General features: G+C 32.2%; 7 protein-coding genes and 1 long non-coding RNA gene across 8 annotated transcripts; 3 read left to right on the top strand and 5 right to left on the bottom strand.

Annotated features, from left to right (window-relative positions):
* Positions 1-6,946: 6,946 nt before the first annotated feature.
* On the top strand, positions 6,947-12,735 carry LOC134693118 (uncharacterized). The gene is made up of 3 exons (XR_010102338.1): positions 6,947-7,294; positions 11,867-11,955; positions 12,512-12,735. It is a non-coding gene; the product is annotated as an uncharacterized LOC134693118 (long non-coding RNA).
* Positions 12,736-25,122: 12,387 nt separating this feature from the next.
* On the bottom strand, positions 25,123-25,944 carry LOC134693526 (uncharacterized). The gene has a single exon (XM_063554364.1). It carries the CDS (start codon positions 25,942-25,944, stop codon positions 25,123-25,125), a length of 822 nt encoding a protein of 273 aa, XP_063410434.1.
* Positions 25,945-41,354: 15,410 nt separating this feature from the next.
* On the bottom strand, positions 41,355-44,132 carry LOC134693045 (uncharacterized). Its single transcript, XM_063553747.1, has 3 exons — positions 44,111-44,132; positions 41,909-42,775; positions 41,355-41,519 (listed from the first exon to the last, which is right to left on the bottom strand). Exon 2 carries the CDS (start codon positions 42,758-42,760, stop codon positions 41,909-41,911), a length of 852 nt encoding a protein of 283 aa, XP_063409817.1. The 5' UTR covers positions 42,761-42,775; positions 44,111-44,132; the 3' UTR covers positions 41,355-41,519.
* Positions 44,133-100,060: 55,928 nt separating this feature from the next.
* Positions 100,061-103,329, top strand: LOC134693525 (putative nuclease HARBI1). The gene is made up of 2 exons (XM_063554363.1): positions 100,061-100,416; positions 102,842-103,329. Exons 1-2 carry the CDS (start codon positions 100,125-100,127, stop codon positions 103,327-103,329), a joined length of 780 nt encoding a protein of 259 aa, XP_063410433.1. The 5' UTR covers positions 100,061-100,124.
* Positions 103,330-104,539: 1,210 nt separating this feature from the next.
* LOC134693522 (uncharacterized) lies at positions 104,540-108,697 on the bottom strand. The gene is made up of 2 exons (XM_063554360.1): positions 108,205-108,697; positions 104,540-104,625 (listed from the first exon to the last, which is right to left on the bottom strand). The coding sequence occupies exons 1-2, from the start codon at positions 108,686-108,688 to the stop codon at positions 104,540-104,542; spliced, it is 570 nt and encodes a 189-aa protein (XP_063410430.1). The 5' UTR covers positions 108,689-108,697.
* Positions 108,698-122,669: 13,972 nt separating this feature from the next.
* Positions 122,670-128,492, bottom strand: LOC134693518 (uncharacterized). The gene is made up of 5 exons (XM_063554354.1): positions 128,266-128,492; positions 126,589-126,811; positions 123,850-123,959; positions 122,712-123,575; positions 122,670-122,676 (listed from the first exon to the last, which is right to left on the bottom strand). The coding sequence occupies exons 1-5, from the start codon at positions 128,490-128,492 to the stop codon at positions 122,670-122,672; spliced, it is 1,431 nt and encodes a 476-aa protein (XP_063410424.1).
* A 7,626-nt stretch (positions 128,493-136,118) lies between these two features.
* LOC134693517 (uncharacterized) lies at positions 136,119-259,305 on the top strand. The gene is made up of 14 exons (XM_063554353.1): positions 136,119-136,230; positions 168,190-168,357; positions 173,631-173,850; positions 175,492-175,742; positions 176,643-176,759; positions 193,795-194,278; positions 198,599-198,859; positions 205,078-205,617; positions 208,351-208,517; positions 212,542-213,777; positions 217,345-217,419; positions 221,058-221,108; positions 243,586-243,922; positions 256,396-259,305. Exons 1-14 carry the CDS (start codon positions 136,129-136,131, stop codon positions 256,467-256,469), a joined length of 4,083 nt encoding a protein of 1,360 aa, XP_063410423.1. The 5' UTR covers positions 136,119-136,128; the 3' UTR covers positions 256,470-259,305.
* LOC134693650 (piggyBac transposable element-derived protein 4-like) lies at positions 245,062-245,785 on the bottom strand. The gene is made up of 2 exons (XM_063554533.1): positions 245,617-245,785; positions 245,062-245,491 (listed from the first exon to the last, which is right to left on the bottom strand). Exons 1-2 carry the CDS (start codon positions 245,723-245,725, stop codon positions 245,154-245,156), a joined length of 447 nt encoding a protein of 148 aa, XP_063410603.1. The 5' UTR covers positions 245,726-245,785; the 3' UTR covers positions 245,062-245,153.
* Positions 259,306-259,688: the final 383 nt, after the last annotated feature.

The raw sequence follows: 259,688 nt of genomic DNA, 5'->3' as shown, positions 1-259,688 counted from the left end.
TTTCATTTTCAATTTCTGAAATCTGTAATGAGTGAAAATTACCCCCCCCCCCCCTCAAAAATAATCTGTTCACCTACCCCCTCTTTTTAAAAAAAATCCTTTAAGATATCATAATGGTCATAATCTCAATTTAAATGACCTTTTGAATTTGCAACCATCACTACCCATTTAAAAACAATATAAAAGTCTTAAAATAGAAAATGACATACATAATCACGGCTAACATCAATATTCCTTAATCATAGTAACTTCAAAAAATAAATTGACAGCCAATCACCACAGCATTTCTTTATACATACTGTAAAAACAGTGTACGATGGAAATCCAAACTTAACCTTGTAATTGTCCATTAACCAGGAAACCTTCTTTTGTTATCATGTGATGGCATACAAACAGTTCAAAAATACATCTAAGTCGTTTCTGTTTGCTTATAATATAATCCTGAACATTTTTGTTCAACGTTTTGTCACTGGTCATCTGTTAGAATAATTTAGAATAATTTGGGGTTGTTTTCTTTTCACACGAGAGACAACTTGAAGCTTCGTTATAATTCAGCTGGTACTAATCGTTAAGTAATCTGATCTTTTAGTGACATACAGATCTGTAGTTGGAATTATTCATCTTCAAACTCTTCTGAACTTTTCGAACAATCATCTTTGTAAATGTTAAATTCCCAAATACATGTTTCCATTATTCCGTTCAACCAAAGCTATCTGAAAGATCAAATAAAAAAATGCTGTTCATACAAAACAAAATGGAAAATGTGTCTATGGGCTACAAATGATCCTGCTCGTAAATATGCACGTGTCAACTTCCACATTGAGATACATGTACAGGATTCAAGTTATTAAGACTGTTTTGAGATTTTAACATTCGGTTGAGGCAAACTAATTAAAATTTAATGGACGGAAACGAAAAATTCAGCATTTTGTATGTTTATAAATGGCCTTAACTCAAGAACGGTAGAAGTTATGCCACTCAATTTAAATCTTTATCTGTGTTTTATGGTAATATGCATTGTATATACGATTTTTTACATTTGCTTGAGGCATACTTAAGTTACAGAACAGAAGCGAAACATCCAGCTATTTTTATGTTTATAAATGGGCATAACTCAGGATGGTTAAAGTCTTGCAACATCTTACACTAACCTTATCAAAAACGAACTGTAACTTGTAAAGTAAGCAAATGTTCCAGAGAGATGTACAAGGACTGAAGGAGCAGCCAGATCTCATCGCCGTATAAATAAGATGTGCAAATGATTGTACAACTGCACATCACATATCAGGCCCTCGCTCTAAAATTCATAATATATTCCTTTTCATAGAGTAACCGATTCTTTGCACGCATTCTTAAAATAATGACTTTTAATTCACTAATAACTATTCCGACCGAACTTCAATTGTCATAATAAGAATTATATTTAAAACAGCACTTTCAAAACCTTTTGCAATGAGATAAGAAAGAACACTTTTCAAAAACAATTATGATTCTTAATTTCAGCATTCTGAGATACTTCTTTCTAGCCAGTTAAAAGTTTAATCTTTTAAATTACCTCTAAGATTTTCCTCAAAATATATCCGTCCCTAATGTTCTCTGTGGTTGTAGTAACTTCTGCCATTTTGTCTGCCTTTTAAACTTTTGTGTTTCTTTAAACAAATTCCTTTTGATAGAAGTGTCTGGTGACTTATGAAGAACAGCGTATTATATTTTGATTGAAATGGTCATGTTATCCATGAAGATGCAGACTTTTTGTCAATTATTCTGTGTGCCAAACAGATTCCATAAGAGTGTGAGTACAGTTCTTTAGGTACTTATGAAAATGTTCAATTTTTTTTTTACATAAAATAATATCTTGCTCGTTTATTCGTTTTTCGCAATGGTGTGTTATTTTTTCATAGACGTATGAGTATAAATATCCTTTGGATTCAGTGGCGGATCCAGTTAGGGTTCTGTGCTTTGAACACCTTTTTTTTACGATCATTGGTTTTAAATTAAAACAAATGTTTAGAACCCTCTTTTAAAAATGATTGGTCCCGCCCCTGGGTATCTTTCACTTTTTGCTAAAATAATAGGTACATTTTCCATCTTTCTATGCAACAATTTCATAGCTAGTGTGTCCAAACAGCTGTTCTAAGACTAAGCGTAAAGAAAGTTAACTTTTTAATTTTTTAAATGTTTAAAGATTACTTCAACTTTCACCAGTAGGAAATAATAATGAGATTACCAATTAGAAACATTATTAATATCATAATAATTAAACTTAAGATAATAAATAATATTTATCTAATAATTTTACGTTCAAACTTATGTTCGCATGTTTTCAGATACCATCTCCAATATAAAAAAAAACACATCATGAAAAAAATAACTTGTTATGTGTTCCTCTTCTACTAGCTTCAAAATGTATCCAAAATCAAGAATGTGGAATATACTCTATCTGACATAATCATTTGGTAACTGATGCAATTAGTGTCTCGAGCTCTTTTATGCCCGTCTTGAAAATTAAAAAAAACTAAATATAAAATAAACAACTCTGCTAATGCTCAGGTTAGTTGTCATATTATGCAACATACTTAATAATATATAACCAATGGAGATAACAAAGAATTTCTTTTGTCATACAAAACACTGTCAAAAATCCAAACATACTATCCACACTGATCTGTGTCCACAGTTGTAGTATATAAATTTATCTTTGTGATAAAACAAATTGTCAGAGTAATATAGTCAAATTTAGTTATAGCATTAAGCTTTGCTTCATGATACACCTCTTTCTTTAATGATATGATTATCGTTATCATAATCAGTTTTGGAGTTCCATAAAAGAGGGACGAAAGACACCAAAGGGACAGTCAAACTCGTAAATCTAAAACAAACTGACAACGCCATGGCTAAAAATGAAAAAGACAAACAGAAAAACAATAGTACACATGACACAACATAGAAAACTAAAGAATAAACAACACGAACCCCACCAAAAACTAGGGGTGATCTCAGGTGCTCCGGAAGGGTAAGCAGATCCTGCTCCACATGCGGCACCCGTCGTGTTGCTTATGTGATTACAAATCCGGTAAATAGTCTAATTCGGTAGGTCAAATTCATGAAAGGGAAGTGGATTGTAGTTACGACGTAAGGAACATATCCGATATCATTTGTGAAACGGTTATTCCATAACGGTCAACCAACTCGTGATGGCGTCCGTAAAATTTACGAAGGGATGATTTCAACTTCACCATTTGGAACTCTTGGTTTAATAGCTTCCTTGGGAGCAGTAACCCTCTATCAAGAAAATCATGATAGGAAATGCAAGCACGGGAATATCGTATCAATTGGGAGATATATACCCCGTATGCAGGTGCTGCTGGAATGTTGCTACTTAGAAATGGAAAGTTCACAATTGGAAATAAATGTTTTATTCCAAATTGTACTTGTTTATTATGGAGTGATCGATATTATTCTTATGCAGTGCTATCGTAAAAAAATATGCAAATTGATTCGCAGATGCGGATCGGTCGAGGATTTGAAAAGGGGCATAAGCAGAGACTTTCCAAACGTCTAGTATGCATTGAGCATATATGTCGGGTATCCATGACGGGACCCTAGTATCCTTGACCCCCACCCCTCATCCCACCTCTAGTAAACTGACTGCGGCAAAACTAACCTCCAATTTCTTGAACTGTGATGAATGTTTCATAAACGAAACTGGAAAACTATCCCGTCTATGTTTAACTTGTCTTTCCTCCTTTTGATGTCCACTGTCTGTCATCTTCGTTGCACATACATAGAGAGAAATACCAAGTGATCATATTATACAAAATTACAGATCAGTGTCATATAAACTGGTCCGCCGTTCCATCTATAGCTTCGCACCGTCAGTGTAGCGATAAGTGAACACAACAGGGGTCCAGTTTAAGTGTCATACGTCTTGTCATTAATTATCTTGTGTTTCCATTTGAAGACTTCTCGGCATGTGGTAACACTAGGGTGCCTACAGTCAACGTACGCGTGCATTACATAAAATTGATAAGGCTTTTAAGCCGCGTTTGTTGTAATTAGTAATAATTATTTTACAACTTCTGATACGGATATGCGGCACTTGTTTGCTAAACATAAATTAAACAAATCGAAGGTTGCAAATTATTTGAATCTGTGTCATTTCATAGAGGTTATTAATGTATGGTCATTTTATATCTTTCAAATAAAATAATATGTTAAAAATGGACAACTACAAAATTATAATGGTCTGGATGGATGGTCCATCGATTTTGTATTCTTTTAATTTTTAAAACATTTTTTCTATTCTAATATTATAATTTTGCTCATTATTCTCTATTTGATCATCCTTTTATTTTCTATTCTTTATATTTTTTTTGTATATGCTATATTTTTTGTCCTTTATTCTGCGTTTCCCAATCGCGTTATTTGATATTCTGTCAACTCCAACAAGACCCTCAAGTATTATTACCGATTAAATAGTCATTTGAGAATGTGTATCATTTTGTCTTATCCTTTCTTTTGTTTGTTTTAAAAGATTGGAAAGAAGGTATATATGTATGGGTGCTGCTGATTTTATGGACACTTAAGGGTGACTTGGGAATAGAATTGTCTTCATCCGCCAAAATAGAAAAAAATGTAAAACCCGTATAAAAAGTTTACCGAACTTCATCCTGGTCTCGAGATCCTGGTCTACCCTTTATTACAGGTATTCCCCATGGTATGTATTGTTTTAAAATAGCTTTTCGTTCCGTGCATGTATGCATGAACTATTTGACACTGCACGTTCTGCAACCACCAATCTGTCAATCAATCGATTTTATAGAAAAGATGTATCATATCTTACATCAAAACAATGTATAACGCCACCCGTTCATCTTTTTCTACAAAATGATATATGTGCAGATCACACTGCTGACATTACTAGACCAGGCCACATGTATATGACACTTCATCTATACCTGAGGCTGTGGATGGGGGTTTACAGAATAGAGAATAATGAACAAAAAATAGAAAGAATAGTATCGGAAGTATTGGAACAGAATATAAACAAACAGGAACATAAATTGTACGGCTCTAATTAGAAATGATTACAGTTCAAACACAGCTGCATCATACATTAAAGTTAACAGTCAATCAGACAGTCTGCTAAAGTTTACGAAAACAATAAATCTACAAATACTTAACACGCTAGGCCAAAGCAAATCAATCTAGGCAATTAAATACCGATCTTAGATAAGAACTAAATGTGCAAGTTTCACCCTATGACAGTTTTTAGATAAAAAAAAAAGACGATTTTTAAGTTTGCTGAACATGTTGTGGCTAAAATTATGTGCATATTCAGGACTTGAACAAAATAACAATAAATACAGTAGATACAGGTTCGTAATGGAATGTCTTTATTGACTTTGTCTTGTGTAAAAAGCTCTCTTGAAATCCCAGCGGGTTTAAACAACTTTAAAGTAAGTGCTTTGGTACTTTTGTAGTTTATATATTTTTTTTTACTTAATTCGCCATTTATTATTTTATAATTTTATATGAAACAATAACCCGGATAAATCATTCCAGAAACATGATAGTGCTTACATTTTATAAGAGGATAACAAAATTAGAGAATTATATTTATTTAGATAGATATCCATGATGGAGCAAAGTTTCAACCACTTTTTTATGTCCCTTTTTATCATAAGATATTCGCGTCATTATTTATATAAAGAATGATGAGGATGACGATAAAAACGATTTCTGATGTCCAGTGGTAACTATTACAACATACATACACCCAGAATAACAACATGATTTATGTTATTAACACGTTTTGTACTAGACAAACTGAGTCAGATGTTTTGACGCATTTTTCAGCAGATACAAATAACTTTGTAAGAAGCTTAAGACGTACGTGCCAAGACGCATTATTCTAACTTCAATCGTACCAGTATTCAAATGCTTTCATAACTTATAAACGAATGTTTTCTTAACCTTCATTATTTGTTTGATAAGAGCAATGTTACATGTAATATCATGGAAAAAAACATTGTTTTTTACGGAAAGCTGGAACAAGAAGCTAAGTCAACAGTGTTATATTCCGGACGTCAACACAAAAAAAACAGCATGCACATATATATATGGGGGATAAGTATACCATTTTTTACACATCAGACTGTACTAGTTATATCATAACTTTGAATACACCAAACAAGGTACTTTATATATGAGTAACAGGCAATGTACGCCCTCTATTTTATAGAACTAATTCATAAATATTTGTTTCATTTGTATTCATCTGTCAAATGTGTGTGTTCTGCAAGGTTCAGCAGTTCTTACCCTTTCATTTGATACATGTATTTATATAACTTACCAAAAATTATTCTGCATATAATACAGTTTGATTTAAATACGTAAGAACTACTAAATTTTTTAAATACGTACGTCTTTCCTTTTTGAACGCGCCCAAAATGGTTGGTGTAACATCTTACGAAGTCTATTCAATTTTTTGGGCAAACTATTTCGCTCTGGCTGTTGCTAGTGGTCGTCTTACACGTGCAGTGTTGTGAGATACTTTTCGTTCCACGTTGAAGGTTAATGTGACTTACAGCAATTACAGCGCTGTTCCTTTGCTTAATTTTTTAATGTCTTTTTTTTAATGTGGTTATATATTCCTTTTCTGTCACGGATTGATACCCAATATTCTTTTGTTTTTCTATGGAAAAAATGTTCCTTTACAAAAAAAAAAAATATTGGTAAATTCCAAACTTCGATTTTTTTTAATAATGTAAATGATTTTTAATTTTAACAAGGAGGTTATTATGAGATATTCTAACTTAACTTAACGAAAAAGAGAATTGTAATATAAAATCTTACGATTCTAAAGTTTCTTCGAACAAGATCTGTTATCATATTCTAATTACCCATATCATATTTTAATGACCACATACTGTGGCCATCGTGATCATATAAACCCTAATAAATTATAAACATTCGAATGTAAAATTTCGCACGATAGATAATGACAAACAAACGACGGAAATTACATAATAAATCCACAGCGTGTATCTTAATATATTTGTCAGTACATGGATAACCAGAATAATCCAGTCGTTATATTACGATTACTTCGATCACTCCATTAACCATTTCATCGAGAAAAGTAGTGGATAGGGGCTCTGAATTATTCGAGTTAGTACATGGAGGAAAGATATTCAAAGATTAGGAGCGACGATTCAATTTCCATTTGTGTATTGTATTTGTCGTGGTTGAAACGGCACCAGGAACATATCAGGATAGACAACAAAAGTCTGTAAGTATCTAGTTTATGTCTTTATAAATATTAACATAGATATTATAATAGATATAGGAAGATGTGGTGTGAGTGCCAATGAGACAACTCTCCATCCAAATAACAATTTAAAAAGTAAACCATTATAGGTTAAAGTACGGCCTTCAACACGGAGTCTTGGCTCACACCGAACAACAAGCTATAAAGGGCCCCAAAATTACTAGTGTAAAACCATTCAGACGGGAAAACCAACGGTCTAATCTATATAAACAAAATGAGAAACACGTATATATTACATAAACAAACGACAACTACTGTACATATTCAGATTCCTGACTTAGGACAGGTGCAAACATTTGCAGCGGGATTAAACGTTTTAATGGATCCAAACCTTATAAGCCTTTCATGCCTTCTGTTGACAAATTTTCTTAACTATGCACTATTTTAGTAGACCACCGATGTCCTTTTTGATCTAAAAGAACCTCTTTGAAAAGACACACCTCAGTCGAATCTTTCTTCTCAAATGAATGCCTGAATGGTCATCAAATTTATACTTGTTATAGGCAGGCATTTTCGAATAATTTTAAAAAAAATGTATTAATTCTGACTGCAAAATTAAGGAATTTTAAATGGTAAATAATATACATTGTATCTCGAGGGAAATGTACACACTTAGACAACAGTGAATTTTTCATAAATATTATATAATGGTAAAAGTGTAGCATACACATGATATATATCATGTGTACTAACGATTAAACTCTGGAAGAAATATAGTCCAGCAAGAATACAAATTAATGGGTCCTATTTGGAAAAAAATAAATTTTCTCAGAAAGGTATCTCTTTCTTCAGAGGTTTATATGAAACGTTCATGTCTGTTGTGCAGTGATGTTTTTTTCTTTCTCCGACGCCTGTATGCGAGACATAGTAGGTATTGCAACCCAGCGGCACCGGCGACGATGGTGTACACTCTTTCAGGGCCGTAACTAGCCTGTTTTAATTGTGAGGCAAAATATATTTGCCGAGCGTAGCGAGGCGAAAAAATTTTGGAGATGGGTCTGCGAAGCTCTGAGAAAAATAAAGCAAAATCGTGCATTCTGAGCGTTTCCCGGACTCTTTCTTATATTGAAACGCAATTAATTTTTAGATTTTGTTTTCGACAATTTTCTTGTCTCAAAGCAAAAACATCGATTGGAGCATGCATTGTAATTTAAGACTTTTAGGTTTTACGGGGACAACATTAAAAGTAGACCGATGTGTAGGACAAAGGAAAAAATAGTAATTCTCATAATCAATAAAACGGCCAGATCTGTATGTCTGTTCTTGTCTTGTAATGTGCCACAGGCACTTGTTTCTATCCATTGGAAGAACCACTATCAACGTAGTGGTTCTTCCAATGGATAGAAACAAGTGCTTGTGTATTGTGCTTAGACTTTGGTGATTTTTTATGACTAGATTTTAAAAATATAGTGACAGTGCAGTATTATTCTTTAAGTACTAGTACTACTTAAGTCGACATTAAGGATCATCTTGATCTTGTTATACGGTATTAATAATTTCTGTATTGTTGACCCTCCAGCAGCTATCAAGACGAAGAACAGGAATAAAAACTTTAACCATGCATTGGTCATTTATATTTTTTCTATATGCATTGACTTTGTGTGAAATTAGGTACCGTGCACGTTTATTCCATATTCCTTTATTGTCTGTTGAGGGTCTCAACACGACTTGATGCAAATGTAATGCTTCAATGCAAAAGGTCATATGGCAAACCATTGATGTTTTAATAGATGATTTGATACTGGAAAATTTGTGGTCTAACTTTTAAATTTAAACCATGTCGGATATCTAGTTTTATCTACAATAAAAAGAACCAGTTTTGCATTCTTTGATATCGTGTTCAATTCTCCATGCAGAAACGACCATTTTTTTTTCTATGTCCAGTAGCATCGTATATTTTTTTTATATTTTCTCGCACAATGTCTGGACATAGGTGGACATGCAACATTGCAAAATCACATGTTTACAAATGAAAATCAACACTCAGACTAGAGTAATAAAGTATGACAATAAATGAATAAAAGACAAACCCAGGGACACAGAAGTGCAAACAATAGACCATCAACTCTGAAAACTAAAAGTAAAATGAACATGGATCACTAAAAACATGCAGGGGCGACATCAGAGAGTGAAGAGAACTTGCGTCTTGCAAGACACTTTCCGTGAAAACAATTTGATATGGAGACACTCTTTTGTTTCATTTTTTTTTTTTTGAAATTTCAAACATGAGGCATTTGCCTCATTTGCCTCAATGTAGTTACGGCCTTGTCTTTGTTTGAAGCATTATATTTCATAGGTTAGACAATCTAAATGTTTCATACGATATGTTACGAAATTTCCGTCTGTCATATATCAATGTCCCGGCAACCTCATTTTCATGGTTCAGTAACTGCTTGATACATTTTGTTTTGTTAAATAAAAAACTCACTTATTATGAGTAATATGATAACTATGTTTGGTATATGGGTTCCTAGCAACATTTACATGTTCGTCAGCTAGGTACATGTAGGGTTAACCTGACCTGGACCTTATTCCATGGATCATTTATCAAAGATAAAGTAACTTAAGCAAGACTGTATCTAGATACTATAACTAGTCAGTCATCTATTTTTGCTGTATTGATTATTGAAATGATTGTAAGCTGTACATATCCACCCGATAGGTTCCGTCTGACCTTGGCCTCAATTTCATAGTTCATTGGCCGATGTATGGTGTTGTGGTTTGGTCTATTTCTCAGATGCCTTAAGCAGTAGGGTACCAATATAATATGTATCATGTATGGAATCATTGTCAGCTGGAAATGTCCGTCTGACAGGTCTCAATTGACTTCGACCTCATTTTTATGGTTCATTGGACAATTTTTAGTTGTGTGGTTGGGTCAATTTTTCTGGCATTATAAGCAATAGGTCAATAATATGTAGTGTATGAAACAACCATGACAACTGTGGTGTCATGTCTATCTGTCGGGGTTAACATGACCTTAACCTAATTGTTTAATGATAAGATGTTGTATTAAGATCTGATTCTCAGGTACTATTAGCAACACCAGAACACACCCACAAAATCGCGGTCATATACAGCTTGTGAACTGGGATGATTTTTTGTATTAAAAAGATATTATGTATGGAGAATTTCATAAAAGTATCAAAAGCCCTCTTCCTTTTTTCAAAGTCTGATATTTGTTTCCTTTCTGTTAAATTCAATATTTTTTGTGTCTCTGGTCTCAGACCACAATTACTCTTCTCCTTTGCTACAATGCATCTTTTGGTAAAACTTGCACCGCTCCAAACATGAAATAATTGTAACTGCTTATATATAGACCATATTAGTCTAATAAAATATGCTTCTAGAACAATCCATCAGTGCTTTTTCTTATGAGGGCATTATTAACATGCCAATGGTAGGATATGAATCTTGTATATATGATTGACCGACTAAGGCTAATTTTAGGGGTGGTCGGAGGGTCCTGATCCCGAAATCCCCGGCTTAAAAACACGAAATCCCGAGATGCAGAATTTAAAGAAATTCATATCCCGAAATCGAAAAATATATTCCCGGATCCCGTAAGGGTCAATCCCAAAATCCCGAGGTTCCGAAAAAGTCCTGATTCCCTCTTATCCCTACCCTACTTTCTTTTTTGCCAACTCACTACTTTTAATTTCAACAATAAGTTTTATGCCCCATCTTTTGGCATTGTGTTTTCTAGTCTGCGAATCTGTGCGTGCGTTCGTTTGTTCGTCCTTCCGTCTGTCCCGCTGCAGGTTAAGGTTTTTGGTCGAGGCATGATGAATAATTTATCGTGGTGGAAGGAAGAGAAGCGACACACAAAATGAGGTCTTCTCGTTTAATAGTATACATGACAGCAATCATACATTGTAGTTGTGCATTGCTAATGTTAAGTATACGTGATATTTGTAGTAAAACCTCCATACTAAAGACTTTCAACATGATTTGAATGATAAGTAAGAAAAAGGCGAGACATTTGCACTCATATTTGGGTAATAAAATGTGTAAAATGTTGACAAAAGTACATGTACCTAAATTTCAATATATTTTTGTATCAGAGTGCCGAAGGAGCATCTTTAACATTTTGAGAGGAAAATGGATATTTTGTTGAATGGGGGAATGTGTTGGGTACATTACTCATACTTTTACTTTTGCCTGAGGAAGCTGCTGTTCTTTTTGAAACATGTCTTACTTGTTTTCTGGTATGTTGAATGGGGTAGGTAAAAGTATTGTCAACACCAGTCCTGTGTGTTGTTTAAAACTTAATGAATCCTGTTTTTTAATTGTAATGTGTGTCTTCAGTTCGCTGTCTCCTAGGCATGAACCATTCATCTGTTTTAAGACTATGATTGATTGATTGATTGATTGATCATGAATGGCTGAATGTCCAATGGCAAATATTACATGCATATTCAGGAAGTTGGGAACGATTCATGCCAATCCTGATAAAAAATAAAGAAATATGCCTGAAGAAAATTAATAACAGAATAAGTGTTCCTGTATTTTAACTTCAAATATTTCTTGTAGAGTGAGAAAAATGTTAAGAAACACCAGCAAAAAAGATTAGATTGTTATTCAGTCCTGACTTATACAGTGTTTCTGAAGATGGAGATTAGGTATGTAATAATGAGTTTTTAATTTGATAGAGTGTTGACTTTTAAATTGTAAAAGTTTAATGAGTTACTGTACGTTAATCCCTTTATTGTATAAAAATTCAACAACTGCTGTTCAAGTGTAGCTCGAATAATTCAAGCCCTTTCTGTGTCCGATTTTCTCCAACACGAGGTTAATGTAGCCTTCGTAGATCAGCGGAATATAACTGAATTATTCGGGTTAGTTCAAGTGCATAGCATAGCCATCTTTATCTTGCTGTATCCAGAGGCAATATATATATATATATATATATAAGAAGATGTGGTATGGGTGCCAATGAGACAACTCTCCATCCAAGTCACAATTTATAAAAGTAAATCATCAAAGGTCAAAGTACGGACTTCAACACTGAGCAAGACTGTTATTAATGACAATTAAAAGAGTGAATAATATTATATAAACAAAATAGACATCATAAATAAAAGAAAGACAGACAGTTTCTTCATCAAATATAATAAATTTTGGTATGATAACTAAAAATGTTTTAAATTGTTCTGACTTTGTCGTTACTTCTTTCAGATCAGGCCTATCCAGAAGCAAGAAAAAAGAACAATTCATAGCACGTACATCTACAGAGAAAGACATGTTTAAAAAAACAGATTTATTTTCAATTTTAGAAAAACCTGTTGAACTTTTACTATTTCTTATCTGTTTATTTTACATTTATATGTTGATATTTTTTTTTTTATTGCTGCACAGTTTTTCTATTCAGTCCCATATAACAAAAATAGTCAGATCGCAACTTCAAATAAAATACATTTTTATAGATATAGGAAGATGTGGTGTGAGTGCCAATGAGACAACTCTCCATCCAAATAACAATTTAAAAATTAAACCATTATAGGTTAAAGTACGGCCTTCAACATTGAATGTTATATGTCATTAAATAGACATGAAAGATGGAAAATTATATAGGAACACATTTTTTATGAGCTAAATGTATTGTCAAGGTAAATTTATTATGTGAACATATCAAATATTATAAAAAAAACTGCTGGTTTAAAATAAAATTATTCTATGTAGCCTAATGTAATCATACAGATCAGTGTATTTTTTCCTAAACAAATTTTACATATTTTTATAACCAGAATAAATTTATTCTGTGTCTCAACCTTTTAAGTTAACACAACTACTGTACTATCAAAATAAATTTATTTTATATATCATAATACTTTTAATCCACATTGAATGAAGAATAAATTTATTCTGTGTCGCCTCCTTAATATGATAACTGTATTTTCAGAATAAATTTATTTTATATATTATTATACAAGACAAAAATCACATTGAACATAGAATAAATTTATTCTGTGTCTCAACCTCACCATACAGATTACTTTACTTTCAAAATAAATTTATTTTATATATTATTATAATCATAAATGACATTATATGTAGAATACATTTATTCTGTATCACAGCCTCAGCATACAGATTACTGGACTTTCAAAATAAATTTATTTTAAATATTGTTATAATCATTAATTACATTAAATGTAGAAAAAATTTATTCTATGATTTTCTCGAACTGATAATAGATATCAAGGCTCTTTATAATAAATTTATTTTATAAATGATTATATACAGAAAGCACCATGCATGTAGAATAAATTTATTCTAAGTTGCATCATTTACGGAGAGTTGAATGAAAATGGACAGTTAAGTATAGAATTCAGTATAAATTTATTTTGAAATGTATCAAATAAATACTAATAAAACATAATTGTCTTTGTTTTTCATGATTTTTTCTCAAATACATGGGTTATAGAATTAATTTATTACGTTCTGGTCTTATTTTGGCCTCTAATTGCACTTGTCAGAAATTAGAGTGAAAAAAAAAGGAAAATTGGTTTTTTCCTTTTTTATTCTGCTCTCTGTTAATGATAAAAAATGTAGGACTTGACTGTTTGTTTGGTTTTATTTTGTTTGTTAGATCTCTTTTTTAAAAAAAAAAATATTTTCATTATTACTATTATTATTACTATCATTATTTTTATCATTATTATTATTATTATTATTATTATTATTATTATTATTATTATTATTATTATTATTATTATTATTATTATTATTTTTATTATTATTATTATTATTATTATTATAATTATTATTATTATTATTATTATTATTATTATTTTATCATTATTATTATTTTTATTTGGGTCGTGGTTTCTGTGTTTAGAGTGAAGTCTCTTCGATAAATTTCATTCATATGTTTTCTTATTGATTTGTTTTTAGATTATAATTATGATTATCATGATTAGTGTTATTATTATTATTAATATGAGGAAGCCGCTACCTTAAATGCCAGCTCGGTTATACTAAGACAATGTCCTAAATATTGATTGGTTGTTGGTTGTTTAACGTCCAGTGGCAAATATTTCATGCATGTTGAGAACGAACGAAAGGCTATATTAATATATTGTTTATGTCTAAAATAAAATTATAAGTTCAGATGGAAAATGTGTAGGGAATGAACATTAAACTTGAAAAGGCATGAGTGGTAATGGTATTTTATCCTGAAAAAAATATTCTGATTCCCAAATTGATGAATAAAAAATCTATTCAAGCATACGACAACAAAAATATTTTGAATCAAGATCTTCACCAAAAATGATTTTATCTTTCAGAAATGCAAAATAAATTGAACTTTTATATATCTAAAAACATAAAACCTTCCTAAACCGTACATGTAACTCTGTACACAGTAGTTTTTAAGGTTATAATAAGGCTGTATTTACCAATTTGTTATGATATACCTTTATACTAGTGTTAAATTTTGACTAAATAAGTTTAATTGATAGCGCTGAAGGGCTTTCGTAAAAAAAATCTGACTCTTAAAAACAAACATTTGTATTTCTGATCATCTTCAGTGTTTGAGTTCTACATAAATTTCTTGTACAGAGTCGGTTTAATTATTATTTTTGTTTTATGTTATTTCTTGCATATATATTTTTTTTGTTACATGTACATGATGTAGCTTTCTTTTCAAGTTTTTATATGGCAGAAAAATAAAATTGAAAATTGAAATGGGAAATACAATTATTTTTGTATGTGCCTGTCCCAAGTCAGGAGCCTGTTGTTCAGTGGTTGTCGTTTGTTTATGTGTTACATATTTGTTTTTCTTTCATTTTTTTACATAAATAAGGCCGTTAGTTTTCTTGTTTGAATTGTTTTACATTGTCTTATCGGGACCTTTAATAGCTGACAATGCGGTATGGGCTTTGCTCATTGTTGAAAGCCGTACGGTTACCTTTAGTTTTTAATGTTTGTGTCATTTTTGTCTTTTGTGGATAGTTGTCTCATTGGCAATCATACCACATCTCCTTTTTTATAATACAAGCATACAAAAGTAATTATGTCATATTTTTGTGTCATAGTTGTTTTCCAGAAGACACATTTGGTTACTAGACAATAACTTGAGTATAAGTGAATGGATCTCTATGAAATTTTACTAGAAGGTTCAATACACAAAAGGAAGATTAAAATTGATTTTGGGGTTATGGTACAACATTATTGGGGGTGGGTTCTTTTCAAAATTTTGGGGTTTTCTTCCAAAAATTACCTTATTTACATTGATTATACTCGTCTAGCATTTTATATAGATGCAACAAATACTGATTTGACAGGAGATGCAATCAACAAAGGTTTTTTTTAATATTTTGTCTCTAATTTGTGCACTTTTCCTATGATATGTACTTCTTGATAATGTCGATGTGAGTATCATGATAAAGAAAATATGTTTGGTAAGTATATATTCACAATTGACAATGCTCCGGTGCACTGCAAAAGGATCTTCTTTCCCTTCAATTCCAAAAATTGCACATGACTTTTTTTTCTCTCACAGAAACACATGAGTTATTTGGTAAATAAAACACTTGTCATCGTTTGAAACTTTCAGTAATACAAATTTAGTTTAGCCTGTTTGAAAGTTTCACTGATTGTGTGAAAATTTTCAACAGAAATTGTACAAAACACTTGATAAAACTGCATTATCTGCAGAATTATTGATATCTTTCCTCACAATATATTCACAAGTACATAGAACGAACATATTGTCCATGCTATTCTGATCTGAGTTCTTATTCATATACTGGCATGGCTGGTGCTGCTTTAAGTTCTCTTCTTTTTCGATTTCTTGAGAAGTACTTTTTTAACCTGTTCAGTCACTATAAAGTATTACAATTCTTATTTAGACGCAACACATAAATAGTGACCAAAAAGGTACTGCTTTCACATGAGAGAAGCTAGAAAAAAAATTAAATGTACACATTTTCAATATTTTTATAGAACTTATTATCATATGAAATTAAGGAGATATGTAGTTAGAGACTGCTGCTGAATAGAAATATGTGGGTTCACCTGATACCTGTTTTTAAATTAGTCCATATTGAAGTTAAAAGGATCAAAAATTAAAACATGTTTGATTTCAACTGACATAAATATATTTTATATGCTAAACATACATCTGAGGTATCAGGCTGTGCATGGCGAAGCATTTTATTGCCTTTAGGTTTGTACTTTTTTTTTTTTTTGGTCATGAAAATAAATTTGTAGTTCTGTTGTGAAGTTGCTTACATGAGAATACCCAAATTGCACCTAAATTGTCAGTTTTTTTTACCAACTTTTTTATGTACCAGACAAAAGTTTATTCTATGCTAATTTTGTAGACTATCCTTGTTTACAATATAGATACACCAATTTAATTTTGAGTCCATGTAGAGTTATTGATAAATGGGTTTGAAATTACATCCAAACAATCCATGATACTTTAATGAGGTGAGTTCCCAAATTCCATACATCATTACATGTATGGTTACTTTCAAATCCTTCAAACTGGGATATAAACATTAATTTTGTTTTATTTCTTCAAATATTTCAAACCATTTGACATTATTTAATACTTTAAACTATTATTTTTTATAAGAAAAGGATGCTGGTAACAAATTTAATTTGCTCATTTTAAAAAGATGATAATAAGATAACTTCACATGAAAGAAAACTTGTAAGATTTTTGCAGGTTGTTTTTGCTGAATAGGTGCAATTTGGTTACTGAGTACAATTTTGGTACTCTGAGGTTATATAACCATAAGTGTGTATTGCTAAATAGGTGGAAAAGTGAACCTGATAGTGATATAGCAATAAAGTACTTGGTAGAGTGAAAATGTTTTGATCGGGTTTAAACTGATGCATAAAATATGCAGGCCACTGCTGCAGCTTGAATTTTAAAGGATGTAGCCCACATACTTCCAAGTAACATGCCCTGTATATACCTATCAAAGTTATCATCCTCATGGGTTAAAATAATCCATCTTCCAATAAATTCCAATTTTGGACTATATGGGAGCAAACAATATATACAGTAGTCAGTTCTAAATGTACTTCTCAGACTCAAGTCTCCTTTTATGAATAAACTTAGAGGGAGAAAACAAAACAGTTTTCATCTCCTGGGACTGTACATGCTGTATAAGGTGTGACATAATCATAGAAAAGATTTGTTGAGATTTTGCCAAAGATGTACAGAATCAGAAGATTTTGAATTATTTGAATATTTGTTTGTGTTCTAAACTTTTGTTAAGTTTTGAATTAGTCTGTGGGCTTCCATAGGATTCAGAGGGGGCGGTCCCTGGGGAAAAATTGTTGATTATATAGGGAATCACTCAAGCCTGAAGCATGACTGGATCACCCCGTCAGCGCCCCCCCCCCCCCCCCTTTATGAAAAATGGTGGATTCGCCATGGACTCCATGAATAACCGTGACCACCAGTCAACAGTATAATTATCACTGTTCCTTGATGTGGGAAATAATGTGGCAGATGAACATAAGTAGTCGTAGTCAACCAGTGCACCGTAGTTTACCCCGCTTGCCGCATGGCCATTATAAAAAAAAATCCGAAATGTATTGCTTGCAGAGTTCTTTTCTGTTCCTATACCTGGACGGAACTTTTACACTAAATATGCTATCGTTAACTAGGATTGTGTGACTTTTAAATGAAGTACCTGTGTTTTTTAGGTAATTTGTTTTGGAACCACTGATAATGGAATGTTGAAGCAGACGAAACATGGCGTCGGATGTTGTTGTCCTAACTTCAGTAATTTCCGTGGTACAATTAAATTTAAATAAGCTTCACAAGTTACAAAAAATTCTGAATTCTTGTTTTTGCAAACAAATAGAAATTCATGTCGTATTTAACATTGATTTTTTTCCGATCTGCCCCGTTTTTACAAGATCGCGTTGAAACGTTAAATTTAGCCGCCATTAAAAAAAATAATCGTACTAGATTTAATGAGAGTGACGAAACTTTTCAGATGGGTCGTCTAGAAAGAGCTATCGTTCTTTGTCCCAAAACGATGCTTCTACCATAAGTGCCAGCATAGCTGGCATATAATTATTGCATAGCAATATGATATTTCCCACAGAAAGTAACCAAAAGTTGGCGTGCAATAAACTCCGACACTGCACTAGTGCAATAAATCTTCAAAAATTCCTGACGTCATCAACAACAAAATCTTACTTTATAGAATTTTTTTTCTTCAATAAAATATGCAATCGGTTTTTACAAGAGAAAAGGGACAAGAAAACTTTTTTTTTACGGACTTTTACATTTTAAGATCACTGTGGCGTGGTTTTTCTGCTTAAAGCGACGTCCCATTAATAAATCCAATCTATTTGTTTTCGTTATTTTTTGAAATTTAAGAAAACATTATTTTGAATCAATATACTGAAAGAAATGCGCGAAGAGAAGTGACTTATATATAGTTATCACTCAGACTGGTCTCTACTATGCCCTATAGAAATTGTACAGTAACTCGATTTTGATAAGAACAACTTTTATTTATGAGAATTTTTTATAACATGGTTGCCTCAATAATATGAATATAACAGTTTTTAAGAACTTTATTTTATCCCAGGCATATATTACCATAGACTTATTTGGCACTATTTTTTTGGGGAATTTTGGGTCTTTAATGCTATAAACTTTGTTATTGTTTGGCTGAATAACTATTTTCATCTGAGCGTCACTGATGAGTCGTATGTATACGAAATACGCGTCTGCCGTATTAAACTATAATCATGATAACTGTTATAATTACTAAGATACTTGCTTTTCTTTAGCTTCCACTTACAATAAGGGCTATTTTTAGCTCTCACTTAATTGATACATTGATTATAGTGTATTCTATAAAAAGAAATAAAGATAGAGATATATCATGCATGTTGGTCATAATTTGTAAAACTCGAAATTCTCAAGATAAAATGCAGAATGTTCAGATATGTCAAGCCATACTGAAACTTTAATATACACACAAAAATATGATTTGAGTGACGTGCTAATGAGACACCTCTCCATCGGAGTCACAAAAAACATTTGAATAATGTGTAAGTTGGAATCTACAAAACAAAGTTTTCCCCAATTAGTCTTTGTTAAATTTTCACTTTCCAAAAAAAGGTAAGAATTTATCTTTGTTTCAAAGTAAGAAATACTTGGCATTTGTAAAGTTTTATCCTGTCCAGTACAATAGAAAAAAATCACACATAACATTTCATTGATACAATAATAGTGTTTTAAAATACCCAAGACATATTTTTATGACACAGAAATAATGTTACTGCAATAAAATGTAGGATTAATAACCTACAACTGTCAAATTCAAGGAAATATGTTTTGCCGACCTACTTTCGCATACAACCTGATGTGACGTACTATGATTTGGTGGTATTACACCTATATCGAAGACTAACGGTCAATCAGCACCGGTATTATTTACCAAGTGTTATCTTTTTATTGAAAAATATCATATCCAAAATCTTAAAAACCATAAACGATTAACAGAACCAAAATAATATAAATACACACATTACAGTACAAACCTTATAAATGAAAAGGGTAAAATGCCAATTGGCGAAATACTGTTCCAAGTGTTCAACCTGGTGTTAAATAATACATAACTATATTATATTGGGAAAAAACGGGTTCGGGTTAGGGTTAGAACACATTAATGATATACATATAAATAGCTACCAACATCAGCTGCCTCCTTTGGATAAAAAAAACACACACCAGACAAACAACATCAAACAAAACAAAATGTGTTAACCAATTAATATGTGTGATCAAACCTCAAGTCGTGTGCATATTTACAAGTAAAATATGAAGACTAAATAGGACTATTATAAACATATGCATTTCCTTGAATCTACAATCTGTCAATTCCTGCATCTTGCATTGCACTGTTGATGACGTATTTAAACTAAATCCATTTTATGTTGGATGTGTACTGATTGATAATATAGTCATTGATGCATAATTTTGAATTTAGTTGTTTTTGGCTTTAAACTTGTTTTTAGAAGCTGCGAGTACTTTCAGATATGTACTGATTTGTCAGGTAATTAATTATTGCATATTTTGGCTTTACTATTGATTTACTTATGGGGTCTTTACATCTGAATTAAACACATTTATTTGAAATAAAGGCAACAGTAGTATACCGCTTTTCGAAACTCATTATTTGATAGAAAAAATTCCGGGTTATAGCTAAAACTGAGGGAAACGCATTAAATATAAGATGAGAACAACGACACATTGTTAAATGGAACACACACAGAATCTAAGTATTAAACAAACCGATGAATAAAAACCGGTGGTAGGCATGACACTGGTTATGCTCTTTCTTATATATTTTATGATGGTATAATACTAAACCCCTTACAAGGTGGATTGTGCCTAATATTCATATGATGAAGACATAATCTTTCAATCAGTTTAATTAAGGTCTGCTGTTATTTATGTATTATTGTTATTTTGTTTATTTTCTTTTATCTCATATTCTGACATCGGACTCGGACTACTCTTAAACTGAATTTTACTGTGCGTATTGTTGTGCGTTTTATTTTTATACATTGGTATAGGTGGAAGGTTGAGATCTCAAAAAACATGTTTTACTACGCCGCAATTTTGAGCCTGTTCTAAGTCTGGAGCGTCTGGCCTTTGTTAGTCTGATTTAATTTTTATTTTAGTAACTAGTGTATAATTCGGAGTTTAGCATGACGTTCATTACCACTAAACTTATACGCATACTGGTTTTTGGACAAGCTGAAGACGCCTCCGTGTGCAGGAGTTTCTCGCTACATTGATAAACCCATTTGTGGCCTTCTGCTGTTGTCTACTCTATTGTCGTTTTGTTGTCGCATTGACATATTCACCATCTCCATTTTCAACTTCATGATTGTGTTTATTGGGATGTACCTGTAATCGGCCATATATGCATGTTTTTGTTATGAATGTTTCTATTTTTATCCATCTCATAATTCAAGCCTTTCTTTAAATTTTATTGTTCGTTCTCATGTTGTATTATAAAATCATTCACACCAAGCTTAAGGTTAGAGGAAGGGATTTCGCTAACATGTTTTACCTTTACCACATTATATATAGATGTGTATGTGCCTATCCAAAGTTTGGACCATGTGATTCAGTGGTGGTAGTTTGTCGGTGTGTTACATAAAAAGTTAAATCAGACAAATGCTGAATTTCGAAGAAAATAACTGTCATTTTCCTGACATGGTACAGGGATTTTCTTATGTAGAAAATAGTGGATTGAACCTAGATTTATAGCTAGTAGCTAAACCTCTCACTCACATCAAACGTTTTGTTAACAAAACAAACAGAACGTATAGGTATAGGTAAAAATGTCAAATATACAGCGGTCAACATTGTGTTATAATCTTAAACACTACAAAAAAAAAAAAAAAATATGTAAAAAAGAAGCACAAAATGGCATAAAGACCAAGCTGATAAGCATATATTAAAGACAATAATGCACAAATTTACCCTTGTACAATAACACAATGCCGGGATGAGTAAGTACAGAGCCACGTCATATATGTAGCGAGTAAACATAAAAAGGCGTATAGACAAAGCACATAGCAAACATTAAACAAGCAACAAACATTTTTTCGAAGTATAACCAAAAAAGCATATAGACGCTATAAAAGTAAATGCACACACTACAATGACCGAATGCATAAAAACAGAGCCACGTCAAATGTCACAGTTTGTTCCCATAGGAATGCCTACAATTTGTTGAAAAAAATCATTCCAATTTAAACAGATATGTTGTCGATTAAAAACCCGAGCATACTAATCACTTGTAGCCTGTTTTACTCTTTTGTTCACATTAACAAAATATTCCTTATGGTATCACAAAGTAACACATTTATAGCGTATGGTACCATTTATATGATGAAATGAATTGTGGTTTATTTCTTGTTGTCGATTTTTCGGTTTAACATGGGTAATTGTTGTATACAGGCTTGAAACTTCAAAAGTTATGATAGTAGTTATTTCAGAAAAAGACTTAAAAGATAAAAGATTTAAAATTATTCAGAAGTTCTTAAGAATTTTCAAGAATCCACATATGGTAAATACAACTACGCGAGTAAACTGTTTCACAGTGTTTCTGGGGACGCTCTCTCACTGCAGAAAGAATTTTAGTCAGTCTTATGGACAATGTTTAGTGGAACATGCAGATAAGACGGCAATGTACCGTTTTTGAGAAGCTTAGGTATCCAATACAAACAAGGTAAACTCCATATTTGTTTTACGTTCATTTCTTTGTATATAAATTATAGTATTATAAATTAAATAGTGGTTTCGTTTTGATTGTTTTACATTTGTGATTTCGGGGACTGTTATTGCTGACTTTGCGACCAAGTCATTGTTGGAGGCCGAATAACATTTCGTTGCATATAAAGGTTATACATCACTAGATGTTAACCAATCATAATTCGACCCTTTTTTTACATGTTTAAAGCTTTAGTTACCAAAATTTATCTGGAAACACAAAATAAAAAATATTGGTGCTTTGAAACACCAAACACATATGTTTATGACTCCAGGGATTTAAACTTGTTTTTTAAATGTAACGTACAATGATTTGTTGGTTTTACACCTTGTTATAAGAAGAAGCTGTAAACATAACTCAATAAACCATAGCTTTTTGTAGCATATTTCCTCGCATTGAAGGTATATTGTATATCTGCAGTAATTAGGATCGAAAATATCAACATTTTGTTTTTCATTAAGTGTAGTGAAGAATATTTTGTTAAAAATTAATCGTACATTTCATTGTAGTAAAAATAATATGAGACAGATACTTTGTAAAATTTGTCATTTTTTTTTTTTTTTTTTTTTTTTCGCAGATGATGAAATTTCACTTTTGGTGGAAATTATAACATTATATATCATTACCGTTGGAAATCCCTATACAAAACTTCATCTCTGTCAATCAACGTTTGTGATGAAAATAAGATATAGATTATAATAAAAGAGGGACGAACGATACAAGAGGGACGAAAGACACCAGAGGGCAGTCAAACTCATTTAATGATATCAAGTACGAGAGAGTATCATTATGGTTGGGGGACATACCCGTCGTCATCTGTAACGCATTCTTTTTTTTATAACAAACCTCGAGGAGGCAACCGTCATACTGTTAAAACATGACTTCAACTATTGTGACGTTGAACCTTTAATGAAAATGAAAAAGTTTTCAAACTATGAATGTTTCGGAAGCAAATCTTTATTTCATTAACTGCATTTATATAATTATGTACATGTGGTACAGTCCTCGTCCGGTGTAAGGTATGAGTTCACATGATCAACGGACTGTTTTCTGACATTGAAAGGACTATCGAATCTTCATCTTCGGGGGTCTGCAAATAATCTATTTGTCTGTAAATATAAAGCAATACATTTTTAAATTGTTTGTATGAACATTGGACGACAAATATATGTGACGTATAAAACACTTCTAACTTCAGACACACAAATCAATGAATGTGTTTGTAGATAGATGTTTTTTGTGTTCTGTTTAATTGTTCCGTTTGAAACAGGATGATGACTGCTGTATCCATATTTTGACTATTTTATTTATGTGTCTGTTAAGTTAACGCATCATTAAAAATATAACGGAATTTGATGAGACTGTCATCAATGTCAGAGTGTTAGCGCTATAAAACCAGGTTGAATCCACCATTTTATACATCTGAAAATGCCTGTACCAAGTCAGGGAAATGACAGTTCTTGTCCTTTTGTTTTTGATGTGTTTTGTTATTTGATTTTGCCATGTGATTATGGACTTTCCAAATTGATATTCCTCTAAGTTTTTGGGATTTTACTTTTTCATAATGAATATGAATATCACTTGACTTTGGTTCTCTGCAATTAGAATAGTTCTATTTCAATTCTTATGCAATTCTCCTATTTTTTTTTTTAGAATTATAAAGTTTGAAACCTCAACTTACAGTAATTGTGCAAAGTCATTTTATATGATGAACGTTAGCCATGGAATTAATTGACGATTTTTCTCATCCAATCAAAACTTGCGTTACAGTACATATTTTAAAATATTTTATTCATTAATTTCCCCCTGTTAACAATGTACAGCTTCAAATCGTCACAAGTAATGGGTTTAAAATAATTTATAATACTGAATATTCACAAAGGAATACCCTACCATTATTTATAAACTTTTTTTTTGGACATTGTAACTTTAACATTTATGGAGAATGGTAAGTGTGGCTTGATTTGATACTTTTTGACGACTTCTTGCATAAGAAGAAACGTCCTTTCGCAGCGTTAAAAATAACTTTACAGTTCTAGCTTATGTAGAAGAAGGAGGAAAGATACCAAAGGGACAGTCAAACTCATAAATCTAAAATAAACTGACAATGCCATGGCTAAAAATGAAAATAGACAAACAGACAAACAATAATACACATGACACAACATAAAAAACTGACGAATAAACAACACGAACCCCACCAAAAGCTAGGAGTGATCACATGTGCTCCGGAAGGGAAAGCATATCCTGTCCTGTTACTTATTTTTGAACAAATCCGATGGTCTAATTCGGTAGGTCACAATCATGAAAGGGATGGGGATTGTAGTTACAACATAAAGAACATATCCGATGTCATTTGTGGAACGGTTATTCCATAACAGTCAACCAACTCGTGATGCCGTCCGTGAAATTTACGAAGGGATGATTTTAAATTCATCATTTGGAACTCTAAGTGTAATACCATGTCGAAACCGATTTTGTATTGTTTTGATTCATACGGAAACATACCTAGTATTTTGATCCTTTTCCGTAACCATAACCACCTCCGACACCAACAGCTCCAACTGAAACTGGTCCGTATCCTGCTCCACCTCCTAGAAGGACTGCAGATGCAACTCCGGAACCATATCCAGAGCCATATCCAGACCCGTATCCACCACTGACAACAACTGGTGCTGGTCCGTATCCGCCTTTTCCTACTGGTCCATATCCAGCACCGGAAACACCTCCTAGAACAGCTACAGATCCGATACCGGATCCGAGTCCGTAACCACCAAATCCACTACCGCCACCCCCTAAAAGTACTGCGGATCCAATTCCGGATCCATACCCAGAGCCATATCCTGAACCGTATCCACCACTGACAACAACTGGTGCTGGTCCGTATCCGCCTTTGCCTACTGGTCCATATCCAGCACCGGAAACACCTCCTAGAACAGCTACAGATCCGATACCGGATCCGAGTCCGTAACCACCATATCCACTACCGCCACCTCCTAAAAGTACTGTGGATCCAATTCCGGATCCATACCCAGAGCCATATCCTGAACCGTATCCACCACTGACAACAACTGGTGCTGGTCCATATCCGCCTTTACCTACTGGTCCATATCCGGCACCGGATACACCTCCTAGAACAGCCAATGATCCAACACCGGATCCGAGCCCATATCCACCATATCCGCCTCCAACAGATCCGAGGAGTAATCCAGATCCAACTCCGGATCCATATCCAGAGCCATACCCGCTACCATATCCATATGAGTCTTTGCCAGAGCAGTAGGCAGAACTGAACACAGTCAGCAAAACGAGGGCTAAAGTGAAATACATTTTGGTTGATCGTCTGAAATGCATAGAAAACGAAATGATTCACTGATTAGTATTGCAAAAAATTAAACAACAGATAATATGATTTTTATTAGGATAAACAATAAAAGTACAAAAAAAAAAGAACTTCGAGAAAAATTCAATTGGAAAATCCTAAATCAAATGACAAAATTAAAAGCATGAAGCACAGCAAACGAATGGATAACAACTGTCATATTCCTGTTTAGATCAGGCCTTTTATTATGTAGAAAACGGTGTTTGAAACCTGGTTATATCCCTAGCTAAACATATCACTTGAATGACAGTCGCATTCAATTCTATTATATCGACAACGATTTGTGAACAAAACTAACAGGCATGAGAGGTAAAAATGTAAAAAACTTAAATAAAGCATTAATTTTGTGATATATTCTGTCTACACGAATTGCAGAATACGTTTACAGGTATATCTAGTATCTTGAAAGTAAAAAGCTAGATCGAAAACAAACCAACAATTTATATATGTGTTACACAGAATAGTCTCACATAATTATCTCCTTGAAAAATATAAACTTTCTTTACCTAATGAGTGTGCCAGTTGTCAGAAATAGAAACTATAGAGCATAAATTTTTTGAATGTATAGAAATAAAAGGATTTTGGAGAGAATTTTCTAATTCGTGGCATTTAGTTTTTGGAGTCAAAATATTTTTAAATAAAGACAGTGTCATTTTTGGTATATTGAATTCTGATAACTTAGTGTTAAACTATTGTATTTTACAGGCAAAATATTACATTCATTATGTAAAGTACACAAAATTATACAGATTATATCTGTGCAAGCTTTTCTCAAAGTTTTGAAAAGACGTCTGGAGATATTAGAATATTTATATCTTTCTAAAGACAAGCACGAGTCATTTGTCGACAGATGGGGGGAATGTATGGAAGTTATTAATTAAATTTTATTCTCGATATGATCATGTATATTTAATGTATTCCAAAGTATCTTTGACTTGTATCATATACCGATTATTCACATCATTTACTTGTATTTGTTTTTACTATGTCTTATTCGTAAAATATCAATAGTATGACTATGCCATATGTCAATCACTTATATATTGTAAAAATGTATGTATGTGTGTATGTATGCACTGTAGCTTGAGCACCAAAAAGATCAATAAAAAATATTTTTTTTTTTTTTTTTATATATGAGTTAAAAAAAGGGTTAAAAATCATTTATATATGATACATGTTTGAAATCTATCGGTTTATTAAATAGACATTTCCCTTTTCGTTCATTCTTCTCCAGGTTTTTATCAGTATTGAATCTCTATTCTCTTTCAAGATGAGAGAAATGCTTCTATAGAGATGCTTTATGTTAGGTATCAAAACAAGATTAAATAAACTTCTTCTTTGTATATCTACCAGTTTATACGGGGACCATGAAATTGATATATAATGTAAAAATAGACATCTGACTAGCATAGGAAGTCTGAATTATTATTTTTTTATGAAAACAAAACTTTGTTTCTTTAATAAAAGTGTTGGATAGATTTTTTATTTACCGTAGATTAAACACCCCTTTTAAAGAAAAGACAAGCAGATGTATTAAAATATTTCAAATTAACAGCAGATTGTATTGTTAGACATCAGGAAACTTACCTTAAGATAGGAGCTAGATATAACCTATGCCGACTCTGTGAAATGTTCCTACTTTTATACGTAAAAAAGACTAATTACATATCACATAGTCAAGCCATTTATAATCATGCATCATAATAGCATCACCTTTGTCATGCATATGATCAATTATCGAAATTTTAATTTATTCATAAAAACAATGAATGAAACCATAGAATGAAAATAAGGAAAAAAAATTTAACAAGTGTATATCTGTATTCATGTTTAGATTCAAGGATGGACAGTTGTCTCATTGCCACTCGCACCAAACCTTCCTATATCTATTCGATTCGAGATCTCATTTCACTAACAAAAGTATCAGGCTATTATCTGTCTCTCTAAGCAGTTCATGTTTTGTCATTTTCGGTTCATTTAGATATTTTGTAGTATTCACAATTATCGGTAATTCGTATATTTTTTCATTTGATCTTACTGCCTAATATTTTCGAGTATCAACGTACTGGCTGTATCACTGAAAATATAAGACAATACATTGTGTGACGTCATAGTTACCGATAACCAGAATAATAAATAGTTTCGTTTTTGATACTGACTATATCATGTGAAATATCTTAACGGGATCGTCTAGATATTCCACATGATATAGTCAGTATAAAAACCGAAACTACCTATTATTCTATATTTATTAGGAAATTGTGTATTCTACAAGAATAGCCTGTTCTACAGGTTTTATTTGATACCTACATGACTCAAATATCTGCTACAAAATTTAACATTTACCCTTAAGTACAGTCACTATTTTGCTTTATACATGTACTACTGTCCAGTATGAACATCGTTTAACGAGTCCGAATAAGTGGTGTTACAACTTTTCAAGTTTATTCAAATTTATTTTGCGAATAATTTCGCATAAACCAGTACAAGAGATCGTTCTTTATGTTGCCTTTTTAACATTATTTTATTCGAGCGTGACTGATGAGACATTTGTAGATGAAACGACCGTCTGGTGTAAATACAAAATTTCAATCTATGATCAGTTCATTCTAATTGTGTGCCTCAATTTTTTTTTGTCAATATTTAAACCATTCAGAAAAAAGTAAAATCACAAAAATGCTGAACTCAGAGGAAAATCAATACGGAAACTCCATAATCACATGGCAAAATCAAATAACAAAACGCATCAAAAACGAATAGACAAGAACTGTCATATTCCTGACTTGGTACAGGCATTTTCAAATGTAGAAAATGGTGGATTAAACCTGGTTCTATAGCGCTAACCCTCTCTCTTTAAAAACAGTCTCATCAAATTCCGTTATATTTAAATGATGCGTTAAATAAACAGTCACAATTAATAAAATAGTCAAAATATGGGTACATCAGTCACCATCGCATAACAATTTTAAAAGGGACAATTTAACAGAACACAAAAGCATCTATCTACGAATACATTGAGTGTCTGACGTCATACAATTTTTATACGTCACATAAATTTGTCGTTCAATGTGCATACAAACAGTTTTACAATTTACATGGGCAATGTAAGCATACAGAGTTAAAAAATCAAAAGTATTTAAAAACAAATTACAGAAATAGACCGCGATTTAAACTAGTCCAAAAGTTATAGGTAGAATTTTGAAGAGTACGAATAGTATAAATACGTCTAATGTTTGTGTTTATGTTTAGGAGTAAATATATACTGTGTGATACCAAAAATCTAAAAGAACCGTTTTTATTTATCTTTATTATCTTTGATCAAGCTTTCTTTAACGGAAAGTTCTCCTAGATTAACTATTTGTATCATTTTATTAGTACTAAATTGAATCTAAAAACCATTATTTTGACATTTAAACAATCTGTAAAATTTGAACAACCCGTTTTTCAGTCGGGTGCAGTCAATGAGTACATTTTTCAAACTGATTCACTGTGTTTTATTCTGTTCTGATCATAGTATTTTTTGATGATTATAAAGGATTTGCAAGGCATTTATTCAACCTGTTATATTGAGGTTCTAAAAATCAACAGAACCTTAAATATTTTCTATTGACCTCAATATTTCCTAAAATATATTTTCCTTATATAATGTTTTACACTTTGAATAATAACATTTATCATGATTAACTATTTATAGTCATGATTAAGTTTCGCGGGACAGGGAAAAAAAAATGTTTTCTTTTAAATTTTTTTTTTTTAGAAAACAATATATTTCTTAATCCATTTATATCTATGAAACGAGTAATTAAACCGGAAAAATATATGCTTACGATTTGGTCGAAGTAATGAATTCAAACAATGCATCAAAACTGTCCAAATGTGTTAAGAACATAGAAATATGTCAATCTGGGTTATAAATGTGTCATCATAAATCAATAAATACATTATAAACCCTCGTTATATGTTATGATATGATGAAAGTATATGACAGTAAACTAGCGACAATAGAGATATCTTTTCTACAATTAACAAAGTCACGTGCCGTCCATGCGCATTATATGTCAGTATGGTAAGTATTATTGAAGGTCATTGCGCAAGGTAAATAAGTACATATAGTACTTAGAAATGCATCAAAAACCTTTGTAGTCATTAAACGGTTATTTGACTAATCTATTTTTTTTCTTGAATTTTTGTGAAAGCTTTTATGTGAAGGGACATCTAATTTCATCACAAATAAAAAAATAAAATATAATTTGGATAGTAACCGTCTGTTTGTATTCCTTACTTTTGCTTCCTTGTTAATGTCTTCTTTCGATGAAAGTTGTGTTCCGGGTTATTATTATTATTTTTATTATTAGGTATTTCCAGTATTCTGTGAAAAGATTATTTGTATTTATTTGGATAATTATTATTTTTCCGCCAAATTTTTTTTTTGGTGTCGCAACAGGTCGCTTACTTATTTTGTATATATCATAGTACAGGGATTATACGCTTTAAATTTTTTTACCCTGCTAAACCAAACTAATTACTTTGTATGAGAAATCACCACAAACACTGTTTTTTTCTTGTGTATGCATCTGCGACAATAAAAAAATTGACAAATTTGTTTCAAAATGACTCGTTACATCCTTAGAATGCGTCTGTTATTTTTAACCGAAGGGATGTAGAGTCTCCCAGTGAGAGTTATTCTCCATTTTGTATTTGAAATAAGTGGAACTCATAAATCATAAGTGATAGAGACCTAGGGTATCTTGATGTGAGGTCCTTGGTCCAAAAATAAAATAAAATGAAATAAAATCAGGGTCAAAGGTCAAGGTCATATTCAAAATATCAATTTTGACTCATTCTCAAGTCCTTTTATCAAATAAAGGCAACAGTAGTATTCATATATAGTGGTAACAAATCCGGATTACAAACTAAAACTGACGGAAATGCATCAAATATGAGAGGAGAACTACGATACTACAGAAACACAACATTAAAATGTAACACACAGAGAAACGAATATAGCACTTGCATATTTCCTGACTTGGTACAGGATATTTTAAGCACAAAATGGTGGGATGGACCTAGTCTTGTGGCATGCCAAACCTCCGTCTTTAATGGCAATGTAAAATATAACATTTAAATTATAATACTGCATGACAGGACTACAATACAAATAAATGGGAGAACATATAGGACAGAGAAACATACGAATGATAGCTAACAATTGATACCACGTTTAAAATTTAATTCGCCAAACACGCGTTCCGTCCACACAAGACTAACGAGCGACGTGTACTGAATGCTTCATAAACCATAAAAGATTCCAACAACATGTTATTATAAAATTGTAAATTTTGTTTGCAAAGGTGCGATTTTACTCCTCTTCCATTAAGAATTATGCTTTAGGTGAAATAAATCATTAACCATGCATACATCAAGGTTTTCAATATCACAAAGAAGTCAAAACATTTACTACATTTTATCATCGGTATAAGGAAATCATACGTAAATATAGCTCAACATTCAGACTTCTTATACGTTCAGGTATTTCACATCCAATTTGTTATTGAAATATTCTCTATTAAGCACAAAAATGTCAGTTTTCACCTCAGAAACTAACAAAATAGATTTATTAAGAAGGGATACAGTTACGATATTGATGTCAGGTCATTGAAGATTGCATAGGTTGGCGTTAATATTGATTCATTTACAGGGTCTTACAAGTTGTCAAATATTCGTCTTGTTCGTCTTTCGTGAAGACAAATCCAGAAAAAAATATTTATAACGTGATGTTGTTTAATTTTTTATGCTTGACATTCAGTCCTCAAGAATATAATCAGCTCAGTAGGCACTACTTTGGTATCGATATGATTTATAACAAACTATCAAATAATGCCAGTTAATAAAGTTTGAAATAAAACAGAAACTAAGGTAACATTTCCCTCATGCAAAGTTGGCCTTAGATGGCTTTTGTTATTTTTGTAGGGTCCTATTTGGTTTTAGCTCTTTAAGGGTTTTTGTTCCTTGTAAACCCTAATGTGTCTTATATTCAGCGTTTAGAATTCCTTGTGAAAAAATCAAGAAAAACGCTTCAGACGTATGAATGTGTTTTTTTTAAATATTTTTTACAGCACCGAGCTATTGGTTTTATCGGCTCAGTAGACTGAAAATCGATACTGACAAGAATTATAAACAACTGTTGGAATCTGCCAGTTTATACAAAAACTATAGTTTCAACTCCTTCACGCAAAGTTGGCCTTGCATTTAGCTATTTTCGTTACTTTTTTTTATTTTTATCAAAGCTCTTCAACGTTAATATATAGGAATATATGCTGTATACCACAATGTGATACCTCTATCAGGGGTCTTTCTCCCTCCCTTAGATATGTATACGATTATCTAAAGAAAGCTTTATAACATTTCATCAGGCGTTGTGACGTGGCTTATAATTTATGTATTGAAGCTGTGCTACCAGAGTTAAATGACTATTGAGAAGGATGCATTTATATTGCAAAATTATACTGTAGATTCATGATTATCCTTTGCATACCAATGTTTCGTGTTTTTCTTGGGAACAGATCAAACACGATTATTATTAAATGATCAACGAATGACGGATGTTCTGTAGGCTTATATGCAGACCTCGACAAACAACGAAATTAAATACAAAGTATCATTGAACATAAAGTTTTCATTTATCCTCGAAATTGATACCCACGACAATAATTGAATCCAAAGTATATATATACTAAACGATCCACAATACGATCCCAATATATTCATAAACAGATAAAGAATATTCCACATTCCTTGTAAAAATAGGGCGTGTATTTCGGCCATTTATAATTTCAACTTAAAGTTCGTCTTTGAGTTGACATTTAAACTGTGTCGATTCGTGCGCAACTGAAGAGTCTTGACGTACCAAATCATTAACAATGTTTATTTGTTAGGTTTTTTGCCTAACGATTTGTAAGCAAAAATGGGATGAACAATTCTGTTTTTGACAAATATTTGAGACACACAGGCGTCTGAGCATTCTTGTGTCATAGAATGGTTACAATATATACTTACTTGTTTCTATCGGTACGCTCATTAATAACACTGAGTATTCAAACGGGGTGTATAGTACAGCCGTACTTATATTAGTCAATGAATAGCTTATCGAAAAATTCAAATATATTATGACATAAGAAGAGAACTGTAAAGTCGTTTTTAAATGTTTTATCGTACCAGCTCTTCACTGCAGCTATACTAGTTGTACAATCATCCTGTGTTTAGGCTTATCGGTGAAAAAAGATACAAATATATATATCTCATATCTTAAATCAGCTACAGACTGTAGAGGAAATAATGGTTAAAATGGTGGCTTGGCGGATGTTTCAGCAGAAGGTGTCAAATAAATCATATTTTTATAACATTTTAAAGGATAAAAGACCATACCAATTATATATATGAAGGAATCTGAACCGCGATGGTATTCCTAGCCGCGATGTTTACGCTGAGATGCGATGGTAGCATGTGACGCTATCGTGTTGAAAGCTACACCGAAGTGTTATGGTGACAACGCTAAAGTGCGATGGTCTACATAAACTACATTTTCAAATATTTTCATGTCGATGTATATGTCAATTTGTATGTTCAAGTCAGAAGCAGTTTTACGTTTTTTATATAGTTTATTAAGGCCTTGAAAATTTTAAAGGCTATATACGAGAAACTGCGGAGATTGAAAAATAGGGGAAAATTAACCTTCTCTAGCGAAATTCTTTCAAAATCTACAAACGGTAACTTTAAGTACGATGGGGCGTGATATTCTCCATAAACTACATACGGGTTCGTCAACAGAGACTCTTTCTGATAATATCACGGTGATCCAGGAGTTAACTCATTAGAGGAACCAAGTAAAGATCAAATGTAAATGCAGAATTATTTTGACATGCAGAACATCGAAGAGAACGATCTCTTTTTTAATAGTATATGCAACGGTTATTTAAGACAGTCATAAATAATTGTAAATGCATATACATGTGCTAGCTATTAATACATATACATGCACTTATCATAACAATTGCACATCTTTAGATTTTAAACTAAACATCTTGCATCAAAAAGACCATCGCACTTCAGCGAACGGACCATCGCACTTCGGCGTAGACCATCGCACTTCAACGAGACCATCACATTTCAGCGTCCCCATCTCTAATCCGAGGCCTACATACAGTTGGGTGCAGACCAAGCATTACATAAAGTAAACGCAAGTTAACGCCGCGTGCACATATTTCGTTAGTTAACTTCAAATTTCCCGTTTACAAGTAAACGCCTGTTTACTATAATTACGTTAACGCGGTCGAAATGGAAATTTCTAATGTCTACCCGAGTAAACGGGCGTTTACTTTGTTTCCGTTTAGTCAGTAGTAAACGGGCGTTTACTTCAGAATTCGTTAACTTTATTTTTACGTGCACTTAAAAGTAAACGGGCGTTTACTACAGATTTTAAAAGTGTATTTTTACGTGCACTTGAAAGTAAACGCGCGTTTACTTTTCGCGTTAACTGATTGGAATAATTGATAAATAAACTTCATGTTCATTTGTAAATTTATTTATAAAAACGACCTTTAGTCTTTGTATTTTACGTATATGTGTTTTAGACCAGAACAATTCATAAACTCTTTTAATTCGAATATTAATTTTATTCAATTACACACAATTAGTTCCATTAAGTCCATTATTTTACTGATTAGCAGATTTTCTATATTTTCTTTTCAAAAAGTACATGTACAAATATCTATACGGAAAGAAAGGTTATCCGAGACATCGGAAAAATATTTTTATATGATGGGATATAAACAAGGTTTACGTTGTTTCTTTCCCCATTTTTAATTGTCTCTTTGAATTCTATAACTCGGTGCATTTAATATATAATTTTTAACCGAAATTCCCCTCGTTTGTCTTGGACATGATTTCAGCTCCTGTTTATCAAACGTAAATTGTACGGGGATATTTATAAAGTGTAACATAAGTATGTACGTCATTTGTACCATTCCGTCAATTGAAATGTTCAAATATTGCTATCCTTTACATGGATATATAACTCATTTACTATTCAGCTATAAAGAGTGCCAATATGGTGTGTATTGGTTGTTGGACAAATATTTTTATAATACGAGTCAGTCGTATGAAAACTCCTGAAATTTGTTTCAATTCAATATTTTGAATTAAGGTTCATCATAACAAACGGACAAATATGGCTGTATTTACATGCCAAAAATTACTCTGAGTGCAGACTTACCTGTAAAGTTGGAAAAGTTTTAATGCCTAGCATCCACTAGATATAAAAAAGTTAAATCCATTTTGTGTTTCAGAAAGATAAAATCTCTTTTGCATTTTGATGGGCATTTTTTTTCCTTCATGCAAAAGGTGTGAAAATTGACTAAGTTGTGGAACAACTATGAGATGCTCCCTCAGGTAAAAAACCGGTTTGTATTGTTTTCATTGTCCTTAATTGACATAGACACCAGGTATCTTCAGAACTATAGGTGAGTTAAAGAGTTTATCTGAGTCAGTGAGTGGACAGTATCAAAGTAATGCAGGTGTTTGTTTATTTTTGCACCTTCTGAAGAAAGGAAAAAAAATGCCCAGCAAAAACCATGAAAGATTTTATCTTTCTTAAACACAAAATGCATTTAACTTTTATATATCTAGTGGATGCTAGGTATTAAAACTTTTCAAACCGCACAGGTAAGTCTGTACACAGAGTAGTTTTTGAGGTAAAAATACGGCCATATTTGTCCATTTGTTATGATGAACCTTAAAAAAAAACATGGTGGAACTCTAAATTGACATGATTGATGCGAACATTTTTTTTTAGTCATAATATTCAAATATTGCTACCTTCCAGTTTTATATAATACAATCAATCCTTAAATGAAAATATAACTCATTTACTATGCAGCTATATAGATTTACATAAAAAAAAGTGCTAATATGGTCAGTTTAATATGGTTGTTGCGGACAAATAATTTTATCTCAGTCTGAGATATGAAAACTTTGAAATTTGTTTACGATTCAATATATTGAATAAAAAAAAAGACATGCTAACACTCTAAATGAATGCGTGTAAATTTTTTTAATCATAATATTCAAATACTGCTATCTTTTTCATTATACAATCAATTCTTACATGAAATTATATAACTCATTTACTATGTGACTATATAGATTTACATAATAAAATGCTAATATGGTCAGTTTTGGTTGTTGCGGACAAATAATTTTATTATATGAGTCAGTCTGAGATATGAAAACTATTATATTTTGTTTACGATTCAATATTTTGAATAAAAAAAAAGACATGCTAACACTCTAAATGGATGCATACAACATTTTTTAGTCATACTATTCAAATATTAGTACCTTTATTATTATACAATCAATCCTTACAAGAAAATATAACTCATTTACTATGCAGCTATATAAATTTACATAATAAAATGCTTATATGGTCAGTTTTGAGTGTTGCGGACAAACAATTTTATAATACGAGTCAGCCTGAGGTATGAAAAGTACTGACATTTGTTTACGATTCAATATATTGAATAAAAAAAAGAAATGCTAACATTCTAAATGGATGCGAGTAAAAATTTTTAGTCATAATATTCAAATACTGCTATTTTTTTCATTATACAATCAATTCTCACATGAAAATATACTCATTTACTATGTGGCTATATAGATTTACATAATGAAATGCTTATATGGTCAGTTTTGAGTGTTGCAGACAAATAAATTTATTAAATGAGTCAGTCTAAGGTAAAAAAAAGCTATTGAATTTTGTTTACGAATCAATATTTTGAATACAAAAAGGACATGCTGGCACTCTAAATTGATGCAAACAAATTTTTTTAGTCATAATATTACAATATTGCTACCTATTTTATTATACAATCAATCATCACATGAAAATATAACTCATTTACTATGCAGCTATATAGATTAACATAATAAAATGCTTATATGGTCAGTTTTGAATGTTGCGGACAAATAATTTTATAATACAAGTCAGTCTGAGGTATGAAAACTACTGAAATTTGTTTACGATTCAATATACTGAATAAAAAAAAGACAGGCTAACACTCTAAATGAATGCTAGTAAATTTTTCTAATCATTATATTCAAATACTGCTATCTTTTTCATTATACAATCAATTCTTACATGAAAATATAACTCATTTACTTTGCGGCTATATAGATTTCCATAATGAAATGCTTATATGGTCAGTTTTGAGTTGCGGACAAATAATTTTATTGTATGAGTCAGTCTAAGGTAAAAAACTATTGGATTTTGTTTGCAATTCAATATTTTGAATAAAAAAGGACATGCTGTCACTCTAAATTGATGCAAACAAAATTTTTATGTCATAATATTCAAATATTGCTTCTTTTTTATTATACAATCAATCTTTATATCAAAATATAACTCAATAACTATGCGGGCTATATAGATTTACTTAATAAATTGCTTATATGGTCAGTTTTGGTTGTTGCGAACAAATAATTATATATTACGAGTTAATCGGATGTATGAAAACTACTGAATTTTGTTTACTGTTCAATATTTTAAACAAAAAGAGTTCATTGCCGTCAGGCTGGTACAACAATTGCTTTCAATTGTATTATATGGTCAATTATGGCATAAAAATATAACTGAATTACTTCTATATAGAATAAGATAAACTTGTTAAGAGGTAAATATTGTCAGTTTTGGTTAATGATATCAAATAATTTTGTTTTACGAGTCAGTCTGTCTAAGATGAGAAAACTGTTTATTCTTGGTGAGGATTAAATTACATGTATTTGAATAAACATACTTAAACTATTATTTGCGAAGAACAAGAAATTTACTATAATTATTGTTCAATTGAATACAAATGTTTGACATTTTTAAATAACTTTAATCGTCAATATGTCAAGCAGAAATGACCAGTTGGTCAATTAATTTTGATGTTCCTTATCATTTCATATTTTAGGTCAGTGTATCCAGGTTACGATGACAAACTGCGTTAACCATTTAACGGGCGTTTACTACAAACAGTAAACGCGCGTTTACTTATTACGAAAATAGAAGACGCGCATTTTTCCTCGTTAACGCGTAGGTAAACGGGAAGGTAAACGCCCGTTTACTCTTTACAAAATTAGAAGACGCGCCGTTTTTGCGTTAACGCGGAGGTAAACGCGAAAGTAAACGCCCGTTTACTTTTCATGTCTACTGCAATTTCGGAGTTAACGCACAGTTAACGCGGCGTTTACATGAAGTGCACGCGATTAAACGGCGCGTTAACTTTTGGACCCGTCTACATGTAATGCTTGGTCTGCACCCAACTGTACATATATAAACACAAACGCAAACACAAACACAAACACAAGCATACTTTCGAAAAATCACTGACAAACAACATCGAACAAAACAAAATGTGCTGGAGTAAGCGAAGTAAGATTTGTGATAAACAATCACGCATTGCCAATTCCAGAATTGGCTGATAATAACCTACAGACATAGACCAGTAACAGTCTAAATGACCATGAAAATGAGCTTGAAAATAGAAAACTTGTGAAATCACGATCTTAATGTGCTCGCTTTATAAAAAAAAGCTACAAATGAACACCGATTAGTCATAATTGTTTACAATATTTGCAATCAAGAAATGTATGCTGTATATCTGTTCCGGACCATACGAGTATTTGGACCATGCGCGTATGGTCATGACCATATGCGTATACTCATATGGCCCTACCATACGCGTATGGTCCGACCGTACGTATGTGGTCTGACCATATGAGTATAATACTCGCTTGGTTTTTAACGGGCCGGACCATATGAGTGTAAAGACCATTTAGGTATTTTTTTTCAAATAACATTATAGTCGTTTCAACAAAACAAAAACTTTATCTAAAAAAGCAATGATGGTTACATGACAGTTTGTAAATTTTTTAATTGAAAAATTACGTAAAAATAAATTATTGATGTCATAATTAGTTTTCATCGCTAGTTACATTCTTGCATGTAGGCTTGAGTTGACATTTACTACCACCTGGTATCATGATTTTTATTTGCATTTGCGAGTCTTGAAAATGCATGGTTCTTTTCAGTTACACCTTTTGTTTGCAAGTTTTCGAGTGAATAGCTTGCCTTTTTGCAGCTGCGTACAGTGATACCGAGATCTTTGGTCATTCTGATCTCTACAGAGTTTTTAAGAAGCTCTAAAGTCTTACTAGATCTCAAATCTTGCAAAATGACTGCAATAGACCATTGTAATAAGACATTTAAAATAGAGTCTAAACTCTTCATATGGTATGACCGTTAATTAGAAAGACGCTATCATACAGGTAATTTCATTATTATATTATGATAATCTGATTTGCTCAATAAAAATCTAAAGTTTCACAAAGTGAAAAGTAAAGAGAGAGGATAAGCGCTATAGAACCAGGTTTAATCCACCGTTTTCTACATTTGAAAATGCATGTACCAAGTCAGGAATATGACAGTTCTTGTCTATTCGTTTTTGATGCGTTTTAATTTGTTATTTGATTTTGCCATGTGATTATGGACTTTCCGTATTGATTTTCCTCTGAGTTCAGTATTTTTGTGATTTTACTTTATACTATCATGGTACTTTCCAGTAACTTCGTTTTGGAATTTAATTATTTAAGTCAAGATATTGCCATTCACCCGTTATAACAAATCGGCAATGGACATCGGTAATGACCATCGTTATAAAATGGTTTTTTAATTGTTTTGACAAGTACTGAAGGTAAAATAAACTTTGTGAAACTTTAGATTTTTATTTAGCAAATCAGATTATCATAATATAATAATGAAATTACCTGTATGATAGCGTCTTTTTAATTAACGGTCATACCATATGAAGAGTTTAGAGTATTAAAAGAAAGCTGTAACAGAATGTTAATTACCCCGACCATACGCGTACGGTCGGACCATACGCGTTTGGTCCAAATACTCATATGGTCTGGAACATATCCATTATAGAAACGATTACAGTATATGTCGACAACAGTTTATCAACAATTCAATTAGTGAAATGTATTTGATTTGAGTTGCTTGGTTTTCTTTCTATAATGATACTTTTCGACCGACGGTAAATGAAGACAATGGAAAGTGACTTGCACAAGCACAATTATTAATTACACTTAAGAAAGAAATGTGTATTGATGAATATCACAGACTACTAGTATTTCGATTTCACAGTTAATGACAAAACTTTACAACCAAAGAGATGAGTTCAGCTTCCTTATTGTAAACTTTGAATTTCTATGTAGCGCCTGCATACGGAGTAAATATTTCCTAATTGATACGATATTCCCGGGCTTTTGTTTCCTATTATGAGTTCCTTGATAGAGGGTTGCTGCTCACAAGGTAGCTATTAAACCAAGAGTTCCAAATGGCGAAGTTGAAATGATCCTTTCGTAAATTTTATCATTTCGAAGTCTGTTGAATCAAACACAATCTCAGTTAGAGAACATTTTGAAAATTTTCAAAGAGCACAATGTATTGCAACTCTGTCAGGAAAAATGACCTGTTTGACAAAACTTCATTCATCCACTGACTATTTGTAGATCTGAAGTATCTTACTTTTTATTACATCTAGATAGTATATAGGGTTAGATACTACCTATTTATATATACCAAAATATTTTATTATATGTTTATGTCTAGATACGGTGTATTCGTGAAAATTATATTATAATTTATATTATACAGTTCAACACTGACTACGTGTATTATCTTACTATCTTTTTTATATTTCAATTTGGTAGATAAATGAGCCACAAAGGGTTAAAATTGATTTGTTGATATGTATCAGTATGCTTCATATACATAGTTTCGTTCTGCTGCAATGGCACGTTTACCTCTCATTTACATTTTTATCATATAAACGATAATGTGATTAAAAAAGAGATGGAAAGATGGGAAAACGATAATTCATATACTGATTATAAACTTACAATGCTTCTGCCAAATATAGGAGACAGATAACTACCAACACAAGGTGAAAGATAACCAATTATTCGAACCCCACATAACCAGCAGGGACTGAGAGAGACCACATGTGCTTCCAAATGATAAGCAGATTCTGCTGCAAATATTAAAGCCATCGTTTTCCCACATTTTGTAATGTCATATTCAAGGACAAGAGAATAGGAATGCGGTTCCTATAATTAGAAAAAAATCCATCATTATCTGTGAAACGCATTTCAAATAACAGTAAACCAACTCGAGATGTCGTCCGTAAAAATTTCCAATGCATGACTTCAATTTTACCTCTTTGAACCCTTTTTGGAAATAAATAAGTCCCAAATATATAATTGTTTCGGGGCAAATCTTTATTAATGATCGTCATCTTTATAGTTCTGTATATGTGGTACAGTCCTCGACAGATGTTTCTTACATCAAGGAGGACTGTTGTATGAAATTTAAATTGCTATGAATTCATCATCTTCGGGTATCTATATATTATCACTTCACCTGCAAATACAAAACATAAAGTAAATAAATATTACATGTCTTTCAATTACCAAATTACACTTTCTCACAGTAAAATCCTACCATAATTCACAACTTTTTCCTTGATATTGTTTTGCAAAGTTTCATTGATAACAAGTTTTTTTCACATTCAAATAGACCGGTCATTTCAAACGATTGGTTTGATTTACTAATTCTGCAGCGACCTCTTAGTCTTAAATGGACGACTTTCACATTTTAAAAATACCTTAATAGTAATAGCTAGGGTTAAACCTTACATATTTTCTATCATGGAGACTAGGACGGATGTATCTCACACCATATTATTCATCAGTGTTACAATATGCATTACGGAACAGATGTTATTTTTTTTTCTTCAAACGGATACATACCTAGTATTTTGATCCTTTTCCGTAACCATAACCGCCTCCAATACCGGCAACTCCAACTGATACTGGTCCGTATCCGGCTCCGACTGAAACTGGTCCATATCCACTTCCGCCACCTCCTAGAAGGACTGCAGAACCAAGTCCGGATCCGTACCCAGAGCCATATCCAGAACCGTATCCACCACTGACAAGAACTGGTGCTGGGCCGTATCCGCCTTTACCGACTGGTCCATATCCAGCGCCGGATACACCTCCTAGAACAGCTACAGATCCAACACCGGATCCGAGCCCATAACCACCATATCCACTACCGCCACCTCCTAGAAGGACTGCAGATCCAAGTCCGGATCCATATCCAGAGCCATATCCTGAACCGTATCCACCACTGACAACAACTGGTGCTGGTCCATATCCGCCTTTGCCGACTGGTCCATATCCGGCACCGGATACACCTCCGAGAACAGCTACAGATCCGACACCGGATCCGAGTCCGTAACCACCATATCCACTACCGCCACCTCCTAGAAGGACTGCAGATCCAAGTCCGGATCCGTACCCAGAGCCATACCCAGATCCGTATCCACCACTGACAACAACTGGTGCTGGTCCGTATCCGCCTTTTCCTACTGGTCCATATCCAGCGCCAGATACACCTCCTAGAACAGCCAAAGATCCAACACCGGATCCTAGTCCAGATCCACCATATCCACCTCCAACAGCTCCTAGAAGTAATCCAGATCCAACTACTGATCCATACCCAGAGCCGTATCCACTTCCATATCCATATGAGTCTTTACCAGAGCAGTAGGCAGAACTGAAGACAGTCAACAAAACGATGGCGAAAGTGAAATACATTTTGGTTGATTTGTTCTGTAAAGAAAGCAGAGGAAGACATCATTTATAAATGTTGCAATAAAATTTCACAACACATTATTGGCTGACAATTAAGTGTACACATACTTCAGCATAGGAATGCATGTATACTCAGTTACTCAAAAGTCAATAACTTGGCTTAGAATTAGCTTTCAAGAACTGTAAATACCCTTTTATTGGTGATATGAATCAATTGTGTTTATATATTAATGTTTTTTTTTTATGTTTCATGTTAATCTGATGTTCAGCAGCTGTCGTTTGTTGATGTGGTTGATGTGGTTCATAAGTGTTTCTCGTTTTTTCATATAAAATAGCCAGTTGGATTTTTAGTTTGAATGATTTTACACAAGTCGTTTCAGGGCCCTTTATAGCTTGCTGTCCTGTGTTAGCCAATACTCCAACTGAATGTAACTGTTTGCTTTTACTATGTACACTATCACCACTGTTCCAACATAAGAGCTGGGAATGGTGTTTGAGGACCCAGCACCTGTTTAACAAGCCAAATTCTATATAAGCTCGAATAAAGTCAGTCGCCTGATTTTTAAGTGGTTGTTGTTGTCCATGTCTATCATATTTGCGTTTTTGTAAATTCGTTTGTTATAAATGTGGCCTTTTTTTCTTCTTTGGATTGTTAACATTTCTCAAGGGGAGTCTGTTTACAGCTGATTTACGTTTATTGTTTTTGTTCTCGCTAAAGGTCGAACAATAAATTACTATTGATGATATCTTATTGGAAATCTCATTAACAGTTATACATGTACCATACTTTTTATATTATTTATAACGGTAAAGAAATATTAAATGCAATAGTTATGCTCAAATCGACACGGCTCCGTTTTTGAATGAATTTTTAATAAGATAAAATATTCTTTGAAACCTTACGATCTATAACATGTGAAGTTGAATAAAATAGAAAATGCCTTATTCGCCCATTCTTCCCCGGCCCTTTTTAAAAATGAATCTCTGTACTGTTTTTAAAGGTCCGGGTAATCATACTGTTTAAGTAAAACAAAGCACCCAAATTCATGTGAAAGATGTGCACAAAATATTTTTTTTTTTTATAAAAAAGTATTATTTTTTTTATATATATGCACCAACTAATAATGGCATGGCACACGAGCTATTATGGAAAATATAGACGACTGACTAGAATACCAATTTTGAAGTAATTTAAAAAAGAAATTGTTTCTCTAATAAAAATGTTTGATAGATTATCGATTAACCGTAGATTGAAATGATACGTATAAACACAAAAGATACAAAGTCAAGCAGATTTTACATAATATTTCAAATAAACAGCAGATTTTTTTGGTTAGACATCAGAAATCTTACCTTAAGATAGGAGCTGGATATAACCTATGCTGACTCTGTAAACTGTTCCAGCTTTTATACTAAAAGAAGACCGATTACATAACACATAGGTCGATCCATTTATAATCATGCATCATAATTGCATCACCTTTGACTATTGTTGTCATTCAGATGATCAATTATCTACATTTAATAATTTCATAAAATAATTCGAAAGAAACCATAATGTAACAATAAATTTGTCTGTTGCATCATTCATATTTGTATGAACTTCTAATTTGCATGAATTTTTGAAAAAATAAAAATACTTTAGGCAAATGATTAAGAAACATTACAGTTAAGTTTAGTTTAGCTTATATGACATTGTGATAAAAATCAGGAAATGGACATTGTAACATTAAATTTTTTTTCTGTGTGTGTTACATTTCGGTGTTGTGTCTTTGTTGTGTCGTAGTTCTCTTATACCTGATACGTTTCCCCCAGTTTAAGTTTGTAACCCTGATTTATTTTTTTCTCTATCAATTTATGAATTTTGTACAGCGGTATACTACTGTTGCCTTTATTAAAAAGATAATGCATGGATCACAGGAGACGAATAATAACGATCAAAATAAGTGTAGTGGGTGGTCGGTCCAGCAAAATATATACAGAGAGCTATCATGAGACGAATAATAACAATAAGGGTAGCGGGTGGTCGGTCCAGCGAAATAGATACAGAGAGCTATCAGGAGACGAATAATAACAATAAGGGTAGCGGGTGGTCGGTCCAGCAAAATATATACAGAGAGCTATCAGGAGACGAATAATAACAATAAAGGAAGCGGGTGGTCGGTCCAGCGAAATATATACAGAGAGCTAACAGGAGACGAATAATAACGATAAGGGTAGCGGGTGGTCGGTCCAGCGATATACAGAGAGCTATGAGGAGACGAATAATAACGATAAGGGTAGCGGGTGGTTGGTCCTGCAATATAGATACAGAAAGCTATCAGGAGACGAACAATAACAATAAGGGTAGCGGGTGGTCGGTCTAGCAATATAGATACAGAAAGCTATCAGGAGACGAATAATTACAATAAGGGTAGCGGGTTGTCGGTCCAGCGAAATAGATACAGAAAGCTATCATGAGACGAATAATAACAATAAGGGTAGCGGGTTGTCGGTCCAGCGAAAAAAATACAGAGAGCTAACAGGAGACGAATAGTATCAATAAGTGTAGCGGGTGGTCGTTCCAGCGAAATAGATACAGAAAGTATCAGTAGACGAATATTAACAATAAGGGTAGCTGGTGGTCGGTCCAGCCATATAGATACAGAAAGCTATCAGGAGACAAAGAATAACGATTAGGGTAGCTGGTGGTCGGTCCAGCGAAATAGATACAGAGAGCTATCTGGAGACGAAACATTACGATTAGGGTAGCGGGTGGTTTGTCCAGCAATATAAATACAGAAAGCAATCAGGAGACGAAGAATTACGATTGGGGTAGCGGGTGGTCTGTCCAGCAATATAGATACAGAAAGCTATCAGGAGACGAAGAATAACGATTAGGGTAGCGGGTGGTCTGTCCAGCAAAATAGATACAGAAAGCTAGCAGGACACGAAGGATAACGATTAGGGTAGCGGGTGGTCGGTCCAGCGACATAAATGAAGAGAGCAGTAAAGTTTTACATGCGTTTTAAGAAATATAAATTTAAAGGGTAAGCAGATCCTGCACCACATGCGGCACCCGTCGTGTTGCTTATGTGAATACAAATCCGGTAAATAGTCTAATTCGGTAGGTCAAATTCATGAAAGGGAAGGGTATTGTAGTTGTGACGTATGGAACATATCCGATATCATTTGTGAAACGGTTATTCCATAACGGTTAACCAATTCGTGATGGCGTCCGTAAAATTTTCGAAGGGATGATTTCAACTTCACCATTTGGAACTCTTGGTTTAATAGCTTCTTTGTGAGCAGTGACCCTCTATCAAGACAATCATGATAGGAAATGCAAGCACGGGAATATCGTATCAATTGGGAGATATATACCCCGTATGCAGTAGCTGCTGGAATGTTGGTACTTAGAAATGGAAAGTTCACAATTGGAAAGCTGAACTCATCTCTTTTGTCGTAAAGTGTTGTCTTCAACCGACCCTCATTGTTAATTTCTAGATGTAAGTCAAGATATGAAGCCGACGTAACTGTATCTGTAGTATCATTTATCTCCAATTCGTTGGGATAGATGCGATCCACATAGTCACCAAATTTTGATTTGTTTAGTGAAAGAACGTCATCTTTATAGCGGAAAGTAGAGTTAAAGGATATTGCTAACTTCTTATCTTTCTTCCTAAGAAGTTCCTGCATGAAGTCAGCCTCATAATAATAAAGAAACAAGTCAGCAAGTAGAGGGGCACAGTTTGTTCCCATTGGGATGTCGACAGTCTGTTGAAAAACACGTCCTCCGAACATAACAAATATGTTGTCAATCAAGAAATCAAGCATCTTGAAAAGATCGGTTTCAGAGAATTTTTTGAAATAACATGTCATAGATTTTTTTATGCACTAATGTGTTTTTTCATGAACAATCTAACCAAATTAAGTCAATTTCCAACGCCTCACAGCTTGAAAAATAGCACGGTCACCCATACTTTTCTTTATATTTTTGAAATAAAGCATAGTAAAATCTTCATTTTTGCAAATTATAAGGAAATTCTGTCTCAAAAAATATATACTTATGATCTACCTTAAACCTGTTTTTTAAGCTAGTGAAACAAATTTGAGTGACAGTCGCATAAAACACCATTATATTTACAACGATGAAGAAATAATACAAACAAAAATAATAGGTAACAGCTTCAAGAATAGGGGTACAACAATCTACATTGTTTTATAATCTTAATCACTATACAAAAGATCAAAGATTACAACAAAGATCAACAAAGGGCATATAGACAAAGCGGAATAGTAAAAAAAAAGATAGAAATACAAAAAGTACAATGAAACAATGACGGAATGTATAAGTATCAAACTACGTCAATTGCATATTGCCAAAAAAAAACTTAATAGTAAAAGTAATATTTTTCAAAGATAAATATAAGAATACAATAACACGTTATTAGGATGACAAACAACGTCAATACTCAGAGTCTTTACTTCAAGACCATCGTGTATTATTTGTGAAGTTGATACAAAATGTTTATTAGCAAGATAAGCTGTTGGTTTGCCATAGAAACCTATTTAGAATGGAATAAGCGCATTTGATAGATCTGAATGATTGTTGAAATAATGAAAATGACTACAAAATGTATTTCAAAATCTCGTACAGATAAAACTGACAGATGAAAATGACTTTTTTAAACGAAAAAATCGTTTACTAGTGACTAAGGTGAAGATAACATTGACCATCAACAAAACACGTTGTTTCTGTTTTGTTTGATTGTTGACCTTTAATTTGATTAGAATGAATAAAAAAAATACTATTTAAAAATCGAAAAGGCCTTTCATCTGCAAATCATTAGCTCACATAATACGGAAATCACACGATTGAGAAAGACATATCATTTATATCTCATTTGTGTATTCGCAATCTCCCTACCGAATTAGACTATTTACCGGATTTGTTATCTCATAAGCAACACGACGGGTGCCACATGTGGAGCTGAATATGCTTATCCTTCCGAGCACCTGAGATCACCCCTAGTTTTTGGTGGGGTTCATGTTGTTTATTCTTTAGTTTTCTATTTTGTGTCACGTGTACTATTTTTTTTCTGCTTTTCATTTTCATTTTTTAGCCATGACGTTGTCAGTTTATTTTCGATTTATGAGTTTGACTGTCCCTCTAGTATCTTTCGTTCCTCTTTCAAGGCGTTTTTTTTTTACATTACATAGATTATATGGTTCCCAGAAAAATTCAAAGAGCTAAGTAAGTTCTAATCATCTAACTCCTTTATTGATCAACATTTTTTTTACAATTTTCCCAAATACTGTTTGAGTAATAATTTTTATATATATATTAATTAAAAAAAAAATACTTGATTAGATTATTGCCAGCTTACATAATAATAAGAACATGTAGGAAATGAGCTGTTTTACACTTTAATAAAATATATATATATATATATATCAATTGTGGTAACAAAAATATTCTTATATCCACGATATCCAACGAGTACTCGATAAGTAAATGTTCGCCGAGTGGACATCACTAGTACAAATACATCAGTACATTTTTGTGATTATGAAGGATTTGCATCGTATTTATTCGGCCTGTAATATTGAGGTATACCAGTTTAAATAATCTCTAATATTTTTCATTTGTTTTACCATGTTAACCATGTTAACCGTAATCGTTACATTTTAACAGGTCGTTATTTCTAGTTTGAAAAATAACCCTTATCATGTAAAATTACAATTTATATACATGATTGATTTTTACGATACAGGAAAACAATGAATGTACTTTTTTTTAGAAACCGTATATTTCATAATCTTTTTACATCTATGAAACGATTGATTAAACTTCTATAATATTTGTATGTGCATTTTACGATTTTGAACAAAGTAATGAATTATAACAATACATCAAAAGTTTTGAAATGTGTTTGGAACACAGAAATGTGTCAAACTGGTAATAAATCTGTCGTCGTTAATCAAAAATATATACCATATTAACACTCGTTATATATGATGATGTACTGAAGATATATTGTAGTCAGTAGGTAAGGGATGATAAAAAAACATCTTCTACAATTTACTAATATCACGTTCGGTTCATGCACATTGTATAGTGAAAGTGTTAAAGAAGGTCATTAAACTTAGTGATTTTAAGTACATAAAGTACATATAAATGCATCACTTTATTCATTCAACAATTTTTTGACAAAGCTTTCATGTGACGGGACATCTTGTTGGTTTTCCATAGATAAAAATATTAATATATGAAATTTAAACCATTTGATCATTTTCATTTCTTTGGTTCATTGTAAATAAAATTTTTAGGAGAGTGGTAATGGTAAAAAATACTGATGTTTGTAAAACATAAATGAATTAAAATAAAATCAAGAAATATTATAATAATTATTATTATTGTATAGCGATATAATATTTCCCACAGAAAGTAACCAAAAGATCGCGTGCAATAAATATTAATATTGCACTGTCTAGTGAAATAAATCTTCAAATTTCATGACGTCATCAACGACAAAATCTTAGTTTAAACCAATTTTTACTTAAAATATTATATTGCTATACGATAAGGGTTATTGCATGAAAATTAGCTCGTGCAATATAAAATTCTACTCGGGACAATATTCCCTAATAGCGATATAATAGTAACCTTAGCCGTATTTGGCACAACCTTTTTGGAATTTTGGGTCCTCAATGCTCTTCAGCTTTGTATTTGTTTGGCTTTACAACTATTTTGATCTGAGCGTCACTGATAAGTCTTATGTAGACGAAACGCGCGTCTGGCGTATTAAATTATAATCCTGGTAACTTTGATACTTATTTACACCACTGAGTCGATGCCAATGCTGGTGGACGTTTCGTCCCCGAGGGTATCACCGGCCCAGTAGTCACCACTTCGTTGTTGACATGAATATCAATTATGTGGTCATTTTTTATAAATTTCCTGTTACAAAACTTTAAATTTTTCGAAAAACTAAGGATTTTCTTATCCCAGGAATAGATTACCTCAGCCGTATTTGGCACAACCTTTTTGGAATTTTGGGTCCTCAATGCTCTTCAACTTTATATTTGTTTGGCTTTACAACTATTTTGATCTGAGCGTCACTGATGAGTCTTATGTAGACGAAACGCGCGTCTGGCGTATTAAATTATATATTATATTCATTAGACATGTATACAGTTAACTAAACTATGCTTGATTTCTTCCCCTGAAGCGTTGTGACGTCATTTATAATGTAAGCGGTAGTGGCGCAAAGCTTAAATTCAACCGGATTTTTTGGTTTTAATTTTCCTCGGAGTTCAGTAGTTTTGTAATTTTAATTTTGACTTAAATTGAAAAGCAAAGATATTTATTGTTTTATAAAACAAAGATAGAAAAAAAAAGTTTTTTAACAAATATTGTTTTTCTGGAGCCGCCGGTTGATTTACATGATATGGCTACTGGAATGAACGACGGGGAACTCGACTGGTACTGGAAAACGTTGGTATTTTGATTTTTGTCGGTGTTGAAGTATTGCCTTGCATCATACAAACGGTGGTCCCCATATGTAGACGACTTCTATTTCCTGTCAGTTCATGACTATGAGTGACCATAATTTATTTTTACACCAGTCAACATTTAAAATAATTGAACGTAAAAGTAAAATCAGAACTCCAAGGAAATTTCTAATCGATAAGTCCCAATTCAAATTGCAAATCAAAAGCTCAAACACATTTAACGAATGAATAACAACTGACATTTTCCTGACTCTGACTTAGTACAGGCATTTCTTTATGAAGAAAATGGTAGATTGGACCTGTTTCTATAGCTAGCGATACCTCTAACTTGTATGACAGTCGCACAAATTATATTATATTGGCAACGATGTGAACAAAAAAGCCATGCAGTATAGGTAAAAAATGTAAAAAAAAAAAATAGAGGTACAGACGTTAAATTTTGTTTTAATATTATTAAGAATAAAAATAAGCAAATGTATAACAAAGAAGTGCAAAAAGGCAAATAATATATAGTCCTTAAATACATGATATAATTCGGATTAAAAATATAAAAACATTATATTAGAAAACAAATAGATAAATAAAATGTTTGATCATCCGGAGCAAATTAATATTATAACGAACGATTTAGTGTGTGCTAATCTGGTAGGATCATTAGATAAAACTAGTTGTTGGCATGATCCGGGCTATGATATTCTCTTATATTTATTGATGGTATGATACCTAACCCCTAACGGGCGGGATTATCCTTGATTTTCATATGATGAAGACAAAACCTTTTAACAGTTTAATTAAGGTCTGGAGCTAACATGGCATTAACTGCTGGATGTAAGATGTAAATGTACGTATCACTGTTTTTTTGCTTAGTTTCTTTTGTTACCAATACTGCACCACCTCGGACTTCTTTCAAACTAAGTTTTACTGTGCGTATTGGTGTGTGTTTCTTTATTTTACATTGGTCAGAAGTATAGGGTAGGGTTGAAATCTCATTAAACATGTTTATAACTGCAGCATTTTTGCACCTGTCCCAAGTCAGAAGCATCTGGCCTTTGTTAGTGTTAGTTTACTACATTTTAAAAGTTTAGTTATTTTTTTATGTTTTGGAGTTTAGTATGACGTTCATTTTCACTAGTATCTTTTTTTCTATTTTTTTTAGGTGCCAGCTGAAGCCCGTCTCCGGATAAAGGATTTTCTGGCTGTTGTAAGACCAATTAGTGACCTTAAGCTGTTTGGGTTGAAGTCTCTATTTACTCAATTGTTTGTTATATGATAATCTGCTCAATCATTGTTTGTGTCTTCGTTTTAGACCACGATTGCTTGATTGGCTTTCCTGGTGGTTTGTAAGCCTTTTACTTTTGTCCAGAGATGTGAATATCGTTTTTCAAAAGATGATTATTTGTTGAAGATCTGTTAGACATGCCAAGGTCTATGGACGAGACTTGTTGAAGATCTGTAAGAAAATTGTCAATGAAATTGGACGAGATTGGTTACCAAAACAGAAACAATTGTAACAAAATTACCCTCTGTCACAACAATGGTGAAGCATGAGGTTTATATATAAAAATTTAAATAGCACCGGATTGCCTTTAACATTAAAATTTTGATAGCAAAGTTGAAAATCAGTAAGTCAACTGTCAGAGTATTTGGACGGGATGCCAAGGTTTTTGGACGAGATGCACTACTTACAAAGCACTTAGGTGATCCATTTAAAAAAAAGAATAAAAAAAAGAGGTATCATAATTACTTATTTTTGTGAATGGTAATTTAGCGTTTAATTTGTCATCTTGATGACATGCACTTTCATCTCCTACATTGTAAATGTAATGTTACTAAGCAATATTGAATAAATATACTATATGTAATAGTCACAATGTCAACGCTGCAAAAATAACAAAATTGGCATGTTATGAGAGTGTGATACTTTTAAAGTAAACGTAAAAATAATTTGAAAAATCATTAAATAAAATAAATAAGCATGTTGTATCTTTCATATTTGTACGAAATTCTATTTTGCCTGTGTTTAAAACAAATGTTTATTTGATCGTGCAGATCAATCGCATTTTGTCTGCCTCTTAAAGATAATAAAAATAAAATCTTCAAAATTCTTGTTTTTCCACATATTATGTATAATTTATATTACTGCAAGTCGGCAGATTTAGATCAAAAGTAAGATAGTCGTGAACTATAACAAACATATTAAGATGAATCATTAATCTAAGTAAAAGAGCAATATCGAAAAGGAATAGGTTTGACCTCTGTTTTTTGGTACGGGGGAAAAAATAATAACACAAATAAAGAATTAAATTTTAAACGGAAATAGATAACAAAATCATAACTCAAACACATCAAACGAATGGATAACAACGTTAACTATGACTTGGTACAGGCATTTACATATGTAAAACATGGGGATTAAACCAGGTTTATAGCTAGCTAAACCTCTCATTTGCATTACAGTCGCATAAAATGTCATTATATTGGCAAAGATACGTTAACTATAAGAACAGAGATACTAGGTAAAAATGTCACAAAATAGGGGTACAGACTCTTACAATATGTTGAAACGCCAAGACCATCTTGTATTATTTATGAATTTGATATGAAATGAGTATCAACAAGATACACTATTGGTCGGCGTTGTGAAAGGTTACTGTATCTCCATAGCTAGAGTATTTTGTTTTCGGTTTATAAAAAATCTGAATTGTATTTATTCAGCCTGTGATATTGTGCTTTAACAATCTATTTAACTTCTAATATTTTACATTTACCTCAATTATTTTTTAATTCGTTTTGTACTGCAAGGGGTTAACAGAAGTCGTTAGATTTCACAAGTTCATTATCTCTAGCTTGAACAACAACCTTAATCATATAAAATTACAGTTTATATGCATGATTAATTTGAAGGGATCGGAAAACAATAAAATAGATATAGGAAGATGTGGTGTGAGTGCCAATGAGACAACTCTCCATCCAAATAACAATTTAAAAATTAAACCATTATAGGTTAAAGTACGGCCTTCAACACGGAGCCTTGGCTCACACCGAACAACAAGCTATAAAGGGCCCCAAAATTACTAGTGTAAAACCATTCAAACGGGAAAACCAACGGTCTAATCTATATAAACAAAACGAGAAACGAGAAACACGTATATATTACATAAACAAACGACAACTACTGTACATCAGATTCCTGACTTAGGACAGGTGCAAACATTTGCAGCGGGATTAAACGTTTTAATGGGCCCAAACCTTCTCCCTTTTTCTGAAACAATAGCATAACATCACAACATATAAATACATACGATAAAATATCAATTAGCAGACTTAACTCAATCAAAAAACGTATGATTACACAAAGAACGAATAAATTTGATCTGCGATATCTGAATACAAATGCACAGTTAATTAAATATTAGAGACAAACAGTCATGACCAAAAGGCTATCAAATAAATTCAAACACACTGAGAAATATTTAACCAATCAATGTTCACTTTAGAAAAAAACCGTTTTTTTATAATCTTGAAGTTTATACAAATGTTGTAAGAATAAGTGAAAAATTGAAGATATTACAAATAATCAAAGCTGGTATACAGCCAAGATCCATACAAATAAAAAATGACAAAAAAGCATTATAAACAGTATCAACAGGTCGAATTAACAAGAAAATACGATTTGAGAGTACTCGCAGTTACTGACAGCTAGTTAAAAGCCAAAACCAATTAATAGTAAAAAATCATGCATCAGAGACTAAAATCGACTAAAACACATCACAGGGATTTAGTATTTTAACGTCATTAATAGTCAAAGAAGACATGACTTGTGCAATGCCAAAAATAAATGTATCGACAGGTAGTAGTATAGTGAAGAGCGACTTCTATAGAAATAAAAGTTAACGTGGCTGTGTCCCCTATACATCTCGCCTCAAAAGATAATGAAATTTAGTTATGTTTTAATTTGCTAATGACAAAATCAATATTAGTGCCAATGTGAACTATATTCAGAGATCTAATTACAATATTGGTACGATAACCCTTACTTATAAGTTTGTTCAAAGGTTCGATGAGTTTACAAGGATCACATAGTGATTTCCTCGCTTTAAGTACAATATTTCCATAAAATTTAGGATGAGAAATACCATTTTTAATAAGCTTTCTACAGGTATAGCCAAATTTACTAATCAAATCTTTGTATCTATGAAAGAATTTAGTAAAAGTTTTAAGTAATTTATGGTATCGAAATCCCTGACACAACAATTTACCAGTGATGCATTGATTACGTTCGTTAAAATCTATGACATCAGAACACACACGGGCAAACCGAACGAGTTGCGATATATAAACACCGTATGATGGAGCCAAAGGCACATCGCCGTCTAAAAAAGGAAAATTAACAATAGGAAATGAAAAATCATCTCTTTTGTCGTAAATTTTAGTGTGAAGTTTCCCGTTTGAAATTGACATGTCTAAATCTAGAAAAGGACAACTGCTGCTGTGTATGTTAGATTTAGTTAAAGTAAGTTCGTTTGGGTAAATTTCTGAAATATATTTAGAGAACTCTGGATTATTCAACGAAAAAATATCATCCAGATAACGGTAGGTATTTTTGAATGTATCAACCAAATGTAACAATGATGGGTCTTTACTGAGTTTGGTCATAAACTGAGATTCATAGCAATATAGAAATAAATCTGCTATTAAAGGGGCACAGTTGGTGCCCATAGGAATACCTACTACCTGACGATACACTTTATCGCCGAAACGTACATAAATGTTATCAAGCAGAAAGTTTAAAGCTTCAATCATATCCTCACATTTCCAGTAAGTGTATCTAGCATACTTTCCTTGTTCGTTACAGAAAAAGGCCTTAAACGAGTTACAGCAAATAAAATTACAATGAGATTTTTCGAAAGACCATTTTATCAAATACAAAAACTTTTTCTTTATAAGATTGTGTGGAAGTGTAGTGTACAGAGTAGAAAAATCATAACTGTCAACAGAATTGTAAGGACCATTGAAAGCATGTATTTTATCTAAAACCTCTAAAGAATTTTTAACACTCCAAAAATAATTAATACCATTATTTTCATAAGCTTTATTACAAAAGTTAATAACCAGTTCTTTGATAGTAGTAAGGGAGGTGGTTAGAAGCACTGATAGATTAGTAGTAGAACACTTACTCGAAGCGGAGATGAAACGGAATTTAAATGGTTTTTTGTGTAATTTCGGTAACCAGTACATGGTAGGGACTTTCAAATGTTCGGAAGATGCTTTAAGCTGGGCAGTGACAGTGGTATGCTTGTTAACGATTTGACTCTCTGTGGTGCGCACTGACCTGAATGTAGAGGAATTTATTATTTCGTTTTGAAGAACTTTCGTGTAGTATATGCGTCACACCACCACTACATTATTTGCTGCCTTGTCTGCCGGTACGAACACAAACCGCTCTGCGAGTACCTTGAGTTTGTTTTTTATTCTAGAAATGGGAATATCATGGTTCCTATTATTAATTTCAGAATTGTTTTCTAAATGAGATATTCGAATATCAACAGTATTCATAATTTTATTCAAATAACTGTCTAAAGATTTTTTATCGGATTTTTCACGTTTGCACCAATTTTTACAATAGGCAGACAGAGCGTCTTTAATGACCTGACGACACTGTTTCCAATCTATTGTAGATGGAGGACGGTATTTCGGTCCTTTCTTTAGAAAAGCTATGACTTCACGGTCATCGACTATGTTGAGGTCTCCTGTGATAACATGACCATAGGGAACATATTTAAAACTAGATGTTTCGCAATCTCAAGTGGAAGGAACATTATTTTCTATATTGACGTCTGTTGTAATTGACGTATAATTGAAAATCAAATTTCTGCTCGGTTTTTTATAAGAATACGAAATAATGGGTTGTTCTATATTATCAAAATATGGAGGTATTAAGCTATAGACAGAAGAGTCATTGAATATGCTAGACAAATTAATAAAATCAATACCTCTATTTATATATTTTAAATTGAGAAAATGTCGTTTACGATTTTCAGGTTTATCAATAATAGGAAAAAGCCTGTGATGACAAAAGGCTGTAATAATACGGGTGTATTCATAAAATGGGCTAAAAAAAGAAATTTTATCACACTCAAGAAAAATAGCATATAATTTACTTATAGGTATCTGACCCAGTTTGCATAATACTTGATGTCTGCCATTATTCTTTATTATAGATAACAGATCAGCAAGTGTATAATTTATACGATATTTAATACGTTGATTGCGGTTCTTGCGTTTACCATGAGACCTATTATTTCTAAGTCGTTTATCAACAATATTAATGACATCGATATGAGTTTTAGATATGTTCCCCTGCCCTAATATTTTATCATTTAGACCGAGAGGATAAGCTGTTTGAAGTCTTTTTATCCAAAACAATTCGCGAACTTCGCGTGATTTTTCAAATTGCTTGTGTGATTCTCCTGGTTGTTTTTGAACGGTTTCGAGCGGTTGGAATTTTATATATTTCAGATTATGATTATGCTTATCTAAATGCTGATATACTAAACTTTTGAATTTTTTGGGTCTACGAAAGCGGTACAGATGTTCTTGATTTCTTCTGAAATACTCTCGTCCCGTCTGTCCCACATATTGAATACCACACTTAGGTTGGGTTCAAGTTACCACATATATTAGATTTGAGTTTTTCAGGTAATATCACAGGAAAAGGAGAGCGAAAAGGTTCTCCCGTTCACTGTTGACCTTATAGTATTTTGAGAAGTTAATCTAAAACAAGTTAGTAATTTTTTGGCATTGCACGGGAAAATTTGTGGATATCCACGTGCATTTTTGTTAAATAATCTGGCTGTAGTGGCATTACCAATACGTTTATTTATGCACGTAGATAACCTAGAAGTTGTGTTGTTGATAATATTTTTTCCATTCCGTAAAATCATGATAATTTAATAGGGGTATAGGATCAATACAAAAGACCGGAGGTTGTAACATTGAATGAGGATCACAGTTACGGAATAGGGAATAATTAGGAGTGCAGTAAAGAACTCTTACAAAAACTGTAATAAAAGGCCCGACGTATGAACTTAAATATAACAAAACTGACATGTATGACAAACACAGGGCAAAAACAGTGGTTGTAAGAAATCTAATAAAAACCATAGCAGGGGGCAATAAGAAAAAAAAAAAAAAAATAGCAGGCGTGGATGAGTATCAATACATCCCAACATCGTAAACAATAAAGAAATAAACATGTGAAAGCTCTCTCACAGGCAAACAACCAATAACTGAAATATATAAGGGCATACACTACAAGCACGGGGACACATTCTACTGCATCCACACAGCACGAGTAACAAACCCTGCAGTAAATAGATATAGGAAGATGTGGTGTGAGTGCCAATGAGACAACTCTCCATCCAAATAACAATTTAAAAATTAAACCATTATAGGTTAAAGTACGGCCTTCAACACGGAGCCTTGGCTCACACCGAACAACAAGCTATAAAGGGCCCCAAAATTACTAGTGTAAAACCATTCAAACGGGAAAACCAACGGTCTAATCTATATAAACAAAACGAGAAACGAGAAACACGTATATATTACATAAACAAACGACAACTACTGTACATCAGATTCCTGACTTAGGACAGGTGCAAACATTTGCAGCGGGATTAAACGTTTTAATGGGCCCAAACCTTCTCCCTTTTTCTGAAACAATAGCATAACATCACAACATATAAATACATACGATAAAATATCAATTAGCAGACTTAACTCAATCAAAAAACGTATGATTACACAAAGAACGAATAAATTTGATCTGCGATATCTGAATACAAATGCACAGTTAATTAAATATTAGAGACAAACAGTCATGACCAAAAGGCTATCAAATAAATTCAAACACACTGAGAAATATTTAACCAATCAATGTTCACTTTAGAAAAAAAACGTTTTTTTATAATCTTGAAGTTTATACAAATGTTGTAAGAATAAGTGAAAAATTGAAGATATTACAAATAATCAAAGCTGGTATACAGCCAAGATCCATACAAATAAAAAATGACAAAAAAGCATTATAAACAGTATCAACAGGTCGAATTAACAAGAAAATACGATTTGAGAGTACTCGCAGTTACTGACAGCTAGTTAAAAGCCAAAACCAATTAATAGTAAAAAATCATGCATCAGAGACTAAAATCGACTAAAACACATCACAGGGATTTAGTATTTTAACGTCATTAATAGTCAAAGAAGACATGACTTGTGCAATGCCAAAAATAAATGTATCGACAGGTAGTAGTATAGTGAAGAGCGACTTCTATAGAAATAAAAGTTAACGTGGCTGTGTCCCCTATACATCTCGCCTCAAAAGATAATGAAATTTAGTTATGTTTTAATTTGCTAATGACAAAATCAATATTAGTGCCAATGTGAACTATATTCAGAGATCTAATTACAATATTGGTACGATAACCCTTACTTATAAGTTTGTACAAGTACATTTATTTAGAAACCGAATATTTCATAATCCTTTTACCATTATGAAACGATTGATTAAACCTCTGATATTTGTATGCGCATTTTACGATTTTGCACTAAGGAATGAATTATTACAATACATTTAAAGTTTTGAAATGTGTTTTGAACACAGAAATGTGTCAAACTGGTTATAAATGTGTCGTCGTAAATCAAAATATAAACAATATAAACTCTCGTTATATATGATGATGTACCAAAGATATAGCGTAGATAGAAGGTAAGTGATAATAAAAAGCATCTTCTATGCTACAATTTCCCAATATCACGTATGGTCCATGCACATTACATTTCAGTAGTGTTAGTGTTATAGAAAGTCATTTAACTAAGTGATTAAGTACATAAAGTACATACAAATGCATCATTTCTATTCATTCATGGAGCGGTTGACATTTTACGACATTTTTTACAGAGAAAACTCTAGACTCGAAATGTTTATCGTGTTTTATAAGGTATTTAATTCCCTTCCTTATATATGTATAACTTTAACGAAACTGAAGCTTTGTGACATCATTTATAATGTAAGCGCAAACCTTAACTGGTCGTTTGTTCTTTTGGACTATTAGTGGTGCTACCATACAATATTGGGACAAAAACGTTTATCTTCTTTTACAACAGATGAAGCAATGAAAGATTCCATTCGATTGATATGTTTTATCTTTTTGAATTATTCTTCGGGTTCAGTAGTTTTATGATTTAATTTTCTAATAATTTTTAACAGCGAAAAGCAAAATTATTTTTACTAGAAAACGTGAGTATATGAAAAATTTGCAGGGGGTAAAATATTGCCTTCCATCATACAAACGGTGGTTCTCTGATGCAGATGACCTATACTTTCGGTCTGTTAAAGACTATGGGTGAACTAAATGTTTTACATCAGTCAACCCTTGGAATAATTGAATGTGAAGAGTAAATTCACAAAAATTCTGAACTTCGTGGAAAATTCAAATCGATAAGTCCTAAATCAAATTGCAAAATCAAAAGCTCAAACACATTTAACGAATGGATAACAACTGTCATATTCCTGATTCTGACTCGGTACAGACATTTTTTAATGTAGAAAATTGTTGATTGAATTTGGTTATACAGCTAGCGAAACCTCTTACATGTATGACAGTCACATCAAACTCCATTATATTGACCACGATGTGAACAAAAAATAACCTACATTATAGGTTAAAATTGTGATGTAAAAAAAAGTGTTTGACTATCCACAACAAATCAATATTATAACGAACGATTTGTTGTTTGATAATCTGGTAGGGTTTTCGCACCAGAAATAAACACATTGCTCTGAACCAGTTAATGGCATGACACGGGTGATAATCTTGTCTTATATTTAATGCTGGTATATTACTTACAATGTAACCCCTAACGGGTGAGATTGTGTTAGATGTCTATATGAAGATACAATTTTTCAATCATTCTAATTGAGGTCTAGAGCTGTCATATGAGTAATTATTAGTTGTATTTTGTTAATTTATGTTTCATTGTTATTTTGCTTAGTTTCTCTTATTACATATTCCGACATCGGTCTCGGACTTCTTTTAAATTGAGTTTTACTGAGCTAATGGTTGTGAGTTTTCTGTATTTTATCATTTGCAAAAGTTATAGGGGAAGGTTGAGATCTTACTAAATAAACTCATCAAAGATACCAGGACTAAATTTAGTATTTACGCCAGACGCGTGTTTCGTCTACAAAAGACTCATCAGTGACGCTCGAATAAAAAATAGTTAAAAAATGCCAAATAAAGTACGAAGTTGAAGAGCATTGAGAACCAAAATTCCTAAATGTTTTGCCAATTACAGCTAAGGTAATCTTTGCCTGAGGTAGAAAAGCCTTAGTATTTAAAAAAATTCTAAAATTTAAGATCTAACTAAATGTGTTTTAATCCGCCGCATTTTTTACTCCTGTCTCAAGTCCAGAGTCTCTGGCCTTGTTTAGTCTAGATTATTTTTTTAAAACCTTGTTAATGTACATGTTGTAGGGTTTATTATGACGTTCTTTTTCACTGAACTAGCACTCGGAATGTTCTCGCATTGTTGAAGACCAATTAGTGGCATTAAGCTGATTTTTTGCACTTTAGTCGGGTAGAAGTCTCTTTGACTTATTCCCTATTTCCTAACTCAATTTTATGCTATACGATAATCTGCTCAATCATTGTTTGTGTCTTCGTTTTAGAACACATTTGCCTGAGCGGCTGCCTTGGTGGTGTGTCAATTCTATACTTATGTCCAGTGATGTGAATTTTGTTGTTTCAAGACATGATTATTTGTTAATGATCTGTTCGAAAATATCACCGGTATCTGGACGATATTTTGTGTTGAAGATCTGTAAAAGTTATATGACAAGTTATTTGGACGGTATATCAATGTTTTTGGACGAAATGCACTACTTACAGAGAACTTAGGTGAAACTTAAAGAATCTATAAAAAAAAATGAAGAAAAAAAAGGTATCATAATTATTCACATTTGTTAATGGTTATTTACCGTTTAATTGGTCATTTCCATGCCATGCACTTTCATCTCCTACATTGTAAATATAATATTACTATGAAATATTGTATATATGTGATATATATAAAAGACACAAAATCAACGCTGCAAAAAGGTCAAACACGACATATTATGAGAGTGTGATGGTTTTAAGGAAGTTCACTTGTCATGTTTCCGGATTTTAGTCAGAATTTCAGAACCCTCTGAATATATCCATTTGAATGCCTAAAAAAATTGCCTATTGACCCCCATTTTTCTTTCTATATTTTTTTTTATGTATAATGATAAGCCGTCTGTTAAATGGAACTTCAGTGTGATACTTGTGAGTCAAAGTATTCATAATTCTGTGATATTTCGTTTTTAGATAATAAATTGTATGCATTTAGGACTTGTTCATTTGAGGTGCCATGAATATGTTCCGGACCATATGAGTATTTGGACCATACGCGTATGGTCATGACCATATGGGTATATACTCATATGGTCCGACCATACGCGTATGGTCCGACCGTACGCGTATGGTCGGGGTAATTAACAGGTTTACTTTTAGTTGTCACGTCATTAAAAAGACAATACCAAAGGTAATTTTATTATAGATCTATAAAATAATAACAAGATTAACAAAATGAAATAATTAGTTTCACTAGTCAAAACTATAGTAAAATCTTTTTATTTTCATCTTTCGAAGTGTTATTACGAGTGAATGGCAAACTGTCGATCTGGGAAGATAACTTCCAAAAATATCTCAATGAACCTCGACACAAGAAATCAATTGTTTTACTATAAACTGACGTAAAAGTCGACAGGATAAAGAGTCTAATAATTTGCTTACTTTTGAAAATTTATATAATTAGCATTTATTTAGCAGTGCAATATATTCAGTATTGTTAGACTAATACGTGTTTTTGTTGTTAAAAAACGAATGACATAACCGACAAGTACCCTAGTTTAATTTTCTAAGTTGTCTGGTGATATGATGCACTTAAGTCTTGTTACGATATTCGAGATCTAGAGCTTTTGAAAAACATATCGTAGACACATCGGAACGACCCAGGACCCAAGAAAAGCTATGGTACCGTAAGGACGTAAATGTCACCCTACGCATACAATCAAGAATACCATTAGATTTGGCATGGTTATTTAATGCTTTTTGAATTGTAAATAATACAATGGAATGTAGAAATCTTTGTTTTTCATAAAGTTTTCTAATGCATATTATTGAAAAACAAATACCTATATGGTCCGAATACTCATATGGTCCGGCCCGTTAATAATCAAACGAGTATCATACTCATATGGTCCGACCATACGCGTACGGTCGGACCATACGCGTATGGTCGGACCATATGAGTATACGCATATGGTCATGACCATACGCGTATGGTCCAAATACTCATATGGTCCGGAACATCTACACTAACATGTATCATGTATAATTACAACACAGTAAAATCAGATTTGTTGAAAATATCAAAAACGTATGTCGAATAGGTCAATAGTTACAACTTGTTATTTTGAATGTGCTTCATAAAGTTATTTTAATCGATAATCATCAATTTCTTCATGTGTTGAAATCTTTTAGAATTTTCCTCAATACTGTTATAAAGTCACGTAACACCAAATTAATCCTTCTATTGAAATAAGCTCAACCCCCCCCCCCCCCCCCCCCCCACCTGCTAACCCAATATCGAATATATACGGCCTCCACGCAATTGCTGTCAACCAAATATTTTCCTTGAAATTAATAAAAGGTCAGATAATTTCTTATATACAACTTTGTAAATCTCGTACTTTCTTCGCAAAGTAAACAAAGCCATGTTCTAACTCCAATACAATATTGGAAAACTGGAGTTCAATGCCACGTCGAAATTCAAAGTTCACATATTCCTATCATGCAATGCTTGAAAAATATCCTCAATCATGTAACATTACAATTTATATTCATGATTAACTTTTACGGTACCGGAAACAATAAATGCACATTTTTTTTTAGAAACCGTATATTTCATAATCCTGTTACACCTATAAAACGATTGATCAAACACCTGAAATATTTGTTTACGCATTTTACGGCTTTGCACGAAATAATGAATGAAAATAGTACATCAAGAGTTGTGTTTGGAACATAGAAATGTGTTATAAATATATCGACGTAAATCAAAATATAGACATTATTAACACTCGTAATATATGATGATGTACTGAAGAAATATCGTAGTCAGTAGGTAACTGATAATATAAAAAAAACTCTTCTATTAAAAAAGGAAGAATAAAAAAGGTATCATAATTATTCATATTTGTTAATGTTATTTTTTAGCGTTTAATTTTTCATTTTGATGACATGCACTTTCATCTCCTACATTGTACATATAATGTTACAAATACAATATTGAATATATGTAATAAATGTAATAGCTACAATGTAAACGCTGCAAAAAGAACAAACATGGCATGTCATGATCGTGAGATACTTGTAAGTCAAAATAAACATTATTCTGTGATGTTTCGGATAGGAATGGCATTGTATTTGCCTTTGGGACTTAATATAATATATGTTATAGTCACAGTGTCGGAGCACCTGAGATCACCCCAAATTTTTGGTGGAGTCCGTGTTGCTAAGTGTTTAGTTTTCTATGTTGTGTCTTCTGTACTATTATTTGTCTGCTTGTCTTTTTTTATTTTTAGCAATGGCGTTGTTAGTTATATTTAATCGATGAGTCCGCTTTCCGTCTGGTATCTTTCATCCCTCGTTTAGCGCTGCATTTAAATATAGAATGGATTTGCTTTCACATGAAAAATACAAATTTGTAAGATAATAGAAAAACACACACAAAAAATGATAACTATATACATGATATACATGGAATTTAAAAGTTTTTATTAAGCAGCGTTTATTCTCTGTTCATCAATGTGTGCTTCATTGGGCCCATTTACATAGTTCATATGTTTAATCATGAACATCACCATGTATCAGTTGATCTATGCATTGGTCATACATGTATGAATATCGAATAACGGACGACTTGAAAAGTGCTTATTGCAAATCTATGGCTACGGGTAACTAAAACATAAGGCCACACTAGTTTATTGGTCATCAATTTAAGAGACTAATCTAGGTTACAAAAAAAAATTGGGATTTGCCAGAATTTAAAAACAAACATTTTAATCAATTGTATCATGTAAGAACAGCTAAATATTTGCTAGATTGCATTGAATACGGTCTATTGATTAACAGTAATTTCTTTTCTAGAAAGAACGTTCCAAAAATGTAGATGAATTATTAGAAAAAACTGCATTAAATTGTTTATTTCTCATTTCAATTTGATATAGTTTGCACTTTAATTAAGTGATTTCAGGTCACAAAACTTGTTAGTTAAAGGCTAATCTTACTCTTGGTTTGAGATTTTAACCTTGATTTGTTTTTTTCTTGATCGTTTTACGACATTTTAACACCGGTATATATACTATTGATACCTTATCTTGGTCTTTTGCCAGTTATTTGACGTGACTCGGAAGTCCCGTCTTGTTGTCAACAATGTGTGGCTGTTAAGATCGTCGAAACGTCTCGTTTGGTGAGGAACTTTCTTTGTTCAAAATTAAAAGACAGCTTTACAAATTATGAATCTTTCAATATCGCTTTTCTTTTGTTGACCTTGCTAATAAACACTCATAGCTAAATAGATAAAAGATTTTTTTTTTTTTAGATATACGAAGATATGGTGTGAGTGCCAATGATACAACTCTCAATCCAAATAACAATTTATATAGGTCAATGTACGGCTTCAACACAGAGCCTTGGCTCATACCGAACAAAAAGCTATACATGGACCCAAAATTAGTAGTGTAAAACCATTCAAACGGGAAAAGCAATGGGCTTATCTATATAAAAAACGAGAAACGAGAAACACGTATAAATTACACAAACAAAGGGCAACTACTGTAAATCAGATTATTGACTGAGGACAGGTGCAAACATTTGCAGCGGGATGAATTTTATTTTTTTCAATTAAGTTGCTGATAGAATTGACATTGTAGCAATAAAATAAAGCTGAAAGCTACCAAAGACAACTTTTTGGAATTAAGTAGTATGACATCCATTATCGCTGTACTAGTATACCCTTTCTAATAGGCCTACTGAAGGACGCTCCCGGGTGCGGGAGTTTTTCGCTACATGGAAGACCCATTTGTGGCCTTCGGCTGTTGTCTGCTCTATGGTCGGGTTGTTATCGCTTTGACGCATTTCCCATTTCCTTTCTCAATTTTATCCATGACATGGCACTATAGTAAGTGATATAGAAGGTCATTACACCTAGTGATTAATTACATAAAGTACTTACAAATGCATCAAAACTTTCTACTCATTCAACAATTATTTGACAAAGCTTTCATGAGACGGGATATCTGGTTGGTTTTCCATCAATACATATATATATAAATAAAGATAAATTTAGGCGTAACAAATAATTTTCACATGTGCAGATATATATATTTATTAAGCAAAATAGTGAAAAAGTAAAAAGTTAACAGTTCCATTCTATCGATTTCATCCTTCCATTGGGACTCTTCAGGATAGCTGATGTAGTGTCGCTATTGGCGACGTCGTTAAGGAGGTTTATGACGTTCCGCCATTGTTCGTTATTAAAAATAAATTCGCTGGATTTAATTGTGATCGGAATTCCCTAGACTCGGAATCTTAAATGAAATGATAGTAATACTTCTTTTATATATTTTATTTTTAACAAATCTTGTTGCTAATATAAATCGCATTGTAAAGATGAAATCTTATCTCATATATAAACATAACTGGTTTCAACGTTTGACTCTAATTAAAATAACTACTCATATATGTAAGGTAAATACTGTCAGCTTGTAATTAAGTGCAAGGAAGTATTGAAATGCTTATTAAAGTACTAGTAGCTTGCGTCATAATAAATTTCACATCATATATAACATATCTCTATAGCAACTTTAAGATGCTTTTGCTTATTTAACAGGTTAATTAATAAGCTATTGCGCATGTATATGATAAGTGGCCTTAGAAAAACAAGATGTATTCTGAATAACATCCGGTGTTCCAAAAAACTACGGACATCGTCCAATATATATTAACCCTCAGAGGTTTTAAAACGCAACAAACATTTGTAAATTTCGTACAGAGTAAAACATTACGCGTGCAAATGTTCATTTATGAAATATTCATGAATGAAACGATGTATCGCGTAGATATTTTGATTTTCTCTTCAGAGAATGGAAAATCCGCAAAGTAGTGTTTGTGATTTCAAAATAAACATGATAGAGTTAAATTCACCTGAATTATCGGTGAACATTCATTCTTTTTTTATTCCAGCTATAATTTTTCAAAAGGACTCAAAATTTCAAAAGCATCTTACTAGAATCAGAATTCAAACACTAGTACTACATTATCTTGGAGCAGAACATTTGCGATAGTCTGTCACCGGAAGTTTGAGGCCGACACCTAAGGAAGGTATTGCTATAGCAATCTTCCCAAAAACAGTGGTCTTGAAAGAGTTATTATAGACCAGTTAGTGTTTTACCTGCTATATCTAAAAATTTTGAAAAAGCCATAGAAAATCAACTTACTGAATACTTTGATGATATTTTCGACCATTTCTTTGCGGCTTTTCAATCTGGCTATAGCTGCCAGTCAACATCACTTAAAATTTTGAAAGATTGGATAACAATAGATATTAAGCAGCAGTTTAAATGGATATCAGTAAAGTCTTTGGCTGTCTTTCACCTGATTTACCTCTTTATGAATTGGAAAAATATGGCCTTAGTCCATCTGCTTTGGAATTAATCAAAAGTTAGCTGACTACGAGAAAACAGTGTGTTAAAATAGGCCAGAGTATCAGTCAAATGCAAGATATCTATAATAAAATTAACGGTACCAATTTTCTTGCACCAGATGCGCATTTCGACAATACATGTCTCTTCAGTGATGCTCGTGGCCAAAATATTTGAAATCCAAAGCTTATATAAAAGATGAAGAGCTATAATCCAAAAGGTCCAAAAAGTATAGCCAAATCCGTGAAAGGAATCAAAGCTTTGCATGAGGGAGATACATTCCTTGATTTATGATCATTTCTAATATTTTCTAACAGCAAATTTTAATAACACAAAAAATCCGTATTTTCATGCCAGTACCGAAGTAATGGCTACTGGGCTGGTGATACCCTCGGGAACTAATAGTCCACCAGCAGAGGCATCGACCCAGTGGTAGTAATAAAATTAACGGTACCTTTTTTTTTGCACCAGATGCGCATTTCGACAATACATGTCTCTTCAGTGATGCTCGTGGCCAAAATATTTGAAATCCAAAGCTTATATAAAAGATGAAGAGCTATAATCCAAAAGGTCCAAAAAGTATAGCCAAACCCGTGAAAGGAATAAGAGCTTTGCATGAGGGAGATACATTCCTTGATTTATGATCATTTCTAATATTTTGTAACAGCAAATTTTAATAACACAAAAAATCCGTATTTTCATGCCAGTACCGAAGTACTGGCTACTGGGCTGGTGATAACCTCGGGGAATAATAGTCCACCAGCAGAGGCATCAACCCAGTGGTAGTAATAAAATAACGGTACCAATTTTCTTGCACCAGATGCGCATTTCGACAATACATGTCGAATATAAAGGTGTTCATCGTGGATTTATATTAGGCCCTGTATTATTTAATGTATTCATAAATGACATCTTTATTTTTTGTCAAACACTTCGCAGTTATTTTTATTTTTATTCAACTATATATTTCTTTTGCTTATGCATTACCTTTGCTGCCCGACTTTAAATGTATTTAAAGAAAGATATGGTATTAGTGCAAATGAAACAACTCTCCACAAGAGCCCAAAATGACACATAAATTAACAACCGTACGGCCTTCAACAATGAGCAAAGCAAAGCCCATACCGCATAGTCATCTATTCGAGGCCCCGAAACATCAATGCAAAACAATTAAAACGAGAAAACTAACAGCCTAATTTATGTACCAAAACAATGAACGAAAAACAAATATATAACACATAAACAAACGACAACCATTATTCTTATAACTGAACATGTTAATATATACTACTTACACTTACAATTAAAAGTGACACTTATCGCAAATGTTAATGTAAAGATATTATTCTGTATAATCTAAAAAATTGTGAAACATTGCCCATAATTATGAAAATGCTTTATCACAATTGTCATATTCAATCCATTGAATATTTTTTAAATCTTTTTCTCATTTATTGTTCTATTTTTTCATTTATTTTTAAGCACCTCTTAAAAATATCCTGTTTGACATCCCCATTCTAATTACTTTTCTGTGTTTTCATCATTATTGGAAAATTATCTTTATTTTTTTCTTTTTTTTTCGTTCAACTACTTGATGTAATTTGGATGCAAACATTTTACTATCAATGAGTTCATTAAAGATTTTGTTTGGTAACTGTCAAGGCATTCGTAACTCATTAAAAAGAAAAGACGTATTTGATATGCTGAAGTCAAAGAACTGTAATATATATTGTATTCAGGATACTCATTTTACAAATGATATAGAAAACATAGTGAGATCTATGTGGGTTTATGAGTGTTACTTTTCATCTGTTCAAACTCTAGAGGTGAAGCTATTTTGTTCAATAATATTTTTTAATGCAAAGTGTTGAAAGAAAAAAAAGATATAAATGGAAACTATTTAATATTAGATATTCTTGAAGAAAATAGAAAGATAACTCTTGTATGTTTTATACGGACCGAATACAGACAATCCTGATTTTTTTGCTAATATTATGTCTGTTCTTGATGATTTTGAAAATGAATACTTTGTTATTTGTGGTGATTTTGATCTTGTCCAAAACCCATGTATAGATTATTGCAACTATGCGAATATAAACAATCCCAAAGTAGAGAAAGAAAATTTGGGAAATTATAACAAAACAAAAAGATATTTTGAATGAAGTTAATATTTTTATGACAATCTTTATAAAAAAGGGATATTAAAAGTACTTTAAGTGATCTTTAAAAAGACATACTAATTTAAGTGTTCCTATACTTTCGTCTCAGGAAAAAGAAAGCTTGGTAGGTACAATTACTGTTAAAGAAGCTGGAGAAGCATTGAAAAATATGAAAAACAACAAAACTCCTGGAACGGATGGTTTTTCAGCAGAGTTCTATAAAATATTTTAGAAGGATCTTCCAATTTTTATTGAAAATTCTTAAAATTACGATGCAAAAACTGGGGAACTATCTGTTACACAATAACAAGGTATTATTACTTGTTTACAAAAAAGGGATAAACCCCGCCACTTTTTAAAAAAGTGGCGCCATTTTTCTTTACTGAATACTGTGTATAATATTGGATCAGCAGCTATTGCAAACAGATTTAAGAGTGTCCTTGATAAATTGATAAATTTTGATCAGACTGGGTTTATAATGTGGAAGGTATCACTACAAAAGTAAAATAGTCTGAAAAGACCAGTCTTTGGTATTGAATTGCTTGAACTTTTACTCGACATTCTCCAAAAGTATGATTTGTGTCTTAAATTTTCTTGACAAATTCTCATTTATATCAAATTTGTATGAAATTTACTCGACATATTATTGACATTCTAAGTATGGTCTTAAAATTTCTTGACATATTCTTGACATTTGAATACTGTCTTGAAATTTCTTGACATATTCTCGACATTCTTATTTTTTCTCAGTATGGTTTCACATATTTTGAACATCTTGAATTGTGTCTTAAACTTACTTGAAAGTTCTTAGTTTTACAAATCATAATCACGATATAACTTTAATCTTTATTTCTCTTTACATAATATACTGTTGTTTTAAGTTACACTTCTTACAAAAAAATATGAAAGTTAGAGATGTGAAATTTGGTATCTAAATATTTTTACAAATGCATATATGGTATAAAGTCTAATGTACAAAATAATTTAAATGTGGGTGTGTTGATTTAAAACAATTTAAATGTGAGTTTTAAAAACAAATACAAATTTTGATTCCTAAAACTCCTATTAATTAAATGATTAAAACCAATCATACTGCAGACATATTTCATTCTACATTCATAATAACAAGGTTAATATGGTAAGTATTTATTGTACAAAAGTGTGGTTTATTTAAATAGCAAATTATAATGATATACAAATCATTCATTTAACAGAAGAAACATTTGTGTAATGTTGGAAAATATATTAAGTATTACTCATTGACAGAATGTTCCACACCTAAGAATACACGCCACTGTCAAAAAGAAATTACTGATTTACCTGTAATCAGCCATACAACTTATTAGTTGTCGACCATTCCAAAGATCAAAAGAAAATTATTATCTACTCCAGGAATGATAAAAAAGTATTCATAATGGATCCAATCAATGATTTCTATAGAAATCATTGGTCTTATGAAGTGGATCTCAAACAGACATGCATAATATAGATCTAAACATTTGTTTTCTTTTAAGGAAGGAGCTACTACAAAATTTGTTTGATAATTTTTTTTTATAAAATTCAACACTCAAACGAATTCTTTGATCTACACGAAAGCCCCCCCCCCCCCCCTCTTTTTAAGCCACATAAACCCAAATGTTCACATTTTAAAACTGCCTTCAATACACCTATTTTGGTAAAGAAAATTTGATTGGCAGTTTTGCAAAATGGAAAGAATCTAAATGCTGTTTGTCAGTTGATTCGACTTATATTCGAAGTGAAAACAATTAATTAAACGTTTAATAATAATAAATCAAAATTAAACTACACGGGGGATTATTCAGGGCATTCCAATTTAGTTGCACATAAAGGGTATCTTACTTTACCAAATTAATCCTTGATTCTGCAAAGTTTAGTTTAGCCTTTATAAAAAGAAGTATATAACAGCAATAGAATGTAATAAACAGTGCAGAATAAGTCCATACACATTTCAGGCGACATTTATACCGTAAAGATAGTGTCAGAACATATTTAAGACTGTCAAGAATATGTCAAGACAGATCAAGACAAATTCAAGACAGTCAAAAAATGGTCGAGACTAATCCAGACTCTTATCAGATGATACAGGAAGTGTTGAGAAATTTCAAGACAATGTTCTTACTGTCAAGACATTTGTCAGGAAAAATCAAGAACCTTAATAGAAAAATTAATACTATGTCAAGAATTGTTAAAAAATATTCATACAAATTAAGAATGTCAAGTAAAAATTCATGCAAATTCAGACAAAAACTGGTCTTTTCAGACTTTTAGACTTTTGTAGTGTATATTGGGGAAAATATAAGACTCATTTTTGATATATTACAGTACACAGAGGAGCATGAAATACCAGGGTTATTATTTTTGATTGATTTTGAAAAAGCTTTCGACTCTATATCATGGGATTTTTTGATAAATGTTATGAAATAAATTTTTCAATTTTGGCGAATCTATCAACACTTGGGTTATAGTTTTTTACAATAATATAAACTCTGCTGTCATCCAGGGGGAGACCTTTAAGATTTGTTTTACTATTGAAAGAGGTTGGAGACAATGGGACCCCTGTATCCTTTCTCTTTATTTTATGTGTTGAGATTTTGGCATTATAAATAAGGGGAAATAGTGATATTAGTGGCATAAAGTCACAAGGGTTGAGCATAAATTGTCACAATTTGCTGATGATACCTCTTTAATTTTGGATGGGAATGACAAATCTTTACAAGAATCATTATTAGAAATATAAAGCAATTGTTTTGAAAACAATTGTTAGGCAGTCTTTCCCCTCTGATGAATGGATAATTGATTTTTTTTTATTGATTGATTTGGAAAAAGGGGGGGGGGGGGGGGTATTTGTTTATTTGTTTGTTTGTTTGCTTTGGTATGGGGTCTATATTGTTATGTTACCGGAGAAGTTTCATGTTTAGTTTGGAAAGTTTTTCTTTTATTTTAGATACAGTGCGCGCGCAAGATTGAGGAGACATCACGTGACGCGGGTTTATATTAAGAAAAACTTAGTCTTTTAATTTCTTTTTAGGTCGGGACCTTGGACAGACAACATGTATAGAGATGGAATGTACACAATGTAATTTCTTTTGTCATTGTAGGAAATTGACATTTTAATGACAGTTCACGGGCAGTGCATGTTTTGGATTTAATTGATCCGGTGTAACTTTTAAACCCATTTATTGATTATATTCTGATATTGTACATTTTTCAGCACCTGTTTGTAACACAGATTAGTCTTTCAATCTCGGAGCGGACATTTTGTTGTAGGTTTTTACTGAGATTCACGGACCTAGCAAGCGATTTTTACGGCATTGCCATTTCTTTTCTCTAGACAAAGCTTTGAGAGATATCTGCACAAAGTTTTTTTATAAACTTTCAGTACATGTATGCCCTGCTGACTGCAAATTTTGAGGTCGATTGTACTTGTAGTTTCAGAGAACATGTGGATTTTTTTTCAGAAGTGACGCAAGAACAATATTAAATTTCAATTTTTTCATGAAACATGATTGATTGATCATGATCATGATTGATTGATTGATTGCTTGCTTGATTGATTGATTGATTGATTGATTGATTGATTGATTGATTAGTTGGTTGGTTAGTTGGTTGGTTGGTTGGTTGGTTAAACACGTTGGATAGGGTCAATTGAAACAGCGAAAAAGAAACAAAGAAGATCTTGGACCGTTTATTAAACACATGTGACGGATACATGATTGATTGATCATGATCATGATTGATTGATTGATTTATTGATTGATAAGTTGGTTGGTTGGTTGGTTAAACACTTTGGATAGAGTCAATTGAAACAGCGAAAGAGAAACAAAGATCTTGGACCGTTTATTAAACACATGAGACGGAAACATGATTGATTGATCATGATCGATTGATTGATTGATTGATTGATTGATTGATTGATTATTTGGTTTGTTGGATGGTTGGTTAAACACGTTGGATAGGGTCAATTGAAACAGCGAAAAAGAAACGAAGAAGATCTTGAACCCTATAATTAACACATGAGACGGAAACATGATTGATTGATTGATTGATTGATTGATCATGATCATTATTGGTTGATTGATCATGATCATGATTGATTGATTGATTGATTGATTGATTGATTGGTTGGTTGGTTGGTTGGTTGGTTGGTTGGCAAACACACATACACAATTTCAAGTAGTGCCCCAAATCACATATGTACATGACCTTGACCTTTGACCTTGTGACCTTTGTCAAGGTCATTGCTTCTCAATGTCATTGCAAAAGACCCTATGGGTCAAGGACCTTTTGTTTAAGAGTTTTGCCTAATAATGGCTTTTTATAAACCATCAATGGGGGTTATGTCCCTTACATAATGGTAAAACCAATACAATCATAAGTAACAAAGTTGCCCCTTGAAGTACTCAACATTTTTCACTGCTTAAATTTTCTGTATCTATAACCATTCAAGAATTATAGGGAAATCAAAGACATATGAAAATCTAAAATATGACCTTGACCTTTGACCTTGACCTAATTTTCTTAGTTAGGAATCAGGGGACTCAAATAAAAACATTCCAGGGTTATACGGTTAACGGTTTATGAGTTAAAAAAATATAGCGACAAATTTATTGCGTAAAGGTAGATAACTCCTATAAAATTTCATCGAATTGCTTCGATCCAAATACGCCAAAAATTACTGAGGATGTAACGAACAATTTGTGAAAAGAATTTTGTCGCTATCTTTTTTTGTTACGAAGGAGATGCACACACATGATAAACAGTGAATAGGGAGATAACTCTCACAAAGAAAATGGTTCGGCTTAGCAGGGTGAAATTTAAAAGCGCATAAACTATACGATACCATATGAGAAATATCTAAGCGACATATTGCGAAACAAGCATTTATCGCAAGAAAAAAATTTGGCGGAAGAAAAAAAAAATTAATAATAATAATAATTAAAAACCAATTGTTCTCTGAACAATTGAAGGTCTTTCCATCAAAACAATGTATTTTGATATGAAAAGTTGTGAAACTAAGTTTAAAAAGTCATTCCAATCGTCAAATGATAGCTCCTAGTACACTGATTCCAAAAATATATTGTTTCCATACATTTTTTTTTAAATAAGGGAGATAACTTGTTACTTCCGGTTTGAAAAATGTTACTTCCAATTATATTTGAATATTTACTTGACACTGATTCCAAAAATATCTGGTTCTATATACTTTTATATTAATAAAGTACAAAAAAATAGCTACTTCCGGTTTACAAAAGGTCACTTCCGGTTGGTTTTTTCAAGGTTAAATGGTTTGATACCTTTTTCTAAAAGTTGTATATCTTTATCATGTATACATATAGAATAAAAACAAAGGTCAAAATCTAGAACGTCAAATTAAGCTATGACCTTGAGATCAATTTCAAGGTCATAAACCAAGGACCTCAAATCAAAATACCATAGGTCTTAATTATATTTAGTTAATGAGTTATATCACCTAACGCGTATTTTTACATACAAGAGGGGAGAAAACTCCCTTTTACATTCAACGTACGCTTGCAATCAAAATTTACATCTTACGACATGTCGCAACTAACAATTTAGTAAAAATAATTTGTTGATATCTTATACAGTCTTTGGATATAAATGAAAATAAGCCAAATTCAAATATCAGAATATGACCTTGACCTTTGACCTTGACCTAATTTTATTTTTTTGGTACCAAGGACCTCAAATCAAAAGATCCTAGGTCTCTATCACTTATGATTTATAAGATAGAAATTCATATCACTTATATCAGATGCATAAGGGGAAATAACTCTCATATGGAGCGGTCATATCGCTTTGGTTAAAATAGGACAAATCATGCGAAGGATATAACGAGCAATTTTGTAAAATAAATTTGTCATAATCTTTTACGGTTGCGAAGGAGATGCGCTAACAAGGAAAACAGTGTTCGGGGAGATAACTCCTACAAAGAAAAGTATTCGTTTACGCAGGGTAAATTTCAAAAGCGCATAAACTGTTCGATATCATATACAAAATATCTAAGCGACATATTGCGAAACAAATGTTTATCGCAAGAACAAAATTAGGCGGAAGAAAAAAAAAATAAAAATAAAAATAATCAGAAGAAAAACAATAGGTCTTTCCACAGAAAAGTGGAAAGACCTAATTAAAAACCAATTGTTCAGAGAACAATTGAAGGTCTTTCCATCAAAACAATGTATTTTGATATGAAAAGTTGTGAAACTAAGTTTAAAATGTCATTTCAATCGTCAAATGATAGCTCCTAGTAAACTGATTCCAAAAATATATTGTTTCCATACATTTTTTTTAAATAAGGGAGATAGTTTGTTACTTCCGGTTTGAAAAATGTTACTTCCGATTATATTTGATTATTTACTTGACACTGATTCCTAAAATATCTGGTTCTATATACTTTTATATTAATAAAGTACAAAAAAATAGCTACTTCCGGTTTACAAAAGGTCACTTCCGGTTGGTTTTTTTCAAGGTTCAATGGTTTGATACCTTTTTCTAAAAGTTGTATATCTTTATCATGTATACATATAGAATAAAAGCAAAGGTCAAAATCTAGAACGTCAAATTAAGCTATGACCTTGAGATCAATTTCAAGGTCATAAACCAAGGACCTAAAATCAAAAGACCATAGGTCTTAATTATATTTAGTTAATCAGTTATATCACCATACGCGTATTTTTAAATACAAGAGGGGAGAAAACTCACTTTTAAGTTCAACGTACCCTTGCAATCAAAATTTAAGTGTTACGACATGTCGCAACTCACAATTTAGAAAAAATAATTTGTCGATATCTTATACGGTTTCTGGAAATTAGTGGAAATAAGCCAAATTCAAAAATTAGAATATGACCTTGACCTTTGACCTTGACCTATTTTTTATTTTTTTGGACCAAGGACCTCAAATCAAAAGATCCTAGGTCTCTATCACTTATGATTTATAAGATAGAAATTCATATCACTTATATCAGATGCATAAGGGGAAATAACTCTCATATGGAGCGGTCATATCAAAATAGGACAAATCATGCGAAGGATATAACGAGCAATTTTGTAAAATAAATTTGTCTTAATCTTTTACGGTTGCGAAGGAGATGCGCTAACAAGGAAAACAGTGTTTGGGGAGATAACTCCTACAAAATAAAGTATTCGTTTACGCAGGGTAAATTTCAAAAGCGAATAAACTGTTCGATATCATATACCAAATATCTAAGCGACATATTGCGAAACAAATGTTTATCGCAAGAACAAAATTAGGCGGAAGAAAAAAAAATAAAAAAAAATAATAATCAGAACAAATACAATAGGACTTTCCACAGAAAAGTGGAAAGACCTAATAATAATAATAATAATCAGAACAAATACAATAAGTCTTTCCACAGAAAAGTGGAAAGACTTAATTAGACTGGTTTGCAAAAATATCTGGACTTAATATTAACTTCACAAAAACACAAGTTATTTGGTTTGGGAGCAAAAAACATAGTACAGATACTCTAAGCCCTAACAGAAATCTGTCCTGGGGTGAAACTACTTTTAAATTACTAGGAATCTATTTTGATGTAGATCTTGAAAAAAATGTTAAGATAAATTATTCTGAAAGACTTGTACAGATTAAAAATACTTTAAATCAATGGTCTAAATCAACATAGATTAGGAGTCTTTTGCAGAGAGATAGTAAATGACAAAATATGTTCATGTCAAATATAAATAAATGAAAGTTGTATAGTTGTGGTGTTGATTATATAAAACAACTTTATATGACAGATCATGACAGTTAATAACCATTTTTGGAAAGATGTACTAAGATCCTGAGAAATGATTTTCGAAAAGTAAGAAATTTTACTTATGATTCATTTTTATCAAATCCACTGTGGCTGAATAGTAATATTAAGATTGGTCATAAATCCGTAATTTATCAAGAATGGTTCAAAATTGGTATTAGATTTGTAAAAGATATAGTTAACCAAAATGGTTCGTATTTTTCATTCATTAGTAACCAATTTAAGCAAAATATATAACATTAACACAGATTTTCTAAAATTTAACAGTGTTATTTCGCCAGTGAAAGAGACATCAAAATCATTCCCTTAAAAATCTTACAAATTAGTTTGTCCTTTTATACCATTATGTCTGCAAATATTTTTAAAACATTGTAAAGGATCAAAAGATGTGTATTCTGTACTGACAAGAAATAATGTTATTCCTACTGGACAGCTTAAGTGGGTTAAAATTTTAGGTGAACAGAATCTGAACTGGAAAGAGATTTTCAGACTGCCTTTTGCTGTTACTAAAATCAGTAAATTACAGTGGTTGCAATATAGGATTAACCATTGCAATATTACCACAAATCAGTATTTAGTTAAAATAAAATTGAGCAATGATCCTTTTGTACATTTTGCAAATCAGATAATGAGTCTATAGAACACCTATTTTGGAATTGCAATACTGTACAAAATGTTCTACAGGATATCAATAACTGGTTCCTTTCCGGTGGAATAAGTCTTCCAATGAATAAGTCAAACTTTCTTTTGGCGACTTATCCAAGATATTTCCCAACAACCCATGATTTTTCTTTATATTAAACAATATGTGTATAATTCTAGATGCTTTAAAAAGAATCTCTCATTGCAAGTAATTTTAACAAAGCTGAAAGATATGTATAAATTAGAGAGCATGATAGCTGTATAAAATCAAAAGACAACTGAATTCGACAATGTATGGAATGTTTTTGAAAAACTTTTATTGAATACCAGCTTATGTCTTTTGTTTTGTTACAATTACTTATGACTACTTAACTATAATTTATTTTAAAGATTTTTTTTTTCAACTTTAAATATTCTATTTTCACTCCTGGTTGTGAACAATGTCCCTTAGCGCTACAACAATGGCGCTAATGTTCCTCCCTGTGTTGTTAATTGCTAATAAAACGAGGAGATTTGATTAGCAAAATATATCTTATATTAAATTTATATCTTGTGTCAGTTGCATTTTATAAAGTATTCATACGAGCACACAATACATATATATTATTCAGTGATCCTAAATATAAACAATCATATAAGAAAGAAATTAAAAAAATAAAACACCAAAAAAAAAAACGAATTTTTGTCCGTCATTTGTTTTGATTATATAAAACTAGTTTAACCGAAAATAGAATTATCAAGAATAATAAATAGATATAGGAAGATGTGGTGTGAGTGCCAATGAGACCACTCTCCATCCAAATAACAATTTTAAAAAAAGTATACCATTATAGGTCAATGTACGGCCTTCAACACGGAGCCTTGGCTCACACCGAACAACAACCTGTAAAGGGCCCCACAATTACTAGTGTAAAACCATTCAAACGGGAAAACCAACGGTCTAATCTATATAAAAAAACGAGAAACGAGAAACACGTATATATTACATAAACAAACGACAACTACTGTACATCAGATTCCTGACTTAGGACAGGTGCAAACATTTTTGCAGCGGGATTAAACGTTTTAATGGATCCAAACCTTCTCCCTTTTCCTAAACATTAGCATAACATCACAACATAGAAAAACACACGATAAAATATCAATTGGCAGACTTAACTCAATCAAGAAACGTATATTAATACACAATGAACGAATAAATTTGATCTGCGATATCTGAATGCACATGCAGAGTTAATAAAATATTAGAGACAAACATTCAAGACCAAAAAGAAAACAAACGAGTTCAAACAAAGCCATGGCAAGACACCACTGAGAAATATTTAACCCTTCGAAAATATTGATCAATATTCACTTTAGAAAAAAAAATGGTTTAAAAAAAAATAATTTAAATCTTGAAGTTTATACAAATGTAGTAAGAATAAGGGGAAAATGGAGATATTACAAATAATCAAAGCTGGTATACAGACAAGATCCATATAAATATAAAATAACAAAAAAGCATTATAAACTGTATCAACAGGTCGAATTAACAAGAAAATACGATTTGAGAGTACTCGCAGTTACTGACAGCAAGCATGGTTGACTTCATGGCTTGACAAATAATTTCATGAAATGGTGAGTAATTTATTGCAGTCTTCAAGTCACGTATCAATTGTGTAAATTTTTAAACTTATAATAATCAAATATATGTGGTAAGTAAGAATGAAATATATTGAAGAAATCAAAGAAGGAGCTATTGACCACTGATCTTGATTGATTTGTAAATTATTGATTGATTGATTCTTTGTTATTCAAATACTGTAATATTTATATTAGGTCTAATTCTCATATATATGTAACACTCCCAAACGTGTCCTTCCCCCCAAACGTGTCCGATTCCCCCAAACGTGTCTTTTCTCCCTAAACGTGTCCGAAATGTACAATATTCCCCAAACGTGTCCGATTTCATAACCCCCAAACGTGTCCGATAATTGTTATTCGCCAAAACGTGTCCAATATTTAACGCCAAAACGTCACACGTCTTGTAGCGCTAATACATGTATCTCCTAAATAAAATTACTGATAACGTTTATGGCAGTTCTATGATGGGAGACACAGGAGCTGAAGTTGTCATTTATCTGATTAAGGTAGTTCAATGTAGGGTTTTAATGATTATCATAATTGCAAAATTAATCTGTTATTGTTAATACACTTTTATATTTATCCGCATATTGCATGGCGGGCTTTTAACAGCATTTTTTTCATACTTTTGTCAATAGTTTGTGTGTATTTCAAAATCTCATCAAATCATAAACTGGTTATCCGTTTTTATTAATAAATTTTAGTTTTCCAGCATCACTTAAAGAAACACGATAAAGAGACATAACGTCCAGTGCCACATATTTCATGCATAGGTTTTATAGATTCTTTTTTTATGAATATTATTATTGTGTGATCAACGCCGGTTTTAATTGCATTTGTTTTTGTAGTGTATAAATAAACTTTAGACTGTTGATTACGTATTGTCCAAACACAAGTACTTCACGTATATTTAGAGCGAACACATGTTTTGCAAGTTTTAATGTTTTTACAGTTATACTGTACAAATTAACTTTAAACTGATGATCGCGTATTGTCCAGTTGCAAGTGTTTCATGCATATTTAGAAAGAACATACAAGTTTTAATGTTTTTGCAGTTCTATTTAGAGAGAACATAGGCTAGCTGTTTTTATTTTTTTGTTTTTTACTGTTCTATTGTTAAGATAAACTTTAGACTGTTGGTTGCGTATTGTCCAGTTGCAAGTTTTTCATGCATATTTAGAAAAAACATACAAGTTTTAATGTTTTTTCAGTTCTACTGAATAAATTAACTTTAGACTGTTGATTGCGAATTGTCCAGTTGCCAGTATTTCAGGCATAATTAGGGAGAACATTAAAGTTTTAATGCGCAGAGAAATGGACACTTTGACCCTTAAACTGTACAGTTTAACTGAACAAGTTTGCTTACAATTTACATACGATATAGCCGAAACGACACCCCTCTTTAACCCAGTTTAATTCTGCCGGTTTGAAAAAGTACTAACGTGCCTTATTTATATTTTTAATGAAATGGTAAAATTAGTATACGTTAATGAAATAGCATTAACCAAATAAAGCTTGATATGGACACGTTTGGGGGTTAGTTGGGAAATGGACACGTTTGGGCGTTTATACAAATGACACGCTTTGGCGCTGTTTTTAACTAGACATGTTTGGGGGAATCGGACACGTTTGGGGGGAAGGACACGTTTCTGAGTGTTACATATATATAATCAAAGTTTTGATATTGTCCTCTGAAATTTTCTCAAAAAAAGACTATCTGGATGATATAACATTTGTGTTTCAATTTCATTTTGTAGAACTGACAACATGTTCACAAATTTATAGCTCCTTCAATATTAAAATTTTCAGAATAATATATAATGTCTTGAATTTGACGCACATTGAATCCTATATAGCGATTTTTTATGTATCTATTTTGGTCTCTATGGAGTATTAATGGTAAGATTTATTTTACGTCTTTGTGATAAAGTATATGTTATTAATTTCACATCTATATTTAATAAAGTTATTGGACGGTAGTTATCCAGGGACAAAGGGTCATTTTTCTTATAAATTAATGATATAATCCCAAATCTTTTGGGTATTAGATAAAGATTCTTTATCATAAAAATAAATTAATGATATAATCCCAAATCTTTTGGGTATTAGATAACGATTCTTTATCATAACAAGTATTAGAGACTTTCAAAACTATGTTCTTCAGTTTTGGCCATAATTGTCTGTAAAACTCTACAGTTAAACCGTCTTTCAGAGGTGTTTTATTTAGTTTCATTTTTAAAAGAGAGGATGTTAACTCTTCTAGTGTTAATTTACCATTTACCTGTTTATTTTCAGAAGATGTCAAAGAATGATTTATCTTTGTTTCTTCAATATATGATTTTAAGATTTCAGTATCAGGGTTAGAGCTTTTGTATAGGACTTTGTACAAAATGTAGTACTCTTTACTCATATTAAGAATTTCACTTTGTTCTACAGTTACCTCCCCATTTTGGGACAATAACTTATTAATAGATATTTTTGATTGCCTAGTTTTTCTTAAGATAAAAAAAAATGTATTTTTTTCACCTTCCTCAATTCTGATTTGATTCTTGACCTAATTTGGGCCCCTTTTGCTTTTAATGAATATATATGGTCTCGTTCATTTTCAAATTGTTAAACTTCATTAGAGAGATTAATATTTGTGTCCGTAGGTAATGAATCTAACCTTTCGTTTAAAGTTTCAATTTCGCTTTCCAAAATATTGATTTTATTTTTCTTTCTTTGGCTTACTATTTACAGTATTCAATTGTAGTGTCTCTGGTATCAATTTTGAACAAGTCCCACTGAGTAAGAAGATTTTCATTATTAAATTTATTCTCATACTTATCAATCAATTTATTTATTACTTCTTGATATTGAAAGGTCAGCTAATATACTATTATTCATTTTAAAGTAACCTTTTCCTAGATTACTTGAAAAAATGTCTAATTTTATAGAAATGGCTTGCTGGTCTGTGCTTGAAATTTGAGCTGGTCTGATGTCAGCTGATACTGTCAGCATGCGTACCTGTGAACTTATTATACAAAAGTCAATTCTACTTGCCTCATTTGTAGATTTTTTTCTTTTCCAAGTGTATTGTTTTTTTGGTTTTATTTAATAGCCTTCAAATATCTATCAGTTTATTTGTTTTAATTACCTGTTAAAGATTATTTACTGTTTTTTTGTTGAAGATTTCAATTTTTTGTATCTATACTAGACAGAAGGTCGTTCATATTTCCTCCTACAATTAATGCACCAAGACTGTGGATGCGTTTTCCATGAAATTCATTATTAATTTTCGTTATAATATCTTTCGAGAAATGGGTTTCTTGTGCAATTAAAATGTCACACTTTTGTTGTTGAAACCATGTGTATAGTCTCAAACGTTTTTCTTTCTTAGCTAACCCTTGACAATTTAGTGAACAAATATGAAGATTTTTAATGTTCATAGTAGTTGGTTGTATTTGTCGTTATAGGAAACAGTTCTAAAAATCCATTTAAATGCCAACAGAAATTTTGGTTATTGAGCTTTGTCGTGACCCAGATATACACCAGGTTATTTATAGATCTATATATAGCATGTATATGTGAAAGTTTAAATCTATTTTTAGTTTCATTACCGACTTTCCGAAAATCTCTCTAAATAGGTAATTGAAATGTACCGGATTTAGATTAGTTTTGAAGTGTAATTATTTTTATGATAAAATTGACACGGTATGTATATAAAATATGCTACCTTCTACCTTGTAACACACTTTCTTTTCAGATTCAACATCAAAGGTTGATGTGTTAACCTTATATGAGTTAACAACTACCTGAATTATTTTTACTGTCAACAAGTGCATGATATGGAAGGTAAACAAATGAATAATTTTAGAATATTTATATTTGAAACATCAATTTTACAGGATTTACATTGCAATATAGTGTGTATACATCATTATACCCCACGCAACGGGTTGCGGAGGGTATAATGTTTTTGACCCGTCCGTCCGTCCTGTTTCTTGTCATCGCAACTCCTCTCAAACCACACAACAGAATTTCACGAAACCTTTTCAGATAATAAGGACATACTATGTAGTTGTGCATATCGACGGGAAATTGCGATTCAATTTTTTTTCTAAGAGTTACGCCCCTTTGAATATGTTTACTTGAATGTACTACTGCAACAGTTTTTCATCGCAACTCCTTTCAAACCACACAACAGAATTTCACGAAACCTTTTCAGATAATAAGGACATACTATGTAGTTGTGCATATCGACGGGAAATTACAATTCATTTTTTTTTTTTAGGAGTTACACCCCTTTGAACTTATTTACTTTAATGTACTACTGCAACAGTTTGTCATCGCAACTCCTCCCAAACCACACAACAGAATTTCACGAAACCTTTTCAGATAATAAGGACATAATATGTAGTTGTGCATATCGACGGGAAATTGCGATTCAATTTTTTTCTAGGAGTTACGCCCCTTTGAACTTATTTACTTTAATGTACTACTGCATCAGTTTGTCATCGCAACTCCTCTCAAACCACACAACAGAATTTCACGAAACCTTTTCAGATAATAAGGACATACTACGTAGTTGTGCATATCGACGGGAAATTGCGATTATTTTTTTTCTAGGAGTTACGCCCCTTTGAACTTATTTGCCTCACTATACTGTTGACTCCTCTCGCTTGGAATTTACTGGCGAAGTGTCTCTTTATTCAAAAGATTGTTTTTACATTCTAAACAGTCTTCATATAGACTTTTATCTGTATTTGAAATATTTACCATTTTTTTAAATAACTCTTTACATGTACTTGTATTGAAATTTTTCTTCTTTGATAGTAATGTATCTGTTATATCGACATCACACTCACAAATCACACTCACAAATTATGTTTATGTCAACATTATAGACACAGTCACAGTTATAAGAAAATGTAAACAAAAATATATATACAATTTGAATAAAATTAAAAACATATTTTATAGAAAACTAGAACACACCCGTGATAGTATTGGTATTGTCATCTGATAAAGTCATGCCGATTATAAGATGCACAGTTTTCTCTGCTTTCAAAATCTTTCTGTTTGAACCCGTCGACCTGGAACCTATCAATTATTGGTAATATTAATAATTTGGAAAACAAAAGGGCCTGGAATGGAATATTTTTTACTCAACAATATACAGCAAAATTCTGAATACCCCGTTTGGTGGTGCGCCTCTCAGATGCGGAACGTACAGATAAGGTGATAGGTAACAGGTGAATATACTATTGGTATCGGTGTCGGATTTGATCTGGAACTTCTTAATTCATGGCAATATTTATTACGTGGAAAACAAAGGGACCTGGAGTGGTGTAATTTTTAATCTACACCATTGAACTAAATTAGTTATATACAAAGTTAAATTCTCTGTTTCATCTTTTTTACGTGATGACGGCTTACAAATTGGACCTCGTTATTTTAGTATTATAGATGTTTTTTGTTTTTTTATTTTTTTGATATTTTTTTTAGAGGAATTTAAGATTTAGTTTTTTCACAGGTTCCTCTCTTGCATGCATCTCATCAGTAGGGATGGTTGCATTTTGTTTATTGCGTGTTCTTGTCTCATTATTGGGGTTTTGAGAAGGTGTTCGAAAAGCTTCCTTTAAGAAGTGATCCATATTTTGCTGATCGCTAGAAGAGCGGTGTTGTTTGTCTTTTTTGGTTTTTTGTCGTTTAGCTTTTCTAACCTGCCTTTTTTCGTCTGTAGAATTGGTATCAGATGCTTTCGGATTTTCTTTTGATTGATTGTTTTGATTGATACTGACTTGTTTCTCTACTGTTTCACTTATTTGTTTGTTGAATGTAAATCTGTTTCTTGAATTCGACAGATCTGGTGATTGGGTTTTATTATAATTTCCGTTTCCCTGATGACTAGATTTGTTGTCAGAATCAGAATCGGATTCTGATTGGCTGTCTTCACTGGAGGAGACAGTTTCAGCATTACAGTATTGGGCTGTATGGCCGGATTTTCCACAAGTTTGACACAACCAGTCATTCAAACAAGTAGTGCAGTATTTAGATTTATGTCCACTGCCTCCAAAAGTTCTGTACCCAGTCATTTGGACACTCAGAAAGCTTATGCCCCTCTTGCAGACATTTGTTGCATTTGACTGTTTTCTGAGTGTCTTCTTAGCCCTTGTGGAGAACTATAGCTCTATATTTACTAATAAAAAGAGTTTTTGGTAATGGTGTGGGGATGGGATCACAAATAGCAAAGCGGTCACCGGTCTGACAGTTTATTAGACGCCCATCAACTCTTAACTTCTCCCTATTTATTTTGTGTACAATGCAGTTCTTCTCTTCTAATGCTCTTTGGATTTGTCCATCATCCGCTGAGCAGGGTATATTTTTTACTATCACCCAAATGTTTGATGAATTTTCATAATTAGCCACTATGGGATTTCTGGCGTAAGTTTGAATAAGCTTCTTTCGAATGACAATACCATTAGAAAGCATTTTTCCCTGTCCTCATGTTTATCAAAATATAACCTCCACATCTCCCTCACTCTTTGTAAGCCTTTTAAGTGACTGAGGTCTACAAGGCATTGAACTGCTTTATATAGTTCGACATGCGTGATATATTGATCTCTTGTGGGCTTACTAGTGCCAAATTAATCATCTTCCATTATGAATATGGGTTTTACGTCACTTACTGACTGATATTTTGAAGAAGTATCTTCGGAAGAGGCTATTTCAGCATACGTTTTAGTATGGGTTTTGGAATTGTCCCTCCGTCCGCCATATTGTATAACAACAATCAGCAAAACTACACTGTTTTTACGATAAATAACGTCAATATATCATTTTCATGTTATGTACTTGATCTGTGTTGATGGCTGTTACGAAATAAGTATATCTCGTTAATTTTGAAAATATTTTTTTTCAACCTAATTTTGTGATATAGATAGGGATGTAACTGGGTCAAATTGAGAAAGGAAATGGGGAATGTGTCAAAGCGACAACAACCCGACCATAGAGCAGAAAACAGCCGAAGGCCACCAATGGGTCTTCAAAGTAGCGAGAATTCCCGTACCCGTAGGTGTCCTTCAGCTGGCCCCTAAAAATATATATATACTAGTACAGTGATAATGGACGTCATACTAAACTCCGAATTATACCCAAGAAAGTAATTTTAAAAATCATACAAGACTAACAAAGGCCAGAGGCTCCTGACTTGGGACAGGCGCAAAATTGCGGCGGGATTAAACATGTAAATGAGACCTCAACCCTCCCCCTATACCTCTATCCAATGTAGAAAAGTAAACGCATAACAATACGCACATTAAATTTCAGTTCAAGAGAAGTCCGAGTCCGATGTCAAAAGATGTAACAAAAGAAAATAAATAAATGACAATAATACATAAATAACAACAGAATACTAGCAGTAAACTGACATGCCAGTTCCAGACCTCAGTTAAACTGATTGAAAGATTATGGTTTCATCATATAAATATCAGGCACAATCCCTCCCGTTAGTGGTTTAGTATCATACTTTCATAAAAATATATGAGAAGAACATAACCCGTGTCATGCCAAGAACTGTTTTTTTTTTAAATAAATGTGTTTAGTTCCAATGCAAAGACCCTATAAGTAAATCAATATTAAAGCCAAAAAATGCAATCTTTAATGACCAACAGTATCGTAACTATATCCCTTCTTAATAAGTCTGTTTAATGGTTTTGTAAGCTTTTGAGGTGAATACTGACATTTGTGTGCTTTGTAAAGAATATTATCATAAAAAATGGATGTTAAATACCTGAACGTATAAGATGTCTGCATGTTTAGTTATATTTACGAATTATTTCCTTATACCGGTGATAAAATATAGTGAATATTTTGACCAATTTGTGATATCGAAAACCCTTGTATAATAATTTTTCAGTAATATATTTTCTCTCACTAAAATCTAATACGTTGTTACATACACCAGCGAATCGTACAAGTTGAGATATATAAACACCATAAGATGGTGACATGGGGAACGTCACCATCTAAAAATGGATAATTAACGATAGGAAATGAAAAATCATCTCTTTTATCATAATTTTTTGTATTAAACTTCCTGTTAATGATATAGATATCAAGATCGAGGAAAGGGCAGTGGTCATTGTTAGTCCTTTTTGTGTTTTATTTTTGTTATTTGTTTTCTTTCTTTCTTTATTTTTTTTTTTTTTTTTTTCAAGAGAAAATTTTAAATATTTCCAATTGAGATTTATTTATAAAAATGACATTATATTTATCTTATATGTATTATATTGTATGTATGTCATGTATATGTTGTAATTGTTGGAAATAAAAAAATAAAAAGTTAAAAAAAAAACGACAACCACTGAATTACAGGCTCCTAACTTAGGACAGGCACATACATACAGAACGTGACGGAGTTAAACATGTTAGCGGTATCCAAACCCTTCCCCTAACCTGGAACAGTGGTTTAACAGTACATCATAAAAACGGACTATAAAGATTACTTCACATCATTGAAAGTCAAATTTAATATTTTGTATTTTATATTATGTTAAAAATAGAACATTGAGGGTAATTTTAGATATAATTCCTTTAACGAGTTATATAAAATGTTGATGTATTTGATTGTCTCAAGTATATCTACTACATTAACGATTATTAAATATTCATTTATCTTTAAAGTAAATGTTATAGTAATTTTATGAACAATGTTATTCAGTTTACTCGGAACGAAATTAACTTAGCTTTAATGTGTACATTCGGAAAACTATTACGCCATGTTTAAAAATCTGGGATTTCCCTTAGAACAGAAAGTACACTACCAATAATTTACCCATACTTTTTTGGTACATTTCTACCCTCGTGCATATCAGTACTGTTAGGAAAGACTAAAAACTTATAATGTTATACTTTCAATGAAATCAGACTGCCACTGGACAACGAAAGCATATTGAAGGTGGACAGGAATTTGCCCTGCTGCATATTCAGACAAAAGGCCACCGACGGCCTCTCAAAGAGTTGTTGCGATAGTTATTAACCTGCAGAGATCATGGCACTCTCTTTCTATACATGCTATATGAGGCATCCGATTAAAGGTGACCAATCTTACATTTGTTGAAAATTAAACATCCCGCACAATTTTACTACCAATGGTTTTACTGTTTTACTGTATGGTCCTATCACATAAACATTATCCGTTGTGATGACAGACTTGCACTTCTGGTGACATTTTCTTAGTGAGAATGTGTTCACATATGGAACATATCTTGTCCTTATGTCCCACGTAAGTGTCATCAATAACTCCTGAACCACTTTACAGAATTTTGTAAATCATCGATACAATCTTTATCTCATGATGTATTTTTTCAAAGGACAATTCACAAAGTGTTACGTCCATAATTAATACCATAACATGCATGTTGGGAAAAACAACTTTTTATAAATGCATGCAAAGTATTTGATGCAGTATGATCTATTGTTATAGGTATCTAAAAATGGATCCAGAACACAAAGACTAAGTCTATCAGGAAAATAAAGTTTTAGATCAACGACTAAAAATTGTCATGAACAGATAAATATGAGATAGAGATAGAACTGGTATGAAAGGTGACAGTAGAACATTAAAATAATTTTAAAGGTACAAGGTATTGCATATGTATAAAATGATAAAAAGTTGTAGGATTGTCACTGATACAACTATCCACCAAATTTGAGACGATGTGATTGTGAACAATAATATACAACTGTGCCGACTTCAACAATGAGAAAACTCATACCGTATTGTCGGCTACAAAAGACCATGACATGAACAATATATGAAACAATTTAATTCAGAAAAATTAACGACCTAATATATAACAAAACAAATTAAAAATGTTAAAAGTGCAGCCCGTATTGAAAACATGAACATTTGCCATGAACCCAGACTTAGGACGCTAAAATTCTTCTCCAAATCGTATAAGATCAGGCCCTGAAGTCATACAAAATTTTCTCAGTGCCCGGAGAAAAAAAATCGTGGTCGAAAATTGAAATCCAGCATTTTGATTGGTTGATTTGTTGATTTTGGAGTTTGAGTAAATACTGACTCGAAAGTTTAATGACTTCAAGGCCAGTTTTCAAGTAGGTAAATCAAACATTGTTCCATTCTTTTTTTTCATTTTTCTCCATGTATAATATAAACCTTGTATAATTAACGTTATACCACCTTTAGCAATGCATGTACACTGATTCACATTATGTCATGGTTGACCTATGTTTAATCTTATTATTGGACTTTAACAAAATGATAAATGTTATAATCAACTTTTTCCTTTCCAGAACCAAGTTGGCAAAGATATATATCACATGCATAGGAAGGGCAATGGAAAATAACATTGAAGCAGAATTATGAAACAGTTATTTGAAAAAAAACATTAAATTGAGAGAGAGAAAAACACATTTTTTTTACTTTTTAATGCTGTTCATTCTTAAGATTACTGTTTATTGTATTTCGATGGAAGTTATTGCAGTTGATTAGAAGATAGAACAAAAATTTGAGTTCTTCAGCTTGTTTTATGCAGTCAATAAAAATTAATTTTGAAAAGCAAACCATATATGTTCAAAAATCAAAAAGGTTAATTATGTACCAAATGACCTCCGTCAGACACTCAATTGTATGTCCTGATTTGATTTTGTATTTAAATGTTTATATGTAAATATTTTAATAAGAACAAAAATTAATATTGGTATGAAAATGTTACAAATACAAATGTGAGTATGGTTAAATATAAACCTATTTAAATATGGGTTACAAATGTTAATTTATACATATGATAAATAAGTGCTTAATGGTTGAAATCACTCATACTGTAGACATATTTCATTTTACATGCATAATATTCAATGTTTATATGGCTAATAAACAATTATTGACCAAATTGTTGTTTTTATAATTTGCATTGTGATATTGTATTCTAATTCTTTTAGTCTAGTTAAGCCATAATAGAAATGAAAACAAATCAGCTCAAAAAAGTGTTTATGACTGTAAGACTGCGTCGATACACAATTCAGATGAAATTTATAGTTGAGAATGAGTCTAGACATATTAAGACATCATTAAGAATGTCGAGATTGTGTCGAGACATATTCATACATCATTAAGAATGTCGAGAATGTGTCGAGACATATTCAGACATCATTAAGAATGTCGAGAATGTGTCGAGACATATTCAGACATCATTAAGAATGTTGAGAATGCGTCGAGACATATTCAGACATCATTAAGAATGTCGAGAATATGTCAAGACTTATCGAGACAAATTCAAGACAGTCGAGAATAGGTCAAGACAAATCAAGACACATTTTAGACTGTCGAGAAAGTGTCGAGAAAAATCGAGAAACAATACAGATAGTCGAGAACAATGTCGAGAATATAAATACATATTTCAGACAAATTAAGAATTTGTCGAGAATTTTTACAAAAATTTCATACAAAACGAGAATGTCGAGTAAAAGTTCATGCAAATCGAGACAAAAACTGGTCTTTTCAGACTTTTGGAATTTTGTAGTGACTAGTACTGTCAACATCAGTACTGAAACAGTACTGACAAAATCAGTACTGAAACAGTACTGTCAAATTCAGTACTGAAACAGTACTGACAAAATCAGTACTGAAACAGTACTGTCAAAATCAGTACTAAAACAGTACTGTCAAAATCAGTACTTAAACAGTACTGAAACAGTACTGACAAAATCAGTACTAAAACAGTACTGACAAAATCAGTACTAAAACAGTACTGTCAAAATCAGTACTAAAACAGTACTGTCAAAATCAGTACTGAAACAGTACTGACAAAATCAGTACTGATTTCATTGAAAGTATAACATTATAAGTTTTCAGTCTTTCCTTACAGTTCTGATATGCACGAGGGTAGAAATGTACCAAAAAAGTATGGGTAAATTATTGGTAGTGTAGTCATCCATTTTCCAATCTAATCGGACGTCATGAAATGTAAAGGATCGACCAGCTAATTTAGCGGCTCAAGACTAAAACTGGTGATTCAGGTATTATATTTAATACGAACTCATATAAATTTCTTATCTATTATTTTTATAATCCGAGACTACTGTACAATCTAACATAACTAATATTAATATAGTAGTCTCAGCTTTCTATACTATTAAACGAGAAGACCTCATTTTGTGTGTCGCTTCTCCTCTTTCCACAATAAATTAATCATCATGCCTCTATGTCCTATAGGTACCATGTATTGTCGCATATGCCATCCATTCTTATGATTATTCAGTTAGAGTTATTTTGGGAGAAAAACGAAAAAAAAATGCGTCCGGATATTTTTCCGTCATTGGACGAAATTTTAAGTCAGACTAGACATCCGGTTTGCGTATTTCTGTACTTTGAAGAACATACCAAACACTATGAATAACGTGTATTTGCTATCTGCTATAATTTTCAAGTTTACTATCCACGGCGGTCACTGAGTTTATTAAATAGAGAGGGTCTATATAATATGTCAATGACCGCCGTGGATCGATTAATAAATTGAGAGTTGATAGTAAAAGCAAATACACTTTATTTATAGTAATGTAAACGCTAACATTATTGAAATCAATAGGAAAAAAATATAGTTTTGGAGGAAAAAAATTAGGAGCCGGGCTAGAAAAACAATTGTCATGTCCCAAAGTACGTATAACTTTTGATACCTTTTCTGAAATTCTTCAGTCATAAAATCTTTTACAAAAATCCTTCGGGTCACTAAGTATATTTAGTAGAGAGGGTCTATATAATATAGCAATGACCGCCGTGGATTGATTCGTTAACTGAGAATTGATAGTAAATAGCAAACACACTTTATTTATAGCAATGTACGTTCATAACATACTCAACGTATGTTCATAACATACTCAACGTATGTTCATAACATACTCAACGTATGTTCATAACATACTAAACGTATGTTCATATTGAAATAAATAGAAAACAAAAAATTGGAAATTTTGGGAAGAAAGGAGATGGGGTTGAAAAACAATTGTCCTGTCCCCAAGAACCTTTTACTTTTATTACCTTTCCTGAAATTCTCCAGTCATTATTTTGTTTACAAAAATTCATCCTACAACACTTTACAAACTTTCAACCACGCTCTGGATGCCCGCGATTTCGCGGGTGTGTTCTAGCATTTATCATCCTTGCTTAAAGTATTTCAGGTTGGGTTATTTTGGGAGGAAAACGAAAATATAGGCGTCCATATATTGTTTCTGTCATCGGAGTGACTTTTTGAGAAATATAAAAGACTTCCGCTGCCCTTAAGGACTGTTTTGAAATTTAAATATAATTGCATGATTACTTGGGACAGATCAATTATATTTTACGTGTTTCTGTATACTATGATCATACATATACTGTAGATAAAGTGTATTTGATTTTTATATATATTATCAATTCCAATAGTTTTCTATTCACGGCGGTCACTGAAATAATTCTGTATACTACATACATATATACAATGAATAAATTGTATAAATTTGCTATAATTTACTAGAAATTCCAATAGTTTACTGGGGTGACTTTTAATATATCAGTGACCGTTTTATATAGTAATTATAGTATATATATATATATATATATATGTATGTTCATAGTATACAGAAAAACAGAAAGAATAAAAATAGGTATTTGGAAAAAAGGGTGAAACACGCTGTTAGATATTTGGATACGTATCAAAATCAAAAAGTTACTTTTGTTTCATTTTTACATTTAACCCAAAATTGTTATCGCGTATTTGACCCAAATTTAATGACCCATGCCGATAAATACCTGGTGTTGTTAAACATGAATTGAAAATCAATACATTTAAAGGAAAGAGTCGCACGCATATCTGTTTATACTTGTATATTAATGAAAATCAGTGTATGTAAAGTGCGGATCCTAAAATATCATTTTTACTGTATATGCCATAAATGTCTAATGTAGAATGATAAATAAACAGACGAACTTTTTTTTATTTTTTAAGAAAATGAAGAAAATTAGTTAAAATGTATATGTTCAGAAATGCATAATACTAATAAAACAAAGAAAGAGATGCGAGCGGGGTTTTATCGCGCCTAAAGCCATCCAGCTGTGAAATATATACCAAAATAGGTGAATATTTAGGACATTTCACGAACAGATCGTGCAGGTGCTTTATAACTAACAGGTAAGATGTTGTTGCAGTAAAAAATATTCATTTTAATACAATTAATAAAGTTGTATAACGTAGAATATGTTTTGTCATTCAGTTTCTTCATATTTAACTAAATTCTACTATGATGATTTCGTAATGCTAGTCATGTTTACTGTCGAATAATGATACTATTCTTTCATTTTTACTGTGGAGCGAATCATTAGTATTGTATATGCGGTGCATTTTCACTGTATAATTTTATTTTTTATATCTATTACAGCTCATTTCTTTAAGCATGTAAAACAAGACTTTAGTTGACTTGCTTGCTTTTCTTTTATTGAATAATCATATGATAACACCCAATTTAATTCAAATATTAAACATACAGGTTAAACTTTGCCTATTCATATTGTTTAAAAATGTCAATCTTATTTACAAAGTTTGTATAAACAATTAAACAAACAAAGCAAACAAGCCAACCAAAGTTTTGCTGTACAGGCATTAGGAAATTAACTGTAAAGCCTTAATTTAGCCGACTTGCTCAAACAATAGATAAAGTAGAAGAAAGATTTGATAAAATTTAGCTTACGGAGGAAAGTTTGGTTTTAAAACACTTTAATAAATTCAATAGAAATAACATTTACTTCAAATGCTTTTAGTTTCTTATAAAGCGTATATGGATCTTTATCCTTATTTTTTTTTATCTATTTACATGACGCTTCACCACTAATCAAGTACATCTTGATATAGATTGAACCTCTGTTTTCCCGTTTAAAAGGTTTTACACTGAAGTCGTTTATAACTTGCTGTTCGGTGTGAGCCAAGACTCCATGTTGAAGACCGTATTTTTACGTATAATGGTCTACTTTTCTAAATTGTGACTCGGATGGAGAGTTGTCTCATTGTCACATACGTGTACGACATCTATATATGGCTCAAAAACGAAACGAGACGGGATAAAGACGGGATAAAAAAAATCCACGCTACTTTTTTAATATATTTATAATGGGATTAAAATAGTGGGTCGCATTAGGGTATAAGCGTGATGCCGGATTGCCGATTTTTTGCAAGCGTGACAGTTTAAAGTCAAATGATTAAGTCGTGAAAAACGAGAAATGAAGTCTAGCGGGACACGGATAATAACAAAAAACATGAGAACAGCATAGTATAAGCGGGATACGGGAATCTGACAAAACAATAAGCGGAATACTGGAATCTGCCAAAACAGTAAGCACGATCCAGGATCAGAACCCCCCAATGAGACCCCATAATAAGATATTTTTGTATATTCATCCTATTGGTACAGTCATACCTTCAATAACAAATGTATCCGATGCATGCATGTTTTTTTATACTTTTGCTCCCTTTTTTTATTTTTGTGGGGTCCAAATTTATAGACAAATGTCCTTTAATATAGATATTAGGGTTTTGTTGACATGCTGAATCTAACCGTGTATCTAGTTTGGGGATTTTTTGCCTAGTTTCTGAAATAGCTCACATAGAGTTCCAAAGGGTCTAAAATCAACAAAAATGAATTGTAGCATGCATTTCGTGTACAATAACCCAAATGTGTATGGTTTTACCTCTGCGGTAGTATCCATTCGCGGATCTAGAATTTTTTATTTTGAGAATCGCTTTTGTTACAAGTTTGAAAAGCTATATATTTGATGAAGAATGAATGAGGAGTTTGTATTTCAATTTGAAAATACATGTATTATAAATCCTAAAGTCATCAACTAAGTTTTTTCATTTGTTGCAAGTGCATTTATCACATAATTCTACAATAAAAATTCCTCGCATCTTTGAAAATTCTACATTAATAATGACTGCACTAACAGTGATAATTCATCGCATCTATAGTTAAAATGGATCGCATTCAATAATCGATATGCTATATTATGATGCTTTTATAACACTTATTTGAATTTTAATGCTATGTTTGTATATTATAAAGACATATCACAATGAAAATATGTTAAAACTTTCCTTCACATCACTTAATTTGATATTTTCAAAACGTAAACAAATACAGTTTTCCCATGATCCTTTATTCTACAATAGACATACCCGCATATAACAGTAAAAATGAACTAGCTGGATTCGCACTTTATATACACTGAAAATAGTATGTATTTCGTAACAATAACCAAGTCTTATCACAAATATTTGTAGGCTTGGACCAGATAAATAAATTAAATTAAATAAATTCATTAATTTTGTTATTCTCTTGTATGTAGGTAACGCTTTGCGCATATGTGTGTGAAAGGGGTCTTTATAAAATAACAAGAAGGCTTTCTAGAGTTCGGATTGATTATAACCAGAGAATGAAATTAAAAAAAAAAAAATTATCAACATTAATGATGGTTCATGTAACATAGAATATAATTATACACACATTATATCACAGTAAATTTGAATACAGTTTAAACAATTTCTAATATAATAGTGTTACTATAAACAGTCGATACACATTTACTATGGATTAGTTTCTGTGACCGACATTTAAATATAACACTATATCAAGTTCATCGTGTTTACAACCAAATATAATTCAAAGTATTATAACCCCTTAAATTCCGGTATAAGTCCGTGAACTTCGGCACGGGTTACGTTACAGTCTGTAGCTCAATAATCGACAATGTGGTTGCTTTAAACGCAAGACCGTATGAAATATATACAAATTTATTCACAAGTTTACAGCTTGAAAGCTAGGGAAAGACTCCCAGCAACAGTTTACAAAACATATAAATTAAGTCAAAGATAATGGTATTAAAACATTATATAAGGTTCTCATTAAATATAAATATGAGTGTCCAATGTTATGCAATAATAATAGGTGTATTGTTCTCCGGTTTAACTTGGTAAAATTGCAATAATTGCCTTTGTAGTTCGAGTGTTAGATTCATGTATTATCTCGCACTTTTGACAGCAATCGGATTAAGTTGTAAAAATAGTAAATCTATAATCTCTCTGGATATTTGAAATAAGACATATTATAATTAAGAATAAAAAAAACATTTTAAACAAGAAATATTCAACTTAAAACTAAAACGAGAAATATTCCATTTTAAACGAAAGTTCATATGAATAACTTAAACGAGAGTTCATATATAAATATTCAAAACGAGAGTTCATGTAAGTATTCAATTCAAAACGAGAGTTCATATATAGCAATTTGCAAATTATGGTAAAGTTCCCAATGTCACTTTTCTTCCGGTTATATTCTCCACTATTTCCCCGAAGTGCTCGTCCCGAGCACACATTACTACATTTCGTATTTGGGTTAGTAATGTTATTTCATCTGTGGGTAATTCGTCTATGGGTAATTCATCTTTGGGTAATTCGTCTTGGATTAATTCGTCTATGGATGATTCGTCTATGGGTAATTCCTCTTTCTGGTTACTGAAAATGTGTACATACTGAAAACATCACGAACATAGAAAATGCACATATTGGACCTTTTAAAAGATATACAAAGGGGGTATGTGGAGGGGGGTAAACATAGACATACTAGATATTCTGAGGAGGGGGACTACTGACAAAAGTATACTACACTCAGAGGAGGGGGACTACTGACATAAGTATACTAACTCTGAGAAGGGGGACTACTGACATAAGTATACTAACTCTGAGAAGGGGGACTACTGACATAAGTATACTAACTCTGAGAAGGGGGACTACTGACATAAATATACTAAAATATCTATTTCAACTTCACAACTCAAAAGAGCATGGCTCTATTATATGTATGGAAACATAAACAACAAAGGGTGTTTTTATCATAATCATAAAAGTAGAACTAAGTATCTAAGTATTAAATGAATTGCGAAAAAAAAGGGGGGGGGGCAATAATGATCATTGGCCCGTTTAGGATTCTAACAAACTTATAGGTGACGAGTCCATCTTGCACTCCTGTTTCGGATCAAAATTGTATTCTTAAATGATTTAGTTATACCACTGATAATCTATGTATTCATACGGAAGCTCATACGTGTAAATTCAGTGATCTTTGTTCAAAGTTACAACCTTTACTTGTGTGATACAATAGGTTCTATGATACAACAAGGATACACAGACTTTGACTCGATTTATAGATGTTAGTGGCAAATATCTCAGGAAAAAATGAATATTCATAGCAGAATAATGAAGTTTTCTTAATAAAAAGGATTCTACATGTGAAAATGCAAAACAAAAATAGATCTAGACTCGATAAAAACCGTGTTCTGTAGAAAAAACTTGGCCTACATGTAGTTAAGGTTATCCATGTCATTTTCGCTTATTTTTACTTTGACTCTGAGCATTAAAGTATTGGATTAAATTACTTAGTATTTTATATGTTGTGTGATGGTTCCCATGTATTTTGTGAACTACTATAACCGCGCCATTTAATAAGGTACTGTTGTCTCGTTTTCTACGCTTAATCATTCTTTCGACATCAAAAATGCCCTGTTGATTGTTTGGATTTTGTGATAGCTACTTATCTTTGTGTAATTGTGTTGGATCATTTTGATTATTTTTCCCTCCTTGATTTTGTGTATGAATATTAATTGTGTCATTGACTCTGTCAAGGATTTTAGGCATGTCCATTAGTTCCTCTGGGTTTAGGTCGTGATCCTCATCTACTTCATCGGGTGAAGTCGTGGTTACTAAATACGTTGATGATAATTTCGACCATTTCCTTGCGACCTTTCAATCTGGATATAGCTGCCAGTCAACATTTCTTAAAAATCTGAAAGATTGGATAAACAATAGATATTTAGCAGCAATTGTAATGGATCTCAGTAAAGCCTTTGACTGTCTTTCACATGATTTACTTCTATTAAAATTGGAAAATATATGGCCTTAGTCCATCTGCTCTGGATATACTCAAAATTTATCAGACTACAATAAAACAGTGTGTAAAAACTGAGTTGCACAAACGTCTATTAAAGTTAATAGTCTATTAAAAGTACACTTAAATTTAATAGTCTATTAATTTCGTTGCACAAACGTCAATTAACGTTAATAGTCTATTAACTCACTATTAAATTTAATAGCACGAAGGAGCGCTATTAAATTCTTAATAGTACAATTAAAATGGATAACCTACTAGTGCTTGGATTCCATGTACCGCAAAATCAGCCGAAAAAATACCGAGAAAGGATGCTCACCATCAATGATTTGTCGGACCGTGAGCTTCGGGCAAGGTATCGGTTTGGGAGAGCTGGGTTAGAGTTTATCACGGACATCGTAAGAGCTGATATAGAGCACCCAACAAAAAGAAGCAAGGCACTAAGCCCTGAAATGCAGGTACAAACATTAGTTTTGAATGCATGCTTTCCTTTTTTTTTTAAAGTAATATAAGAATTAAATAATCGACTTGCAGTTCATTCCCAGTAAAAGCAATATTTACAATAACGTAAGAAAAAAATGACTTACCATGTATTTGCCATGACTTCTATAAAGTTTACTGGTCACCGCATCACAGAAAGTATGGGATAATCTATATTTAGGGAATAGATTGAATGCTTTGTTATTTTAAGTCCACTGATCACAAACTGACAAAGACACGACAAAAGATGCACACATTGAAATCAGTGTAACAAATATTTAACACTCGGCTTAAACTGTTTTTTTCCGATGATGTCAGTATTTTTACAATTTAGGTCAGAAATAAATACCATACTAGACTGTTCGAATAATGTCACCCTCTAATGTAGGCTGTACCTCTGACATTCCACATTTGTGTAACGCACTGTGTAGTCTCCATGTACTCTGTGTGTTTTGTATGGTTTTCACAAATTCGAAATACAAACGTGTTTTCTACTGTATACCATAGGCTAGCTAGTACTACCAATTACGCCGACACTTTTCTAAACAAACCATTTTCATTCAATAATATTTGTCCTTCTGTGTACAACCGTTTTGCACCAAGAAATCATAAGTGTGACGTCATATAAACTTTAGGAATTTCCCTGTTACTATCATGGCATTCATGTGTATAAATTGTTACAATTGAGAACAATGTTGTTGAAACATTTTTCATCGCGCTTTCATGGTATGAGGGGGTATAGTATGACGGGCCCTGATACCATTATCCCGGGTGTAAAATCACGAAATCCCGTGGTCTCGAATAAAAAATCCTGACGTCCAGAAATTTGAAAAAAAAATATGCCCGGATCCCGAAATCCCAATTTTAAAAACAGCCGATCCCGGAGTCCCAACAAAGGCCCTTATTCTGGTCCACACTGAAGTGAGTCTCATTGGGGTCTAGGCGTGACACGGGATTGCCGATTTGTTGTAAGCGTGACACGTGAATATCAAATTATTGTGTCGTGAATACGGGAAATGAGGTCTTGCGGGACCCGGGAAATGACAAATGAAATATAATTTCTCACGTACATAGTGTAAGCGGGATACGAGAATCTGACAAAACAGTAAGCGGATCCGGGATCGGAACCATCCCAATGAGACTCCCACTAAACCAATCAAAATTTACGCAAATTTATTTGGAATGACACAGTTATATTATTGGAAAAACTCATAAAATATCGCATATAATTTTGTTATGAATTTATCATAATGTGATGTATGTACATGAAGTTATGTATTCCCATCGAACAGGTACTAATTGCCCTGAGATATTATGCAACGGGGAGTTTTATGCAAGTGGTTGGAGACACGGTCGGGGTAGATAAATCAACTGTCAGCCGCTGCATCACTAGAGTTTCCACAGTTCTTGCCTCTAAAGCAGGCGATTTCATTAAATGGCCATCAGAAGACAGAAAGCGTGAAATTAAAAATGGATTTTATGAAAATGGTGGATTTCCTGGAGTTATAGGATGCATTGATGGCACCCACGCGAGGATACAGGCCCCTGCACAAGATGAACCGTCCTTTGTAAACCGCAAAGGATACCACAGTATAAACGTTCAGGCTATATGTGACCATGAGGGTAAATGTAACACTGAACGAAACCATACCCAAATTGCACCTATTTTGACAATTTTCATCTCCATTTATTTATGATCCAGACAAATGTTTCCGTTATTTTTTTAATTTTCTAGGCAGTATCTATATCGATTAAAAACGTCAATTTATATATCTATAGGTGTCATACCACCAATTACTCCCTCAAATTTAGAACGTATGTGAAAGTAGGCCTACTCGGACAAAAAATAGTGCATTTGATGTCATTGTTTACTTAAACTGACCAACAAATTGGCAGAAATGAAACTTTTGGTGAAAGAGAAATATATTAAGATCATTTTGAGCTAAAATTTACTTGTTTATGAGTTTGCATTAAAAATTGAGGATTAATTCACTCCATAGTATACTAATTTAAGATTTCCAGAAAACCAGGGGTTATTTTTAGTGGTACCTCTATTCGGAATACCTTTTCTTTTTTATATGATTTTAAACACCTGCTGAAAATGTGCATGTAGAAAGCTGATACATGTACAATTCAGGATATACCTGGTTTCTATGAAGTTAAACTTAAGGTAAAATATTTAGAAAGCTGTGAAAATTGTAAAATTTGGTTGAACAGATAGGGACTTTTAATTGGTGGTATGACACCTTTATCAATACTGAATCACTGAATTTTGGTACTTGGTGCAAATTGGGTACTGTGACGTTAGATATGTATATTTAGTAATGACATAATTTATGAGTGATTATACGACATATTGGACCTTTTTATACTTAGTCTAGTATTCAAATCGACGAGATTCTAAATCTTTTGACCTATGTATTCCTGAAGACACGTGGGATTCAAACAGACGCGTAGCTCGGGCATACACTTGAATTTTTATAAAAAGTATATTTTAATCTAAATAAAATACAAATCACTTATAAATATAGTACATCAGCTCTGTATGGTGTTGGACAGAAACTGTGCATGACAAAAGGGGTAACAAGAGCATAATGATGAAATTATCTGTTTAATTTTGCCATATTTTGCGGAATAAAAAAAATCTTGTTTCACAAGTAGATCAATACATTCTGGTGGAATAAAAGTTTGTTATATATCAATTATCAATTATCAATTACTTTGTCAAACCTTTTTTGGGGGTTCTCTTCATGGTCCGTGTTTCAACTATGACGATTTCTTAGAGAATCAGAAACACTGATTTATAACTAAATTTTTAAGTGTTGATAGTAGTTTCGGGATAAACTCAATATATGTACATTGTCGGTAAATATAAAATTATAAAATTATTTTTTCTCGTCACGAAAGAGGAGAAAAGCTCGACAAAGCCTCACTTTTCCTCCTGTTTCAAAAGTACATGCAATTTTTTTTTTCATTTTCCGACAATATAAATATATATTGTATTCAAACGTGTTTACGATCAACAACGAACACGTATTACAATTAATAAAATGCAACCCATTTTTTTTTTCATTCAGGCAATGTGTGATTAACAAATTTGCTTAGTATTAATTTTTTGTCTCGCCTTGACGGAGTCAAAATTCGAGACAAAGGTATGCTGTTTCCGGCGTCGGCAAAGGCGTCATCAATGTATTAGTTTGTGATTAGGTCTTCAAGACTTGTTCATGGTGTACCACTAGTGGTAGGTCAATGATATTTGGTATGCAGTTGTATTAGCTTTGGCACATCTATTTACTATGGAGAGTATTTGTTTTCCCCACCCCCTTAGTCAAGGTTTATTGACTTTGAAACTTTTCATAGTTTATATGTATTAGTTTGTGATTAGGTCAATTTTTGGGAAACCACTAGTGGTAGCTAAATGATATTTGGTATGCAGTTGTGTCCGTGACTGTACGACATTCAACAATGAGCAAAGCCCAGACCGTAAAAAATGAACGAAAAGCAAATGTGTAACATGAGACAGTTAACCAATTTATTTCTTTATAAATGTCCACTTAACCAAATGACGCGAGCTAAGGTTATCGTACCATATTGTAAAATGCACATTCATTTCTTTTTGGTAATTGTTGCCTGCTTGGTATTGTAAGTGTATATATAAAAAAATAAATCATGCAGCAGTACTGTTTCGTACTTACTTTTTTTGTTGTTGGTCATTTTACACAGATACAATAGTTTCTCTTATTTGACGTAGACGAAAAACAATAATACAAGCCTTGTTCTATTCTATGTGAACCCTGTATTCATGTATAGCCTGAGTCATTTTCCTCTGCTTTTTTACTTTAATCCCGTTTTAACTTCTTCTGTGTAAATACGATATATGATCTTAATGTATTTTATATAAGTCCAGGGAGCAAATATAAGAAAATATACCTTGCAGAAAAGACATCTCCAGCTATTTTTTTTATAAGCTAAAATAATGATCGGGGACGGGTGCACTTAATTTAAGACTTAACCAACCAAAAACCTTAGCAAACAAAAATTCTTTCAGGGCGTTTCACAAATCTGGTAGCCAGATGGCCAGGCAGTGTGCATGATAGCCACATCTTAAGATGCTCGAAAATTCTGGAACATCTGGAGTTAACGCATAAGCGTGTGGAGGATGGCATAGTCTTAGGTCATGTAGGTGATAGCGGTTATGGATGCAAAAGCTTTTTGATGACACCGTTCATGAGACCGACAGAGGATTGCCATGAAAGGTTTAATAGAGCACATACTAAGACCAGATGTTGTATTGAAAGGACATTCGGCTGGTGGAAAAAAAGATTCAACTGTTTACATTCTGGAGTACGTGTTCACCCAGAAAAGGCTTGCACTATGATTATGGCATGTGCAGTGCTCCACAACATTGCTTTAAACTTCAAGGAACCAATGGATGATGCTGATGAGGTTGATGATGCGTGTATAGATATACCCTTTAGAGGTCCAGAGGAAGGTCGTACTGTACGTGACCACATTTGCAGAGCATTCTTTGGTTAAACACGCACATGGCGAGTAAAATTCAAATAAAATATCATAAAAAATCATAATCTTTTAGTAAAATTTTGTTGCACAATTGAAACATGTAAATTAACCAATAAACACACACACACACTCCAACACGCAAGGTCACATGTAAACGAGAAAATATCTTTTAAAGTTCAAGTCCAAACAAGTCACATACTGAGGAAGCCAATTCATGTTTGTCCATCTGTGACCTAAGAATGGCTATTTCCATTTTAAGCTTTTGGTTTTTTAAGTCATAATATTCTGACTGTTTACATAACACTTCATGCTGCTTTACAACTATATCTTCTTGTTTTATCTTTTTCTCTATGATGGGACAAGAAGTACTCTTCAGCGGTCGTTTTTGTGGATTTACCGGCAATAAAGGATCCTTTTCCTTGTCTAACATGCTGATGCTAAAATATACAACATATGAAATGAAACGTAACATAAATATAAACACAATGTATACAAGACAGTGTTTGAAAAAAAATGAGCTTCTGATCGGTTTACCCCATTTTATTGACAATGAAACTTCTAAATACAATATCTTCATGCACCAAATTATGGACTTAATTAGTGGGCATGTAATATACACTTTTAACCATGTTAACCTTTATCACAAAGGAGTAAATTGTTTAGGATAAGACAAAAATTAACATTGGTTATACTCAAACATATACTAGTACATATGAAGACATTTATAAACATGTATTTAGATTCCCTCCATTATCAGAAGAAGATATTGTTTACATTAATAATTCAATGAAACTATTTCACTACATTTGGAAAACAATTCTTCTCTAAATATATCTATATTAGTTTTGTACATTTTATTGTGAAATTAAATTCATCTTCTACTTTCAACAGACACAAAGGACAAATTGTTTCTTCTACAGCAGTTTTTTTGTGACGACATTGATCATTTATAAGAACACTTCTATACTTATGTGAATTTTGGCAAAATGTTCTATTACTTTTCTGTCAATACTCAGAAAATATATAGAGAGATCAAACTTCATAGTGTGTCCCTATACTGGTCTGGCTCATGAAAGTAGTGAGGTCAACATCGTCCACATCCTCCATAGAAAAATAAATAACATCAAAATTCTGTACCGGAAGCCATCTCGATTAAATCAGATAAACATTTTCCCTAATATGTTAATAATATAAACCCTATTTTATTCACATTAAGCATACCTAATTATTGGTTGAATTGGCTTGCTTGGTCTTCGTCGATCTCTTCTACATCTGTGTTTATTGGTAGCTTTCTTGCTGTATCACACACAACTGTAAAATAAGTGCAGTTACTGAATCAACCTTAATTTTCTAATGTTTGAAAATGTACATCGACACAATGTGCTAAATTTCAAATAGTTGACGCAGAGTAAGAGAGATAAAAATTATTAAATATATATATATTTTTGAATTATTTTGAATATGGTATGTTCTTCATCATCATTTTCAGGTAGATGAAAATTCCTTTACGTTGTCCTATTTCTTTTTATTAGTATCAAATCCTCGGATTAGAAGGGGGTGTAGGGGCCTACTACAGTACTGAATTAACAAGGGATTTGGTGGTTATCCACCTTTTTCATACAATATATATATACACAAATATATTAATCATTTGTTGCGTAAAAAATAATTAATATTAGTTAATATTGTTTGGGTTTCATATGATACATTAAGGTATGTAATGAAAAAGTGGAAATAATCGGAAACACCAAAGAGATATGATAGGAGACATTGTGGACCCTTTATTGAACTAATAATTTATTTCGGATAGTCATTCCGACCAATTCACATACTTTCAAGTTTTGGAAAATTCAAAAGTTGTAAAATCTTTTTTTGCTTTTTTTCAAATTTCATCCTACCCCCCTCCCCCTCCCCACCACCACCACTACCCCTAAAAATGAAATGGAAACTCCCTTATTGGCAAGAAATTAGCAAATTACCTTCTTGCCTGTATTTGATGATAAACTGCACAGTGTTATGCAAAAGAGAAGAGGCGTCTTGTGAGGAAATATCCTGCAATCTGGGGTAATTGGCACAAAGGAAATTTGCAAGCTCATCGATTTGGTATTCGGAAAATTTATCATCATCATTGGTCGAGGGTTCCAAAAACGGAATCAAATGGACATCATTTGCTCTTGGGAGTTGTTTCGAACAACTAGAATTGTAATTTGCTAGGAAGTTCTTGATCTCTTTATGCATATATTTGGCTTTCTTTGTCAGATCAACTGTAAGAAAGAGATTCAAAAATATTGGGGTTTTTTCATAGCTAAGATATAAAGGATATAAGGGGTAAAATGTCGATAAATCAACTATACTAGAATTAACAGTATGAACAGAGCATAAGAATACAATCTTAACAGAATATCCGGCAAGCTATGTATTGCCCAAAATATAAGACAATATATGTATAAGAAAATCAACACAATTTGACCACAACCATAGGACAAGGATGAAGCAAGATGTATTCAAATACAACCATTGACAAAGATTCTATAATTTGGACATGAACACAAAAACGCACATGGGATCAGGAGCAAAACAGAAAAAGGACTTTTGTTCCGACCCCCTCACGTATTTGTTTTTGGGTTTTTTTTTGGTGGGGGGGTGGGGTTATTGAAAAATCTCCCACCTCTCACTCAAAATGTGGATAACTTTATGTCCAGGGGTTTATAGTCCTCTTTAACCCTCTGAGTCCCAAGCGGACATATATGTCCTCAACCGGCCGAGTCCCAAGAGGACATATATGTCTATTTCGCCTTGTTATGAAATATAATCGAGTAGAACTCTGTAAATAACCGACAGAACTTACAAGTATATACTAATCAAGACACAATCAATCAAGATACAAAGTGAAAATTGTCTGTATATAATATTCACCCCTTTAATCTTGTAAGATAATAAAGAAGACAACAACCTTTGCTAAATGAAAAAAAAATCAAAATTTATATATAGATCTTTGGTTTCGTTATGTTCATAAACAAGAGTAGCCGAATTACGACAGATCTTCATTTTAACCAGACTGAGGGAAAACTCATTTAGGGTATGACAAATTGTATTAATACCAAAAATGTCTTCTAGATGTCTATTTAGGGTTTCGTTGTTTGCTTGCTGTCTCATTGGTGAATAACCCCTGCATCTCCTTTTATTTATAACTGTTCCGTATTATAGATAGGCCTGTTCTAATAGAAACAAGCTTTAACTTCACTTCCCAAAAAAAAAGTAAAGCGAGTTATGATTAAGTAACGTTTGACAAACACGTACAATTGAAACAAATGCATCAGTGTTAATGATCTCTTTCGTCCAACTTAAGGGAAGGCATAAAAACCTAAAAAAAAAAATTGGGGATCTTAGAGATGTATAATGTCCATTTCATTTTAACCAAACAGAACTCGTATTAAGTTGGCAACATGTAGTAATTCCACGTTGAGGCTATAACCAAAGAATCCGAAATGCTCGTCCCTATCTGATATCTTGCTATTTTCTTTCTGTTTGCTTATAGTTTTCACCGCAAAAAAGGATGAAAAATTAAATTGAAATCCGAAAAAAATAATAATTTGTATATAAAGATGTATGCTTAAGGTAAATGCATGTATTTCAATAAATTCTGGGCATGGTTTTTTAGTAGACTGTTTTTATTTTTTCTCGCCTTTGTCTGATCTGGCTTATTTTTTCCGCCGACGACCTGCGACCTGAACTTGAAGTCCGCGCTGTCGGCTGACAAGCTGGATGAAATCTCAAGCAATAGTTAAGTAAGAATAATTGAAATATATTAGAAAAATGAAGACCCCAATGAGATATTACATAATACATCACAAAAATGATTTAAAAAAAAGAAATAATTATTATGCGGCTAATTTATTAATTCACGGCATATTGTTCATTTGCTTATGTAATGATTTTGATACAATATTCTATTTATGAAGACATGTTGACTACTGTACTATTTATAAAGTAGTATTCAAGACTTCAACACTATATGACTATAGACCGGTATACCTCCAAATTTTTTAATACAACAAAAATGTTAATATTTAACCTTGTTTAAGTTGAATATATCGTTTAGCAAATATCAAATATATTTAAAAAAAAGAAAATATTACAGGATGGCATAAGAACTTTTGCAATCATTAACACTTTACACTGTGTAAATCGATTGTACAACACTTGAGGGTATTTTCAAGTACCTGCAAGTTACTTTATTTCGACGTCTTATAACACATAAACGTCATGAATAGCACTCTATTTGATGACGTCGTATGCTTTAACGGTACATTTTGAAAATAAAATAACAATGTTATTATAATGTCAACTATGTAACCTTAATGTTTACAAAGTCAAATACATCAATAAAGGCAAACCAGGTGAGTATTGTATTCAAAATATGCGGAAATTATGCATTTTACCTCCAAAAGATAGGGTTTTGCATACATGAAAATAATAATTATTTGGGACTGAGAGGGTTAACAGCTAAAACATGATAATTTTGTACTTCTTTTCAGCTAATCAAAATCCTTACCGTAAAATGCACGAGTAAAACACTACCCAAGTTTGTTTTACAAGTAGTTTCTTGCCGGACATATAATAACTGCCTAATACAATATCTTTACATCTATATACTAACGTCACGGTACCCAGATTTCACTTTTTGACAATAAACAGCTGAGAATTTCTAAAAGTTTACTTTGATACTAAACAATTTGTACAGTATACATTGTACTTGATTATTTAACATTATACATATCTTAAGATGAAGTTGCCCGTATTCAAAGGGATAATGTGGAATAAACTATAAGCTTTAGAGTTGAAATATCAATCTTTTAAATATGATTTGCAGATAAAATATCAAAGTACCTTTGTCCACAGGACTTTCTTCTCCCGTCAAACCGACAAAACTTGACGTGTCTTTCATCATTTCTATGATTTTTTGACTTTCCTGGTTGATGGGTGTTGCTGGTGGTCCTCCACCAGTTTGATGGGTGTGTCTCTGAACATCATGATATGTCTTTTTTGCATTTGACTGCATGTTTTGCCATTTGACTTTCACTTCTGCCACCGTCCTACCATGTAACCCCAGTGCATTAATCTGTACCGTAATATCTCTCCAAACGTCAACTTTTGCTCTATTTGTCAAACTGTTAGAAAATTTGCTCCTTATAGTGAATAAGTTTTTCTCCACTAACTGTCTTAGCAATGAAATTTCTGATGAATCCCAGTTTGAGCGTCTTTTCTTCTTCTGGGCGTCCATATTTTTTAAAATGACGTCGTGAAAAAAAATCCGGGAAATCGTGACGACGTCGTGAAAATGCAGAAATTCACGAAAATTCGCGTGCTTCATGACGTTACAATGAATATTGGGAATGATGAAGGACTTAATTGACTATTAAACCTTAATAGTCACTTAAAAGTATATTAGTTAATAGAAGCCGTAATAGTGAGTCGTGCAATGCTTTTAACTCACTCTATTAACTAATAGTCAATTAGATATTTAATAGTCTATTAGGAGTTAATAGTCTATTAACTTAATAGACGATTGTGCAACCCAGCAATACCTGAGTATCAGTCAAATGCAAGATATATATAATACAGTGTTCTTAGTCGTAAGTTTTTTTGTGAAACCGACCCAGGAAGATTTTCTAAAGTTATATAAAATATTGATGTACATCATTGTCTCAAGTATATCTACTACATTTTAAAAAATTATTAAATATCCATTTATCTTTAAATTTGAAAATGTAATAGTAATTTTATGAACAATAGTTTACTCGGAACGAAATTCACTTAGCTTTATCGTGTTCTAAAGTACATTCGGAAATCTATTACGCCATGTTTAAAAATCTGGGATTTCCCTGAGAATAGAAAGTAAATCATCCATTTTCCAATCTGATCAGACGTCATGAAATGTAAAGGATCGATTCGACCAGCTAATTTAGCGGCTGAAGACTAAAACTGGTGATTCAGGTATTATATTTAATACAAACTCATATAAATTTCTTATCTATTATTTTCATAATCCGAGACTACTATACAATCTAACATAACTAATATTAATATAGTAGTCTCAGCTATAAATGATAATATCTACATAGACGGGTTTAATTGTGTTCCTCTTTTGTCAATTCGTTTCTGTATATAACTTTCTAAACACGCTGTTAGAAATTTGGGTACGTATCAAAATTAAAAAGTTACTTTTGTTTTATTTTTACATTTTACACAAAATTGTTATCGCATATTTGACCCAAATTTAATGACCCATGCCGAACACAATATCACACACCTATACCCCCCTCCAAAAAAAAATAAATTTGACCCCCAAAAAATTACCCTCATTTCAAGTAAAAGAGCCCTAAATTTTCATAAAAAAAAAAGCAAAAAAAAACGCAAAAACACCAAAATTTTCTTACTCCCAAAAAATTTTTTTTTTTACTTTGGAAAAAAACGTTATTAAAAACACCCAAAAAACAACAAAAAAATTCCAAAAAAAAAATAAATAAAAAAACCGGGAGAACAGGCGAAGAAAGAATTCTGTGGGATTTAAGAGAAAAAATAATTTTCCCAGTGCGCCCCAACCTTGATTTTTAATTAATTTTATCAATATAGTCTAGTAATAAAACGGATCAATACGACTACAACTTCAATTGCTTTTTACATTTGTGAAGTGTTATAGACTAAATCGATCATTGGAAATATTTACATGGTTGTCAAGAGTGTGTTTACATGTTGCCTGGGTGATGTAAACATATAGCAGACGTTTATTGACAGTGGAGAGATTGGAGTATTTCACAAGAAAATCATCTGTAGGTGTTTATTCATTCTATTATTTTGTGTTGTGAATAGATTCCGTTGTAACATTTTATTGGAATTTCGTCAATTTGATCATATACTCAAAAAATGATTGCTACACAAAATTACACATGGACGGATGAACAAAAAGCAACTATTTTAGAACATCAGGCTTTTCATATGAATATGACTCATTTTTTAAATAATGTTGTGATAGAAGGACCAACCAAGACGTTTCCGAGGAAACCAAAGAGTAATTTAAAGCAAGTAATCATGACAAAGAAAACAAAAGGAGTACAAAAACGAAGTCATGAACAACTTCATGCATATTTAGTTGAAAACTTTATAGAAACAAAGAAGACGATAGACAGAGATGTGTTTCTGTTTAAACTTGAGGACATTACCACTGAAGAACAAGCGCTTGAAAAATTAAAAGACGGGTTTAAGCATCTTAAACGTCAAAATGCTCAGACTCTCTTCTTTTTTATTCAATATGGAATGTTGCTCAATGATGTTTACAAGAAAATTTTCGAACTACGTATTCAAGGGATTATCACTATTACATGGGGTAAGTGGCTTCTTGAAAACATTGGGATTCATCCTTCCTATGCTCGAAGGTTGCGGGAATGTGCAAAATCGTTGGGAGGATACTATAAACTTTATAAAGTTGGACTTTCTTTCACCGAGATCTTCAAGCTTAAGAAAGAACTTGTAGCTTTGTTTAACAGCAGCCCAGAAATGAACACATTTTGGCAAGAAAATCCTGATATATATTCCACACGAGAAAAGGAATCATCTCAAGAAGTCATGACTGCCGACGCTGTAAGAGGATACGCCATTTAAATTATGTATAGTACAATATTTGTTCTTGTTTGTCATGTACAATCCCACTTTACTACCGTAATTCATAACATGGTAACGGTGACACTACAGTAGCGCCGTTGCTAAGGATTTTGTGTTGACTATTAACTGATAATGGATTCTGTATTTCTACATACCTGAGTGACTGTTATATGTACATGGATGATAATGTGTAATTTTGCAAATACTTTTACAAATGAATGTTATAATAAAGATTTAAAACTTAGTCATTTGTAATTCTTGTTCATAGAAAGCACCTGTTATTTCTTCGCCTTTTAAATCAATTATTTTATAAGTAAAAGGAATTGTATTTAAAACTTTTTCAATTACAAATATTTCTTTAGTCCAACGAGTAGTATAACCCTTTTCAAATTTACCCTTTTTTTTTGTTATTCTTACTCTAGCACCTACTTCGAATTTAGGTTTTTTAATTTTCTCTTCCTTTTCTGGATATAAATTTTTATACACTGTTAATTCATTTTTTAATTTACTTGCTTGAACAGGTGTCATTTTAATTGAAGAATGTACTGTATTATTATAATTTTTAACTAATTTATCTAATATATCATAATATTTTAAAGTTTCATTAGCAGTAAAGTATTTATACATATGTTGTTTCATTGTTCCTATCCATCGTTCCACTACACTGGATTTTTCTTCATTCTCAGTTGAATATAACTTTATGTTATTATCTTTTAACAATTCTTTTACTTGTCGATTATAAAATTCGGATCCTTTATCTGACCAAATATATATTGGTTTTCTTTCTTTAAATAATGTTTTAAATGCTTCACTCACTGCTACTCCTGTTTTATTTTTCAATGGAATCAACCAACCATATTTACTAAAAACATCTATAACTGCTAATAAATATTTATAGTGTTTATTTTGTTTTGAATATTGTTGTATATCTATCAAATCAACTGCCCATGTTTGATCTATTGAATTAACATAAACACGTCTTTTAGGAAAAGATTTTATAACTCTATGATGTAATTCATCTGCTAATTTATTTGTTAGATTTGTTTTAGACATTTTTAAGTAACTAAAATGTTTTCTTAAAAAATGGAGGCAAAAAAGGATAAAATTTTATCCAAGCGAGGAGATTCATATAAACTTGTTTTGACAAAAGAATATAAACATAAAGCAAGTATTTATGTATTTAATTATAAAATTAGTCTAAAGGATGAAAAACAAGAAACATTTACAAATGCTTTTGACCACATGGTAGACTATTCCATAAAAGATTACCCTAATGGAAGAATTAAAATAGTACCTATTCATGAAATCATAATTACTAAACATAAAAGCTGGCCTATAAGAACATATAATACAGTTAAAAAGTTATTCATGGATCAAATGGAAAGATTATTAAATAGTGCTGAAGAATTAAATTTAGAAGAAGTTATTTTTGAAGTTACTATTATACCCAATAAAAGAGGAAAAGGTAAAGCTTTAAAAATATTAGATGTCATAAATAAAAGAAGTATTATCAAAATAAAAAATGATGATACAATATGTTTATCAAGGGCAATTGTAACTTCTTTAGCTTCAAATAAGTTATTAAAAGATTTTACAGATTCTCAATTAAAACATATCAATGAAAGTAGACCATTACAAAAAAGATTAGCTGAAGATTTGCATGAACAATCAGGAGTAGAAATAAAAGAAGAAGGAAATGATTTGGAAGATTTAAAAGCTTTTGAAAATTATCTTAATATTAGGATAATTGTTTTTACATCAAATAGTACAGAATATATTGTATATGATGGTAATGAAGAATATAATGAACAAATATATTGATATTATCATGATGAACACTTTGACACTATAACAAATATAACAGGATTTTTAGCTAAACGTAGGTTTTGTAAAGTATGTTTAATTGGTTATACTGAACAACATACATGCAAAGATAATACAGTAACAACTATCAGAAAACAACATATTTGTGATAAATGTAACAAAACATATACAGGTAAAAATCACAAATGTGGTGAAAAAATATGTTTAATATGTTATGAAAAATACACGGAAAGTAATGAAGAACACTTATGTTATATGAAACCATCAGTACCAAAACAAGTAAAAAATAATAAATATATATATTTTGATTTTGAAGCAAATCAAGAAACAGGAATACATATAATGAATTTTTGTATAGCTTACGATTTAGAAAATATTTATTGTTTTAAAAATAACTATGTAAAAGTATTTAAATGTGATTTCAATATTGATAATTTAAACTTGTTAGAATTAGACATAGATGATTGTTTTAGTGATGTAGAAAAAATTAAATATGAAACAAATTCTGTAATAGACAACTTTTGTAAATATTTCATAAGAGATAAATTTAAAGACTACACTTTTATTTCACATTATGGAAAAGGTTATGATATGCAACCGATTTTAGGATACATTGTAAAAAATAAAATTGAACATAACATAATTTCTTCTGGACTAAAATTAACAGCTATATTTATTAAAGGAATAAATTTAAGATTCATAGATTCTATAAATTTTACATTATGTGGATTAGCTGCTTTCCCAAAAACATTTGGATTTGTGGGTAACAAAGGTTATTTTCCACATTATTTTAATACAACAGAGAATCAAAAATATGAGGGAATTTATCCTGATAAAGAATATTTTGGTTATAATACTATGACAATTAAAAATAAAGAATTATTTGATGAATGGTATAATAAAGTTAAAGAAAAAGAATTTAAATTCTATAAAGAAATATTTTATTATTGTCTATTGGATGTTTTAATTCTTGCCAAAGGTTGTACCTTATATAGAAAATTATTTTTAAATATAACCAATAATTGTATCGATCCATTTCAATATATTACAATTGCTCAATGTTGTACAAAAATATTTAAAACATTAATGTTGACAAATGAAACAATTGGAATTCACAAAAAGATGACAATTAAAGAAGTACATTCACAAAAATCAATACAATGGTTAGAGTATATTTCTTTAGAATATAATATAATGATTCAACATGGTAAAAGGGGAGGTGAATAGAAATTATTCATTAATAATAAATGTTATAAAGTCGATGGTTATTATTATGATAGAGAAAATAAAATGCGTAATGTTTATGAATTTTTTGGATGTTATTGGCATGGATGTACAAAATGTTATAGTCCTGAAGAAATATGTAAAAAAAGATAGAAATAAAAAAACTATGAAAGAGTTATATGACCAAACTAAAGAAAGACTTAAAACTATTGAAGATTATCTAAAACCAAATGTAAAAATTCATACAATATGGGAATGTGAGTTTGATCAACAAAAATATCCTGAAGTTGATCCACATTTAAAACCTATTGATAAAAGAGATGCATTTTATGGAGGAAGAACAGAAACTATTCAATTATACAATAATCTTTCTGATTTAAAAGGTAGATATGTAGATTTTTGTTCTCTGTATCCATCAGTAAATAAATATTGTAAATATCCTATAGGACATCCTATTACATCTACAGAAATATCTGTAGATGATTATATAAAAAATAATTATTTCGGAATAATGAAATGTAAAATATTACCACCTAAAGGATTGTATCACCCTGTTTTACCTTATAAACAATTAACTAGTGATAATACACATAAATTACTTTTTGGATTATGTAGAACATGTATGAATAAAATATCTTTTAAATGTAAACACATAGATGATCCTACTTTAAATAAACATGATAAAATACATGAAATAAAAAGATGTAAAGAATGTAAAAATATTAAAAATGAAAAATGTATACATTCTGATGAGGAAAGAGTTATAGTAGGTACATGGTCTACAATAGAAATAGATAAAGCAATAGAAAAAGGTTATGAATTACAAAAAATATATGAACTAGAACATTTTGAAAAAACATCTACAGATATATTTAAACTTTATGTAGATACGTTTATGAAATATAAACAAGAAGCTTCAGGATGTAAATGTGATCCTAAATATTGTAAAAATGATTGTAAAAACGATAAAGAATGTAAAACAAAAATACAATACATTATAGATAATACTGCTTATGATCTAGATATTGACAAAGTTAAGTACAATTCAGGATTAAGATTTATAGCTAAAATATGTTTAAATAATTTATGGGGACATTTTGGTATGAGAGATAATTTTACACAAAAAGAATATTGTTTTACTTTAGAACATATAACTAAAATAGTATTTAATGAAAAATATAAAGATATAAGTACTATGATATTAGATGAAGATATTGTTTTAACAGAATATAAAAATAAAGAAGAATACTCTAAACCTAATCCAAGTGTAAATGTTTATATAGCTTTGTTTACAACAGCACATGCTAGATTAAAATTATACGAACTATTGGATATTCTTCAAGAAAGAGTTTTATACATGGATACAGATTCTTGTATTTATAATGATGATGGTTCTGAAGCTTGTAAAAAAATAGAAAGTATGATGGGAAATAAATTAGGAGATTTAACAGATGAAATTGTTTCAAAACATAACGCTAATCATATAAAACAATTTATATCTGCTGGTCCAAAAGATTATTCTATGAAACTAGATACAGAAAAACTAGTTAGCTGTTGTGAAGGTTTTAGATTAAATGCTGAAGTAGAAAAAAAGATTACATTAGATAAAAAAATAAAAATAGTTACTGATGAAAATGAAAAATATGAAACTGTTCAATATAATAATATAAAAATAGGAAAAGATCATCAACTTAAAACAATTAAACAAGTTAAAGCTTATGATTATATGTTTGATAAAAGAATGGTATATTGTGAAAATGAAAATTTAATTAGAAGTTTTCCTTATGGATATTAAAAAATATATAATTTAAATTTTTATTTTAAAAAATAAAAGACTAAAAAATGATTGAAGCTTATACTGAGAAAGATGATCCTGACGCTAAAGTTATATTAGGAAGAATAATGTTATCAGATTATCAGATATGTTGTTTAAGAGATGATGGAGAATGTCCTTTGACTCCAAAACAAATGGAAGTAATGGAAAAGTTTGATGGTAAAAAGTTATCTAAGTTTCCTCCTGGTTGGGATGCTTTTATTAGACCAGATAAAGTTTATGAATATGTTTTTGAAAAACCATGTCCTGAAATTTAATTTTTTATTTTATTTTATTTCTCTATACCCCTAAAAACAGAAAAAGTACAGGAATAGTACATACTTTTTTCTGCAATTTTGCTGTTTTTACCAGGAAAAGTACAGAAATTAGGGACTCTAATTTTTATCAATTTTTTCTTATTTTTCCAATTTTTCATACAAACGTAAATTGTATTTATTTTTTATTTTAATTTCCAAACAATAAAACCAGTTAATGTCATACCACCAACAACAAATGTAATCTCTCTATTTTTCTGGTCTTATGATGGAGTATAAAAATCACTTAATGTAGGTTTAGGTGATAATGAAGTTAATTTTTTATTCGTGACACGATAGTATAGTTTCATTGCCTGGTCAACATCATCAAAAGTCTGAACCGCATGATGTTCCTTTTGTAATTGTTCATTTATAAAATCTAATCTTTGTATTCTTTTTTTATTCCATTCTGATTGTGCTTTTTCTAATTTTTCTATAGCTTTATCATGTCTTATTTTCTCTTCATTTGCATTACTACCCATATGTGAAAATAAATAATTACTCCCTGAAAATGCAAAAGCATTTGTTATTGCCCCACCAAGCATCATTGTTAAAGCACTTGCCATTTTATAAAAACAAAAATTACTTCATAATATCAGCAGGTATAATACCTTGCTTAATCAACATATCTTTTGTTGCTATCGCAAGTAATATATCAATGGATAACATTACAACATCATTCATATTAAAATCCACTTTTGGTGCTGGCCTCCTTAATACCTTTTTACCTATTTCTGCATATCCAACTGTTAACAATGTTTCCACTCCAGCATGATATAACATATTTGCTATTTGTTTTCCGTCTTTTTGAGTTGTCATTTTAATGTACTAAATTTAATTAAATTCAAAAGGATCAATTTCTTTCTTTTGTTTTTCTGGTTTTGTTATTTCTTTAATCATTCTTTCTGGTTTCTTACTTTGGTTGTAAAAAAACAATCCCAATCCAACAATACTTATAGGAAAAAGTACAAATTTGTAATCAACTAGGGAACTGGAGTGTTTTTTGACAGAAGGGATATGTTCGTTTGATTCATAATCTGTTTCTGTATCAGAATCTTTTGTTATTTGTTTGATTTTTGAATTTTCTTTTTTTTAATTTTTCCACTTCTTTTTTTCTCAATTCTGCATTTCTTATTCTTACTTCTGCACCTTTCTTACCAGCAGCTACTCTTTTTGGGTCTTTTGGTTTGGGTTTTTTAAATACTTCTTTTTGTTCAGGATTTTCATTCATCATTTTTTATGTCATTATTTTCATCTTTTTTTCGGAAATCGAGCGAAGCGAATGGTTCAATATGTCTTGCTGTTGTTAATATTGCAGTAAAAGGAGCAAGATACATTCCATATCTATAGTACAGTTCACAACATGTATTAGTTAAAGCATTATTGATAAAAGGATCTTCCTCTAAGTCTTGTATTAAAATTGGTGGATTAACAACTTTGAAAAACTTTGATACACCCATGACATATAAATTTATAAAAGAGTTTCCTAATGTCTTGGTCATACTAGCTCCCAATCTTGCTTCATATTTACAGTATAGTTTGTTTATTTGCTCTGTTGTCATTTTATCAATATCTGACAGTTGTAATTCTTTACCCAGATATTGTTTACTACTCCCACCAGCAACAACGGATGATAATCTTTCGCGTTTTTTTTCTTGAAGGGAACCGTTCACTTCGCTCGCTTCATCATCAATATTTATGTTTTCCACAATTTGCTCGCTTAATAATTCTTCAGCATTCATTTTATACGTTTCAAAAAACGGATATAATTTATTTTTAACTTTAAAAAAATTAAATACAGCATATCCAACCAATGATAATACTGCAGTGTGTGTTGCAATTGTTAGTATTTCCAAAAGCATTGCTTTTTTTTATTGCTTATTTTGGTTAAATTACTTAAGAATTACTTATTTTGGTTAAATTACTTAAGAATTACTTAAGCATTACTTAAGCATTATTTTGCTTATTTTGGTTAAATATTTTGGTTAAATTACTTAAGAATTACTTAAGCATTACTTAAGCATTACTTAAGCATTACTTAAGCATTACTTGAGAATTGCTAAAAAAAATAATCAAGTAATCAATAATCAGTAGGTTGATCTGTCTTTAATATTAATTTACGATGTTTCTTTTTTTTAAGTTCTTCCTTTATTCTTTGTCTTTCTTCCAAAGTAGGAATAACATCATTTTCTCTTAGGCAATTATCAAAACTATCTCTATCTTTTGTGTAGAACATGCATAACCATTTTGTTTGTTCTCTTAAATCTTTTAAAACAGAGTTGTATCTCTGTGAAATGACCCACACTGATTGTTCCGCATGTCTTCCTGAAAATGCAAGCTCGGACAGCATATCTTTTTTCTTTGTTAGTTCTTTTGTTGCACTGCAGTCATCAATGATATATAATGTTGGATGACCAGCATATTTTTTAAAGAACATTCTTAGTAGTTCTTGTAGCTTCTCTTCTTCATAAAGGGAACCGTTCGCTTCTCTCACTTCAACAATAGGATTAACAATTATTAGATTTTTTGTTTTTGGTTTTCTAACATCACCAATCCATTCACGATTTTTGTATGCTTTGTTCCATTGGATGGTTGGACAAAGTATGACTATATATTTGAAAACTCCACTATATTCTCCTTCTAATAAATCAAGAACAAACTCTGTTTTTCCACATCCTGTTTGTCCACATATAATAGCACAATGGGGATATTTTGGTAATTCATAAAGGGAATCGGAGTGTATCTCGCTCCGCTCGTTTGTTTCCATTTTTTAAGGGGAACCGCTAGTAATTAACTTCTTTAAATCTTCCATCTTCAAAATTAATTTGTGCATCTTGTATAACAAACAGATAAACATTTATTAATTTATTTGCTCCTGCTGTTTTAGTTATTTGGATAGTAATACCTTCAGAAGCATTTTCAATTCTTCTACCTGAACCGTGTAATGAGTTGTCATCTGTTGAACGTAAATCTAACCATAATGCATAATTAGTTGTAAGATATTTTTCTAATGTTGTATAGGATAAATTTAAATCCTTTAAAACTTCTTCTGTTGTTTTATTTCTTTTTGAATTTAAAGCAAAGAATTTATTTATTTCATCCCATTGTTGATATGCTTTCATTCCTTGACTGTATAGTTGATTTGGAACACCTTCTATTGTCATTTCTACTTTTGTTATGTTAGGATTATAATAAGTTTCGGTACTTGTTCTTTCAGGATCTTCGAACAACATTAGAATTCCTTTCATACTTCTAGCTGGAACATTTAAATTTATATTCCACAATGTATCAGATTTGTTTTTGGTTATTTTTCTATGTCTTAGTATTCTATCGTACAAAATAACCATCTTACCATTAACTTGTTGTCTTATCTGTCTTGCTAATTCTGCATCAGTAACCATATCAAATTCTAAACAAATGTTTTTGATTGTATAACTTGCAGATGTATCTGTTGATTTAATAACATTGCTATAATTATTAAATGTAAGTTCATATTCAAGTCTATCACCAAGACCTGCTTGATAAAAAGGCATTTGAGTTTCTAATAGTTCAAAATCAAGTGGGATACAAAATCTTGCACCATATGCAGTTGCAATTGCTTCATCACCTATGTCTGATGCTTTATCATCCGCACCAACTCTGTGTTTTAACATGTTTGTTTCACCAATTCCTTGGTATGCCATATTTAAACGTTCAGATGTAGATTTCCATAAATCAACATAACAATGATAAATATCACTATCATCAATTGACATAATTTCATTTCCACTTATACGAATTGTTGTTTTTTTAACTATTGTTCTTCCTATGTTTTGATATATAGTTGCATTGTCGTCTGTAGATGTGAGTTCTATTTCAAATGCCAATCTGGTTGTTCCAGGAACAATAACATCATTATTGCTTAGATTGGGGAATCTCACTAATAGCTGTTGATTTTGATCAATAGTTGAAGGATTATTTGTTATTGATACACTTTGACGAATACCTTTCACACCACGGGGTTCTCTTATTTTTCTGTAAGGATTTAATTTGTTTCCGTATGCCGACATTTTTAAGGATTAAATTTGTTATAAAAATAATTCAATTATCACTGATACTAGAGTATTGATACATGTATAATTATTAGTCATACTAATAAAACTTATTAAATCTCCAGCCTTAACTTCAAAAGGTGTATAAAAGTTATTAAAACCGTGTGTGACACCATTATCCAAACTCATTTTGTAACTAGTTGACTTATCATTAACAATCATCTTAATGGCTATAATATCTGTGCTTGTTCTTAAACTTACTAAACTAATACCCAATATTTGTCCTGGAAAGTTCATTACATAATAACCACCACCAACACCAAAATTAAACTTTTTATTTCCATGTATTGGACCATCAATTCCAGCATATATACTTATTATTTTTCTGTCTGGTTTATTTTTAATATTACCAACTATATTTTCAACATTTAAAACTCTGATGCTTAGGGCAGCGACACTCCGATGTAAATTTTTATCCTTAGTATCCATTGTTTGAAGCTCACTCTTCATATTTAATATTTCTTTTTCTACGTTTTTTTTTTGACACCAAGTATGCTCATTTTATTAAATAAATTATATAACTTCTAAAACACAATTAATTGGTAAATGATTAATTATCTTGTTATTATTTTCATCTCTTATTTCTAATTTCAATTCTGTTATAACATCATTTACTAAACACTTATATTCCGGATGCTCAAATCTCGCTGTTATAACTTCACCAAACTCTTTCTTTTCAACTGGAATAACAGCTAATAATTTACTTGGCTTACCATCAAGATAATTATGAGAAGTGCTAACTTGTTCCAAATGGATATATAATGATTTATGGATAGCAAAATCCACAAATTTGTTTCCATAATGTAATTCATTAGGTTCGAATTTACGTTTATTATTAAACCCTAACATATTTCCCAAACCCTTACTTATCCTTAACTCAGTAGTAGTGTTTAATGAAGCGATACCATTTGCTTCATTTACGGATAATACAATATTTTCTTTTTGAAATTCATCCACTATTTGTTGAAAACTATAATAACCATTCATAATCCTTTGCTGTTCCTCTCCGGTTTTTGTTATAAACCCATGATAAACATTATACCAACCTATGCTGTATCTTATAAATTTCAAACCAATACGTTTATTTCCATTTCTGTTATTTATGTATTGTTCTAAGTTTATTGTATTATCAATATTTGAAATAGTATGAAACATTTTTAATATAAAAAAATGATAACAAAAGAATTTAAATATAATCCTAATGTTTCATATAATCCAGGTATTAAATATTCTGAAAAAGATCATCAATTAAAAACAAATCTTGTAAATCAAACGATATTTGTAAATCAAAAAGAGAACTTTAAAACAGCTTTTCCTGATTTATTTCAAAACTATCAAAACCCATCAATACACACTAACGAACCATGGAATGCCTGGATTCATTCTTCATTTGATTGGTGGCAATGTCAGTTAAATTTTGCAGTTTGGTGTGCAAGTACAGGATGTGGTGTTTCTTATAATGATCATATACAAAATACTTCAAATCTTACAAAGTCTTTTTATATGTTTCATTTATATTATTGTATTGCCAGAATTTTAAAAGAACTTAAATCACCTTTACCAACAGATTCTTCTTTCTGTTATTACAAGAACCCATATGACAAAGCTGCATATCAGAAATTATGTGATGAATTTAATATTTCTCCAAATACAAATTGGAGACAAAAACTAGAATCATCATGTCAAGGATTAGGAAGTTTTGAGCAATATTATAAACCAAGTGGAGAATATAGACAAAGAAATAAAATTAAAGGACCTTTCTTTAGTACTCATGATACTATTAAGCATGAAAAAGATATAAGTATGGCTTGGACAACATTTATTTTAGATAACTCTAATGGGTTTACACAAGCAGGTATTGAACGTATTAATGAAAGTATTAAAATTTATGTATGGGCTTTGTTAGGTGCACAATCTCAAACAAAAACAAAAATTTTAAAAGTAGGAACAGGATTTGATGCACAAAAACAATTCTTAGCAAATGTACAAGATGTAATAAATAGTCCTATCGATTTACCCACCCAGATATCGAATTATGAAAATGGTTTAAAATATGCAAGAAGTAAAGTTGATTATGCTTATGGACTTGGTTTATATATGTCTCCCAGTGATATGGTTTTACAAATTGGAAGTATTGTTGGTTATAATAATAAAATTATAATTGCAACAGAAAATCAAACACTTGGGTTAAATGATGATTTAAATAATAAAAATTTTGATCATGTTGATTTTAAACCAAAAGAACCTGTAAAACCACAAGAACCTATAAAACCTGAAAAGCCTAAAGAACCAAAAATAGATCCAATAAAAAAAATTGAACATGAAGATCATGAAGATAATAAACAAGCAATAATATTTGTAAGTATTGTAATAGGATTTACAGCACTTTATTTTTTCAAATAATCTCTAGCAGCAGTAAACAATAAACTAACAACTAAAATAAGCAATGCCCATAAGTTGTTTGCAAACCAATTTACTACGTCTTTTGTTGCAGACAATAACCAAGAAACAATAGAACCTATAATACCTGGTAATGCAGCTGCTAATTTTCCTGCAAGAAAAGATAATAATTTTCCAAGATTTTTTAATTGTTTTTTTATCCAGTCTTGTACACCACCACCTTTTGATGGAGGAGAAGGAGAAGGAGAAGTAGTTCCACCAGTAAATGCTTCAACAATAACACCAATAATCATTCCAAAAGCAGTTAAAACACTAACTATTGTTATTCCTTGTTCTCTGAATAATGTTCTTATTCTTTCACCTAATGTTTTGTCTTCGTTTAACATTTTATGTATTGTTTGTTTAAATCTGTTTACTTGACTACGTAGTTTTTCTTTATTAATATTAATTACTTCTAGTCTTGCACTTCTCTCAGATTCCAACTCTCTTATTCGACTACTTATTCTATCTATTTGAAATTCATCATTGTCTTCTTTAGCTTGTTCTAATTTGGCATTTTCTTTTGCTAAGTCTTTATTTGTTTCATTCAGTTTTGCTAAATTATTTGCAATCTCATCTTCCGCTGTTGTAAATGCTTTTATTATACCATCCATCTCTCTTTTTGTCATTTTTGTTTGTGTTTCTTCATTTATTAAAGATGTTCCTTGTTCAATAAATGAAGTTTCTATTTCTTTCACATATGTTTCTGCATTACTTGCTGTTTCTAATAATTCTTGTCCTTCTTCTTGTGTAGATATTTCTTGTAATGGAATTTCTATATTATCGAGTTCATTTAACATTCTCTGAAACCCTGCTCTACCTTCTCTTAAATTATCAGATATTTTATAATCATCTACACCTAAAACATCCCTGACAAAATTAACACCGTATTCTCTTTGAAGAGTGTTAAATTTATAAAACTTTAATACTCCTTTTTGGTAATATGTTAATGCAATATCATTACCTTTTTCATCTTTTACATATAAGATTTGTCTTCCCTTATGATCTTCCCCAACAAAAAAAACCTCTTCATTACGTATAGTTTCACCATTTTTTTTATAAAATTGTTTAATCATTTTTTTTTGTAGTTTCTTTTTTACGAATTTTAACATCATTTTCTGATAAATCTCTTGATTTTTCAAATTCCTTATTTATATTATTTTGAAACTCTTCATCATCTTGAAAAGACGTTTCTTCTTCTTCATAATCATCATCATAATCATTATTTTTAAACTCAGGATTATCAAACTCATAACCTCCTTCAGCCATTTTATTCATCTAAAATATTAGATAATAAACAATAAAAAGAACCTGTTAAAAACAACTTAAGATAAAAATAATTAAATTTTTTATTTAACATTATTTTTACATTTTTTACTAATTTTTCTTTTGTTTCTTCATCCATTTATTTAATTAAAAATTGATTCATAGTTTGGTGGATTTCCGTTATCAACTAAAATTATTTTATTAAAGAAAATCAAAGATTTTCCATTTTTTTTTTAATTCGTTTTTTACTCTATTTTCTGTTTCCTCAATTAGTTTTTTTCTTTCATCATCTGGTAAACTTTTTAAAATTACTTTTTTTTTATTTTTTTTCATCTCATTAAATTTTTCTAATTCATCTAAAATAAGTTTAAATTCATCTGCACTTATCTGTCCGTCAGTTAAAGATTTTGATATTAAATCTTTTATGCTGTTTAACTTGCATTCTGCCATTGTTTTAATTTCATAATGTTTTTTTGATTTTGTTGTCAACTTTCTTCTAATTAATTTAACTAGACCTCCTAAACTTCCACATACAACAGCTGCAATTTGTATGGGAAGTAAGATAGGAAAAGCTATTCCTATACCAGCTAAAACAACAGATGTCGAAATTAAACTTGTATCAACACCATCAGTAACATTAACTCCGCGTTTATATTTTTTGTATAGTGATTTACGTTTATCTCTCTCATTTATTAATGTTTTTTTCTATTTCTGTTATTTTTTGTAGTCTATAATTTTGTCCATCTTCTATAGGTAATTCTGGATATAAATCAGGAGCTGTAGGTTGTTTCATTTTTTAAAGTAAAAATTGATTTTTTTTTCTCTTAAATCCCACAGAATTCTTTCTTCGCCTGTTCTCCCGGTTTTTTTATTTATTTTTTTTTTTGGAATTTTTTTGTTGTTTTTTGGGTGTTTTTAATAACGTTTTTTTCCAAAGTAAAAAAAAAAATTTTTTGGGAGTAAGAAAATTTTGGTGTTTTTGCGTTTTTTTTTGCTTTTTTTTTTATGAAAATTTAGGGCTCTTTTACTTGAAATGAGGGTAATTTTTTGGGGGTCAAATTTTTTTTTTTTTGGAGGGGGGTATAGGTGTGTGATATTGTGTTGCCGATACATACCTGATTATGTTGTTAAACATGATTTGAATATCAATAGAGTTAAAGGAAAGAGTCGCACGCATATCTGTAAATTTATACTTGTTTATTAAAGAAAATTGTATGTATTTCGTAACAATAACCAAGTCTTTTCACAAATATTGTCGGCTTGGACTAGATAAATAAAATAAATTCATTTATTTTGTTATTCTCTTGTATGTAGGTAGCGCTTTGCGCATATGTGTGTGAAAGGGGTCTTTAAATAACACGAAGGCTTTCTAGAGTTCGGATTGTTGATTACCAGAGATTAAAAACTCTAAAATAACAAAATTATCAACATTAATGATAGTTCATGTATAAACATAGAATATAATTATACACATATTATATCACAGAAAATTTAAATACAGTTTAAACAATTTCTAATATAATAATGTTACTATAAACAGTTGATACACATTTAGTATGGATTAGTTTCTGTGAGCGACATTTAAATATAACGCTTATCATTTCATCGTGTTAACAATCAAATAGAATTTAAAGTATTATGACCCCGTGAATTCCGGTACAAGTCCGTAAAGTTCGTCTAGGGTTACATTGCAGTCTGTAGGTCCATAATCGACACTGTGTTTGCTTTAAACGCAAGACCGTATAAAACACATACAAATTTATTCACAAGTTTACAGCTTGAAAGCTAGGAGAAGACTGGCCCAAGGCCACAATTAATGGCCCCGCTGTTCGTTGTACACGAATATAGTTCCTTTTAATTAAGGTGAATTTTTTCTTAATTTTTTTTCTTTCCCTTCCTCACTCATTTCTTAGATTTTTTTGGGGTAAAAATGAAAGAAGAGAGGTGAAAAAAATGCTGAATGTTGTATTTAAACAGATTTTGATATGAAATGAGTGATTAGGCCAAGTGCAAAAAGGTAATATTTACAGTTTTCGGAACATCTCTTGACTTGTAAATAGGGGTATGGATGTGTATTGGCTAAATTTGTAAAAGTGATTTGGATATATATTTGGACTAGGACTATACATTACACACACAAAAATATTGACAAAAGTGCATGGTGCAATTTTTTTAATGATGCAAAACGTTATTAAGAACTGATAGAGGAATTAATTGTGGTCTGTGTAATAAGAGCAAATTTATAATTTTTACTTTGGCATCTTCTCTGAATGATCTATTGGTATTAATTTGTCAAACTACATGAGAAGAAATGATTTTCACTTTCATTTGATAGAAATTTTGTTGAAAAGTCACTTTAAAGGTTAAATGACCAAAACGTAGCTTTTTCACTTTTTTCAATATTTTTTCAAAAACAGCATGCTTAATTTCTCTCTGACAGGTTTTTTTCATATAAATAATTTAAACAAGAGTTCATATATGAATATTCAAAACGAGAGTTCATGTAAGTATTCAATTCAAAACGAGAGTTCCTAAAAAGCACTTTGCAAATTATAATAGTAAAACTTCCCAATGTCACTTTTCTTCTGGTTATATTCTCCACTATTTCCCCGAAGTGCTCGTCCCGAGCACAAATTGCTACATTTCGTATTTGGGTTAGTAATGTTATTTCATCTGTGGGTAATTCGTCTTTGAGTAATTCGTCTATAGGTAATTCGTCTATGGGTAATTCGTCTATGGGTAATTCATCTTTGGGTAATTCGTTTTGGGTAATTCGTCTATAGGGTAATTCATCTTTGAGTAATTCGTCTTCGGGTAATTCGTCTATGGGTGATTCATCTATAGGTAATTCCTCTTTCTGGTTGCTGAAAGTGTGAAAATACTGAAAACATCACGAACATAGAAAATGGACATATTGGACCTTTTAATAGATATACAAAGGGGGTATGTGGAGGGGGATGAACCTAAACATACAAGATTTTCCGAGGAGGGGGACTACTGATATAAGTATACTACACTCAGAGGAGGGGGACTACTGACATAAGTATACTAACTCTGAGAAGGGGGACTACTGACATAATTATACTATACTCTAAGGAGGGGGACCACTGACATAAATATACTATACTCTAAGGAGGGGGTCAGTAGTCATCCAGGTCTCTTCAGGGCACTTTTCCCCCATAGACATAACGTTAAAGCCGCCATCTTGGGTGGAGGAGTAAATTTTCGATATGGGTCAAAGGGTCATTTTGTTAACTAGTAACATATTAAATTGAGAAATTTTTGTGTGTTCTTAATATTAATTAATTTTCATTACTTATATAATTAACTACTCCAATTAAAATGATTGTTTAAATCAGATATTTTGAAATTTATTTAATTATTTCTCCATTCACCCACAAAATTTAATTCAAACTATTGCGTATTATATTTTCCATTAATAACATCTAACCCAAATGATTTTCAGTTTATTTTTTATTCTTAAAAAATCCTCAATCTTTAATTGTGTAAACAAATTACTACTTAATCATTATTGATTTTCGGCTTATCTGGTTAATCACTTTGGGAACATGCGTCATTATTGATTGTTTAACTTATCTGGTCAATCCCTATGGGACATACATGTAAACGTGTAAATAACGATATTGATTTACGGATTATATCATTACTGTGCTTTGGTAAACATAATTTATGCATTTTTTCAGCACTTTTGCGTCTTATATATTTCATCTATAGCATGTAACCCTATTGATTTTCGGATAATTTATTCTTAAAAATCCTTGATCTTTCATTGGGTAAATAATTATATAATCATATTTATATATATATATACATCTTCATGCCTTATATATCATGTACTGTAGTACGCCGCTAGATTAAAACTGACGTGGAAAGCTAACATATGGCCACCGAAAGCTCTTTTTTTGAGAGCCCAGGTGGTCGTGTGGTCTAGCGGGACGACTGCAGTGCAGGCGATTTGGTGTCACGATATCCCAGTAGCATGGGTTCGAATCCCGGCGAGGGAAGAACAAAATATTTGCGAAAGCAAATATATATACAACTCGTCTAAACATCAACCCAACAATGTTAGATCTGTAAATTACTAAATTTGCTTTCGCAAATTTTTGGTTCTTCCCTCATAGTTCTTCCCTCATATATATATCTTTATTGTCACAAACCAAATTACAAAGGTATAGAGATAATTATACATATTTCAATACAATTACACGAATAGATAATGTACGAAAGAAGACAGAGGCATTCACAATGGTTCACCCAGAAAAGTTCAATTTGTTATTAATCTCCTAAATAAGTTTACATAGTTTGTTCAGTTCTGTACATTGAATTCATTAAGTCATAAAACTGCAATGTGTTTGGTCTATTTCTATAGTAAAATGCAAAACAGTGTTTTCTACAGTTATCAAAAGCTGAACATTTAGAAATGTAATGGTATTCATCACCAATGGCATCTGAATTACACAATACACATTTTCTGTTTTCTCTTTCTATGTTTTGCCATCTTCCAGTTTCTATTGGAAATTTCATGTTCAAAGTTCGAAATTTAAGAAATAAGGATATCTGCCTGTCATCCAAACTATTTAAATAATATTCAAACTCCAAAGTATCTTTAAATAAACGATAATTTAATGCTTTTGTTGATTCCTGTAGGCTTGCTAGCCATTTTTGTTTGAATTGATCTATTAAATTCTGTTTGATGGTTACATGTAGCCATGTTTTATTTACAAAAAAGATATTGTCCCATACTGCCACGGGATTGTGGAATGACTTAAAATGGATCCAAGCCAGCTAGGACATTAATTACATCATTTTGAGACTCATCTTTTACTTTAACGTATGGGAGTTATCCTATCCTAAACAGGATCAAATTCTAGATTTTTTTAACAGTACATTTTATAGGATCAACAAAGAGTTATTAAGAATGTTTATTATGTAAATTTTTGCAAAATAGGTGAAGACATTTCTATGGAGAATAACAATTAATGAAACCACTATGATAGCAAAGATATGTGCACGCAGTTTAAATAGGCTACATATATATCAGATGTATTTTTTTTTTTAACTTGGTGAATAAAATTTAAAGAAATCAAAATTGCTTAATTGCTTTTCATATTTGTTTCAACCTTTTACAGTATGATTATTTAACATGATATTTTACATTTATTGCATATAGACGTTGTCAGTTATATTGTCGGGTTGTTGTCTGTTCGACACATTACCCATTTCCATTCCTAATTTTATATTTCATTGATGTAATGTGATGTAAGTAATATAAGTGTATCATGCACGGAAATAAGAGAGAAAGTAATGTATGGCAGACAATTTTCAAAGAGATAGAAGAATTATGAACACATGTTAAAATAATCACCTTTAAGGACTGGCAATTCTTATGTCTCTTAACTGGCAAATGTAGAATTTTAAACTTCAACCAAATTAAAATAAACTTCACGTTTAACCCAAACAGAAGAATTCCGTGTCCACCACTGCTTTGACAGAAAAAAGTTACAGAAAAAGAAATTTTGGAAACTATATGAAGATAAAGATAGGACATGTTGAAACAAAGAGTGTATTTAAGAATTTACATGCTTAGAATTTTAAATTCTAAACACGTTCACCCTAAACATGTCATTACACTAAACACTTGAAGGACAAACACGTTTAGACTGTAAGCACTTTCCTAAACATGTTAAGATATTTGCAGTGGTTTCATTAATTGTTATTCTGATTTTAGCGGCGCCTTTCACATGTCAGGAGCCTCTGGTTTTGTTAGTCTTCTATTATTTTAAATTTAGTTTCTTGTGTACAATTTGGAAATTAGTATGGCGTTCATTATCACTGGACTAGTATATATTTGCTTAGAGGCCAGCTGAAGGACGCCTCCGGGTACGGGAATGTCTCGCTACATTGAAGACCGGTTGGTGACCTTCTACTGTTGTTTTTTTATTTGGTCGGGTTGTTGTCTCTTTGACACATTCCCCATTTCCATTCTCAATTTTACTAAAAGGAATTTTTATCGTTCGGCTGCTGTCTTTTTGACTTATATGCAATATCTTCAATTATTTAAATCCTCTTGATCGTGGGTTTCATATTGCCTATTAATGTTTTCTAGAAACAAAAAGATGAGGCATGAGTGCCAAATGCAACTTATCTTCCATCTAAGGCACAATCTATTAAAGTAAGCAATCATAGGTTTCACGTTGAAAAGAAAGCTATAAAGGGGAAAAAATACTAGTGTTAAACAATTAAAAAAAAACAACGGCCTACTTTATATACAAAATGAGTAGAAAAATTATTTAGTAAATACCAGAATTTCATAGGTTAAGATCCAACCATGCAATTTTCACAAAATATATCAAAGTTCACGTCCTTGTCTCACATACACATGGATAACATCATAAATGATATTATTGAGGTCGGCAAATGTCAAAGTTCGTTAAAAATATTAAAAAAAATCAAATCTTGTTTATATTAACTATCTATATGAAAATTGCTGCCCTCATGAATATGAGCACTGACTGTTTTCGATGGTAAGTTTGTCTTATGAGTAATTGTGTTCTGCACTGTTGTTTCATTGCTATCTCCATGTCATCATCAATCATATTATTGACTATATATCAGCAATTCAAACACTAGTTTCTTCGCATAGAATCAATTCTTCATTAGTCTGAGCATGGAAAGAATAGTTAATATCACGAACAATAAATGTGTATACAAAAAGTGAAAAACTAAGCGAAGTTGTTAATCCCGCGTGAAATAATGTGTTGTATTTCAGTAAATAACACGTGTTTTCGGCTGATTGTAAACATGTAGTAGTCCATCATGCATTATTATTTATGTAGTGGGTTGGTCAAAATCCGAGGTAAAGATAATTGCGTCACACGTAAATAAACAATTTCATGTGCCAGGACATAAGCATGCTAATTCATGCATATCCATATAAGGTAGTGTTCCCGACCTGTTTAATATTACTTCTCGGAAGCAAATGAACGAATAATATTACTCAAAAAGTATTAACTACGTCTAAATATCGACATATAAGTTCGATTTGCTAAATACGCACAAATCGTCAAAGGAAATATCCATGACTCACTATTATTTCTATAGTACATGTATAAAATCGTTCAAAAACTACAAGTTGTGCGTTAACTACGTGTGGAGTGAGTACTCAAGTAAATATGGAACTTGGCACAAGGTTAATAATGTACATCAGGGTCCTGAAAACCAAGATACAATACCAAGAACGGACTCATCGTAATTATATAAAATACTAAACACATGACAATTGTATTCAATTCGTCTATATAAAAATAGCTTTACGCTAACAGTTAACTCGAATATTCTTTTCACAATATACTCTAATTTATCATACATGCCGCCATTGTTCTACATGCAGTATTTAAGGTCTTTCCTCTCCGTGAGGAAAGACTTTATTGTTTTTCTTATGTTTTTGTTTTTCTTTTTTTTCTTCCAACATTTTTTGACAGGGCCTCCTCCCCTTTCTGTTGAAGTTATCAAGACCAAAAATGGACCATCGATAGACTTCATCATGAAGTATTACCAGATGATCCTGTTAATGATGCCATCATCCCCTTTAGAAGTTATCTCCCTGTCATTGATTTTTTTAACATGCCCCCCCTCGTTGTTTTTAAAGATATCATGACCTTATTTGGACAATTGGTAGATATTATCATGATGTATTACCATATGAGGCTGCATATGATTTCATCATCCCCTTTGAGAGTTATATACCCTTATAGCAATTTCTTTTATTTGCATTTTTCTCAAAAAGTATTAGAGATAGAATGTAATTGAAAATGACAGCAACTACAAGAACAGATGGCAATGTTTATAAACATAAATAATTAATGTGTTACTTACCCTTATAAGGAGTTATTCCCCTTTAAAAATTATAAATAATTTTTGAAAAATTCTATTTCGAAAGCCGGAAGTCATAGAGACCTGGAACCTTCACCAATAATCTTTAATTCATGTGACCTTTAATATGCACCCAAGGTCAAAGGTCACAGAGTTCAAAATAAAATTACGCTGCAATTTCAAGCTTACATATTAGGAAAACGATAAGACTTTGCTGCATACATACAGCATATAAAATGTTCCTCTCGACGAGCTCTACATTTTATATGATAAGTCCAAAATTGTCCGACTGTCTGTTCAAAAGTATTACATATCAACCTACTATCAACTGCAAACATGATCTTGACCTTCACATTATACTGTGACCTTGACCTTGTGATATTTGAAAGGTCAAGTGGTCCTGAGATGAATGTTGATAGTCGAATGTGTCAACGACTTCCAGTTCTCATGTTTGTTATTGCATCATATATTTGATGATTAATTGTGACCTTGGTGAACTTTGAATTGTCACAATTCTTTTTTTTTTATAATCTTGTCCTTTAACTGTAGATCATTTACCATTTAACAGATTTGAGATTTCTATTGTCGTTTTAGAGATAATGCAGTTTGAAATTTTGCGAGCGGCGGCATGTATTTCTAAATCAACAACAGCTTACCACTTAAAGTGTTCAAGAAATTGAAGAGGTTAACATAGTTATATGTTTGACCAAATACCAATAACATTCCATGGAAAAAAACACCAAAAAATCATTTTAAGATTTTCATGTTTTGCATTGACTTTGTAAGTTTCATAACTTCTATTTATATCGTTGATATTGCATCATTTTTGGCACTTTGTCAATTGGGGTCATCTGATATATCAAATTGAAGGTCTCAATAAACTCTTACTACTAAAAAATGAAAATTTTAAACCTCTTATTCATCCCAGGGGGAAGGGTGGGTCATTTAGTGCAAAAAATTTAATTTCTCAGATGGTAAGGTTGTCGCATATCAAATGAAAGAACATAAAGCCTATATTTCAAATTTCAAATTGATGTCCCCCATAAATTGGTTGGATGGGGTCATAAAAAATGGTTGGATGGAGTGCCAAAAAAAAAAATCTTTATCGATAGGGTTGTTGTATATCAAATGAAAGGTGATGTGTACATTTTAAATATCAAATTCTTGACCCCTAAAAACTAGTTGAATGGGGTTATCAAGTGCAAAAATCAAACTTTCTAGAACATGAAGTAGTCCCATACCAAATGAAAGCTCATTTAGTCTATTTTACATATATCATACTTCCGATCCCGAAAATGTAGGCGGATGAGGTCATTAAGTGTTACAAGCGCAAAGTTTCAGAAGGTTTGCTTGTCGTATATCAAACGAAAGGTCGTTCAAAGTACATTACGAAAACATCCCCTTAAAAGGAAAGACCTTTCAATTGTTTTACAAACAACTGACCTTTCAACTGTTTTACAAACAATTGAGATACTAGTTGTAAATTACTGTTATTACGATATCTAAACATCACATAATTCAAACACTCGTTTCTTTGCATAGAAACAGCTATGATCAGCGGCAAATATTACATTACTTTATAAAAATATGACCTAGCTTCTTTAACAAAAAACGCTCATTCAAATCTTTCATTCCGGTGTTGAAAATATGCAATTTGAAGATTATTTACTCGAAAATAGGAAAGTTAACCAAACCTATTAAATCGTGTCTAAATGTTAATAAAGAAGAATGTGCAACTTACTAGTCATGTCTAGAAAACGATAATGCGTATTATAGTAAATATACAATCTGTAATATGGCTTTCTGAGTTATGTTCTTGATCAATAACAAACGTCTTTCACTATTGCGCTAAAGTACATTCATTATTCATTTTTCATTATTCAAATTTCAATAATGAATAATGAAATAGTTCACTATTCATTATTCATTGTTAAGTTATGAATAATGAATAATGAAATAGTTTATGTTTTATTATTCAAGTTGGAGAGGTGAATAGTAAAATAAAAATATTAAAAAAAATGACTGTGACACTACAGCTATATCCCGTAGTTCCATTTTGGTGTTATCATACACATATTCACATTTATATCAGAACAAAAAAACAAAAATCTTTATTTATTTTAATTTTATTCATTCATTTAGTTTCGGAGGATAAACTAGTGAGTTTTACTAACTATTTTTAACAGAAATTCCTTGGTTCAGTGTATGGGCGACCTGAATACCAAAATATTTAAATTAAAATACTCTACGTTGTTGTTTTGTTATTTTCACTAGACCCTAACTATCCTTCATCCTCTGATTACAGATATAGTAAGTCAATTGGGCAGCAATGACCATTATGGAGAACCTAAATTCCTAAATACGCGTGAAAATTAGGAAATAGCCATTTTTTTAATATTGAAATGGAGATTTTGAATACTGGAATGGACTGCTGTGACCCTTCAGCCCCTAATTACATACCTTACACCTCATTCGAAAGCTTATTAATGATTGTAATGACCCACGTTGACATCACACCGTCTTTGATGTAGCTGTCACAACTTTGAGCGCCAAATTCGACCCAATTTAACTTTCTCTGTCTATAGATTAAAAACGTCTTACCAAAAGTAACACCTCGTTAAAAATATGTCAAAATCCCAAATTTCAATAAAATTAAGAGATGTTAAAAATGAAAAAAAGTTACTTGCACGTTAAACTTCGTGGTCGAATTTCTCTAAAAATCGCCAGATTTAGACTAAGACCGGGGATAAATTCGTTATCTACGTTCCTATCCGTAGATGTGGTTATTTTAACACCCTCAGTACCCTTTCATCCTTTGGCTACGAATATATAATTGTGTTATTGCCCAGTTACAAACCCTACCAAGGGATAATCTATAATAATTTCTTTGTCAGTAAAATGTTTCAGCACATATATCTGCCTCCAATTTTAGCCTGGTAAACGTCTCCTTGCGAATTATAAAACATATTAAAAATGAATTCTGGTAAAGTTTTTTTTATTGATATAAAGTTAAAACATTCTTATATGATGAGTTTTTATATACTACTCACCAGACAAGACTTAGGTCAGATTTATTCTCCTTCTTATACATGTGGATGAAATATAAAAGTAACAAAAACATTCAAATGGTAGCTATTGGTTTTACAGCCTTCATGGCTTCGATTCCTGTTATTTTATTGGTATGATCAGGAGTCGTGATTTACATATTACAATCTGAAACTTTTATTATAGGTTTATTTTAGCAATGTCTTGGACGAGTTTGAAAATCAGTGCCAATTATTTTTATAAAAGAGTCATGCCCCTTGTAACCATTATTTATATCGAAAATTGCATCTTTACCGCTCTCATGGGTTCAATGTCTTGCCAAATTTTTATGAACCTTGTATCACATGTTTATATCAGCAATGTATTTGACGATTTCGAAATTCAATTCTGATCCATAATTTTTAAAGAGTTTTGTTCCTTGGAAACATGAAATATATGTGCATTTTGCATTTGACTGTAATCGCTTTAATGGTACAATTCTTGCCAACATTTTATGAAACTTAGATCATAGGTTCATATTAGCAATGTCTTGAACAATTTCAATAATCAGTGACGGTCATTAATTTCTAAAAGAGTTATTACCCTTGGGAATATTGATTATATGGAAAATTGCCTTATGAGCGCTTTAATGTGTACAATTCTTGCCAGATTTTTATGAAATTTATATCATATATTAATATCATTAATATCGTTGAAGAGTTAGAAAATCAGAGCCGATTAATTATGTTTACAAGAGTACGGCCACTTGGAAATATTGATTTTATAGAAAAATGGGGTTTTCAGCGTTCTCTGTCGTACAATTACTTCCAGAATTTTACGAATCTTGTATAATAGTCTTATATCATCAATGTATTTGACTCTTTCTAAAATAAGTGCTGGTGAAATATTTTTAACAAATCTGCCCCTTGTAAATATTAATTATAATGGAATTCACATGACATTTGCTCTGAAGCCTTAATTTATCTAAGAAATCAATAAAAAGTTTCAAAGAACGAATAAGAGTGCTTATTTTAGTTATTGCTCTTGTACCCTGGATAGATAAAATATTTGAAACGAGGAGGACAATGGAACTCTGTTCTTTTATTTTCATTGTTGAAGGCCGTACGGTTCCCTATAATAACTTTCAACGACTTCATTTGAATGCTGGTGGGTAGTTGTCTCATTGATAATCATACATGTACAAAAGCTCTTGATGTTTTAATAAGGTATTTGCTTATTTTTATTTATAGAAACCAACTGAATTATGAATTCAAAGGAACGAGAGAATTTCCTACGGAGTTCCATTTCAGTTGTTGATAATGCTAGAGAAGCTCAAGTGCTTACCAGACAACAAGACATTAATCAGGTAAATAAGAATGATATATATTTCAGTTGCTTAGTACATATAGTAGAGCTTAGTTTTTAGTGGTAAATAAAACAAACTGTTTTAAGCTGTTAAACTTGTTACTATGTCAGTAAGTGTTATTATGAACGGATTGAAATAAGGTATCCGTTAGGCGTCCGTTCGCGCTATCCGGAAAGGTGTGACTTGGGCTCTAGGAACAGTTGATAATGTTGTCATGGAACATCCTTAATTATTTGGGAGCTTTTAATTGTGGTATATTTCGTAAGTAAATTGTCAAGTTTGTATCTACTCATTTATTTTGGAGAGACTTTATTTTATCTTTTCAATAATTACAATCTAGAACCAGACTTTTTTTTATTGAATTATGCTGGTAGACAACTATACTTGAAATGTTTATGGTGATATTAAAGCTTTGGTTCGCGTTTCTCAAACTGTTTATATGCACTGGTTCATTATGTTGATAGGTTTACTCTTCTTCCATATGAGTTTGAATGTCCAATATGAAACTTCTGTCTTGGATTTACATAGGTGCTCCTAGAAAGGAGGAAAAAAGACAACATAGAACATTTTCTTAGGGGTGCTAGTTTGTAGTATATTTTTTTTGGGAAACTTTGTTATAAACAATGTCATAAATTATGATCCTGTTGGAACACATATTCTATACCATTTATTCCGTTAGGAACATTTACTGTAATATTTATTCTAGTGGAAATACTATTTCAGAATAATGTTTCCTTTAGGAACTTATTTTATAAAGAAACTTCTATTCCGTGACAGTGCATATCAACAGGAAATTATTACAGTACATGTTCCTACCGGAATAAATGGACAAAAAACCACACAACAGAATTTCATGAAATTTTGTAGATAATTAGGACATACTATTTACATGTGCATATCGACAGGAAATTACAATTCATTTTGTTCTAGAAGTTACGCCCTATTTAACTTATTTTCTTCAATGTATTTCTACAACAGTTTGTCATCGCAACTCCTCTGAAATCACACAACAGAATTTCATGAAAAATTGTAGATAATAAGGACATACTATGTAGATGTGTATATTGACAGATATTATTATTCAATATTTTTTCTTATACAATTTTTTGTTCTATTTGCTATTTTAAGCACATACTAACAACTTCTCGTCCAATCAAATTGCTTGAATTTGCCTTCTAATTTTCATAGTACATACTTTTTCCGTGTACTAAGTAACTACGCATGAATGACCACAAGGGTAAGATTCATTGTATCGTAATAAAGATATTAGACCAAAAAAAAAAAATTGCTACTGGCTATTTTGAAATAAATTCTGTGTTCCAAGTATAACTAAATAGTTTGTAATTAGTTTTCAAACTTTTTTTTAACATCCTACTAATCAATCTTTTGATCTAAAAACATTTTTGACAATTAAAAGTTTTTTTCATTAAAAAAAAGAGTAGCAATTATGGTTCTTTATATCTTGATTAAAGTACAATTTCATCTAAAATAATCCATTATCTTCCATGCAATTACTTTGTACACAAAAAGAGTCAACCATGAATCTTTTGAAGGGAAATTATTTGTAAAGCAATTTGTTATACTTCTTCATAAATTAGTTGATAATTGGTTGCCTAATGTCCAGTGAAAAATATTTCATGCATGTAAACTATCCACTAAGCTACCTATATATGTGTACATACCGGGGGCAGATCCGGACATGTTTAAAATTTGTTGCAACCAAAGATATGGGAGGGGGTCCAACTGTTTGTACTCATTCAAAAGCATTTTTAATATAGTTTGAAATTTTCTCTTTCTTTTGATTAAAACAAGATATTTAAAAAAAAAAGTTTAAACCACGGTCTTTTCTGCTGCGTTTACTTTTAGTTTAATCATATGTATTTATAGTGGATTGGGAAACAAGTTATTACAACTTATACTAATCCCTTTTCATTTTGAGGGTGCGAGTGCTTCCTTGAAGCCTTAGCCTCATCATTTCGAAATCTAAAAGGGTGTCTTTTACGTGCAAGATATGTTGCTCTCTCTTAACACGGGTCAGTCATTTATCGCCCTCTTCCGATGGACTTCCGCGCTTCATATAAAATGTACTTCGGTCAACGCTTTTACACCCCAATAAATTTACAAAAAGAAGCATTCAATTCTTAAATAAAAAAGGTGTATATGTAATAGGGTTCTTGGACAGAATAAAAGGATTCGTCAATAAATCAACCCTAAGTGTACACAAATAACAAAACGTAAATACGTAGACAGTACAGTGTACAAAGGGATATAACTCTAAATCATAAAACGTAAATTACATGTATGAAATACGATAAACTAGATGTAGGAAGATGTGGTGTGAGTGCCAATGAGACAACTCTCCATCCAAATAACAATTTAAAAATTAAACCATTATAGGTTAAAGTACGGCCTTCAACACGGAGCCTTGGCTCACACCGAACAACAAGCTCTTTTCTGTAAGAATACAACCAATACTATTTAAGTGTATATATTATAAATATATGAATTCAATCAAACTCAATTATAAACCAAGGCAGGATTAGTTACTACATATGTCCAGTTATATTACTCTACTCATTCATAGATTTATGAATGAACTAAAATTTCTTACTATAAAGTTTACATGTAATAATTGACATACAGGTAACTACTATTCACAAGACACAAACAATACATAGACTGAACTAAAACTAAATAGACAAACACAGACAATACAGTGAACTAAAAATACATGTAACACTGATCTTACCATGTATATGGTACAAAGGTCTATCTCCTAATTTGGAAACATCACCAATAGAATATGAAGATATTCTGGTCCTGTTAAAAATACAAATATAACCTACATAAGTCTAATGAACTAACTATATCGGCATAGCATAGGGTTATAAACAATAAGTAAAATGTTCAGTAGACATTACTTTGGACCTTTTATAATAATAAAATAACTGTACCAATACATGTATCAGTAATATATCTATGATATATTATTTCTCTGAGTTCATGAAAATACTTCTTTAAAATAAAATATCTATCATTCATGCACAATCATTCTGACTTATTCAAAATACATTTTCTCTCAGATTCAAACTAAAGGAATATTGTGCAAATATTAAAGACTTAGAAATATTAGTAACTGACCTGATTAATATGGAATAAGTGTCCAGAATATTAAACTGTATAACTATTTTAAATATGGCTGCTACATGTAAAGCTTTCTGAAGGTATATCAAAAAGAGTGGCAAAAACCTATGAACTAAATGACTGTGACCAATAGAAGACAAGATAATAGGACACATGACTGATTGACTAATGAACCAGAAAAATAGAGTAGAACTGTACTAAGAAGAAATAAGAGAATAGAAGAATTGATGAATCTTAATAAACATATAATAAAACTACTAATTAATATTAATTATTCTAAAAGAAAATAAATATTAATGCTAAACACTCTACCATGTCTACCACATACTCCCCTGGCATCTAAAATGACGTCCACGTCATTTCAGAGTATACAAAATAATATCTATGAAAAATAAAAATGAAATAGTATTATATCTGAAGCTGCAATGAACTGATACTGCAAATACTAATAAATACAGTAGGAATCAATCAGGATAATCCACTGAAATATTATCAAATATAAGATTAATAGTATCAATAGTATCAATAGTAAAGCTAAAATATAAAACATCAATGATCGGTCAAAATGGCTAATAAAGCCTTCCCTGCTTCTAGCTCTATCCCTGAAAATAAACCTCTAGCAATACAGCTAGACAGGTAATCTTCTGTCTCCACTCAGCTGGTGTAACTACAGGTGTATCAATAGGTGGAACTGCAGACTTCGTCACAAAATCACCAGACTGTAACCACTTAGGTTGTATCCTCTCTTGCCCTGATCGACGAGGCACAACAGGAGGTGTATCATCTTCATCATGAGCTGGATCAAGCGTCTCTGATTCTAAAGGCACCTCCTGCTCTTAATCCTCGTGTAAGGAATCTAGTTCCTGTACATCTATATCTATATCATGGGCGTCCCAATATGACTCCGGAGTGTGTAGTACTTCTTCTTCGTTACCATCAAGACTATCTGTTTCATCATCATCAACACTGGATGAAGTGTTGTCAACCATTGGTCGTTGATGTACGAATATCTCATAATCATCATCACTTTCGATATCGGTTTCCTCTATGGTACAGTCTGTGTTCGAGCTGATCTTCTTTTGCAATTTCGTTCTCGGTCTAGGGACTGGTCTAGGTAATGGTTCTGCCGTTGGTGGTTGACTTGAAATACATCCCACAGGTAATAGAAGATTCCTATGTAATGTCCGCTTACGCCCCTCGCTACTATCTTTCTGTACAACGTAGACGGGTATATCTTTGTTCGGTTGTTCTATAACTAGGTAAATGTCGTTCTCCCATTTATCGCTCAGCTTATGCTTACCATCAAATGCAACTTTCTTCACTAATACCTTGTCGCCTTTTTCTACGACTGCTTCTCTAACTTTCAAATCGTAATGTTCTTTCTGTTTCTCATGTGCCTTCTTTGCTGATTCTGAAGCAAGCTTGTATGCATCCACTAGTCTGTTCTTCAATTCTTGGATGTACTCAGTTTGTGATTTCCTATCTTTGTCCAAATGCTAAATCGATGGGAAGCTTTGGTTGTCGGCCAAACATCAGAAAGTATGGTGATTGTCCTGTTGCTTCGTGACGAGTGTAGTTGTTCGCATGCACTAACGGAGCTACGTACGCTTTCCAGTTGGTCTTATCTTTTGGCTGTAAAGTTGCAAGCATTAACAGTAATGTTCGGTTAAAACTCTGTCATGTCGTTGCCCATCGGATGGTATGGTGTGGTTCTTGACTTCTTTATCCCTGTTAGACGGCAAAGTTCCTGATTGATGTTACTTTCAAAGGATGGACCCTGATCTAAGTGAATTCTGTTAGGTAAACCATAATGCACGATGAAGTTGTTGAGCAATGCTTCTGCAGTTGTCTTTGCAGTCTGGTTACGTGTTGGTATGGCCTGTGCATAACGTGTAAAGTGGTCGTTGATTACCAAGATGTCTTGAATTCCTCCCTTTGATGGTTCTAGAGTAAGATAGTCAATGCATATGAGGTCAATTGGCTGAGTTGTTTTGATGTTGACTAGCAGTGCTCTTTCTGGATCTTTCTTTCTCTTAATACATCTTTCGCATCGTTGAATCCATTCTTCAATATCTTTATTCATTCCAGGCCGGTAAAAACGTACTCTTACTAGACTGGTGGTTCTGTCTTTGCCTGGATGTCCCATTTCGTCATGTAGTGCTTCTAAGGCTAATTTGATGTGTGAAGATGGTATGATGAGTTGATCTCTCTGTAAAGTACATCATCTATAAGTCTGAGATGGTTGAAATGCTTACTCAGTGGACTTGATAATATCTTTCCTTTTACTGATTTCTGTCCAGATTTCAGCTGTTTTCTCCAGGCATGGAGTAGTGGATCCATAGCTTGGACTTCTGACCAGTTAGTGTCAGTTGAAACCTCTATGTGCATGTCCAAATTACTAATGTCGATGGTATCTGGTGATATGGCATAGGAGTCAATCAACTGTGTATAAATGCATCCACATATCGCTTTAATGGAATCTTTGCTGATAGTTGTCAATTTGGATAGTCCATCTGCATCTGCATTGGTCTTGCCTTTTCGATAGATGATGTCCAAATCGTAAGCGGCTAGTGCAGCGAGCCAACGGTGTCCAGTAGCATCTAGTTTTGCAGACGTGAGTACATATGTGAGTGGGTTGTTGTCTGTGAGTACTCTAAACTCGGTTATGGACCACTTTAGTGCAAGAAATGTGCTGGATAGTTCTGTTCCGCTTTTGTTAAACCTCTGCTAGCATATGCGATAACAAGTTGATGTCCGTCTTGCTCTTGGTATAATACGGTACCAAGTCCTTGACCGCTGGCATCGGTGTAAAGTTCAAATGGTTTAGAGTAATCGACATATCCAAGTATCGGTGCTGATGATAAGTGTTGCTTTAATGTTGTGAGAGCTGTTTCTTGCTTATCAGTCCACTGAAATACTTCTTGTTGTTGTTTTTTAGTCTTCTTCTTCCCTTTTTTTATATTTGGAGTTGGCATGATGGATGTAAGTGGCTTTGCTATCTGACTGAAGTTACGGATTAACTTGCGGAAGTAACCTACACATCCGATGATTCTACGTACTTCTTTAGGTGACTTTTGAGTAGGCCAATTCATTACTTTTTCAACTTTCTCTGGGTCTGTCTCTACTCCCTCCTCATATGTCCTACATATTTGACTTTTGGCTGGAAGAAAGAACATTTTGATGGCGAAAGCTTTAAGTTGGCTTGTAGAAATCTGTCAAAGACCATCTCAAGTCGCTCTAGGTGTTCCTCGTACGTTTTAGCAAATATGATGACATCGTTTATGAATACGCAACATATACGCATGTGAAGATCTCTGAGGCAATCTTGCATAAGACGCTGATAAGTGGCGGGGATGGGGGGGCAAGCAAGTCCAAAAGGCATACGGTTGTACTCGAAGAGTCCAAGAGGTTCTACGGTAAATGCTGTCCTCTTCTTGTGTTCCTCAAGTATCTCCATCTGATGATAACCAGACTTCATGTCTACGGTCGAGAAGTACTTGTTTCCAGCCATGCAGTCTAACATATCCTCCATTCTTGGCAAAGCATAGGCGTCCTTTTTTGTCTTTAAATTCAATTCTCTGTAGTCTACGCATATTCCTAGTATGCCATTCTTCTTCTTAACTAGAACAACGATGGAGGCATACGGACTATGAGACTTTCTATTTATTCCTGCTCGGAGCATCTAGTATAAGTGGCTCTTAACATCTTCATACATTGAAGGCGGTATGTGTCGGTATCGTTGTTTGAATGGTCTATCATCTTCTAAGAGTATCTTGTGTTGTACTATGTTGGTATGTCCAATGTCGTAATCATCTTTGGAAAATATATCCTTGTATGATGAAATGAAATCTTTTCCAAGTTGAAGTTGATCTGATGTTATATTGTCGTTAGATATGTCTACCTGCTGTAGTAATGGTGGTTCAAATTCGTTCTCTTTATTTAAAGGTTTATCTTGTATAAGTACAGGTTGTAGTTCAGCAATTATGGCGTTTGGTTGAAAGGTGACTGTTCTTGTAGTGATGTTACAAATTCTGAGTTTGAACATGTCATTTTGCTGGTATTTATAATCTATCAGTGATGGTTCAATATCTAAATCTGATGGTATTATAGATGACTTTGTTTGCTGCGTGATAGCAGATGTGGAGTGGTAAGGTAATTCTTTGGTTGTCATAGCTTTGATGGATATCTGACTGTTTGGTGGTATAATGACTCTTTCATATTCAGCTGATTTAACTAATGCTAATCTGTTTTTGGAAAATGACGCAGTCATTGTTCCATTACTGCCGACCTGAACTTCATTACATTTCTCTGCCTACCGCGCTTGGTTTCGTATTTACTATTTTCCATACAAACTGGAATCTGCTTGTGTTATCATTATGCATGATCATTTTGTAGTAATCAGCCAGGAACCAGTTTACACTCGGTTTCATATTTACTATTTTACAAACTAACTGGTTTCTGCTTGTATTCCACTACACTCGAACAAAGTGTTGTAGTTTGACGGGAACCAGTTTAGAATTTGTAAACTACAAAACGTAATCGGTTTTTGTTCATTCCGTTTTTGGTGTTTCATACCGACTTATATGGTTTGAATAAGCTTAAGACCCTTCAAACATTAATGTGATAAAATATTAAAGACTGTTTTACAAAAGGATTGAACTGTTTTACTTTCAAAGTCGTACTGTAGTGATACCTGTCATGTACGGATTCCCACTCTCACCGGTTAATTTCTTCTTTTACACGTGCTTTTGAAACTTCCTGTTTAAACATCGCAAGTTTTAAAATTGTTTTTTGAGTGAATTAAACTTATTTTAACAATCATGAAGCGTTCCAGAATCATTTTAAAGCAGTTGTTTCTTCTTCTCTTTGATGATGAAAAATAGGTTTTCTCAAGAAAATACCGCAAACGATCGCAGAGGAATTGAAACGTACAAGTCAAGTCGGCACCTGGTTAAATTGGCATCCAAGAATATTTGTTATAATATTTTCTATTCAATAAAGTAATTACTGTTACCAAGTACATAGTGAATATGTTGTTGTGTATTTAGGTTAACAACGAAACGAAAGTGAATATGTTGTTGTGTATAAAGGTAAACAACGAAGCCCTTACCAAAGCTGTTGTTTTAACAATTAGACAATTATTAAAATAAAATGGAAAACTATGAGTCCCTTTCAATAAATCAAACTTTCATGCCAAATAATTAACAAATTAAAGGTGTTTTTTTCAGTAAAGTTTAAACAGCAATAAACCAACAATCCTGTAAAATGCTCAACTGGTTAAAATAATGCAGAAAAATATCCAATATCTGACTAGTATTAGTCCAAAAAATTATGACGTGGCAAGGCTGAAAAAAATTCTGGCAACCCTTTCTTATTTTTACTCTTTTTGCTTAACATACTGTTAAACATATATATTTAACATGGGTGACGAATTGACTATATCAGGTGTCGAATTTAACCAGGTGCTGATTTGTCCAGGTGCCAATTTGACAAGGTGCCAGTTTGACTAGAAGTATTTGACAAATGTTTGAAATTATCTGAGTTTCATTAGACCTTTGATAACAGTAACAAAACGATTATTTACTTAATATTTTGTGGGAGAAGGGGGTTCAGACTATGTGGTATCAGGTCTGTTTGCGCCGAATTCATTTTCGCACCCTACACGTTCGCACATTCGCACCCAAGGTCCGTTCGCACTCTACTCATTCGCGCCCAATTTTAATTCAAATTCAAGTTGAATAATTGGAAAATCACTGGTTGTTCTTTTAAATTGTTTTGGTGTAAATATCGAATGTATTTATAGCTTGATATGAGTAAAACATTGAAGATTTTAAAGGAAAAACACAAAAGATAATTGTTTTTAACAGCTTGGTCCCTTTGATTTGAAACAACGAAACAATAAAACATAGAAGCCAAAATATAGCAATCCACTAATATAACCAAAACATGATAAAATTTATTCAACACACAGAAAAAAACATAGTCAGAATCTCACTTCATTTTGAAACCAGTTAATGAAACAAAGTTATAGCAATACACTTACCAAAACATGATTAAGAGTTATTCAAAACAAGTAAAATGTTGACAAAATACCATTTTATTTAGAAAGGATTATTATTATTTTTAACAATACGCTATCCAAAACATGATTAAGATTTATTCAACACAAAAAAAAATGCTGTCTCACTTTATTTTGAGACAATGACAACAATTATACTTATAAGAAAACTCTTGCTTACAGAGTTATTAAACACAAAACCAATTAAGATTGGGTGCGAACATGTAGGGTTTGAAAGTGAAAGGGGGTGAACATGAGTGGGCGCAAACGTGAATGGAAGCGAACGGACCCGGATTCAGACTATGTACCAGTGAGAAATATACAAGCCTTTCTACGGTATTTATTTGTACAATTCAGGTAGTCTTGACCTATTCATTTGTCTTAAAAAACCAGCCAGCTGTCACTTTCACTTCACACACAAACACATATACGAATATCTATTATATGCTTACGATACATGTTGCATTGTTAAACTAATTACGGTATGTGAAAATCAAGACTTGCATAAAAACTATCCCAATATTAGAGACAGTGGCGTCATTTTTCTTCAGAGCGTTCAGCTCTTTGATTCATCATTTTGAGTTCTTTTACTCTCAATAGTATAAATAAAGGCAACAGTATACATCTAAACGAAGAATACCAGGATGTATTTAAATCTGAAGTTTGAAGAAATCAGTTGCCAAATCTATCTTTGTAATTATCCATGATGGTTGTCAGTATATTTGTTCCGAACAGAACTGGAACTTTGGAGTGATACGGACTATCAAGCACACCAAGTAGTATGGTTGGATAATGCTGATCGGTTTCTTTCAGTTGAATGTTGGCCTCAATATATCCATGCTACGGTAATGAATTTCGATCTGCGCATTCAATGCTGATAATCTGTTCTAAAGGTTTGAGTGGTGTGTCAGTTAAGTGTTGAGTGTAAAATTCATAAGCTATTGTCGAAACAGTGGATCCTGTATCTAAAAGAGATGAAGTTTCAATGCCATTGATGATAATTTTTTATTCAGTTGGTTGTCCACAAAGTCCTGGTTGTATTGTTGATTTGCATAAATTCTGTTGAAAAGGGCTTTGTATGTTCATGTCGATCGGCTGCCCCTTGTCGATGACATCATCTAGTTTAAAGGTTTGCCGTTGACATCAGTGTTGGCTCGGCATCCTCTAACAATGTGCGAGTCTCTTCCACAATGGTAGCATGTAATCGGTTGAGTAGACTGATGTTGATTCTGACCAAAACCTCTGCCATTAACTCTACCATAACCTCTTCAGGTGACTTTTGAGTAGGCCTTATACTAGTAACCTTATTATGTTGTCTAGATTCTAAGTGTTCGAGGCGTGTGTTTATCTGCTTCAGTGTTGTAACAAGTTCAGATTCCTCCTCTTTCTCATTCATGTCATTAGCAATGGCCTGTTGTGATGTTGCTTTCACCTTTGGTAGTTCATCAATATTATGTTCTTCCTCAATCTTTCTCAAAGCTACACGCAAATGATCAGATGTCTTAAAGCGTTCCTTCTCATAGTGGCTAATATGCTTTATATCTGGTCTAAGTCCTTTCCAAAGTATGTCATGCATCATGGTATCTGCTTGTGGCTTACTGACTTTGCCCGACACTTACCCTACTTTGTGCATTGCAGGGCATGTAAATTAATACACTTTTAAACACATTGAAAAGCATATATACACTTGATAGTTTATAAGCGAACCATATACATATATATATAAACGGATAGTTATTATAAATCCACAGACACCCATCAATACTTAAATTTTCATTCGATTATTTCGCTTATAAACTGTTGAGTATTTTCGACTGATTTTCACAATCTTCCGGTGGATGTCACGTCCTAGATCCTGACCTTCAGTCAGGCTCCAACAGGAAATATGTCGTTGAACGTCTAACCTACTAGTGGGCGCCAAATGTAATAGGGTTCTTGGACAGAACAAAAGGATTCGTCAAGTTTAAGATGCTTTATTCATACGACATAAATAAATCAACCCTGAAAGTACACAAAGAACAAAACGTAAATACATAGACAGCACAGTGTACAAAAAGGGATATAACTCTTTATTTTGTATATAATGTTTTTTTATATTATGCTTTTTTTTTTTTTTTTTGAGGGTGAGCGAGTCAGGTGAGTGGGTGTGTTCGTATGCTTAAATACATTGTACTTGTTGTTTTGGGTAGGTTAACTTTCTGGTAGTAAGACCCGTCACGGCCAGGCTGGGAGACTGGATAGGCAAATGCTCACATTAAATCTGTACCGATACAGTGTGTTAAATGTCTTCCTTTTTACACCATTACATATGGTGGTGCTCCTACTAAAGGAGGAAGATACAGAACATACATACATATTCTAAATCATAAAACGGAAAGTACATGTATAAAATACGATAAACTAGCTCTTTTCTGTAAGAATACAATCAATACTATTTAAGTGTATATATTATAAATATATGAATTCAATCAAACTCAATTATAAACCAAGGCAGGATTAGTTACTACATATGTCCAGTTATATTACTCTACTCATTCATAGATTTATGAATGAACTATAATTTCTTACTATAAAGTTTACATGTAATAATTGACATACAGGTAACTACTATTCACAAGACACAAACAATACATAGACTGAACTAAAACTAAATAGACAAACACAGACAATACAGTGAACTAAAAATACATGTAACACTGATCTTACCATGTATATGGTACAAAGGTCTATCTCCTAATTTGGAAACATCACCAATAGAATATGAAGATATTCTGGTCCTGTTAAAAATACAAATATAACCTACATAAGTCTAATGAACTAACTATATCAGCATAGCATAGGTTATAAACAATAAGTAAAATGTTCAGTAGACATTACTTTGGACCTTTTATAATAATAAAATAACTGTACCAATACATGTATCAGTAATATATCTATGAAAAATCATGAAAATACTTCTTTAAAATAAAATATCTATCATTCATGCACAATCATTCTGACTTATTCAAAATACATTTTCTCTCAAATTCAAACTAAAGGAATATTGTGCAAATATTAAAGGCTTAGAAATATTAGTAACTGACCTGATTAATATGGAATAAGTGTCCAGAATATTAAACTGTATAACTATTTTAAATATGGCTGCTACATGTAAAGCTTTCTGAAGGTATATCAAAAAGAGTGGCAAAAACCTATGAACTAAATGACTGTGACCAATAGAAGACAAGATAATAGGCAACATGACTGACTGACTAATGAACCAGAAAAATAGAGTAGAAATGTACTAAGAAGAAATAAGAGAATAGAAGAATTGATGAATCTTAATAAACATATAATAAAACTACTAATTAATATTTATTATTCTAAAAGAAAATAAATATTAATGCTAAACACTCTACCATGTCTACCACATACTCCCCTGGCATCTAAAATGACGTCCACGTCATTTCAGAGTATACAACATAATATCTATGAAAAATAAAAATGAAATAGTATTATATCTGAAGCTGCAATGTACTGATACTGCAAATACTAATAAATACAGTAGGAATCAATCAGGATAATCCACTGAAATATTATCAAATATAAGATTAATAGTATCAATAGTATCAATAGTAAAGCTAAAATATAAAACATCAATGATCGGTCAAAATGGCTAATAAAGCCTTCCCTGCTTCTAGCTCTATCCCTGAAAATAAACCTCTCGCAATACAGCTAGACAGGTAATCTTCTGTCTCCACTCAGCTGGTGTAACTACAGGTGTATCAATAGGTGGAACTGCAGACTTCGTCACAAAATCACCAGACTGTAACCACTTAGGTTGTATCCTCTCTTGCCCTGATCGACGAGGCACAACTGGAGGTGTATCATCTTCATCATGAGCTGGATCAAGCGTCTCTGATTCTAAAGGCACCTCCTGCTCTTAATCCTCGTATAAGGAATCTAGTTCCTGTACATCTATATCTATATCATGGGCGTCCCAATATGACTCCGGAGTGTGTAGTACTTCTTCTTCGTTACCATCAAGACTATCTGTTTCATCATCATCAACACTGGATGAAGTGTTGTCAACCATTGGTCGTTGATGTACGAATATCTCATAATCATCATCACTTTCGATATCGGTTTCCTCTATGGTACAGTCTGTGTTCGAGCTGATCTTCTTTTGCAATCTCGTTCTCGGTCTAGGGACTGGTCTAGGTAATGGTTCTGCCGTTGGTGGTTGACTTGAAATACATCCCACAGGTAATAGAAGATTCCTATGTAATGTCCGCTTACGCCCCTCGCTACTATCTTTCTGTACAACGTAGACGGGTATATCTTTGTTCGGTTGTTCTATAACTAGGTAAATGTCGTTCTCCCATTTATCGCTCAGCTTATGCTTACCATCAAATGCAACTTTCTTCACTAATACCTTGTCGCCTTTTTCTACGACTGCTTCTCTAACTTTCAAATCGTAATGTTCTTTCTGTTTCTCATGTGCCTTCTTTGCTGATTCTGAAGCAAGCTTGTATGCATCCACTAGTCTGTTCTTCAATTCTTGGATGTACTCAGTTTGTGATTTCCTATCTTTGTCCAAATGCTAAATCGATGGGAAGCTTTGGTTGTCGGCCAAACATCAGAAAGTATGGTGATTGTCTGTTGCTTCGTGACGAGTGTAGTTGTACGCATGCACTAACGGAGCTACGTACGCTTTCCAGTTGGTCTTATCTTTTGGCTGTAAAGTTGCAAGCATTAACAGTAATGTTCGGTTAAACCTCTCAGTCATGTCGTTGCCCATCGGATGGTATGGTGTGGTTCTTGACTTCTTTATCCCTGTTAGACGGCAAAGTTCCTGATTGATGTTACTTTCAAAGGATGGACCCTGATCTGAGTGAATTCTGTTAGGTAAACCATAATGCACGATGAAGTTGTTGAGCAATGCTTCTGCAGTTGTCTTTGCAGTCTGGTTACGTGTTGGTATGGCCTGTGCATAACGTGTAAAGTGGTCGTTGATTACCAAGATGTCTTGAATTCCTCCCTTTGATGGTTCTAGAGTAAGATAGTCAATGCATATGAGGTCAATTGGCTGAGTTGTTGTAATGTTGACTAGCAGTGCTCTTTCTGGATCTTTCTTTCTCTTAATACATCTTTCGCATCGTTGAATCCATTCTTCAATATCTTTATTCATTCCAGGCCGGTAAAAACGTACTCTTACTAGACTGGTGGTTCTGTCTTTGCCTGGATGTCCCATTTCGTCATGTAGTGCTTCTAAGGCTAATTTGATGTGTGAAGATGGTATGATGAGTTGATCTCTCTGTAACGTACATCATCTATAAGTCTGAGATGGTTGAAATGCTTACTCAGTGGACTTGATAATATCTTTCCTTTTACTGATTTCTGTCCAGATTTCAGCTGTTTTCTCCAGGCATGGAGTAGTGGATCCATAGCTTGGACTTCTGACCAGTTAGTGTCAGTTGAAACCTCTATGTGCATGTCCAAATTACTAATGTCGATGGTATTTGGTGATATGGCATAGGAGTCAATCAACGGTGTATAAATGCATCCACATATCGCTTTAATGGAATCTTTGCTGATAGTTGTCAATCTGGATAGTCCATCTGCATCTGCATTGGTCTTGCCTTTTCGATAGATGATGTCCAAATCGTAAGCGGCTAGTGCAGCGAGCCAACGGTGTCCAGTAGCATCTAGTTTTGCAGACGTGAGTACATATGTGAGTGGGTTGTTGTCTGTGAGTACTCTAAACTCGGTTATGGACCACTTTAGTGCAAGAAATGTGCTGGATAGTTCTGTTCCGCTTTTGTTAAACCTCTGCTAGCATATGCGATAACAAGTTGATGTCCGTCTTGCTCTTGGTATAATACGGTACCAAGTCCTTGACCGCTGGCATCGGTGTAAAGTTCAAATGGTTTAGAGTAATCGACATATCCAAGTATCGGTGCTGATGATAAGTGTTGCTTTAATGTTGTGAGAGCTGTTTCTTGCTTATCAGTCCACTGAAATACTTCTTGTTGTTGTTTTTTAGTCTTCTTCTTCCCTTTTTTATATTTGAAGTTGGCATGATGGATGTAAGTGGCTTTGCTATCTGACTGAAGTTACGGATTAACTTGCGGAAGTAACCTACACATCCGATGATTCTACGTACTTCTTTAGGTGACTTTTGAGTAGGCCAATTCATTACTTTTTCAACTTTCTCTGGGTCTGTCTCTACTCCCTCCTCATATGTCCTACATATTTGACTTTTGGCTGGAAGAAAGAACATTTTGATGGCGAAAGCTTTAAGTTGGCTTGTAGAAATCTGTCAAAGACCATCTCAAGTCGCTCTAGGTGTTCCTCGTACGTTTTAGCAAATATGATGACATCGTTTATGAATACGCAACATATACGCATGTGAAGATCTCTGAGGCAATCTTGCATAAGACGCTGATAAGTGGCGGGGATGGGGGGGGGCAAGCAAGTCCAAAAGGCATACGGTTGTACTCGAAGAGTCCAAGAGGTTCTACGGTAAATGCTGTCCTCTTCTTGTGTTCCTCAAGTATCTCCATCTGATGATAACCAGACTTCATGTCTACGGTCGAGAAGTACTTGTTTCCAGCCATGCAGTCTAACATATCCTCCATTCTTGGCAAAGCATAGGCGTCCTTTTTTGTCTTTAAATTCAATTCTCTGTAGTCTACGCATATTCTTAGTATGCAATTCTTCTTCTTAACTAGAACAACGATGGAGGCATACGGACTATGAGACTTTCTATTTATTCCTGCTCGGAGCATCTGGTATAAGTGGCTCTTAACATCTTCATACATTGAAGGCGGTATGTGTCGGTATCGTTGTTTGAATGGTCTATCATCTTCTAAGAGTATCTTGTGTTGTACTATGTTGGTATGTCCAATGTCGTAATCATCTTTGGAAAATATATCCTTGTATGATGAAATGAAATCTTTTCCAAGTTGAAGTTGATCTGATGTTATATTGTCGTTAGATATGTCTACCTGCTGTAGTAATGGTGGTTCAAATTCGTTCTCTTTATTTAAAGGTTTATCTTGTATGAGTACATGTTGTAGTTCAGCAATTATGGCGTTTGGTTGAATGGTGACTGTTCTTGTAGTGATGTTACAAATTCTGAGTTTGAACATGTCATTTTGCTGGTATTTATAATCTATCAGTGATGGTTCAATATCTAAATCTGATGGTATTATAGATGACTTTGTTTGCTGCGTGATAGCAGATGTGGAGTGGTAAGGTAGTTCTTTGGTTGTCATAGCTTTGATGGATATCTGACTGTTTGGTGGTATAATGACTCTTTCATATTCAGCTGATTTAACTAATGCTAATCTGTTTTTGGAAAATGACGCAGTCATTGTTCCATTACTGCCGACCTGAACTTCATTACATTTCTCTGCCTACCGCGCTTGGTTTCGTATTTACTATTTTCCATACAAACTGGAATCTGCTTGTGTTATCATTATGCATGATCATTTTGTAGTAATCAGCCAGGATCCAGTTTACACTCGGTTTCATATTTACTATTTTACAAACTAACTGGTTTCTGCTTGTATTCCACTACACTCGAACAAAGTGTTGTAGTTTGACGGGAACCAGTTTAGAATTTGTAAACTACAAAACGTAATCGGTTTTTGTTCATTCCGTTTTTGGTGTTTCATACCGACTTATATGGTTTGAATAAGCTTAAGACCCTTCAAACATTAATGTGATAAAATATTAAAGACTGTTTTACAAAAGGATTGAACTGTTTTACTTTCAAAGTCGTACTGTAGTGATATCTGTCATGTACGGATTCCCACTCTCACCGGTTAATTTCTTCTTTTACACGTGCTTTTGAAACTTCCTGTTTAAACATCGCAAGTTTTAAAATTGTTTTTTGAGTGAATTAAACTTATTTTAACAATCATGAAGCGTTCCAGAATCATTTTAAAGCAGTTTCTTCTTCTCTTTGATGATGGAAAATAGGTTTTCTCAAGAAAATACCGCAAACGATCGCAGAGGAATTGAAACGTACAAGTCAAGTCGGCACCTGGTTAAATTGGCATCCAAGAATATTTGTTATAATATTTTCTATTCAATAAAGTAATTACTGTTACCAAGTACATAGTGAATATGTTGTTGTGTATTTAGGTTAACAACGAAACGAAAGTGAATATGTTGTTGTGTATAAAGGTAAACAACGAAGCCCTTACCAAAGCTGTTGTTTTAACAATTAGACAATTATTAAAATAAAATGGAAAACTATGAGTCCCTTTCAATAAATCAAACTTTCATGCCAAATAATTAGCAAATTAAAGGTGTTTTTTTCAGTAAAGTTTAAACAGCAATAAACCAACAATCCTGTAAAATGCTCAACTGGTTAAAATAATGCAGAAAAATATCCAATATCTGACTAGTACAGACCTTCTAAAATTCAAACTGACCACTATTCCGTGCGTTCATCGTGTATCGTGCGTGTTGCGTGCGTGCATCGTGCGTGTATCGTGCGTGTACCAATCGTGCGTTCATCATTCATCGTTCCGTGTATTTTCCGTGTAACGTGTGTGCATCGTGTATTCTTAATCGTGTATCGTGCGTGTATCGTGCGCTCATCAATCATTCATTCTTAACCGTGTATCGTGCGTTCATCAATCATTCATTCTTAACCGTGTATCGTGCGTTCATCAATCATTCATTATTAACCGTGTATCGTGCGTTCGTCAATCGTGAACAATTGTGTATATCATATAACATGCATTTGTCAAACGTTCATACATTGCGGTTTTTATATGTTAGTCGGTTATAGAGCTCACCAAAGCTTATATTTTTTCTCACGGTTAAAGTATATATATATATGTGTTCCGACTTTAAATAAAATGTACAGTCATACTTTTTTTATTGTGAACACTTAATTAACTTCATCGTACATAACGTTCATACATATTCATGACTTTTTGTGTAAATATTTTATCATCTGTAAATATTTCGTGGTTATTCAGTGAATCTTGGTTGGGACTGACACATTTTGATATAATGATATATATATACAATCATGTTGTACGTACAAACAATAACATGATATTGACATTTTTACGACAGATGAGTTAAAATTGGAATTTCTATTCAACTGGGCGAATTGAACTTAAAGATATACTGTTGGCCAACTGTTATTTGTTAAAAATATTCTGTCAATTAAAAACAAAAGTGCTTTTACAAAATTTAGATGTGGGGTAGCTCCATTAAAAAAATAGAAACTGGAAAGTATGAAAGAAAAGAAGTCCACGAGATGAAATGTGTTGTAGCTCTTCTATTGAAGATGATCTTCATGTCATTCTAAAATGCCCATTATATGTAGTTTTAAGACAAATATTATACATCTTAATGAACATTTTAACCTATAAATATCAGATAGCGAAAAGTGTTTATTTTTTATTCAATAACGGCAAAGTTGCTGCTATAGTCGCCAAAAACACCAACAATATTTTATTGAAAAGAAACTATACAAATCCTTGGTTGGACTAGGCTAGATTATAATTCTTTCCTTATTTGGCAAATTCATATGCTACTTTCAAATATTTTAAGTTTTGATAAATGCCATTATAAATATCATTTTTGTCTTAGTTTCTGATGATCACATGCACGTAATGTTATTCCATTGAGAAAATACAATATACAAGATTGTCGGGTTAATGTGGATTGCGGATTAAAATGTTAAATGTCAAACTTGTATAAACAAATTAAATTGAGGCGAATTAACAAAAGTGCTTTTACAAAATTTAGATGTGGGGTAGCTCCATTAAAAAAATAGAAACTGGAAAGTATGAAAGAAAAGAAGTCCACGAGATGAAATGTGTTGTAGCTCTTCTATTGAAGATGATCTTCATGTCATTCTAAAATGCCCATTATATGTAGTTTTAAGACAAATGTTATACATCTTAATGAACATTTTAACCTATAAATATCAGATAGCGAAAAGTGTTTATTTTTTATTCAATAACGGCAAGGTTGCTGCTATAGTCGCCAAAAACACCAACAATATTTTATTGAAAAGAAACTATACAAATCCTTGGTTGGAATAGGCTAGATTATAATTCTTTCCTTATTTGGCAAATTCATATGCTACTTTCAAATATTTTAAGTTTTGATAAATACCATTATAAATATCATTTTTGTCTTAGTTTCTGATGATCACATGCACGTAATGTTATTCCATTGAGAAAATACATTATACAAGATTGTCGGGTTAATGTGGATTGCGGATTAAAATGTTAAATGTCAAACTTGTATAAACAAATTAAATTGAGGCGAATTAACACGATAATGTATATTCTCTTCAACAGTGTTTATGTTCTCTGTTTTCTGAATTCATTTAAACTAAGCTAAATATGTTTTGTGGAAAATTAACTGAAAATAAACATAATATGTATTTGAAGGCATTGTTTTAATAAAACAAATATAAGATCAGGCAAATATATCATGTATTCCTGCTTAAGAAGGATTTTAAAGTGAGGAACTTTTAAAACTTGAAATTAAATTTACAAGTTTAAGATATAATTTTTTTTTTATTTTATTTTTTATAAAATAGTTAAATATAATTTATCATAACAAGTCTTTATTTGAATTGAATAAACATGGAACACTTTCACGGATTCATTGTTCATTTTTGCCTATCAATGACACTGTTTTAATGTATGTCTAAAAGTTTAGTATTCCAAAAAATAATTCACAATAGTACGTTGTTAACTAGGTTGGTCCCCTCCGTAAATCATTCAGTATGTCTTTGGAATATACAAATATTAAGGCAAGAATTTGTATATACAAATCCTTGATTAAGGTATTGTCAAGAATTTCAATAACGGCCAAGAAACAGACTAGTTGTTAACCTTCTATGATTATTATAAAGAATGACGGATGTTTTTTTTTTGGTACGTCTAAACATTGCTAAGGACTATAAGGAGTGCTGTTATATGTATTATTTTTATATTTCATGTTAGAGATATGACTCTGTGGCTAAAATTTGAAATTTTAATAACCGTTTCTTAAACTATACTGGATTTCTACCAAACTTGGACAGAAGCTTGTTTATGATCATACGATAGTATCAAGAAGTTTTTAACATTTAGAATGGAAATGGAGAATGTGTCAAAGAGACAACAACCCGACCAAAGAAAAAACAACAGCAGGTCACCAACAGGTCTTTAATGTAGCAAGAAATTCCCGCATCCGGAGGCGTCCTTCATCTGGCCCCTTAACTAAATATATACTAGTTCAGTGATAATGAACGCCATACTAATTTCCAAATTGTACACACGAAACCAAAATTAAAATAATACAAGACTAACAAAGGCCAGAGGCTCCTGACTTGGGACAGGCGCAAAAATGCGGCGGGGTTAAACATGTTTGTGAGATCTCAACCCTCCCCCTATACCTATTTTAAGCATTTATTAGATTCATAAACTGTCCTGGGTTTTAACCAAACTTGGACAGGAGCTTCTTTCAATTAAAAGATAGTATCAAATTGACAACAGGAATATTTTATTGATTTATTTATTCATTTTTGTTGAGCCTGCGATTAACAAAAATAATAGGCGAGACACTGGGTTCCGGGGAACCCTTACGATTTTTTAACAAATTGTTTGTTTAACATATTGTATAAGATAATTTATGAAATACTGACTGTGGTATGTTCATTACTCACTGTTGAAGGCCGTGGGCGACTTATGGTGAAAACTTCTGTGTCATTTTATTTCTTGCGATGAGTTGTCTCATCCCCAATCATACCATATCTTTGTCTTGTTATCAAAACTTCAACACGTTCTTTCGAAAACTTAAAGAATGGTTGAACGCATATGTATTGAAACTTCGTAACCAGCTTCAACATGTTCATTTGTGGACAAGTATCATTTGCGAATCTATAAAACACGTATTCAAAATGGGAATTAACTGAAAACCACAAAGTATACCAGAATTTGTGAAAACGCTTCACGAACAAGACAAACTGACAACGGACGACGGCGAGGTGATACCAATACACGAACGCAAAATTTGAATGCGGTCTTTTAAAAACCGACATAAGATATATTGCTCTGTTGACAAATTTATCATTTACATGAAATATTTACAAAATACACTTGAGAAAATACTTCTTCGTTCTGACATTTTTTTCAACAACTATTCATTTATTAGTATCCAACTTTACCGATTTTGTCCATTAAACGTTAACACAACAGATAGGAGCTAGGATTCCCGTGTAATCAGTTACGTAATTTGACACGTTTAAGACGGTTCATTGATTTTCGGTATATCAAAGAAAAACAGGCACGTGTCTTAATAATGTTGAATATCTTGTTTATTTCTTATCATATTTTCTCTAAAATTTGAAATGTATGCATTACATATCGATATATACCATTAATATGAAAAGAAATCACATCCCATTTAGTCCGTAGTGGCATGCTATAAGTTCTTAGTGCACTCGTGTTTCAGTTTTTACCACAGGGTGTTTTTACTTTTGTTACTGATGACATTCTATGTCCTTTATGAATCCATATGACAAAGACTTCAATAAGGATACATTTTGTCTCATAGAAAAAAATCGGTAGCTTTTATTTATTTTTTGTTAATTTTTATCGGATATAAAAGATTGAAAAATACAAACAATTAATTGAAGTTTCGTATTCATCTATCAAGACCAAGCAATTTTTGACTAGTATAAAGAGTTGCCTTGGTTTTATAGCTCAAACGGTTTTGCTTCATATTGGGTTGAATAATGAAATAATAGCTCAGCACACTTCGGCGCAGACCAGCACACTTTGGCGCAATGGTGTGCGATGGTTTATATAACGCCGGATACCTTAATTAAAGTCTACATATGTGCAATTATCATGAGCAGTATATTTGTTTCAATGTCAGTATATATGAAGCATTTACTCCAGCAGCATTTACTTCTAGAGTGTTATTGTCTATCGATGTTATAGTTCAAGTTTTTGCGTACTGAGATCGTCCTTTTTATGTTTTGCATGTGGAAATCATTCTTGCTTCTACATGTATCTTTACTTAATTTGTTCCTCTAATGAAATCATTATTTACCATTATATAATCATAAGAATAGTTTGTGGACCCGTATGTATTTAGGGAATGATACTCAATCGTACGTAAAACAAAAATCTTTCGTATATTTCCAGTTTCACAGTCCTACGTGTATATTAAATATTACTCACAACTCAGTATTTTAAAAGTTGATACCAGCGCGGGGTACATGTATGCTTAAACCTTTATTCTAGATGTCAGGTAACTTTCTTGTGTTTATGATCATTTGGATTGCTGTCTGATTGACAAATACCCGCCATTATATATAAATATATATATATATTGTAATTTATTTTCTTAGTGATGCATCCAGTTGCACCTTTTCATTTAAGATATATTTCCGTGACGTAACCTCGAAAGATTAGTCACATCACTAAAAGCAATATGGGAAATGAAACCTCTTCTCGCATGTTGCACTTTGGGTAATAGTTCTCTTCGACAAAATACTGCCTGGAACTAAATTTTCGTATACATATAAAGAAGTCACAATTTGGTTCTGAAATGGATATTTTTAAACACCAAAAGGTAGGTAGAGTCTATCTCTTAATTGATATAGGCTCTTAAATTCGGCAATGTTTAGAGGCAGTGGTAAATATAACTGGTGGCCTTCAGCTGTCAACTGTTCTTTTCGGGGTGTTGTCTCTTTAACAATTTCTCGATTTTCACTCTTAATTTTAAAATAACTAAAACTATGATTAACAATTGTCAGTTCAAAATACATTTAACAAGTCAGTGCATTCATACAGGTTATATTCTACTGAATTTACTATATCCGTTATTATTACGTAATATTTCATAAATCCTGTGTCCAGGTGGAAATAACGGGCCTGTAATATCAATAAGAGATTTGTATGTCAGGTGAAAGTGACAACGGGTGGTATGTATACTAAAATGTTTATCGTCTTCCATTATACATGAGGGTGTGGATGGGGGTTTATAGAAGTAAATTATAGACAAAAAAATAAAGAACACAGAAAATAACCAGACAAATATAGAAAAGAAAATGATGAGGTACTAGAATATATGGAATAAAGAATGATACGCAAAAGGTAAAACGAATTATTATAGAACAAATTGCCTAAAATTATATTGAATACAGAAATAATAAATCCCCATTAAGACCCTCATGATCTGACATTTTAAGCTTTAGGACAATTATGGGCATGCGATACAGTTTTAGACCGACAGTAATTTTTTTACAAAATCAATTTGTACATGTGTATATGTGCTAAAAATTTTAACTTCATGCGTTTAATTTAAAGGCAATTTGTGAAATGGGTTTGAATTATTCGACATTTACTTAATATTTCGGTTTTAACACCCTTCACATTTTATGTTTCAATATATAAAGATTGGGATATCTATTACCGTTTGGTTTCAAATTGGAATTCAAAATTGCATTTTCCCAAAGAGTTTTAGGTTGAACCCCGAGAATCTCACCTCCTAGAAATTTGAAGTGTCAGGATGTTTGAAAATATGTATGAATTTTCTTACATACTTGAAATTGTATGAGGAATATAAACAAATTCAGTATGTTTACTGTACAAACAAACAACAGACTACATTTGTGTCTTATATTGTTTAATTCATTTCTACTGAGAGAAAAATTGGATTAATTGATTATGAGTGGTTGTTTAAATGTCCAGTGGCAAAAATTTCATGCATATTCAGGACGAAAAGTCGTTTCAAAAGTATATTATGAAATATTTGGTATTATAACTTGCATAAAAAAAGAGACTATGATTGTTTAATCAGTGGTTATGTCAGTTTGCTCGTGTCAGTTGACGGATCACTGATTTTTGGCAATATCAAGGAAAAACCGACACGTTCTAAATATTGTTCAACTCCTCATTTATTGGTGAAATAAACCTGATATGTCCTGTTGATAAGTATATATGTAGAGAACTACAAAAAATTGCAGTGCATGATAGCATAAAAGAATCAAATAATTTCTGCTATGCTCGTAGTGAATACGAAAACAGCTTACAATATTTTTTTTAGATATATATATATATATACATATATATTCGTTTATAAAATGTATCCGTCAAAGTGAAAAAAATATATTTAACATTCGTTTATTGCAATCAATTATAGATGTATCATACATGTAGTTGGAATAATTTCTAGACCAGTCACTGTCTGTAGATATAACGCATCGGACATTATAGTATGGATAAAAATAAAATTTAGATGTTTTTAATTGTATGAAATAAAATTAGTAAGGGTTTCGCGGAACACAATGTCTCGCCTTCCTTTGCCGTACACTTTAACTCTCAGGCTGAACAAAATAAGACACTATATTTTGATTGTTAGGAACTTCTGTCCAAGTTCACATATTTCCGGTGCCTATAAAATAGCCGACTTTAATTAAGTTAATTTGAATCTGAGCAGGCAAAATAGCAGATGAACTATTATGCTGGTATCGGCAAAACAGCTACAAGTATTGCCTTTAATCAAAACGTGTATCAATTTTAAATATATTCTAAATAAAATAGCTTTGAGAATCGTGTAAAAAGCTTTCGTTGTTCATTCGTCAATGAATCATTCAACGTGCGTGTATCGTGCATGTAACGTGTATCGTGCGTGTAACGTGTATCGTGCGTGTACTGTGTATCGTGTATTTATCATTCATCGTGCATCGTGCGTGTATCGTGCGTTCATCATTCATCATTCATTTTGCGTTAATCCTCCGTGTAACGCTCATCGCTCATCGTGCGTGTATCGTGTATCGTGCGTGTATCGTGCATTCACCGTGCGTGTATCGTGCGTGCGTGTATCGTGCGTGTGGTCAGTTTGAATTTTAGAAGGTCTGTATTAGTCCAAATAATTATGACGTGGCAAGGCTATTTTATTATTTTTCTGGGACGCCTTCCTACGACGGTCGTAGGAAGGCGTCCCAGAAAAAAATTAACAAAGCCTTGCGGTCATAGGAAGGTGTTCCAGAATAAAATTAAAAAAGCCTTGCCAGACGTAATAATTATTTGGACTACTCATATATATATATCATTAAAAATACACCAAAGAAGTCATTTAGTTGAGAAAAATAAATATATACAAAATGTACATGAACACCCAACAATGTGAAAGTTAGTATTTAACTGTTTTTGCTTAAATACTGAAAAAAATTCTGGCAACCCTTTCTTATTTTTACTCTTTTTGCTTAACATACTGTTAAAAATATATATTTAACATGGGTGACGAATTGACTATATCAGGTGTCGATTTTAACCAGGTGCTGATTTGTCCAGGTGCCAATTTAACTAGGTGCCAGTTTGACTAGAATTATTTGACAAATGTTTGAAATTATCTGAGTTTCATTAGACCTTTGATAACAGTAACAAAAAGATTATTTACTTAATATTTTGTGGGAGAAGGGGGTTCAGACTATGTGGTATCAGGTCTGTTTGCGCCCAATACATTTTCGCACCCTACACGTTCGCACATTCGCACCCAAGGTCCGTTCGCACTCTACTCATTCGCGCCCAATTTTAATTCAAATTCAAGTTGAATAATTGGAAAATCACTGGTTGTTGTTTTAAATTGTTTTGGTGTAAATATCGAATGTATTTATAGCTTGATATGAGTAAAACATTGAAGATTTTAAAGGAAAAACACAAAAGATAATTGTTTTTAACAGCTTGGTCCCTTTGATTTGAAACAACGAAACAATAAAACATAGAAACCAAAATATAGCAATCCACTAATATAACCAAAACATGATAAAATTTATTCAACACACAGAAAAAAACATAGTCAGAATCTCACTTCATTTTGAAACCAGTTAATGAAACAAAGTTATAGCAATACACTTACCAAAACATGATTAAGAGTTATTCAAAACAAGTAAAATGTTGACAAAATACCACTTTATTTAGAAAGGATTATTATTATTTTTAACAATACGCTATCCAAAACATGATTAAGATTTATTCAACATAAAAAAAAATGCTGTCTCACTTTATTTTGAGACAATGACAACAATTATACTTATAAGAAAACTCTTGCTTACAGAGTTATTAAACACAAAACCAATTAAGATTGGGTGCGAACATGTAGGGTGTGAAAGTGAAAGGGGGTGAACATGAGTGGGCGCAAACGTGAATGGAAGCGAACGGACCCGGATTCAGACTATGTACCAGTGAGAAATATACAAGCCTTTCTACGGTATTTATTTTTACAATTCAGGTAGTCTTGACCTATTCATTTGTCTTAAAAAACCAGCCAGTTGTCACTTTCACTTCACACACAAACACATATACGAATATCTAGTATATGCTTACGATACATGTTGCATTGTTAAACTAATTACGGTATGTGAAAATCAAGACTTGCATAAAAACTATCCAAATATTAGAGACAGTGGCGTCATTTTTCTTCAGAGCTTTCAGCTCTTTGATTCATCTTTTTGAGTTCTTTTTCTCTCAATAGTATAAATAAAGGCAACAGTATACATCTAAACGAAGAATACCAGGATGTATTTAAATCTGAAGTTTGAAGAAATCAGTTGCCAAATCTATCTTTGCAATTATCCATGATGGTTGTCAGTATATTTGTTCCGAACAGAACTGGAACTTTGGAGTGATACGGACTATCAAGCACACCAAGTAGTATGGTTGGATAATGCTGATCGGTTTCTTTCAGTTGAATGCTGGCCTCAATATATCCATGCTACGGTAATGAATTTCGATCTGCGCATTCAATGCTGATAATCTGTTCTAAAGGTTTGAGTGGTGTGTCAGTAAAGTGTTGAGTGTTAAATTCATAAGCTATTGTCGAAACAGTGGATCCTGTATCTAAAAGAGATGAAGTTTCAATGCCATTGATGATAATGTTTTATTCAGTTGGTTGTCCACAAAGTCCTGGTTGTATTGTTGATTTGCATAAATTCTGTTGAAAAGGGCTTTGTATGTTCATGTCGATCGGCTGCCCCTTGTCGATGACATCATCTAGTTTAAAGGTTTGCCGTTGACATCAGTGTTGGCTCGGCATCCTCTGACAATGTGCGAGTCTCTTCCACAATGGTAGCATGTAATCGGTTGAGTAGACTGATGTTGATTCTGACCAAAACCTCTGCCATTAACTCTACCATAACCTCTTCAGGTGACTTTTGAGTAGGCCTTATACTAGTAACCTTATTATGTTGTCTAGATTCTAAGTGTTCGAGGCGTATGTTTATCTGCTTCAGTGTTGTAACAAGTTCAGATTCCTCCTCTTTCTCATTCATGTCATTAGCAATGGCCTGTTGTGGTGTTGCTTTCACCTTTGGTAGTTCATCAATATTATGTTCTTCCTCAATCTTTCTCAAAGCTACACGCAAATGATCAGATGTCTTAAAGCGTTCCTTCTCATAGTGGCTAATATGCTTTATATCTGGTCTAAGTCCTTTCCAAAGTATGTCATGCATCATGGTATCTGCTTGTGGCTTACTGACTTTGCCCGACACTTACCCTGCTTTGTGCATTGCAGTGCATGTAAATTAATACACTTTTAAACACATTGAAAAGCATATATACACTTGATAGTTTATAAGCGAACCATATACATATATATATATAAACGGATAGTTATTATAAATCCGAAGACACCCATCAATACTTAAATTTTCATTCGATTATTTCGCTTATAAACTGTTGAGTATTTTCGACTGATTTTCACAATCTTCCGGTGGATGTCACGTCCTAGATCCTGACCTTCAGTGAGGCTCCAACAGGAAATATGTCGTTGAACGTCTAACCTTCTAGTGGGCGCCAAATGTAATAGGGTTCTTGGACAGAACAAAAGGATTCGTCAAGTTTAAGATGCTTTATTCATACGACATAAATAAATCAACCCTGAAAGTACACAAAGAACAAAACGTAAATACATAGACAGTACAGTGTACAAAAAGGGATATAACTCTTTATTTTGTATATAATGTTATTTTATATTATGCTTTTTTTTTATATTTTGAGGGTGAGCGAGTCAGGTGAGTGGGTGTGTTCGTATGCTTAATTACATTGTACTTGTTGTTTTGGGTAGGTTAACTTTCTGGTAGTAAGACCCGTCACGGCCAGGCTGGGAGACTGGATAGGCAAATGCTCACATTAAATCTGTACCGATACAGTGTGTTAAATGTCTTCCTTTTTACACCATTACCTATGGTGGTGCTCCTACTAAAGGAGGAAGATACAGAACATACATACATATTCTAAATCATAAAACGGAAAGTACATGTATAAAATACGATAAACTAGCTCTTTTCTGTAAGAATACAATCAATACTATTTAAGTAGATATAGGAAGATGTGGTGTGAGTGCCAATGAGACAACTCTCCATCCAAATAACAATTTAAAAATTAAACCATTATAGGTTAAAGTACGGCCTTCAACACGGAGCCTTGGCTCACACCGAACAACAAGCTATAAAGGGCCCCAAAATTACTAGTGTAAAACCATTCAAACGGGAAAACCAACGGTCTAATCTATATAAACAAAACGAGAAACGAGAAACACGTATATATTACATAAACAAACGACAACTACTATACATCAGATTCCTGACTTAGGACAGGTGCAAACATTTGCAGCGGGATTAAACGTTTTAATGGGCCCAAACCTTCTCCCTTTTTTCTGAAACAATAGCATAACATCACAACATATAAAAACATACGATAAAATATCAATTAGCAGACTTAACTCAATCAAAAAACGTATGATTACACAAAGAACGAATAAATTTGATCTGCGATATCTGAATACAAATGCACAGTTAATTAAATATTTGAGACAACTGTCATGACCAAAAGGCCATCAAACAAATTCAAACACACTGAGAAATATTTAACCAATCAATGTTCACTTTAGAAAAAAACCGTTTTTTTATAATCTTGAAGTTTATACAAATGTTGTAAGAATAAGTGAAAAATTGAAGATATTACAAATAATCAAAGCTGGTAAACAGCCAAGATCCATATAAATAAAAAATGACAAAAAAGCATTATAAACAGTATCAACAGGTCGAATTAACAAGAAAATACGATTTGAGAGTACTCGCAGTTACTGACAGCTAGTAAAAAGCCAAAACCAATTAATAGTAAAAAATCATGCATCAGAGACTAAAATCGACTAAAACACATCACAGGGATTTAGTATTTTAACGTCATTAATAGTCAAAGAAGACATGACTTGTGCAATGCCAAAACTAAATGTATCGACAGGTAGTAGTATAGTGAAGAGCGACTTCTATAGAAATAAAAGTTAACGTGGCTGTGTCCCCTATACATCTCGTCTCAAAAGATAATGAAATTTAGTTATGTTTTAATTTGCTAATGACAAAATCAATATTAGTGCCAATGTGAACTATATTCAGAGATCTAATTACAATATTGGTACGATAACCCTTACTTATAAGTTTGTTTAAAGGTTCGATGAGTTTACAAGGATCACATAGTGATTTCCTCGCTTTAAGTACAATATTACCATAAAATTTAGGATGAGAAATACCATTTTTAATAAGCTTTCTACAGGTATAGCCAAATTTACTAATCAAATCTTTGTATCTATGAAAGAATTTAGTAAAAGTTTTAAGTAATTTATGGTATCGAAATCCCTGACACAACAATTTACCAGTGATGTATTGATTACGTTCGTTAAAATCTATGACATCAGAACACACACGGGCAAACCGAACGAGTTGCGATATATAAACACCGTATGATGGAGCCAAAGGCACATCGCCGTCTAAAAAAGGAAAATTAACAATAGGAAATGAAAAATCGTCTCTTTTGTCGTAAATTTTATTGTGAAGTTTCCCGTTTGAAATTGAAATGTCTAAATCTAGAAAAGGACAATTCTGCTGTTTATGTTAGATTTAGTTAAAGTAAGTTCGTTTGGGTAAATTTCTGAAGTATATTTAGAGAACTCTGGATTATTCAACGAAAAAATATCATCCAGATAACGGTAGGTATTTTTGAATGTATCAACCAAATGTAACAATGATGGGTCTTTACTGAGTTTGGTCATAAACTGAGATTCATAGCAATATAGAAATAAATCTGCTATTAAAGGGGCACAGTTGGTGCCCATAGGAATACCTACTACCTGACGATACACTTTATCGCCGAAACGTACATAAATGTTATCAAGCAGAAAGTTTAAAGCTTCAATCATATCCTCACATTTCCAGTAAGTGTATCTAGCATACTTTCCTTTTTCGTTACAGAAAAAGGCCTTAAACGAGTTACAGCAAATAAAATTACAATGAGATTTTTCGAAAGACCATTTTATCAAATACAAAAACTTTTTCTTTATAAGATGTATATATTATAAATATATGAATTCAATCAAACTCAATTATAAACCAAGGCAGGATTAGTTACTACATATGTCCAGTTATATTACTCTACTCATTCATAGATTTATGAATGAACTAAAATTTCTTACTATAAAGTTTACATGTAATAATTGACATACAGGTAACTACTATTCACAAGACACAAACAATACATAGACTGAACTAAAACTAAATAGACAAACACAGACAATACAGTGAACTAAAAATACATGTAACACTGATCTTACCATGTATATGGTACAAAGGTCTATCTCCTAATTTGGAAACATCACCAATAGAATATGAAGATATTCTGGTCCTGTTAAAAATACAAATATAACCTACATAAGTCTAATGAACTAACTATATCAGCATAGCATAGGTTATAAACAATAAGTAAAATGTTCAGTAGACATTACTTTGGACCTTTTATAATAATAAAATAACTGTACCAATACATGTATCAGTAATGTATCTATGATATATTATTTCTCTGAGTTCATGAAAATACTTCTTTAAAATAAAATATCTATCATTCATGCACAATCATTCTGACTTATTCAAAATACATTTTCTCTCAAATTCAAACTAAAGGAATATTGTGCAAATATTAAAGACTTAGAAATATTAGTAACTGACCTGATTAATATGGAATAAGTGGCCATTATATTGAACTGTATAACTATTTTGAATATGGCTGCTACATGTGAAGCTTTCTCTCAAGGTATAACAAAAAGAGTGGCAATAGCCTATTAACTCAATGACTGTGACCAATAGTAGACAAGATAATAGGACACATGACTGACTGACTAATGAACCAGAAAAATAGAGTAGAACTGTACTAAGAAGAAATAAGAGAATAGAAGAATTGATGAACTCTTAATAAACGTATAATCAAACTACTAATTAATATTATTTATTCTAAAAGAAAATAAATATTAATGCTAAACACTCTACCACATATAGATGTGAACAAATTTAATGTGAAACCAGTGTCCATTACATTAAACTAATTGTAAACATGTTTACTGTACACCGCGTTTGGTGTGAACACGGCCATAGATAGATATAAGAAGTTGTGACAGTGGGATGTCCATAAAACCTAAATTTCGGATATGAAATAGAGAAGTATTGAACTTTATTATTTGAAAACGCAACGAGCATATCATGCACTCATGGCACAGCTAATTACATGCGTATAATGTGCTCATGTCACAGATCTTTGCTAGATAATAGTAAGAAAACAGCATGATTTAGTAATGGTTTTACGTAAGATATAAACACCAAAATATTCAAGCACATTGTGTGCTATAATTTATGAAAAATGTACTCAAACATTTCAAACCGATATTATTTTGTCAATTTATTCCAGAAATACAAAATGGAGTCCATACCAAGAGGATTTGTATTGATTATTAATAATATTCATTTCCATAACCATACACATCGTTCAGGGACTCAACAAGACAGAGAAAAATTGAAGGCTTTGTTTGAAGATTTTGGATTCCGAGTGGAAGTCAAGGAAGATCAAACAGCTAGGGTAACCATAGAAACTTATTGTTATAATTTTTCAAATTGTACCAAATAATTTTTTTCTTGGATAGTTTTATTTATCTTAGTGTAATTAAATTATCAGGTTTTCCTTGCTCAATCATTATCTTTCCTTCAAAGTGTTTTGTTTGAAGTGACTTTGGGCATTTGTTGGGCATAAAATCTAATGGCTTTTTAAGAATTTTAAATTGTATGGGGGGAAAGAAGGCACCTTTATTAAATTTTGATGGGTGGTGGTTATTTAAGGCGGTACCCAACACTATACCCCAAACATTCCTGTCGTTTATTTTTTCTTAAATTTTTTTCATGGATAAACTAGGCAAACCTAAACATCTTGTAAACAAATTTAAAAGATTTGAACCATAGGTTTAAAAAATTTGGCAACTCAAATATGTCATCTTTTACATACCAATATGGGCAAAAATTGAAAGTTTCTGAAATATGGGTACGTGAGGGTTGAATTTGTTAGAATTTTAAAAATGTAATCCTAAATTGACAATGGCATAGCTAATAATGATACAGATGTAGCTGAGGTGAATATCAGTTCACTGATACCCCTTTCTTGTAAGTTTTTTTTTATTCCGGATTAAAAAAAAATCCAGGGGTGGTGTTCTCGAAGCTATCTTAGGATTAGGACGTGTCCTAAGTCTATCTTATGACAAGTCTTTGTCCTAAGTCGTGTTCTCGATCTCATTTTTTGTCCTAACTTTAGGACGCCCAATAAGGTGTCTTAAGAGCATCCTATCTTTATCCTAGCGAAATAACGTTTGAATTTCGCTTTTTGCTCATTATTTTACGTGAAAATGGACATGAAATGAAACGCACCATCGGTTATTAACTCGTATATAAAGAAATTGTGCATGATTTTAAACTTTGAACTTCGTGTTTCACGATACGATTTCACTACAAATATAATTTTTATTTCAAAACAAATTGTTTTCCAGTTTAGATAACAATCCTTTTTGTTTTAATTACATTGGTTATTATGCATTTAATTTTATACATATTATTATAAAATTCGTAATCAATGTTATTAAATAATTTCGTCATTAATAAAGGTTTTATCAACAAATTACTTTAACGATTTCAAATTTCGAGTTAGGATATGTTTAGGACGTCCTAACATAAGATTCGTCTGAGATAGCTTCGAGACACAACTTAAGAGTGTCCTAAGTTGATCCTAACTCCATCTTAAAATTGGTCTAAGATGTGTCGTAGGACGAATCTTAGGATACTTTCGAGAACACCACCCCAGAACTTCAAATAGGGGTATCAGGATCAGCCCCGAAAAATAAATTATTTTATTTTTAAATGTGTCGTTTAAGTTTTTCATAAAAACTAAGCATTTGGAGTGCTATACTAATCGGTTGTTCTTGCAAATTTTTTTTTAAATTGTAACCGTTAGATTTTTTGGTATTTTAGTTTAGATTACGCCCCACCCTCAAATTGGTTTATTAAATAAGAGCCAATTCTATTCAAAAAGTACATAATGGCCATATTTTTTTTCGTCTTTTGAACTAGGCCTATGCTATTTGGCATGTGGATATATCATCACAGGGTTAAGTGTCTTGCATCATGACAACCTTTGTGTGACCTTCAAATGTGACCTCAAGGTCAACTTTATGTTGTTTTTTTGTGTGAAAAAACACAACCATGTAGGCCATAAATTCTTCACCTTTTGACCTAGGCCTTAGTAAGGCACTTACATCTTTGGCATGTGGATGTATCATCATGAGGTGGTGTGCCTTCTTAAAATTTTGACCTTATGTGACCTTGAACTTTGACCTCAAGGACGATAATTGTGTCTTTTGGTAAGAAACACTTGTGCGTGTACTTTACTTTTATTGAAGCGCAGTGTACGTTCTTAACTGCTCAACAGACAGCAAAGTGAAAACTTCCTAGGAATCAAACATTAGGAAGATTTATGCCAAATAACTATATACTAATAATGAGAAGGACAAAAGGACAGACGGACAGGGGTAAAACAATTCCCCCTCCCCGAACTTTCAGTTGCAGGGGAAAAGAATAGAATGTAACTGATTTTTGATTTGAGATACGAGCTGTTGAAATTAAAAGCATGACACGTCAAAATTACATAGGGAAAGTGTGGAAGCTTTAAAGTTGGCATACTAGTATGCTTTTCATGATCTGGATTTTGGGAAAAAATTTGGTTGCATGTATAAGGAATCACTGAAGCGTGCCTGGAGCGGGCCCCTTCTTGGGTCAGTCAGAGGGCCTCCACTTATGAAAATTTCTTGATCCGCCACTGATCTACAGATTCAAAAATATACAATTCAAAACTTAACGACAAAACCATTGATGCAAAGAACCACGGCTCATAAGAGATGAAATAGAGCTGACTGTGCAAAATCCTTAATCTGTGAAATCAAATTCTTTTAGCATAGAATTTTTTTAGTATTTCTACATAGGTTAGGGACGACATCAAAAGATCGATGTAGGATAAATCTTAAATCAATTGCAAATAATATGAGGTGGAAAAAAAGGGGGGGGTAACATTGCTGCAAGTTTTGTTAATTTAAAATCGATTTTACATATAGCAATATCGGTAAATCATTTTTTCCTAAATTAAGTCAAGAGGGGGGGGGGGGGGGGGAGCAGTGAAAAAACTATGTGTTTTTTTTTTTTATCTTACGTTGAATTGTTGATGTCCTCCCTTATGAACACAAGACACAACTAGTTTTTAGTTACAAGCACGGCAGTTACAAGTTTCACATTACAGCCCTTGGATGGTGTAAACTTCCCAAAATAACGTGTATGGTGTAATGGTGTAAGGTGTATGGTGCAATGGTGTAAGGTGTATGGTGCTATGGTGTATGGTGTAAGGGGAATGGTGTAATGGTGTATGAGGTATGGTGTGATTGTGTAACGTGTGATCGGGAATGGTGTGAATGATGGTTTACGACATTTCATTAGTTGAAAACAAAGTTCTTTTTATTTTGTTTTTTCAAATAGTAAACATAAACAATAATAATAATCTTAATCTTTGAAATTTAATTGCATTATGGGTAATTTTGGATCGTGTAGATAGAATGGGTAATGGTGTATGGTGTAATGTGTAAGGTGTATGGTGCAAAGGTGTAACGTGTATGGTGTAATGGTACAAGGTGTATGGTGTAATGGTGTATGGTGAATGGTGTTATGGTGTATGGTGTTAGTGGGAAGTTTACACCATCCAAGGACTGTATGTTTTGGGCCCCTTATTATTATAGAGAATGATGACTCTATTCAGTAATAATCTTGAATTGAGACTTGAGAAGAAACATTTTCACTTGTCACTTGCAATAACACCACACTTTGGTTTTTATATTTATTTCAAAATTGCATTTAATTAAAAATATCCGAAAGATACACAAACATGACAAAAGCACAACAAAATGAAAATAACAAATTTTGCTATCCCTTTGAAATTTAAATTTGATAAAGCGAAATTACATGTTCTATTAATATCATACATGTGTGGTTTCAGTTTCAACTATGATTCTAAATATATACTTACTTTTCTTAAAATTGCGGACGGAATAGACGAAACCCGTTAATTTTCTACATCTGTCAGGATAAAGGTTGGAAAGATACTAGACAGATATAAAAGTTTCATTCAGATGAATTAAGAAACCCTAAATTGTGTAGTGTTTTTTGGATTGTTCAATCAGACGTTTTTTTCTTCTTCTTTGTCTCTTTGACTTTGTTCCGTAGCATGCAAATAATGTAAATGGTACACTGGTGGTTGATTATCCCTCTCAATATCTTCTTACTTTTTACATGAATATAAATCATGCAATAAAACATTCACTTTAAAATATATGACAGCAATTATCAAATTATAAATTATTCGTAACTTTTTTTTACATTGCTACGTGTATTACTGAGGCCATAGTTTATTTCATTTAAAAAAAGTATTGTGGAGAAAATTCAGTTTTGATTTAATCAATTTGATACGCAGATCTACGAAAAGAAGCATTGTGTATTTGTCCATGGATTCTTATTAATTTGGTTAAAATGTAATTGTCAGAGGGAGCTACCATTTGTGAATAGGGTAGGAGAGGTCCTGATCCCGAAATCCCAAAATTAAAATAAGATTAAAATCCCGAAATTTGAATAAGAATTCCCGGATGTCAAAAGGGTCAATCCCTAATTCCCGACCATAAAAACTTCCTACCCCAGAGGCTCGATAAAGGTCATATATATCCACCCTTATTTGAGGAGAAGGGGGTGGAGGTGCTTGGATGAAATTTGAAAAAAGCAAGACAGGCTTTTGAACAATCAAAAGCAGGATTGGTAATTTTGTATAACAAACAGGATGACAATTTAGGTAAACGATTTCAGTAAACTAATGAAAAGTGCAGGTCCGTAAAGAATGAAAAATGAAAAAATGCAGGACAACATTTTAAATCCTAGCCCTCCCCCTCTAAAATCAAATGGAAGTTTTCTTAGACTTTTGACTTTTTGTACTTTATTTCATTTCATTTAGGACCTAGGCATTGCCAAGTAAAAAACGAAAACAGTTAAATGGACCTTCCTCTTTCTGTTTTCCTCCTTTTCTCACGTCCTGGTTATCTTTCAATGGTAAATTTATTTCACTTTGAAATTTCCCTTTTATGTTTCATTGAAGATTCATTTATGGAAATTGAGTAACTTTAAATGAATTGCAAAATTAAATGAATAACAAAGGGTGTACAGCTGGTCTTAGCAATAATGTAAACATTCTGATCATGATCTGTTAAAAGCTTGCAAATTGCTCATGATTTTAAAACGTAGCAATGACTCAGACTATGAGTAAGAGTTATCTTTTCTTAGGTGTTTCGTACCCCCTTAAGAAAGATTGCTTGAACATTTAAATGAAATATCCAATTTAAATGTATGCATGGTGTGGTCTAATGAAAAGAACCTTCCTCCCCCTACATTTATTTTTGGAACAGCTCTAAGTCAGTACATTGAGTAAACAGATGATAGATATTCTAATGGGGATAACTCCCTTATGACTGCTTTGATAACTGTTTTTAAAGGATAATGTCAATATATTTCTTAAGGCAGGGTGGAATTGTGTGCATAAGAAAAAAAAAGATGTTTGAAAAATGTTGAGCAGTCACAAATACTTCAGCAGTTCAAAGATGCAGGGATCTAGCACATAAGATGTTTTAAAAATGACATCAGAAATAGTAGAAGAGTTTCTGGTAATAGAAATGATCTTTGTCAATTGTATTTGATACGAATGTAAAGTTAATTTTTTCCTGCATATTTCAGGAAATAGAAGACCTGCTGTCAGCGTTTTCTTTACGACAAGATCTTCATCATGTGGACAGTTTGATTGTTGTTCTTATGTCACATGGTACTGATGAGGACATCTTAGGAACAGACTGCCGGAGGTTAAATGTCATCAGCCTCATCAAAAAGTTCAATGCAAAATACTGTCCAGCTATGATGGGAAAGCCTAAAATGTTTATTGTAAATGCTTGCAGGGGAGGTAATTGTTGATACTTGTTGTAAATGTTTGAAGGGGAGGTAATTTGTGATTAATTGTAAATGCTTGCAGTGGAGGTAATTATTGATACTAATGTAAAAGCCGGTTTCTTGAGGCTTTTAGTAAATAATAACGAACTTCTGATTAGGGTTCTGTAACTTTTATTTCAGACTAAAGAAGTTCATGGTAATGTAAAATAAAGCCCTGTAAAATATAAATGTACTTATAAATTACAGAAAGATGAATCTGTTTACTAAGTAATAATAATTAAAACTTATTTTCGTAATTCATTATCATGCAAACATATTTAGCTGCATACATATGTATCTGATCACAAAATTATATAATGTGGATACCATAGCAATTACTTGTCTCAATTACAATTATACCAATTCGACTTTACGTTATTATAGTACATGTTCTCATATGCTGTCTCATACCAAAGTCTATTGAATAATACTTATGTTGATAATCTAAACTACACAAAACGTAAGCAGCATGCTTGTTAAATCAAAAAGCAACTAATCACAAAAAGTAACAATAAAAACAAAGCAAATATTAAAAACTAAAGCTAAGCGAAGCAAGAATACAAATACACTTAGCTTACCTCACATATCGTGCAAGTGGCACATTTCCATATAAACCATATTACACACTACATTTTTAGTACAGTAAGGTTTAAATATACCTGTATAACAAACATGTTTTATCACATCCTTGTTAAGCAATTTTTATTGTTTATATTGAAAAACAATATTAACCTAGATATCCATTTTTAGTTCTTATATCGATTTACTTTAATTCGATTTACCTTAAAACATTACAACATTCTTTCGGTCTACTCGACACTCGCATTCATTCAATTTATATGTAAACTTTATCTTCAAATCATTGTACCAGATTTAATAGGTTATTGAAGTATTATTTTATATGATCGTAAAATTCAACTCTTCTTATGTTTTAATATACATTTACGATCTCCTTTGTTATGAAATTTAACTCTCGTTCTCGACATTCAATCTCAACATGCATACGTGTAAAATATGAACTATAGGACAGTTATTGCAAAGTTTATAAAGAAAGATATAGGACTGGCCTTATAAATAAAACTCCAATTCACAGAATTGTTATTGTATAGATTGTTATTTACAGACAGGTAAAATATGGGTGTTGACCACAAGATGTCTTCCCATAAGATATCGATCAAAAGAATTAAACCGCCAAAAGTACTGACCAATAGTAGAAATGTCCGAAAGCGTTCAAATTATTCGAATATGTACTAATATCAATTACTAAGAATATAAAAATATACAAAATACATAAAATAACAGACTATCACACTAATACTGTAAATGTTTGCAGGGGTGATAATTTGAAACTTATTATAAATTGTTGTAGAGGAGGTAATTATAAAACAAAATTGAAAATGCTTCTTTCTTAATCATGAGTTTGCAAAATTTAGTTTGTGAAAGCAATACATTGAGATCCTTTTATTGATGATACAGTATGCGTTTTTCTCAATGTTGAAGGTTGTATAGTAACCATACGTTGCATAATTGTTGCCTATAGTTGCTTACATCCACCTCGCTTGAAAGTTGATGTCAACTTTTTATGCTGTTAATATTTTCATCAATTTGTTAACAGGTGATGTAGACTGTAATCCAACATTAAAACGACACATGGCATTTGAGTCTGACATAACTGAGACAGACGCTTGTCCGACATCTTTAGACAAGAAACAGCCTGATAATAGTGATTTTTTGATAGCTTACTCCACATTTCCTGGTTATCTTTCATTTAGAAATTGCGAACAAGGCAGCTGGTTCATACAATGTCTGGAGGAAGTGTTCAGAGAATCTGCCTCTGAAGAACATGTTATGGATATGTTAACACAGGTAATAAGACATGTTTGATTATCTTAATTTAACTCTTTATTTATTGATAGACAATTGACAATAGCCAGAGGCTAAATGTGGGTCTCAAAAAAAAATTCTTTGGCACATATTATTACTACTTACAAATGAAATAGTTCAGAAAATGATTGTAAAATTGAAATGAATATCACATTGACATGTGTACTTCATAGTCTTATTGGTGAATATAATTTCTTCATTAATCATTGTATTTGAATTTCAAATTTGGTAATTGTATGTGATTATCAGCATGTTGATATCTTCCTAAAAAACCATGAAGCATATGCAACTTTACATTATAATATCAAACAAAGCAGTGGTTTGCTTAATGTGGTACCAAACTCTTTGACTAAAACGAATTTCTCTTGTTTAATTTTCATAAAATGTGGACAAAATGTTGTACATTGACTCTTTGGCATATATAGGAGCTTGACAAACACTCATTTTGCTTATTGAGAACGTTTAAATATTTCCCTAACAATTAAAATTGATGTAACGTTAGGCTGATTTTTGCAGAGTTATCGCCCTAAAGTGTTATGTACCAACTTATGTTATGTTTTATGAATATCTTGATATGCATTCAAACTAACATTTTTCATTTATCTAAAGTTGAACACTTTTGCATTAATGCATAAAAAACGCAACTTGAACAATATAACAGAAAGAACAAAAAAGAGCATTTCCTGAAAAATGTATAATACTAAGGGAAACAACTTCAGTCTTTACAAAGGGGAATAAGCAATGTATTGTGTAGCATTAATCAAATTGTGCTTGTTTCACATAGCATGAAGAAACTAGATTGTCATGAGGGATTTTAGATTGATAGTTGATACCTTCTTTCCCTGGAAATGTAATGAAGTCTTTTTTACTTTATTTTGCCAGGTAAATGCTAGAGTAGCAAGTAAGAGTGAGAGCATGATGGGATACAACCAGACACCAGCGCCATCTACAACACTAAGATACAAATGGTTTCTAAATCCTACAAATATTTTGCATATGGTAAATAAACATAGTATACAGTTTATTCTTGTGCAATGGAGAAAAAAAATCATTTTTAACTTCTATGAACATTGTTTACAATTCACATTTGTTTATGATTTTTATAGATTTTACATCCTTTTATTAAGGATATATACACCTCTGAGTAGCCAAAAATTTCTAGAATTAAACTTTTTTTTTCTTAACCTGATTTTTGGGTTTATAAGACTGTAACAAAATAATTGGTGAAGCAAACATCATATGGTGGTGCACTTCTTATTTTGCTACGGCCCTTTGAAAATGCCCAATTTTGATGTTTTTTTCCATTTTTCATCGATCTTTACCTATTTTTGGAATATTATCGTGAAAAAAATCACAGTTCCACAATTAAACTTTTTTACATACTTTCTATAAAGATGAAGTGTACCAATCAGAATAAATTTTACTAACAAAAACTATAGGTAGGTGTTAATAGAAGAAAGTGTTACCATATTTTAACGCTTGTTTGTGTAAAATTTAACATGCTGTCAATTTTGTATTTTAAATTTGTGATTTTTCTCAGTTTTAAAAACAAAATGCTTATTATTTCAACTTTTTAGCTCACCGGGCCCGAAGGGCCAAGTTAGCTTTTCTCATCACTTGGCGTCCGTCGTCCGTCGTTAACTTTTACAAAAATCTTCTCCTCTGAAACTACTGGGCCAAATTAATCCAAATTTGGCCACAATCATCATTGATGTATCTAGTTTAAAATATGTCTTTTGTTACCAGGCCAACAAACCAAGATGGCCGCCATGGATAAAAATAGAACATAGTGGTAAAATGCAGTTTTTAGCCTATAACTCAAAAACCAAAGCATTTAGAGCAAATCTGACGGGGTGAAATTGTTCATCTGGACCAGATCTATCTGCCCTGAAATGTTTAGATGAATCAGACAACCCATTGTTGGGTTGCTGCCCCTAAATTGGTAATTTTAAGGAAATTTTACTGTTTTTGGTTATTATCTTGAATATTATTATAGATGGAGATAAACTGTAAACAGCATTAATGTTCAGCAAAGTAAGAATTACAAATAAGTCAATAGGATCAAAATGGTCAGTTGACCCCTTAAGGAGTTATTGCCCTTTATAGTCAATTTTTAACCTTTTTTCGTAAATCTCCATGATCTTTTACAAAAATCTTCTTCTCTGAAACTACCGGGCCAAATTAATCCAAACTTGGCCACAATCATCATTGATGTATCTTGTTTAAAATTTGTGTTTTGTTACCCGGCCAACAAACCAAGATGGCCACCAAGGCTTAAAATAGAACATAGGGGTAAAATGCAGTTTTTGGCCTATAACTCAAAAACCAAAGCATTTAGAGCAAATCTGACTGGGGTGAAATTGTTCATCTGGTCCAGATCTATCTGCCCTGAAATTTTTAGATCATTCAGACAATCCATTGTTGGGTTGCTGCCCCTAAATTGGTAATTTTAAGGAAATTTTACTGTTTTTTGTCGAGCCTGCGACTTTTGTTGCAGAAAGCTCGACATAGGGATAGTTATCCGGCGGCGGCGGCGGCGGCGGCGGCGGCGGCGGTGTTAGCGCACTTCTCAAAAGCTTTATATTTTAGAAGGTACATGTAGAAGACCTGGATGCTTCATACTTTGTATATGGATGCCTCATGTTACCAAGTTTCCGTCAGTCACATGTCCAATGTCCTTGACCTCATTTTCATGGTTCAGTGACTACTTGAAAAAAAAGTTAAGATTTTTTGTAATGTTAAATTCTCTCTTATTATAAGTAATAGGATAACTATATTTGGTAAGTGCGTACCTTGCAAGGTCTTCATGTTAATCAGACAGTTTTCACTTGACTTCGAACTCATTCCATGGATTAGTGAACAAGGTTAAGTTTTGGTGGTCAAGTCCATATCTGAAATACTATAAGCAATAGGTCTAGTATATTCGGTGTATGGAAGCACTGAAAGGTGTACATGTCCAACTGGCAGGTGTCATCTGACTTTGACCTCATTTTCATGGTTCAGTGGTTATTGTTAAGTTTTTGTGTTTTGGTCTGATTTTCTTATACTGTATGCAATAGGTCTTCTATATTTTGTGTATGGAATGGTTGTAAGGTGTACATGTCTACCCGGCAGGTGTCATATGATCTTGACCTCATTTTCATGGTTCAGTGGTCAAAGTTAAGTTTTTGAGTTTTGGCCTTTTTTTCTAATACTATATGCAATAGGTCAACTATATTTGTAGTATAGAAATATTTCATGACCTACATGCCAGTCGCGTAGGTTTTATTTGACCTTGACCTCATTTTTTAGGGTTCATGGCTCAGTGTTAAGCTTTTGTGTTTAAGTCTGTTTTTCTTAAACTATAAGCAATGAGTTATATGGAAGAATTGTTAGCTGTACATGCCTATCTGGCACGGTTCATCTGACCTTGGCCTCATTTTCATGGTTCAAAGGTCAATGTTTAGTTTTCTTGGTTTATGTTAAGTTTATGTGACAGTTGTAATAAAGCTCTATTATTAGGACTATCAACATAATATCAATGATAAGTAAAGAAAGCGAGACATTTCAGTGTGTGCACTCTTGTGGTTATTATCTTGAATATTATTTTAGATGGAGATAAACTGTAAACAGCAATAATGTTCAGCAAAGTAAGATTTACAAATAAGTCAACAGGACCAAAATGGTCAGTTGACCCCTTTAGGAGTTATTGCCCTTTATAGTCATTTTTTAACCTCTTTTAGCTCACCTGGACCATATGGCCAAGTGAGCTTTTCTCATCACTTGGCGTCCGTCGTCCGTCGTCGTCGTCGTCCGTCGTTAACTTTTACAAAAATCTTCTCCTCTGAAACTACTGGGTCAAATTACACCAAACTTGGCCACAATCATCATTGGGGTATCTAGTTTAAAAAATGTGTCCGGTGACTCGGCCAACCATCCAATATGGCCGCCATGGCTAAAAATAGAACATAGGGGTAAAATGCAGTTTTTGGCTTATAACTCAAAAACAAAAGCATTTTAGAGCAAATTTGACATGGAGTAAAATTGTTTATCATGTCAAGATCTATCTGCCCTGAAATTTTCAGATGTTTTGGACAACCCGTTGTTGGGTTGCTGCCCCTGATTTCGTAATTTTAAGGAAATTTTGTTGTTTATGGTTATTATCTTGAATATTATAATAGATAGAGATAAACTGTGAACAGCAATTATGTTCAGCAAAGTAAGATTTACAAATAAATCAACATGACCAAAATGGTCAGTTGACCCCTTTAGGAGTTATTGCCCTTTATAGTCAATTTTTAACCATTTTTCGTAAATCTTTGTAATCTTTTACAAAAATCTTTTCCTCTGAAACTACTGGGCCAAATTAAACCAATTGGCCACAATCATCATTGGGGTATCTAGACAAAAAAAAATGTGTCCGGTGATCCGGCCAACCATCCAAGATGGCCGCCATGGCTAAAGATAGAACATAGGGATAAAATGCAGTTTTTGGCTTTTAATTCAAAAACCAAAGCATTTACAGCAAAAAAAAAAACATTTTTCACTAAAACTACTGGGCCAAGTTCATTATAGATAGAGATATTGTTAGCAGCAAGAATGTTAAGTAAAGTAAGATGTACAACCATATTACCATCACCAAAACACAAAGTTGTCATGAATCCATCTGCGTCCTTTGTTTAATATTCACATAGACCAAGGTGAGCGACACAGGCTCTTTAGAGCCTCTAGTTCGTAAATCTCCATGATCTTTTACAAAAATCTTCTCCTCTGAAACTACCGGGCCAAATTAATCCAAACTTGGCTTCAATCATCATTGATGTATCTAGTTTAAAATTTGTGTTTTGTTACCTGGCCAACAAACCAAGATGGCCGCCATGGCTAAAAATAGAACATAGGGGTTAATGCAGTTTTTGGCTTATAACTCAAAAACCAAAGCATTTAGAGCAAATTTGATGAGGGGTAAAATTGTTTATCTCATCAAGATCTATCTGCCCTGAAATTTAGATGAATCCGACAACTCGTTGCTGCCCCTAAATTGGTAATTTTAAGGAAATTTTGCTGTTTTGGGTTATTATCGTCAATATTATTATAGATAGAGATAAACTGTTAGAAGCAATAATGTTCAGCAATTTAAGACTAAAAAATAAGTCAAAATGACAAAAATGGTCAATTGACCCCTAAGAAGTTATTGTCCTTTATAATCAATTTTTAACAATTTTCATAAAATTTGTAAATTTTACTAACATTTTCCACTGAAACTACACGGACAAGTTCATTATAGATAGAGATAATTGTAAGCAGCAAGAATGTTCAGTAAAGTAAGATGTACAAACACATCACAATCACCTAAACACAATTTTGTCATGAACTTTCTGCTTCCTTTGTTTAATTCACATATACCAAGGTGAGCGACACAGGCTCTTTAGAGCCTCTAGTTTATTCTAAATGATTGAAAAAATACATATCTAAAAAAATAATTGTAAAGACCAAAATGATATGGGATTTACATGATTCTTGTTTAATAATTTTTTGTGTCCCTCACCCATTTTTCTCAACATTTTGGCTAAAAATACTGACTTGATTGGTCCTGAAATTTGAAAACTGGATTACGTAAAAACCATTCATTGTAAAAACACAACTTTTTCACAGATTTTCCACTTCTATCACATATTTTGGAAATAATTCAAGAACGAGATTTCAACGAGACTGTACAAGACTAAAAAGGCAGAAGAATACATCATTAAAAAAAATTCTTCAGCTGTGGAGTTTGTAGTGTATTTGGTGTAGGGGCCAAATTAATTTTAGTGAAAGTGTTGGGTACCTCCTTAACATTATATGATATAATGTAAGCTTTACAAATAATCTTATAGATCACAGGATGATTAAAAAAGAATTTTAACGATAGCTGTAAATAAAGAAATTGAACAAATGCGATGAAATATGCATTTACTTCTTTAAAGTTGGACATTCACTCAAGCAATCCATAGAAATACGGTTCCTATGTTAATAAATTTGCCATGAGTGATAAAAGAATTAAAAGGAATTAATTATCATTCCATAATCTGATCGTTGATTAGTCCCATCTTAAAGTACTATATGCCGTCAATTATGTATCTTCCATTTAATGCAGATCAGACACACAAGACGATAAATACACAGTAAATAAAAAAAAACATAAAAATCAGTTATGTTTTCGATGAAATATCATTTTTAAAACTTGCGAGAATCATTCAGAGTCTTTTAACTTGACATTAACAGCCCAAATCACATATGCCCTTGACCCATAGGACTTAGTCAGCATAGGGTATGGGGTACTCGGTATGTCACATATTTATTTCAATGCTACTATTGCCAGATGGCTAAACTAAGAGATTCTCCATGTGAAACCTAGACCCGTAGACATTTTTCAACATAGAATTGGGCGGGTACCCGACATGTATGACAAACTCGTACGGGTCTTTGGTATGAGTGATATAGTCTATATCAAAGGCAATGCCTAGCTAACTCTTCCTCTGGTTTAAAAGTCCACGTAGAAAATCTCTTAGTTTTGCCAGCCTGCAATGGTTAACTTTGACGTTGTAATATACCAGTGAACTCTCTTACCCTTTAATGACGAACTCGTACGGATCTAGGTAATACATGCTATTAACCGTTTAAAAAAAAATCCTAATTCCACCTGTGGTGATATGAGGCAGGCATAACCTGTGAATGGGGACGAAGTCTGTATGATTTTTTTTTTATAAATCAAACATGATAAAAAGAGAAACGGTAATACCGTAACGTTTCCGATTTTGGTTCTGTTGTTAGGGATTTAGTTGTGACGTTATGACGTCATATTCAATGTAAACAAAGAACTAACGTTTCTAATTTTGGTTATGTTGTTAGAGATTTTAGTGGTGACCTTATTTAAGTTATGACGTCATATTCAGTGTAAACAAAGAAAACGCTGTCATCAGTTTTTTTTTTTATAACAAACAATTTTCAAAAATGAATTAATATTGAGTTCCTTTCTTAGACTGATAAATAATTACATTAGATGTAAGTTTCATTATAATACGTTATTCTGATTGGCTAGCATGTTATTCCGTAAACAATTGCATCAGACAATAACATTTATCATGCATGATGACACGAGGTCCCACAAAAAAGTGCACAGGTGAATTATAAATAAAACTGGATAAAAATCGTGTTTTCATGATTTTAGCTATAAAAATGTAATTATAAGTATTGAATACTTCTTTTTGAAACTTTATAGGGTTGTAAAAGCGTTTACCGTGCGTACATTTTTAGAATGAAGCGCTTCCGCGCTTCATACAAAATGTACTTCGGTCAACGCTTTTACCACCCAATAAATTTACAAAAAGAAGCATTCAATTCTTAAATAAACATTTAAATCAAAGTCTGATTTTTTTTTAATTTTTTACTGTTATTGGGGACTTCGTCCCCATTTAATGGAGAACCTCTTTGTTTGACCAGCCGTCAATAGTTAACTTTGTATTGCGATATACCGGGTTTCTCCGTCCCTCTCTAAATTATATGCTGACAAACTCATACGGGTCTAAGGCGTATAAAAAAAAAGTAAAAACACAAAAATACCGAACTCCGAGGAAAATTCAAAAAGGAAAATCAAAAATCAATGACCCACATGGAGAATTTCCGGCAATAGTTGATTTTGAATTTATGATATACCAGTGTACTGGCCGGAACATCGAGTTTAATCAGGATGACTGGGTTTTAGTAAAGATAAAACAATCTGAAGCTGACTTTTATTTCACTACCAATGTAAATGGCGAAAAACTGAAAATACAAATGTAAATACAATTTTACAATGTGTTTAATGATAATTTAAGTCCAATAAAAATAGGGATAGACAGTTCGCAGATATATAAAGCTGTTAATGTTCTTTATAATAATGAATAAATGAATCTTCTTGCACAAGTCGGGTTCAGTCTGAATTAAATTGTGTAATCGCAGATACGAACAGTTTGAACGGTTAGATGATCATAGTGTCTTTATAACATAGGAAAATATATTAAACTAGTTCATCGCTGATGTAAAGACATCATTGAAATGTTTAAAAGGTAACTCACGCTGTGGTGGGCAACGAATTGTTCCTTTGGACAACGTGTTCCTTGCAGTTGTGCACACGGCCTTTTGAGCAGTTTTCATAACTCAGAAGAGAGGGAAAAGAAACACGGGTTCATACACTGTCCTGTATAAAACTCCTAAAACTGGAGCACATAAAGTGATGTACGCAATGAATCATAAGCAGTATAAATTGATGAGCACCTGAAGAACAAACGATGAATGAGTACAGAACACTCCCCGTCTGAGGTCTATCTGACATCACGATTCCATTATTAAAACAAATAAAATGTTAACTACAGTATAATAACAGTTCAAAGTTTCTTGAGGCTTGATATTTCACAGCTTCTATCCTAGACACGGCGGTGGTTCCAACGAGATCGCGGCGATCTAAGATCCAATTCCATGGCTGTAGTTCTGATGGAAGAATTTTCTTTCGACCTAGATATGCAATCCAACGGAAACTTCTTGTGAAACGGACGCTTTTCTTTACGTTTACGGCACACAGTAGACCATCCGGTGCCATGTTCCTTTTCTCAGTAACTTAAGTCGGAATTGTCTATTCTACTTTCCTCTTGTCATTGCGTAACCAATGGCAAATTTAAGCTTTCCTTGAGAAGTGAATGTTTTCTAGCGTACTTGTCTTTGTCGGCATTCACTTTTGGTGGTGAGAATTTGAATAAATAGGCATATTCACTTGCGAAAAAGGATATTTATTCACTGCACAAACGTCGCATGATTTTACATGTATAATTTGGGTAAAAAAAAAACGTTTGATTTTAGTAAATACTTTCCATTAGACCATTACAAATATTTCTCTTGGAATATTGAATAAAACAATTACTGTCTTTTGTTTCTGTAAATATTTGGTTTTATTGAATTTTGAAATCTTATATTGGTCGCAGTGAATATCAGTTTTTCTGAGGTCAATAGAACCACACATTTACCTTACCAAAAGACAGTAATTGTATAGTATCGTCAGGTGTAGCAATTTAGTTCCGGCAGATTGAATCTAGTATTGTCTTGCGGAGCATGTGGGTAACATATAGTCTTTTGTTTTCTTCCTGAACGTTGAATAGGCTGAAGAATTCAGGAGCGGTGAGGGACCGGTTGTTTGGTCGTCAAAAATGGCATACATGCGAATTACTTTGTCCTGCTTATTTTTGTAAAAGATTAACTACTGTTGCCATCTTGGCAAATATCTGTGCAAGTTGAACTTACAGAGGTTAGCGTGGTTTCGGCTAATTCAAGTAGCTCCCCGCCGTAGGCTGTAATAATTAGCTTTCCGCCGTCGACTGATCTTGCGGTGAAAGCAGTGCACCTTTGGGTTAGTACATTCGATGTGTATGTAATGCGGTGGTGTGTTGTTTACTTCCGCATTCAATGCAATTGATACTTGCGTTGCAATCACGACTTCTATGCATAGTCGAATCACAGCATTTGTAACAAAGATTGTTTTGCCTCAACAGTTCTTTGCGTTCCTCGATTGATTTGGCACGGAACGCACGGCATTCATTTAAGGTATGTTTTGTATTATGCAAAATACAAAGACTTTGTTGTTCACTGCTGTCTCCAGGTTGCTGTTCAACTGCTGCCATATGAACATTGACTTAAGAATATGTTTGAGGTGTGAACTTTGGCGCAGCACCTTTTGTACTTGGTGTGACTCTTGACCCAAAAATGAACCCAGGATCGTTCTTTATTTGCTAATTTCCCTGATGAAGGCAGATAATTCTGTGAAAGGTAGAAAGGCAACTTCATGTTTAGACTTGTATCTTGAGGCCCGTGTTATCCACTTTTCTTGGAGTCCGTATAGCATTTTTCCACAATAGGATTCATCCCAGACGACGAATCGAAATAAAAAAGCAAACTTCCTAGCTTGGGATTTTCCTTGTGATATTCTATTTCTGATATAATATCAGATATTCTATTTCTGATGGAATATCAGACAAGTCATATAGACGTGCGCAATCTTTGTTCGTCAGGTAGAAAAATTGACAAGTCTGCTTGTGAGAGAAGTCTCAAACATTTCTGGAAAAACCATATCGCTCATCCAGTCTCTGCCATAACCTTTGTAGGCCTCTTATTGGGTTGTTGGCTTTTGATCAATAAGTCCTGAGTTCCGGTGTATTTATAGTTCCTGGTCCTATGTTCTTGTATCGAATAGTTACATCCCTCGTCACACCATCTCTACTTGAGTTTGCTTCAACTATTTGTCCTAATTTCTAATTACTACGAAACGAATTATTTTCCAAACCTCTAAAACTTGAAGGTTCCGCTTACTCACATGCCATTTCTGTCTAATAATTAACGATGGAAAATAATCTCTATGCTATTTCCTCCAAAATGTATTAACTACTTATTGCACGAATTTCCAACGTTTTTTTTTAAATTGTCTGATTCATCCCAATGACCTACTGGCACATTCGAAGATGCTCTTCCGAGAATAAGATCATTCGGACATAAATATGTTCCTTCGTTCGGATCAGACGTTGAAGTTCCTATAGGGCGCTCATTCAAAATGTTGGCTACTTCAAATAACACGGTTTGTAGTCCAAAAAAAATCATGATTGATTGTCCAATGGCAAGACTCAAACTTTTCTTGACAGATTTAATCAATCATTCATTGCATTCATTTTCCAAAGGAGCGTCAGCTGCTTTCGGGAATCCCCATTCCATGCCATTACCGTTCCCAAACATTTTGATCGTATCCCAATGCCAACTGTTTACTTCTTCCTTTATTTCCTTACTAGCTGATACTAGTTGTGATCCAAGATCCGACCTTATTTTCTTAGGATATCCTCTAATAGATGTAAATCGTCGTAAGACCATTATGAACCTACTAGTATCGTATCCATCAGCAAGATCTACATATACAGCTCTACTGCTCATGTAGTTGAACAATACTCCATAAGCTTTTCCATGAGTGCGCCCCTTAACGATATCCTAATTGTAAGAGGTACGAAGAGGTCTACTGAACAGTACGAAACCGCTGGTGACTGTTGAAGTCGTTCCAACCTTTGAATGATTTCGTAGTGACGATTCGCATCAGTATGCATGTTACTCGCAAAAAATTTGAATATGAGGAAATGTTTTCCAGTTTAACATTTTCGAAATTTAAACCAGACATTGTAGCATTCATCTTCTTGATATCAGATGAAATAACAATACCTATCGTGTCAGGTAACTCGTCATTACCTTAACTACAATCTTGCCTTAAAGGCCACTGGTCTATTGGATCATTCAAAAAATTAGGTCCATTTTTCCATATTGAGTTCTCAACCAACTCATTAGGAAATGTAATCGTTGTTGCGAGGTCCGCTGCATTGAATTCACCAATCGGACGGTTTAAACAGTCTTTTTTTCTGAATTTCTGCTACCCTTATAGCAACAAATGTGCCCAATGCATAAGTCTCTCGTTGAATTTGTGCCCTAACAATCATTGAATTGACTATGTGTATAACACGACTAAATAGGAATAGACATCTGTTTTGTTGGTGCTATACGGTTCTTTGCTATCACTAACCGTGATTCAAATCCCGCGTGTGCTGTTCTCCATCTGACATATTCACATGTTCCATAAGATAATTTACTTCCTTCCGAAAATATAACTAGCATGGGATCCCAAACAGCAATATTGGGCTTTAAACATCTGTAAAATGTCAACTGTTCTATGTCGAAAAGCTCTTTGAAAAAAACCTCGATTCTTAACGAGATTCTGCTGACATGGCATCATCCCATCGAGAATTGGGTAGAGCCTTGTCATTTGTATTGTTTTCATTCTCATGAGAACCCAGCTTAGATGCTGAGTACCAAGATTAGTGTTTCGAATAATTCAAAGTTTTGTAAACAGAAAATTAAAAAAAAAAAATGACCATATAATTGATATTCATGTCAACACCGAAGTGCTGACTACTGGGCTGGTAATACCTTCGGGGACGAAACGTCCACCAGCAGTGGCATCGACCCAGTGGTGTAAATAGTTATCAAAAGTACCAGGATTATAATGTTATACGCCAGACGCGCGTTTCGTCTACATAAGACTCATCAGTGACGCTCAGATCAAAATGATTAAAAAACCAAAAAAATCAAGTGTTGAAGAGCATTGAGGACCCAAAATTCCAAAAAGTTGTACCAAATACGGTTAAGTTAATCTACTCCTGGGGTAAGAAAATCTTTATTTTTTCGAATACTTCAAAGTTTTGTAAGTCTTGTACTAAGGAGAAAAAATAATATTCACCTTGAAATCAAACAAGTCTTGTTTTGGATCTCACCTCATGCCGAGAATTTTCTCATGTGCAAATTCATCTAAATCAATCTCCTCGGATTCACCATTAACTTGGGATTGTAGATTACTGCCGCATTTTTCATTCCCAGATATATTCAATGTTTAATGCGAAAACCTCCACATGCCAGCATTTTCTCGGTCTACTGGGTTATCAAACGAGCATTATCTTCACTTTCAACTGACTGTTATATATCATCTACATGACTGTTTCTTATCACCATTTTTGATCCATCTGGGTAGATGTGTTGATGCATTATTGCTGTTTGATGTAATGGAAGCGTCGAAATAGCTCCACTCGGTCTGTCGCCAAAGGTAACTGTCAACAATGCATAGTGATCTGGATCTGTGTGTGTTTCTAAATTTCTCTACACAAATCGGTGTGTGCTGATCTTATGGAGAAAGTCTTATCGCATTGTACATTTTTGAAATGTCACCAGCCAAAGCTATGTCTGAGACGAATAAAGACCGCTAACAAATCATTGATTACATTGGACCCTTTCGGCTAATAGTCATTCAGAGTGTGTCCCATATAAGACGACGAGGAGTTAAATACAATTCTTAATGGTGTCGATTTTGATTCGGGTTTCAATACCTCATGATGTGGTATGTAATGTCCCGGATCGCTATGTATCTCCATCTCCTCCTTGGTCAATTTCCTTTCTATGCCACGTTTCACCATATCCATAATCTGTTCATCGTAGGCACTTGCATATTTTAATGAATTTCGAAGTAGTCGTTTTTCGGTAGATCCAAGTATCGATACGGCTGAATTCACGTTATTTGGTAGGTTGTTCGGATTTTTTATCCAGGGATAATTTACTATCCATTGCTGTGATGATTCTTCATCATGTGTCATGTCTGATTTAATGACATTTAATTCCCTCTCCTCCCTTAAACTGTGTTGCGATTGTCATAAAGCATATTCGCCACACTTACATGAACCACATTTTAATGTGGTTTATTTCCCTGGCCCTTCTATGTCAAAAAGTGAATCTAGTTTGTTTTTAATACTGTCTCTGTCTAATACATGAATATCATTTAACGGAATGCAGATGCCCAATAAATGCGGACTATGCCATGGTTTGACAATTTTGGCACTCCTAGTAGAGGATGGCTGCCACGAATGCAGTACCCAAACTGATTTCTCATTAACCGTAGATTTCTAATTTGTTCTTCTTTATTAGGCATTAATATACAACAATCTGTGCAGATAAATATGTCTACTTGGCCAGTTGGTATTTGTATATCATTCTTGTTGATACCTTTGAACAGTTGTTCGACTCTACTCATATCAACTCTTGCAACCTCGGCCGTAAATTCCTCCATGCCATATGCTTTTCTTGTCCATATCTTATCTCCAAGGTCAGTCAACGGTATTGCATACACTTTGCTTCGTACACATGGTACATGTTCGGTTACATTTCAGACCTTTGTCACAGATAATGTTATATCTTGTCCAGATAATCCTAATCGTTTAGCAGTTTTGTGTGTGATTAGTGACATGTTTGCTTCAGGGTCCCAAAGTGTTGTCAAAGACATGTCCTTACACTGAACTGAACTGATCATCAATAGTACCCCATTCTTGTTCTTATCATCGTTTATCACCTGTGTAGAGTTATGAAAGGATATGCCATCCATGTGTGCAGTGTGCAAATTTTTGTGATGAATTTTCCCACATGGTTGATGAAGTTCATTTTGTATGTCACAAGCTTTACGGCTGTGGCAATGTCTTGACAAATGTCCTATCTTTGGACAACTGAAACATCCACCATTTTGTCTCACTAAATCAACCTTTGTCGGACTATCTTATCTCGCAAATATAGAACAGTCACCTATTTCATGATTATCTGATTTGTGATACCAAATTTAAACTTCCCTTCTGTATTTCTATTTGTACCGGTATATTTGTATGAAATGATCGACTTGTTGGTTTGTTTGACATTGCTTGTGCTACCTTCAACAACCTGTTTCATCACTTGTTGGTTCTCTTGTAATTGTACTTGTAAGGGATCTTCAGCTACACCATTATTATTTTCGTCATTTTCGGATACATTTGAATCCAAAGTATTCATCTTTCCTTTTGTTGTTCCATATTCACGCAAATCAGACTCCATGTACTCTAGAGCACTTTTATCCTCTAACAAAAAAATTAAGAACTCTTTGAAACTCAGTGGAATACTTTTCGATTCTGTCTTCTGTTTTCGTAATGCCCATTCACGTTTTTGTATAGGCGGTAGGATTTTTTCTATCTGACTCACCATAGTTTCTGTGTTCATCTCGGATTCGAGGTTCATACGTTTTAAATCAAGCTAACATTTCTCGACAGTTTCTACTACCAAAATAAACTTCATGTTGTCACCTTCTTGAATTTTCCTTAATCTTTTCAATTCATTTAATATGTGATCAGTCAATTTCTCTGCTCTGCCATATTTCATATCAAGACGCCGAAACATTTCCTCGAAATCATTGTCAACATCTTTCACAACAGTAAAGGCTTCACCACTTAAACATTGGTTCAGAGCATAAGGATCCTTACCGTATGACGATAGCATGTGTCTTTCATAATTAACTTTGAAACTTGGATAATCACGAATACTGCTAGCAAAAATAGGAGCCTCCAATTTTTTCACCCTAAACGTTCCAGTATCTTTATTTTTCTTAGCATGGTTCATCGAGTTTTGTTCCTTTAACTTACTGTCTTGTTCATGCTTTATCTTCTGTCTTAGATTCCCACACAATGATCTTGATTTACAAAGTTCTCGGTACATACCAGTTAAATCATGATTATATTCGTTTATCTTTGGTTTGTCTTCTTCATTTTCAGAATCAAATGTTTCTAAAAATACCTCATGTCTTGCTTCTAGTTCTGTGTAAGCTGTTTCCAAATCTTGAAGTATATTTTCAACCACAATTGTCCCCAACTCATCCTTTATTCCTTCTAGTAAGCGATCATATATTCTATGAAATCTCCCTTTGGCTGTACTTCTTTTCTTCTTCGTTACTCTTTTGTTATCGACATCAACAGACATCTTGCCTTGCGTTGAAATGTATGAAGATAATACGTCAAAGGCTGTAACTTTTTATTGTAAATGATGTTTCAACCTAAAAATACACAATATGACAATATCCAACTAACACACAAGTCACAAGTTTGATATGTTGACATCGGATTCGCGATTGACAACCGTTAATTAGACACAATAAGCAGTTCACACATTCGTTAAATAATAATGTGCATATCACTTACGCATTGACGGCCTATATCATTTCAATTATTTGCTATTAACTTGTAGGTTTTCCAGAATGAACAAAGAAGTTCAAAAACCATTTCCGTGTTAATCGAGAAAGGGGAAAGAAACAAGTCTGTATACAGTACTTTTCTACTCATGATAATACCTCCATAATTTGGAGCACCACTTTTTTTTACTGTATACTGTACTTTATCACATTAACAATTCAGGATTGCATAAAATCAAAACTAATATCGGAAACGTTATCAGAATCAAAATAATCGCCATACAATCCAAAATTAATTATCAATCAAAGTATAATGTTTATCCATCCGATACAGTTATCTCCGACGTAGGATTGATTTGTTGCTGGTGTGCAACAGGGGTCTCTTATATTACGTCTTTTTTGTGCCTAAGACAGGATCACTTTTAAACACCCTGTGTTTGGTGTTCAGCAGGGATCTCATCTGAAAGGCTTAGTTTTTGTATGCCAGTTACTATTCCCAGATCTGGGATTAAGGTAACTTCCGGGGACTTAGTCTCTGAAGGTAGGACAGCAGATGTCTGTGACGGCAAATTCAGTGCCACGGATGGCACGAACGTTGATGTTTTATGACTCAGCTAAATCTTAACAGGAATTTACTTTATCTTTTGAGGTCCTGTAACTTCAGGTACAGCAGTTGGTACATATTGTTAGCTGACGAAATCATGAACATGCTGGAGAGGGTCTTCCGTTTTATCAGAGAGATCGCTAAATGCTTGGCTGCGGTCGTATTCAAGGATACGAGCCGCGGCTTCTGTGGCTGCAGCTTCTATTTCTGCTTCAAGAAAGTTCGGTTTTTTCTCGGACCGCACGTGCTGCTTCCTGTTCCATTCGAGTTTTCCTGCGAATGGTATCCTGTTCTTTTTCAGCTTTGATGTGCTCTTCATCCTGTTCAATTCGAGCTTTTAGGTGAGCAGCCTCAAGTTCCATTTAAGCTTTCAGTTCTGCAGCCTCAGCAATTTTACATGTGGCCTATTGTTTCGCTTCGGCTTTTCTATGTGTGGCCTCTTATTCCGCTTCGGCTTTTCTACGTGTTGCCTCTTGTTTTGCATGAATGGCTTCTTGTTCTATTTCGGCCTTAATTTCTGTCTGTCTGTATAGGGTCTGTTCCTCTAATACGGCTTCCTGCTTTAGGAGGGCAGCTTCTTGCTCGGCAAAGGCTATCTTTGATCTAGCAAACTCTGCCTTGGCACGCTTTCTCCGTGCTAGGCTTGACCTTGGCACGCTTTTCTTGCCCTTAGATGTCCTCGTTTTTGTAGATTTTGATTTTGTCAAGGTAAGACGATGCTCGTGCATAGTGTCAATTGCCAGGTCGACTTTAGACATTCGTATATCCGTTGAAAATTCGCACGTAGCAATGTCTTGAAGTCTGTCTAACGTTTTTGTATTTTTGAGGTAATTTCAAGTATTCGTCTGTGAGCCTGCGATGATAAGTACAGGCGTTTACAATTTTATCTTGTGCTCTTAACAATGGGTTGAGGTCTTTATGAGGCTTGGTCGTTTCTAATAACTGAGATTCTAGGTTTGACCATAGGGCCTCTAAAAAATAGTGATAAACTTGTCACGTTTTTCTATAAAGACCCTTTTCGGTAAGTTCACGCACTCACCTAGTCTCGGCATTTTCATCTTAATGTATTGTTTTAGGCGGATTGTCTTCTAGTTCTTCAGTGAAATATCCATCCTGGCTGGACCTCTTCTTGCTCTTCCACGTGACTGGGACTCAACGTTGTTAGATTGCTGCCTAGTACGTACAAGTAATGTAGTATACTATCGGTGTAAAGGTATGCACGTTGCTACGTTGTCGTTCCTTGTCTGGATATGTAAAGACAAGTTGGCGTCAATATACTAAAACGTAACGTTGTCGATGAACGACGTTATGGGTTTGCTGACTGTCGTTGAGTGGCGTACGTTATCCAAGAAAAACAACAGGCAAGTTGTAGCTTTTCCACTGTACTGGCCGGACATGTGAGTGTAACCAAGATGACTGGGTTTAAGTAAAGATAAAACACTCAGGAGCTGACTTTTATTTCACTACCAATCCAAATGGTGAAAAACTGAAAATACAAATATAATTACAATTTTACAATGTGTTCAATGATAGTTGAAGGTCCAATAAAAATACGGATACACAGTTCGTAGATATATAAAGCTGTTTATATTCTTCATAATAATTAATAGATGAATAATCTTGCACACGTCGGGTTCAGATTGAATTTAATTTTGTAATCGCAGATACGAACAGTTTGAACGGTTAAATGCCCATAGTTTTTTTATAACATAGGAAAATAAATTAAACTTGTTCATCGCTGTGTCATGGGCAATCATACAGTTTCTTATATTTTATTGGTAACATAATTGATATTATATATATTTCAGATTGCTTTTCATATTTCGTTTTGCTTTTAGATGGAGTTGAACTTTATAAGAATGGGAATAATATTTATGAATATTTTGACTGATATTCTGTATGATAGACTGAATTTGGATGGACAGAATGTACCTCTTAGAAGTAAATGTAATTTCACTTATTTGTACAATGAGCACAGAAAGCTCTACCTTCATAAAGCAAGCAATTTAAACATCGGTTCTGATGGACCTTGGGGAGGAACTTGGCAGGATATTGAAAACTTAGATTTAGCCATCGGGGACGACATAGAACGTATAAGACTGATACGAAATGAACTGTTTAACACTTCAACATATGAACTTGAGGAAACACGCTATAATGAGTTGTGCAATATAATACGTGATCTATCAGGACGCTTTGATCAGCATAACAAACCTTCACTGCTGTATTCAGATAGAATGAAAGAAATGATAGCCAAAGTAATTTCTGATGAAGAAGCAAACAAAATTCGAAAATATATTGAAAATGAAACTGCAGATAAAGGTAATGTAAGGAATAAAATGCAATATTAGTACTATCCAATACACAATCTTTTCTTTAAAATATATTGTCATATGTCTTTTGAAGTCGCACGAAGATACAAAAAAATAATCAAATTAATAAAAGTTTTATTGCACTTTTGCTGTTAACAATTTACGAAGATATAATTGTTAAACAATTTTTATATTGTAAATCATCTCTTCTGGACATTGTGAAATTACTTGTTAGCCGAACATTAACCAAAAACGACCGGAATTTTGAAATTCCTATTATTTAATATTTCTATCGAATGAAATTATGACCAATTTAAGGAATTCTTTAAAAAGTATTGTGATTTAAACAAACATACAATGTATGTTCATTTGAAACACTACCATAAACAAATACCCTCCATATGCAATTGTCATGTATAAACGGTTGCATTACAGACATTGTGGTGGTAAATTGTATAGCTTGAAAACATAGAGTGAATAAACTCATCATAGATAAAAATGATCTCTGCAAATGAATATTTATCTCTACTTTGAAACATTAACGCTGGAGGCAATCTTTTGTACTTATCTGGCGGCATATGTGGTTCATAACTTACATTGAAACAACTCTATTATTATTCCAAAGTCGATGTGAATAAAAATAAAAAGTCTAAAGCCTCTCAATATTTCTTATTTAATTCCACAATGTCACAAAGTTTGATTCTGATTTTTCAAATTTATAAAAAAAAAATGCTTTCCCAAAACTGTCCCTCTATACACGATCCTCATTTATTGTTTAACTTATGTAATCAGCAGGATATTAGGCGTGTCTAGTTTCATAAGGATCACCCGTTCAATAAGTATAAATTTCAGTATACCTTCAGAAAAAAAACCACAATGATCATGACATAGTGATGGTTACCGTACATATCATCAAGGCAGTGTCTATTCGTCCGGCTAGCCGGACAAATAGTCAAAAAAGTCTATTCATCCGGCAAGTCGGACAAATAGCATTTTTACGGTTCTTCACTATTTGTCCGGCCGGCACAAAATATAATGTTGAAGATATAACATCGTGTTTTGAAGGAGACAAATAAAGCATGAGTACTTTTAAAATATAATGTCTAACATCGTTTCATGAAAAAGAACTCATTCTAATAAAAAAATAAACTATACATTTGATTCAGAATTTTTTTATTGTAAAGAAATTTGGGGATTGGGGAGGGCAAACATGATTCTCTCTTTTGTTGTTCTGCCTATGAATTTCCTGTATGGAAAATAGTCGGGTCAGTGATTATTGGCTTCATTAGACATCTATGATTCCAAAATATCTTGAATTTATTGTTTCTATGAAGTCTAGTTAATGTAAGATCCTCAAATGATTATGCACGATTCTCCATTTAAATTATTCGGCAATTTTTAAGTCATCGGTTTAGAGAAAAGGGTAGGCACGTGTAACATGTTTTTCAAAGTAGGATTGTGTTTTCGATAGTTTTTTTTTTAGAAAAAAAGGTATATTAGATACAAAAGAAAAAAAGGGGGATATCCCAACCCTGGTGTCATATTCCCAGTCCAGGCATATCAGTGCATGTTCATAAACCTCCGTTGTAGTATAACTTTAAAATAGTGCATCCAAGCCAGTTTGATATAGCATTTTTCCGAATGTGTTTTGCCTCCATAAGGTAAATGGGGGTAAATCATCAATTTCACTTTAATTTCAGGCTCATTCCTCACAGTTAACATGTATACGCTATTGGTCTGGAATCAGTCCTTTAGAAATTTGTTTAAAGCAATAACATTATCTCTTGTTTTCTTTATGACATATTTAAATATATAAATCACGATCTCCGATTCTCAAAACGTCCATTGCATACACGCGTTTGTCATCCGACACCCCATCCGGGATACTTTCCGCGTCACATGACACTTTTATTGATACTGAAGATTTACGCATGCGCAGACAGATGGCCGGACGAATAAAGATTATTAACTATTCGTCGGGCTAACCGGACGAATAGACACTCCGTATCATTAATCGTCATAATGCGCATTTTGTGAAGTACATAAAGACAACAGTAGTATACCGCTGTGCAAAAGGCATAAATCTATTAAGCGAAAACAAATCCAAAACCGAGGGAAACTATAACTTTAAGAGGAAAAAAATCATGGAACAACAGAAAAACTGAACTGCAATAAAAAAAAAAAATACGCCAACACACAAAGAAACGAACTATTTTATATTTCCTACTTTTACAAGACATTTCAAGATAACATGGTGAGTTGAACCCTGTTTTATGGCAAGCCGAATCTACCTTGCAAAGTAAGAAATATCGCTAAAGTGACAACATTACGTGACAGGAATATATTACAAATATACGGAAGAACAGTAAGGACAGAGAAATACATAATAAGATAATAAAATATGACAACATGAGAATATTACAACATGTAAATCACAGAATAACAACGAACACCTCCCATGAATTTACGACAGAACACCAGAACACCACAAACTAACTGTAAATTATGCAGTAAAATTATAAAAAAATGGCCGGCACAGCCCAAAATGAAACATAGGGGTAAAATGCTCGTTTTGCTTACTATTTTTGAAAAGCGCTATGAATAGAGAAATTTTACCGGGTACAAACATGTTCAATATATGTTGAGCCCTGTCTATTGTCCATTAGCATCAAAACTACCATACGACTTCTAATAGGAGTTATTGCCCTTATTAAATAACGACTTTTTTTTTCATTCTTCAAATATTTTCCCTATAACTTAAAAAAAAATCAATAGATAGACAGAGACTTTAAAAGTCAAAATTGATCAGCAAGAAAATATCTACAATTTTAACATGATCAAAATCGTCCGACCACTTTAATATTATTAGAGTTTTACCTGTTTTTCGTTTTTGTCTAACATCTACATTAAAATATAAAAATTCTGATAAAAAAATATCAACAATTAGGTAAACATGACTAAAATCGTTATGCTCTTTAATGATGTTTTATCCCCTTTAATTAATGAATGGCTATTATTTATGTTGAATTTATTGAACCATGAAATTAATTTTTGACTCTTATGTAAAATGTGAAGAGTCAAACATTAATTTTATGGTTCAATAAATTCAAAATAAATTATTGCCATTCATTATAAATCATTATCATATGACGTGCTTCTTAAGCTTTCGCTTTGTGAATAAACCCATGCTCTAAATCCAATAATATTTGTTTGTACATGCGTATATTGACTTCTGCAGAATAAGGAATTTTATCAAATTGACATGCATTTAATATATTTCATTAACTTAAAACACTTCCAAACTCTTAAATGATGCACATGTTGTTACTAATTAATTTATCATGATTGTAATGTGTTCAACTCGAAATTGACATATTTGACCTAGATACGACAACCGGTCATGCTGGCTGTTCAAAACTCCTCCCTCTAAAAGATCACATTGCCATGCAGTCGTTTGCTTATTTACAAACAATAAAGGGAGGTTCATGAAGGGCCTACACGAACACGCTACACTTATACAAATCGGACATAAACATAACCTTAATTGTCCTAATCAGAATCGAAATAATTAATGCAAGCTATACTTAAATTGTAGTTTAAACATGGGTAGGCATTACATTCGTGTTATTTTATCCCTCACGATTGCTCGGGTACAGAATGAAAATAAGAAGGCTCTTTCAAATGAGTATCCTTTCAACAGAAGCAAACAAAATGGCATTGATTTTAATTGACTCTTCCCTAAGACTAAATTCTAACCACTTTTCTGTAACCAATTTGCAAATTTTATTCTAACTTTACTACGGTACAAAGTTGATTATGATTAGATGAGTTAGAGAAATTTCATACCTAGTAGACTGATGTTACTTCATATATTTACAGACAATTTGACTTTACATATGAAAAGAAGGAGATTTGACTTTGAACAGGCATTTCCTATGTAGAAAACGGTTCATTAAACCTGGTTTATAAAGCAATGAACCATAATATTCGATCCTATAATCACTTGCGATACCACATTCGATAACATATTTTGAACATGATTGTCTTCATAAACCATTCACATTTAATGCAATACTCGTACAGTACCTACATGTATATAGAACAACAAAAGGTGTGCGATATCCATTTATGACACAATACATGTATAGCTCAAAACAAAGTGTGTTTTTATTATTTTATAGTATATCTCAGAAATTATTAAATTACTATATTTATTCGACAGAGGGTATTACATATGTAAGTAAGTTCTATAAAATTCTCTATAATTGACAGAATTCTACTTAGTGATACGTATTATTGTTAAACATTATTTCATGTAATTTTATTGTAGATGACGTTGTTCCAACAGAAATAAAATTAATGTCAGATAAGAGCTCTGTCCCCATATACCTCAAATTACTTGAGTCTGGTTCAGAGAAAAAAAGAGATATTCGTTTGGTCATTGTTGGAAAGAAGGGTGCTGGGAAAACATCTCTTTTAAAAAGGTTGTTTGGAGAAGAATTAGGAGCGGTTGACAGTACGAATGGCATAGAGATTCATCGAATAAAATGTAAAACTAGATCCACTGATGTTAATTGGAAAAAAATAAATGGTGAAGTATTTGATATTGTTTTCAAAATATAGGAAAGTAAGATGCATATTTCTATAACTTGCAAAAAATGGAATTTTTGTGATATTTTTGACAATACGTCTTTAGGTAAGGTAAAGGAAGATGTGGTATCAGGTTAGTTCACTAGATATTATTTTATGAAGAAAAAAAATAATGTCCCTTTTGGAGATTTATATACTCGAAAATCCTTCAAAATTCATTTTTGCCTACAAGGTTTCATTTACACACTCTAACGAAAAATCTTTTCTGGCATGGCTTATTTGTGTGTATTCAGATCATTACAATCATTACCACAACACTGCTTGGTCTAGGGATAATGACTCGAGAATGATTGTGGATAAGAAAATTAAAACCTTTGGCACCAAATTGGATAAATGAAAAGGTTAAGTTTGAATTCGTGCAGTGCTTTTCATTTTGGGTTATAAAACTACACTCTCTGTTGATATTTATTTACTTTTTTCAACTCTATTATTTACTATTTATTTTTTTAATCATTATCAAAATGCTACATGTATTTATTTCGGATGTTTTAAAAATACTGTTGTAAATACTCTACCGTAGTCAATTTTGAAATAGTATACCAGATACAATCGGTCAGTGATGTTTATTCGGAATGTATTTCCACGCAACTGCTGTTGTAACATCTAAACTTTCGTCACCTTTGAAATTTTAGAATTGTACTAGTTCATATCGCACATAACTATTTTATTTGAAGCATGTCTTGACAGTCTCGTTTGCAAAGAACTAAATAAGCTTCATCATTTTTTGAAATATTTAAATTGTACAAGCGTCCCTGTGTTCGATTTAAACTGTTTTATTGTTTAAATTTCAAGATTGTTATAGTTTAATCAGAATGCATTGATATGATTCATTTTACATCATAATCATACTGATGAAGGATACATATTAATCGAAATATTTATAGATAATTACATTTAATTTTTTCTTTTTTTCTATTGCAAAATATCTTATAGTTATTTTTGATTGCTTTACTGTGAAACGTTGATTAATGATGCATCTGTAGGTAGCATATGCAGCGTTTTTGCTCTCACGAACGTCATTCTCAAGAAGTACTTCTATTATCAGACCCTTCAGCCTGCAGGTTCCGCAGACTATTTGGTTGCTTAAAAGCTATCATTGGAGGCACGGGAAAAATTTGGGAATTCTTTCAACTGTTTTCCAATGCTCACGAATGACAGCAATGCTGTTTTTGAGAGATAGGTGGTAAGTAAGGACACATGGAGTCCTTTTCATTTTCTTTTTATCTTTTGAAATTTTTGCCAGAAGTCTACGCATTAAGGAATATTTCGCGTCGAAGGAAAATAAAACCAAATGCTTAAATAGTGACTCAGAAATTTCAGAAGACGAGAACAACTACAAATTTTTAAAAAAGAGTACTTGGATCCCTGAATCGAGCCAAAATGTCAACTTGGAATCATTTATTGACAATTTTAAGTCGGACATTATTAGAAATACTAGAAATAACGTTAAACCTTTTGACAATTTTAAGTCGGACATTATTAGAAATACTAGAAATAACGTTAAACTTTTTGACAATTTTACCAATGAAGAACGGCTACTCTGAAAAACTTACGATCTAACAACAATATCGTCATTAAACCTACAGAGAAAGGTGGTGCAGTTGTTGTCATTAATAAATCAGCCTATATTCAAGAGGCTGAACGACAACTTGATGATGCAAGGTTCTACATAAAACCAGACTCTGATCCTACAGCATCATTAAGCAGAGAAATAACTGATAGTTTGGTAGAAATGTACAATGATAGTTTCAACGATGACAAAACTCTTGAGTATTTGAAATCAGAAATTCCAAAACCGGGCAGATTTTATCCTTTTCCTAACATTCATAAGACCAATCACCCAGGAAGACCTATAGTTTCAGCGAAAGGTCATCCAACGGAAAAAATATCGGAATTCGTTGACTTCCATCTTCGTCAACATGTTGAAGACTTACCTTCTCACATCAACGATACAACCGATTATCTTAGAAAAATGCAGGCCTGAAATCCACTTCCCGCCAACACGACAATTGTCTCTATGGATGTCACATCCCTCTACACAAATCGTCAGCATGCAGATGTCATTGATGCATGTGAATAAGTTTGGAATTCCATACCAGTAAAATATCCACCTACTGAATGCCTTGTCAAAATGCTCACGGTGGTACTTAAGAACAACAAATTCACTTTGGATGGAGATTATTATTTGCAATTTGGAACTGCTTACACCAAAATGGCTCCATCATATATAGATATAGGAAGATGTGGTGTGAGTGCCAATGAGACAACTCTCCATCCAAATAACAATTTAAAAAAGTAAACAATTATAGGTCAATGTACGGCCTTCAACACGGAGCCTTGGCTCACATCGAACAACAAGCTATAAAGGGCCCAAAATTACAAGTGTAAAACCATGCAAACGGGAAAACCAACGGTCTAATCTATATAAAATAAAAAAACGAGAAACGAAAAAACATGTATAAATTACATAATCAAACGACAACTACTGTACATCAGATTCCTGACTTAGGACAGGTGCAAATATATTTATGGGCAAATTAGAAAAAAACAGTTCATTGAATCTTCCATCGAAAAACCGCTTTCATGGTTTAGATTTATAGATGCTGTGGATATGAAATGGAATAAGTCGAGGATTTAGATACATTCATCACTCATACTAAAAACATATATCCAAGTATCAAATTTACTCATGAGAAATCTTAATTTACATTGTCCTTTTTAGCCATGCCAATATTATATGTAATTGTCTCCCGGACGAGCCCCCAATGTAACGGGAGTGGAAGTTTCCACTGGCTTCGTTTTCCCTATGTCTACCCAAGTTCTAGGATACTGGACAAACTACGTAAAACAACGTAAATATAAACAATATGTTTATTTAGGTAATGGAATACATCTAACAATGAGAAATCTAAATCCAAAATCACCTACCGCGATACTTCCAGCTCGCTCACAGATGGTATCATATCCACAGATTTATATTCTTAACCTACTGACACCCACCAATGTCTCTGCCCTAAAAGTTGCTATTCTTCTCATCTTTATAAGAGCATCCCGTACAGTCAGGCAATAAAGAGTCAAGGAAATATGTTCCAACACAGAAACAACTTAACAACAACTACGTCAAATTGAAACCCGCTTGGAGAAGAGGGGCTACAAACACAAAAATATAAAAAAGTTTTCACAGAGCGGAAACGTTTCCAAGAAGTGAACTGTTAAAATACAAAGATGAAAATAGAAATAAAAGGACTCCATGTGTTCTTACGTACCACCCATCTTTCAAAAACAGCTTTGGTTTAATTCCTGAGCATTGGAAAACAGTTGAAAAGAATTTCAACTATCCCAGATTTTTCCCGAGCCTCCCGTGATAGGTTTTAGGCAACCAAATAGCTAGGTGATCTCAAATGTCATGTCGACTGAGAGGGAGGTCTGGCTTGCATTGATAGTTGCTACAATGACCGTTCATTCGTTTGTGAAACGGCTGTTCTGACTCGTCATTATACTGTCTATAGATATAGGAAGATGTGGTGTGAGTGCCAATGAGACAACTCTCCATCCAAATAACAATTTAAAAGTTAAACCATTATAGGTTAAAGTACGGCCTTCAACACGGAGCCTTGGCTCACACCGAACAACAAGCTATAAAGGGCCCCAAAATTACTAGTGTAAAACCATTCAAACGGGAAAACCAACGGTCTAATACCACATTTACACTGTAGGAGATACATTACATTTGTAGTCTTGCAATACATATGTTAGACTCAGATCGACGTCCGTCCTCTAATCGACGTCCGTTCCTCAGATCGACGTCAAAATCTGACTGTCACATTCTCAAATCGACGTCCAATATTTTGATACTCTAATCGACGGCCACTGTGACGGCATGTATTGCCAAACTACGCTCGATTGATTGCAGTCGTCTTTAATTGATGTTCAATATCAATAAATAATAAATTACTGAACTTAATTGTTTACCCTTATACATGTACATGTTTCGTAGGGTTGGAACATTTATACATACTTTCAATATATATTTTTTTCAACCCGAAATAGGTATCATGCACCTTAAAGTTTATCTTGATAAAAAAGTTAATCGAATCGATCTACATAGTAGTAACCTCTTAAAAAAAAAATGATATCACACCCTGTTTACATATTTAGTCTATAAAAAAGAAGATGTGGTATTATTGCCAATGACACAACTCTCCACAAGAGACCGAAATGACACAGAAACTAACAACTATAGGTCACCGTACGGCCTTCAACAATGAGCAAAGTATGTTATAAATCTTTAAAAAAAAACATTTTGTTTTAAATAGATCATATATGTGACACATAATATGTTAAAGGGTCTAGAGGTTTCATCTGCTGTCGGTTCTGTTCAATTTCGTATCAAAACGGACGTTGATTAGAGAGGCTTAACATTTGATGTCGATTAGATAGGCATACAATTGGCCGTCGATTTAAAAGGATATTTTTTGTGATGTCAGATTTGGACGTCGATTTGACGAGCGGACGATGATTAGAGACCGGACGTCGATCTGGGTCTGAAATATATATAAGATTTCAAAAAATATTCAACAGTTCCGAGATGCTTTTTGGACAATATTTGCGATTTTGTATGGTTTTCTAGCAAAATTAAGACCAAACACCAAACCACTAAGAATTACCGAGAGATTAATAAGTGCTCAGGAATTTTTTTCAAATGCTGCTTCACATTTGAATCTCGAAGGTTATCTTAAGTTATATGTCAAGTTCGAAGTAAAAATGATGTAATTGCGATAGAGACAATTTCCTCCTGCATCTTGGAAACATGTCATGACGGAAAATTATCTCCTGATTACTTCCGTAAAATATACGCAACAAACCAACCATAAAACGTTACCATAAATCACTTAAAACCTTTACTAAATTTGTCCATAGATATGAAGATTTGGTTTTGAAGTTTGGTTGTTAACCGTGCCCGGAATTTAGAAATGATCCTTGTAAACTTATCGCTCCTTTAAATAAATTTATTCTAACAGGTTACCAATTCAACACTGTAATAAGATCATTGAATATTGTTTTTCTTGGTATAAAAATGATTTTGTTATCAGTAAATTAAAAGCAAACTAAATATTACTAGTATGTTATATACATATACACATTCATGTTATCTACATTCTGTCAAAACCTGTAACTGGCATTGCACAAGGTCGTGTTTTTTCTCTGACTGTTTATGACGTCTTTACACTAAATCCAGTGGATGTTGGATGTGTACGGATTGATAGTTTAGTCTTAGATGCATGGTTTTTTATTAGTTGTAAAAAGCTTTGAACTAGCTGTCAGATAACTGCGAGTACTCTCAGATTTGTTGCTAGTGTCTTTTTGTTGTCGGGATGTACAAGTACCCGGCCACGTCCACTTGTATTTTTGTCCATCTGATGAGTATCCTTTTAAACTGATTTTTATAGTTCGTTCTTATGTTGTACTGTTATACAACTGTCTTTGGTTAGGGGAGGATTAGGTTCCGCTAACATGTTTAACCCCGCCACATTATTTATGTATATGTGCCTGTCCTAAGTTAGGAGCCTGTAATTCAGTGGTTGTCGTTCGTTTTTGTGTTACATATTTGTTTTTCGTTTATTTAATTTTTAAATAAGGCCGTTTGTTTTCTCGTTTGAATTGTTTAACATTGTTTTATCAGGTTCTTTTATAGCTGACTATGCGATACGAGCTGTGCTCATTGTTGAAGGCCGTACGGTGATCTGTAGTTGTAAATGTCTGTGTCATTTTGGTCTCTTGCGGACAGTTGTCTCATTGGCAATCATACCACATCTTCTTTTTTTCATCACTATCTATACATATGTCTACCCTAATATATAGACCAGACAGGACATGCTAAGTGATATATTTTGTGGTTACATTTTGTTGTTTACCTACTGTAATTTTCGATTTCGAAATGTTAAACTAAGAATTTGTTTTTCTTATTTTAAGGACTTCGATTATTTTCGGATAGAATTAAACAAAAAATGTAAGGAAAGTGAAATATGACCGTGTGCAGTCACTTTCATATGTCTGCATCCTTATTTCCGATTCTGCCTATAATCAAGATCGCAAAATTAATTTCGTTTATATGTGGAAAAAACTTTGAGATTTTAAGTGTGTCATTTTGTATGATAGGTAACAATGAAGAATCCGAACGTAACTCGAGACTGTTAATACCATATAGAGAAAGACTGACGTTTCAGAAAGAAGTCGCTGATAGTCATGCAACACCATCCAATCAACATGAAGAAAAAGTTACGACACACTACATAGAAACTGTTGAAACGTCAGAACAAGGAGCCAACCGCAACTCTATAAATAACAATACAACATTAAGTTCTGAAGAAACATTATTTTCAAGAACAGCCTCTGATCAGCCAGAAAAAGTAGCAGTACGTATTTCTCATCAGGTGGAAAAATTAGTTAGTTATGTTACTGTCAATGAAACAGAGAAGCAGCAGTCTAACTTATCCGTTGATCAGGCAAATGAAGAAATCAAAGAGATGTTAAATTCTGAAGTTGATTTTAACGACAGAAATGAGTATGCTACATTGTTGTTATGGGATTTTGCTGGAGACAAAGAATTTTACCACACACATCAAACCTTCCTTTCCCAAGATTCAATTTATGTAGTAGTGACAAACCTGAACGAGGCTGACAACAAAGAGGCACAAGGTAATGGTAGCAACTAAATATATTTAACTTTTTTAAATAGTATGTATATGTATAATATGTTTAATAGTTTTAAACAACTTGTTTTGTTTTTTTAAGGATGTACTTAGGTGAGGTTTTTGAATTAGTGTCAAATATTCGGACTCCTTGGTTTTTTTTTCCATACGATACAAGGTCAAATATATTGCCACATAACACCTATTCATCTTTTAACATAAGACTTAATAGGTCATTTGACAAAATTTAAGCAGATTCTTAATTTTCTCTCTTTTGATTTGAGACCAAAATAATACCATGCAAATATAAGTTAAAAGTCCGAGTCAGCCTTTTCCCGCCATATTTTATAAATGAAATATCTCGAAAAGGAGATCCATTACCTATCAAGAATTTTAGCTTATGTTTATCCTTAACTTATACTCTTCTAGCTTAAAGTATCAATTTTGAATTTTTTATTTATTTAATTTTACCTTAAGTAATTCAATGATCTTCTGTGGTGCTTTTACGGTCAAAAACAAAAACATGTTGTATTAACTGTGAGAGTCCCACGAATGTTTAGCTTACATTCAATGTAAGCTATAAATTCACCAATATTGATAACTATATTGACAATTCTTCTTTCTTAAACCAAACATAAAGAAAAATATATTTTGAAGATATGTGTACATAATTGAGCACATGCAACGATGTTCACTTCAACATTAGCCTTGACTTTATAAATACAATACACAAATACAAGTTTCAATATTGAATAGCTCAGTGACCACATCAACACTAAACAGAGCCATACATTAAATGTAAGCTATAAATACGTGGGACTCTCACAGTTAATTAAAGATGTATTTGTTTTTGACCGCATAAGCACTACAGAAAATCATTGAATGCCTACCCATGTTTTAAAGATGTTTAAATGATAAGATTATTTTTTCAGTATATAACTTTGGGGAAAATTAGCGACATTTTCTAAAAAAAAACAACTTTATTTTAATATTTCTGTTTTTAAACTCACTAAAAAATTCACAACAAGGTTGTCCAATAGTAGTGGAGCGGCGGAAAGGGCAATTTTAGAAGTTACCTAAATACCTTATGAAATTTGAATGTCTTAAATTGTCTATCGATAATCCAGCTTCAGAAAAAATGTTTGTCGTAAATTTTACGAAAGTTGGACAGAAGCTTTTTGTGATCAAAAGACTTAGAGTATCCAAAGCATAATGATGAAATACAATTTTTATTTTTCCTGTATTTCACTTATAAAAAGAATTTATAGTTGAAGTTCACAAGTAGATACAGTCTGGGCTTAAAGTTTGTTAACTTACACATCAGTTACTTTCAATTGTTAAACCGTAATCGAATTTAATGAATCTTTAAAAGAAGGTTTTTTTTTCATTTTTCAGTTGACAAGACGACCTTACATGTATCTTTTTGCAATCAACAGACGATGTGGGATTATTACTTTTTACATGATAAATTTGAAAACCTGCAACATTGAAATTGTCCTGAAACTTGGGTTAAATTAATATTCCAGACCAAGAAAAAGTATTAATGAAAATGTTAGATTTTTTAAAACCCCTAATGGACTGATAAATGAATTATAATTTCGCGGGAAGTAATCCCAGGCGAGAACCAGGGTTCCAAGGAACCCTTTACGAAATTTCATAATACACCTGAACATTTATGAAAACTAATTTTTCCTTAACAAAATTTGCACAAGCAAGAGGTTTTGATTGAGTGCGGCCAGTATTATAATATTTTAATGTAACTGGTTTGTACATTTTTTCTTAAACCAATTACCATTAGATTCCAAATCAACAAAATGAATAAATTAAACATAAAAGATGAACAAATTATTTGCACGTTCAGTATAGATATGTTTTAAAGGTATAACAGGAAAGCCGCCATACTATACTTCAATCGACCCGATGTACTTTTTGAAGTCAAAAGAAGATAAATATTTGGCTAAATATCTGCATTTTTTCCCGAATTCAAGTCCGGATATTTGTCACACATAATCGAGGCAGGTGTGGTTTCTAGTTATATGACCTTTTTGGCCATTTAGCGAAGATCATTTGTAGTCATTATCAAGCTTATTTCTTGTTCATTTTAGAATTTCTTTATGTTGTTTGGTATTGATGTTTATTCGTTTATGTTGAATTTAAAAGGAAAAGTGATTATAATTGTAGGGTGCGCTTGGTTTTGAGGTTTGTTTGTTTCGTTTGGTATTCCAATAAATGGACAAATTCACTCTCGTTAAATAAAATAATTATATTTCCTTACTAGGCGATTGAGCAAAGATCAACTGTATTCATTTACAAGCTTATTTCTTGATAGTACAATTATAAGAGATGACATTCTTAGCTTATATCCTTATACATTCATGGTCATGGTTATATTTAATTGCTTCGTTATTACCTTTTCATTATTTTATTTTGTAAAGATCATGAACAGACATAAGTAAAAAAAACCAGACTATTCGCATGATGCCTTAAAGTTGAACAAATGTCCTGTTTTTCAATTAGAAACTTATGGTATTAACACATTTACACGTCAATTTAAAATTGAAACGACACATTCATAGAAGCTTTCGTCATTTTAAGAACCTTGAAAAAACAATTTGTTTAACTTTTTCATTTTAACATATACAACAAGATTATACAAAATGCTGTTTGAAGTGTTCTGTGTCTTTAACTTTATACAACGGTTATTGAAAGCAGAGTAAAGATGATTATGAATTCATTTTAGGTATTTTTCGATTGTGGATGGATTCGATACATTGCTACTGCAGACCGAATGAGTTGAGTAATATTTCTAATATTGATACTAAGAGCATTTCAGATGATCCCCTAGATCCTCCAGTAATGCTAGTGGGTACATGGAGAGATCAAGTGCAGAATCCTGCGGGAGAGGAGGTATTTATAATATATAAACTTATACTTTGGAATACTTTGCATTTACATTTATTCAAAAAGTAAAACAATATTGACCTCAAATGTTAGAGATGGTTATTTTATTAATATTGGTTAAAACAGCTAAAAATTCTATTTAGTGCATTTAAGTATATCACTGACATTTATACTCAATAAGGAAAATTGTTCTTCTTTGACGATAATTTTTTAATTTTATGCAAGGCTATGTATGTGCCTGTCCCAAGTCAGAAGCCTGTAATTCAGTGGTTGTCGTTTTATTGACGTGTTGCATAATTGTTTTTCGTTCATTTTTATTGTACATACATGTAAATAAGGCAGTTTATTTTCTCGCTTGATTTGTTTCACATTCGTCATTTCGTGGCCTTTTATATCTGACTGTGCTGTATGGGCTTTAATTATTGTTGAAGACCTTACGGTAACCTATAGTTGTTAATTTGTGTGTCTTTGTTCTCTTACGGAGAGTTGTCTCATTGACAATCATACCACGTCTTCTTTTTTACATATGTCTATTGTCAAAAACTCAAAATGTTAATTGCAACCAGACTAGCCCTTATATTAAGTTATAAAACAACCTTTTCTGTCTGATTTCGTTGATTGATAGCGTTTGATTTGATTCAAAAATTGTAAAAGCTTCGATATTAGACCTTTAGTACAGAAAATAACTGACCATAATGCAGTATCTTTGAAAATTAATACTGAAAGAGGAAATAAGGGGCGTGGCTACTGGAAATCAAACTCCAGTGTTTTAAATAATGATGACTATGTAAATGAAATAAACAAATATGAAAACGAATCAATTAACTGCGATGATTAAGGGATACTATGGGACAATTTGAAAATAGAGGTAAGAGATGCAAGTTTAGACTATTGTAAAAGAAAAGCCAAATTTAAAAAAGATAAAATAAATATCCTAGAAAAACAACTAAATGATCTCAATAATAAAGCAAATAATGGTACAGATGTAAATCATATATTACAAAAAGAAATTGAGAATTTGGAAAATGATCTAGATTGTTTATATAAAGACAAAATTAAAGGACAAAAAATAAGATCAAGGGTAAAGTGGTTCGAAGAAGGGGAAAAAAATAGTGCATACTTTTTGGGACTAGAAAAAAGTCGTCAAACAAAAAAGATTATAACTGAACTATATGATGAAAATTGGATCCCAACAACTGATCAAGATAAAATTCTAAATCTACAAGTGAAATATTACAAAAAACTTTATGAGTCTACTAATCCTTGTGAAAATGAAGTTAAAACATATATTAACGAAACAAAATTAACAAAAACGCTTAAAGATTCCGATAGTAATCAATGTGAAGGGAAAGTAACAGAAATTGAATGCACTGATGCAATTCTTAAAATGAAGCCTAATAAATCCCCTGGTCTTGATGGACTGACAGTGGAATTTTATAGGCAATTTTGGACAAGCCTTAAACATATTGTTGTTAAAGAATTTAATTATAATTACGAAAAAAAAGAACTTACAAACTCACAAAAGAAAGGTGCAATTTCATTAATTTAAAAAAAAAATGATCCTCTTTCATTAGATAATTATCGTCCCATAACTTTATTAAACATTGATACTAAACTATTAGCACATGTATTAGCTCAGAGACTTAAAAAGGTACTACCATCTATTATTAGTCTAGATCAAACAGGATATGTTAAAAATAGATATATTGGTTTTAACATCAGACAAATTCAAGATATAATAGATTATTCTGAGAAATTTAATATAGAAGGAGCAATCCTTTTCTTAGATTTTAGTAAAGCTTTTGACTCACTAGAATGGACTTTTATGACGGAAACACTGAAACGGTTTGGATTTAAAAGTAGCTTTATCAGATGGGTGGAAACTATATATAACGACATTAAGGGATGTATCTTAAATAATGGGTGGGTCTCAGGTCCGTTTAAAATATTTCGAGGGATAAGACAAGGGTGTCCGATTTCAGCGTTACTTTTTGTTATAACAGTAGAATTAATTGCAATAAGACTTAGAAGTAATAAAGATTTTAAAGGTATAAAAATTACATTAGATGGAAAATCTTGTAATTTAAAAATTTGTCAATTAGCTGATGATACAACACTTTTTCTTCAGTCAAGGAAAGAAATAAGTTTAGCTCTCAGTATAATTGAAACATTTGGAAGTTTTTCAGGGCTTAAGCTAAATAGAAATAAAACTGAAGGGGTATGGTTAGGACGACTAAAAAGTTCAAAAGATAAATATGAAAATATAAATTGGACCGACAAACCAATCAAAAGCCTTGGAATATAGTTTGGGTATGACAAAAAAGAGTGTCAAACATTAAATATTGAAAAAGTGTTGGACAAATTAACGAAACTTGTAGAAAGATGGGCAAAAAGAAAGTTAACAATACTTGGAAAAATATTAGTAGTAAAAGCTCTTCTTCTACCAAATATAACCTACATTGCGACTAACAGTATCATTACTAATGAAAATCTACAAAATATAAATAAAATCTTATATAAATTCATTTGGAACGGAGGAAAAGATAAAATAAAAAGGTCAATAATAACAAAAAACTTCGCAGAAGGGGGGTTAAAAATGATTGATATAGAATCCTATATAAAATCTATACATTTAAAATGGATTATAAAAATATTAGAATCAGAAAGTGCAAATTGGTCTGTATTATCAAAACTATACCTTAATAAATTTGGAAAAACCTTCGTATTTTTAAGATGAATGTGAATAACACAAAATTGCTAGATAAAAACATATGGAACAGTACACCAACCTTCTATCAAGAGATGATTAAAACATGGATAAATGTAAATAATTGTGAAAACAATCATTATGATCAAATCAATAATTATTTAGAAATCAGAAAACAAGTTATATGGGGAAACAAATTCATAAAATTTCAAGGAAAATGTCTGTTCTTTGATAATTGGATTGATAGTAACATACTATATATAAATGACATAATAGATAAAAGAGGAAATATATCAGAAGAAATGATTATTTCAAAATTAAGAAATAAAAGGAATTGGATTTCTGAATTCTCAAAACTAAAATAATCCATACCAAAGCAATGGACCGACAAATTAAAATCAGAAGAATCAATCAAAACAAAAGTCCATATCAACCGAACAAAAACTAAACTTAGAGATTGTAATGATGTTCTAACTATTAATGCTAAAAACATATACAACTTAGTATTAAGTGTGTCAAAAACAGAAATACCAGTAGGATTTTTCAAATGGGAAAGAGTCTTAAGCAAAGGGAGACTAATAAATGAATTTAAAGACTCTATTAAATTTAATTTGGAATATCTTAAAGATAATAAAATAAAATTGATTAGGTGGAAATTAATGCACTTTATTTTGCCAAATGAGGTGTTGCTTTTTCAGTGGAAAATTTCACAAAACAATTTGTGTTCATATTGCAATGAAATAGATAATTATAATAATTTTTTCATTACATGTTCATATCCTAAAACATTCTGGAAATCAATGAAAGTTTTACTTAAAAAAGTCTTCATAGGCGACCATGTGATAAGTCTTCATTCGTTGGTTATATGATACAAAATTCATGACAATGTATACTATGCGCTAAATCATTTGCTTAGCTTAATGTTCTTTTCAGTCTATAAATCACATTATGTTTCCAATAAAAAAAACCAAAGCAGTAGACACCTTAAAAATTTTTGAATATGAGGTAGAAAATACTGTAGAATTATATAGTATGACCAATACAGAGATCAGTAGTTTATTTACAAAGGTGTTGAATATTTTGAAGTATAAAAATGAAGTCATTTTATAGTTAACTTAAGCGTTTGGTTTTACCAGTTTTAATGGACTTCCTCTTTTTTAATTTTCTTATAAGACCATTTTTTTTTAATTTATACTTTTTTCGTATCAGATGATATTAAATCTGATTTTTACTTTGATTTAAATTTAGATTCAAAACATTTAAATCATAATACGACATATTCTAGTATAAACAAATATTGCAACACCTGAAAATATATTTTAGATTGCGAATGTATGTAATGCAAGCCTTCATAAGTTTGCCGAAGATGTTTCAGAGGATGCTTGCAGACACATTCGGGATGAGTACACACACTTCGTTTCTAATACAGATGATGATGACACTGCATTCCAGCCAATACGTGAACACATTTTACAGTTGGCCAGAGAAATGAAAACATGGAATACAAACTATCCTTTGAAATTTATTCAACTGGAAAAACGTCTTCTGGACAAAAAAAAAGATTTACCAATTGTTTCCCTTCATGATTTAAAGCTAATCACCTCTGAATCACCAAATCCATTAAATAATGAAGAGCTTATGTTGTTTTTGAGATTTCACCATGAAATTAGAGCTTTAATATTTTTTGAGGATCTTTCTGATTATATTATTTTAGATACACAGTGGTTATCAAATGCATTCAAAGTTGTTGTAACGGCAGAAAAATTTCAGAAAAAAAGCATAAAAAATAGAAGAAAATGGGAGGAATTCTATTCTTCAGGAAAATTACATAGTTTTGTTTTAAAAGATATGTTTAAAAATGAACAAAATTTGTTGTCTGAATACAAAGATTATATCTTGAATGTTATGGAGAAATTTGATATCATTATACGTCCGAACATATTAGACAAAGATACTGGTAATGAGGAATCTTGCTATTATGTACCTTGTATAATAAAGCATGAACCAGATCGTAACGTATACGCAATGTTGAATGCAACTGCAGATACCTGTCAGAGATCCACTTGGTTATGTTTCAAGTTTACATTTCTCCCCCCACATCTTATGAACCATTTGATTGCCTCGCTATGTCGGAGGTATAACATTGCGGAGTTTGTCGATAGTGGACAAACTAAAAAGCGGATTGCCCTTTTCAAGGGAACTGTTGTCTTTGAGGTAGATAAGTTGACAGAATTACAAAAACTTCTTGTAATAACACGTTCAGATCTTATTCAGATGCAGATTTTGGAATTCGGAACCAATGTAGTGTTTGGAAAGGGGGTATACAAACTGATTACGAAATTTGTGACAAAGGAAATAAACAAAATAATAAATACAAGATTCAAGATGACAAATTTAAAATTCTCTAAAAAGTGGGAATGTGGCCTTGCACAACCAGATTCTGTGACTGGATGTAGAGACTTTGGTGAACACCATATTACAGAGTATAACTGTGGTATGTGTAGACAAATACACAAGGCAGCTGACGAATGGTCAGATCTACCAACTGAGCCGTTAGGGGTAAGTACATCAATAATATTGAAATATTGATTGATCTTAAAAAAACACTATTTTGTTTGAAATGTTTGAGCTTTGAAGATATTGTCCAACCGCAAACTTTTTTTAAAATTTTTTATTGATCTTCTTGGTGTTCAAACTACAGTGCATACATTAATTTTTACAATACATAAGTGAATGACATGGTATTTATGGCAATTTTATACTATTGATATTTTACGAATAAGACATAGTAAAAATTTGCAAGTAAATGATGTGAATACTCAGTATATGTTACATCTAAAGGATGACTTTGGAATACATTAAATATATATGATTATATCAAAAATAAATTTTATTAAATAACTTCCATAATTCCCCCATCTGTCGACAAATGACTCATCTTTGTCTTTAGAAAGATATAAATATTCTAATATCTCCAGACGTCTTTTCAAAAAATGAAGAAAAAGCTTTCACAGATATTAAAAGTCTGTCTAATTGTGTGTTCTTTACATAATTAATGTAATACTTTTCCTGTAGAATTCAATAATTTAAAATAAGTAATCATAATTCAATACACCAAAAATTACTCTGTCTTTATCCAACAATATTTTAACTTCAAAAACTAAATACCACCAATTAGAAAGATCTCTCCAAAATTGTTTTATTTCTGTACATTCAAAACATTTATGCACTATGGTTTCTAATATGTTACAACTGGCACATTCATTTGTTAAGGAAATTTAATATTTTTCCTGGAAATAATTATGTGAGACTATTCTGAGTAATATTTTATATTGGAAAGCTTGTGGTTTGCTTTCTATAGTAAATTTAAAAGCTAGTGAATAAATATTCTTCCAGTTTTCGTCACTAATTTCTATGTTAAAACTTTCTTCCCATCTTTGTAGTGAAATATGAGAAACACTTCCTCGATTGATAAAAGTGACTATACATATTTAGCGAATAATTTACTGATAGGCATTTTTTTTTATTTTCATGCTCAAAAACGAATTCAAATGAGTTGCTGTTAGGTGACATGTGTTGTTGTGATAACAAATCTTTCCAGTCACGTGGTATAGCAAGTTTAATAGATAGAATTCTACAAAAGTAACATTCAGGTTATATTTTTTGTTAATAGCGTCATGAAACAAAAAATCGCCCTCATCATATACAATATTATTGATGAACCTTATGCCTTTCATGTACCAAGATCTGTAAAAAAAAATACTCGTTCTGTCAACTTTGATAAACAGATTGAACTAAGTGAATTCTTTTCTAACATGACACGCATTTAACGGGATGAAACACGTTTTCAGGCAGATAACACTTCTATATAAAAAAAACAAAGAGGTGCTTTTAAATTTAAAAACTCAAATTCACATCTGCTCATAAATAAATCCTCTTAATCAAAAAGGGAGAAGAATGCTTTGGAAACATGTTTCCATTTGGAGTCTTGATCCGACAAAGAGCTTTTTCTTTTTCCTCGGAGTATAGTATTTTTGTGTTATTACGTTTTACCCACATAATACGAAAGGATAACAGCTGTACTTAAAAATTTGGGGCTTTCAGTCCCCTTTCGATAGGAGATTTTTTAATAACTGTTGATTTAACTTTCGGAGTACTGCCATTACATAAAAAAAAACTATCAATGTCACGTTGTATTTTAATTACATCAGATTTGGTATATGTGTAGATGAAATAACATAAATGAGCTTCGATATTGCAAATGATTTAAGAATTACGATTTTACCGATCAAGGAAAGGTTTCTGATCCTCCACATTTTGATTATTGATTCCATTTTTTCTATGCATGTATCTAAATTAGAACAAACCATTTCTTCATAAGCGTTGAATGTTAAATCTTAGGTTTTAAAACCGTCTGTCCATTTAATAGGAAGGGAACCTTCTTTGATATATTTATTTTTTCCAATCCATGTTGCTTCTGTTTTCACATGATTAGGAACATATATAATTTAACTATTATGGTTTCCTGTGTTTCATATATCCTTTGTTCTTTGTTTGTAGTTTGTTGGTCAGTACCTACATAAAAGATCGTTATGCCCTTTTTTGTTCACTCACGAAAATGTCTTCAGGGAAAATGTATCGTTATTTGTTACCGTAATCATTTATAATTTCCAAGTAATCGGCAGTGATCTTTTAATTCTCAAATTTTCAAAATATAAAGTTAATTACAGCACAACATTTTATTGAAGTACTGTATTCGATAAAATTTGATTCTGTTAGTAAAATAGTTTAAAGAAAATTGAAAAAAACAGCATGTATTCTGCAGGTTTTTTTTACCATTTTGGTACATGTACCATGTATACTGATAACAAAAAAACATGTGTTAATATGAACTTGAAAGTTATTTCAACCTATCTATTTAAGATTTTTTGTTTATTTGTCGAAATTGCATTATATTTTACCCAGTTTTATAAAAAAAAAATGTACTGTATCTCTAGCTTTGAAAACAACTGACTTTCAATGCTTAACAATCTTTTAATATAAAACAAGAAGCTGCGATATAATTGTCAGTAAGACAACACAATGATATTGAAGTAAACAACAATAAGGCACCGTGAGGCCTTAAACAGTGAGCAAAACATATAAATCATATGCTAATATCAATAATAAAAAGATAATTTTTTACTACATTGATGTTAAAGGAGATATTGTTTGGGCCTTCTTCAAAGGAACATTAGCTTCCATTTAGACAAAAATAAAGGCAACAGTAGTATACCGTTATTCGAAATTCATAAATCGATGAATCGATACATCACCAGCCCAGTAGTCAACACTTCTGTGTTGACTTGAATAATGAAGTCATTTTTACAAATTTTTTGTTTACAAAACTTTGAATTGTTCGAAAAACTAAAGATTTTCTTATCCCAGGCATAGATTACCTTATCCGTATTTTGGCACAACTTTTTAGAATTTGGATCCTCAATGGTCTTCAACTTCTTACGAATTTGGCTTAATAAATAGTTTGATATGAGCGTCACTTGTTTGTCTTATGTAGACTAAACGCGGGTCTGGCGTACTAGATTATAATCCCGGTAACTTTGATAACTTTTGAACCAGTTTTTTGTGACCAAGTCTTCAGTGACCTTACTCTAAGCGAGAGAGCCCCAAATGTACCAGTATATATCCTAACCATTAACAATGTTACCTGCGAGAAAGAGCTCTAAATGTGCCAGTACACATTCTTGCCATTAACAATTTGTACCTGCGAGAGAGAGCTCCAAGAGAACCTGTACATATCCTTGCCATAAACAATGATTTTCTAATATAGTTACTTCTTTATTTTTGAAATGCTTAGATCTCAAACAGAAGCACTATAATATGTTTTAGTAATAAGTATCCTATTATCTCAAATAATTTTTTGAAGAGTGAACTGAAGTAAAAGAAGCCAACAAAACACACCAGAATGTATCTGATCACTACTTTACAGCAAAATAGAATACCAACAACATATTAATCACAAAATATCAACTTCATAAAAAAGTTTGCGCTAAATAAAATTATTTTATTACAGAAATGTAAGTATTAGCATAACAATGATATCTTAAGATTTTATTTATAATATTTTAGCGCATTCATCATGCCCAAGGATCTGATCCACAAACAGAGACACTTTCTGAAAATAAAACTGTTATATCAACAAAGGTAATGTTAAAATGAAGCTTATGTTCAAACAGTAAGTTTTTGTGTAGACAATAGATAATGAATTTGTAACAGGCAATTTCTCACTTTAAGCATTTTATACACTAAATTCATACATTAATATATTGACTAATTTTGTGAGGCATTGGTGGCCAAGGGGTCATGCTAACATGTTTGACCCCGCCCCATTATATATGTGCCTATTCCAAATCTGTACTCAGGAGCCTTGAACTTAGTGGCTGGTGAGCATATGCATATTTGTTTTTTGTTTTGTTTTGTACAGTTCTTGTATTGTTTCTATTGCATCACTGTTCCAGGAATATGGGAGAGTTGAGCATCCATTAACATGTTCAACCCCGCCAGATTTTGTATGTACCATTGTAAAGCAAAGTATTGTCCTATGAAATATTATCCACCAAGACCATATTTCATGACTATGTATCATGAAATATTGTCCTCATCTATGAATAAACGTCCAGAGAAGGACATACTTTCATCATTATGTCTGTATATAGACAATATTTCGCAGATGAATACTTTGAAATGTTGTCCTGTTATAAAAGGGAGGTTTTTGTTTTGTATTAAGACAATATTTCATAGACAGATTTGGTAGGAATAATCTTCCAGATCGGCAGATTGGTTGAAGTTAGTTTGGAAACCCACGAAGCTTACAGTGCTGTGAAATAGCTATCACAATCAACCGATTTAACCTCTCTTGTTGATAATCACTGAAAATTAAGCATATTTCTTTTTACTTTGTCATTTTTACCTTCTAAATATATGTAAAACAACAGCTTTCAATCTCTAATGTAATTGTCGGGATCAATACACGAAGTAGCCAAACATGTAAAGTTTGGTAGTATCAAAGATTTATTAATATTTTTCCAATTGTAGTTAGTTTTCTTTTTCTCCATGCCTTGAATAAAGGCAACAGTATAATACCGTTGTTCAAAACTCATTATTCGATCGAGAAAAAAACAAATCCAAGCTACTAACTAAAACTGAGGGAAACGCATCAAATATAAGAGGAGAACAACAACACAACAGAAACACAACATTAAAATGACACACACACATAAACGAACTACAACATAATAATGGCCATTTTCCTAACCTGATACAGGACATTTTAAGAAAAAAATGGTGGGTTGAACCTGGTTTTTAAGTAAGGATTTCATTTCATCAATTTCATTTCATCAACACTTCGGTGTTGACATGAATATCAATAATGTGGTATTTTTTTTTACATTTCCTGTTTACAAAACTTAAATTCTTTCGAAATACTAAGGATTTTCTCATCCCAGGCGTCAAATACCTAAGCTGTATTTGGCACAACTTTTTGAAATTTTGGATCCTCAATGCTCTTTAACTTTGTACTTTTTTGGCTTTATAAATATTTTGATATGAGCGTCACTGATGAATCTTGTGTAGACGAAACGCGCGTCTGGCGTACTAAATTATAATCCTAGTACCTTTCAATAATATTCATAGCTTTTGGTTTTTGAACTTCAAAAATGAGTTGTATAATCCGCCAATTGAGATACTTTTATACTATAAGTTTTTTATCAATAGTAATCCGAAAACCTTTAATGTCGGGGCTTTTTTGAAATCTTAAAGTCATAATTTCTGCCTGTATATGTATTGAAATGATAAAATGAAGAGCATTATTAGGAGGTAGAATAAAGGGCTGCGCTTAAGCGCATGATACCCCCGTTGCTCTTTTAACTAATCTTTTATGCTTTAAATGAACTTTTTGTTTATGTAATATATACGTTTTTCTCGTTTCTCGTTTTGTTTATATAGATTAGACCGTTGGTTTTCCCGTTTGAATGGTTTTACACTAGTAATTTTGGGGCCCTTTATAGCTTGTTGTTCGGTGTGAGCCAAGGCTCCGTGTTGAAGACCGTACTTTAACCTATAATGGTTTACTTTTTAAATTCTTATTTGGATGGAGATTTGTCTCATTGGCACTCACACCACATCTTCCTATATCTATTATATGATCAACTAGAAATATATATAAGTAAGGATTGTGCCTGATGTTCATATGATGAAATCATAATCTTTCAGTCAGTTTAATTGAAGTCTTGAGCTGGCATGTCAGTTTACTGCTAGTAGTCTGTTGTTATTTATGTATTATTGTCATTTTGTTTATTTTCTTTGGTTACATCTTCTGACATCAGACTCGGACTTCTCTTGAACTGAATTTTAATGTGCGTATTGTTATGCGTTTACTTTTCTACATTGGTTAGAAGTATAGGAGGAGGTTTGTAATCTCACAAACATGTTTAACCTCTCCGCATTTTTGCGCCTGTCCCAAGTCAGGAGCCTCTGGCCTTTGTTAGTCTTGTATTATTTTAATTTTAGTTTCTTGTGTATAATTTGGAAATTAGTATGACGTTCATTATCACTGGACTAGTATATATTTGTTTAGGGGCCAGCTGAAGGACGTACATGTACATTTTGATTTTTTTCACCATCGATTTACGAGTTTTGAATAGCGGTATACTACTGTTGCCTTTATTTACTTTGCCTCACAAACAATTCAAAAGAAACATAAAGCTGCCCAATTGTCTTATGACAAAATGAAAAATAGATATGGAGAATTTTCAACATTAAAAGTCAAATTCAATAATGTTCCATGTATTAATAGAGAGTAAACAGGAGCCTGTAATTTAGTGGTTGTCGTTTGTTTATGTGTTACATATTTGTTTTACGTTAACTTTTCTACATAAATAAGGCCGTTAGTTTTTTCGTTTGAATTGTTTTACATTGTCTTATTGGAGCCTTTTATAGCTGACTATGCGGTATGGGCTTTGCTCATTGTTGAAGGCCGTATGGTGACCTATAGTTGTTAATGTTTGTGTCATTTTGGTCTTTTGTGGATAGTTGTCTCATTGGCAATCATACCACATCTTCTTTTTTATATAACATTTTTAAAATTTCAAGGTTAATTGAAAAATGCTCTACCTTAGATCATTTTTCAATTTTTAATTTCACAAATTTCAAAAATAAACATGGGGGACACGCTTAATTATCTCTCCTCCTTTATATACAATTTAAATTATGTTGATAGTCCTAAATAAACAGCTTTAATACAACTATCACATAAACTTAACATGATTCAAGAAAATGATGTCAAGGTTAGATAAACCAAACAGAAAATACTGATACAACTTACAGTCATTCAATATACCTAATATTGTGACATATTTCTTATAGTTTCTAAGAAACAGACGAAACCAAGTAAACTTAACATTGACCAATAAACCATGAAAATTAGGTCAAGATGAGATGAACCATGTCAGGCAGACATGTTCGCCTTACAATCGTAATCCTACTCCACATGTGGCACCCATCATGATGCTTATGTTATTACAAATCCGGTAAAAAGTCTTATTCGCTAGGTTAAAATCGTTTAAAGTGAAGGATATTATAGTTACGACGTATGTATCAAAATAGTCTTCAAATAAAAGTTATTATTTGGATAAAAATAGACTGTTTAACATCTCTCTGATATACAGGTCATTTCTAAATGTTCATAATTATGAGTATAAGGCTTGACAACACTTAAGAGTTTAACAATTCGGACCACTTCAGTTGACTCGTATGTATTTTCTTTTTTCTTTTTTCTTTTATAGGTCTCAACAAATGTGTCTGGGGTAGCGGGCATTGGAGATACTAACAATAAGGTACAAGATGTTAAAATTCACCATACAAATCCTTCTAATGAGGATCGTAGTTACATAATGAGATAATGTAAAACTGCTAGTAGTTAGTTCTTTCCATTTTTCTGTGGAAAGACCTATAATAATTCTTCCGTTTATAAGTTCTTTCCACTTTTCCATGTAAAGACCTATTGTATTTGTTCTGATTATAAATATAAGCTCATGTGGCTTCTAGGGCCACGTGAGCTTTTATTATCACTTGGCGTCCGTCGTCCGTCGTCCGTTGTCCGTCGTCGTTAACTTTTGCAAAAATCTTCTCCTCTGAAACAAATGGCAAAATGGAACCAAACTTTACCACACTCATCATTGATGTATCTTGTTTAAAAAATGTTCCCGGTGTCCCGGCCCACAAACCAAGATGGCCGCCACGGCTAAAATAGAACATAGGGGTAAAATGCAGATTTTGGCTTATAACTCTGAATCCAAAGCATTTAGAGCAAATCTGACATGGGGGTAATATTGTTTATTTTTGGTTATTATCTTGAATATCATTATAGATAGAGATAAACTGTAAACAGCAATAATGTTCAGAAAAGTAAGATTTACAAATAAGTCAGACCGAAATGGTCAGTTGACCCCTTTAGGAGTTATTCCCTTTTATAGTCAATTTTTAACCATTTTTCGTAAATTTTGGTAATCTTTTAGAAAAACCGTCTCCTCTGAAACTACTGGGCCAAAATAATCCAAACTTTGCCACAATTATATTTGGGGTATTTAGTTAATGTGTCCGGCCATCAAAGCAAGATGGCCGCCCTGGCTAAAATAGAACATAGGGGTAAAATGCAGTTTTTGGCTTATTACAAAAAAACAAAGCATTTAGAGCAAATCTGACGGGGAAAATTGTTGATCAGATCAAGATCTGAAATTTTCGGACATTCCGTTCATAGGTTGCTGCCCCCGAATTGATAATTGTATTGAAATTTTGCCTTTTTTTGTTATTATCTTGAATATTATTATAGATAGAGATAAACTGTAAACAGCAATAATGTACAGCAAAGTAAGACCTAAAAAAAGTCAACATGACCAAAATGGTCAATTGACCCCCTAAGGAGTTATTGTCCTTTATAGTCAATTTTTATAAAATTTGTGAATTTTTACTAACATTTTCCACTGAAACTACTGGGTCAAGTTCATTATAGATAGAGGTAATTGTTCGCAGCAAGAATGTTCAGTAAAGTAAGATGAACAAACTCATCACCATCACAAAAACGCAATTTTGTCATGAATCCATCTGCTTCCTTTGTCTAATATTCACAGACCAAAGTGAGCGACACAGGCTCGTTATATTCTTCGCATGATTTGTCCTATTATGACCGAAGCAATCTGAACACTCCATGTGCATTTGATATAAGTGATATGCATATGTATAATAACCTAGAATCATTTCATTTGAGGTGCCTGATCCACAATTTAGAAAATTACCCCAAGGTCAGAGGTCAAGGTTATATTTCAAATTTTGATTTTGACTTATTTTTAATTCTTTTCAAAAATCGTATCAAATATTCACAACATACTTCTACTAAAATATTAGTTTCTACATGTCATAACACATAAGTTTTGGTTGAAAGTGTACGCTAACATTATATTTGAGTTTTCTCCCCTCTCATACTAGTCAACAAAAGAAACGATACACGACTTCGGAATCAAATTTATCAAAAAAGTTGTTAATATAAAACAAAATGAGATGCACATTTTAACACTTTTCATTTGCCATGTATGTGCAAATGATTATGAAATCTCTCTAGTACATATTTAGATAAAGATATAAATTCACTTTTGATTGAATTAGATGTTGTTAAAGAAGATTTAGAGCAAATAGTAAACAATCAAACAAGAGGGGCTATTATACGATCACATGCCGAGCACTGCGAAGTCAATGAAAGAAATTCAAAATATTTCTTCTCATTAGAAAAACGTAATTATAAAAATAAATGTATTAACAAATTAGTTGTGAACGACATTGAAATATTTTCACAAGAAAAAAATCTAAACGAAGAGAGACATTTCTACGGAAAATCTGTACTCATCATAAAAAGACTCTGATAAATATTCAGGTGATTCTAACTTTTTTGATTTAAATTTTATTCCTAAGCTAACAGATCTGGAAAAGGATATATGCGATGGAGATAATTCAGAATCTGAGTGCGTTAAAGTTTTAAAAACATTATAAAATAATAAAAGCCCTCGTACAGATTGGCTTACCGCTGAGTTTTACAAATTTTTCTGGATTGATGTAAAACAAATATGTTTTGGAAAGCTATGAATATTCCTTCGAGACCGGAACCCTCTCAATAGACCAAAGACGGGGTATTCTGACTCTTATTCCAAAGAAAGATAAAGATAGAACATTCTTGTCGAAATGGCGTCCTCTTTCTCTCTTAAATTTTGTTTAAAAATTATTAGCCAAACTTATTGCGGAAAGAATGAAATTATTTCTTCCGAAACTTATAGATCCGGATCAGACAGGATATGTGGCTGGTAGATATATTGGTGAAAACGTACGACTTATTGCTGATATAATATTGTTTACTACTTTAAAAAATTACCAAGGGCTTATTTTACTAGTCGATTTCGAAAAGGCGTTTGATACGCTAGAATGGAAATTTATTCAAAAAGCATTGGTTTGTTTTAATTTTGGTTGCATGCAAGTTTCGGAAATGGGTCTTAACTTATACTCAAATATATCTAGTCTTGTCGTTAATAATGGATTTAGTTCTAGTCCATTCAAAATTGAGAGAGGTGTTCGACAAAGGTGTCATTTGTCTCCTTTTTTTTAATTTATTTTGGCTGGCAAAAATGCTGGCAATAAGTATTCGTAAGAACAATCATATATCTGGTATAAAAATTGGGGATACTGAAATAAAAATTTCACAGTTGGCTGATGATACCACATGTTTTTTGAAAGTGTATTTTCTGCGCAAATTTTAAAAGATTCCTTTAATTTTTTTGAGAAGTGTTCAGGGTTAAAAGTCAATTTTTCGAAAACCGAAGCAACATGGATTGGTAGAAATAAATTTAACAAAGAAGTTCCCTTCCTATTAAATGGACAGATGGTTTTAAAAACTTAGGTTTAAAATTTAACGCTTTTGAAGAAATGGTTTGTTCTAATTTTGATACATGCATAGAAAAAATGGAATCAATAATTAAAATGTGGAGGATCAAAAACCTTTTCTTGATCGGTAAAATCGTAATTCTTAAATCACTTGCAATATCGAAGCTTATTTATGTAATTTCATCTACACATGTACCAAGATCTTATGTTATTAAAATATAAAGGGACATTAATAACTTTTTATGGAATGGTAGTACTCCGAAAGTTAAATCGGAAGTTATTCAAAAGTCTCCTAGCGAGGGGGGACTGAAAACATCAACTTTTGAAGTACAGCTGTTATCCTTTCGTATTATGTGGGTAAAACGATTTTTGTCAGAACATGACTCTAAATGGAAACATGTTTCCAAAGCATTCTTCTCCCTTTTTGATTAAGAGGATTTATTTTAAGCAGATGTGAATTTGAGTTTTTAAATTTAAAAGCACCTCTATTTTATATATAATTGTTATCTGCTTGGAAACGTTTCAAGGGTATTTTCATCCAGTTAAATGCATTTCATGTTAGAAAAGAATTTATTTGGTTCAATCCGTTTATCAAAGTTAACAGAACGAGTATTTTTTACAAATCTTGGTACACGAAAGGCATAAGGTTCATTAATGATATCGTAGATGATAAAGGCGAATTTTTGTCTCATGACGCTATTAACAAAAAAATAATCTGAATGTTACTTTTGTAGACATTCTATCTATTAAACTTGCTATACCACGTGACTGGAAAGATTTGTTATCACAACAACACATGTCACCTAAGAGCAACTCCTTTGGAATCGTTTTTGAGCATGAGAATAAAAAAATGCCTATTAGTAAATTATATGCTAAAGATGTATTTTCACTTTTTAATTTAATTCACTGTAATTAGTTAATACTTCAGTTTCATTATGTATATCTCTTTCATATTAATTTGTTAAAATGTACTGTTTGTATTTTTTTTTTTGAATTGTTCTATATAATAAGGATGTTCTTATCCCGGGCATTAAAACAATGCCGTATTTGGCAAAACCTTTTTAACTTTTGATCTTCAGTGCTGTACAACTTTGTACCTTTTCATGTTATATTTGTTATTCTCGTGGTTTTTTGTCTGATGCTTGGTCCGTTTCTGTGTGTGTTGCGTTTCTGTGTGTGTTGCGTTTCGGTGTTGTGTCGTTGTTCTCCTCTTATATTTAATGCGTTTCCCTCAGTTTTAGTTTGTTACCCTGATTTCGTTTTTTTGTCCATGGATTTATGAGTTTTGAACAGCGGTATACTACTGTTGCCTTTATTTATCGATCGGGTAAGTGTTTCTCCTATTTCACAACAAAAGTGGGATGAAAGTTTTAATATAGAAATTAGTGACGAAAAGTTGAACAATATTTGTTCACTAGCGTTTAAATGTACTTTTGAAAGCAAACTACAAGCTTTTCAATATAAAGTGTTACACAGAATAGTCTCACATCGTTATCTCCTTGATAAATATAATCTTTGTTTAACCAACGAATATGCCAGTTGTAAAGAAATAGAAACTATATAGCATATATTTTTTGAATGTATAGAAATAAAACAATTTTGGAGAGAATTTTCTAATTGGTGGCATTTAGTTTTTGGAGTAGAAATATTTTTGAATAAAGACAGTGTCATTTTTGGTATATTGAATTGTGATAACTTAATGTTAAACTATTGTATTCTACAAGCAAAATATTACATTAATTATGTAAAGTACAATCAATTAGACAGATTGTTCATATATATGCAAGCTTTTCTCAAATTTTTGAAAAGACGTCTGGAGATATTAGAATATTTATATCTTTCTAAAGACAAGCACGAGTCATTTGTCGACAGATGGGGGAGATTTATGGAAGTATTTAATTAAATTTATTCTCGATATGACCATTTATATTAAATGTATTCCAAAGTATCCTTTACTTGTATCATATACCGATTATTCACATCATTTACTTGTATTAGTTTTTTACTATGTCTTATTCGAAAAAAAATCAATAGTATGACTATGCCATAGGTCAATCACTTATGTATTGTAAAAATGTATGTATGTATGCACTGTAGTTTGAACACCAAAAAGATCAATAAAAAAGAAAAAAAAGGATTATGAAAATCAAAACCTGTCGGAAAGAAAGTAAATTCCGCGTAAATGATCACAGAATCCTAAATTATTTTGCGGAAAATTGGAATAAAATAGACACATTTTCATAGAACTTTAGAAAATATTCTAATTTGTTTAAAAATATGCAATATGCTAATCAAGTTATATTTTTTTAATTTTTAGGTAAAAAAACGTGTATTTTGAAATCTCAAGATTTTTTTTTTTTTAAATGTGTTCACGTCTCAAATCAATGCTTTAGATATGAAAACACTGCAAATTTGGAACCTTTAAGATAAGTTTCAAGTTTGAAACCGAATATTTGAATTTCACTTTACGTGTACTGTATATCGTAAATAAAAGGATAATGTATATATTTTACCGATTTCTTATGGGGCCGAATTTCGCTTTAAAAATAAAAAAACGAACCAGTGTGATTTTTATACGACCGCAAATTTTGAAAACAATTTCGTCGTATATTGCTATCACGTTGGCGTCGTCGTCGTCGTCGTCGTCGTCGTCGTCGTCGTCGTCGTCGTCGTCGTCGTCGTCGTCGTCCGAATACTTTTAGTTTTCGCACTCTAACTTTAGTAAAAGTGAATATAAATCTATAAAATTTTATCACAAGGTTTATGACCACAAAAGGAAGGTTGGTATTGATTTTGGGAGTTTTGGTCCCAACATTTTAGGAATTAGGGGCCAAAAAGGGCCCAAATAAGCATTTTCTTGGTTTTCGCACTATAACTTTAGTTTAAGTTAAAAGAAATCTATGAAATTTTGACACAAGGTTTATGACCACAAAAGAAAGGTTGGGATTGATTTTGGGAGTTTTGGTTTCAATAGTGTAGGAATTAGGGGCCAAAAAAGGGCCCAAATAAGCATTATTCTTGGTTTTCGCACAATAACTTTAGTTTAAGTAAATAGAAAATAATGAAATTTATACACAATGTTTATGACCACAAAAGGAAGGTTGGTATTGATTTTGGGAGTTTAGGTCCCAACAGTTTAGGAATTAGGGGCCAAAAAGGGACCCAAATAAGCATTTTTCTTGGTTTTCGCACCATAACTTTAGTATAAGTAAATAGAAATCTATGAAATTTAAACACAAGGTTTATGACGATAAAAGGAAGGTTGGTAATGATTTTGGGAGTTTTGGTCCAAACAGTTTAGGAATAAGGGGCCCAAAGGGTCCAAAATTAAACTTTGTTTGATTTCATCAAAATTGAATAATTGGGGTTCTTTGATATGCTGAATCTAACTGTGTATGTAGATTTTTAACTTTTGGTCCCGTTTTCAAATTGGTCTACATTAAGGTCCAAAGGGTCCAAAATTAAACTTCGTTTGATTTTGACAAAAAAATTATCGGTTGGGTTCTTTGATATGCTGAATCTAAAAATGTACTTAGATTCTTGATTATCGGCCAAGTTTTCAAGTTGGTCCAAATCGGGGTCCAAAATTAGACTTTGTTTGATTTCATCAAAAATTGAATAAATGGGGTTTTTTGATATATGCCAAATCTAACTGTGTATGTAGATTCCTCATTTTTGGTCTTGTTTTCAAATTGGTCTACATTAAAGTCCAAAGGGTCCAAAATTAAACTTAGTTTGATTTTAACAAAAATTGAAATCTTGGGGTTCTTTGATATGCTGAATCCAAACATGTACTTAGATTTTTGATTATGGGCCCAGTTTTCAAGTTGGTCCAAATCAGGATCTAAAATTATTATATTAAGTTTTGTGCAATAGCAAGTCTTTTCAATTGCACAGTATTGCGCAATGGCAAGAAATATCTTATTGCAAAATATTGTGAAATAGCAATTTTGTTTTTAATTAGAGTTATCTTTCTTTGTTCAGAATAGTAAGCAAGAAATATCTAATTGTAAGATTTTTTTTTTATTTGGAGTTATCTTTCTTTGTCCAGAATCAACTTAAATCTTTGTTATATATACAATATACAATGTATATTCACTTTTTACTACCAACTGATAAATTAAAATAATCTTTACCATTCAGTGATAACAAGCAGTTTTTTTACATCTTAATATTTTATGATGTATTTAAATGAGTAGTAATTGTTGCAAACTCCATTAGAAATTTTAATTGAGATTAGTTTTGGAATAAGGGAAAGGGGGATGTGATTAAAAAAATTGGGTTCAATTTTCTCATTTGAAATTTCATAAATAAAAAGAAAATTTCTTCAAACATTTTTTTGAGAGGAATAATATTCAACAGCATAGTGAATTGCTCTAAGAGAAAACAAAAATTTTAATTTCATTATAACGCATTCATTCTGTGTCAGAAACCTATGCTGTGTCAACTATTTAATCACAATCCAAATTTAGAGCTGAATCCAGCTTGAATGTTGTGTCCATACTTGCCCCAACCGTTCAGGGTTCAACCTCTGCGGTCGTATAAAGCTACGCCCTGCGGAGCATCTGGTTTAAAATAAGTTGATGGCAAACATTGTCTTTACCTTTAAATGAGAGGTTGGCATCATTAGTTGGAACTCTGTTTTTTTAAATTGTCGTTTTTTGTAAGTTTTGTAAAAAAAAAATCGCCCAATGACGTCATACATGTAGGAGCCAAAAAACGGATTAATAGTTCCGTGGTCATTCGGTATTGACTTCTTCAATATTTGTCGTATATAATGAAACCTTCATCTAGAATTCGGAAAAAAAGTCGTGAATCTTTTCTTTTGTTGACTAGTATATATCATTAGGCATAATGTGATATAACCCATTAACAATAGGATATATGGTCTTTTGATTTGAGGCCTTTGGTGTATGACCTGAAAATTGAACTAAAGGTTTTAAAGAACAACAAGTGCAAAATGTTTGCTTTATTGTAATGAAGATTTGCTATATTTGGTCTGATAGGAGTTAGTGCCCCTGAAATGTCTAATTATAAGGTTAATTGATTATTGCTTTAACTTGGATCATTGCATGTATATAGCAATATGTGACCTTGAAAATAGTGACTCTGCGAAAACCAGAAGTAGAATGTTTTGCACTTTCCTCATAAAAAAGTACCCGCGCATGACAACCCCATATGAAATACGCGAGATCTCCACGCGGTTGCTTTTAGCCAATCAACCCTTGAAATGTATAGGAAGTAAAATATACTATAACCTTTTAAAGTTGATTTATTTCAAGACTATCAGAGAAGAAATACATTATTTTAAATTATAATCCTTCAACTGAAATTATTTAAACGGCATGTCAAAAACATTTTAACCAACTTTACAAATTGATTACGAGCGAAAAAAGGCGGTTTATCCGCGTTAAATACTAGTGAATTGAAAATATATTGAAGAAATTGAATAACAAACGCATATTGTACAGATTTTTATTTAAAAACGACAAATATAAGGCTTGTGATTTCTAAAAAACGTAAGTATTATATCTGTATTAAACATAGGAAATAACTTCCGAACGTATTATTGTCAGTTGTTTTACCTCTTCAAACTCAAAATACACCGATATTATAATTTGGTACACAAGAAGCGTGACCAATACAAATACGGGGTTGAAAAGCTTTACAGCCGATTCCAGTGATATAAGTGATATGCATATGTATAATAACCTAGAATCATTTCATTTGAGGTGCCTGATCCACAATTTAGAAAATTACCCAAAGGTCAGAGGTCAAGGTTATATTTCAAATTTTGATTTTGACTTATTTTTAATTCTTTTCAAAAATCGTATCAAATATTCACAACATACTTCTACTAAAATATTAGTTTCTACATGTCATAACACATAAGTTTTGGTTGAAAGTGTACGCTAACATTATATTTGAGTTTTCTCCCCTCTCATACTAGTCAACAAAAGAAACGATACACGACTTCGGAATCAAATTTATCAAAAAAGTTGTTAATATAAAACAAAATGAGATGCACATTTTAACACTTTTCATTTGCCATGTATGTGCAAATGATTATGAAATCTCTCTCGTACATATTTAGATAAAGATATAAATTCACTTTTGATTGAATTAGATGTTGTTAAAGAAGATTTAGAGCAAATAGTAAACAATCAAACAAGAGGGGCTATTATACGATCACATGCCGAGCACTGCGAAGTCAATGAAAGAAATTCAAAATATTTCTTCTCATTAGAAAAACGTAATTATAAAAATAAATGTATTAACAAATTAGTTGTGAACGACATTGAAATATTTTCACAAGAAAAAAATCTAAACGAAGAGAGACATTTCTACGGAAAATCTGTACTCATCATAAAAAGACTCTGATAAACATTATAAAATAATAAAAGCCCTCGTACAGATTGGCTTACCGCTGAGTTTTACAAATTTTTCTGGATTGATGTAAAACAAATATGTTTTGGAAAGCTATGAATATTCCTTCGAGACCGGAACCCTCTCAATAGACCAAAGACGGGGTATTCTGACTCTTATTCCAAAGAAAGATAAAGATAGAACATTCTTGTCGAAATGGCGTCCTCTTTCTCTCTTAAATTTTGATTAAAAATTATTAGCCAAACTTATTGCGGAAAGAATGAAATTATTTCTTCCGAAACTTATAGATCCGGATCAGACAGGATATGTGGCTGGTAGATATATTGGTGAAAACGTACGACTTATTGCTGATATAATATTGTTTACTACTTTAAAAAATTACCAAGGGCTTATTTTACTAGTCGATTTCGAAAAGGCGTTTGATACGCTAGAATGGAAATTTATTCAAAAAGCATTGGTTTGTTTTAATTTTGGTTGCATGCAAGTTTCGGAAATGGGTCTTAACTTATACTCAAATATATCTAGTCTTGTCGTTAATAATGGATTTAATTCTAGTCCATTCAAAATTGAGACAGGTGTTCGACAAAGGTGTCATTTGTCTCCTTTTTTTTAATTTATTTTGGCTGGCAAAAATGCTGGCAATAAGTATTCGTAAGAACAATCATATATCTGGTATAAAAATTGGGGATACTGAAATAAAAATTTCACAGTTGGCTGATGATACCACATGTTTTTTGAAAGTGTATTTTCTGCGCAAATTTTAAAAGATTCCTTTAATTTTTTTGAGAAGTGTTCAGGGTTAAAAGTAAATTTTTCGAAAACCGAAGCAACATGGATTGGTAGAAATAAATTTAACAAAGAAGTTCCCTTCCTATTAAATGGACAGATGGTTTTAAAAACTTAGGTTTAAAATTTAACGCTTTTGAAGAAATGGTTTGTTCTAATTTTGATACATGCATAGAAAAAATGGAATCAATAATTAAAATGTGGAGGATCAAAAACCTTTTCTTGATCGGTAAAATCGTAATTCTTAAATCACTTGCAATATCGAAGCTTATTTATGTAATTTCATCTACACATGTACCAAGATCTTATGTTATTAAAATACAAAGGGACATTAATAACTTTTTATGGAATGGTAGTACTCCGAAAGTTAAATCGGAAGTTATTCAAAAGTCTCCTAGCGAGGGGGGACTGAAAACACCAACTTTTGAAGTACAGCTGTTATCCTTTCGTATTATGTGGGTAAAACGATTTTTGTCAGAACATGACTCTAAATGGAAACATGTTTCCAAAGCATTCTTCTCCCTTTTTGATTAAGAGGATTTATTTTAAGCAGATGTGAATTTGAGTTTTTAAATTTAAAAGCACCTCTATTTTATATATAATTGTTATCTGCTTGGAAACGTTTCAAGGGTATTTTCATCCAGTTAAATGCATTTCATGTTAGAAAAGAATTTATTTGGTTCAATCCGTTTATCAAAGTTAACAGAACGAGTATTTTTTACAAATCTTGGTACACGAAAGGCATAAGGTTCATTAATGATATCGTAGATGATAAAGGCGAATTTTTGTCTCATGACGCTATTAACAAAAAAATAATCTGAATGTTACTTTTGTAGACATTCTATCTATTAAACTTGCTATACCACGTGACTGGAAAGATTTGTTATCACAACAACACATGTCACCTAAGAGCAACTCCTTTGGAATCGTTTTTGAGCATGAGAATAAACTAGAGGCTCCAAAGAGCCTGTGTCGCTCACCTTGGTCTATGTGAATATTAAACAAAGGAAGCAGATGGATTCATGACAAAATTGTGTTTTGGTGATGGTGATGTGTTTGTAAATCTTACTTTACTAGTCTTGCTGCTTACATTTATCTCTATCTATAATGAACTTGGCCCAGTAGTTTCAGTGGAAAATGTTAATAAAAATTTACAAATTTTATGAAAATTGTTAAAAATTGACTATAAAGGACAATAACTCCTTAGGGGGTCAATTGACAATTTCGGTCATGTTGACTTATTTGTAAATCTTACTTTGCTGAACATAATTGCTGTTTACAGTTTATCTCTATCTATAATAAAATTTAAGATAATAACCAAAAACAGCAAAATTTCCTTAAAATTACCGATTCAGGGGCAGCAACCCAACAACGGGTTGTCAGATTCATCTGAAAATTATAGGGCAGATAGATCTTGATCTGAGTAATAATTTTACCCCGTGTTGGATTTGCTCTAAATGCTTTGGTTTTTGAGTTATAAGCCAAAAACTGCATTTTACCCCTATGTTCTATTTTTAGCTGTGGCGGCCATCTTGATTTGAAAGTCGGGTCACCGGACACATTTTTAAAACAAGATACCCCAAAGATGATGATTGCCAAGTCTGGATTAATTTGGCCCAGTAGTTTCAGAGGAGAAGATTTTTGTAAAAGATAACTAAGATTTACGAAAAATGGTTAAAAATTGACTATAAAGGGCAATAACTCCTAAACGGGTCAACTGACCATTTCGGTCATGTTGACTTATTTGTAAATCCTACTTTACTAAACATTATTGCTGTTTACAGTTTATCTCTATCTATAATAATATTCAAGATAATAACCAAAAACTGCAAAATTTCCACAAAATTACCAATTCAGGGGCAGCAACCCAACAACGGGTTGACCGATTCATCTGAAAATTTCAGGGCAGATAGATCTTGACCTGATAAACATTTTTACCCTTGTCAGATTTCCTCTAAATGCTTTGGTTTTTGAGTTATAAGCCAAAAACTGCATTTTACCCCTATGTTCTATTTTTTGCCGTGGCGGCCATCTTGGTTGGTTGACAGGGTCACGCCACACATTTATTAAACTAGATACCCCAATGATGATTGTGGCCAAGTTTGGTTCAATTTGGCCCAGTAGTTTCAGAGGAGAAGATTTTTGTAAAAGATAACTAAGATTTACGAAAAATGGTTAAAAATTGACTATAAAGGGCAATAACTCCTAAACGGGTCAACTGACCATTTCGGTCATGTTGACTTATTTGTAAATCCTACTTTACTAAACATTATTGCTGTTTACAGTTTATCTTTATCTATAATAATATTCAAGATAATAACCAAAAACTGCAAAATTTCCACAAAATTACCAATTCAGGGGCAGCAACCCAACAACGGGTTGACTGATTCATCTGAAAATTTCAGGGCAGATAGATTTTGACCTGATAAACATTTTTACCCCATGTCAGATTTCCTCTAAATGCTTTGGTTTTTGAGTTATAAGCCAAAAACTGCAGTTTACCCCTATGTTCTATTTTTAGCCGTGGCTGCCATCTTGGTTGGTTGACTGGGTCACGCCACACATTTTTTAAACTAGATACCCCAATGATGATTGTGGCCAAGTTTGGATTAATTTGGCCAAGTAGTTTCAGAGGAGAAGATTTTTGTAAAAGATTACTTTAATTTACGAAAAATGGTTAAAAATTGACTATAAAGGGCAATAACTCCTAAACGGGTCAACTGACCATTTTGGTCATGTTGACATATTTGTAGATCTTACTTTGCTGAACATTATTGCTGTTTACAGTTTATCTCTATCTATAATAATATTCAAGATAATAACCAAAAACTGCAAAATTTCCACAAAATTACCAATTCAGGGGCAGCAACCCAACAACGGGTTGACCGATTCATCTGAAAATTTCAGGGCAGATAGATCTTGCCCTGATAAACATTTTTACCCCATGTCAGATTTCCTCTAAATGCTTTGGTTTTTGAGTTATAAGCCAAAAACTGCATTTTACCCCTATGTTCTATTTTTAGCCATGGCGGCCATCTTGGTTAGTTGGCCGGGTCACCGGACACATTTTTTAAACTAGATACCCCAATAATGATAGTGGCCAAGTTTGGTTTAATTTGGCCCAGTAGTTTCAGAGGAGAAGATTTTTGTAAAAGTTAACAACGACGACGGACGACGGACGACGGACGACAGACGACGGACGACGGACGACGACGGACGCCGGACGCAAAGTGATGGGAAAAGCTCACTTGGCCCTTCGGGCCAGGTGAGCTAAAAAATGCCTATTAGTAAATTATATGCTAAAGATGTATTTTCACTTTTTAATTTAATTCACTGTAATTAGTTAATACTTCAGTTTCATTATGTATATCTCTTTCATATGAATTTGTTAAAATGTACTGTTTGTATTTTTTTTTTTGAATTGTTCTATATAATAAGGATGTTCTTATCCCGGGCATTAAAACAATGCCGTATTTGGCAAAACCTTTTTAACTTTTGATCTTCAGTGCTGTACAACTTTGTACCTTTTCATGTTATATTTGTTATTCTCGTGGTGTTTTGTCTGATGCTTGGTCCGTTTCTGTGTGTGTTGCGTTTCGGTGTTGTGTCGTTGTTCTCCTCTTATATTTAATGCGTTTCCCTCAGTTTTAGTTTGTTACCCTGAAATTTTCGTTTTTTTGTCCATGGATTTATGAGTTTTGAACAGCGGTATTCTACTGTTGCCTTTATTTATCGATCGGGTGTTTCTCCTATTTCACAACAAAGGTGGGATGAAAGTTTTAATATAGAAATTAGTGACGAAAAGTTGAACAATATTTGTTCACTAGCGTTTAAATGTACTTTTGAAAGCAAACTACAAGCTTTTCAATATAAAGTGTTACACAGAATAGTCTCACATCGTTATCTCCTTGATAAATATAATCTTTGTTTAACCAACGAATATGCCAGTTGTAAAGAAATAGAAACTATATAGCATATATTTTTTGAATGTATAGAAATAAAACAATTTTGGAGAGAATTTTCTAATTGGTGGCATTTAGTTTTTGGAGTAGAAATATTTTTGAATAAAGACAGTGTCATTTTTGGTATATTGAATTGTGATAACTTAATGTTAAACTATTGTATTCTACAAGCAAAATATTACATTAATTATGTAAAGTACAATCAATTAGACAGATTGTTCATATATATGCAAGCTTTTCTCAAATTTTTGAAAAGACGTCTGGAGATATTAGAATATTTATATCTTTCTAAAGACAAGCACGAGTCATTTGTCGACAGATGGGGGAGATTTATGGAAGTATTTAATTAAATTTATTCTCGATATGACCATTTATATTAAATGTATTCCAAAGTATCCTTTACTTGTATCGTATACCGATTATTCACATCATTTACTTGTATTAGTTTTTTACTATGTCTTATTCGAAAAAAAATCAATAGTATGACTATGCCATAGGTCAATCACTTATGTATTGTAAAAATGTATGTATGTATGCACTGTAGTTTGAACACCAAAAAGATCAATAAAAAAGAAAAAAAAAGATTATGAAAATCAAAACCTGTCGAAAAGAAAGTAAATTCCGCGTAAATGATCACAGAATCCTAAATTATTTTGCGGAAAATTGGAATAAAATAGACACATTTTCATAGAACTTTAGAAAATATTATAATTTGTTTAAAAATATGCAATATGCTAATCAAGTTATATTTTTTTAATTTTTAGGTAAAAAAACGTGTATTTTGAAATCTCAAGATTTTTTTTTTTTAAATATGTTCACGTCTCAAATCAATGCTTTAGATATGAAAACACTGCAAATTTGGAACCTTTAAGATAAGTTTCAAGTTTGAAACCGAATATTTGAATTTCACTTTACGTGTACTGTATATCGTAAATGAAAGGATAATGTATATATTTTACCGATTTCTTATGGGGCCGAATTTCGCTTTAAAAATAAAAAAACGAACCAGTGTGATTTTTTAAAATAAGTTGATGGCAAACATTGTCTTTACCTTTAAATGAGAGGTTGGCATCATTAGTTGGAACTCTGTTTTTTTAAATTGTCGTTTTTTGTAAGTTTTGTTAAAAAAAAAATCGCCCAATGACGTCATACATGTAGGAGCCAAAAAACGGATTAATAGTTCCGTGGTCATTCGGTATTGACTTCTTCAATATTTGTCGTATATAATGAAACCTTCATCTAGAATTCGGAAAAAAAGTCGTGAATCTTTTCTTTTGTTGACTAGTATATATCATTAGGCATAATGTGATATAACCCATTAACAATAGGATATATGGTCTTTTGATTTGAGGCCTTTGGTATATGACCTGAAAATTGAACTAAAGGTTTTAAAGAACAACAAGTGCAAAATGTTTGCTTTATTGTAATGAAGATTTGCTATATTTGGTCTGATAGGAGTTAGTGCCCCTGAAATGTCTAATTATAAGGTTAATTGATTATTGCTTTAACTTGGATCATTGCATGTATATAGCAATATGTGACCTTGAAAATAGTGACTCTGCGAAAACCAGAAGTAGAATGTTTTGCACTTTCCTCATAAAAAAAGTACCCGCGCATGACAACCCCATATGAAATACGCGAGATCTCCACGCGGTTGCTTTTAGCCAATCAACCCTTGAAATGTATAGGAAGTAAAATATACTATAACCTTTTAAAGTTGATTTATTTCAAGACTATCAGAGAAGAAATACATTATTTTAAATTATAATCCTTCAACTGAAATTATTTAAACGGCATGTCAAAAACATTTTAACCAACTTTACAAATTGATTACAAGCGAAAAAAGGCGGTTTATCCGCGTTAAATACTAGTGAATTGAAAATATATTGAAGAAATTGAATAATAAACGCATATTGTACAGATTTTTATTTAAAAACGACAAATATAAGGCTTGTGATTTCTAAAAGACGTAAGTATTATATCTGTATTAAACATAGGAAATAACTTCCGAACGTATTATTGTCAGTTGTTTTACCTCTTCAAACTCAAAATACACCGATATTATAATTTGGTACACAAGAAGCGTGACCAATACAAATACGGGGTTGAAAAGCTTTACAGCCGATTCCAGTGATATAAGTGATATGCATATGTATAATAACCTAGAATCATTTCATTTGAGGTGCCTGATCCACAATTTAGAAAATTACCCAAAGGTCAGAGGTCAAGGTTATATTTCAAATTTTGATTTTGACTTATTTCTAATTCTTTTCAAAAATCGTATCAAATATTCACAACATACTTCTACTAAAATATTAGTTTCTACATGTCATAACACATAAGTTTTGGTTGAAAGTGTACGCTAACATTATATTTGAGTTTTCTCCCCTCTCATACTAGTCAACAAAAGAAACGATACACGACTTCGGAATCAAATTTATCAAAAAAGTTGTTAATATAAAACAAAATGAGATGCACATTTTAACACTTTTCATTTGCCATGTATGTGCAAATGATTATGAAATCTCTCTCGTACATATTTAGATAAAGATATAAATTCACTTTTGATTGAATTAGATGTTGTTAAAGAAGATTTAGAGCAAATAGTAAACAATCAAACAAGAGGGGCTATTATACGATCACATGCCGAGCACTGCGAAGTCAATGAAAGAAATTCAAAATATTTCTTCTCATTAGAAAAACGTAATTATAAAAATAAATGTATTAACAAATTAGTTGTGAACGACATTGAAATATTTTCACAAGAAAAAAATCTAAACGAAGAGAGACATTTCTACGAAAAATCTGTACTCATCATAAAAAGACTCTGATAAATATTCAGGTGATTCTAACTTTTTTGATTTAAATTTTATTCCTAAGCTAACAGATCTGGAAAAGGATATATGCGATGGAGATAATTCAGAATCTGAGTGCGTTAAAGTTTTAAAAACATTATAAAATAATAAAAGCCCTCGTACAGATTGGCTTACCGCTGAGTTTTACAAATTTTTCTGGATTGATGTAAAACAAATATGTTTTGGAAAGCTATGAATATTCCTTCGAGACCGGAACCCTCTCAATAGACCAAAGACGGGGTATTCTGACTCTTATTCCAAAGAAAGATAAAGATAGAACATTCTTGTCGAAATGGCGTCCTCTTTCTCTCTTAAATTTTGATTAAAAATTATTAGCCAAACTTATTGCGGAAAGAATGAAATTATTTCTTCCGAAACTTATAGATCCGGATCAGACAGGATATGTGGCTGGTAGATATATTGGTGAAAACGTACGACTTATTGCTGATATAATATTGTTTACTACTTTAAAAAATTACCAAGGGCTTATTTTACTAGTCGATTTCGAAAAGGCGTTTGATACGCTAGAATGGAAATTTATTCAAAAAGCATTGGTTTGTTTTAATTTTGGTTGCATGCAAGTTTCGGAAATGGGTCTTAACTTATACTCAAATATATCTAGTTTTGTCGTTAATAATGGATTTAATTCTAGTCCATTCAAAATTGAGACAGGTGTTCGACAAAGGTGTCATTTGTCTCCTTTTTTTTAATTTATTTTGGCTGGCAAAAATGCTGGCAATAAGTATTCGTAAGAACAATCATATATCTGGTATAAAAATTGGGGATACTGAAATAAAAATTTCACAGTTGGCTGATGATACCACATGTTTTTTGAAAGTGTATTTTCTGCGCAAATTTTAAAAGATTCCTTTAATTTTTTTGAGAAGTGTTCAGGGTTAAAAGTAAATTTTTCGAAAACCGAAGCAACATGGATTGGTAGAAATAAATTTAACAAAGAAGTTCCCTTCCTATTAAATGGACAGATGGTTTTAAAAACTTAGGTTTAAAATTTAACGCTTTTGAAGAAATGGTTTGTTCTAATTTTGATACATGCATAGAAAAAATGGAATCAATAATTAAAATGTGGAGGATCAAAAACCTTTTCTTGATCGGTAAAATCGTAATTCTTAAATCACTTGCAATATCGAAGCTTATTTATGTAATTTCATCTACACATGTACCAAGATCTTATGTTATTAAAATACAAAGGGACATTAATAACTTTTTATGGAATGGTAGTACTCCGAAAGTTAAATCGGAAGTTATTCAAAAGTCTCCTAGCGAGGGGGGACTGAAAACACCAACTTTTGAAGTACAGCTGTTATCCTTTCGTATTATGTGGGTAAAACGATTTTTGTCAGAACATGACTCTAAATGGAAACATGTTTCCAAAGCATTCTTCTCCCTTTTTGATTAAGAGGATTTATTTTAAGCAGATGTGAATTTGAGTTTTTATATTAAATTTAAAAGCACCTCTACTTTATATATAATTGTTATCTGCTTGGAAACGTTTCAAGGGTATTTTCATCCAGTTAAATGCATTTCATGTTAGAAAAGAATTTATTTGGTTCAATCCGTTTATCAAAGTTAACAGAACGAGTATTTTTTACAAATCTTGGTACACGAAAGGCATAAGGTTCATTAATGATATCGTAGATGATAAAGGCGAATTTTTGTCTCATGACGCTATTAACAAAAAAATAATCTGAATGTTACTTTTGTAGACATTCTATCTATTAAACTTGCTATACCACGTGACTGGAAAGATTTGTTATCACAACAACACATGTCACCTAAGAGCAACTCCTTTGGAATCGTTTTTGAGCATGAGAATAAAAAAATGCCTATTAGTAAATTATATGCTAAAGATGTATTTTCACTTTTTAATTTAATTCACTGTAATTAGTTAATACTTCAGTTTCATTATGTATATCTCTTTCATATTAATTTGTTAAAATGTACTGTTTGTATTTTTTTTTTTGAATTGTTCTATATAATAAGGATGTTCTTATCCCGGGCATTAAAACAATGCCGTATTTGGCAAAACCTTTTTAACTTTTGATCTTCAGTGCTGTACAACTTTGTACCTTTTCATGTTATATTTGTTATTCTCGTGGTGTTTTGTCTGATGCTTGGTCCGTTTCTGTGTGTGTTGCGTTTCGGTGTTGTGTCGTTGTTCTCCTCTTATATTTAATGCGTTTCCCTCAGTTTTAGTTTGTTACCCTGAAATTTTCGTTTTTTTGTCCATGGATTTATGAGTTTTGAACAGCGGTATTCTACTGTTGCCTTTATTTATCGATCGGGTAAGTGTTTCTCCTATTTCACAACAAAGGTGGGATGAAAGTTTTAATATAGAAATTAGTGACGAAAAGTTGAACAATATTTGTTCACTAGCGTTTAAATGTACTTTTGAAAGCAAACTACAAGCTTTTCAATATAAAGTGTTACACAGAATAGTCTCACATCGTTATCTCCTTGATAAATATAATCTTTGTTTAACCAACGAATATGCCAGTTGTAAAGAAATAGAAACTATATAGCATATATTTTTTGAATGTATAGAAATAAAACAATTTTGGAGAGAATTTTCTAATTGGTGGCATTTAGTTTTTGGAGTAGAAATATTTTTGAATAAAGACAGTGTCATTTTTGGTATATTGAATTGTGATAACTTAATGTTAAACTATTGTATTCTACAAGCAAAATATTACATTAATTATGTAAAGTACAATCAATTAGACAGATTGTTCATATATATGCAAGCTTTTCTCAAATTTTTGAAAAGACGTCTGGAGATATTAGAATATTTATATCTTTCTAAAGACAAGCACGAGTCATTTGTCGACAGATGGGGGAGATTTATGGAAGTATTTAATTAAATTTATTCTCGATATGACCATTTATATTAAATGTATTCCAAAGTATCCTTTACTTGTATCATATACCGATTATTCACATCATTTACTTGTATTAGTTTTTTACTATGTCTTATTCGAAAAAAAATCAATAGTATGACTATGCCATAGGTCAATCACTTATGTATTGTAAAAATGTATGTATGTATGCACTGTAGTTTGAACACCAAAAAGATCAATAAAAAAGAAAAAAAAAGATTATGAAAATCAAAACCTGTCGAAAAGAAAGTAAATTCCGCGTAAATGATCACAGAATCCTAAATTATTTTGCGGAAAATTGGAATAAAATAGACACATTTTCATAGAACTTTAGAAAATATTCTAATTTGTTTAAAAATATGCAATATGCTAATCAAGTTATATTTTTTTAATTTTTAGGTAAAAAAACGTGTATTTTGAAATCTCAAGATTTTTTTTTTTAAATATGTTCACGTCTCAAATCAATGCTTTAGATATGAAAACACTGCAAATTTGGAACCTTTAAGATAAGTTTCAAGTTTGAAACCGAATATTTGAATTTCACTTTACGTGTACTGTATATCGTAAATGAAAGGATAATGTATATATTTTACCGATTTCTTATGGGGCCGAATTTCGCTTTAAAAATAAAAAAACGAACCAGTGTGATTTTTTAAAATAAGTTGATGGCAAACATTGTCTTTACCTTTAAATGAGAGGTTGGCATCATTAGTTGGAACTCTGTTTTTTTAAATTGTCGTTTTTTGTAAGTTTTGTTAAAAAAAAAATCGCCCAATGACGTCATACATGTAGGAGCCAAAAAACGGATTAATAGTTCCGTGGTCATTCGGTATTGACTTCTTCAATATTTGTCGTATATAATGAAACCTTCATCTAGAATTCGGAAAAAAAGTCGTGAATCTTTTCTTTTGTTGACTAGTATATATCATTAGGCATAATGTGATATAACCCATTAACAATAGGATATATGGTCTTTTGATTTGAGGCCTTTGGTATATGACCTGAAAATTGAACTAAAGGTTTTAAAGAACAACAAGTGCAAAATGTTTGCTTTATTGTAATGAAGATTTGCTATATTTGGTCTGATAGGAGTTAGTGCCCCTGAAATGTCTAATTATAAGGTTAATTGATTATTGCTTTAACTTGGATCATTGCATGTATATAGCAATATGTGACCTTGAAAATAGTGACTCTGCGAAAACCAGAAGTAGAATGTTTTGCACTTTCCTCATAAAAAAAGTACCCGCGCATGACAACCCCATATGAAATACGCGAGATCTCCACGCGGTTGCTTTTAGCCAATCAACCCTTGAAATGTATAGGAAGTAAAATATACTATAACCTTTTAAAGTTGATTTATTTCAAGACTATCAGAGAAGAAATACATTATTTTAAATTATAATCCTTCAACTGAAATTATTTAAACGGCATGTCAAAAACATTTTAACCAACTTTACAAATTGATTACAAGCGAAAAAAGGCGGTTTATCCGCGTTAAATACTAGTGAATTGAAAATATATTGAAGAAATTGAATAATAAACGCATATTGTACAGATTTTTATTTAAAAACGACAAATATAAGGCTTGTGATTTCTAAAAGACGTAAGTATTATATCTGTATTAAACATAGGAAATAACTTCCGAACGTATTATTGTCAGTTGTTTTACCTCTTCAAACTCAAAATACACCGATATTATAATTTGGTACACAAGAAGCGTGACCAATACAAATACGGGGTTGAAAAGCTTTACAGCCGATTCCAATGAGTGTGTACGCAAAGGTAAAATCTTTGGTTAGTTTGCTTGCTAGCTGAACCGCGACGTCATTGTTAGGTAAGGTACCCTCATTTAAGAGTAGACTAGTCTGTCAAATAACCAAAGTATCTCTGTAGGAATAGGCTACGTCGAAAGGAGGGTAGGAAATTTTCCCGATTTTTTTTTTATTGATTTTTCTACCGTAATTGGGGACTTCGTCCCCATATTATATTGCTATACAATAAAAGGGTTATTGCATAAATATTGGCGAATATTGTCCCTCGTAGAACATATATTACACTCGCAAGCTCGTGCAATATAAAATTCTACTCGGGACAATATTCCCCAATATTCATGCAATAACCCTATATTATTATTATTATAATTATTATTATTATTATTATTATTATTATTATTATTATTATTAAGCCAGTTAATTTTTAACACGTATGCGTTTGTCATTGGAAAAGAAAGAAAAAATATCTTCATCGGGGTTATTCTTAACAAAATATCGTATAATTACTATAACAAAGCAATCAAAAGAAACGAAACAAAACATGTCTCCAGTATTTCATAACATTTTGGACTGATGATGTTAGCAATATTATGGATAAATAGCATACACCATATACCGAAGGCCATTCATAAACTATAGTTGTTTGATTTCCTATTTTTTGGTCATTGATAGTTAGTTGTCTCATGGGTAATCATTCTTTATTTTTGTATATTATACAATTTTTCATTTTAAGTGCATTATGAAGAAACAAGATGATCCCAAAGATCTGCATGCAAAGCTGAAAGGGGACCTATGTGATCATATTAACCATGATATAGAAAAATCTGAATTTGATAAAGTGAAAAACAGAGTGAAACACTACATGACACCAAAAGACTTCAAGGATGCAGTAGACATGCAATGTCTTCTGGATATTCTGGAGAAGAAAAATATTTTGAAAGTTGGTAAATACGACATCCTTATACAGATATTTAAAGAGTTCGATGTAAGAATCGTTGAAAACGTAATACAACCAGCTGAAGAAAACATAAAAAGGATACTTGATATGAAATATACAACACACATTAACGGTAAGCTTAAAAGTTAACAAGAACTATCTTTAAAAAAGATATCCGACGTATTTAAATTTGAGTATATGTTTAAAACTATCATTTCGATAACCTTCAGAAGCACAATGGCTTAATGAAGCAGGACCTCTTTAATAAAATCTCCATCTGAATGTAACTACAAGAAATTCTTTACTAAGTCTGGTTATATTAAGGCAATAATATATAAGAATATTGTGATGACTCCTAAAATTTTTATTTGTCAAAAATTCTAGTGCAAATTAAAAGACAAAAATATACATTTACAATTTTTTACATTAAACTTAATTCATGGTTAAAAAATCTAGAAACTATTGGTAGTATAAGTAGTATCTTTCTGTTTACATTCACCAAAACCTCGCGGAAATCTCACATGCTGGTAGGCGCGTTCTAAAAGTCATGTACGTTCGTACAAAAAGGTTTACATTAAAAATTATATAATTGTCCCGAATAAACAGCTGTCATGGATGCAAAGAGCTATTGCCTTTAGAGAAACAATTATTTTAATCAAAATAATATGAGGCAGGCATAACCTGTGAATGGGAACGAAGTCTGTATGTATCATTTTTTTTCATTCAAAATGTTGATAAAAGAAAACGAAATACCGTGCGTAACGTTCCCGATTTTGGTTCTGTTGTTAGGGAATTAGCTGTGACGTTCTTTAAGTTATGACGTCATATTCGATGTAAACAAAAGAAACGCTTTCATCAGGTTACGTTTTTTTCATATCAAACAATTATTAACCCTCTTGATGCCAGATTTAAAAACAACAACGTTATGACGTTACCAATAGGTAATGACATTTTGACGTCGCCAGTGCCGAATTCTTTTGACGTCGTCGTTTTCGAGGTTTTTTTTTTAATTTAGAAAGTTGAGTCTTTAGCTATATTCTTTGATAAAAGCGGTGACAACTATTACTTACTTGAAGAGAAATTGGCTTATTTTGTTTCTATATTTGTAGATGAACAAAAAATATAATATTTTATTTGAGCGGAGAAGTTATTAAATACAATTAAAGAACGAAAAGAAATCAACATGTACTTCATATGCATTTTATTCTTGCACGTTTTATCAAGCATAGATCAGCTGATTAGAGTGTTTATGTATGCCATTAATATTTTGTCATTTCTTGGAATGTGATAACATTTGAGTATTTATGACAATAAAACTCATGTCCAATTAACTGAAGTTGTTTCTTCCCTAAAACGCAAACATTTTATTCCTCATAAATCTGCAATGTGTGGAAATGTTTAAAACATCTTCCAACACAAAGTCCAACTCCACAGTCCGGACACCATGTTCTTATTCTTGTCCCCGAAAATCTGTTCTCTTTGCCAGAACAAACGGCACATCTCATTCTCCTTTTGTTGGGAATCCATTCTATGAAGTGCCGAGCAGTAAGTCTGGTACTTTGAAGTAAGCAACGTCTACCCGGTCGTGTCTGTCCTTCTCTGTGTTGTCCAATCAAACCCTGTATTATTTCCTGCTGAAATGTCAAATGGTCCATTTTCTTCTGTACCACAAAGGTATTTCTGTAACATATGTAGGCGTTAACTGAAAACAAAAAAATAAAATAATATTGTTAAATTGATGTTTTTAATACCTTTTGGAAAACAAAGTCACACCTGAATTGTATGCGAGTTTAGTTTGAGTAACTTAAAATTTCAAATAAACCATACCTGTTGCTGTCATGAGGAGGTTGAACAAAATCTTCTTCCATAATTTCAAACTTCTAAATTTGGGTTCATACTGTGCAATAAACTGGTCACCTAGATCAACGCCTCCCATCGTCTCATTGTATTTGTGTACCAAAGCTGGCGCCTTCACAACTTTCCCCTTACTATTAGGTTTCCGGGTCATTCTGAAAACATGTAAAAATTTGAGAAACATAAGTTAAACTGGGTTTTTTTTTTACAAATTATCAACTGATCATGGCACTTTAAAAAACTTACTATTGTGCATTACATTTAATTACATTTAATTACAGTCTGGTTGAAGAATCATGTTGCTCTCTATAATCGTTTTATTAATTTTTGTTATTGATGCTACTGATTTGACAAATACCACTTGTACAGATACAACGGACTTACTATTACTAAGATTAGTTTATCACAAAACTGGACAATCAAAAATTTGTGCGTTTTTGTTTTTAATTCTTTGCAAACCGGAGTGTTATAGGAGATGATTCTATTTGCTAAATGTGGTTCTTGAGAAAAAGGTTGACTGGTGAAAATTTCATGATGCTACATGTAAAAATAAAAAAAAACGAAAATTAATCATTTCCAGACTTGAATTATTCTTTTGAAATGACACAATATAAATAATTTCAACAGCATACCCTTGTCCATCAGGATGACGAGGTGCATTTGATTTGCCTTTGTACAGTTCTACTTGGTGTGTGTATCCACTGCCTGATTCAGCAAGAACCCATGCCTTGACACCCCATCTGTGCGCCTTTTTATTAGCAATATATTGTTTAAAAAAATGCCTTCCTTTGAAACCAATCATTCTTTCGTCAATGCAAACATTTTGTGAAAGTCTGAAATAAGTTAATATTTTAAGAAAACATACATTATCGACTGCTAAAGCATTATCATTGCAGTGTAAAAACCTCAAAATTTCCTGGAATCTATTTCTTGACATGATCTGGGAAAAATTTGGAGTGCATGTTAATACATTCTTATTTCCGTTTTCCCAATATGAAGCGTAAGAAGGTTTTCTGACTATTCCCATTGCTAACAGCAAACCAAAAAAGGCACTGAGTTCCTGCTTGGAAACTGGTTTCCAATTATTTCCTCTTCCTTGTGGGGTTGGGTCATTAGCGTTTAACGTTGTTGTAGCATACCTATTTGTTTCCTCAACTATGATATCAAGCAAACTGTTGTCATCTTCACTAATAAATTTCTCAAAGTAATCATATGGAGATAAATTTGCATCAAATCCAAGAGGACCATGATCTGGACTGAATGCTGGCAGTCTATCTATGACAAAAGTATTTGGCTCTATAATAGTAAACCACGGTCCATTTCTCAGGTTACCAGGTCTATTGATTTCATTTTCAAAATCTTCAGCATCCGTGATAAATGAGTCGGATATATCAGCATCACTATTGCCGTTTTCTGTAAACGACATTTTTATCCTGCACACTCTAATTTCGCCGTGATTATTACGTCACTATGACGTCATAAATATGACGTAATATACTCAACGTAATCGTCAATGACCTATGGTCAGTAGTACAGTTATATATAATTGAAAACATAGTGTAAAACAAGTGCAATGTCTTGATTTAATTGGTATACTAATTTAGATTCTGGAGACGACATATATGTCGCCTTGGCATTAAACCCCCGCACGACATATATGTCGCTTTGGCATTAAAGCTATAACGACATATATGTCGCCTTGGCATTAAGAGGGTTTTAAAATTGAATTTGTATTGAGATCCAATGTTATATTTTACTAGACTAATAAATAAAAAAAAATTCAAAGTCTCATGCAAACAAGACAGTTATCTTCGCAAATGCGGGGAAAAGCGGAACAGGAAGTAGATCTGAAAAAAAAAGTTAGCGATTTTGAGTTCATTAGTACAATGAAAAATTCGGGAAATTTTCCCGATTTTTTTTTTTTTTGATTTTTCTACCGTAATTGGGGACTTCGTCCCCATACTAACTTAAACTTACTTAGGTGAATAAATGAATGCATATTGAAGGAGGAAAAGAAAAGAAATGAAAATAAAAATAAATAAGTCAATTGATAAACACTAAACAAAACAAACATTTCAAAAATTTAATACAAAACGGTAAGTGTCCCTGATATATTTCTGAACAGATTTAAAAAAAAAAGCAATATTCATATCATATGGAAATGACCTTTTGCTAAAAGGCAACATGTATGTCAACAATATCGCCTGTCCCATGTCAGGAGCCTCTGGCCTTTGTCTTGTACGATTTTTTTTATCTCTTTTTATATATATTTCGTAGTTTAGTATACCGACCATTATCACTGAACTAGTATACATTTTTGTTTAGAGGCCAGCTGAAACACGCCTCCGGGTGCAGGGTTTTCTCGTTGTATTAAATACCTATTGGTGGCTGTCGGGTCCGGGTAACACTTATCAATTCAAAGTTTTAAAAAGTTTTGCAATTTTAGATTTTTAGAATTTTGATCAAAGTTTTAAAATATCAAAATTTCAAATTGTGTTAAAGTTTTGAAATTTTGAAATTTTAACCAAATTATTAAAATATTAAAATTCTAAATATCGTTTAAAAATTTGATAGTTTAGGAATTTGAACAAACTTTTAAAATACTAAACCTAACGTGCAATTTTGATTTTTCACTTTTTGAAAGTTTGATTTTTTAAACTTTTGATTAAAATATCAAAAATATAAAAGGGGCGAAAAGAGGGGTAACTGTAAACACTGATGTAAATACGGCTCTGATAACAATCATTCTTAGTTAAATAAAAAGCACGAAATATACCAAATCATTTTTAATTACAAAATGAATAATGAAAAGAAGAACAGTATCCTGAAATTTTAAGATTGTGAATCTATCAAAAAAAAAAAAAACCTATTGAAACCGAAAATATCATTGCATGTACACTATGAGCGATCATCTTAAATCTTTAATCTGTGATTTGTAAGTTGTTGGCCATTAATATTTAGCTTTACTTTGAGCGTTTCCTAAGAAGATCGATAAAAAAAGCGCTTCGATCGTAACTTTTAACGTTAAGTTTTCATTTTTATCGGTTGTATGACGATCATAATTATATTGACTTGTACGATTTTAGTTAATATTTTTTTGGTACGGTAGGAATACCGAATGCATGGTGTCCCAATTAAGGTTGTGCTAGTCTACAATGTGGGAGGTTTTTGATATACTAGTATATATCTTATATGTCTTATAAATGTAGGTCTTATTATAAATATATGTCTTATTTTCGCTGAAATTAAGAGTACTAAGATCCAATAGTAGTAGATTGGAGTCAAGATACTATTACAAGGTATCTACAAAAACTCAGTATAGATGGATACCAGGATATAAATTTTGCCAGTTTTTGCGTCAGACGCGCGTTTCGTGTACAAAAGACGTATCACTGACGCTCGAATCAAATTAAGGTAACACGATACCGAATGGCATATCTCCCGATTTCCAAACTTTTTGGCATATGCGTTATTTGCACCGAGTTACATCGAAATATGTAATAAAAAATGGGGGTCACCATTTTTGTTTTCTTGGTATTTTCATTGGAAAACTTCGATTTGGGAGACAAATTTACTTAGGTATATAGGGGAAATGCCTGTTTTTCGGCTTACCTTTTTAGATTTTCCAATGGAGAGCTTTGTTCTTATATACGGAGAACAACAAAAAACTAACATAATATTCAGAATTACACACTGAATTCATACATGTATAGAAAATCATATGTCACCATCCTTGTTTTTGAGATAAATGGCTTCAAAATTGATTGATACCCTTAGAACTTGACCGAAAACGTGTGACGTTATTGAATACAGAATGTAACGTTATTCTCCTCAGAGGTATGAGAAATGGAAAACACAAAATGTGTCGGGATCTGAAGGATGTTTATTTTATTTTCGTTTTCCCTGTCAGGTTTCCGAAAATTTCTTAGTGATATGAGATTCTACAGATATAATTTATTTCGTCCTGCACATAGAAATTTCACTAACATGAATTTAACATTAATCTCGTCTGATTTTTTTCACTTAACGAACATAATACCTTCATATTTTTGTAAAATTCGAGTGAAAATAACATGAATTGTTTTACATTTGAATTACTGAGTTTTTAACTCCATCCCTTATGACAATGGTGGTGTCATTGCTTCATCCATGCAGATATAATTGCTCTGTTTTTGATTGTTGTTTAACGTTCAGTGGCAAATAGTTCATGCATGATAAATAAGATAACAAAACTCAAAGAAAAATTCAAAACTTTATATTCTTGACTTGCTACCGGTACATTTGTACATTAGTATAGTGTACTTTGCGTGGTGTAAATGTGTGAGTTGCGTGCTAAGCAAGTCGGACAAACATTGCAAACTGTATGCAAAATTTAACTATTAGTTCAACAGTCTGTCATTTGTGGAAAATTATTTTATAAAACAAATCTTGAGATCATATATGCATTCTTGAGGGGGTAGGACCTTAATCGGGACTGGGGTGTTTTTAAGCTCGGGATTTCGGGAATCGGGAATTCTTTTTTTCGAATTTCGGGACGTCGGGATTTACTTTATTTAAATTCGGGACCTCGGGATTTCGTGTTTTTAAGCCCGGGATTTCGGGATCAGGACCCCTCCTATCCCCCTCATTCTTTATAAGTAAAACAAACTGCGAAACATAAAAGCTCAAGCTTGAAATTCCACATGTAGGAGATGTTACCCGGAGTCTGTACTCTGCGGGCCTTTATAATTTATCAAAATGCCTAATCAAGCAACCTGTCATGAAAAAAAAATAAAAAATAAGAAAATCCAGACGATATGCGCACCTTTAAAAAAACCAGGTACACAATTTAAACCTGAAGCAAAAAGACTATCAAGTGTTGGATTGGCAGTCGAATTTACACGGGTGAAACGATATGATGTTGCGTGCTCTATTAGTTTCAAGTGGCGATTTTGAATTGTAGGATTGATTGCTGGTAACTTTACGTCCAGTGGCAAATATTTTATGCATGTTAAAGACGCAGTTAACAATAAGTAATACATCCCGCACAGCCAAATGGACGCCTCACTTTGGAAGCATTTTACTGCCGGTCGGAAGAAGACCAATTGACCATATTTGTATCCCTATTCACCCTAGGCCTTGGGGTGCAAATTGTAGGATATAAACAAAATATAAAATTATGTGCAATATACATTGTCAGAATTATAAAAGGTTTTTGAAGTCGCTACAAAACAAGTGGAAAGCTCGGCGAGTCTCGCTTTCAATCGTGTTTCTTAAGCTCATGCTAATACATTTTGTACTAGTATTACAATATACATACATGTATATGATCTTTTTTTATATAGTATATTTATCTACAGAAAGAAATGCATACAGTTCTTTTTTACATGTATATAGATCTACATGGAAGTTGCATGCTTGTTCTAAACACTCCTTTTAATACTGTGAAACTCCTCGGGCTTTTCCCGATGATAGGGCAGCAACCGTTTGATTATTTTTTATTTATTTTTTTTTGGGGGGGGGGCTATGGATTTTTTTTTGGAAAAAAAGTTTGTTTCCAGTTTTTGGAGAAAAAAATAATTTGTTTTGACCCTGAGAACAAAAAATTGTTTGTTTCACCCTCAGCTGCAACTATATGTAATGCTAAAATTGAAAGAAAAAAATTGTTTTGGACTTGTCGCCAAAAAAATAGATTGTCTTTCGCCAAAGGCAGAAAAAAAATCCATAGACCCCCCCCCCCCCCCCCCCCCCCCCAAAAATCAAATGGTTGCTGCCGAAGTATGTGAGCAATATGTCCCTCAGGGCCTAAAAGGCAACTATGTTAATTATCTTTCCGTCGTGTTGTCACCTAACTTGTACTTGTACATTATTTTCACCTCAAATCACACAAAAAAACACACTACCATCAAATACCCATGCAAGCGTAATTAACACGAAAATAAGATCTAAAGGATTTCAAGATCTAGATATATCAGTCTCATGGCTTTAATCAGACTGTAACGGGACCTGCTTTTTTCATTTTATTTTTGCCGAATCAGGTTCCCATGTATTTCTCAGCCTACGTTAACTTTTCCAGGCTGCATTCAGATGTTACTGTCTATCCCGTGTAGACTTGGTCTATAGGATTACAAATCTAGCACTTTATTTTCAAAATATTTCCGAAACTATATCGGATTTAATTTGTACAGAACAATGAATTTCAGAGACTTTTTATACTGGAACATAGAGAAATTTATTCGGCAAAATAACCGAGTAAACCACTTTCTTAACATTTCATACAAACAAACTATTTTTGTATGAGTTGCAAAATTTGCTTGTAATGTGCATTATCGCCTAATTCTATCCGTATTCTCATCCAGATAAATTTTCTTTTTCCAGTTTGCCCGAGCGGTATTTTGACGAGCATTTTAACACGAATTAATATATATGTACCAACATTTCCCCGTGTTTTTTACACATCATCCTAAGTTTCTATAAATTAGATTTCTACTTTCAAAACAAAAGTTCATGGGAATACGGCGTTCATCATGAAAAAGTATTTGTTGCAAACATATACCAAGACTAAACTTGTGATAAAACTCAGTCTATTATATTTAGATAAATCGTTCAGATACTTAAATTTTAAAGAAACAGAATATTTAAAAGTAAAGTAATACATTTTTAAAGATTAACAATGAGCAATAATAAAAAAAGTTATTAACATTTTCTTCATCGGTCAGGCCATAAGTCTGGGCAGGGTCGATGTTGTTAAGGTCAAGTTTTCCTTCTCTTTAATTATTATTTTCTAAATAATCTGTTTCTTATATCTCTATATTTTATGTCAGAATCTTCCTTGACATCAAATTTGAAGTCGATCTTTCAAAGAAAAAAAAGTTATAAACAATTTACATCAGTCAGGACATTGGTCACGGGAAAGATGTAGATGGAGAGGTCAAGTTTTCTTTTTTTTTCTTGTATTATTGTATTAAATATTTTAATCTGCTATGGTATTGAATTTGAAGTCTATCCAGTCAATAATAAAAAAAAATCGCTGGTTCATAGCTGTCAGGACATAAGAAGTTTCAAAGTCAATTTGGTCAGAGCAAGTTTTCTAACTCTTATAAATATGTTTTTCATTTTTTTTCATTTTATTTATTAAATATAAGTTCTCATCTTGCTTGGTTTTAAATTTCAAGTTAATCCTTCCAATAATAAAAAAAAAGTATTTATCATTTTCATTTCTGTCAGGTTGTCAGGACATTAGTCAAACTCCGTACAGTAATCGTTTCCGTTCCGGAACTATTTTCCTTTAATCCATCAAGTATCCAGAAAAAGATATCATTAAAAATGTCACATAAATACCCAATATTTTTTTTTATAATTTTATCACTTTGTGATTGCAAAACCTGATGCATTGGCTTGAATGTGTGAGCGTTATTCGATAACATCAGGAACGATAACGTCAAATGAAATTAAAAAGGCCAAATCAAGTAAACGTTTGAATCCAACTTATAGCTCTAGTTTTGTAAAAGTTGAAACCTTTCATATCATAAACGTTAATACATAAATAAGGCCGTTAGTGTTCTGGTTTGAAGTGTTTTACATTGTCTTATCTGGGCCTTTTATAGCTGACTATGCGGTATGGGTTTTGTTCATTGTTGAAGGCCGTACGGTGACCTATAGTTGTTAATGTTTGTGTCATTTTGGTCTTGTTATGGATAGTTGTCTCATTGGCAATCATACCGCATCTTCTTTTTCATAATGTATACCATAAACATTATTTTCACGAGCATTCATATTTGCGCTCACACCACATCTTCCTATATCTATTATGTAATAGTTGCCGCTGGACTATATTAAGCGCCCATCTAGCATGCATATTTATGTAATAGTTGCCGATGTACTACATTAAGCGCCCATCTAGCGTTCATTTTTATGTAATAGTTGCCGCTGTACTACATTAAGCGCCCATCTATTTATTTGTAGGTGTTAGCATTTTGAAAATTGAAAATTGTTTTCAAAAGTTTATATCAGCGATAAATGGTTATCTTTTGGTGAATCCAATAGATAGATAGTCATTTTTTTTTACTTGGATACTACCACGAGGGGCTTTGATAATGGTACATCGAAATATTCTAACCCCCAATTTGATGAAAAAATAATATTCCGTGCCAGCAGAGGACAACAGAATCCAAATTTTCTCCATGCTTTTTAGTGTTAAATTGTGAACCAGACAAGTTGATTAATAGCGATGAAATACTCAATAAAATTGTTAGTGCTTCGACAAAACAACCACACCCTACCTTTTTTAAAGTTTAATGGTTGCTTCCTTCTAGACAACGTTTGGACTGGTTATCATATACGTAGCTCCATCATGGGTTCTAAATCAACCACTGTGTTTAAATAGTAAATAAAAGGAAAGGGATTTTTTTGTATTAAGGGATATTATTGTTCCGTATTTGCATTTTGTTATTAGGGCATTTTTAAGTTATCGTACGACAATCGACTTTGAGCAAACTAAAAGAACACATGTACATCCAGTCAGAATGGGGCGTGCAAAGAGAAGCCACACTGTCAGCTGCATGATGGATTTTACCATTTTTGGCCGTACACCAATGTTGCTCTCGAAAAACCAGAGCAATGTAAAACGCTGAATTTTAAGTAAAGAATTCACCTACGGAACAATGAAACTAAAATTTGAAAGCCAGTTAAGAAAAATAAGAACAGAAACAATTGAAGAGGTGTCAAAGTGAAGTTAAAACATATTAAAATCCATCTATACGGGCTACTTTGTCCTAGCCGGGAGTTGAATCATGCGTTTCTTCGTAGTTTGTATGAAAACAACCTGTTTTAAATTATCGTTTTTTTGTTGCAAGTGACAAATATTTCATTTTGTTTAGTTTCTTTTGTTTCCTATTCTGACTTAGGACTTGCATTTCCTTTTCGAGTGCGTTTTACTGTTCGCATTGCTGTATGTTTTTCTTTCTTTATTGGCTAGACGTATAGAGGAGGGTTGTGATCTCACGAAACATATTTAACCCCGCAGCATTTATGCGCCTGTCCCAATTCCGGAGACTCTGTCCTCTTAAGTCTTGTATGATTTTAATTTAGTTCATTGTTATATTTCGTAGTTTGGTTTACTGCGAGCTGGTCAGTTTTCACTGATATATACTTCTAAATGTTGGGCACTAAGAACACCAAATAGCTCTCAAACGCTAACCTTATAAAAGAGATTTAAATCAACGTATTTGATCCCGGTTCAAAAGGTTTAATTTTTTTTGGATAGATGCATAACCTTAAAATTTCAGGATACTGTTATCCTATGTGATGTCTAATATGTTTCATAAAAAAACGACTTCTTCTTTTCATTATTTATTTTGTAACTAAAGCTGATTTGATATATTTCGTGCTATTCATTTATAACTAAGAATGATTGTTATCAGAGCCGTGTTTACATCAGTGTTTACAGGTACCCCTCTGTTCGCCCCTTTTCTATTTTTGATATTTTAATCAAAAGTTTAAAAAATCAAACTTTCAAAAAGTGAAAAAATCAAAATTGCACGTTAGATTTAGTATTTTAAAAGTTTGATCAAATTCCTAAACTATCAAATTTATAAACGATATTTAGAATTTTAATATTTTAATAATTTGGTTAAAATTTCAAAATTTCAAAACTTTAACACGATTTGAAATTTTGATATTTTAAAACTTTGATCAAAATTCTATGAATCTAAAATTTCAAAACTTTTTAAAACTTTGAATTGATAAGTGTTACACGGACCCTGTCGGCTGTTATCTGCTCTTTGGTCGGGTTGATAACTCTGTTATACATCTCACATTTCCAATCTCAATTTCAGTATCAACAATCGCATAAAAAAAATCATGTAAAATCTATCTAACATCATTTTACTAAGGGCAAATGAAAAAAGGCATGATTATCCCTAATAGAGCGATTTCAGTTTGCACAACTAATTTTCTCTGATGAGAACTGATTAAACAAATGAGATATCAGGTTGCTAGCATTATTTTTGAGTTGACAATGACTTACATTATGTTTCCTTTTCCTATAACTGAAAAGTTCTATAAACATTTACATTTCCCCCTCTAAATGTATGCAAACTTGGGTATTGTTTGAAACTTAAAAGAAAATATTTTATGTGGAGGGATTGAAACTATTTAAGTAAGAGCTAATCCTAGCAAGTGAAGGTTGAACAGTATTATTTTCAGTCATCAAAGTATGAGGTTTTTGTCGAGCCTTCGACTTTAGTCGAAAAAGCGAGACTAAGCGATCCTACATTCCGTCGTCGTCGTCGGCGGCGGCGTCCACAAATATTCACTCTGTGGTTAAAGTTTTTGAAAATTTAATAACTTTCTTAAACTATCCTGGGTTTGTACCAAACTTGGACAGAAGCTTGTTTATGATCATAAGATAGTATCCAGAAGTAAATTATGAAGAAACTAAAGTCTCAACTCATATATTGAGAGAATATGTTATAATTCATGTCATTTAAAAATCTAATTTTGAAAATTGCACTTAAGGCAAAATGACATTATTCTACAAATGCAACACATTCCTATCCTAAGCAGATATTCTAGGACAAAAGACAATAATCAGTTTATTACATAAGATCAATTCAATTCAAAGAAAAATACTATTCTAGACTTAAATCATTATATAAGATCATATATTCAAATGCACTAACAACGATTAAAACAAGAATGGTAGAAACAAAATTAGAATAAAAACCAAATTCATAAAGATAGCATGCACATTAAGTATAATTTTTATTTCAGAAACTGCCTGTCAGATTGAAGTCTCACATGAAGTGCGTGAACCACCAAAAAAGAAGACAAAACATGAAAACTAAACAAAAAATTGTCGTTCTAGATATCTTTCTGTTATAAGTAAATATCGTCGAAACTTTGTTTGCAAGTAAGGTGAACTGGAAATGTAACGTCCTGCATTCACGGAAAGACATTCACTACGTAAAGAGTGAAAGTAATATCTGCTTAAGGGGGCTCCTGGGTATATATCAAATTGTTTTTCTAATATAGGATTTCGCTATATCTTTTTATAAATAAACTTTATCTCACACCACATCTTCCTATATCTATTTATCATATACTTAAAAGAAAAATGAACTAAAAAAATGGGGTCACAGTTCATTTAAGCTCACACTCTGCGTCCGGAAGAAGCATACATTTTTGTTTGTTTCCTTTTTTTCTGTTGAACTAATAGGAGAAATAGAGGTAATATCGAAATAAAAAAAAAACTAATAAGAGAAATAGCTTTAATTTTACAATTATTTAGTTTATGTACAGCTTATTTGAAAACAGTAATAAAGAATGTAGGACACCAATGAGTTAAAGAAGATATTTCAAATTGAATGCCAAAAATGACATTTTTGCACCAAAGGGAAATAATTTTGAGCTCTTTTAATGATATAAATATTTAAAAAGTCATATGGGGCTAAACCGAATCGATTTTTTTGGTTGAATTTTGTACCATATCAGAGAGTAATAACTAATAGTATAAAAAATAAAGGTTTAATATTTTGCTGAAATTTTTGTACCCACGAGCCACCTTAAGTAATTATATAATTAATTAGCTTTTTTTTTATTAAATAAACAAGGGTAAATATTAATGTTGGTGAATGTGGAAAAGAGCCTGTCTGGAAACTACAGATGCACATTCCAGGAAAATTTCAAATCTATCTTTACCCTTCCCCTCCCTAGGAAAAGATATTGATTCAGAAGTATATACAAAATTTCTTTGTTTTAATGGTAATACGGAAACTTGAGTTGCAAAAATAGAAACTAGCTTGAAAAATTAGTGCGAGAAAAAAATACTATATAATCAAAAACACGACAACAGAAAACAAACATATAATATGACGGTTCTACAAAGCAGGTTAAAAAGGGAAATTGGGGGATATTTGAACTGGTTCGTTTTGTCTTTCAACCGGTCACGTTTGATCCCCATTTGATGACAAACATATATTAAAATGTGCACAAAAGCATTAGTGGGTATTCTATTTTTTTATTCCAATTTGGGAGTTTTTCATATATTTCTTGGTATACAACTGTTGCCTTTTTCTATCTAACTATGTAATTTGTATTTTATAGTTTGTATTTTGTATTTCTCAGTGTGCAAATTTTTTTTCTCAGTGTATATATGTATATATTCTCAATTTGTAAATATAGTTCACAGTCTATATTTTTTTGGAACTGTTTAAATCTTAATGTTGTTTTTTTCTCTGAATTTATGTGTGTAATTCAGTATGACGATACATTTTACTCTCAAAATTAAATTAATTGATGTTGTAAAAATATATATTTACTTCAATACTCCTAACATAACAAATATTATAATTAAATTTTACTGTGAATGTTGTTTTAGTTAATAGATATAAGAAGATATGGAATGAGTGCCAATGAGACAACTCTCCATTCAAGTTACAAATTGTAAAATTAAACCATTACAGGTCAAATTACGGTCTTCAACACGGAGCATTGACTCACATCGAACAGTAAGCTATAAAGGGCCCTAAAAATTGCAAATGCTGCCTACAGATGCAAAATTCATCAACATTTCACAGTAAGGCATCCTGAAAATATGAATGTTATTTACATACTAGAATGTTCGGTGTGTGGCCTCCAATATGTTGGTGAGTCAAAACAGCTTTTCAACAAACGCCTCAATGGCCATAGGAGTGATATCTCAAAGAAGCCAATTTTCCCAGTTTCTCAGCATTTCAGACAGTCGGGTCACAAACTTGATGACTTTAACCGCATGACAATTCTAGTGATTAAACAGAACATTCACTGGAGTGATGCCCAGCTACAGGTTCGGGAAAGCTTTTGGATAAAGCAACTTAATGTACATCATCCAAACGGCATCAAGAAGAAATACTAACAGTTTTGTTTTTCACCCATTTGTATTGTTAATATACTCATTCACGTATATTGAATTATAGTGTTTTGTTTATATTATGATATTCAGGATTTTGGATTAAAATCAATCGACCAAAACTTATTTGTATTATTACTGATCTATTTTTGCACCTTAAACATTATGTATCAGTTTTGTTAAAAAATTTGACACTGAGGAAGGCCATTTGTTGAGCCGAAATATTTGTCAACCCGATTTAATAACAACAGTTTCGTATAATAACATCTTATTTCAGTACCGTTGTGCAAATTTTTAGACTAATATAATGTTTTCCTTATTTGCATAGAATTGTCTATTCTAGACGATCCGGTACATAGTAAATTTGCTGGTTGGTCCTTTTTATAGACTTTTATATATATAAGAAACAGCAAAAACAACTACCACACAATAAACATTCAAAAATAAGAAAGCAATGAATGATGAAGTTAAATTAGAAATATGCCTTTGTGTGCTTCTTTGTTAAACATTTGTTGTTGTTTTTTGTTGTTATTAAGACGCTGGTGTACATCCTGTTATTATTGTTTATAATAATTTCGTATTTTTGTCTTTCATTTTTACCAAATCGCTTTGTCTATATGCCTTTTAGTTGGATACTTCGAAAACTTATTTGTTGCTTGTCTTTCATTTTTGCTATGTGCTTTGTATTTATGCCTTTTTATGTTTCTTTGCTACACATATGACGTGGCTCTGTACTTATACTGTAAATATCGTCATTTTGTTATTATACTATGGTAAATTGGTATATTATTGAATTAAATGATTGCTATATGCCATTTCGTGCTTCTTTGTTACACTTTTTTTTTAGTGATTAAGATTATAACACAATGTTGACTGCAATGTTGACTGCTGTATTTTTGACATTTTTACCTATTAATTCTGTTTGTTTTGTTCACGCATCGTTGTCAATATAATAGTATTCAATGCGACTGTCCTACAAGTGAGAAGTTTAGTTACGTTTTATTCCAGGTTCAATGCACCATTTTGTACATGAGAAATCAGGAATATGACAGTTGTTGTCCATTCGTTTGATGTGTTATAGCTTTTGATTTTACCATTTGGTTATGGACTTTCCTTTTAGAATATTCCTCGGAGTTCAGTATTTTTCTGATTCTACTTTTTATATCTAAATAATAAT

Source organism: Mytilus trossulus, chromosome 12 (assembly GCF_036588685.1).
Source record: "Mytilus trossulus isolate FHL-02 chromosome 12, PNRI_Mtr1.1.1.hap1, whole genome shotgun sequence".
Classification (NCBI taxonomy): Eukaryota; Metazoa; Mollusca; class Bivalvia; order Mytilida; family Mytilidae; genus Mytilus; species Mytilus trossulus.
The sequence above is the reverse complement of the archived record's forward strand: the minus strand, read 5'-3'. Positions and strand labels throughout refer to the sequence as shown.

Bases quoted from the DNA above. Each gene is read 5' to 3' on its own strand.
- LOC134693526 (XM_063554364.1), bottom strand. From the start codon at position 25,944: ATGTATTTCACTTTAGCCCTCGTTTTGCTGACTGTGTTCAGTTCTGCC.
- LOC134693045 (XM_063553747.1), bottom strand. From the start codon at position 42,760: ATGTATTTCACTTTCGCCATCGTTTTGTTGACTGTCTTCAGTTCTGCC.
- LOC134693525 (XM_063554363.1), top strand. From the start codon at position 100,125: ATGCAAGTGGTTGGAGACACGGTCGGGGTAGATAAATCAACTGTCAGC. The intron at 100,417-102,841 runs GTAAATGTAACA...AAATTCTTTCAG, and splicing joins GGCTATATGTGACCATGAGG to GGCGTTTCACAAATCTGGTA.
- LOC134693522 (XM_063554360.1), bottom strand. From the start codon at position 108,688: ATGAAGCACGCGAATTTTCGTGAATTTCTGCATTTTCACGACGTCGTC. The intron at 104,626-108,204 runs GTACTTTGATAT...CTTATTTTACAG, and splicing joins AGAAAGTCCTGTGGACAAAG to TTGTGTGTGATACAGCAAGA.
- LOC134693518 (XM_063554354.1), bottom strand. From the start codon at position 128,492: ATGAAATTTCCAATAGAAACTGGAAGATGGCAAAACATAGAAAGAGAA. The intron at 126,812-128,265 runs GTAAACTTATTT...TCACACTTTCAG, and splicing joins TACAGAACTGAACAAACTAT to CAACCAGAAAGAGGAATTAC. The intron at 123,960-126,588 runs GTAGCAATTTGT...CTAATATTTTAG, and splicing joins TACTAACCCAAATACGAAAT to ATGAATAAAATGGCTGAAGG.
- LOC134693517 (XM_063554353.1), top strand. From the start codon at position 136,129: ATGAATTCAAAGGAACGAGAGAATTTCCTACGGAGTTCCATTTCAGTT. The intron at 173,851-175,491 runs GTAATTGTTGAT...ATTTGTTAACAG, and splicing joins TGTAAATGCTTGCAGGGGAG to GTGATGTAGACTGTAATCCA. The intron at 176,760-193,794 runs GTAAATAAACAT...TTTTGCTTTTAG, and splicing joins CTACAAATATTTTGCATATG to ATGGAGTTGAACTTTATAAG.
- LOC134693650 (XM_063554533.1), bottom strand. From the start codon at position 245,725: ATGGGAGGCGTTGATCTAGGTGACCAGTTTATTGCACAGTATGAACCC. The intron at 245,492-245,616 runs GTATGGTTTATT...TTTTGTTTTCAG, and splicing joins CCTCCTCATGACAGCAACAG to TTAACGCCTACATATGTTAC.